The sequence below is a fragment of the Eulemur rufifrons genome, chromosome 27, assembly GCF_041146395.1.
Source record: "Eulemur rufifrons isolate Redbay chromosome 27, OSU_ERuf_1, whole genome shotgun sequence".
Classification (NCBI taxonomy): Eukaryota; Metazoa; Chordata; class Mammalia; order Primates; family Lemuridae; genus Eulemur; species Eulemur rufifrons.
Genome location: NC_091009.1, coordinates 32,140,836 through 32,429,193, shown reverse-complemented (window position 1 = coordinate 32,429,193; position 288,358 = coordinate 32,140,836). Strand labels below are relative to the sequence as shown.

The 288,358-nt window shown below is 43.1% G+C and overlaps 1 protein-coding gene across 2 annotated transcripts; it reads left to right on the top strand.

Moving 5' to 3' along the window:
- The first annotated feature begins 99,749 nt into the window (after positions 1-99,749).
- On the top strand, positions 99,750-221,648 carry NR5A2 (nuclear receptor subfamily 5 group A member 2). Of its 2 annotated transcripts, XM_069459742.1 has the most exons (8): positions 99,750-99,945; positions 110,908-111,045; positions 114,931-115,049; positions 116,559-116,700; positions 118,946-119,592; positions 170,889-171,008; positions 179,419-179,566; positions 219,997-221,648. In XM_069459742.1, exons 1-8 carry the CDS (start codon positions 99,882-99,884, stop codon positions 220,242-220,244), a joined length of 1,626 nt encoding a protein of 541 aa, XP_069315843.1. In that variant the 5' UTR covers positions 99,750-99,881; the 3' UTR covers positions 220,245-221,648. The 2 variants fall into 2 exon arrangements, with proteins under 2 accessions (XP_069315843.1, XP_069315845.1); XM_069459744.1 differs by lacking the exon at positions 110,908-111,045.
- Positions 221,649-288,358: the final 66,710 nt, after the last annotated feature.

Sequence of the window (288,358 nt, the reverse complement as noted above, 5' to 3'; positions counted from 1 at the left end):
ATAATAATCACTCATTTATTCAGTTAGCAAATTTTTATGGCTTCTACTATATGCCATGTGTGGAATATACGGAAAAGAAAATTACAGCCCCTGGCTTCACTGAGCTTGTAGTGAAGAGATGACACAGACATGGAAACCAATAACCAGGCATTATCAGATAAGGGTTCCACATCCGGGAAACATACAGGCAAAGAGAGCGGTATGATGGGGAAGCCAGCCAGCTGGATGAAATCCCTTTTTAATGGCCCCATATGAGGTCAATTTAAGAGCTCTTGACAAGATGTGGGAAGGAGAGTAAATATAAAGACAACTTCTGTTCTTCCGTTAGCACCACTTGGTTTACATTTGGTAAAATGCACATTTCACGTTGGGTGCTGGTTTTTTTGTAAGTGGGATGTTGTTGCTCAGACAAGAATCTTCAATGAGCAAAGTGAAAAACATCTCAACCTAGACCCTGGGCCATGATGAGTTCTTTGGAGATTATGTCAATACACTACTGAAGTATGAATAAAAATGGAAGCAATGTTGGTGTCCACGGGTTTGAAATAGAGCCGTGTTGTCAAATGAACTTAGATTTGAATTCTGGACCTGTTTCTTACTAGCTATAAAATTTTAGGCAAGTCACATAACCTCTAAGTTTTCTTATCTATAAAAAGAAGATAATGTCTACTGCAGAATTATTGCTAGTGTTTAATAATATAATAAACACTACTTAAATCACCCAGTATAATTTCAAATACTCAGTAGAGATGTGATAAATGGTGACTTAATATACTAATTAAGAAAGGTATAAGTCTGAATAGATTTTTTTCCATTTTACATATTTCTTCTTTACTTTAAAAAAGGACAACAGATTTAGAAAATTTGCTTCTACTTTATAGTGCTGTAGATATGAATGAAAATATCATTATGTATAAATATTTTAAGAGGCTCGTGTATTGAAAATCAAGCTGTGTGTGATTCTACATGTGTATACTACTTTTAGTCTCTGTAGCATCTTAGGGGAAACTTTTACAAAGCCACCTGCTGTCTGACAGCAAATTGATGTTCTGCACTTTTATTGGCATTTATACCCTTATCTTGAATAAATGTGCCTTTGCTTTTAAAATGCTAGGTGTGCAGGGGTAATCTATTAAAAGACCTTACCACCTTTCACATTCAAAAGGTCACTTGCATTTTATAAATACAAGTGAACTGATATATCATCTAGTCAGAAAGATATTTCACCTATCAAACCAGGGCCTGTGTCCAATGAAATTTGACACCTCCTAAATTCTCTGGGTTCTTTAGAGCAAGATGATTCAAAGAAAAAAGCAAAAACTGGTACAGCTGGTAGAGAGTGTAGTCAGCTGGCAACACTTGCCAGAGAGCTAACATATCGTCCCCACCTTGAAATCTCTACAGATAAATGTCTACTGCATTTGGATGTTGCTTAAGGTAGTTTCTAATTGATGGGGTTAGTGTGGAAAGATTCTCTCTTAAATCCGAAGTAGTTTTATTCCTGAAAGTGAAGGATCTCATTACAAGGCAATTATGTGATAAGGGCTCCAGGGAGAGAGTTACAGAAAGAGTCCTGTGCACTAATATAATTTTATGTCCAAGACTGAAAGTCATTAATGAAGCTCCTGTGGAAAAAGTTGTGTCTGGTGGGTTCTAGTATTGTCTCTTTTGAGTTTGCCCTTTTACGATGCTTGTTCAGAAATATTGGTAATCACTTGCTCTAGATCTTGTCTATCTAGAATCTCTGCCTGTTGCATACCTTTAAATACTATCTTATGCTATATATTTCCCAAAGTTAGATTTCTGGTGGAGACGTCTCTGAGCTCTGGATTCATAGTCCAGCTGCCTATTTAAGTCTCCAATTGGATGTAGTGATTTCTAACATGCATCAAATCCATATTCTCCTTTTCATATGTGGGAATAAAACTAGAACACAGTTCCCAGTCAGGTGTGGCCATGTGGCTCTGTTTTATTTGATAAAATGCGAATGGTGGTGATAGTCCTGGCCCATGAACACGTCTCATACCTACTGCTTCACACTCTCTTCTTCCTCCTGGTGCGTTGGAGCTAATCTCGGGGTGACAGTTAAAACCACATGTGGAAGGAGACAGAGCTTCTGTCAACCTGGATCTCTGCACAACCGTACAGAAGAGAGCTGCCTTGCTGATCTATTTACCCCTACGTTACAGGAGTAAAAAAATTATCCTTTAAGCTAATACGCATTTTTATCTATTTGCTAGTTACAAAGGCAGTTAACCTTCCAAACTAACCTACGTGTCTTATATGCATCTCAAGTTTAACAAGATTTCGGTACAGACTTGTCCTCATCAACTTTCCTTAATTTAGAAAATGACACTTTCATCTATCTGGTCTTGAAGATCAGAAACCTGGGAGTTATTCTTGATTCCCTCTTTTTCCTCACCCTCCACATGCAATCCATGAGCAAACCATGTAAACTGTATCTCCAAAATAATCACAGATCTAGCCACTCTCTGCATCTCTCCTACCAACTCCCTAACCCAATTACCATACTATTTCCCTGGAATGTGACAATAACTTTCTAATTTTTTTTCCTATCTTCTTCAATTCAGGACTTTAAGGGAAGCGTTTTAGGGATGTAAAGTAAAGGTAGTATATATTATAGCTAGTTGTGAAGGTCCAGGAGAACTTCATGAAGGAGATTTGAATGATGGATAAAGTAGTAACATAAAAGTGGCGACATGGGGAGAAGTTGCCAGAGGAGGTGATACACGTGCAAAGAACAGCAGGAAGCAGAATGACGTGGGCACTGCTGGGTGTCCCTGAAAACCAGGGCACTGCACCCTTCCCCTCTGTGCAAAGAGTTTGACTGACATAACTGGCAGTTACTAAAAACAATTTGAGTCAACATGTTTATATACATGAGTTACCTCGTCTTAAAATTATCAATGTTCAACTTCCAACCAATAAATTTACAAAATAACTTTATTTAGCTCAGTTATTGTGTAGATAAGTTTCTGCTCACAGAACTTGGTAATTGCTACACTTGCTATTAATATACTTAGTGATGAGAAAGAAGTAATCCTATCAGTTTAATGCTTGGTTTGAGAAAACTGAGGACTTATTAATGGAGGACGTTTTAGCAGAAGAAGAAAGTGTGCTTTTCTTGTACCATGGTTTACGAGTAAATTGTGTTGTCTATCACAAATTTGTAAGTGGTTCATATTTTTTTAATTGAAAGTTAAGTGATACAAAACACAGTAGGTTTGCTTGCAGGTCAGATTTTAAAACTGATTACTATAAAATAAGATAAAAATAATGTTCTTTCTTCCTCCTCATCACCAAAGACAACTCCCTATTGTCTTAGCTTTCTGAAAATGAAATATAATGTCCAAGGAAAATCACAGTACTAATCATTTTAAATTCTACATTCCTGTAAAGCTGATGGATGAAAAGAAGAAAGAGAAACTCTTTTATAAGTCTTTTCTGATCAGACTCAGGCGAAAGTGCTAGTTTTCTCTCTACTGAATGCTTAATGCCCCTCTTTACCAAGGTGCTTTAAGTGGGAAGGAAGCTTGTAGAGAGGCATAGAGTTGTCAATATATTAAACATGAAGGTGTGGTGGTAGAGTTTGTCCATAAATTACAAGGGTGTACAGTAATTAAATATATCTAATACATGTGCACCCCTACACATATTTCCTGGATAAAGACATCCAGGAAAGCAAGTATTTCCTAGGGTTTGGATAACTCCACAAAGCCAGGTAGCAAATATGTTCACATGAACAACAAGTGAGCAGCAAAGGACGTGGTTTCTATCCAAGCTGGGAAATGACTCTGCTGAGCTTTTCCTGTGAAGAAATCCATCAGCCAAGTGCTTGACCCCTGGGCTCCAAACAGTGTTGGGGAGATTAGAAAAATAGAGTGTGGGATATATTTTAAGCTCCTGGAAAGAAAGGATATGTAAATATATTGTTGTAGAACTGTTTATATCAGTCAAGCAAAACTGAGACCACTTCCAATGAATTTTATGGGAAACTCTGAGTATTTCAGGCTAAAATACTGTTTTCCTGAATTATGTGAATGTTATTTCAACTTTCCACTTTAATGTCTTTTGAGTACTCAATTAGATTTTTAATTATAAAATTAAACTTCCTAATTTATAGACTGGAGACTCAAGGAATACATTGTAAACTCGTTAAAACAGCTGAACAGCTCTTTTGTTGGTGCATATAGAAGTAGCAGAACTCAGTTCCCCTGGTAACAGTACAACCAATGGTAAGACTCATGCATGTGGCTTTTGAGGAAATACCTTGCAAAGCTGAGAAAGGTGAACCAAGACCTCAACATTACCAATTTTATTACTGAAAATAGCAATATTGTAAAAATCTATTATACCTTCTGTGTTTAATGCACTAGCAGGTCACTAACAATTCAATCACAAATAAACTTGCTAACGTAAACTATGCAAATGACTTGGTAATTTTCACAAATTTATTGAGGTATGCAGTTCCAAGTGGACTGTTTTCTTACAGAACTCCAAGCAGCTGTGGAATACTTGGTTCTAATCTAGAATGCCAAGAGATAAAGCTGAATTTAGTGAAATCTAAAAAGTTCTACTTCCTTTTCTTATAAATGTTATATTTGAAGGACTCTGGGGGTACATATATTATTTGGCCATATTTCAGCTGAGATGTTAAGACTCTGTTATGGTTACGAGAACACAGGAGAGTCAGATAACCTGATTCTAAAACTGGCTTAAGCGCCGACAAGCCACATGACCTTGTTAGTTAACCCCTCTATAAAATAAGGGGACTAGATTAGTGAAGTCTCCGTGTTGTGATGGACAAAGGATAGATTTTGGAGGCAAATAAAACTGAATTTTTTTCCAGCACCATCACCTACTGTGAGACCCTGGGCAATTTACTTGATGTTAATGGGACTTACTTTTCTCATCAGCAAAATGTTTGTAGCTTCCTAATTGTTTGCATAGTATATAAGGCCCTTAGTTGCCTCTATTTTCCTCCCAAACCAGCCAGGACTTATCACCTATTTCACTGGAAGCCTTGTCAGTACCCTCGATACCCCACGTCCTTGACCCTCTTCTCTCGTCTTCCCCTTGGTGAGTTTATCACCGACATGGCTTCACCTCTCACCTCTCACCTTACTTCTCTCCAAGCTCCAGGTCTGTATGCTCACCACTGTATGTACATATCTCCAACTACGTGTCCAAATGCAAGTGTCCCAAACCAAACTCACCACCTTCCCTTCCGGGTTCTCTATTTTGTGGAGACACCACCGTTCTCCTGGACTCAACCCTTGCCATTAACTCTCGTCTTTTTCTCTTTATCTACTCGCACTCACTTGTGTTCCATTTGTCCAGGTCAGTGGCCATGAAATACCATCTTAATGCCAAAGACTTAAAACTGTGTATCTCTAGTCTAGATTTTCCTCCCCAACTTCACACTCAGGTAGCCAAATGCCCTATTCACAGCTCTGCTTGGATATCTAACAGACATCGCAAACACAACGGATCCAGAATTGAAGTCCGGATCTCCACCCCTAAAACCCGCTCCCCCTGGAGACTCCTCCATCTCTTTCTTTCCAATCACTCAGGCCAAAACCCTTGGCATCATCTTTGCCCTTTCTCTTTCTCTCTCTCCCCACAGCAACTAACTCTGGTAACACTTCCCTCCCTGTCAGCACCGCCATCCAAACACATGCAATGCACGAACAGCTCTTACCGGCGTGGCTTTCTGTCTGTTGCGTTCAGTAGCTCCTCATGCCACTTTGTGCCTTTGTTCTTGCTTCTTTCTTCACCTGAAAAACAGTTTCCAGCCGTATTCATATTTGATTCATTCTGCAAAACCTAGACCCAGTGGCATTTTTCTCACCACGTGGCCTTTCTAGCCCTTGACCGGAAGAAATATCTCCAATGTGTCTGCCTCCACCTCTCTTTTGCACTTGTTTTCTAACCTGGATCTGTGCAACCTGTGTGCACGTCTTCCTCTGTGTGAGTGGCAGTTCCTTCGAGGGGAGATTCCATCAGTTCACTGTAGATCCCTACCGTACTGTAGGTGAACAAAAATGACTCTAAGTGAGATCTAAAGAAAGATACACAATACGATGTAAAGAGATGGAGAAGGGCGGTTGTGCATGTGTCTTGGGGAAAGGTGGTGGAATTTCCGTGGAGTCAGAAAGGAAGGTGGGAGGGGCGTGAGGAGCAGGAACAGGGGCCACTGCTGCAGAGTGGTGAGGACAGAACTCACTGGGGGTCCACCAAATGTCACAACACGTTTGACAAAGTTACAGGCACCAGTTGTTAAAGATGCAACTATTTATTTCTAATCTCATAAACAGATTTTAATGTTCACATTCATACATCCAAAATGAGTAGACCTGGAGCCGTGGAATCAATTATTTTTATTTTTTCTGTGGTTAGAAATAATCTCCTCTTGCACATCACGACTGACTCTGCAGAATGTTTTTTTTAAGTACACGGAATAGTATGAGCAACTCTATGCCAACAAAATGGACGACTTTGACCCAGTCTCATCGTAGCTGACGACAGGGAGAAAGGACTTTCATCAGGGCTTCACTCTGGGCGTTGACTTCCTCTACGAATGTCCTTCTCTCTAAAATCCAAGGAAACTTTAGCTGGTAGTGAGGAGTGAGAAAAACTGGCTCTGAATTATCTTACCCTTCCAAATTTCCTTTTTTCTTATACAATTCAGATTTTGAGTCTCAAATGTCACAAACTAAACCCTTATGTCCTACAATAACCCGTCTCCACCGAAGTACTGAGTGCCGATGACCAGGAGGAGAGGACCAGGTAGCACAAGCAAGTGCCAGGAAAAACAAAACATCTGAAAAGAAGAAATACGTCTGTTTTCCTGTTTCACATGTTTGTCCTGACATCGGGTCCTCAGGACTCTGATCTGCTGTCACCGGCACTTCTTCCCGCTACTTCATGATGTCATGATGCACCTGTCTTGGTTTCTTTTCTGATGAGGAGAGGCTTAATCTTTCCTAAAATCTTCCCTAAAGCAGGCGTGTGTCATTGGTCCGTCTGTACTGATCCCCCCGTCTGTCTGTGAGCTCTGGAGACTGTGGCAGACACATTCCTGATAAGGAAACAGAAATGAATAGATAGAACTGCAAACGATGTATTAAAATAATGGTTTCATGGATCAAACATTGCTCAAATTACTCAAAGACGAACCAGCTCCTTTATCCCCAGCCTTCTGGTCACAGCGCCCGCCATCACCACATCCGACACAAATACACACGAAAAAGAGAGAGCAGTACTTCTCCCCGTTAAAGACCAAAATCGCCACACCCGGTGTGATCGTCAACAGCTGCAAGTTTCCTTTTGTTTAGGCAGCATGAGTCCTTCAGTTTCCACGCGCGGATCGGTGCCCACACGTGGCGCATCCAGCTGGCAGCCTCCCTCAGGGCTGAGCAGTGCAGCGCACGGGAGATCCAGCAGATTCCTGAGCACATACTTGAATCAGATCTGCAAACAGCATGGCGTGAGCAATAGCATCCAGAGAAAACTTCCCCCATGAGACCAATACTGCCACCAAAGCAAGACAAAACAAAACCCAAACAAAAAGCCGTTAAAGAGATTCCATCCACTCTCCTCCTTCTGTGACGAAGAGAGGCCGGTGACTGAGTCATCTGTGCTCGTCATCGCCCAGCTCAGCGCTGGAGACAAGACCAGACCCCAGATCCCCGCTAGCTTCTCCCCTTTCCTTCCAGAGAACTTTTCCAAAGTAGACAACCCCCTCGGGACGGCTGGTCTACAGAAGAGCACGTGGACAAAACTTACCCAGCACCATACTGCTTCCTTCGTCTGTTTTTACTTTATACTAGTTTTTATGTCTCTATATATTGGACAAGAAGAACCTCTAAAAGGAATGTGGAAAATTAGATTTAGATGAATCATGCACAGGCTGTGTTTTATATATAGAATTTGTCTGGCCTAAATTAACTCTTTTCTTCAAAACTGTTACTTTTCAAAATAGCCAAAGGTTTTATGGAATTCAGTGTCACTTTACAAACATTTAGAGACTAAGAACTTAACAAAAATGACAACTGGGTGTTCTATTCCATTTTCATGCAGGCAAGAAAGCCCAGTCCTATACCCAAACTGTCTCCACCCGTCTTCAGGTCTCCAGGGAAGGGTGTCTACAACCTACAGCAGCGTATTTTGTACATGTTTACTATTAAGTCATTTTTCATGTGCCTAGTTTGTGTCTCTCCACAGCTTTGATATTTATTTCTTTTGATCATTCAAAACTGCAAACTTAACATATTCATGTTATTGCTAGATGTACTTAAAATTGGGGGCTAAAAATAAATTGCTAAGATTCCTTAATTATCACTGTACATATGTGCATATGTGGGTGTTTACATACACACCCACTATACACATATGTGTGTGTACATAACATATGTACACTTTTTATTAGTAAATATTTATGACCTGGGGATTTAGGGAAGAGCTCACTTTTTTTTTTTTCAGAAATTAAATTCAGTAGTGTTTTGATTCCTTGTATACAAAACCAAAATAAGTATATAGTGTTCTCTACAGATTTTCATCTTTTTTCCCCTAAGAATCCTGCATTCCATTTTCTTATAACAGTGGTTTTCAGACATACACTTTTTGTAAGGACATAGAATAGTCTGACTTAAAAAGAGATTGAAACAAAATAACCAATTTTTAAATCATTAACTAGTCTCATCACTTACATCTAGAGTTCCTAGTTTCTTTGATTTTATACCATGCTTCCCAAAAGGTTTCTCCATTAATATTAACAGCCTTATGAATCTCATTACTCTGATTTATGCCTTTTCAATTTATTTAAGGTTGTGTCAATATTAAATTATCTGTCCCTTGTGAGCAACTTCAATAATGTTTAGATACAAAATAGTCTTAAGCATTACCTAGCAAGCAACAATCCATGTTATTACTTATATTGCTATCCTCTGTAACAGAATTAACTAATAATTAATAAGTATTATTTTGAGGAATTCATCACCAATCTAAAATACTACAATAAAAATACCATACGCTGTACTGCAACTTTTGCCCTTACTTAAATTCAAATACACTTGTTCTGGGTACCAGCTTGGCTCAGACTAGGATACATAAATAGAAAAAAAAGAAAGAAGAATAAATATACTTGTTCTTGGAGAAAAAATATAATGAGGAGGGACCAAATGATAAATTGCAACATTTGGAACTACTGCCTAGACATCTAGAAGAAGCCACAAAAAAAATTAAGTGAATATTTGGACTAAAATTTCCATTTTAGGAGACTTCACTTCTAGGAAGATGGAATAGACACTATACATAAAACAAACAGAAGACTAAAAGGTAGAGAGAAGAGTCGGGCAAATCAGCGAGGGAACTCAGGACCCGAAGAACAACACAGTAGTGTGTTTCCTGGGTTGTCTTTTTGCCTCATCTATCGTGACTTGCCAAAGATACCACCAACCTGGAAATGCCAATGCAGACCCCCCAAAAAAGCCCAAGAAAAGAAAATCCCCCTTAAAAAGTCCCAAGATTTTGGCTGCTTTAGACAAAGGAACAGGAGAAGGTCAGCCTAGCAAGACAGAAACTTTCAGAAACTTTTAGTAATTGCTCTACTGCAGTCAAAAGCCACAGAAAAAAAGTGTGATCCCATCCCCAATTCACACCAGCAAAGGCCAAGTGGGGGAGCCGGAAGTCCACACTCACCAGGCTGTGACGAGGCATTCCAACATGGCCTCGAGAGTGGTGTTGGAGTAGACCGAGTGGAGAACTGGGACTTTCAGCCCCACTTGCCAAACACACGCTCCCCTCCCACAGAGTCCGTGGAGACCATGTGGGAAGCCTGGACTTCCACCTCCACCTGGCAGTAATGAAGCGTTCCTGCCCCTTCCCACTGGGATGGTCTTAGAGGAGGCCTAGTGAAGAATGAGGACTTTTATCACTGTCCAGGAGTAACAAAGTCAAATGGCCTCCGGACCCCCTTCACCATCAGTGGTGTCAGTGGAGGCCTAGTGGGGAGCCAGAACTCCCACCCCCTACCCAGCCATAACAAGGGCCACCTGCCCCCAACCTCTATGGGGAAACTGGATTTCCACCTCAACCTAGCAGTAATGAGGCAGTGCCCCCTTGCCTAGGTGGTATCAGAGAAATCCAATTAAAACAGAAAGTTTAAATAAGGCCTAGACTCTAATAACCGAATATCCAAAATATTCAGTTTTTAATCAAAAAACCACTTATAGCAAGAACTGGAAAGCCTAAGACCAAATGAAAGAAAACAATCAATAGATGCCAACGCCAAGATGATGGAGATATTAGAATTATCTGACACACTTAAATGAAAAAATAGAAAGTTTCAGCAAAGAAATATAAAACATATAGGAGAACCAAATGAAAATTTATAACAACCAAAATAAAAAAGTAAATGGGCTCACTAGCCAAATGGGCAGATAGATAGAGGAAAGAATCGATGTACTAGAAGATAGAACAGTAAAAGCTACTCACTCTGAAAAGCAGAGCAGTTAGAAAGGTGAAAAGAGCCTCAAGAATTTGTGGGACTATGGTGAAAGCTATAACATGATTTTCATCAAAGTACCAGGAAGAGAAGGGAAAGAAGACATGGATTGCCAGATGCAGTGGCACAGGCACCTGTAGTTCCAACTACTTGAGAGACTAAGGTGGGAGGATCCCTTGAGCCCAGGAGTTCTAGGCCGTAGTGTGCTATGCTGATTGGGTGTCCGCACTAAGTTTGGCATAATATGGTGACCACCCAGGAACGGGGGATCACCAGGTTGCCTAAGGTGGAGTAAACCGGCCCAGGTCAGAAGGCAGGGGTAAAAAATTCAAAGAATAATGACTGAAAACTTTACAAATTTGTAAGAGGTATATAACTTTAAATTCAAGAAACTGAGCTCAAAAACACAAACTCAAGGAAACTTACACCAAGACATTACAAACTTCTGAAAACTAAAGAAAAGAAAATTTTGAAAGCAGAAAGAGAAAAATAGAACCTAACTATAAGGGGAAAACAATTCAAATGACAGCAGATTTCTCATTAGAAATTATAGAGGGCAAAAGAAAATGGCAAAACATATCTCAAATGCTGAAAGAAAATAACTGTCAAACCAGAATCCTATTTCCAGCAAACATATCTTTCAAGAATGAAGGGGAAAGAAAACATTCTTAGATGAAGGAAAACTAAGAAAATTGTTTGCCAACAGATCTACCCTTAAAAGAGTGGCTAAAGGAAGTTGTTTAAACAGAGAGGAAATGTTAAAAGAAGGAAACTTGGAAGACCACAATGAACAAAAAATATGAGCAAATAAAATAGACTTTTATTCTCCTAAGTTTTCTACATTCTGTTTGAAGGTGTAAGTAAAATTGATAACATTGTCTGATGGGATTCTAAATGTATATAAAGGAAATATTTAAGACTATTATGAACAGGGTAGGGTAAAGAAATATAAAGTATGTTTTCTGTACTTCACTCAAACTGATAAATGACACTAGTAGACTGTGATAAGTTTTATGTATAACCACTTAAAAAGCTACACAAAGAGCTACATTAAAATATACTGTGGGTAATTACAATGGAGTTCTATAAATGTTCAAATAATCCCTAGACAAGCAGGAAAAGAAAATAGAAAAAAACAGAAACAGAGAGAACAAACAGAAAACAAAAAATAAAATAACAGACTTAAGTTCTAACCCTAACAACTACATTAAATATAAACAATCTAAATACACCAATTAAAAGACAGACACTGGCAGAGTGGATTAAAAATGTGACCCAAATATATGCTGTTTACAAGAAACACACCTCAATATAGCAATATAGACAGGTTGAAAGTAAAAGGATGGGAAAAAATGTATCATGAAAGCAGTATCAAAGGAAAGAGAAATGGCCATGTTAATATGAGATAACATAGAGTTCAGAGAAAAGAAAATTACCAGAAACAGGAAGAGACATAATGTAATGATAAAAGGGTCAATCCACCAGGAAGACATTGCTGTTGTTTGATGTGTAAATATGTACACATCAAACAACAGAGCTGCAAAATATGTGAAGCAAAAACTGAGATAACTGAAAGGAGAAATAGACATCTCCACAATTACAGTTAGAGATCTTACTTAACATTAACACCCCTGTCTCAACAACAGATTCAACAACTAAACAGAAGTTCAGCAAGGATATGGAAAACCTCAACCACACCATCAGGATTTACCCAACATTTATAGAACTCTCTACCCAACAGCAGAAAAATACACATTATTTTTAAGTACCTGTAGAATATATGCCAAGATAGACCATACTCTGGGCCATAAGATAAACCTTACCAAATTTCAAAGAATTAAAATCATACAGCATGTATTCTCTGAGCACAATAAAATCAAACTAGAAATCAGTAACAGAAAGGTAACAGAAAAAAACACAAAACACTTCAAAACTAAACAATAAACCTGTAATAATTCATGAATTAGAAAGTCTCAAGGGAAATATTAAAAATACATGGAACTGAAAGAAAATGAAAATACATCATATCTAAATTCTTGGCATTATTAGGATCATTATTGTATTCATCATTTACTGACTACAACTTTTGTTTTTAAGCACTTCCTTTCTTAGACATTTTTTTTTACTTAAGTCTTTCTTGAACTCTGAACTTTTGAAGCTAAGAGAACTTTCCAGGAATAATGTTTTCTTCCTTCTACACTAAGCAAACTCATACAAGAATAATTGTGCCGTAAATGTGCAGGGGAAATAAATCTTAATCAGCTCTTGACCTGCTGCCTAGCCCCACTGTGAATGCCATGTCAGCACACATATGTTCTGCCCTTTTATTTTACATATTAATAAACACAAGAAGTGCACCTCACTCAACAATGCATTTAAGGTGAGAAGAAAGTGTGTCTCAAATCTTTTTATCCACGTGGAAATTGTAAAATAATCTGCATCAGTCATTTGCTGTGCTCCAAATGAAGTACGTGCCCAAAGAGACCATTTGAAGCATTTATTGTCACTGAACATATGGCTTGTTTTCAGTATCTCCCTGATTATTTTGAACACAAACATAAATAGGACAGTAAAGGAAGTTTATTCTACCAGATTTTAAAACAGATGTCAATTATATTGAAGTGTTCCGTAAGGGGCACTAACTGTGTTATTGACATTGTTATGGAGACAGCCAACTACTGCAATTAGCAATCTATCTCAGTGGTACATAGCCCTGAAGTCAAAGGAAAAGAACCTGAAGTCCTTCATGAAATACGTAACATCAGTACTCATTTGTACCTGTTCAAAGTGCCACATGCTATAAAAAATGAAATGTGAAATATAATCATAAATAACAATGCTGGTAATGATTTACTAAAACTATCATTTTAAAGTAATAGAAAGGTAAGTTGGATGGTCAAGGGAAAAACAATAAAAAATTGTGTTTGCTACACATCTGGTATCTCAGGTGATTTTTAAAAACTTTATGTTCAAGAAACATGCCATAATTTTTGAACACTGTCTTAAAAAATAAATTCAATGAGAATAAGATTTTTAAGGAAGGACACAAGTCCTGAGAAAATTGCTGTTATGGTATGATGTATTTATTTGTACAATTGGGGTGAGCTAAGTGTGTATTTGGCACACTTCCTACATGAATGAAAGCCATCCCTGTGTATCCAGCGAACCAAGCTAGAAACTCACATTCTCACCACTTCACAGCCTCACACACCCCGTCACTTGCAAAGCCCTAGAAATTCCGCCCCTTCATTGTCCTCCCTTCTGTGTCTTCTTCTCATTTGTGACTTCCCTTCCCCACCCTATAAAGGCCTATGATCTCTTACCTAAGCTACTGTGAGATTACTTCCTTGTCGCTTCAAATCATCCACCATGCTCTCTCTAATGGCAAATCGGACCGTGTTAACCTGCACTCTTTGATTCCAGTTGTGCCCTTCAGAGCAGTAAATGACAGATGAAGTTTTATGTGCAAGAGCCCTCGAAATCATTAAAGACATCTGCTGGGTGTCCGTCTATTCCTCCATCTGAGGCAAAGGATACCCTTCTCTTCCTTCCTTCTAACAGCTTCCGGCTAACAAGCAGCAAGGAGCTCTGGCATCCAGTAAGACACTTCCACTTTCTTTATGAACTTGACTATGTCATTTCACTACTTTGCACTCAGTCGTCTCAATATTAATTAATAATAATCCCTTTTCTGGGTTTTTTTCAGCTTAGTTTAAAAAAATAAACAAGATAACAGAAGTAACTCCTTTAATGAGAGGGGCTATATAATTATTTCTTAATATACTTAAGACTTTTAAGTTCAGGAGAAATCCTGTAGAAGCAACACCTTAACTACATCTAATCTAATCATCAGGAGACAGAGAGAAAGAGAGAGAGAGAGAGATCTGGACTTGATCCTCCCCAGACTTCTACTTCTCCGTAAAGGCAGCGCCACCCCCTAGTTGCTCCAGCCAAAGACCCAGGAGGCATCTTCAAGTCCACTCCTTCCCTCGCTCTCTGCATCCACTTCATCCAACAGCGAAACCTGCCAAGCCCATCTCCGGAATAGACCCTGAATCCATCCGCTTTTCTCTGTTTCCACTGTTGCTCTCGTTGGTCCAAACCACCCTCACGGGTCCTCCTGATCCTGATCATCTACCTGTTTTCACCCTTTGCCACCTGACTCTTCATTCACAGCAGTGGAGTTATCTTTTCAAAGTATTGTGTCTGTAGTGAAGGAGCCAGTATTTGCTCAACAGAACTCAGGTGTGCAGAAATGGAACTCTAACCCACCTAACATTGCAGCCAAACCACCCACCCATTTGCTCTCCATCACAGCACCCTGCTTTCTTCTCTTCACGGCACTTACTGCAACGGGTAATATTTTATGTATCATCTAACACCCCCCACACACACACCCCCAGTGAACACAGGAACCTTATTTATCTGGTTTCCGTCTATATCCCAAGTAGCCAGAACAAAGCCTGTGCATTATTATAAATATCAAAATAATTTACCTGAGCATCCTTTCCTCTGCCTGTAATACTGTCCACGCACCTCTTCATCTGGTTCACTTCTTCGTATCTCTCCACACCACTTCTCTGGGAGCGGGTTAAGAATGTCAGCTTTTAGTGGCATCTCGAATTTTCTTGTCTCCTAACCTCATGGAACTGTTAGCCCTGCTGTTTCCATTGCAGCTTCATTTTCTTTCCTTTGATGGGAGCAACACAGTCACCGCACAGGCCACTAAGTGTCCACAGGAAAACCGGCAGGGCCCCATCTCCCGGGTTCCCAGGTTCCTGAAAGGTAACAGGAGAGAAATTTTCCTTGAAAAAAGAAAAAAGCCTATTGTCCCGCTCCATTCCAATCTGTTTTCTTTGTGCTGGTCCTATTTTCAGAGCTTTTGAATTGTGATTCCCTGCCACTGCTCACGCTTCCTAATAAGCCCAAAACTCCGAAGACACCCGCCATTTCTTAATGTGACTCTTCGTATTCAAGGAGGACAGTGGATACAATATCTTTTAGCATAATGTTAGAAATTTTTCCTAAGCATGTCATGAGTGCCCTGTAGGGCATTTTGTACAGAATTTTTTTTTTTTTTTTTGCACGGCCTTCTAAAAACAAAGTCCTGTGCAGGAGGATTAAAAATCCCTTAGGGAACTTCCTTCCTTTAACAGATTTTCCAGAAGGAACATGCTACAGGCTCTTGATTTGATTTCCTGCCCCAGTTAAAAGCATCATGGTATAAGCCATGTTTTATCCTCATTTTTTACCTTATAAATGATGTTTGCCTAAAAGGAATGCCTATATTGGCTCCCAAACAAAGTAACCAGTGACATAGGTTAGATTGTCACATCCAGACACATGTCCATGGAGGAGGACTTTGACCTTTCATCCACTCTCAGTTGCTGAATTTAAATCGCAGAAGTGCTGAGTCTTTTGACTGTTACTGACGGGCTGTGTGAACTGGGCAAAAGGTATTACAGCAGAGATAACTGGAAAGAATCCTGACAATATGGATGTTTTTCCTTCCTTTCCAGGGATGGGATGTTGACTCTTATCTTTCTTACTGCTCCCCAAAACCAGTAAGTGGCCACCAACACTTTCCACGTGGACAGAAATGTGTATTTTCCAAGACAACAGCTGACCACAGAAAAGAGATCTTTATTGCCTCAAGGTTGACACAAGATTTTGTGCTTTACTGTTTTCCTAAAGGAAACAATGACAGCCATGTGGGTTGACTTGTGTCCCTCAAAAAGGTACATTCAAGTCCTGAGCCCCAGTGCTTCTGAATGTGACAGTTTTTGGGTTCCTTACATAGTCTAGATACAGGCCATTGTCAGATATATGAGTTGCAAATGTTTTCTCCCAGTCTGTAGCTTATCTTTTCATCCTTTTTATGGGAACTTTCATAGAGCAAAAGTTTTTAATTCTGATGAGGTCTAATTTCTCAATTTTTCATCTCATTAATCATTCTTTTGCTGTCCAGTCTATAAGCTCTTTGCCTAGCCCTAGGCTCTCAAGATTTTCATCTGTGCTTTTCCTGAAAGTTTGATAGATTTGTATTTTTGATTTTGCATGATCTATTTTGACTTGATTTCTGAGGCTCAGTTTGAGATTCATTTATTTGCCCATGGATGTCTAATTGCTTCAGCGCCATTTGTTGAAAAGTTTGTTTTCCTTCCATTGAATTCCTTTTGCATCACTGCTGGGGAGAGAGCAATGAACAAAACAAAGTCCATGCCCCTTAGGAGTTTATATTCTAGAAAAGGAGATGAACAATAAATACATAAGTAAAAAAAAAAAATGTGTATTATAATATGAAACTGTATTAAGTGTTATAAAGAACTACAAATCAGGTTAGCGTCATGGAGTTGAGAAGTTTGCTCTTTTAAACCAGGTGATCTTTGAGGCTATGAGGCATAACGAAATGATAAACTGAGTCATGCAAATAACTAGAGCAAAATTCTTCCAGACTGAGAAAATCAAAAGAGAAAAGGATTCTGTGATAGAAATGTGCTCAGTATGTTCAGGAATATTGGAAATAGGCCACTGTGGTTTGAGAAGAGTGACCTAAGGCAAAGAATGGAAAACAAGGAAACCAGGGCCTTGTGGATGTTGCAGACTAAAGCTAAACTCCCCAATCTGTTGTGTGTTTTGACCAAGATAGCCAAGAAAGCATAACAAAACCCATCCTTGTACTTGGTTTCAATGGCTTTGCCAGTAACTTGCAACACGACTTGTGAAACACCATTCATTCCCTTGGTGAAATTTGTTGTGTACCTACAATGAACAATAGCTTGCGGTAAGTGTGTCTGGAATGCAAAGCAAAATAGAATATGGTCCCAATACTCGCCCAGGTCACAGTAGAGTTGGTGCAGGGACATTCGGTGCCAGTAGAATGCCCACAATGTGACATTTGTGAACAGAGTAAGAATGCAGTGAAAAGTACTAAAGAGTAAAGACTTGGGTGTGCAGGCTCAGCCTGGGGGCATCAGTAAGTGTTTGAAGGAATATTTGAGCTGGATCTTGGAGGATGCATAAGAGTTTGTTAGGAGAAGAGGCAAAGAATATTTTAGAGAGAGGAACGGTCGTGGCAAAGGCATGTGACCTCAGGGCTTAATCCTATCTCCGCTGTTTAGAAGAGATTATTATTCATCTTCCACTCACGGAAATGTGACTCGGATGAGCAGGGTTATCTGTTTAGCGGGGCATGGCTCAGCAGCAAAAAAATGCCGTGATCATTAGAAACTGACAACAGTATCAGTCTGAGGTCCATTATCTCAAAATATACTTAATGTACTCAAAACGTTCCAACCCTAGACGTAAACCTAACCGTTCTGCTCCACGTCACTGAACCTCTTGTTCAACAGGCAAACTTTCCCGATGTTTCTCCTCTGGCCATCCTTTTCGTGACCTCTGCCCCAAGGGTAGTTATAAGAAACTTCCCTTCCTTGCTAAAGCGAACCATGTTTAGTGATGTGATCAGTTGTTCCGTGATCTCAGATTTGAGGGTTTTATCTAACCACTCAGATTAAGTAAACTGCTTTTAAAAGTATTATTACCATCATCACTATTTTTATTACGTGCAGTATGCCAAGAATTATGCTAAGCTTTGAGCAGGAACAAGAAAAATGTCCCTCCCTGGACCTCTTCTAAGGGAAACTGACAGCATTACTGAGAAGCCTCAAAGTTATGAACTAATTGGGAAACAGTTACGGCCTCCAACTGCTGACAGAGCAGTGTATTTCCTCCCACAGATGCAACACTTGCTGAAGATGCACTAAATAAAATTCTAGGAGAGATTCACTTCACATTTTCAGGATCCTTTTTGAAATGCAAACATCCAGGAAAGAGTAGACTTTCTGAGGAAAGTCCTGAAAGAAAAGACTCAACTGAATTCAGGAGAAAGGCTTGGTTGTCAAGTTTCAGATTGTTCTGGAAGAGGGGCTCCTGAACAGGCTACCCTCGAGGGTGTGGGACCTGTTTGATGCCAGGATAAGATGAGGTATCAGAAAGAAGTAGGCAGGCACCTGGTACAAAGCATACCTTGCTCACAGTTTTGCATTACTTCATAATGAAATTTGCAACTATTTTTAAAAGTCAAAAGAATGTATCCTTTGGAAAGAATTTACCCAAAGGTATTTGTGTATGGAATATATGTGTAGTTATTATCAACCAGAATTTAAAATATTTAGTGACATGGAAAACCATTCATGATAAGTAGGGAAAAACAGCTAGAAAGCCATGTGCACAGCAATCATGATCCAAAGAAAGGAAAATGAGAGGGGGGAAGAAAATACAGCACAACGTTACTGACGGTAATCTGCAAAGCACGTTTCCCACCCTGTTGCTTCTTTTAAATTTTCTACAATGAACATGCTTTACTCTTGTATTAAGAGAAATAACAAAAATTATTTAAATAAAAAAATTCTCTCTGACATTAGTCCTTACCCCAGCTTCCAGGGATTTTAGAGATAAACCATCATACTCAGTCACCACTCGTGTGCTGAAAGCTCTGTATATTTTAGTTGCTTTCTAGTATGCCAACACATTCCTGCTCCTGGCTGCTCCCCTCACGTGTCCTGGGTGCTGGCTCGGACTCAGGGGAGAGACGTGGCTTGTACTCTGCGGCCTCACTATCTAGCCTAGAATACACATCATGTTCGAGATGGAAAGGCATTTTTAAGGCTCGTGGTTTAAAGTGATATGATGAAATAGTCTAAGGGAAATGATGAAGGATAGACTGTTTCTAAGCCCCCAAAATAGAATAAAGTTCAAAAATGAGTTTCTTTTTTACTCGAAATGATTATTTATTTTTCCTGAATGTGATATAAATCAGAGAACAGAAGAGTCTCTCAAATAGAAGATTAAAAAACGTTTGGTGATCTGATGAAGTTTTTATAGTACTGCAACTCTTTAAACATATTTTAAATATCTGATAGAAAAGAGTTCTTTTAACCTAACGTTTTTAAAACCACAGATAAAATGAGGATGCGATGTTAGGTAGTATTTGATGCACACGTTGAAGGAATTACCTGAAATTGTTTTGAAGCTGGGAGCAATGGCATGAGCCTGTAGTCCCAGCTCCTCAGGAGGCTGAGGTGGGGGGGTATCGCTTGAGCCCAGGAGTTCCTGGTTGCAGTGAACACTCCAGCCTGGGCAATAGAGCAAGACCCCATCTCTTGAAAAAATAATAACAACAATAATAATAAAACTGTTTTGAGTAGCTTTTATAATTTTAATAGCTATTTCTCCGTATATATACACACAAACATACACACAAAGACATTTACATATATGCGTATCTGTGAACTTAGCCACATTACCAATCTTCCATGTACTTCTTCTTTTTTGTATGACCCAAGAACACCAGCACCTGTCTAGCAAATGATTTCAGAATCCCCCCATAAGCACGGACAGTCATGAACACCCAGGTGGAAGGCACAGACTTAGTTCCAGCCCAAAGTCTGACTTTGCTGCTGCATGAGTCAACGCCTCACTTTGTTCTAGCTTATACATATAATATAGTCAGAGTATTCAAAGTGTATGTATTGTGCTGTGGCAATGCTGATAGGGTCCCGACAGTAACAAGAGACCACGGTAACCTCAAATGGGCAGTAATGCTGAGGACCCGAGTCCTCAACATTACTCCTCTCTGGTCTTGCAACAATAATTCGCAGTGTCCTGAGTTTCTAAACAGTGTGTTGGAGGAGCTGGCCACAGTGATCACTTGTTCCGGTCACCATCGGTATATGCTGTCAGAACGTCCTTCAGGCAACAGGACAGCACAAATCTAGCAAAATCAGGCACGAGAACACGACAGTGGAAGTCAAGTGCATCCACCCAGCCACCACAGAAGGAAATCTCACGTCTCCGCGGAGAATGCCTGACTGAGGAACCAAAATGTCCCTGGAAAGATGATCGACTGCCCACCTCTAAAGAGAATGTCACACAATGTCACATAAATTTAAGGCAATTAAAACTTTTTGTGAATTTACAGTAATGGTACAGCATAATAATTCTGTTAAGTGATTTACACTTTGTCCCAAATCATGCAGCGTTGCAGCACCTTCATTTTTAAAATCAGGAAAAATAACTCTAATGTGAATCACATGTGTTCTCTGAATTTTCAGAGGCATGCATGCTTCTCCACTGGACATTAGGTTTTTCTTCAGAAACTGGAATTTGAAATCACTGAAGAGCAAGCAGTGATGCATGCGTTTTCCCCAACCACTCTGACCTCAGTGTGACCACCCCCGCCTTCCACACCCACTGATTTCTTAGTTGGGTCAACTTCAGTCTCATTATTTGAGATTTGTGACTGCGAGGGGTAAGAAAAATGACATGAATTAAAGGGGCATGAAATGAGCTTTGGAAGAATCCATAAATGAGTCTAATTTCCTAATAATTAAACAAGAGAGAAAGAAAACCCCAATATAACATAAAGTCTTTAAAACGATGTATTTTTCTCATTTTTGAGGTTTATTTTCTCGTCAAATTCCAAGCTTCCTGTCTTCAAAATGCAGAATATTTTCATGTCCTCTGCTTGCCCCTTATTTTGCAAGAATCATCAAGTTTTTTATCCTCTTTCTTCAGCCTAGAAATGAAAAAAGAATTGCTTTTATGTTTGTTTGTTTTAATTTTTTTTTTCTTTTTTCTTTTTTTTTTTTACATTCTGTATCTGTTGGGAAACAAAGCTATGATAAAAAGGAAAAACAGGAACCACACACCTGACAACAATAAAAAATCTTAGGGTTTCAAACATCACACAATTGGCTGACACGTTTTTTTTTCCTACCGGCCGCCAGCTGCGTGACTCACGGCTGTGTGTTTTGCCTGCCTTAGCCCTGAGAGGGCCGATGTAAATAGGAAGTGATGAGGAAAATCAAATTGGAGCAAACACATTTTTGCAAGACTGTAACAGGAAGAGATAGGAAGCCCAGGAAGATACTTGATGGATATTCAACTCTGCAGAAAGGAGGAAGTAGCATGTTGAAGCACTCGGCTAGTTATTTTGAGTTGTCGAACGGAAACGGGATACAACAGAGAAAGGACCGGCGGATAGGATGCATTTTGTTGCATAGCAACACAGAGGATAGAAGCCGCTGTACGTAACTGAGACCATCTGTCTGTATGAAAGACCGAGGAGAAATGGCTTAAAACAAAGAAAAAGGAGAATGAGGTTAATAAGTTTGCAAGGAATACATGAGGCTCCGTGTTCCGTTTAGAAAGCATATTTTGCGGTAATATAAAAATACTTTTGTTAATAGTGAAATGCTGTTTCAAAGAGTTGATTTGAATGCATGAAATGTGATGCTTTGTGCTTTCCCTCTCGTCTTTGTACTACACGCCTGGCTTTGGAGCAGCTGCTGGCCTGGAAACTTTCCAGAAAGGTTTGCAAGTGGTAGGCTGGTGCAGTGGGTAGTGCTTATGGACTTTGGAAGACCCAATCTAGCCCTAAAAGTCAGTGTCCGGCAGAATTAGTGGTCAATTAGCTCACAGACAAATCACTGGTGAGGGGTGGTGACTGGGAGGACAGTGAGAATGTCCAGCCCACCCAGACACACCCCCTTCTGTCCTGTGAATCCCCCAGAGGATTTCCTGGGGAGCAGCTCCCGCCACAGACCCCTAAAGACGTAAGAACCACACACAAGAGTATTTCTTTCTTAGGAAGCTCCTGGTACAAGCAGGGAAATGTGAGAAGTGAATTAGTTCTTCCTTTGGGGACAGGAAATTCTCTCCAGAAATAATGTCCAATTTCCTGCTGCCAAGAGCTGTCAGCCCTGTGGCTGACTCTGCTTTCATAGGATTGTAATCGCCAGCGTCCTTCCCGCTCCTCGGCCCTCGGATGCCCCGAACCTGCCCCGTGCTCCACACCGCAGAGCTGTCAGCAGCACTTCTCCGCAGCCGCTGCTGCTCCTCCCTGGCGGGCAGACGCGTCCCTGCTTCTCTCCCACCGAGGGACAAAGGGTCCAGGCGGTCACCCGCCCGTGGCACTAAGAGGCATCGTTTCAGGGGAAATCACGTTCTCTCCTAAAACAGAGAGCATCTACTTCGTAGAAACCTTCACTTTGGTGGTCCCCAAAGTAGAACACCACCCCCAGCAGTACCCAAGCCGGAGATAGTTATGTGACAGCGTGTGGAGCAGAAAACCTGAAGAATGCCACCAAAGAATTGAAAAGCGCATAAGCCAACGCTGCCCTGGGAAAGGATGAGATAAGAGTAAATATCAGCCCATGTCTCATTGTTGTCTTTCCTTGGGTAATGCTTTCCTTGTGTAGTATTTTTGAGTCTTAGCTTCTTGCACAGTGATATTATAGATATGCAGTGAGAGTAAGACAACAGACTCTGGAGTCAGGAGACTGGGTTCCGTGTCACACTCGCCTCTTTGCCAGCCTGATGGCCTTTTGGTTTCCCACCTGTAAAATGAGGATACTTACACCAAGTATATCACGGGGCGCTGAGGATTCAGAAAGACAATTCACATTAAGTGTGCACATAGTAAGCACATACATACATCGCAAGCACTCATTATATATTACCAATGAACATATTAACAAACCAATTTTGGCAGACAAAGTTAAGAACTTTAAAAGATCTTGACCTACATATAGTAATTGAGTCTAAGGCGATTCATAATATTGGCAGATCTCTGTGAGAACAGAAATGCAGAGAATAATATTCCACACTAAATATCAGGAAATCAAAAGTATATGACTCATACTATTTTTTAAATGTATATATTTATATTAATTATTTATATTAAGCTTCAATTTTTGCTATATTTGTTCTTAATCAAAAGTTGATTTCTTACACCAGGCATTTCTTTTGATGTGGATGCTTACCCAGAAAAATCTGGCTCAAGATTTCTTACAGCATATTCAATTTTTAAGCCATGAAATAATTTTCAAGTCCTAGTCTCCTAAGTTTCCTAAATCTTGAATATATCACCAGTTTCTCAAACTCGTGTTTGTAGCCTTTTATCTTTGCCCAACATAGTTTGCCTTTGTATGTTATAAAACTCATGAAACGGGAAAGGGCAGCTGAGACCCATTTACTCCCTGAGTAGCTGCAGGAGAGCGTCCAGGTCCCAATCTCTAGACTGTCCTGAGACAGGGGACGTGGTACGGTTTAATGTGACAAGCACTTCTATCTCCTGCAGGACAGGATTTATTTTTTTTTTTTTTTTTTTTTTTTTGAGACAGAGTCTCGCTCTGTTGCCCTGGCTAGAGTGCCGTGGCGTCAGCCTAGCTCACAGCAACCTCAAACTCCTGGGCTTAAGCGATCCTCCTGCCTCAGCCTCCCGAGTAGCTGGGACTACAGGCATGCACCACCACGCCCGGCTAATTTTTTCTATATAGATTTTTAGTTGTCCATATAATGTCTTTCTATTTTTAGTAGAGACGGGGTCTCGCTCTTGCTCAGGCTGGTCTCGAACTCCTGACCTCGAGCTATCCACCCGCCTCGGCCTCCCAGAGTGCTAGGATTACAGGCGTGAGCCACCACGCCCAGCCTGGACAGGATCATTTAAAGAGCCAGGTACTGTGAGTCCAGAGACCAAGTTCAAATACCAGCTTCACCACCTTTAGCGGAGAAACACTGGACCCTCTGCTCAGTGTCTCAGAGCCTTGGTTTCCTGATTTCTGAAATGGTTTAAGAATACAACTTTGTAGTGTAGAATTTTTTTAATAAAAATTAAATTTGGGGAGATAGGAAAGTATCTGGCACAAAAGAGGCATTCGACGAATTGTACCTTCCTTCCACCCTCCGGTTCATAAAAAGAGTCCCCTAAGACCACATTACTGTATCAGATGCTCAGGTGCTGGGCACTGTGTCTTAGTCCTCAAATGACAGAAATGAGGTAACGATGAGTGTGTGACCTGTCGTGATGACCACCTCTCCCCTGCACGGAGCAGGAGGATTAGTGTTAGTAAAATCCCACGTGACTCTCCACGGTGTGGGGGAAACAGGCCCTACAGGGACAACTCCGTGTACCTAAGTCCCTCGGTATAAAGATGAGACGGACGTTACTTTTCATGCACTGCTCCAATTTGTGCTTATTTATATGTATTTTATATATTTTATTATTTGAAAAGCTAGACTCTTTTTTATTTGACATTCGTTCGTGACAAATTGTCCACCACATATGTGATACTTCTAGTTGTATAATTTGCAGACCAATTTAAGTCAGCATAAACCTGTCCCCGTAGGGAAATCTAAGAGATTCATACTTGGCATTTGCTAAAAATTCTCACCCTTACTGTGTGTCTTCTGCCCCACTCCAAGTTACAAAGCAATCAAGAAAAGCTGAAGCTGTTACATCGTATTGGTTAAGTACAAAGCCATGACTGAATTTGCTAATCCATCGAGGATATCTGTGTTAGAACATGTTCATCGTGCCCAGTTAAAAGAAAGCTATTGCTCCGAATAACACTCTCGGTAGGAAGTATGCCAAACCGAGCTGCTGTCACGTGAAGACATTTTAGTTACAATTGAACGAGTTTTTTTCTGTAACAGGATTTTCATTACATGAATAACCCAATATTTCATAGATTTAATATAGCACTGAAAGAAATAGGCTTAGTCCACAAAGCCGGTCATATTTTTAAAGTATAGATTTGATGTCAGATTCAACAACGTGTGCTCTAAGATGTTTTACCTGAAAGTTTATAATCTATAGCACCCTACATATCTCAGCTTTGAAATATGATTCTTATAAATTAGCAGGACAATCCTAATTCCAGTTGGCTAATAGTGACAAAACTGTGCAGCCTGTATTGTAAATAGAGGGTGGGCGTGTCCATAAGAATGTTGGGGGGTGTACAGCAAAGACGGGGGAATGAAGTGGGGAGGACAAGGGAAAGGAAGACTAAGAGAAGAGGAATGGGAGAAAAAGGAGAAAGAGAGCCGGGCACAGTCACTCACTCCAGCACTCTGGGAGGCCAAGGCAGGAGGATCGCTTGAGGTCAGGAGTCGGGGACCAGCCTGAGCAAGAGTGAGACCCTGTGTCTACTAAAAATAGAAAAATTAGCCAGGCATCGTGGCGTGCTCCTGAAGTCCTAGCTACTCAGGAGGCTGAAGCGGGAGGCTTGCTCAAGCTCAGGAGTTTGAGGTTGCTGTGAGTTATGATGATGCCACTGCACTCTAGCTGGGGCAACAGAGTTAAAAAAAGAGAGAGAGAGAGAGAGAGAAGAGAAAGAGGTTGCAGACAGTATAGACATAGCTCAGAGCCTGGGCTTTGGAGCTGGCCAGATGGGCATGAGTTTGAGTCCTGGTTCTGACCCCTGCAAACTGCGTGACCTGGTGCAAGTTACTGTAGACTCTGTGCTCCTTTTGTAATGGGAATCATTGTTTCTCCGTAGTAAGGCTGTCATGAGGATCCCTTTCCTCAGCACCTGGCACAGAGAAGCAGCTCAACAAACAAATGGCAGCTACCTGTGTCCTCTCATTGCTTTTACATACGTGGTCACATGTATTTATCTCATGTGTCCATAGATTATTCACCTCTTGAATACACAACCTACTGATCCCATTATTCTTCCCCAAAGAGCCTATGACAGTCTTCTATGCATGGTGGACCATCACAAAATGATTTTGTATCTCACCCACAAATATTTTTCAAATACTTGCATAATAAAAGCTGGTGTTTGTTTAGAATTTTGTAATCCTATACATCATGTGATTTGAGTACCTTCCCTTTGGGAACGACTGAGTCCCAATACCACCCCCTCTGCGAAGAAGGCAGAATACGGATTACTTCCTGTATTTTACACCTAGAAAACTGAGGGCCCCAAAGTCTCGGGGAATTGCCTCAGCTCTGGCAGCCAGCAAGAGGTTTGCTCTTCTGAACCTGAATCCTTGCTCCTCCTGGTGCGACCCGGGCTCCTCCTGGGAGTGTGAGTTTTACAGAAGCAAACGCTGCCTAGACCCAACCTAATCTCCTTCATGTCCGGGGATAGTGTGCCTGTGAGTGCCAATTACTACCACGTACAGTGTAATGGAGCATTTAAAAAAGAAGATACCATCTTACTCTAATGATCACCTTTCTGCCTATGGTCAGATTAAAATCCCCAGGGAAAATAGAGTATGTCAGAAGATGAAGCACAAATAGCTTCCCTTGTTCTCAGCATTTGATTCCATTTTATTTCCTTTTCCTAATACTCCCTGAAATGAACATACAGCTAAGCAGTCATTTTCTGAGGCATCCAGTATGTAATTGTTGAGGAAATAACTGTGTTCAATCTGTCTAGCTGATTTATTGTCATGTACTGCGCTGGGCCGAATTGCTACCAACGGTGGCATTGCTGGGTGTGTGGAGTGTCGGGGTCCCCACCCACACCCCACCAGGGCGTCTCCACTTCTGGTGTATATAGACTGGGTTTGCACATGGGGCAAGTTTGTTTGGATACAAGGTTTTATGTTTTTTTTAAAGAGGGGATGGTGAAAACTATTGTTCTACGTGATTATAGATATAACTAAAAGAGAAACTTGGAAGCGAGAGAACCTGGGCATAGAAGAGAATGGGACATGAGATGATAAGAATGATATTTTGCATTTCTAAGTTATTTACTGAGGAGCTCATTAAACCTTGCACATACTCACGTGGCTCTTACAGTCTTTTTTTCACATAACATAGAAGTTTTATTTCCGTGGGAGAGCTGCAGAAATGGGGGGCCAGCAAATCGCAGTGAGCCTGCGGGAGTGTCGTGGAGCAGCTGTCTGATTCCCGCCCCGCGGGACACAGCGCTCCCAGGGAGCTGAGAGACACAGCAGAGTCAGCTCGTTGGTGGCAGAGGTGGCCCAGAGCCGGCAGAAGGCAAAGGGACCCAGTCAGGGCCGTGGGTTAGACAGAGGTTTGACGAGAGAGTGCAGTGGGAGACCCCAGAAACTGGCCCCCCACTCACTGCACTGTGTCTCCGAGCAAAGGAAGAGTGGCGGGAAGAGAAAGCCGATGGCTGCCTCTCCAGACATCCCTCTCCGTCACTGGGGCAATCTCTGCATCCGTCTCCCGATGTACCAACTGACGATGTCCTCCTGCTGTTCCCAGTCTTTTTCCCTTCATGTCAGCTATTTTGCATTCTTCTTCAATGTTCAGTGGAGGCAAGAGAAAAAGGAAGAAGAAGAAGAAGAAGAAGAAGAAGAAGAAGAAGAAGGAGGAGGAGAAGAAGAAAAGTTATTTTGCATTCTTCTCTTTAACATTGCCTAGAACTTAATAAAATATAAATTAAAATTATATGCAAATTAAATTCATTTATTTGCTCGCTTAAATACTTCCAGCAGCTTGTGCTGGGGATATGGCAATGTACAAAGCAGACAGTCTCTGCCTTTGTGGAGGAGTAACATTTGTGCTAGGAAGGTAACGGACTACAAGTAGCCTGACTTTCAGTTTTAAGGAGCATCGTCTCTTTAAATCAAATTGATACATATCTCACCTATACTCATGGGAAAATGTAATGTTTAAAATTTATTGGCAGGCCAGGCACGGTGGCTCACACTTGTAATCCTAGCACTTTGGGAGGCTGAGGCAGGAGAATTACTTGAGGCCAGAAGTGCAAGACCAGCCTGAGCAAGAGCGAGGCCTCATCTCTACTAAAAATAGAAAAATTAGCCAGTCATGGTGGTGCACAGCTGTAGTCCCAGCTACTCAGGAGGCTGAGGCAGGAGGATCCCTTGAGTCCAGGAGTTTGAGGTTGCAGGGAGCTAAGATGACGCCACTGCACTCTAGCCTGGGTGACAGAGAGAGACCCTGTCTCAAAAAAAAAAAAAAAAAAAAAAACTGAAATGGGCTTAACTGGAAGAAAGTGAGCCAACACACATTGTCCTATGTTCCAACACTACCACCCACTGCTACCTAAGTACAAAAGCTATGCATCTTTGGGATAATATGAATTGTAGAATGTTACACTGTCACCAAACTAAAAAAGAAATTTGAAAATGATCTTGAAGATTAAATGAACAATGACTTAGTGACAAGTTTGATATTAAGGTGTAAGGAAAAGGAAAAAGTCAAATATGGTGCCCAAATATCAAGTCTGCTTGCTGAATAGAAGATAATACCATTAACCAAGATCTAAATATGGAGTGGAGAACACCTAAGATGGGGTTTGTGGGAAAAAAGAATGGATCTAACTTTGAACCTGTCGAATCTGAGGGGCCTTTGGAACATCCTGGTAAATACGTTTAAGGAACAGCTGGAAATTCTGATTCAGGAAAGTTGTGGAAGTTGATCATCCAGGAAAAGGTAGAATTCCAGTGTTTCCGCAGCCAATTCTGCAATTAAGCTCTAATTGGGTTGTATCCTCATCACAATTATACACTCTAAGAGGGTAAAACAACATGTCTTACCGATGTCCGAGTCCCCGCAGATTGTGCTGAGCACAGGCTAAGGCTCTGTGATACTGGAGACTGAACTACTGAATTCTTGCTCTCTTGCTGGGCGGTAAACAGCGCGTGCAGGGGGTTCGCTATTTCCAGGATAGAAAGGGTCTCAAGTTGGCAGAGTCAGTTGTTCTTTTTGGTGCCTTCCTTTTTTGGGAAGTGTGCAGATAGGAACCAAGCTCTCCCTTGAAGCCAGGGGTCCTGAGTCGTGGTCTAACCCATCCTGAATGAGTCCTTCGCCGCTCTTTAAGCTTCAGTTCCCTCCCCACTTGCGCCATGAGTGAATAGAAGCACAATGTTTCTGGCTTGTCTTAATCAATATATTGTGAGTGCACTAAAGGCATGATCCATAAATATCCTAGAAATTCATCTCAACCCACCCCAACATAGAGAGGAAGGCTACCAGGTGTAGGGTCTCTCTTGGGTCTCTATTTATTAAACCTCAGAAAGCAGCAGACAGAAGGAGAGGACACAGAGTGTGCTCCAAAATGAAATATAAATGAGGCTCAAGCCAATATAATCATACATTACTTTTAATTTAGTTACTCAGAACTCTTCACATTTCTCTCAAAACTCTTACTCTCCAAAACATGCTTTTTCCTCTTAGCTGAACGACCATTAGGTTTCTTCTTTCTCTAGAAAACTCCAACTCATCCTTCAGGGCCCAGCTCAAAGTTCCTCTGTTCTGGGGAGGGTTCCGCAGGCTGAGTTGGTGACCTGTGACACAGTGCTTTGATTACGGGGATTTTTACGTTCCATTATGACCTGTTTATATTTGTTTCCCCCACCTAGACTTTGAACTTTTCAAAGTTCAGACTGGAGCCATAGCATTCCTTGTCTTTTAAACCCAGAACCTAAATATAAAAAAATTAATACACCTTATTAGCAGTAGGTGGTCAGTAATTTGAATCATGCATCTGGTCTTTTGTACCTGGTCTGTTAGTCGGATGTTGGAAGAAACTTACACAGAAAGAAAAGAATAAACTCAGGTATGAGTTATACAGCTCATCCACCAGGGCCTCTCTCCCTCCCTCCTTGGAAAATATAAGACACCATTGCTGTAAACAACATCATGCAAATTCTGGGCAGGTCCATGCACAATGCTAAAGTTCCCAGAGAAGCACTTCTGATATTCCTTCATATGTTAAATTTTCTGACTATCTGGAGACCATTAAAGATGGATATTTTTGGCTTTATCTGACAAGATTGTCATAATGCATTCTGACATTTTTTAAATGTATTCAAAACTGATAAAATGGAGATTTTAGATTTTGGCTTTAGAAAAAGGCCTTGAATTTCAGCCAATGGGTTCCCAAGAGAAATAATAGTGGTTTATGTTGATAACTAGGCAAGAAAATGTATCGGGTACTCAAGAACTATTTCAAGGTCCACGTCGGTGACCTCACTGACAGAGGGTTGGACATCTTTGCGGATACTGTGCAGGGCACACTGCAGCGTCATGTTAGAGCAGCCGCTCTCAGCCAGCTGTCACCAACAACTGCACTGGGACCCACGCAGAGGTGAATTGCAAATAACTTATTACAAATAGCAAAACACACTTATAAATTATATCTTGTATATAAATTACTATATATCCAAGCTATGCCCTATCAATTTATGATTATTATTCCCTGGCATCTGTTATGTTTTTCTGAGTTAGAGATGAAAAGTTACAAATAATTCTATAGGGAATAAATCTAAACTGCCACCCGCCTCGTCTATAATGTGGTCCGTAGCAAGGACCACTAGGTCTGATGGAAATTATGAATTACATCAGTGCTTCATTTCTCCACAAATTAAAGGCCAGAAAGAGAGTTTTCAAAATTTAAGTAAGCTCATAAGGGTGTGTTACATCTATGAACATTAATATGTGCGTTAAGACAGAAAATAAGTATCTCAGGCCGGGCGTGGGGGTTCACGCCTGTAATCCTAGCACTCTGGGAGGCTGAGGCAGGAGGATTGATCAAGGTCAGGAGTTTGAGACCAGCCTGAGCAAGAGCGAGACCCTATCTCTACTAAAAATAGAAATGATCTGGACAACTAAAAATATATAGAAAAAATTAGCAGGGCATGGTGGCGCATGCCTGTAGTCCCAGCTACTCGGGAGGCTGAGGCAGGAGGATCGTTGAGCCCAGGAGTTTGAGGTTGCTGTGAGCTAGGCTGACGCCATGGCACTCTAGCCTGGGCAACAGAGTGAGACTCTGTCTCAAAAAAAAAAAAAAGAAAAGAAAGAAAGAAAAAGAAAAAAAGAAAGAAAGAAAGAAAGAAACGACATGTGTACGCGGGTGATAAGAGCAGTCAGGCGGAACGGAAGGCTGGGTAGGGCACACCTGTGTCTCAGGACGACCCTCTGGGAAGAGGGAGCCACAGAGGGGAGACAGGAGGCATCAGAAGTCCAAGGAGAGATGGGAGGAGCACAGCCAAAGTGAATTAATTAGAGTTTCAAATAGGAAGGTGGTTTTTGTGTTATTTGTTGCTATGTAACAAAGCTTAAAACGATAGCCACTTTATTACATCTCTAGATTTTGCGAGCCAGGAGCTAAGGCAGCCCTGGCTGGACAGCTCTTCCGCCTGGCAGGGACGGGAGGCGCTGGTGGCAGCAGCCAGCATTGGCACCGGCGTGGACTCGCTCTCGTCTGACGCCCGCCGGGGCTGGAGGCTCAGCTACGCCTGTCGCCCTCCTCCTGCAGCGTCCCGGCCTCTCCACGCGGTTCCCAACAGGGTGGTCAGATTTCTTACACGGCAGCTCCTGGCTCCAGGAATAATTCTTCCCAGTGGCAGGAAGTAGGCGCCGTCTCCGAAGGCATGGGACCTGGCACAGCGTCATTTCCGTCACACTCTGTTTGTCACAGCGCTCACAGAGCCTGCCCAGACCGAAGGGGAAGGGACAGAGAAGCTATAATCCCTGTTGGGAGGAGTGTCAAAGGACTCTTGAGCCTACTTAATCTCCCAGAGAAGGCATGACTAACAGCGGCACAGGCGGCAGAAAGATCACTAAGATAAGAGCCGGGAAATGTCCCTTGGCTCTGACAGTGTGAAGGTCACCAGGAACCACGATGAGACCAGGCTGGCGCAGCGGTTAAGGCAGAAGTCACACTCGGCGTCTGGGAAACAGATCGACGTTTACTATACTTCAGAGGCATCAAATAAGGGACAGGAGAAACTGAAGAGCAGCCAGGAAGATGCCAGGTGAAGAAAGAGGCTTCGGAAGGGAAAACAACACAAAACGGTGAGAAGCTGGAGGAAGGAATCAGCGGAGGAGGAGGCGGCTGCAGACAGGACGGCGATGAGATCAGCGAGGCCCTGTGAGAAGTGAGAAGGAAAGACGCGGAGAGCACAGATGCAGGGTTCAGCCCTGAATGAAGGAAGAATTATTCCACTTCTGGGAGAGAGGGAGGCAAGGGAGGCCCAGAAGCGCTGCAGGTAATTGTGTATATTAAGGGTCCAGAAGTTTCTACCTGTGTCCTCAGAGCAGATTCTGGAATCTCTCCCTTCTCCCACTCACGGGAACAACACCCACTGGATTGATACACCCTGAAGAAGGTTCCCTGGGCTCACCCTGAAACACCGCAATCAGCTTTTACAGCCCGGCAGGTCACAGCTGAGTGCCGTAGTGGACACCCACAGCCCACTTACGGCTCTGGCTATGGCAGCCGGGGAAGTCTGTCTTGCAGAATTCTGCACAGGTACAGAATTTCAGGTGCTTCTGATCGAAGCGAGGCTCAGCCAGTTTTGGGGGCATCCTAGTCTGGCGTAAACAGGGCAAAGGAAAGGAGATACAGAGACCTGCTTTAAAACACTATTCATACTGCCGCTTGCTCACCAAAGTGCCACAATATACAGGTAAACAGCAAATGGATCACAGGCGTGCTGAGAGATACTAATCTCTTGGCACCCAGGGCAACGAGGCTGGCTTATCCTTGAGCCAGTCACCTTCGTTCGTGGGCAGCCTCTTCTGAGGATCTTCAGAGAGCTGAAGGAGCATGAGCAGAGCCTGACACATCTCAGAAGAGCCTGCAGGGAACACGCCCAGTGATGGCTATCGGGTCCTTGCTGCTCCACCGACCACTAAGCGTAGCCAGAAAATGTTCTGTTGCCTGAATATTGACTTTTGGAGCCAGCTCTCTATGTTAATTCAAAATAAAGAAATTCAAAGTGAAGAATGTCCTTGCCTTTTTAGAGTGGTCACTTAGCACACACCAATACCAATGGACATGTATAGATATAGTCAGTCCATGCAGTGACAAAGATTCAAGCCACGGCCTGCCCAGTGCTGGCCAGAAGCCCCATCAGCATAGCCACCGTTCTCTACCCTAATACCACTGACTGGAATGCACTTAGGAACCTGTTCCGTAAACTCCTGCAGCAGTTCCGTGGGCCCTTGTTCCAGGAGGTTGGATTGGGGACTCCAATCCCCGTCTCTTCAATCTCTGTCATCCCGTAAGTCAGATACATCTGCCCATCTGCTATTCATAGGCCCTAAGTGACCCCTCGAACAATGCAATTGCATTCTGCAAAATGTAGCTATTACTATATTGAAACACTTGATATGAAAAAGTTTTATACAGATCACACTATCACAAGAAATCTCAACATTACATTTACAAGAGAAAGGAAAGGAAAAGTTATTTCCAATAGAATTCAAGCGTTATAATTTTTTTAATAATGGTGAAGAGTGGTTTAAATTTTTAACATATATTTGTGGGAAGAGAACCTACTGTGATGTTGGCCATACAAATATTAAAGAGACTATGATTTAAGTCTTAATCAGAAATTGCAAGAAATTACGTATAGCTATTCAATGATAACATCTAATATTAAAAACGTATAGTCATAAAAGCAAGTTTAAGGTTCTCATCTCATTAAAAATTTTGAAAATATTTTGGTGGTGGTTTTATTTATTTATTTTTTTAAGAGAAAGGGTCTGCTCTGTCACCCAGGCTGAAGTGCCGTGGCATTATCATAGCTCACTGCTGCCTCAAATGCCTGGGCTCAAGCAATTTTCTTGCCCGGCCTTTCCAGATAGCCAGAACTACAGGTGTGCACCACTACATCTGGCTAATTTTCTTTATTTTTTTATTTTTATTTTTTATTTTTATTTTGTAGAGACAAGGGTCTCCCTATGTTGCCCAGGCTGGTCTCAGACTCCTGGCCTCAAACAATCCTCCAGCCTCTTCCTCCCAAAGCGCTGGATTTATAGGCATGAGCCTGGTATTATATTTAATATCTCCCCTAATGTTTCATAATTCCTTTTCTCCTCATAACCACTTAATATAAAAAATCGTGAATTTTCCCCCAGGTTTCATATACACACCCTCATATCCCCTTCCGCTCACTCCAGTGTGTGTACCCCGACACGGGAAAGGTCAGGAGGCACGGATTTACGATGATACACACTGAATGTAAGATTTGCAGAAAAAACACACATGAGGAACATTTGATAGATATGGATGTCTTTACCAGAGCATTCCGTGGAAAGGCTACGCTTGCTGCTATGTGGAAATGAAAGAGGAGTCCTGAGATTTATAGAGTAACCCTGATTCTTCAGTTCTTCCTCCTCCCAGTTCCTAAGGAATGTGGTCTCCTCTACTTCTCGGTTTGTCAGATATTGCCAGGAGACTAAATGTATATTATCTGCTTATCTAACACACAGTGCTCAACTATGCGTCCTGGGAAGAACGAGAAAAATATGACACTACAGGTACTTGGACATTGAACCAACCACAAGGGTTGAGGAATGGATGTCCCAGGTGGGGGTAGAGGGGGGTTCACAGGGGTCTAACATGGAAAAAGCTGCAGAGAGCCGCACGGGACGCAGCTCACACAAAAGACACGACAGAGCAGGCCCGGAGGAAACTCTGCAAAGCAACTTAAAATGCAGCTCACAGCAAGTGCAATGTCTCCAGCTAAACTCAGAGGACTAAAGCCCAGGCCAAGGCAAAGAAAGAAGCCTCAGATCTTGGCCTGTATAATTTTTGTGACTCCAAGATCAAGTAAATAAATAATGGGCGATAACTGACTTCGTTTGGAGCCATTTAAAGTGACTGCCTCCGCCAGCCGCGGCGCAGAGGGCCCGGCACACAGATAGGACCTGACATGCCGGGGCCGGGGATGCCACCGAGCGCGGAGCTGCCGGTCAGAAGGCATCTGGGACAGGGGGAGGCAAATGCGAGGAAGCACTTGCCTGAATCCCCAAAGCTTTCTCCGCTAATGCCTGCTTTAAAATGCCCAGAGCATTTCTGCGAACTGTCCAGGGTCGGCGGAGTTACCTAATGAGGCTGTTAAATTCATTAGTCCTGTGCCTGATCTATCCCGGTTTCAAGCGTGCATTTGAACAGGGCCTAGGACGTGAAGTCTGTCGGAGGTCACGATCGATAGCGCCGTGGTCACTTGGTCCTGAGCCGCAGGGACAGGTGGAAGGCGCCTCCCAAACCCCGTCTCTGAAAATGCGAATGGGTTAATGGCCGTCCTTGCGTCTGCAGCTACGCAGCCAGGATAATGATGTGCCCGATGAAACCTGCGCCTCGGGCTAGGAGCTGACGACCTGAGGGGCTCGGGGAAGGTTCTCGCCACCTGTGTGCAGGGACTTCACAGTTTCTGAAGCACATTGGAAAATTTGGGGAATCGTGCATGACTTAGGGCAGGTTCCTAGCTGCAGACGAGTTATGCTGAATCTTATATTCATAACTCTCAGGAACTTTTATATGCCAGAGTTTTGTTAATCTACGGTATTTATTGGGTCAAATGCTGTTTAATCACAATCGGATCCTAGTTTATAAGGTTTTATCAAAATATGTGCATTCATGACACCCTGATTCAAGTCGAATTCTTTTCTGTTAATAAAAAGCATCTCTGTTCTCTATGTAAAGACAATTATTGATATTCTTTAAGCAGGGTTGTTAAAATTTTCTAAAATCTTGGGATCGCGAATTGTATGTTTGTTTGTTTGTTTATTAAGACAGGGTCTCGCTCCGTCACCCAGGCTGGAGGGCAGTGAGTGGCACGATCATTGCTCATTGCAGCCTCGAACTCCTGGGCTTCAGTGATCCTCCCACCTTGGCCTCCCAAAGTGCTGGAATTACAGGTGTGAGCCATCACAGCTGGCCCTCAAGTTGTATGTTTATTAACTACTAACTACTTATGAAGAATTGAGCTTTCTTTGTTCTAATGATTTCTTAAATAATCAATTGTATGTTGTACAAAATGAGCAGCTTCATAAGAGGCCTAAAAGATAGACTATCTGTGTTGCAAAATTAAAAAGTAGAAAAAAAAAATCTACCAATCACTTAGAAAATTGGCCAAAGCAATGTTACTCCTCTTGATATTTCAAAATCTTAATTTTTCTTTTCTCATCTGGGAGTTGGGAGTTGGATAGCCTACTCTTAGCTGTTTTGACTACTTTATTAGGCAAATTCTACTAATTGTTTCATATGTTACAACTTTGTTTATTGCATTAGTCACAGCAAAACTTGGGAAGAACTAGAAGGTGAAACAACACACCGGGATTTTTGTTATTGTTGGGAGAGGGGGAGATGCTCATTTTCATTTCAGCAAACAAAAATATAGGACACTTAGTTAAATTTTAATTTCAGACAAAGAATAAATTATTCCTTCAGTATGTCTACATAATATTTGGAACATAAGTATGCTGAAAAATTATTTGTCATTTACCTGCCATTCAAATTTAACTACGTGTATTTTAACTGGCAACCTTATTAGTAAAGAGTAATCTAAAATTTCTCTTTTGCATAGGCTTTCCAGCAAGTAATTATTTCAGTAGAGAACACTAGGGGAGCTCCCTTTTTAAGGAAAATCTGACTAAGTAGTTTATTAAAGCAAAGATTCCCTCCATAAAACAATTAATCATCCCCTAACATGCCATTTTTGCATATTTTGTGCAATATATTTCTCAAAGTATTCTACACCTTAATAAGCATAATTTTGAAACAGGAAGAGTCATTCCGGTATGAGTTTATTCTAGACTCAAACAACACAGAAATACATACTCATAAAAAGATTTAGGCAGCAGAAAAAGGTATGAATTTCAGTTATCATAAAGATGAAGACAAAGACATTAAATGAGGAAGAAAAACTGCCTTTTGCATCATTTTAATCAAGCAGAATATGACTGACTCCATTATACTTTGTTCTGTAAATGTGATATACTAAAGTCTTCCTCTGTTCTTGGCCAGAGGTATAGTATTCATGTGAGGTAAGCTTAAGATTTTTGTATCCGGGGGTTTCAGAAATTGTGACGCTGCGTGTCAGAAAGGACTGGGCAGGGTGGGTCTTAAGAAGAAATCCATCCTACTTTTTGATAATGAAGGGGAAAAAAAAGAAGAAGAAATCCAGAGTTGTATGGAGATTGAAATACTCAACGCATCATTCTCAAAAAAGATGATTTTTTCAAAAATACGCAACACAGGGAGTGGAGGGACCACCGGCAGAGGCCATTTTACTCACCCTTCAGAGTGATTCTGACATCAGTCCCTGCCCTGTTACCACTGGCAGGAAAACAGCTACGTGACGTAATGCTGAGTGAGCCCAATTCGAAAGGCCAGTGTTTGTCAGGGTCTCATATTCAGATTAAAAGTGGCTTCCGCTGACACTATTATGCAAAACTCCTACAAGCAGAGCTGACTTGGAGAAGGAAGAACTGAGGTCACATTCACCTCAGACCTACACTGTTTAAAAAAAGATACGGACGATGATGTTCTCCGATCCCATCCTGCGGAAAGAGCGACTGTCTCCCGTGTATCAACACGAGCCCTCCCCCTCCCCGTGTGACTTACAGAATCAGTGTTCTCATAAATAACACATGCAGGAGGCTGCGACTGTATTGTTTTGATGCCGAAGGTCATCAGTATTCTTTCCCAATTATCACAGTGGTGATTTTATTTTCCCAGAACTTACTTGTTTAGAGAGGTTAGTCTATGACTGTTTGCATCTGTTTAGGACATGAGGCTCAGGACTGACCAACACAAACAACCACAGGGCAGGTCATTTATTAGAGATAAAACCAGACTAGGAGAAAAACTCACAATATTTAGCATTAGGATATCTTCCCCATGTAACAATATGAAACAGAGGAGCTCTTGTTGTACCATCATAGCTCTTAAGAATCTAAAATCTGCAGCTATTTCTGATTGACTTAATTATTTGAATAATTAAGTGTAAAAAATAAAATTTCATCCTGTCTTTTTTTAATTGGCACTTTTTAAAAATTCCTTGAAGTTCCCATATGCCTGCCTATGACTCAGTAGAAATAGACAATGATCATCAAACCAACAAAAAACCATATAGCACTTGCCATGAACTTGGCCACATGCTAGATCCTATGACAGATAAAAAAGATGAAGGAAGTATAGTTCTTGTCCTTGTGGAGCTTACACTCTAGTAGGAAGTTGAACTAGAAAACAGAGAGTACTGTAAATAAGAATGTAAGCTGGGTGTGGTGGCGCATGCCTATAGTCCCAGCTACTCAGGAAGCTGAGGCAGGAGGATCACTTAAGCTTAGGAGTTTGAGGCTGCAGTGACCTATGATCATGCCCCTGCACCCCAGCCTGGGTGACAGAGTGAGACCCTGTCTCTGTTTGAAAAAAAAAAAATGAATGTGGCAAACACCCAAGAAGAAAAGTAGAGCATTATGAGAACACAGGGAAGGAAAAGTTCGGTTTGGGTTTTCCAGAAGAGATAGCTTCTGAGTCTTAAGAAGTGGGTAGGATTTCAATGGCAGATTTTGGAGGAAAACAAAAATTCCAAATGTGCATTTGTTCAAAAGCACAGAGGAATAAATGGCAGAGCATGGTCACAAAACTGTTGGATATAGGATGGCTGAGAGAGAACGTGATGGATAAGTTTATGGATAGATCATAAATAATAGATTGTCTATTGTCGTGGACTTTTAGTTTGTTTTTGTTTTGTTTTGTTGTTTGTTTTTTTGCTTGACCAGATCTATTTCCAGTATCCATTTTCCTTGCTCTGGCAACAGCACTTGATTTTTCCTTTTGGGAACCTCTTCTCCCCAACAATCGGTCACCGTTCCAGGAGGGCTGCCGAGAGTGCAGTGCAGGAAGAAAAGAGGTCTAAGAGAGAGCCTCGCTATACTCCAGCGTTTAATAACTGCATGGAAGGAGGTGAACCCACAAAAGAAACAGGGAAGGGGTAGCAAAAGAGGAAGGAGCAGGATCAAAAGAGTTGGGATCATGGAGGCTAAAGCTAGAAAATGCTTCTAGAAGGAGTGGATGGTCAACAGTGTCGTAGTTGCTGAGAGGCCAATATAATGGTGACTGAGAAACAATCATTGGATTTACTGATAGGAAGGTCACTCATACCCTGAGAGAGAAAGAGAGGGAGAGGTGTTTCCGCAGAGACTGAGGCTGGATGCTGGATTGAAGGAGGCTGGCAAGTAAGTAGCAGGTGAGGAGCTGGAGGCTGCCGAGATGTCCTTTCAACTCTGTAAAGTAATTTAGTCGTGAAAGAAAGATGACCACAAGACAGGGACTCACAGGGAAATCAAGGGTCTAATGAGGGTGAGTTTGTTCTTACTTCGATGTAGTGAAACACGATTAAAACCATGGGAAGAATCTAATCGAGAGAAAGGGTGAACATGCTTGAGAAAATAGAAATAGTCACTAGGGCGAGGCTCCCAGAAGGTGGCAGATGAGATGAGCCAGAGCGCAGGTTGGCAAGTCCTTCAGCAGGACGGGGATGGCAGACAGGCGTAGACAGGAGAGCACAGTACGCTGGGTATCGAGAAAAAGAGGGCGTTCTCAGGCAACGTGGCCACTTTGCCGGGCACTGCCATCCTGGGGTCCCGCACGCCCTGCAGCGCCTGCCACATGCAGGCTGGGTCGATGTAAGTTTTAAATGACAAAACTAAAAATGAGTTTTGAAACTGAAAATGAGTTTTGAAACCAACAGCTGAAGTCCATATTGTCCCCTGGTTAATATCCTCGTCACCTGACAAGTATTCATTATTATAAGTTACGTAAACTGCAGCTAATGACAACCACTCCAGACATTCAAATTTAATCAGTATAAGGTTAAATGGATTGTTTAAATAAATAAATAAATAAATAAAATAATGGCTTTGTCTTTGGAACTTGGCTGTAACAGCCTTATTCCATCATGAATATTTTCAAGGTATCATAAACAACAATCCTCTAATATAAATCAGAGTGTATACCTTACACAGCAATATCGCTGATGTCTATTATCTGGCTCTGATCGATTATCCGCTTACCCCAACCTCATCTAACTGCCAATTCAGAGTGGACACTGAAAGCAGGTTTGGTTCTAAAAATAGTGGAAAAAAAATTTTAGAGCCAGTGCATTAGTGGTTTAGAATTTTTAATTATTCGTCTTAAACATATCAAGATCTGGGATGAAAATAATTGTTAGGTAGTAAATATCATAGTAGCCAAAGTAACATGGGAGATGGGGAAGCTCTCTGCATGATTCCTGAAAAGGAAGTTCCTGGTGTATAATTTTTTCCCCCTAACCACTAGAAAACATGGGAATATTATTATTTTTTTTTTTTTTTGAGATGGGGTCTTGCTTTGTTGCCCAGGCTGGCCTCAAACTCCTGAGCTCAAGCAATCGTCCTGCCTCAGCCTCCAAAGTAGCTAGAACTACATTTGCATGCGGGTATCCCAGGCTCCTGGTGTGCAATTTTAAAGAAAGCTTTGTTAAAGTAACATTCAGTAAAAGCCAAAGAAATGGTCTATTGAGAGTTTCAAGCTCATATTTATCTTGCTGCACATCAGATTTTCACTAAATCCATCATTATGTCACTATTTTTTAAAAAACTGTCACTGTAGTCCCAGCTACTATGGAGGCTGAGGCAGGAGGATCACCTGAGCCCAGGAGTTCAAGGCTGCAGTGATTATGATCATACCACTGCACTCCAGCCTGAGCTATAGAGCAAGATCCCATCTCTCAAAAAAAAAAATTAAAATTAAATTAATTAAATAAAAGCTGTCGATAATTATGTGTTATTTTTAAATGTTCTTTTACTATTCTCTCTTACTTAGATTCTTTTATTCTCTTTGTTTTCTTTAATTGTCATCAGAAAGACAATCTCTTACTGAGATCCTTTAGTCTTTCTTCACCGAATATCTTTTCATATGCAGTTCCCTCTAACACACACCTCATCTGTCAAAACCCAGTCAAAACTGCCACCTCCTCTGTGAAGCCTTCCCTGACTCCATTGAGTAAATCAAACCCACCTTGCCATGTCATCACGTGGTTATTTACCTGTCTCTGCCTCTGGACCTTTTCGTATTGCTTGCATCATTCCTGGAATTGTAATCTCTGTAAAGTTAAGATTTTAAAAGGCCACTGGAATGTAGGTCTGCACTAAAGTGACGTCTCAAGTGCTCCTTCATGCCCCTTCTCCATCCACATTAGCCGTTCACGTTCTCCGCAGACAGTACTCAGAATGCAAGCCCTTCTGGTCCCTCCTGTTCTGGGCTCATCCTCAAGCAATTCTGTGTTTACAACCTTGTGTCTGCACAGTCCCACCCGTGTTCCAGTCAATACCTCTCTCTAACCCCCTTCTCCCCTGTACCCACCACCCCCTCCAGAATTTACAATTCTCCGTCAGGAGCGGAGGGGTCGTCAGTATTCTCTCGGCTGCCTATTGCTACTCTCAGGCTATTCTTGCACCTTGATCCGCAAAACCCTCTCTCCCCCTGAAGCTCGTGCTCCCTTATCCTACCAGCTGTCCCTCTCCTTGTCAATTTCAGTGACCTGTTTCAAGGTCCTTACCGAAAAGTCACTGGTGACTTTGGCACCCAGCTCACATTTTTCCTCTCATCTCTTAAATCATTACAAGCAACTTCAACAATTATGTGGAAGCATAAAAAATAGTAAAAATACCAGCCTGAGGCCGGGCGCGGTGGCTCACGCCTGTCATCCTAGCTCTCTGGGAGGCCGAGGCCGGAGGATCGTTTGAGCTCAGGAGTTTGAGACCAGCCTGAGCAAGAGCGAGACCCCGTCTCTACCAAAAAAATAGAAAGAAATTATATGGACAGCTAAAAAAAATATATAGAAAAAATTAGCCGGGCATGGTGGCACATGCCTGTAGTCCCAACTACTCGGGAGGCTGAGGCAGTAGGATCGCTTGAGCCCAGGAGTCTGAGGTTGCTGTGAGCTAGGCTGACGCCACGGCACTCACTCTAGCCCGGGAGACAGAGCGAGACTCTGTCTCAAAAAAAAAAAGGAGAGGTTCACTCCTTTCATGTCTTCTGACGTGTGAGGACACGACGTCCATCCCTTTCGCCTTTCTGCCGTGTGGGTGCAGCCGGGAGGCACAACCTTGGAAACAGAGAGACGGGGCCCCCAGCAGATACCAAACCTGCCAGCACCTTGATCTCGGCCTTCTCAGCCTGCACAACTGTGAAACAAATTTCTATTGTTTATACATTGCCCGGTCTGTGATACTTTGTTTGAGCCACACAAATAGACTAAGACAGTATGGAGAAGGTTGTGGATCTCCGAGTTAACATGATGTTGCCAAATTGCGCTCCAAAGTGGTTGCCCCAGATATGTTCCCAGCGTCTGGCAGTTCTGCTTTTTATTTTTGCCTAACTGGTGGGTATGAGGGGCATCTCATTTAACTTGCATTTCTCTGATTTTCAAGAAGGTTTTGTGTGTGTGTGTTTGTGTGTGTGTGTGAGAGAGAGAGAGAGAGAAAGACAGAGAGAGAGACAGAGACAGAGAGAGAGAACATATTCTTGCTACCTGGACAGATCTCCAAGGCCTTCAAACAAATTTTTAAATATTTAGTCCAGTTTTTCTAATGTACTCGGTGATGATTTTTTTTCCTACAAGAGAGTCTACTATTACCACAAGTAGAAATCAGGTTACATTTACTTTGTAATATTCAGATTTGACTTAACAAAATATAAAATTAATGAATAGTTCTGTTCTCCTCCTGAACAATACAAAGACCTAAAAAACTTTAATATCCTTCCTATTTTACCAGTTGTGTTTGTCCAGAATTTTAGTGCTAACTTATTTTTATATTTCCCGTATCACTGTTTTGTGCTTCGTGTTTTGTGTTCGTGTGTATCCTCTAAAATGTTTTCTGCATTATTTCTCAAAAGTATCTTCCAGTTCACCACTTTTCTCTTCAGCTGTGGCTAATTTGTCGTACAACCCAGTCACTGAGTTTTCCATTTCACTGACTATGTTTTTCATTCCTAGAAGTTACGTTTTTCTTTTTCAATCTATGTTCTCTTTTCTCAGAGCATCTTTTTGTATATTTTTAATAATTTATTTTATGAATTTAATCATTTTAAAATTTCTTATTTATGGTTTCTAGTGGATTATTTCATTATTTCTACCAGATTATTTCATTATTTAAAGTCTTGGTGAGCATAAGCCTGCTTTATTGTATCCAGTGAATTTTCATTTTGGTGGCTTTTTTGGGGGGCAGAATTCCTATGTAGCCTGGGTTCACATGAGTCCTTCCAGAAACATTGTACGTTTGCTTATATTAGGTCCCCAGAAGTATTTCCCACCCAGAATCAAATTTTACATTGATATCTTGACCTGAGTAATTCCCAGACCAAATATGTAGTATAAGTTTGAAACCCAAAGAACTATATGAAGGATCATAGTAGCTTTATTCACAGTAGCCAAAAACTAAAAATAACCCAGATGTCCAGCAAATGGAGAATAAACAAATTCTGTTATAGGCATATGATGAGGGATACTATTCAGCAATAAAAAATAACAAACTGCTGATATACACACGAACATGGGTGAATATGCAAAGCATCATCGTAAGTGAAAGAAGCTGGACATCAAAAGCTATATCCTGTATGATTCCATTTTATGACATTCTAGAAAAGGCAAAACTATAGGCGTAGAAGCCAGATCAGGGATTGCCAGGGTCTGGGAGTAGGAGAAGGGGATTGACTATAAATGAACGTGAGGGAAATTTGGAGGTGATGTAAATGTTCTAGTATGTTGACGACTGTATGACTGTGAGGAGTACACAACTGTACACACTTGTGAAAATGCATCACACTGTTCACTTTAAAACAATAAAACCTACACTATGCAAATTATACCTCACTAAACATGACACTAAAAAATTTTAAACCCCAAACCCATATTGATACAAATTTTGATTTTAAAATTTCCAAATGAGACTTTTTTTTTTTTTCCTGTCTCAAAGCCAAAATACAACAGACAGTTGACCTGTCTTCTTTCTGTGTCAGTGGGAAGGCACTCTTTCCCTCTGAGCCACCGCTTGAACTGCATATACCCTTTGGAGCAGCTGTCCCCCACCTTTTTGGCACCAGGGACCAGTTTCATGGAAAACAATTTTTCCACAGACAGGGGGCTGGGATGGGGGAGCTCTGTGGCCCCGGGGTTGGGGACGCAGCCTTAGAGGATCCCAGCCGGGTTTGAATTTTACTGCTCCAACACAGTGAAGCCAAAGACTTCATCTCCTGACCCTGTGTGGGCATTGCAACCTAATCTTTTAGGTTATGGAAAATTCTATTTTACCACAGCCGACGGGCACCACCTTGGCTCACTCACTTACCAGTCTGGTTTTCCATTCCCTCTTCATTTCTGGCCCCTGGAAGTATCCTTTATTTTCTGAGCACAGCTTCGCTTTAGTAAGAGCTGCTGCATTGTATCTAACATTTTTATGTGTTTGTAGTGGGTGGGTTTTCAAGTTTTCTGGTCTGCCATATTGTCAGACCAGAAGTTCGCTCTTTTCATCTTATTTTATAAACTGCCAGTGGGTGGCATTTATTCCCATGGCTTCATCTGCTATCTGAAGGCTGATTAACTCCCCAGACTAAATCTCTAGTTGGACATCTCGTTTCAGTTCCAGAAATACACTTCTAATTGACAAGTGGACATTCTACCTGAATATCTCAATTTCCAACTTTATGTGTCCAAACTTAAACTCTCACAAAATTGGATGTTTTTTTTCTTTTTTTCTGGCTAATGGTATCACCATCCCATCAGTTTCCCATGCTATAAATCCGGCAGTCTTCCTTACCTTTTCCACTCCCTTATCCCCTATCAACACTGCGATTCTGTTTCTTAACATCCCGCAGATAAGCACCCTCCTCCCCATCCCCACGGCCTTAACTCAGACCTCCCGGTGTTGCCTTCCCAATGCTGTTCTCTACAGTTAGCAATACACCTTTTCCCTAGAGTAAGAAAAATGACGAAAAATGACCAGACAATGACAAAGCTGAATGCCACTCATCTCTTTAAAATCCAGAATAGTTCTACTGCACACATGATGGTGTCCACGCTCCCTAACTGGATGTCACATCGTTCCTTGATCTAGTTTCTTCCTACCTTTGTCAGTCTCTGCTCCTGTCAGCTCTCCCATGAGCTCTGGCCTTATTGAAATTCCTCCTTCCCTAAACGCAATGTGCTCTTTCACATCCCCAAATCTTTGAACTTGAGAGTCCATCTGCTAGAATACCATCCACACCATGCACCCCGTTAACCTAGAGAAGTCCTGGCATCCTTCAGGTGTCAGTTCAAGAGGCAGTGTCCTCTCTGACACCTTTCCTAACCTTCCCAAACCCCGTCCCAGGCAGCATGAGTTCCCTCTCGACTCCCAGGAGACAAATGCCAAATACCACATAGAGTATTGTTTTTAAAAATTATTTAGATCTCTGTCTCCTCCACTAGACTGTGAACTTCTTGAGGGAAGGGGATCCTACGTATTATATATTTTTACACTCCCAGTGCCTTGCAAAGTCCCTGGCTCACAGTAAATATTCTGCTGGCTCATCAATAAAAATTGTCACACTTGTAATTTAAGAAAGACTGCCTGGTCTCTTGGGTCTTTTTCAGAGCTAAGATTTATGATATTGTATCTTCAGTCAAGAGCCAAGATAATCTCACCTAGAACTCTACAGTTAAAATATGCTTATTCTTTCCCTAGTCGTAAGCCCAGTGTTATAGGCACGTAGATGTCACCATGTGCTGTCCCGTGCCTGTGCCCCTTCCAGCTTCAGTCTATGTTTTTAGAAAGCATGGCGATAAGTGTACATTATCCTCTCTTAGAGCACTTCAGCTTGACCAAGTTTAATGTCCATATAAAAATCAGAAATGCCACAAATTGAGGCGTATAGAAACATCTCTCAACTCTCCGTCAGGCTCCGCCTGCCATCTGCATCCTCCGTCCCCACCGCCAACCCGCATCTGACCACTTTCAATCTAGAAACCTCATTCTCTGCGGAATACTTGAATCAGAACTAATGACAGCAATAACTAAAATGGTCCTGTGGATGCAGGCACTGCACAGCAAGGATACTTTTACCGGGTTACTTAGCCGTGGCCTGCCGGGTCTGTTAATGTGCTCCGCCCGGCTCCACCGCAGACACACTTCAGAAAACGTCAGCCTGCAGTTAAAGTAATAGAGGGCCAAAGAGACCTGGGCAAATAAAGAAAGGATCAAATCCATCTCTTTTGAGTATATGTTTTAAAACAATCCACTAATGGGAATCAGGGATTTAAGAGGTTCATTTTAGAACGGATGGTAAAGTAGAGGCTGGGTCGGTTTTGTAGTTTTTGTTCGCTAGTTGGTTTTCTGCTGTATCAGGTTCGCTTCGGTTCAGAAAAGGAGCCTGAGACAGAGCTCAGGGCACAACACTGACTGCGCAGGGGCTTGTGACACTGAGCTCCTTTAGCAGGTAGGAACCCACTCGCAAGGAAGGAAGGGACGGCGCCATCCCCTGGTTCTCGCTCACTCAGTCATAGATGCTCTTGCTCCTGCTCTCTGGTGAGAAAATGAAATGAAAAAAATTAATTTCAGTGTGGTATTGGCAAATCATAAATCAGCTCAGTCTTTAGCTAATTCCACCAAAACAGAGGGAAATATGGGAATAAACAGGAAACAACAGGACGCCGTCTGCGGAGAGAAGGCGTCTGGCTGGTAGTTAGCGCCTTGGACTGTGAGTCCAACAGAGCTGGGTTTAAAACTCATGTCTGCCATTTACTGCTGTATGACCTTACCCGATAATCAGAATTGCATGAGGTAAGACAGGTAAAGGGTTGGGCCAGAGAAGTAAGCACTCATTAAAATGTGTCTATTTTGTTAGTTATGAAACCAAAAACTGTATTTTTTTTCTTTTTTCTTATTGTCTCTATAATTGCAAGAAAAAAAATGTGTTTTAAGTCTGTTCGATTCCATTAACAAGACTACTTCTCAAATTTAAGAAAGACAAAAAAGGCACAGATCAATGAAAAATATTTATTTCCCAATAAATGTTAAAGTCACAATAGATGAGTGACTTTGACATGTGCATGAAAATCAAAGATCTATTCCAAATTAGCTATCACTTTCAGAAAATACTCAACATCTAGACATCTCAAGAGGTGGAGGATCATGGCATCGGAGGGGGTTTCAAGGTTAGTAGAAGCCGTGGGGAGATGGTGATTGATCTCAGAAAAAAATGTTCAAACACTTCATTGTCCAATTGGAAAATACTTCTCCAAGAGAAAATCAATCCCCTACATTCAGGTGTTCAAACATAGGCTGAAGGACCACTTGATGCACACATTCTTCCAGCAAATACCTACTAAGTACCTACCAAGCTCTAGGCATTGTTCTTAGTACTGTGTCAGGCACAAAAGTTGAGTTGGTTATGATTCTTGGCTTAGGCAAGTTCACAGTCCACTTGAGAAGATAAAATATAATATAAGAAGGTAAGAGCCATTAGAAAGCTATAAATAAATTGATGAAAAAATACAGAGAAACTTCCACTGCTTGGGATAATCAATGCCGTTAACAGAGGAGGCTGAATTTCAGCTGAACCTTGTCAGAGGAGTTGAAATAGGGAAAGGTCTGGGCATATGCAAGAAACTTTTGGAGGTTTCATTGTAGGAAGGGTAACTATCCCAGAGGAGGTCAGGAGATGAAACCGAGCCTTGTGTGCCAAGGCAAGCAGTTGGTTTATTCCACGGGCACGGGCAGCCTGCAGATTATTGTGCGGAGGAGGACGTAGCAACCATCACCACTTTCTTTGGTTCCTGACCAAGACAGTCCTTCGCCATCCTGAGCAACAGTTTATACAGCTAGGCAAAGAGGATAATAATATCCATTTCTGCCTGCTTTATAAACTTGATTTAATTGGGCGTTTTGTGTTTCTTTGTTTTTTATTTTTGCTTTTTGGGTTTGTTTGTTTGTTTGTTTGTTTGTTTGAGACAAGGTCTTGCTCTGTTGCCCAGGCTGGACTGCAGTGGCATCATCATAGCTCACTGCAACCTCACATTCCTCAGCTCAAGTAATCCTCCCGCCTCAGCCTCCCAAGTAGCTGGGACTACGGGTGCATGCCACCATGCATAGTTAACTTTTCTTCCTTCCTTCCTTTCTTTTTCTTTCTTTCTTCCTTTCTTCCTTTTTTTTTTTTTTTTTTTTGTAGAGACAGGGTCTCTGTCATAGCTCACTGCAACCTCACACTCCTGGCCTCAAGTAATCCTCCCACCTCAGCCTCCCAGAGTACTAGGATTATAGGAGTGAGCCACCAAGCTCTGACTGGATTTAGTTGTTATTGATGGTCTTGATCTTCAATTCTGATCTCTCACTGGTCTTTGTTTCACTGATTTGACCCTTGGATTTTCCAAGGACTTGGACTTAGACTAATCTCTCTGGCTCTTTCCAAATCTAGTACCTCACCTTCTCTGCCATCTCTCTTCAACTAGACACCAAACACAATGAAAAATAAGTAGCAACAAAAACAACAACAAAACAGAGGATGTATGAAACAGGTACACTTGACCAAGGATTAATATTCAGAATATATAAAGAACTTCCATACATCAATAAGAAAAAGGCACTCAGCTCAATAGATGGGTTCGCAGAGAGGACATCCCAATGTCTGATAAACATGAAAAGACTAGTTGCCAGGGAAATACAAACTGAAATCGGATAACATTTGAAGCCCATCATGTTGTCAAAATTTAAATCTCTAGCAGTACCAAAGAGTGGAAAGTATGTGGGCTAAGAAGAAACCTCACAACTAATATAACAACTTCACAGTACAATTTGGAGACATCTAATAAAGTTGGAAGATGTCTATACTCTACCTGTAATGCTCCTAGATACATCCAAGATGAACATTCACCAATACGTACAAGACATTTACAAGAGTGTTTGTTGTCACGTGGTTTGTGATCATGAAAAGTGAAAAATAACCTAAATGACCACGAAACAAAGAACTGATCAGTAAAGGGGAATGAGGCACACGGTACGAATGGATGACATCGTGCTACTGTGTGGACAGAGAGCAGCCTTAAAACATGAAATGCAGCAAAATAGCATGTGCAGTGTGGTTCTACTAATATAGAGAAATACAGAAACTGGGTACAGTACGGTTTCAATTTTATAAAGTTTGAAAACATGCATGGGAATGAAAAATAGTAAATTTGGAGTCTTTACCTCTAGGGAAAGGAGGAAATGTGTCTTAGGAGAGGCACACAGGGGGCTTCCACTACACTGATATTATTTTATTCCTTAACATGAGGAAAGATAATGGGGAAAAAGAGGAAGAAGAGAAAAAGGGAAGATGGAAAATATGGAGGAAGAAGAGAAGGTTTGAAGAAAATAAAGCAAAATGTTGAGTTGACTTAAGGAAAGAGTAGGTACATGGCACTCTACACTTATCTGAATATTTTAAATATTTCATAATAAAGAGATTACTTATAATATCAAATACAATGTAAATGCTATGTAAATAGTTATATGTATCATTTTTTATTTTTTGAATATTTTCAATCTGCAGATACAGAAAGCCAAGTGTTTATTAAATTATCATCAACACTAAGCATGTAGAATGTTATAAAAGCATTTCAACTCTGACAGTCAATGCCAGGAGCTCAAATCAAATTTTATTTCCGTTCAGGTTTGATTTGAAAACATTTTATTGTTATGGTTCTGTGGTCTTAGTCAAAATACACAGGGCTGATTCTGGTTTGAATAGGTTGAGTAGGTTTAAACTGAAGCATTTCTTCACTGGTTTGTGGTTAACCAATTAATCTATTGTTTCAGAAATTGAAGCTGGTTAGCCAGCCCCAGGTTTGGGTTCCTGGTTCCATTCAGTTTAAGTTCCTGGCAAATGTGTAGTTAGAAAAATTTATGATTCCTAAATTTGTATGTGCTACATATCCCAACTTCCTCAAAGACCACAAGTCTTCCACAGCCCTCTCTCATTTTTGATAGGATACTGGAGAAACGTGCTAGCACAAAGCTGCCCATGTCACCAACCCAGAGAAGCCAGGTGACACCTCACCGGGAAGTAAAGTTCCCGGTTCCCGCAGTTCCACGATCATTGTAGGATGATAACTACAACGTCTCTATGTTGGCAACTTTCAACCATGATGTCTGAACACAAACGCGCATCTCTTTTAGTTAGGAGGTGTGTCAAGTAATCATTTACAAATCATTGTTTGATCTGTTAGAGTGAACGGGTGAACACGCACGCCTTCATACCCATAACGATCGTGTGTATGTGCTCATTAGCGAGCGATTCTCAGTGACCTGCATCCCAATAGGCTTTCTCGTCTAGGGGAAAAACGCCCTGGGTTCTAGGGGCTGCACATTCGAGAATGTGCTCCACATATGAGCATAAATTCTTGTGTGTGGCTGCAGAAAAATGGAATAGCAGATACTTTGTTTATGTTCCCTTTTTCCTGTTCATACCATAGAATAAGCTTGAGAACGAGGACGTGAGAATCTGGACTAGAGGCTGGTGGGCACCCACAGGCTTCCCGGGTCTTGGATCTCTAAAGCTTCTGGAAGGGTCTGGGTGAATAACTGAGGCCGATTAGCCAATGTGCCCTGAGAATAACTAGCTCTAACCATATCACAGGCACCCGCACATGACCCCTCTAAAGACAGATTTCTATCTTCATTCTGGCTTAAGAGAAAAATGAGAATGTTAGGTTTCCTCAATGTAGCGTAATAAAAAATATACTTGGTCTTTGTTCCCAGTTTCTGGGACAGGCACCTAAAACCCTTGGAATTTCCTGGGTGAAGTGATAGGAATGTCGTTTGTTAGTCATAACCAGTCCCATTTGATCTTACCAGAGTTTATGCTACGAAGAGACAGGGTGAGGCTCCTAGACAGCCTCAGGATGGGGCCAGCCACCAGCAAGACCAAGCGATTAGGAGAGGGAGGAATTTTCAGCCCCCTCCCACTGACTTCCAAGAAGGAAGGGAGGAGCCCTGGAGATGAAGCTCTACAGAAACTCTGGAAAAGTGATCTGGGCGGGGCACGGTGGCTCACGCCTGTAATTCCAGCACTCTGGGAGTCCAAGGTGGGAGGATCACTTGAGCTCAGGAGTTCGAGACCATTGTGAGCAAGAGTGACACCCCGTCTCTACTAAAAATAGAAAAATTAGCCGGGCATCAAAGTGCATACCTGTAGTCCCAGCTACTCGGAAGGCTGAGGCAGGAGGATCGCTGGAGCCCAGGAGTTTGAGGTTGCTGTGAGCTAGGCTGACGCCACAGCACTGTAGCTGGGGCAACAGAGTGAGACCCTGTCTCAAAAAAAGAAAAAAAGACCTGATGAGCTTCTGAGTTAGTGACCCCATCCGTGTGCTGGGAGGGTGGGGCACCCCACCTCCATATGAACCAGAGCTCCTGTATCTGGGACCCTCCAGACCTCTCCCTATAGACCAGGCTATTCATCTGTATCCTTTGTAATAAACTGGTAAACAGAGTTCCGTGGGTTATTCTAGCAAATGATCAAGCCCCAGGAGGGGCATGGGAACTTCCGATTTATAGCTAGTCAGTTAGAAGTACGAGAGGTCCGGAAGTGGGGGTGATCTGCAGGACGAGCCCTTCACCTCATGAGATCTGACTCTAACTCCAGGTAGACAGTGTCGGAATTCAGTGAATCGCAGGATACCCCGTGGTGTTGGAGAATTGGTCACTGTGGGGGAAAAACCCGCATATCTGGTGTCAGAAGCGCTCCGTGTGAGTGTAGAGAAACCGTTTGACCAGCTGCCGTCCCCTGTTTGGGTTTGCAACAGCTTACAGATGCTCACACCTTGACAGGAGGCAGAGCAAGATCAGTCGACTTTGGTTAAATCAAATGTGCACGAGCTTACGAAATAAGTATCAAAAAAGAAACCTCAATCTTCCAAACTTGATGGCACAGCTGAGAGGGAATTTAGAAATCTAATCTAGTGGTTTCCAAATCGAGTTGGCCATCAGAATCAGCTGCACAGCATCATAAAAAAAGATCCATTAAATAAGAAAAAGAAACGCCAGCGCTAGAACCTGGAAATTTAAAGTTTAGGACGCTCCTAAGGAATCGCTGATGATCGGTCAGCTTTGCACACCACTGACCCCGTCGTTCCCCCTTCTTCCATTCAGGTAACACCGGTGCAGACAGGTGCACTATTGTGATAATCGTAGCTAATACGTGTACTGTGCCTACTGCGGACCAAGACTTTAACGTACGGCAACTCTAACCCTTGCAACTGCTCTCAAATCCATGCTGCAAGTCGACAGCTTGTGCCAGTGTTCTTTCCGTAGATGTTCAGCACTATTCTTACGCAGTTTATCCCTTATTTAATATGCTCTTGATGGACATGATTAAGTTTGCATGTGCTGCTTGTTGCTTCAGAAAGTTCTGCCAACTTTACTGGGCGCAGTGGCACATGTCTGTAGTCACAGCTGCTAGGGAGGATGAGGTGGGAAGGTGGCTTGAGCCCAGGAGTTCGAGGCTGCAGTGAGCTGTGATTGTGCCACTGCACTTCAGCCCCGGCAACAAAGGAAGACCCAGTCTCCAAAAAAAAAAAAAAAAGAAAAAGAAAAACTCTTGCCATCTAAGCAAAGAAGACAAAAATGATTAAGTTGCATGTTTCACCAATAGCAAGTTTAAGATAGAGACTATACTGTTTTCAGGGTTGTGGTGTGTTAAATCCCACGATTATCAAGGAGATTAACAAACTCTTGCAAAATTAGTGTGTTCATGAATCGCAAGCTGGTGTAAACTACGCAGGGCAAACCCACAGCGCTTGAGCACCAGGCGGTTCCAGGAGCCAGAGCTACCAGAATTCAACCTCCCCTTCCCACCTCTCACCATTTCCATGTCCGTTCAATTTATCATTCAGACTGATGGGCCCACCCAAAGGACCCTGGCTGTCTGACGAGGTTTTCACACACAAAGGGCTCTGGCTCTTATTGAAAATAACCACAACAAAATAAGTTTAACTTCAAGCAGTTTTCTTTGCTGATGTTTATACTGCTGCTTGCTTTTAGAATTTCTAGCAAAACACTTTGACTTTCATCAAAACATTTCACTTTTAAAATGATGAGCATCCTACAGAAAGAAGTCACCTATGGAGCCTAGTTTGCCAAGAGGATAACATGACCCGAGACAGCACCTGCCACCATCGCTGCCACCCCCAGCCCCCGCGGCCCTCACCCCCACCTGCTTCCCTTCATTTCTGAACCCCGATCCAAGCCTCCCCAGGGAATGGTTGGGCAGCCTGAATGACATAGCTAATCTCCTTATAAATAGTTGTTCTTCTAAATTGCCAGAAAATTGAATGGATTATAACACCATAGAGCTGTAAAAGTTAGTGCCCCCATAATAAACCTCAACTACACTCCTCTTGTGATTATTTAATCTCCTTCGGTCAAACGTGTAAATTGTCATCTAAGCCAAACTGTGGGTAAAACAGGAAGGAGACATGAGAGAGTCTTCTACAAATTAAAAACGCCATGAGCTCTATTAACAGAAACCTGGATACCCAGGGAACTTCAAGATCATGGGCAGGAGCTCACGTTACAGTTTCCGAGCTCACTCATGGCCATCACCACGCGTGACCTCACAGCAGTCGTCAGAGGAAGCAGACCCGGGGCAGTGGAAGGAGAAGTGCACTCCAGAGCAGGAAATTCGGGCTGGAGTCCATAGTCTTCCACCTCCTTGCTATCTGATAAACAGCTGTTTAATCTAACAGAACCTCCATTTCCTTGCCCATAAAATATGGGTGATGACAACTACTTTCATTTGCTCTAGATTAAATGAAATGAATACATAAAAGCATCTAGTTGAGCATCTGATTTTACGCTTTCTTTCCATGCAAATCCCAATGGGAGTTTTTTATTTTGATAAAATCATTCTAAAGTATTATAGAATTAAGTTTGCCGGAAGAGCCCGTGAACAGTCTTAACGAGCGATAGCGGAAGGCTACCACGGCCGTAATGCTCTCTCCCTCCCTGCATCCACCTTTTTTGCAATGTGACCCTGCAGCTCCTTCCATGAAAAGGTGGAGCATATTTCTGGTCCCCTGCGTAGCCCACCCACTGGGGGATGAAAGACGTGTGGCCTGGTCACAGACGTCACTCCAGCCCCAGCCAGCAGACCACCAGATACGAGAATGAGCCCCGCTCAAACCAGAAAGACTTCATAGCCTAAATCACAACCACAGATTCATGAGCTAAATAAATGTTTATTGCTTTAGGCCATATTTTCTCAGTGGGGTTTCCATAGGAAAGGTACGCCCTCTAAATTATTCATGTCTGTTTTTTTCGATTCTTCCAAGATGGTATCTTGTTAATTCATTACGTATAATAGATGCAGTATGTTAGTAGAGTTTAACTATCTCCTGCAACCGTGTTAATAAGGGCTGTTTTAATTTGGTTGGGTTGCCACATGCTTATAGTCCCAGCTACTCAGGGGGCTAAGGCAGGAGGACCACTTGAGGTCAGGAGTTAGGGTGCAGCCTGGGCAACATGTGAGACCACCACCTCTAAAAAAATTTTTTTAAGTTAGCCAGGTGTGGTGGTGCAAGCCCATACTCCCAGCTTCTCTGGAGGCTGAGAAGGGAGGATCACTTCAGCCCAGGAGTTTGAGGCTGCAGTGAAATATAATTGGGCCACCGCACTCCAGCATGGGGGACAGAAGGAGATCCCGTCTTAAAAAAAAAAAAAAAGCTATTGCATTTGGGGTGATGTCATACAACATAATTATAGCAATAGATAACTGATGCAATCATGTATTCACAATGTTTTATAAAGTCATTGTTAAAATAATGTGTCACCAAACTTATAGATTAATGGATGAAAATTAAATTTCAAAAGAGTCTGAAATACACAAAAATGTAAAATAAAAGTAGCACTTTAAGTCTGTAGGGGAGAAACGGAACATTCAATAAAGTCTTTTGGGACAAGTGGCTACTATATGAAGAACAAAAACTTTACTACCTGACATCTTGCCCTGAAATCCATTCTAGATGGTTAAAAATTTAATATTTTTTAAAGAAAGAGCTGCATCATAAAAAATAGATAGTAATGCATACTACCTTCTAGTAAGAAACACCACTTTAAGCATGATGCCAATAATAGAAGCTATAACGGAATGATTGATAGATTCAACTATGTAAAAATTTTAAATATCAGTACATATTTAAAGAGCAAACAAAATTTTAACTTTGGCACAAAATTTTTATATTTTGCTTCAAAATTAAAAGGAAATAAAATAAAAAATGGAATTTGGTAATAGGTGTTAATATTACCTATGCGTATCTATAAGGCACATATACATACCTATATTCATAGAAGATACTTACTGAGCTTCTACATGCCAGAACTGTGTACCTGGAGGTAAAATAGGAAGCAGAAACAGCCCGTGTTCTCATGGCTCTTGAAGTCTAGTGAAGAAGGCGGGACATAGCAAGGAAATGAATACAGGAGAGCAGCCCAGTAAGGAAACCACGTGCACAAAAGCCCCGTGGTAGGACAGAGTCTGGAATCTGTGAGGGACCGAAACAAGGCCAAGGTTGCGGAAACACAGCGAACAAACGAGAGACTGACCCAAAATTCACTGAGGAGGAAAACAGGGGCCAGAAGTTGCGAGGCCGTGTAAACCACGAGAAAGATTTTTAATCTTCATGCTAAGAATAAAGTCGCTGGAAAGGCTTTGACTTGGTGGGTGACAGGCTCTACTCAGTCCTAAAAAATGAAATCGTGGCTTTTGAAGCAAGGCGGATAGAACTGGAGGCCATTACCCTAAGTGAAATAACCCAGACACACAAAGGCAGATACTGCCTGTGCCCCCTTATAAATGGGAGCTGAATGACGTGCGCCCGGGCACAGAGCGTGGCATAGCAGGTGCTGAAGACGCAAAAGGGTGGGGAGGTGGCAGAGTGGGGGGGTACGATGTCACCACTCAGGTGACAGTTACATTAAAAGCCCTTATTTTACAACTATGCACCATATCCATGTAACACATCTGCACTTATACCTCCTAAATCTATAAAAAGTAAAAGTAGAAAATAATTTAAAAATTTTTTGAGTAAAAAATAAACATAAAAACATAAATTTTCTCTACTTAAAATTTTAAAAAAAGATTTGTATTTTGTAAAATCTTGAATGTAACTGATTCGAGCATCTGCAGGTAGTGAGTTATTGTATCAGTGCAGGCGAGAGCACTAGGAATTTGGTCCGCAGTGGTGCTAGTGAAGATGTTGACAAGTGAATGGCTTCAAGAGATACTTTCATGATTAAAAAGCACATTGGTCTTGGTGATGGACAGGATTGGGGGGGAGGGGAAGGCGATTATCTGCTGTGCTGGAATGAGGGGGAGGCATTCACTGAGACGAGGAAACCAGAAGAAACCAGGTGGGGGAAGGACGGATTGTGAGCTTATCTTAGACATATTAGGGCAGAATTGTCTTTGAAACATTCATATGTAGAAGTGAAGGAGGCCAGCCACAGTGGCTCACGCCTGTAATCCCAGCACGTTGGGAGGCCAAGGCAGGAGGATCGCTTGAGGCCAGGAGTTCAAGACCAGTCTGGGCAATATAGTGAGACCCTGTCTCTACAAAAAATAAAAACATTAGCCAGGCTTTGTGGTGCATGCCTATAGTCCCAGCTATTCGGGAGGCTGAGATGGGAGGATCGCTGGAGCCCAGGAGTTTGAGGCCAGCTTGGGCCACATAGCAAGACCCCATCTTTATTTAAAATAAATAAGTAAATAAAAACATGGCTGTGACAAGTAGGGGAGAGATTATCAAGGGATGTGAATAACCTTTCCCTACTGGTCTTACAACAGCTTTCTTCCCTTTTAAGTTTACTATATGTTTTATTTCTGTTAAACAAATTTAAAAAGATATTAATACATTACTGTCAAATCAAATGCTCCAAAATTTTTGTCAATAACTATAGGATATATAATATTAGTTTAAAACATATGGGAGACTTGTGTAATACCCGGTACCTGTTAGGCCCCATCATTAGGTTTGTAAGAAATAACGATAAAAAGCAAATGTAATTTAAATATCAAAATGAGATAATGTACGTAAAGTTTTTAGTTCAGTGCCTGACAAATGCCCATTTTCTTTTCTTTTCCGTTTTGCACAAGTGATGCTAAAGGCTAAGACAGTTGAAAGGCCATGGACGATTGATGGTGCGTGTTCTGCTTTAGCAATATCAGACTTCTACTTCCAATTTATTCCAACATATTTCACCTCCTCCACGTTCTCTTAGTACTTATACACATCTATTATGATATTGTAATTAATATAGATACAATAAGCAGCTAAATAGTTTACAAAATACTCTTCAATAGTTTGGGTTGAAAATATTCAGGGCACAATTTATGCATACACACATATTATAGGTAGGAAAACAGATACACAAAGAATTTAACTCATTTAAGGTCAAGAATGTAATCAACAGGAGTAGCAAATAAGGTCTTTTCTTCTTGAAAGTTCGCCGTAGCCTGAAATGCATCAGGAATTGGCATGACATTTGCCGTTACGAATGCGTTTCATCAGCTGCAAGACACATGAAAATTGGGTGTTCCTGCTCTATTCAGGTATTGGACATCAACCAACATTGCTCAGCAGCAAATTCCTTTGCAGGAGGAAATCTGTCTAATCCCTTCCAAAACGTCCTAAATAAGAAAGTAAAATAAGCAGAATTAATGGCATATTAGGCTAGGGCACATTTATATTTCTGGCAACTATAGATTATTCAGTAATACCTCTTGGTGCACCAGTAAGGGGGGGGCATGGAGAGCTAATAAAGGTAATGAAGTCGTTGTGGTACGTGAACTCACTGCTGTTAAATCTCTTCTGAGAAGTGGGATGAGCCTCCCAAGTTTGTCGGGGGGACGGCTGAATCTGTAGGCTGCCGACGTGAAAATAAGTCGTGCCATATGGCCACGGTGGCTGAGAGGGATAATGGGTGTTCATGCTCAGGCTCTGGGTGCTTTATCTAGCCTTGAACTTCATTGGGAAGTGATGATGACATAAAGGCGGGTTTATCGCATTGTACTTGTCAGCAAAATCGACAGATAAAATCATCGTTTTATCATAATCCGAAGCTTGAGCGTATCACGTTGCTATCAACATCGAGGAGCTAATAGAAATAAAGCCACAAAATGTAAACTTCACATTTGTCATCCAGTGACTGATCGTGGTTTGCCATGACTGTTTAAGGAGTGGGAAGCCTGTTGAGGCGTCTCAGTAATAGTTACCCAGAATCTCCAAGAAGTCAGGGTGATGTCACGTTACTCAAGTTGCGTATCAGCTGAGGACTGAGCAGGAAACAGCACACTACGGCCATAGCCCGTGGCACATTTGTCACCCCTGGGAGTAGAGGGGGGAGGGAAGAAAGAGGTTCCTGGGAACCGGGGATAGAAAAGGCTGTGCAGGAAAGGTCTCCCTGCGGGAGCTGTGACCATCAGAAGAGGAACACAGTCAGCCCGAAGCCGCCCTGCAGGGAGAGAGACAGGAGTACCGGCCCAGCCTCTTGTCCCTCCTCACTGTCCAGCAGGTGCCGCCCATCGACCGAACCCAGCCAGCAGCCAGGGGGCAGGGGAGTCCTTGGAGGCAGAGTCGGGGTATCCAGAGGGGTGGGTGGAGCAGGCAGGACAAAGACTGGGTCTGAAAGGGGCAAAGGGAAGATATCCAACGTCAGTGGGAAGAGAAGTTTATTGTTTTGAATACCTCTAGTTTTGCCTAAGTCTTTATTTCATCAATAATTCCCTAGATGATGTTATCTGCTCGGCTTCCTCTCTAGCAGGAATAGTTCTAACAGAAGAGTGGGTTGAAGGACATTAAAACCCAATAGTCAAACTTACCTGTCGGGTACAGCAGACACTATTCGGGGGGTGGGCACACTAAAAACCCCGACTTAAGCATTATAAAGGTATCCATGTACATTTATACCCCCTTAAGATTTTGAAATTTAAAAAAAAACCACACACCAATAGTCAATTTCCTTAAGCATTTTCAGGAAACATAATCCCCTGCTTCCTCGCCAAAAAAAAAAAAAAAAAAATCAAGAATTCTCGCTTAAATCCCCAAGAGATATTTAGTTTCATCCAACAAAGAATGCTTGTTGTTGAGTGGTGCCATTTTTTAAAGAGAATAGAATTAAAGCTCTCAGTGTTTTCCTTTTACAAATCAGGTGAGCTGTGTACTTACCCTGAGCGGTGACAGTGTTTTGGCTGCATGTGAGCCCTGGAAATATTGATCAGTTGCAAATATTCGGACGCTCGCATCTCTTGAATTCGCTTACCGCAGCCCTTCTCCCGGCCGGCCAAGAGCGCGACAGCAATTTTGTTATCATGATAAATTACCCGCCCCGGCGGGTCACTCTTTTTCACCTAAAGTCACAATTTGCTTCTTCCTTTAGGTCACAACCTGGTTTTTCAGGGTGACAGATTTATTGCTTGCTTTGTGCTCCAAAAAACAAATCGCCAACATTGCTCAAAGTGTTTTGTCCTGTCAGAAAAACTTTGGCTGTTTCCCAGTGGGAATGAGACTCAGCACGCAGATTCCTGACTGGACGTGGCAGACGGGGCTGTCCACGCTGCTGTGGGTCGGCCGGGAGGGTGGGAGCTGGATTCGGTCACACTGCCGGTTTAAGCAATCGATAAGCACGTATTTGTTGGCATCGTTGCAGGGGATCTTTTCTTCCTTTGAGGAAGCTCAAACAGCCGAGCAAACAGCTACTCTGACTTCAAAAGCGAGCCTTTGTCACTGTTGGCATGCTGTCAGTGGCTCAAACCTATAATCCCAGCACTTTGTTTTGGGAGTTTTTTGTTTTGTTTCGTTTTGTTTTGTTTTTGATGCAGAGTCTCACTCTGTCGCCCTGGGTAAAGTGCAGTGTCACCATCACAGCTCACAGCAACCCCAAACTCCTGGGCTCAAGCGATCCTCCTTCCTCAGCCTCCCGAGTAGCTGAGACTACAGGTGCGTGCCACGATGCCCTGCTAATTTTTCTATTTTTAGTAGAGATGGGGTCTTACTCTTGCTCAGGCTGGTCTCAAACATTGAAGGAGTCGCAATGCTTTTTCATAAAGGATGATGAGAGATGCTAGCTATAATTTATTCCATTCTTTAAATGCTACATAGCATTCTACAGTGTTAATATACCATAACTCATTTACCCTTTCCACTGCTAAGGGAGGGACATTTGGGTTGTTTCCAAGCTTTTTTTCTTTTTTAAGGCCATTGTTACTTTGAATCATTTACATATCTCTTACTTCACCATATAAGGGTCAGTTACTCCAGAATAAAAACCATGCGGTACACACAGGGTTAGTTTTACCAGGTCATGCCAAACTGTCTCCAAAAACAGTCACGAATTGGCTGGGCATGGTGGCTCATGCCTATAATCCCAGGATTTTGGGAGACTGAGGTGAGGGGATCACCTGAGGCCAGGAGTTCAGACCAGCCGGGGCAACATAGCGAGAACCCATCTCTACAGAAAAATAAAAACTTAGCCCAGGTGTGGTGGTATATGCCTATAGTCCCAGCTACTCAGGAGGCTTAGGTGGGGGAGGATCACTAGAACCCAGGAGTTTGAGGCTGCAGTGAGCTCTGATCGTGGCACTGCACTCCAGCCTGGGCAACAGAGCAAAACCCTATCTCAAAAGGAAAAAAAAAAAAAACAGTCAAGAATCATGTACACTTCTCCAGCCTCCACACTGTTAGGGAGGAAGGGTAGAGCTGAGCCTAAGATCACAGACCCTGGACCAGACCTGCCTTCAAGTCCTGGCTCCACCTTCTCTGCTGCAGGACCTGTTGTGCGCGTCAGTTTCATCATTCGTTAGCTGGAGACTGTTAAGGGGAGATAATGCTAGAACATACCTTATAGGGTTATTGAGAGAATTAAATGGACTTCCATTTATAAAGCATGTAAAATAATGCCCAGCTATACAAATATTAGATAACTTTTTAAAAGTTAGCCTGGTTGAAATGAAGTGGTATCTTCTTGTGGTTTTTATTTGCATTCTTAACAAAACTATTCATATCTTTTGCTATTTTTCTGTTCAGTTGTCAGTCTTTTTCTTACTGATTCATGGAAATTCTCCATATACATATTCTAGACTAATCATTTGTCAAATATCTTTTGCCAGCTTGTAGCTGGTCTCACTCACTGACTTTATGATATACGCAGTGAAGATTTTAATTTCAGGAAAATATAAATCTTTTAAAAATGTCCTCTATATACTTGAAAGTCAATTCCCTAATAATTGGAGTACATAATTCCAAATAAACTGACTCCCAGCCTTTATAAGACAATTTCCTAATCCTTCCTTTGGCTTTTTACTAAATCAAACTGGCCCAAATGTCACATGAACTTCTTAAATCAAAGTAAATTTATAATTGGTAATCATCAAGAATAACATACTCAGGAACATACAGAAAAATAAAGCACAATTTCTGTCCTCATCAAGTTTAACATCTAGCTGTGATGAAAGTGTAAGCACATTAAAAGAGATCTAAAATTACAAGGTAATAAGGCAGTAAGCACCACCTGAAATATTCTGTGTGTGTGTGTGTGTATGTGTGTGTGTTTAATCAAAATTCATTCCTATATTCCTATCCTTGGGAAACTCATTTCATAAGTGACACCAACAAAGATAGCAAATTGGTGAAAAACTCATCTCCTGCCATGTTGATGAGGATCCTTGAAAAGGCACAGTATCCAAACACGAAAGAACAGATTTTTTGTTGTTGGAATTATTAGTCCATGCGTGGGAAAATTGTGATAGGTTCAATGCTCAAGAGGATGATTGGGCTGCAGCCAGATCACTCTTCTCCTTCTACAGTCCTCCCCACATGCCATGTGTTTATGGCTTCAAACATATCCTGTCTATAGGGCAACTGCCACCCCTTCTCCTTCAAAACTGCCATCCGGTTTAAAAAAAAAAAAAAACTGCTATGCTTATCATCTCATTTCGATGGAAAAATATTGTTTCTTCATGAGAGCTGCTTGAGCTTTTCAAGGATCTTTCTGTATAAGTCTTGAATGACGAACACAAGTTGGTTTTAATTATTTTCGTTTTTAATTGTTTTGTGATCCAAATATGGCTTCTGTGGGTTCTAAATTTATAGTCTAAGGTTTCAAATCAATCTGACTTTGGTCCTTAGTTCAACAGTAGTTATCAGAGAACAAGAAATATTTTAAAACACAGTTCTCTTTGGACATTAAAAATACCATATTTTGCTAACCAACACTTATTCCAAAGTTCTTACAATAATTGCTAAAAACCAAAAGACCAATCGGCAGAAATAAGTATTTAAATTCTAATTTATTTTTTCAATTTAACAAATATTTATACTAATAATAATAATAGCTAATAGTAAATTAGTGTCTATGTGCTGGGCCCTGAACAAAGACTTTATATAGATTATTGTATATATTGTATGTTATCTTAACAGTAACTCTATGTGATAGGTATTATTAGCATTCCCATTTTTTAGAGTCTGTCTGAATTAGAGCTTATCTATTCAGGTCAATAAACATTTCTGGTGTACCTGTTATGTGCAAGGCACCGTCCTGGGCATTTTGGAGGCTACAAAGATGACAAGTGATTGTCACAAGATAATACAGAGGTGTCATGGGAGAAATACAATTGCTTTGGTAGCTCAAAGACAGAAGTAACCACATCTCTAAAGGAATCCGGAAAGGCTTCATTGAGCAAATGTCAGTACATTATGGCTTTAACACCAAGGAAGCTCCTCCCCTTCCTCCCTCCTCCAGGCAGACCCTGGGGGCACCACGGCAGCAGGGCACCGCCCAGGTAGCTCACCTGGATTCGCAACAAAGGACCCCTAATCTCCAGTGCCCCACCCATCTGTCCTTTTTGACCCTGATTTTGTGTTTCCATTCTAAAAACATATAGAAAAAATTAGCCGGGCATGGTGGCACATGCCTGTAGTCCCAGCTACTCGGGAGGCTGAGGCAGGAGGATGGCTTGAGCCCAGGAGTTTGAGGTTGCTGTGAGCTAGGCTGACACCGTGGCACTCTAGCCCGGGCAACAGAGGGAGACTGTGTCTCAGAAAAAAAAAAAAAATTATTCAACAGAGAACGTGAACCTAGTCAATTTGTCTGCTTTCTTGAGCATCAACGTGTGAAAAATCAAGATGGAAGGTAATTCTCACAAAACTTCCCTCCCTGGGGAGCTCCCAGGGAGAAATTGCCAGAATGTGAGTTTCCTAGTTAAAAGGGAAAAAATGTTGCAACTACGCGAATCAATAAATGACTCCCTCCATCGTCCCTGTGGCCACACGTGTGGAAATAGCCTGGCGGCGCAGCCGTATTTGCGCTAACATTAGCGCACGCAAGGAAAAGCACGTGCGCAGGTGAAGGCTGTCCGGGCCTCTTAAAAGCCTCCCCCTCCCACCGGGGCTCAGCCGAGCCCGACATCTCTGCAGGGTGATGGAAGACGGCGAAACCCGTTCTCATCTGCAAGGCTAATACTGTCCATAGAATGTCCTCCCCAGATAATTGCAAGTCATATCTGTCTAGTAACATAGAGGAAACCCAATAGATTACACAGCCAGCCTTCCTGGACCTCAGGCTCTTAGCACTTGGTGTCCCTCTGCCTGCACCCCGCTGTCCCCAGACGTTTCCATAGCTGGCTGCTTCTCCCTGACGCTCCTCAGCTCGTAGATCACCCCTCAAAAGGCCTCCCCTGGCCACACCTTCCAAAGCGGGCACCACCAGCTCCCAGCCTCCTACCCTCCGCAGTGAAGCCACCGCCCTTGTGATGTAACTGCACTTTTCTGAAACAATCCGGATTATTCACTTTTGCTTTCTCTCCCACTCGGATATAGACTGCATGAGGGCAAGCGCCTAGTTTGGGTCCACATTGCAGGGGCAGGGCCCACACAGATCGCGGCAGGAGGTGGGGGCTCCATAAATATTTATTATCAAACCAACAACCGCAAGGCCTGAATGACCTGAGCGGTGGTCAGTACACAGTGTCACCTCACAATTGCTCCGTTTCAGTGGGTGAAATCCCTCATGAGCAAGTCAAAAGCAACCATTGTGGCAATTAACCAGAGAATTGAGATGCAAAACACCCACTTGGACCTCAACTGTCCCTTTCAAGAGAAAATTAATCTTCCGGATTCCTTCCATTCTAGGCTTGACTTTGTTTGTGTAAATCACGTGATAAACAGCTTTGCTACTGACTCTGGGCGAGGGATTTTTCTCCTTCTTCAACAAATGGTGATTTCAAATTAGTGAAGCACTAATGAATTATAGATACGTGTGCATAAGGTTTTTTAGGTTTTTTACTCTTTACTTAACAAGAATTGGAACCAGAATGAGAAGCTCTGGGTTCTAGTCCCAACGTGGCTGCTTCCCAGTTATGGGATCCTGTCCTCTCTCTGCCTTGGTTTCCTGGGTTTTTTGAACAACAAGATTCTGCTAAATAATTACAAAGGTTTCTTCCATCTCCAAAAATTACATAATTTTCTGTCCAGGTACAGTGGCTCAAGCCTGCAATCCTAGCACTCTGGGAGGTCGAGGCAGGAGGATCACTTGAGGTCAGGAGTTTGAGACCAGCCTCAGCAAGAGTGAGATCCCATCTCTACTAAAAAAAAATAGAAAGAAATTAGCAGGGCAAGTAAAAATAGAAAAAAGAATAGCCAGTCACGGTGGTACACCTGTAGTCCCAGCTACTTGGGAGACCAAGGCAGGAGAATCCCTTGAGCCCAGGAGTTTGAGGTTGCTGTGAGCTAGGCTGATGCCATGTCTAGCCCAGGCAACAGAGTGAGACTGTGTCTCAAAAAAAAAAAAAAAAAGAAAGAAAGAAAAAAAGAACAAAAATTATATAATTTTCTATAATTCTAGGATGATTTTAAACAAAATTCTAGCTTTTTATTTAACACTTGAAGGAAAAAAGCATAGCTCTTTTTTTAACCGTTCCTTAAATACAGTTCCTCATCTGTTGAATTTTGTTCACATTTCTGAGGTGTACTGATTTTTATAAGCAAAGGCTTTATGAAAGAATGTTACGATCATTATTTACACAACATGCTTCAATTGGATTAAAGACTTAAATATACAATAACAGTAGCTAATACTTATTTGCATAGCACTACATGTTTCTAAGTGTCTTACATATACTGAGTCACCTAATCCCCACATCAACTTTATGAAGCGGGGAATAATGTTAAATACAATCTTTTCTGTGTCACAGATGAAGAAACTGAGGCACAGAGGGTTAGCAATCCTGCTTCCACTCACGTAGCTTGTCATGCCAAGTGAGGGTTTGAGCTCACACCCTCAGTCACCAGGCTATATCGCCTGTGAGTACAGGATTTTTCAAAACCTACACTGGAGAAAGAAAATCTCAGCCAAAAGTTATCAAATGTTATCGTGTGTGGATTCATCTACTTAAAATTAAACTTGCTCCATGTCAAAAAACAGCCTATGTGTAATTTAAAGGGCAAATAAAATCTGCAGAAAATACTTGCAACATTTACGACGGGCTAACATCATTTTTCTTTCCTTATTTTTTTTTTTTTTTTTTTTTTAGAGATGGGGTCTCACTATATTGCTGAGGCTAGTGTTGAACTCCTGGCCTCAAGTGATCCTCCTGCCTCGGCCTCCCAAAGTGCTGAGATTATAGGCCTGAGCAGCCACACCGGACCTAACATCCTTTTTCTACAAAGAGTTCTTTCTTTCTTTCTTTCTTTCTTTCTTTTTTATTTTTATTTATTTATTTTTTTGATAGATGGGGTCTTAACTCTGTCACCAGGCTGGAGTGCAGTGGTGCCATCATAGCTGACAGCAGCCTCAAACTCCTGCGCTCAAGCCATCCTCTTGCCTCAGCCTCCAGAGCAGACAGGACTACAGGTACAGTCCTGCACCTGCACACCCGGCTAATTTTTCTGATTTTGGTAGAGACGGGGTCTTGCTCTTGCTCAGGCTGGTTTCGAACTCCTGACTTCGAACAATCCTCCCGCTTTGGCCTCCCAGAGTGCTAGGATTGCCCGTGTGAGCCACCATGCCCTGCCTAAAAGTTTTTTATACTTTTTAAAATGTTTGCTATGTTTTTCTACAATATTCGTGTAGTAATGTTACAAGGGAAAAATGTGATCTAAACATTGAAGGCAAATAGATGAAAAGAGCAAGAATGAAAGAGAACCACAAATTTAACATTTAATCCCATCTGACAACAGTAGCTGAGTTTCCCTAAAAGGGCCACTATCCTTAGAAGAGGTGTACAATAAACATGATAATGTCACGAGGTATATTATTCACCTTGAAACCAAACTTAAAAGAGTCCCTGGGCGGGTACGATGTCCCACGTCTGTAGTCCCAGCTGCTCGGGAGGCTGAGGAAGGAGGATGGCTTGAGCCCAGGAGTTCAAGGCCCAGTCTGGGCAACATAGCAAGACCCTGTCTCAAAAAAATTAAATAAGTTTTCTTAAAATTCTTTTTCCTTTTTCTTTTTCCTCATGACAGCCTCCCATTGAAAAAATAAATAAATTTTTTAAAAAGACTTTCAGAAAGAATTCTTCTCTTTATCAAGTCCTAGAATTTTAGAAGTACTGGCGTTTGACCAAAAGAAGGCATCCTAGACTCCAAGTTCAAATGACTTAGGGGTGACCATCTGAAAGCAATGTGTCAAGCCATTCCCTGGCTGTCTAGTGGCTAGGAAAACAAAACAAAAGAAAAGAAAACAATGAGCCAATCCCCCGCAGGAGAGTAGAGTCTAGTTGGGCCGCAGGTGGTGTGACTTGGCCTCAGCAACCTTTTTCAGATCTGAGGCCCACGGAGACAGCGCCGGCCAGCAGCACATGCGTGAACTGGGTTTTCCACTGGAGCACATTGCATGATTATGGAACACTCCCTGGAGGACTAGACTCTATAAACAACAAAAATAATTTTGACAGCTAGCAATAGAAATAACCATTTCTCCTTGTATTTCATTAGGATCGTTTACCACTTTTTTTTTCTTGATGTTCTTTCAAACTGGAAAATCTGCATGACCCAACTTAGCAAGTATACGCTTTGCTTTTTTCTGTGGTCAGCAACTGGATGTTCAGAGTTTGAAGGTGGACGAGACGGTCACGGCTGTCTCTTAAAAAACTCTACTTTCCCAGATGGAAGACATTTGGAAAAATTCAACAGAATGTCAAAATGTTTATAAGAAATCTGAGATGAGAAAATTTTGTGATACAGAACGGAGAGACAAAATAAACAAATGTAGGCCCTTGCCACCTCTCCGGTCGCGTTACAAGCCCCCTAGCTCCCTGAACTGACGTGCCTCAACTTCCTCAGCCAGGAGGAGGGTTGAGGTGAACCGAAAACAAACACCAGAAAAGTAAGAAAAACCTCGTCCTGAATGACGGAGAACCTGCTGTCTGCCTCTGGCCCCGCACAGCCAGCTGTGGAGTCTTCTGGGGTTTATTCTGCGTGGTCCTGCCACGTGCGGTGCTGTGACGCCCAGGTGGCAGGGACGTGAGCACGGAACTTGCTTTGCAGAGTAAAACATTGACGTATGTGACTGGTGCACAAATAAGGTGGTGAGGAGGAGATCCGTGATGACTGAGAGGATTCATTTTAAGACACACACACACACATATATATATATATATATTTTTTTTTTTTTGAGACAGAGTCTCACTCTGTTGCCCAGGCTAGAGTGAGTGCCGTGGCGTCAGCCTAGCTCACAGCAACCTCAGACTCCTGGGCTCAAGCGATCCTCCTGCCTCAGCCACCCGAGTAGCTGGGACTATAGGTGCGCATAACCACACCCAGCTAATTTTTCTATTTTTTATAGAGACGGGGTCTTGCTCTTGCTCAGGCTGGTCTCCAACTTGGCCTCCCAGAGTGCTAGGGTTACAGGCATGAGCCACCTTGCCCAGTCTTTTAAGGCATATTTGAAAGATAACAGCCCAATTAACAAATAATAGAAATATAATTTTTAGGATACCACTGGTCAAATTGTTTCTAAGAGTGTCATTTTAAAGAAGCAGACACAAGGTTTTAAATGACAGATAAGAAAATCACATTTTCTTCACATGTTTCTGAGGAGATGGGCATTTTTAAAATTTCACCTTGGGCCAGGCACAATAAGTAGCTCATACCTGTAATCCTAGCACTCTGGGAGGCTGAATTCAAGACCAGCCTGAGCAACAGTGAGACCTCTGCCTCTACTAAAGATAGAAAAAATTAGCCGGGCATGGTGGCACATGCCTGTAATCCCAGCTACTCGGGAGGCCGAGGCAGGAGGATCGCTTGAGCCCAGGAGTTGGAGGTTGCTGTGAGCTAGGCTGACGCCACGACACTCTAGTCCAGTCAACAGACGGAGACTCTGTCTCAAAAAAATACATAAATAAATAAAAATAAAATTTCACCTTGGTTTTCTCAATTTAAATTTTTCAAAGAAATCTATGTAAGTCTATTACTCTCTATATCCTTTTTATTTTTATCATTTCTTAAGTAGACTTTATTTTTTTTAGAGCAGCTTAGGTTCACATAAAATTGAGTGGAAGGTACAGAGATTTCTCATATACCTTCTACCCCCATTATTGCAATTGATGAACCTACACTGACACATCATTGTCACCCAGAGTCCGGAGTTTACGGCAGAGTTCACTGTTGGTGCTGTACGTTCTGCGGGTCTGGACAAGCGTGTACTGACAGGCATCCACCCGCACGGTACCGCACGGACTAGTTCCACTGCGCTCAACTCTCTCTGTGCCTCGCCTCTCTTGTGTTCATAAAAATCCAAACGAACCTCTCACTGTGGTCCTACTCACAAAAAATATAAGGGCAAGATTCCAATGAATCTAAAGTGACATCTTGCATTCAGATTCAAAGAGCTGTTGAATAAGATTAATAAGTGAATAAACTTAGTTTTCCTTTAGTTATGCGCGAAAAAAAAGAAGTCTGGCAGCTCAGGCTCTCAGAGTCAGACTCAAAGTTCCTGCCTCTAATCTTCTCTGCGCCAGCCTGTCTTATCTAATCGCTGCTGCTTCAGAACATTGTGTTCCTTACCATCCCTGTATCTTGCGTTGGGCTACTTCTCACCTGAGCACTCTGCAGTCTTTCCTGCTCCCCACCCGGCCCTCCTTCAAGACCCAGTGTGTGCACCCGCACCCAGGAAGCTGCTGCGGAGTCTTCCCGGCCACAGTGGCCCTGCCCCGTGCCCTCTGACTCTCACTCCGTGACTGCTCCTTCGTCTGCTTATAAATAAACCGGTTCTTATTGCTCTGAAATTTCCTTACGTGTAGGTCTTGTCTTTGCAGCTGAATTGCAAACAGCTGGAACACAAGGGCTCTGTCCCTTCTCCCCTCGAAGGAAAGTGTAGTTTCACGCAGCTCACTAAATTCTTAGCGCTTTTGACTCAATGGTATCTACCTGAGCCCATGGTATTTTCACCATAAGAAAAGTAGGTGAGCTAGCCAGGCCCGGTGGCACGTGCCGTAGTCCCAGTTATGTTGGAGGCCGAGGTGGGAGATTGCTTCAGCCCAGGAATTTGAGTCCAGCCTGGGCAATATAGTAAACCCTGTTTCTTTAAAAAAAAAAAAAAAAAAAATAGATAGGCTGGGCATGGTGGCTCACGCCTGTAATCCAAGCACTCTGAGAGGCTGAAGCAGGAGGATTGCTTGAGCTCAGGAGTTTGAGGTTGCAGTGAGCAATGATGACACCACTGCACTCTACCCGGGATGACAGAGCGAGACTCTGCCTCAAAAAAAAGAAAGTAGATAGGCTCAAAAGACCACAAAGACCTTCTTATGCTTCAGGCTGGGCACAGTGACTCATGCCTATAATCCTGGCACTTTGGGAGGCCAAGACAGGAGGATCACTTGAGCTCAGGAGTTTGAGGTTGCAATGAGCTATGATGACGCCACTGCACTCTAGCCCCAGTGACAAAATGAGGCCCTGTCTCAAAAGCAAAACAAACAAAAAGAGACCTTCTTTTATGCTTCAGTTGACCTGGAATAGAACAAAAAACCTGGATCACATCAACTCGTTACGGCTAATCCAAACTTATCTCCAAGCAAAGCTTCCCCACCGAGATCTAAACACACTGATTCCACCTTCACTAGATGATTAAATGACCTACAGCTAACCAGGCCCACCTTCCCCCAACTTTACACCCACCTGCCTTACCATGTTCTATGAACAATTTACTGGAATTTTATGTGACAGACGAATTATTAGCACTAGGGCCTATTTCCTGTGAGACAAACCTGCCCTGACACTGACACGCTTTAATGAAAGCTAGCTCTCGGTCCTTTTTAAAGTAAAGTACTTTTACACTGTTTAGGTACAAACAAATATATTTTTGGTGTATCTCTCACGGAGTTCTATAGACATAAAAACAATTGTGACATAAAAGAACTGAATTAGGAAAGGTGTGTTTGTGTAATGAGGATGACCAGTCTTGATTGACATAAGGCCATTTTCTGCTTAAAAGCTGTTTTAGTGCTGTAGTAAGAATCCCTTTCTTCTTTTTCAAGCCCATCCCTTAGAAGAAAAGAAAATATGGTTGGTGATCATTAGCCAGTTTTATTTTATTTACTGAGATAAGATTTACAGCTTTCAAGTAAGATTCCACTCTTGTGCACTGCCCACAGTTCCCTGTGACACAGAATGTGGCCGCCAAGCTTCTTCGCAAATGCTGGACTCTCTCAGGACAGGAAAATTCCCGGACTCCACTGGCTCCAGTGACCTCCAAGGAATGATCAGATCACAGTTCATTACTGAACAGAACAGTTGCATAACAGAAGGTAATATTTGGAAAATAAGTTATCCCAAACAATAGAAAAGGGAAGATTGCTTTTAAATGATATTGGGATAACAAAATAACTCTCTGGACAGCAGACAGAAGAAAAGATAATGATTTAATCTTACCGCATAAAATCAAACACCAAAATAGAATACATTAAACAGTTTTTAAATCTTTTTTTTTTTTTTTTTTTTTTTTTTGAGACAGAGTCTCACTCTGTTGCCCAGGCTAGAGTGAGTGCCGTGGCGTCAGCCTAGCTCACAGCAACCTCAAACTCCTGAGCTCAAGCGATCCTCCTGTCTCAGCCTCCCGAGTAGCTGGGACTACAGGCATGCGCCACCATGCCCGGCTAATTTTTTCTATATATATTTTTAGCTGTCCATATAATTTCTTTCTATTTTTAGTAGAGGTGGGGTCTCGCTCTTGCTCAGGCTGGTTAAATCTTTAAAATTCACAAAAGACCAAATACATCTTTGGAAGAATGATAACAATAAGTTTCTCAGATTTGACACAGTAAAAGAAAATATGGAGGAAAAGATAGCTAGATCAAATAAAATAAAATATTTAAGTTCTATAAAATAAAAAATTAAACATTAGAGGAAAATAAGAAATAATACCCCTAAAAAACAAAAAGACAAAAGATGGGAACAGCTAAGTCACACAAAAGAAAATGAAAATTATAAAACAACATATGAAAAATATCCAACCTATTAGTATTAAAAAGAAATAAAAATAAATACTAATAACAATAATAATTAACATTTACTATGTGCTAGGCACTAGGCCATACACTTTACAGATATTATTTTATTTAATCTTCACAGTAAACCCAAGACTATATATTCTCATTCCCACTTCTCAAGGAAATTGAGAGTTAAGAGACGTTAGTAACTTATCCAAGATCACGTAACTAGCATTAGGTTACACAGGAATGTGAACGCAAGCAGTTTGGTTACAGATCCCATTGTGTTCAGGGTACCGATTATGATGGATTATTTGTAATGTAGGGAGATGGTAGTGAAACTGGTCAGCTTGTATGTCCAGCAGCACAAACTGACACAACTCTTTTGAAAGAAGTAGCCACATGTATTGAGCCATAATGCTGCTCATACCATTTGTACTGATAATCTCCTTTCTCAGGAATTTATCCTAAGGACATAATTTAAAAGAAGAAAAAGAGATGATTTTATAAAAGTGTTTATTGTATTTTAATTCAACATAGCAAATAATTGGAAACCACCATTCTCAGACAGAAAAATGGAAATTATTCCGTAAATTATTCAGCACAAAAACTTGGTGGACTATTAAGTAACTTTTAAAAACAGGATGATAAATATAAAGTGACAACATTGAAAAAATGTTAAAATACATGGTGACACTTAAAAATAAACCAGTATTCTTTGTACAATATCCACAATGATTATAATGATCTAAAATGTAAATGAGTTTCAAAAGAAAGAAAAACTGGAAACATCTATACTTGGATGTTTCACAAGCATCTCAAACTGACCATGTCTAAAACTGAATTTATAATCTTTACCCAAATTTGCAAAATAAGAGAAATGCATAAAATAAACATTCAAATCATTTCCATAGAAACAGTGACAAATATGCTCCTACACCCTAGTCATCCTTCTGTTCTTATAGTTTCATTTGAGCCAATGCATTTAGAAACTTACTGGAATAGAGTTAAAAAGTCTTACAAAATGCCTTAAATTTAACCCAAACTACTAGTAACAGCTACTTCAATGCTAGTTGAAGTGTAAATTGCTGGATGACATTCTAGTCTACTCGCCATAGCACAAGATACTTGCAAAGAGCCGGCATATTATTCTTCCACTGCCCCTTAAGGGGGAATTTCAGTTTTTAATTTGCTATGAGAGGTGACATGTGGCACCAAACATCTGCATGTTGGCCACGAAATGGAGAACACGAGTTTGCAGGAGATTGGCACAGATCTCAGTGTTCTCTGGAGAAACCCAGTGCTCTGTAAAACTATAGTTTAGTCTCGTTAGCACAATGATGTCTTGCCCTAATGGTAGTAAGGGTCTTCACGTGGGCCCAGCATGTCAGAGACTGCTCCTTGTTCTTCCAGTGTAAATGAAAATCCTCATCTTTAACTAGATGTGTGATCATCAAAATAAAAACTATGTTTCCCAGACACATTTGCCATCAGGTGGCCACGTGTGTAAGATGTGGCCGCTGAGATATAAACAGAAGGTACTTGTGCAGCTCCCAGGATGCCCCCAAGCTGATGCCCGCTGAACTTGCTGCTAGGTGGGATGACGGCTAGGGCTGAAGCGGGTATCTCAGACCATGCAGTCAAGGCAGGTATAGAGAAACACGAGAACCCTGGGCCCCCGGTGTTCACGGAGCTGCCACTCTAGGTCTCAATTACTCGTATCTGTGTGAGAGAAAAATAAACTCCTCTCTGGTTTAGGCTACTGTGATTTTGGGTTATCACCACTCATAGTTGACCCATATTCTAACTAGTATACTTGTTACATTTCAATGAAAAAGATTGTTTTTTTGCACATCTCAGGAATTTTTTTTTTTCAGATGATCTTCAACATAGAAGTCATCTTTATTATCATGAGAAGAAACTATATTAATGTTTTGATCTAGGATACCTGTGGTAGTAAAACTTGCATTAATAAAATCTGAAAGGCTGCTTCTGAATTCCTGAAGTTCCTCCCCGGGAGGGAGGTCGTAAAATAGAAACCTATGGGATGGAATAAAAATGGCAAATCTATTTCCCTCTTTACAGGGTAAGAATTCCAAGCCTGGATGAATGCAACATTAGGACTTTGCCCCGGGAGCAGCCTTTGATTTGTAAATATTCTCAAGGAGCTGTGGCCACCCCAGGCAAAGCCCGAGGAGGGAGAAGCAGGTGGCCAGATTGGAATATCTCTCAGGTTGGTACTTCCTCGCAGCATTCCACCGAACTTCCCTCCTCCCTGTGTCTGTCCCTTCCTCCCTCCTGACCAGGGGAACTCATGGCTCTTGGGGCTTGAGACCAGTACCGGGCCAGTGGGAGGAAAGAGGAGACTGAACACAGCTGGAATGTTGATGTGCATTTGTTTACTCTCTCCTCTGGGTTCTAAGTTCCTCCAGGGAAGACACCACTTCTGGGGTCTTTACTGAAGTATCCGCATGCTTACATCAGTGTTTGCTCATGGCAGGAACACAGAAATCCTTTGAAATCTTACCTGTTTACTAATGAATGTCAGCTCACTAATGGATGAGTAATGGTGGTGGAATTATGTGTGCTATAACCTTTTTTCATTTATGAGGTTGTAATATTCTTCCTACAATATTCAAGTTGGAAGCTGGGATTCACTTGCGCAATATATTTCCGGAAAAAGTAAATGTTACGGAGAGAGAGAACACTTTTATCCTCTGAGCATTTATTGAGTGGCAATTACTTAGGAGGACAAAGAGAAATAAGACTAAGGGTCCTTGCCTCAAAGAACTAGTACTATAGTACAGGAAAAAAGACAAGAACTGCTGCAGGGCAGAAGGTGGCAGGCTCTAGCAAAGCGATCCTTCTAGCTCGAGCATCTCAGTGCCTCTGTGTGGGCATTCCAATTCCCAATGACCTCTCGTTTCCGATTAACTGCCTGTTAATGTGCATGAGTCTCATACTGAACTGGAGAACTTCCTAGAAAATCAGGGTTTATGTTTTCTATACCATCGTATCTCCAGCACCCAGGATACTGACTTAGAGTAAGCACTCAATAAATATTTGTTAAATAAATGAATAAGTGAACTGCAAGGTAACTGCAAGGTGAACTTTTATCGTGAGTCTTTGCCTTCCCTTTTTCGTGTATGGTCCCAGTGAGTCCCCGAAATGAAGATGAAATAGGGCCATTAAAACCAATTTACATTTGAAAACTCCATAGTGAACAGAAACTCTAGTTTGAAAAGAACAAACAAAGTAATACAATGAAGACTATTTATGAAAGAGTTGTTAGATAACAAGAAAATATCCCACTGAGGGTCCCTCTGTGGCAGCCAACTCACCCAAAAGTTCAACCAGCTCACTCTGGCCTAGAAATGTCCTAGGCTTTCCCACCAAAATGTAAATATCTCCAAGATAACAGGGTCCCCAAAGTTTTCCTCTCACAGGTATCAATCTGGAAGTTTGAACGGAAGAGTTAGATTATACTGCTTTATTTCATTTATGTATATTTTTTGGTGAATTAAGACTAAAGCAAGAAGAAGAGAGAGGTGAAAATAGTAACTAAAGTGTTTCATTTTTATGTATGTCAAAGGAGAGTTTGAGCATATGGAAATAACCATCTTAAGGAACCAATTGTATATGATCTTTTTGGATTTTTGTTGTTGTTTTTCTTTTTAACTGCTGCACTCCCAAAGGAGATCTTTACATTTTTTGGTTTTGTGTTTTTATTAGAGATAGGGTCTCCCCATGTTGCCCAGGCTGGCCTCGAACTCCTGGGCTCAAGTGATCCTCCCGCCTTAGCCTCCCTTGTTGCTGGAACTACAGCCTCATGCCACTGCACCCAGCTAATGTATCTGATCTTTGACTAATGCAAATTAATTTGAGTAAAATTACACTATTAGCTTGCCACATAAGTTGGTATTCTGTACTTTTTATAAACTTCTAGATCTTCTTATTCCTTTTCTTAAAAATCACGAGACAAAAGGAAAGAGAATGATTTAATGAAAGAGATAGGAGATGAGGATTTCCATCTAGTGTTTGTGGCCCTTTCTAATGGCTCTCTGTGAGATAAACATTCAAAAATCACAATCTTGGCGAGAACAGCTTGCTGGAATCTTTGATGTCCATTATCGATAACAGCAACAGCTACGATAAGGATCACTGGCTGGGCACTTTAAACATATTCTTCTTAATCCATTTTAAATCCTAAAACATGGGTATGATCTTCATTTTACAGATGAGGAAACTGAGGTTCAAGCCTGTTAATAAATTTGCCCAAGAACAGAATTCTAGGGAGTGACTAAGTTCAGATTTAAACTTAAATCAGGGTGACTCAAAAGTCCATGCTCTTTCCACGACTTCACATCAGAAAGTCAAAGTTATGTATACAACAAGTGTCAACCAACATCCACACGATTGCCAGGGTAGATTTGCACAAAGGACAAGCACAATGTCAACCATTCTTACCATTAGCATAAAACCAATGTCCCGTTTCATAGCCTGCGGCCCGGGGAGTCCCTGAACAAAGTCAAGCTCTTCCGTTCTAGGGTGATCATGTCTATTCATCTCTGTAACCCCCAGCACTCAGTGCAGAGATAAACTCAGTGCATTCACAAGAGGCTATTTTAGCTTCTGTGTGTCTTAAAGAAAGAGTCAGACGTAAATGGAACCCTATAAGCCCATAGATTACAGGCGTGAGCCACCGTGCTTGGCTGGAAAAGTCTTTTCTAACATTAAAATTTTTTTTTTTTTTACAGTATGGCATGAGTTCAAGTGATTCAAAACAGAATTTGAAAATAAAACTCCATGAAAAAGCAAACAATAGAAACTATGGAAGACCTCAAATGGGCTACTATGTTGCTAATAGTATTTCATGAACCCAAATAAGGTCAGTTTCACAGTTCCGATGGGACAATCCCTTTATTTTGCATGAAGTGTTTTTTAAATTCATTAAGCGCCCAGGCATTTCCTGGATTGTATAACCTCCTGGAGAGCTACTCTTTTATTCTGATTGTTGCTCAATTAAAAATGGAAGAGAAAATTCATCAAAATAATGATGAATCTGAGGGGGCAGGGTTTCAGTTACTCTCCGCAGTCCTTTATATCACTTAAGAAAATAACGTATCCTTGGTAGCCTGTAACTTTATCAAGGCCCACCAGAAAGAGCCCTGAAAATACATATTTAACATCAAATGATGCCTAACAGAAATTAAGTATTTGGATGGACTGCAGCAATTTACTCAATGAATACAAGGTATTGCCACAATGTAACTTTATTCTCAGCCAGACCGACTTCAGAAGGCATTATGTTTTCAGCGACACTGGAATGTCAGCTAAACAGTGTTATCTGACACGGTCAGGTCAAGGCAAATCATCTGCTTGGTCTAGGGGCATCCTGACCATCAACCCCCAGTTCCTTAATAACCTGGTTTAACCTGAGTCCTTTTCTTGTTTCCTCTGAGCAGCCAGTGGAAGCCCATATAATTCTCATCTTATAAAAGAATTCATTTAAAGGTGGTTTGAAAGTTAATGCTTAAACCCATTGTTTGTGGTTCCGTGAATATAGGTCACAGTAGTAACAAGCCTTTAGACAGAAGGTACATACAGGGGTAGTGAACAGTTCAGGACCTTATTATAGCATGTCTATCAAACTCAAAGGGCAAACAATGTGTTTGATTGATTAAAAAAAAAAAAAAAAAAACCTGGCAGACAGCTCTCCTCGTGCTACTGGCCTCCAAACCTCACCCCAAATTAAAACTACAGGTTGAAGCAAAAGCTTTCCTGACTCACATCCCCGGGGCCAGCTTCCTGGAGGGCAAAGTTTTCAGTTGCATTCAAGAGTCTCACCTTTCCTTCCACTGGCTCAACTATCAGAGACCCATAAATATCTGCACATCAGCAGTTGGCCCAAGGATGGATCGACCTGCAGAGGACAAAAGAAGACCCGCCCACCCCGCCCCCAACAACACACCACATCAATGCAACTTTTCACTTTGAACATTTCAGCTTAACCAATTTCTTGTCTCGTTATGAGAAAGCCCAAATACTAACATAGCCAGCGAACAATATGTATGACCCTTTGGCAAAAGTTTAGGGAGAAGAATATAATTTCTGGTGCTGTCATTTTTATTTCCCAAACTAATATTACATCTGAAGTCTCTCGGTACCAGTTATTTGGGCTCCCTGAAGCACACTGGTGACATGATGGCTTGTGTCATATCATATTGTTATCTCCCATGTGACCATGAATTAATTGTTCCCTTGTTCTTCTTGCCCCTGTCACCACCTTCAGTGTATGTCATACAAGCGTCGCTCAGCAAACAGCTCTGCAGGTCAGACTAGGTTAGGCACAGCTGGTCAGAGATTTCAGAGTCAAAGCACAGAGCATGTATCAGATTGTGCAAGAAGGCTATTTTGGATTCGAACAGGTAAAGAGAATGCAACTGGCCACTGTGGAAGATCAGTCAGAAGACTAGATGGGGTAATTCTGACAGTCACATTCAGGGCTATAAAGTCCATGCAACTGAATAATGAAAATTGAACGTGAGAGTCGGATAAGCTTTCATGAATATTTTTGAATGTGTGTATGGTATGAAAGAGACCTGTATTCGTGCTTATTTATGTAAAGAATTACTTTACTATTCTTTCAGGGTCAAAAGAATTATAAACCAGAAATCTAAGAGTAAGTAATGGTGTATTTGGGTATGTTCACACTCAGTCCTGACAAAATGGAAAAGGAAAAAACGAGTTTAGCGAAATGCCAACCCCCCACCCACCCCAAGTCTTTCTTCAAATGTGGTAAGTTTCTTGAGAGCAAGGATGATGTCTTAGGCTTCTGTTCTTCTTTCCATAGACACTACGAATGTGCTAGAGGATGCTTAGGAAATGCTTTGACAATATCAGCCGAGTGACCAGGAGCTTCTAGGGTGTGGACCACGCAGGTGCCGGGAGGCTGGTGTGCCTGGCCGGGCACGGAGCTCCTCTCCAGCTCTGTAAGCAGACCCCTGTCTAAATGTTTGTCATACTGTTTCTTTAAATATGAATGAAATTATAAAATTAGAAAGGATTTAATCTCTTTTAAAATATAGTCAGGTGAGGCGGCACGAGCCCGTGGCCCCAGCGACGCAGGAGGCTGAGGCGGGAGGACCCTCGAGGCCGGGAGTCGGAGGCGCCGAGGCCGCCCGGTGAGGCTGCTGTGCTCCAGCCTGAGCAACGTCGCAGGGCCTCAGCTCTGAAAAATAATGATAATTCAAGAGAAAATGCAGACACTTTGATTGTGATGCTTTCTGGAGGTGACACACTGTGAATGAGGCTCTCAGAGTGGCTCCGCGGGGCTGGTGCATCTTGGTTTCCGTTGTGCTGGAGGCATCCTTCACGATGCCCGGCGCAAATTAGGCTCTCGATAGATGTGGATTAATACTCAAACATAAATACCTAAATAGCAACGACTTGACCATTAGTTCTTATGAATTGAAACCCTTTCTTTTTAGGATGTCATCTTCTCTCTGTTACTGACTTTTAGTTTGGTTTGTTTTTTCTGTGAGACAGGGCCTCAGTCTGTCGCTGAGGCTGGAGTGCAGTGGCGTGATCACGGCTCACTGCAGCCTCCAACTCCCAGGATCAAGTGATCCTCCCGGCTCAGCCTCCCGAGTTGGCCAGGACTACAGGCACCCACCACCACACCTAGCCAGTTTTTTAAAAAATTTCTTCAGTAGGAACAGGGTTTTGCTGTGTTGCCCAGGCTGGTCTTGAACTCCTGGCCTCAAATGATCCTCCCACTCCGGCCTCCCACAGTGCTGGGATTACAGGCGTGAGCCACCACTTGGCCTGTCCTCTTTTGCTTACTTTTGGTCCTAAAAGGCTACCAAATGCTATTGTCAAAAAAAAAAAAAAAAATCTTCCATAACTTGAGAAAACAGATAGAGTCAGATTAGTGGTGTGAAAGTCTAGGAAAAAGCACCCAGAAACATTTGGAGGAGGAAGATGCAGGAGCTATTTATATGTAGTCAAAAATATGAAAGAGAGTGGTAGAGAGATGAAAGAAAGGGAGGGCTTTTTTTCTTTTTTGTCCTGGATTATTATTTCAAGCCTTTCATTTTAAAATAAATCAGAAATGGTTATTTTATGAGCAAATTTAATTATGACTAATACAGTTGTCTGTTTCTAAAGTTACAAGAAGGCTTTGATCTTAAAAGATCTTTAATACGGATACACTACGATGACCATTTCTCTAAAATGCTAGGGTTTTTCTTTTTATGCACAAAAAGTGTTTATCCCCCAGTGGCTTAAAAATTCTGGGTATTTTATCTCTTTCAGTCTTTTGGCGAATCAGGTCAAAATGAAGATGCTGTAGAGACTGGAACACAGGCAGCCAGATGCACCATTGTGATGAGCCTTCTCTTCTGGATGGGCAACAAAAATGAGAACTGATGGTGACCGCCAGCTTGGCCCTATCTCAGAAAGAAAATGGGCCTTGCTGTTAGCCAGCCCCAAATGCCAAAAGACTCGTTCAGGTCCTGACGACATAGGGTAGGCACAACTGTCTTCTCTCGTCTGTGGTTTCCTTTAATAACATAAAAGGAAAAGGGGGAATCTTAAACCTAGTGTGACCAAATGGAACACCCTGCAAATCTCCCAATAAAATGACTTGGAGTCTCTGGGACTATAAAGATGTCTTTAACAAATCAGAGAGGTTTTTTAGCAGTATCTTAAACAAGATAGAGGACTCAAGGCAGAGGTATAAAAACAGGTTTTTCACTAAAAGACAAGGAGCTGAGTGGCTTGAGTGTATTGTTGGTGCAAAGGGGTTTTGTTTTAATTTGGCCGCTTGGGTACGACCCATTTGATGGGACTTGTTTGCTCTTTGAAAGATGTTAGGGGAGGATTTACATCTGCCGGTTTTCAGAGGTGAAACAAGGAAAGAGAATAACCATGCTCTTAACATTAAGCCAGTGTAAAAATGCAGCCAAATCAATTTCAGGCTGCAGGCTTTCTGTGTGGTGTGGCATGGCGGCTTCTCTGGAAGGCCACCAACATTTGGAGAGGCCTGCCCAGGATCGGAGGGGTAGCCGAGCATGACATTCCCCCTTGAGGTCATCTCCTACTGAATCTTAGGTATGTCATTGATTTGGGACTCTGACTTTCACAACCGTCTGAGTTTTTCTATCCATTAGGTGGAAGTAATAATATTTGTCCTTTCCTCGTGATACAATGGGCAGTGTAAGCAAATGGAAGGGAAGTGTTGAAATCTTGGCGATCTAAAGGATATTCTTCAGGCTCCCTACAATGCACATCAGAAGGAAGTATACAAAATATGTATAAACCAAATAAACAAGTCATGCAGAGCAACATTAGGTAAGGTTTTCATTCCAAAATTAAAAATAGAAAAGCAATGGTAAAAATTAAACACTAACTAATTTCCAAAGTAATTAAATTTTAAAATTCTAAGATATTATTTTAAGTGTTCTTAACACACACACACAAACACGCATATGCTAGCTATAGAGGTAGATTTAAGCTAAGCCGAGAAGCATGAAATATTTAATGGATTACAACAGCTATAAAGAAAAATTCTGTAAAGTTATAAAGTATAACTTTTATGTTGGATGTAGAAATATTAATTAAATATTCCATAAAGGGCTTTGGAATCATTTTTTCCCTATCATCCATCTCAGAGATCTGATAAGGCAGATTTGTAATTGCAGTTTTTAGAATTGCAATTAGTTACAGATGAGGTAACTGAAGTTCAATAAAAGAACATACATCATCACAAAAAGAATTCACACTTAAGCTCTTGAAATCCTATTCCTCAGTCTCTGGGTATAACAAAATTTGGTTTTAAATTTGTAAATTTAATTAAGGTCTTTAAATGTTTAGAATATGGTTCTGAGATCATTTTGAAAATTATATTTCTTTAAAAAGCTTCATTTGAAGCACTTGATTTTTGATATTATCTAACAAAATATTTAGAAAGTGTTAACATAATAGAGATTCCCATAATCTTTCCAAAGTTGTCAACACAATAGGTCTTTTGTACCTTTTAGTGACTCTAGGACTAAGGTAGATCATTGTAGTAATTCAAAATTATCCAGTCGCCTCTAGAACAATGACAGTTACTCAACTGAGGCTTAAGGTGAGGTACGAAGTATTGTGAATCCCTAAATGATGCCAACTTTTGACAATGTTATTACCAGCGTCAAATAACATAAAACCAGGAATACCTAATTTGTTAAGAAACCCATTCTTCAAGAAAATATTTTTAATCTCTTTAGTCACTGCACACATGCAAGCATTTCCAGAAGATTTTTTGCCTTTTGCCTTCCACTTCTAAGCTTAGGCAAATCTCACACGCCTTAACTGATCAAATAATTAATGAATGGGCACTTTCTATAGAAAATACAACATTGCCACTTGTAAATGGGAAACAGACACATAGCCCAGCATACATGAAGATGTATCTATGCTTTGCCAGCCTCACTTGGTTCTCAAAGTTGAGGCCAGGCCATGTTATCTCTTCCAATCTTTTGACTAATCAGGTCAAAATCAAGATATCCTAAAGATTGAAACATAGACAGCTAGATGTGCTATTTTAGATGGACTTTCTCTTCTAGAGGGGCAACAAAAATAGGAACGGTCACAAAGTCAGTGACATCCCCTACCCCCCCTAAGAAAATCCTAGTACACACTGCCCCCCTTCACCAGCCCACTCTCCATGCTGTATTTTTAGGCTGTATCAACTTGATTATCAACAGAAGGGCGACAAAGTGGCCTTTACCAAAACGGTAATTCTCACTGTTCTTCCCAAGCAAATATTAGAGGTTTTTTTCCCTATTAAAACATATGTAGCTTTAAGATAAATAAATGATTGCTAGAATCAATTTCAATCAATAATTCTCTAGCTCTAGTCGAAAACTCTCACCTTGGGATACCCGAGTGGCATGCAAACAATGAGGAGAAAGTAACAACTGACATTCGCTGGTACCACGTGCCAGGCTTTTGATATGATTAGCTCATTTAATCCTCACCACAACCCCAGGACATAGGTAAAATTACTATTCTTATTTTATAAATAAAGAAGTTGAGGCACAGAGGGGTTAAGTGACCTGCCTGAGGTCATCCAGCAGAGCTGAGCTTAAATCAGTGCAGCCAGCCTCAGGAGCCTGCACGCCGAACCCCAGCACTCCACTGCCTCTAGACAGACAGACACACACACACACACACACACACACACTTCTTCAGCTCCAAACCAGCATCCTCTTTCCTGTTTGGTACTAGGAATGTACCTTCTTACTGGACAGTGTGATTGTGAATTGCGCTGCTATAAACATTCGGGTGCAGATGTCTTTTTTATAGAATGACTTTTGTTCTTTTGGGTAGATGCCCAGTAATGGGATTGCTGGATCTATGGCCATACCACCCTGAACGCGCTTGATCTCATCTGAAATCTCAGTTTCTTCCATTTACAATCTCTTCAACATTGTGCAAGTTATACAACCTCACTGTGCCTCAGTTCCTCGTCTTTAAAAATGTAAGCAATCATAATAATACTTACCTTACAGGGTTGTTGAACAAATAATTAATATAAAGTGTGTAGCTGGGGCTGGGTGCAGTGGCTCATGCCTGGAATCCCAGTACTTTAGGAGGCCAAGGTCAGAGGATCACTTGAGAACAAGAGTTCAAGACCAGTCTGAAACAGTAGCAAGACCCCGTTTCTACCAAAAATTAAAAAATTAGCCAGGCAGGCTGGTGTGTACCTATAGTCCCAGCTACTTGGAGGCTGAGGCAGGAGTATCCCTTAAGCCCAGGAGTTCAAGGTTACAGTGAGCTATGATGATGCCACTGCTTTCTAGCCCAGGTGACAGAGCAAGACCTTGTCTTGAAAAAATAAAAAAATAAAAAAAATAAAAATAAAGTGTGTAGCTGGGTGCAGTGGTACGTGCCTATAGTCCCAGCTACTTGGTAGCCTGCGTGTATATATAAAGCGTGTAGAACAGTGTCTGGTGCCTGATAATTATAGAGACAGGGTCTCGCTGTGTTGCTTGGGTAGCTCTCACACTCCTAGCCTCAAATAATCCTCCTGCTTCAGCCTCCCAAGCCAGGATTACAGGCACGAGCCACCATGCCTGATCAGTAATGAGTATTTCAATGTTTGCTTTTATTATTAGTGAGGCAGAAGATAGGACAGGAATATTCAGATGGGGTAATATACATACGAGCACCACAAACAGTTTGGTTCTACTCTCTGTCTGCCGCCCGTGGGTGTTCTGATGGCCCAGTTCTGTTTTCTTTCTGCACGCTCTCTGTGCCTCCTGGCAGTGACCGCCCAAGTCAACGAACAGGTGGCAGTTTTTACAGCTCTGCATTGCGGGTATAAAATCCCTGGGGAGAGAGGGGGTCTCTAAGCTTCTGTACAGCCCTACAGGCTTCCTTTTGGTTCTCAGGCCACTTGCCTCTGTATGTCTTATCTTTGCACAGTTGGGTAGGAAATGATGGTTTGTTGACAGGTGTGACCTCCAGCTAACCGACCTCCCTAATGTGACGTGTGTACACGTCTCTCGGCTCCTGGCATGTGAGTCTCCTTTCTGCCTCCGGCTGTTAAATCCTCCACACACAGACTGTTTGATTCCAACTTTGCAACCTCTATCCTGCCTCCTTATGTCAAATTAATGATTGCTAAAATGGCGTAGGTGTTAAAAGAGGGCAGGAGAAGAACAAAACCTAACGGATGTGGTGCATGGTATTGGCTGCTTACCCCAATCCATTCTTCCTTCCTTGCCAGTGGGACCCCAGTTTTCCCTGGAGCCTATTGTGAGCTGAGCTGAGCTGGGAGGTAAATCCTAAATATTCTGACCAATTATGGCCATTCCACGCCCCTGCCCGCTGACTGGTTTAGGGGTGGGCATGTGACCAGTATCTCACCAATGACAGAGAGAGAACCCTGCCAGGGTCTTAGTGAGAGGATTTCTTTTCTAATGAAAAGAGAAAATAGGACATTTCGTACGTGGGACATTTTTTTGGTTTTTGGTCCAATATGATTTCTAGAATTGCCGCTGCCATCCGGCAACAGTGAGAGCCGGACAAGTCAACATGCTGACAGTGGCACAGATAGGAGTAGCATCCTGATGAGGTCACCCAGCCGTGAACTAACTACCCCCGGAGCTAGCGCACCTCTGCACCTCTGGCTGTGTGACAGAGAGTGTGTTCTCCTTACTGCTGAAGCCAGCTCAGTCTGGGCTTTCTGTTACTTGAAGCTCAAGGAAACCAAGGAAAGGAATGTCTTCAAGAGGAGAATGGGCTAAGGATCTGGGGAGGACAGAGAGGGGGGAGGGGAGAACATGAGTTGCTTAGTGACGGAGTCAGGCTATATTTTAATCTATTGTTTTAGTGATAAGAATGACCTATCCTGTAATTTATGTGAAAGTGGATGTTTAAGAGGCCGGGTGCGGTGGCTCATGCCCTGTAATCCTAGCACTCTGGGAGGCCGAGGCAGGAGTATTGCTTGAGGTCAGGAGTTCAAGACCAGCCTGAGCAACAGTGAGACCCCCGTTTCTACTAAAAATAGAAAAATTTGCCAGGCATAGTGATGTATGCCTGTAGTCCCAGCTACTCGGGAGGCTGAGACAGGAGGATCGCTTGAGCCCAAGAGTTTGAGGTTGCTGTGAGCTAGGCTGACGCCACGGCACTCTAGCCCGGGCAACAGAGTGAGACTGTCTCAAAAAAAAAAAAAAAAAAAAAAAAGTTGATGTTTAATATTCACTCAACAAACTTTGTGTAAAAATACTTAGTGCTATACTGAATACAAAACTATGGCTTTTATGATGTAGACCAAAATCACTTGAAATCTTTTGTTAAATGCCTCAAGTTCATCCAATAGCCAGATGAGAAGTCAAATCTGACATCCATCCCTCATCACAAGGTATGGAGCTTACCTTAGGTGTCACTGTGAAAAGAAAATCAATGTTAATTGTTTGAATCATTAGCTCCCATTAATGGACACCCCAAATCTCTGACACAATGATTAATGGCAGAGAAGTCTTAACTAACCAAGGTGATGCCTTGCTGAGACTGAATTTGAGAAAGAATGTTAAATAGTTTTCACTTTTAATGAACTAAATAAAGGGAAAGCATTCCTCAAACCTCCCTCCCGTTGGGCAGCCTCTTTGCAAGTCCCATCATGGCAGAACAAAGAAATGCAGAATCGGATCAACGAGGGTTTGCAGTTCTCTTGTCATCCTGCTGTGGTTCTATCAAAACGGACTGCCTACGGACTGCAATTAGAAAGCTCCAGTACCCTCAGTTGAAAAAGGTACGTCTTTATTTTAAAGTAGTCCCATTTTCTCTTGGCACTCTAGCTTATGGTTTTCTTTTTGTTTTTTAATTTTTTTCAAATTTTTATTTATTATTACTATTTTCTTTAGAGACAGGGTCTCGCTATGTTGCCCAGGCTGGAGTGCAGTGGCTGTTCACAGGCACGATCCCACTACTGATCAGCACGGGAGTTTTGACCTGCTCCATTTCGGACCTGGGTCAGTTCGTCCCTCCATAGGCAACCTGGCAGTCCCCCGCTCCCAGGAGGTCACCATAGTGATGCCCAACTTAGCACAGACACCCGATCGGCCCAGCGCACTACAGCCCTGAACTCCTGGGCTCGAGCGATCCTCCCACCTCAGCCTCTCCAGCAGCTGGGACTACAGGCGCCACCACCGCGTCCACGCTTGTGGTTTTCTTGACGCTCTCAAGTTTGGGATTGTAAAAAATACATTGTCCAGTGTTTTAACCTTTGGCTTCTCAACTGTTGAAGGTTTCAGGATTCATATGTCTTGTTTAAAAATAAAATCGGTTTTAGTTTTGCCATTTGCCCGGTTAAAGTTCCTCTGCCTGTTTACTGGACATTGTGCCTCCCCGTCCACCACAACAGGAAAATCCCACCTCTTGTCCCCTGTGTCTACTCATTGCCCTCAGTTTTCTGTTCACGGGTGACTCAGAGGCGATGAGATGACAGATGTGAGTCTCCAGACAGGCTAAGCCTCACGGCTGGGGAGGAGAAAGGGCACGACCACTCGTACCTTCAGCTTTGTACGCAGAAACCAGGCTCTTCCTGCCGTCTCGCGAGGGACATTCTGACCCTCTTGATTTGGTTTCTTCCTGCAGGATTCCGTCTCATTGCAGATCGCCGCATAGCATTGTAAGAATGTCAATAACCGTCTGCCAAACTGTGAAAGGAAAAAATACTAAGAGCCAGGCTGGCTATGCAATTTACCACGGCGACTGACAGGATGCACTTGACCTTATGTGACAAACCCTGGCCTCGGGTCTGATCCCAGCTCCATAAAGGAGTGAAGAAAGCAGAGTGATGAGTGCTTGAGCTCTGGGACCGGACAGACCCATGAATCTCAGCTCCAGTCCTTGGTAGCCAGTGGACCTTGGGCAAATAATTTAACTTCACAAATCTCTGGTTTTCTCACCCTTAAAATAGGTTTGTGGGAAGAGTTCCCATGTGGGGGAGTTCGTATCCTTTACCTAATGCACAGTGCTTGTAATAATTAAATGCGGCAATCTGTATCAGAACTTAGTCTGGTGCCTACCACGTAGCAGGGACACAAAAGTTAGCTATTAATTGCTGGGCAGACTAGTCCAACCCTGCACCCTCAGCCAGGGAGAGAATCTCCTCACTCTGTTTTTCCCTCCAGTGACCGGCCCCCGATCACACCACGGAGATGATCCCCAGTCTCACTGTTCCCGTTATCTTTGCATCGTCTTCCCTTTTTTTTATCTTCTCTATTTCCCCAACAATTTCATCCCATTGCCCACGATCATTTTTCTTCTGTCCGTTTCTTCCCTGTTCTCTGAAATAACTTTCCTCTTAGATCTTCCTCCTCGCTGCTGTTGCTGTGTCAAACATTTACCGGGTGTCCACACTGCGTGAGCCGTTGTGCCGAGTGCTGGGGCAGGCAGATAAAGGACTCGCATCTTAATGAAGAGGTGAAAGAGAAAATCAGCCGTCCCGGCACGGAGAGGTGAGTCCTACAGCAGAGCTCTGTGCTGGGTGCGGTTGCAGCGCGGAGGACGAGCGTTTAGAGACCGGAGACCTGCCAAGGCCCAGGAAGGACGGACTGAAGCCTCCTGTGCATCAGGCACCCGTTAGGCACGTGGAATATGTTGTTGAACATTCACAACAGTAATATGGGGTAGAACAGCAGCATCTTCATTTTAGGGAAGAAGAAACTCTCATACACCGCTGAACAGATCTTCCTAAGAGCGAGCATGTGTTGAGCACTTACTATGCAGCAGGCTCAGTTGTAAGCAAACATGTTTTAAGTCATTTATTCCTCACAACTACCCTATATGATCGCTCTCCCCATTTTACGGATGAAGAAACTGAGAGACAAAAAGATTAAATAAGCGGTCCATGGTCACACAGCTAGTAAGTGACAAGACCGGAATTATTCAAATCAGCAAATTCTAGATGTGTACACCTACATGCACACAAAGTGTCCGACAACATCAGAATGGTAACAAGTTATAAAGCAGCCATCTGGAGAAACAGTGGCTAGAAAATAAAAATCACGTTTTAGATAAAATACAATGGGATGGGAAAATATTAATCATACAGATGGGAAATGTTTTAAAAGGCAGAATATTAATATAAAACAGTATGTGCCATATGATACCAATTTTGTAGATATTTAAATATTTGAATACATAGAAAAATGCTAGAAGAAGATACTTCAAAACATTAAGCTCTCAGGATGTCAGGATTACCGGTGATTTACATCTCTCTCTTTTTTACTTCTCCGATAAATTATTTTAATCTTTTTTTGTAAACAAACTTTTATAAACACATCAATGTGATCACATGCCTGTACTTTATTTTCTTCTTGTTGGCTTGGTTCTTCCACTCACACACTTGCCTTGTTGGCTCACACAACACTAAGTACTTCCTGTGGCTCCCTCCAAGCCAGCCAGCAAAGCTCTGCTTCATCTGTTTCAATGGCTGCATGGTAGCCAAAGAAATAGAGGTGGTATAATTTATTCAGCCATTCCCCTATTTTTGGCCATTCCTTTTGTTTCCATCTGCTTGCCATTATTTAAAGAAATGATCCGGTGATGCATCCGTAAACACAGGTTGTGCTGGGCTCCGGTGGAATGTGTTCAGGTGTCTGAGCACACCACAGCCCGCATGTTCCTGCGGCTCTGTACACGCTGCTTCCGCTCGGGAATGCCGGGAATGCCCTTGGTAGTTGGCTCACTCTAGGTTGCCCTCAAGGAGGCTCAAGCTTCATTTCCTCTGGGATCCTCCCTCTTATCTTTTATAAGATGGATTCGCAGCCCCAGGCGGCACCCCAGTATCCCAAGCTCAGCGCTGATGAACTGTCATCATTTGTCTCTTTCACCGAATTGAACCTCGTGAGGTTAACTCTGTTCCCCAGCACCGACCGCAGACTCCAGCACATTTTAGTTCAATGAACAAACGGATGCATGAGTGAATGAACAGATAAACGGATAAAGAGAGGCATGAAACCTCATGATGTTTTCAAGGATCTACAAGCAGTTCTTTGTAGCAAGAGGAAAGAATGAGCATAAAATATAGGAGAATATAGATTTAAAAAGGTTAAAAAGAAGGTCAGATCCTAAAGGGTGTCGTCTATCACATTTGAGAGTATGAACTTTATTCTAAAGAGTACGAAGAGCCACTGAAAAATTTTAAGCAGCATCATTAATTTTGTTTTATTTCTTTTAAATTTTTTAGGCAGGAATACCGAAGATGGACTAGAGGAAGCCAGAATACAGGCTGGGGACCATTAAGGAGACAACAGAAGTGATAAAGGTGAGAAAGGACAAGGGCCACCTACGTGCCAATCATGGGGCTAAATGTCACTTGTGTTCTCATATAATCTTCCAGCATCCCAAGAGGCGGGTCATGCTGCACCCAAATAATGTTAAATGAAACAAAGAACTTACGGAGGGTCAGAGCGTCAATCAACGATATGCCCTGAGTAGACCTCAGGTCCCTCGGGCTCGAGGCCAGTGACTTCTCCGGCACAGACGGTGCTGGGTGAGGCAGTGACGGCAGAGGGAATGGACAAGAGGGGGTGTTAGAGGGAGAGATGAAGGCAAGAGAACAGACTAAGCTTGTCGACCGAATAGACATAGCACACAAATCACAGGAAGGTGTTTAGTGTGGCACCCGGATTTCTGATTTAACAGTTTGGTGCAGTCATTCATTAAAAAAAAAAAAAAAGTGACATTCAAAATGAAAATATTGAGTTCATTGGGGGGCATGATGAATCAGACCTGCATTTATGACTTGTTGCTAACTTATATATGTTTACTGAGGAACATATATAACAGGGACATAATCTATTACCAACATTAGGATTAAAATTCTTTGAGTTTCCCCAGTGTAATCCTTCCCAGACAGCAATATTAATATTGATAAGTGATATTTATTGACGGTCATGTACCAGGCATATATAGCATTACATATATCATTTCATTCACAAAATAATTTTTCAAGGTGGAATCTTGTAATAGCTTTGAAGTCAGACATGGATTTGAATCCAGCTCTACCATATACTATCTGTGTAGCATTGGTCAAATTACTTAAAATTTCCTTTTTTTTTGTATGTAAAATAGAGGTAAATAAAATTATTATTTTGAAGATTAAATGTGATAGAATGTATGTAAGGCACTTAGCAGAGTGCCTGACATTATATGTGTTCAGTAAGGGTAGAAATAATACTTGATATAGATAGAGAGATTGAAAAATTAGTTGAAAACCATATATCCGGTAATAGCTGCTCTAAATCTAATATATCCTAATATTAGTATAAGTAGAAAAAAGCTTCAAGATCATACTAAATTAAAAAAGGCATTGAATTTAAACACAATACAATTATGTTTTGAGGTAATAAAAAAATGAGAGAATGGGTAATTGAAATCTCACAATTCCAAATTTTTGTTTACCTATAATTACAAATTGCTCTTAATTATTAAACAAATATACAAAAATTGGATAGGTTGTGGCCTTCTAAGAAATGCAAAAAGACCTGGAAAATCTAAAGTGCTACATAATGCTTGAGAATATAAATTGTTAGATTCACAGAAATAAAAAATAACAGGTAGAAAGTGAGCCTACCTCTTAAAATCTTTTTGTTTTCCTAATTTCACATAGCAGAAGGTGACCTTTCTAAGCATCCTAAGTGTTGTTCAATTAATCCTTTCTTTTTTGGTTTTATTCTTTTTTTCTCTAATATAATAAAAAATATAACGTGATTGTAGTCAGATTGATGTTTTGACTAATCACAGATTGTCCTGTTGAGAACCTGTTTAAAAAAATAGGTATTTAAAATTCTATTTAAAATTTATCTTTTTTTTTTTTTTTTTTTTTTTGAGACAGGGTCTTGCTCTGTCACCCAGGCTAGAGTACAGTGGCATCATAATTATCTCACTGCAACCTTAGACTCCTGGGCTCAAGGGATCCTCCTGCCTCGGCCTCCCAGGTAGCTGGGACTACAGGTACATGCCACCATGCCCGGCTAATTTTTCTATTTTTGGTAGAGACAGGATCTTGCTCTTGATCAGGCTGGTCTCAAACTCCTGAGCTTAAGCAATTCTCCTGCCTTGGCCTCCCAGAGTACTAGGATTACAAGTGTGAGCCACCTTGCCCAGCCTTACTGTATCATTTTTTATTAATCATTTTCTTACTCACAAAAGACTGAGAAGGTAAAAAAAAAAAAAATGTCCATTAGAATAACTGAAACATAAGTCAAAATTGAATTATATAGCCCCACCTAAGATTTAGCCACATAAAATATCTCAGTCCAGAGGAACACCTATTATTTGAATGATTGTTTTATTCGTGCGGTCTACTAGATAATGTTAGGCAATATATACTGTTCAGTTTTATGAATTAAGAATGTCTGAGATTTATTTTGTAGCTCTATATTTTAATAACGATGATATAATGTTTCCTAGGAAAATCACTTCGGATGCTCTAGAGTTTCCTCTTTTAAAAACAATTTAGATCATTTAGTTATTTGCTTGAATGTTTTTAAAGGCCTTAAATGGAGACAAAATGATACTGAGTTTATTTCATTAACTCTGAATAAAGATATGAACTATAAACCACCAGACACAGATCACAGATTGTGACGAATGTGGGGAACTCGGCACGAGTCAAGCCTTAAACATTTCAATTGTCGAAAGATTGACTGTCTGTTTAATTATTAGTGCTATAAAAAGTGAGTAATATTTACCTGGCCATAATAGTACTGTGTAAAAGTCACGTATCTTTCCTGCCAGGTGCCGCATTTCTCACAGTTATTAGAAAGAATGAGAAGAAATCTTTAGTCACTCCTTTCCAAAATCTACCGTTCTACCATCTTATATACTTTGGCAGAGGACAGGATTATTAAGGAAGTTGAATAAAAAAAAAATGTGCCAACCCTAACCCAGGTCCTAGGTAAAATCAGTGACAAATGCCTTTGTTAATGAAGAGTACAAGCAAAAAATGCACTATTAAGCAATGGTTGGGTAGGAACTAACTGGTTTAGTATTTGTAAGCATTCTGTAAAAACTCCCCAATATCTGGTACAGTCTATTTGAATGATTAGTAATTTAGGGTGCTTGTTGTTAATAAACCCAAATTATAAACACACTTGAAGGAGCTTTCTGGCACATTCGTGCAAGGTGTTCACCATAAATCCAATTTTGCAAGAATATCAGTTTCTAACGGATATGTCACAATGTCTTGGAGGAGTGTATTCAGGAAGTTTATAGTGACTGTGACTCATTAACTGAACTTTAACTTCATCATGCAACACGGCTTCAGATGACATTGTTGAATACCTTTCAGATTTTGGCAGGGATGCCTTGGAGTTGATAGTTATCTGTCAATCATTTACAAATCCTTTCCGAAATCAGTTAGCAAATACTGTTCTATCATTATAAACGTGTATTCTTGTAAATGTGAGTCATTGTAAGTATCCTGCGTGGTGATAGCTGATGAGTTCAGTAGGGTAGTAAAGGTGTTTAAAACAGAATGCTGTAATGGAAAATGCCCACATTTGCCAAAAGGAAATGGCTAGATGGTGCCTTGATGGAGAACAATAATTACTAAAAATTGAGAGTGTGGTTTGTTTTGTGTTTTCCCTCCAGCATGGCTGGAACAACAGAAATTGCTTGTTACCTGTCGCTGAGGCTGAGTTCCGAGCACCTGTTGTTTGTGCCACATGCGAACGTTACTCTAGTCTCTCTTTCAGAAAAATATGTTCACTTCTCACAAAGTACTAAGTACCTGTTTCTATTCAATCAGTCTGACAGATAAGCTTCAAAAGCCCAAAGTAATTCATTAATACAATGTTTCCTCAACATGCCAGTAAGTTTCATAGGAAAGTAAAAGAGTGACAAATAGCAAATAGTGTTTTCTAAAAGTTCTAGTAAGATTTATTAGACAACCTAGTAATATTACCATCTCTCAATTTCTGTCATACATTCTTTAAAGAATGTCTTTAATCCGAGGCAGATAGTATAGCATGAAATGCAATCTTTATGCTGTTACATGTTTTGTTACCCCTATACAAAAAGGAAGAGAAACAATGCAAATCATTTTGTGATATTATTAAGTTATATGAATCCTGCGAAGTGTTCTGTAGGGTATCTAATAGTATATGTGACTAAGATGGAACTGGTGTCAAAAACAAGAAACAGAAACTTGCACGTGTCTTCCAAAATTCCATTAAGGAAGATGTGTTTTTCACCTGAGATCCCAGGTCACGCAGCATGTGTGTGTGTGTGTGTGTGTGTGCGCGCGCATATACATATATATATATATATATATATCATCTAAATATGTATTGAGTACTTTCTCTGATGTGACTCTGGGCATTTTATTTCTCATTTACTTCTCACCACAAAAACTATTGGATTCCTCATTTTTGTCATTTTTACTTATGAGGAATTCCAGGCTTAACGAGGCCAACATGAATTTGCCACCAAGCAGGGAGCAAAGCAGAAATAGGAGCCGTGAGCTTTCGGATTCCGGATCCCAGGCTCTAAACTTGCCTGCTACACTGTCTTCATTCCTGCCGTGACTCACAAGGCGTCCTCGTGCTCTGACAGGTTTCTCAGGAAAACAGTTAGAGCGACAGCCAGGACACTGAGAGGATTTGATGGACCATGCTATTTTATGGACTGAATAATACGTAAAGCCTTAACAAAGGTGTATCCAACACTTTGGCACACAGAAAAGAAGACCCACATGTCCCAAATCAGTTACAGATGGAAGGTATGCCTACAGAAATACACGTCCCTTCGGGTTTCCATCTAAAATCTGGCAAGAAATAATTGGTTTCAACATACAAATCATATTTTGAAATCTACCACATATATATATTTGAGACAGAGTCTCCCTCTGTCAGCCTGGATCCACCATATATTTAAAAGAAAAAATTAATCTAAGAAAATAATACCTAGTTTGGGTTGGGCATGTACACGAGAACTTAAAGCTCGAAGGGAAAACAGCGTGTTTATCAGCATGCTGACCTGGCTCTGAGGACAGCCGGGGTTATGTTATCACACTTGGTGTGAACCAGTGCCAGCGTGAAACTGCTTACCTGACAGCAATGGGTCTCCTCGATAAAATCTCACCTAGTGAAGACGTGCAGATATGCAGCTGGGGATGTTCCCAACACCCATCCAGACCACAAGTCATGGCCACGGCCACTTCGGATCCTGACTTGCAGGCCCCAGGCCCCCCACACCTGCTAGCGGCGAGTCAGCCTCGGGCAGTCAGAGCCAGCGGCACGGCTGGAAGGAGCGGGAGCACCTCTGCCGTCGCCTGCTGTAACCCAGCATTCGGACAGAAGTGAAGTCAGGCAAGAGGGGACATGAAGGTGTAACAGTAAGCAGAGTAAGAAACGAATAAACAAAAAAAGGGACCATAAATTCTGCAACGTGAATCTTCAGACAGCGACTGCTAAATCTGTTATCTGAGGTGTGGAGTTTTGTTACAGTGAATGTCCATATACTGAGTTAAAATCTATCTGTACACATACACCACCCCCTCATGTACTTTGTTTAGAAAAAGCATCAGTATTAATATTGTCTAAAACCTTGCTTGGTAGGAACGGTTTTAAAAATAAAGAAAAGAAGAAAAAAAATTAAAACCACATAAAGGGCCAGGCCTGGTGGCTCATGCCTGTAATCCTAGCACTCTGGGAGGTCCAGGTGGAAGGAATGCTTGAGCTCAGGAGTTCAAGACCAGCCTGAGCAAGAGCCAAGACTCTGTCTCTACTAAAAATAGAAAAATTAGCCAGGCATGGTGGCGCATGCCTGTAGTCCCAGCTACTTAGGAGGCTGAGGCAGGAGGATCACTTGAGCCCAGGAGTCTGAGGCTGCGGTGAGCTAAGATGACACCACTGCACTCTAGCCAGGGTAACAGAGTGAGACTTTGTCTCAAAAAAAAAAAAAAAAAGTATACCTCCCTATAGCTTAGGGATACATTGTCAGTTGGTTAGAAGACTGACTTCTGGATAAACAGTTTCACTCATTTTCTTTAGTGTAGTTAAGTTAGAAAACTCAAGGAATTTTCCCCAAGCCTTTCAAACTCTTTAGATAGAATGACTTGGTGTTTGTGAGAAGCAGCATCAAAACACAAGTGCCTTTGGCCTAGGACCTAAGAAGAAAAGACAGGTAAGTAGAAAATTGGCTATATATATTTTTCGTTAATGAACACATTATAATCCAATTAGCTCGAATGTTTATAGCAGCACAATTCACAATAGCAAAGATGTGGAAACAACCCAAATGCCCATCAATACATGATTGGATTAGTAAGCTGTGGTATATGTATACCATGGAATATTACTCAGCTATAAGAAATAATGAAGATACGACATCTCTATGGTTCTCCTGGAGAGAGTTGGAACCCATTATATTAAGTGAAGTATCCCAAGAATGGAAAAACAAGCATCACATGTACTTACCAGAAAATTGGTTTCCCTGATCATCACCTAAATACACATCTGGGAACGACACCAATCGGATATCAGACTGAGGTGGGGGTGGGGGAGGGGATGGGTGTATGCCTACCAATGAGTGCATTGCGCACCGTTTGGGGAATGGTAACGCTTGAAGGTGCTGACTCGGGAAGGGGGGGTGGGGAGGGGAGGGATATATACCTACACTATGGGTGCAACGCGCACTATCTGGGGAACAGACACGCCTGGAGCTCTGACTTCGGGGGAAAGGCGGTACATGGGCAACGTATGTAACCTGCAATTATGTATTCCCCATAACAATAAGATGAAATAAAAAAAAAAAATCCTCTGGTGTGGGAAAAAAATAAATAAATAAAAAAATAATTCAAAAAAAAAAAAAGCTCCATTGTTTAAATCGAAATATTCATGAGGCTAAAGTCCAAGTTTTAATTCCTATGGAGGAAAAAGTTTTACAAAGGGAAAACTATTTGCAACATTGTATGGACACCCATTAGCTCTGGCCAGGACTCGCAAAGTTTCCCTCACTTAGGAAGGGTAAGTGTGTTAAGCTTATTGTGCAGTTAGTAAAGAGAGAAGGGTCCTTTTCTGAAATTTTGATTGGAGGCTGAACCAGAAGGATCTCTTGAGCTCGGGAATTTGAGGTTGCAGTGAGCTATGATGATGCCACTGCAGAACATACAGTCCCTGGCTAACCCTAATGAAACTGGGAAAAGTTTCTATTCATAGAATAAATCTCAACATGCCTGCTTTTCAACATCATAGGGGGAAGATGATTCATGATATTTATCAAAGACGATATAATCTTTTTTTTTAAAGACGATATAATCTATTCTAATTAAATTCCAATTGCTTCTCTATTCAGTCATACCCCCAGTTTCACAAAAATACAAATAAGTTTATTTTTAAAGCAGACCCAATCAACAGACTGCTATATTTTATAAAAAAAATTCCCAACATCGTATTCTCTGACTAGAACAGCAGCTAGTGTATTCAACATATGATGTGGGTTGTAAAAATTAATTAACATGCTACTCTTCAAGAACACAACTACTTCATAAAGCATAATGGACCTCAAATCAAGTCTAGCCATAAGAATTAAATTTCCTTCTTAATTGTACTGGCCATGCCTCTTTGAAGTTCCCTGAGTATCGTTTAATGGTGAAATCCGATGGCTGAGTTGAGGAAAAACACAAATGCAGTTGTTTGAGCTGTGAGCTGATCTGGCTGCTGTTTTCATGGAACGTTATTTTTACGTTTTAAGAATGATTGACAGACAAACTATGGCTATTCAGTCACGGGTATTTTGGAGACACTTTCTCAAATATGAATGAAGTGAACTTGTTACTTCAAGAAAAACAACTGATAGTACTTTTTCCCAACGATAAAATTCAAGCTTTCAAGCAAAACTTTGGATTGTGGAAAATTTGTATTTGCCACTGTGAATTTGAGAGCTTCCCAATATTCAAAGACCTCTGATGAACTCAGTGGTGATATTAGTGAATAGAATTTTTGATATTATATTATGAAACGTGTCAACATTTGAAAAATCTGTAAAACCCAATGAACCTATATTTTCCAAATTACCAGTGTATGATGTTACAAAATCATGCATATGGAAATGATGCATTTGAAGCATTTAGGCCAATATATTTTAACATAACGGAGTACAAAAAGTTCACTGATACAGTCTCAGATTCCATATTTCAATTAATCTTTAAGAGGATATCCCGCGTGGAATTTTGGTGTAGTATCAAAGAAAAATATCCATACTTATCTGAAAAAGCTATCATAATGCTCTTCCCTTTCTAACTTTGTGTCTGTGAAATCAGATTTACTTCAACCAAGACAATATATCACTATAGACTGAATGCAGAGGCAGATATGAGAATCTAGCTGTCTTCTATTAAGCCAAATATTAAAAAGATTTGTGAAAATACCACCTTTTACTAATTTTTTAAAAAATATTGTTTTGTTTTAAATTTTCAATATCCTATTTATACTAATATGCAATGGGTTTGTTATCATTTTTAATAACAAGAAATTAATTAATATATTTAGAGGATATTTTCTTATATAATATATATTATATAATTTTCTTATATAATATAATACATTATATTCTTGGCCAGGCATGGTGGCTCACACCTGTAATCCTAGCACTCTGGGAGGCCAAGGCGGATGGATCGTTTGAGCTCAGGAGTTTGAGACCAGCCTGAGCAAGAGCGAGACCCTGTCTCTACTAAAAATAGAAAGAAATTAGCTGGACAACTAAAAATATATACAGACAAAATTAGTCAGGCATGGTGGTGCATGCCTGTAGTCCCAGCTACTCGGGAGGCTGAGGCAGGAGGATCGCTTGAGCCCAGGGGTGTGAGGTTGCTGTGAGCTAGGCTGATACCACGGCACTCTAGTCCAGGCAACAGAGCGAGACTCTGTCTCAAAAAAAAAAAAAAAGAAATTATATTTTTAAGTTTCTGCATTTTAATTTCTAACAGAATAAATACTAATAGATATAATTCACATAAGCAAAAACATTTTGGAGTCCTAAATAATTTTCAAGAGAATAGCTGCTTTACAGACTCATATGTCCTTTAACACATACATGGGTAGATTTCTAGCAGTGTGCCATGTTATTAGTTGATTAATTCAAAGAAATAATAGCAAAGAACTGACAAGGATCATTATAGTCACCCAGTTCTTTTTAGTTTGAACACATATTTAGCTGCCCTTGCTAAAATACAGTACTTCACTTTTCACCTTCCCTTGCAGCTAAATGTGAGTATGTGTCTAAGTTTTGCCTAGTGAGATGTAAGCAAAGTGTTTGTCTGGTACTTTAAGAAAATATCCTTTAAAAGGAACATGCTTTTTCTCTTCTTCTTACATCCTGTTTCCCAGTTAGTGATGGCTGGAACTCTTGCAACCACTTTAGAACATGAGGAGAAGAAATGGAGGAACCCAGATCCTATATGACCTTGTAGAGCCATTGCACCATCCCTGGATTCCCTACCTCTGAACTTCTTTTATAAAAGATAAGTAAACAATTATTTAAATCACAGTTGTTCTGATTTTTCTATTAGATGTAGTCAAATCTAACCTTAACAAATACAATTTTGAATGGGGAGAATGCTGCACACAAATATTTTTTTTTTCCCAAGTAGAATCTTAGGCTAAAAGAAAAAAAAAAAAGATTATTCCATTAGAAAAATAGAAACAAGAAAAACAACAAATGGTTCCACAATGTGGGAAAAGACAAGCATTGCTCTAAGAATTCAGATTTTTTTATTTTGAAGAACAATAGGGATATTCAACAGGAACCTAAAACTACCCATGGTCATTTGAGTAACAGTTCTTTCATGGTGAAGTGTGACCCAGATTTTCTCCATGGATCCAAGAGAAGACTAATAACTGTAAAATTATGAAAAAAATGTATTACATGTTCATCATTTTGCCAGCAATTATCTCAAAATATAAACTTTACTTTGTTTACATTTGCCCTTTTTAACCAAATGACCAATGTACAACAAGCTAAGGTTAACTCCTCATCTAATGAATAGGCATGATAAAAAAGTTAATTGACCAAAACATGAATAAATAAATGTCCATAAGCTTGAAAACGCTACCTGCTGGTATTTCAAAGTGTCAATCATATTTGTAGTCATCACTTAAAGAATTAATGTCTGCCAATGTTATCATCTAAACTGTATTTACAGAGGTCAGAAGAGTTATATGTCTGGCCTCCTCTATGCAGAGAGGGGATGACATCAAGGGGGTATTGTCACAAGCCTAAGTTTAGTAGTGGATTTAAGTTGGTTTGGAGTTTTACCACTAAGCATGATCTTCTGACCCCTCAGTTTTACAACTTTCCAGGCTCTGTGCTGCACAGCACCTCTCCACTTCTGAGTTAATCATTTCTTTGCCATTATCTGCCAAGAGTTCTTATCTCTTTTGCTGTCACTTTATAACAGGGTCCTCTTATCAACCTGCACAGAGTCATGTGATCAGTCAAAGCCTATCAAAAGTTTCCATTCTTCTGATTAGAAACCATCATGAAACTGGATACATGGTTTACAGCGGGTCACTAATGCTGGAAAAAGGACAGAGTCCAGGGAAAGACTTGCTTGTAACTTTCTGAATTCTGGGTTTTTTTTTTTTTTTTTTCTTTTTCTTAACTTTCACTAAGAGTTACTGTAGTCTGATGTGTCCTTCCCAAGGCCACAAAATTTGACAAGCTGCACTTTTTCTTATGCTCAATGATTTCTGCCTTAAACCAAAGGACTGCCTATAATTTCACTAAGAATGTCTTCTAATTCCGATACTGGAGATTTACAAGAACCTTTGAAGCACGAACTTACACCTATTGGTAAGTAGGACTTGCTTTATTTATTATCTGTTTATTATTCTGCTACTACATTAATACATGTAGTTTAATCTCATTGACAGATCTTGTGTTTTAAGTCACTGCCCATGTATATATCACACATTTATCTTTTTTGCAGTTCAAAAAAAGCAAATGGATATTTCAACATTAGGAATGTAATTTATTATATCCAGTGGTTTTGGATGTCATTCTATTAGCCTAAACAGCCGGAAAATATAATTCATAACATATCAATTGCATATTTAATATCTTCTGAGAATTTTTAATCATAAGTAGTAAGCTAAAATTTGAACAATTTGTAACAAGTTAATCATACTGAGTGATCATTGCTGTGAAGTTTCAAGCCACGCGAGAGTACGGTGTCTCATTCACTGCAGATACTCCAGAAAGTTTTTTATTTTATTTTCCTGGCAAATGAAAGTCATGTCAAAAAAGATCGTTCGTTAAGGATTAGAAGTTAAGAGTTACTGTTTTTCAAAATAATGAGCATGTCTTGTTTTTACAAACAAAAGTAAGCAAATAAAGCAGTTTTCATTTTTTAAAAACACAAGGAATGAAGAGTAACAAACTTGTTAATTTTACAGTAAGACCTCACTCAATGAATCCTAAAAGTGCAGGACTACAGGGAGGCGATTCCAGTGGTCTGTAATTATCTGTCTTCCTCTCCCTGGTTTTTGGAGGACCTGTGCCTTTTCTTGCAGTACTTCCCTAGGCTTTCGGGCTGGAATTTCCCCCTGCATTTGCAAGGGCCTGTCATGAGCTCTGAGTCCCAGCTCCATTGTAACAAGAAGGAAAATCAAGTCTTGAGCTTTTCCTCTTCCCCCCTCGGTGGTCAGCTGACTCCACAGAATGCAGTGATTGCTTTTTTTTATGGGCCAACTACACCCTAAAGTATATCATTTGAGGAAATGTTTACCAAAAAATGTTCTGTACTTACGAAAAAGAAAACACGGGGGAGGCAAGCAGAGTGCAACAGAGAATCAGTCGCTCTGCAGATAACGAAGGAAGAGAACACGGGCTCAAGAAAGGCGGTGGGAGAGGAGCACAAAACGATCTGAAACCTCTCCGGCTGGGCGAAGCCGCGGCGGGGCGCGGCGGGGAGTCCTTGCAGGCGGCGGCCGCACTGGGCGTCCCGGGCTCGCGGCGGGAGCGCGCGGCAGCCGGGGGCGCGCACGGCGCGCGCACGGGGCGAAGCGCGCTCCGGGGCTCACGCGCGCGCCTGCAGCGAGCCCGGCCTCCCGGCGCGCGCAGCCCGCGGGCCGCGGCTGGAATCGGAGACCGCCCCGGCCGGTCCCCCGCGGGGTCTCCCGGCCCCCGGGGGTGGATGCCAGAGGGCAAGGCCGGGGGAGAGGACGCTTCTTCACGTCGCTCCGCCACCCACCGTGGAGGAGGTGTCTTTTCACCGCCGCACCCGCACTCACGTCGCAGGGGCTGTGCGGGGACAGAGGCGGGTCCACCCTGAGCCTGAACGGAGAACACTCGCCGGCCTGGGACCGGCCCCAGCGCGGGGTCCGGGAGCAGCGGGACCGTCGCGATCGCCCCGAGGGGCCACAGAGGACCATGCCTCAAACAGAGCCCCGAAGGAGGCGCCCAGCGGCCTCAGCCAGCTTCCCCCAACGTCCTAAACTTGTTCAGCCACTTCCGGCTCCCGGATTTGGGATGAAAAAAGTCCAGTCAATTTTCTGGCAAAAGAGATGTGTTTCCGGACCTTGTTCGCAGCTCCCTGCCCCGTCCCAGCCCGGGCACATCGCCCCCCTCCCCCCACAGGTCGTCGCGAGCTGGCCGCGCCTACAGCATCCTAGTGACGCTCAGGCGGCTCCCGGAGAGTCTGTCTGTCCACCGCGTAACCTCCAAGGGGTGCTGAAGGTCATCCCAGGGTTTTTGGCTGGACAGAACCATGCAAAGGACTGAGGGAGAAGAAGAGGGGGCGGTGTGGAGCCATCAGACCGAACTGTTGGACTGAAGGGGCCACCCCCATTCCTAAGGGAGAGCTGCCCTTGCCATGGTCTTTCTGACTGCCGGGGCAGCCCAGTGAGAAGAAGCCAGGCTGCAGCCATACAGAGCGTCTGAGGTCTCTGGGTAGCTTCCAGAAGGCACATTGCAAGTTGGGATGGGGGATGGGGAGTGGTTCACAAAACTGAGTGGACGTAGACAACACTCAGGGTTTCCAACTCCACATTTAATTTAGTTGTGTCGTATTAGGAATCGTGCCTCCTTTTATCTAAAAAGCTTTCTCCATGGGTCGTAACTGGGCATGGCACACTGGTGGTCACATGAAAATTGCGTATAGATGTCTGTGCTCTTGTAGAAAAGCGGAATTAAGAAAGAGTTGTTCCTTCTGCTTACCTGTAATCCTTCAGTGTGGTGTAAGAGCAGCAGACGCAGGTGATAACCAGATTGTTCGCTTAAAGTTAACCAGTTCTGGGACACTGGCTGGATTCTGGGTTTTAGGCCTAAGTTTGTACTGAATGATATTCAATACTAACTTCTTTAAAAGGCTTTTCTTATCTATATCAAGAGCTAAATCTGTGTGGTAGGAAATATATATACATATATATAAGTATTTATTGATATTTCCCCTACCCCCAGCAATGTGCCCCAACATTATGGCTTTGATTTGGATTAAATTTATATAATTTTTAAATTAAGTGCATTTGCAGAATATTTTATGCACATTCAACATCATATTATACATTATCTACAGGAAATTTTGTCTGCATACTTAGGGGTGCATAATACACAATGCAAACCCTGTATTGATTGAGTCTGTGATGTAAGGTTTGCTCTCTGGTCCCCTGAACACTCTTGGAGTCTGATTTTATTTCAGTGATAACCTCCAGCAAGTTCTGTGCCCACAGGATCTCTGAAAGTTGACATTGTCATTCAGTAGAAAGTGTGATAGTCATTATGTCATCCTAACGTCTAGCCAGCTTTATTTGCAATGCAGCTTAGAATGCCAGTCACTCAAACCTATGTTCTGATTCTTGCAGCTGGGGCTTAGGCTGCCACTTTCTTCCAGGAAGCTAAACTCAGGAACCTCTTGTCCTCCCTGCCCCAGCCCGTCTGCAAAACAGTACTTCCCAGATCCCTCTTAACTGGCCTGGGTCCATAAATTGTGACCAGAGTTAAAGGATTTCTTTGACACCTCTTTTAATAAAACAGGAGAGACTTGTAGAAGAAGGGAGAACAGAGGCTTGGAAATGCTTTTTTCCTTTACTTGACTCCACCAGGCACAACTTCTAGGGTTACCTTGAATTTAGCCTTGAATGTGAGTTGAGCTAGAGAAGGGCATAGAGACAGACCCAAAGGTTCAGCCTCCCACAAACACCTCCAGGGATACTCTCAGCAGGGCAAGACACCTTCACTCCCCGGGGTCTAGAACCTACCTCGGAGTAGAGCAACTTCTTTGAGTTCTTCCTTACTCGTCACCTTAATAGAACAAATATTTCTTTGAGAAATCCGATTGGCTTCAAGGAACTTAAGGAGTTTGGAGCGCATTGTGCTCTTGGAAGGCCCTAGGAAAGAGCTGAAATACATGTGAGCTTGAGTGGTTTAGCCTGAGAAAACCAAGTGGACCGAAATCGACCAGATAAATTGATAAGAGTTGCCTCTTTTTGGAGGCAACTTTTGCCTGTTTTGTGGGAACCTCTGTTACATGTGTTTTTGTGTGATTGATAGGGAAGAAAAGATATCTGGAGTTTAACTTTTAAATGCCAAATAAGCTGAATACAGATGATCATGAGCACTTGTGAAAGCAGTTTTATCTGGGGATAATGTAATTGTCCCTGAGGACTGTGTCAAGCCCATCAAGACAATCAAGTAGCAAGCACCTCCCACTGGAAGGATCTATTTTTAACGGTCCTATGATGGTTAGTGATTCCCTTCTTAGTTATTTTCCTTACAGAATGAAGAGTTTGGGTGAAGTTATGGGGAAAGAAAGACAAAGGAGAACTGGTATTTGTTAATAGCCTGGAATGCTGCTTTACTGGCCCTGTCTCAAGATTACTTTGTTAACCCAATATTACTTATTAAAAAATGGAATCAGAAAGGTCAAGTGATTTACCCAAGATCACTCAGCTTTCCTGATCACTCAGTCAGGAGAGTGAGTTGTAAGTAGAACCCCAGAAATATGATTATGAAATCTGTGCTCTTTCCTGGAGGTAGTAACTAATTATTCTTGTTGCTATAAAGGAATTATGATTTAAAATAATGTTGGTCTACTCAGACTTTCTTCCAAAAGGCATTGCAGGCCTAAGAAAGACATCTGTAAATGGCTCTTTGTTTTCCTTTCCATTCCACAGTGCAAATCAGACTCGGATGCCTGTAGAATTCAGAAGGGCGGGATGGGAGTCGTGTATGGAGGGCAGAATGGAGACAGCATCTGGGAGGAATGAGGTCAGAGCATGGTCGGGTGGGAAGGTACTTCTGGTCTCCTGCTCTGGAGTTTGGATGTCTGCATGTGGTGTATGGTGCTGACTCACAGGGCTCCCAGCAGACAGGAAGAAGGCACTGTAAGAGGGAATTCAGAGCATATACTTGTTAGAGAGAGTCAGTGAGTGTAGGGAGGGCATTCACTCACACTGAATGCCTGAATTACACAGCAGAAACAAACGCACAGTTGTCCTAGGGGAGGAGGGGATAAGGAAAGAGACTAGTTAGGCGCGGGGGAGGGGAGAACAACTTTGGACAAATCCGACTGTGCCTCCTGTAGTGAGGTATGTTAGTCCCCCGCCCAGTGCTAACATTTTTCTCGGGAAGAGCTGGATTCCTTGCTCGGGGTCTGGACGCCTGCGGCCTCGGCTCGCGCCCCACCCCCCACTCCATAAGCCCCACCAGCTCCAGTGGCCCCTATAGGATTGGAAAGAAAATCGGTGCGAATCTGCCGCTTGGTCCTGGAATTAGCTTCCTAGGTTCCAGAGAAGAAACTCTGGGGGAAACCGAATGAATTTGTCCCAAGCCTTGCCGCACGCTGACCACCATCTCTTTATAGCATAAGCTGCTTTCAGGTTGGGGAAGCCGATGACCTTTGAATTGCGCAACCTCTATGACCGCCTGGACCCTAACACTTTCGCTAGTTCCGCGCCCCCTGCCCAAGGGTGACGGTGCCACTCTCAGTCCCGCCTTTCCAAACCCTCATGTTCTTTGCTGACCAAGAGCGACCCAAATTGCTGGACGCCCACATCTCTGCGTGGCCCGGCGCTCTTTGACCTTAAGACTCAAAAACGCCCAACTCAGGAGCTTTCCTGAAGGAAGAGTCTCCGAAGGGTCCATCCAGCGCTACAACAGCGAGGAATTAGGAAGCGATGCGGGATGTTACCCCTTCCTGACCCTTACGTCAAGAAGTTTCCAGTATGGCCCGATACAGTTGAATGGTAGCCTAGAATAATCCAGTGCTAAGGCGCGGAGACGGGGTATGGAGCCTGGAACCGCAAGTGTTCCGCCAGTTTCACTAAGCGCTTGGTGGCCTGCTAGCGCGAGGATGGTCCCTGCGAACGTCACTCAACGTTCTGGTTGACCCCGAGGCTGGACTGGGGGTGGGGCGAGGGGTTCCAGTGGATGGAATCTCAGTCTGAGTTTGGCTCAAGTTTCCATTTCAATTACAGAGAGGAAGAAATAGATTACAGTGAACCACCTACCCGAGATTATTCCCCCGTCCCGCTCCTTTCTCAAGACCGGATCTCCCTGTTCACTGCAAAAGGCACAAGAGTGTATATACCAAGGCGGGGCGTGCCTGGCCCCCTGGGTTGGGACAACACGCCCCAAAGAAAATGAAGTCAAAAAGTTCTTCAATGAAATCTGTTTATACAAACAGCCACAGGTTCCGATAATCCAGGCCAAACTCTCCCCAAACCCCTTCTTGCCTTCCGGGCAAGGATGGGAGGTTGTGTGGGGGAGGGGATGTATCCTCCAGATAATTGCTTCAGCTTTCATTTTCCTCCGGCGTGGAGACGGGGCCATACACATCAGGGTGCTCTCCTCGTGATCGAGTCAATCGCTATCTGCGGGTAACCCTAACACCCAGTCTTTCTAGGGTGGAGCGTCTCAGTGGCAGCGCTTCTTCCTCCTGCTCCAGCGGCTGTAGTCGATGATGTCTTTAGTGATTTACACACGCAGCAGAAAGGGATTTCTGTTTTTTAAACGAGGCACTACTTTTCACCTCTTCGGGTTTGTTTTTACAAAGCTTGGGCCAACAGCAAACTCTTAGGTAGCTCCGAAGACGGCACTGAAACTTAATTCTTCTCTTTTTAAAACAAAGCGCTCCGGATGAGGGCGGGTGGGGCCTAGGGGCGGGGGCGGCTAGCCCAGCCCTCCATCCGAGAAACTCTTTCACTACAGTTAATTTTCAGAGGAAGGCAAAAGCAGCTTCTGATGGGCTTTCCAGGTGGGCGGGGTAGAAAAATCAGGCAGAGCCCGAGGTTCGGTAGGCGGGTAAACGGGCTTCTCTTCTCCCTCGGGCTATCCCAGCGTTTAGGTGGAGACCTGAAAAAAATCTAGATTTCTTCCGGGGGGCGGGGTAAAAAGTAGATTTGTGGGGACGAGAAAAGTACTTGCACTGGTTTAGAAACACCAAAGAGTGGGACTGGAGGAGGTGTGAGAAGTTGTTTCCAAGGATGAAGTTTTGCAAGCTTCGTGAGAGTCTGGGGGGATCACGCTAGGCTTCATCCACCCAGGCGCGCGAGAAAGGTGTGTCTGCCACTCGGGGATCGCCGAGCCCGGGAAACTTGAACCGCTCCAGAAAATCCTGGCGTTTTTATCCCTCTGCAGCCCGCACAGGTCAAGCGCGCCGGGTCGACCGACACTGCTCAGGTCAGGTCAGGGGCTGGCTGCCCCCGCCGCGCGCTCCGAAACTCCGAAACGCGGCGCGGCGCCGCGGGGAGGTGGCCGCGGGGAGGAGGGCTGGCGGTGGCATCCTCGCGGGTGGGGAGCGCGGGACCTCCTCCGCTCCAGCCAGCTGGGTGAATGGGGCGCGCACGGCCCCGGAACGCCGAGCGTGGATAAAATATGCTAGGATTGCGCTTCTCGGGCTCCTCAAGGCTGCGGGAGCCTCCCGGAGCCGTCATCCTTTGTAATTGCAACCGTCAATCAACACTAAGACAAAGTCAGAACCGGGAAGGGCGAGCCCTGGAGACCCGTCTCGTCGGCGAGGAGGCGGCGTAGGGAAAGTGGGGGGAAAGGAGAGAAGTTTGCCCGAAGTTGGCAGAGGGAGTGCCAAGGAAAGATGGGAAAACGCGCACGGTAGCTAAAGCCAGAGCGGGCCTCCCGGGTTCCGGTCTCTGGTGGCTACAACCAGTTAAATTAACCGCACCTGGAAGGCGGAGGCGGATTCCCAAGTGTGCTTCCACTAAGAGCCAGAGTGGCGGTTGGTAGGATGCCCCCTGCGGAGCATGGGGTGCGTGTGCTTGCCCGCGGTGGGTGTATCTGTGCGTCAGTCCAGACCACCACTGGCACCAGCGTTTAGACCACACAGGTAGGCCCTGTTCACCGACTTCCACCTCAGCTGCCTCCCCTTCCTGCGGCCACTTGGCTCCCCTCCCACTGCAGCCTCGGAAACCCAGAACCACCCCCAGGTAACCGATCTTAAGATGCCGTGAGCTCAGGTTCCTCTTCGCCTGGATTTCCGTCGGAGAGGGCAGTCTGGGGGGACGCCCAGACTGGTCCAAGGTCCCCCGGCTGCAGTAGGAGCCTCTGTCCAGCAGAATTGTAGGGTCGAGGGACCAGAGTGAATGTCGAGACCAAGACGGAGTTCTGAGGGCCGAGAACGGGTGCACTTGGAGGGCAGTAATGAGCTTGGCGTCGGAAGCCTGATTGCCGTCGTCTCTTCCTCTGCGTCTGCCTCGGTGTCGCACACCCGGCCTCTCTCCTAAACCCTTTGCGGAGAGACCCTAAGAACGCTGAACGTGCCAATTCTAGTGGAAGATTCCCCGCCTCGTCCACCGCGGGCGGGATTTCGACGTCCCTCGAGGGGATCTGGAATAGGGCCGGCCCTGGGAGTTTTTCCCTCCCGAGGGATGGAGGCCTGGAGGGCGGAGGGCGAGGCTTCTGGGCGCGGACTTCCCTTGGTTCTTGGGAAAGGCAGTTTCTCTCCGCGTGAGACTTCTTGCTCTTCCAGTCCCCCTTTGGTTAGGTGCTAACTAAGCCGAGGGGTTGGCCTGAACTAGACCATTAAAGCAGGGCGAAGAGCCCCGTCCCTTTCCTCTGTGATACAAAGAATAGATTTTCGAAACCTCATCCCCAGCCGCTATTCCCTCCCACCCCCCTCCCATGTTGTGAGAATTCTTTCTTGGAAAGTCTACCTGTGGGGAGATAAAAGAATGCCAGCTGGCCTTTTGCCACCATCGCCGTCGGTCTTTGGGGGACGTGGTGGAAGTGCAGACTAGTAGGGACAGAGAAATAGTCACTGACGTCGCCCTGCAGCTGGCATTTAAAGCACAATCAGAGTTTGCCTCACTAGGTCAGCGTTGGCCTCAGCCTCAAGTCAAGGCACGGCTTCTTGCCACGCTACTCTTACGTGGTCCTGCCAGGCCCTTTTCAACTTCTTGCAACTCTCCTAACCTCCTCCTGCTCCACTAAGCAGAAGTGGTGAAGCCACCACTCGACTGGGGGCGGGAAGCTCCCTCTCAGGACCAGGAGTCTGGAGTCCTGCCTCCTTGCCCTGCTGGGGAAGATGCCGTGTAAGTGCCCCTATAAGCTGTTTGAATTGTGGTGAGAGGAGGTTGTTCTTAAGTTAAGGCTTTGAAATAAACTGATTTTCAAAGTTCACCTGAACTCATAAGTAAATAAATCAGGGCAAGTACAGCAATGAGGCCTGGGAGGGACTCCCTTTCTGAGCTATGTAAGAATATATTTTTTTAATTCACGGTATTTAAAAACAACTAGTAATACTGCAAATATATTGACAGTGTCACCTAATACTATCATGAAAATCTGAGCTTGAGGGTCACTAATTTTGACAACTGCAGCCCCCTTTCCCATACAAAGTCATGGACTGTCCTCCCTAAGTTTAAATGTCTCCATGAAACCCGAAGATGCTACTAAAGCTGAAAACTTACTTTGATTCTGACTATATGTTGACAAGCATAATGACAAATCAGTTTAGTGAGTCAGTCGTATCTGAATTGCCAGGTGTGGGCGGGTGCTGAACGACCCATTTCATGTAAATTATGCGCCATAAAGATTACAATAATTTTCAATTCACCAGATATTGGACTGGGCAGTTGGAATGTGTGATCTCTATGCCATTCAGATAGAATAAACTCAGATCTTTTGAGATTCAAATTCACCCCCTTGTGGGTGGACTCTGATAATTGCTCAGTTGTACCACAGACTCTGGACATGAGGCTTTTCACATGCAGTCAGGAGGCTGGAAAGAATGTTTTTCATCTTGTTGGGATGAGATTTGAAAACTTTGAAGACAGGGCCGGGCTGGTGGTCAGAGAGCTTGCCTAACAGATGGTTCTTTAAAACTTTTTTTTTTAATGCTGGGCCTCTGGGCCTCATGTGGATCTGTCCTACTAAAGAGACACCAGAGTGAAAAAGGAAGGACCAGACCGATCCTTGTATTCTATATGGAAACACAGTTCACTAAAACTGGGTAGTCTGTCGCCTAGACAATCTAGGGCATGAGTAGAGGGTCGTTTGTAAGTGAGCGAAGGGACCCGGGAGCAGCGTGGGGAAATAGGAGTGGCTGCCTCTTCCTCTAATTCCCCGCAAGCGAGTGAACTCGGCCATGTGGCCGGCTCCTCAGTGAACCGGGACCCACGGTGTCGCCTCCCCACGGACGGAGTGCCCTAGGGCAAGGAGGCTGGGAGACCCTAGACCGCAGACCAGCTCTGCGTTGGAGAAGAGCGGCCAGCTGAATTCAATATCCCTTTTCTTCTTTAGGTTGTTTAAATGGGTGTTTAAGTCCCCTTCGTCTCCTCACCCGCCCCACGAGCGAGGGCACACGCCCACACCCCCCATCCCTTGCCCCTGCTCCCCTCAGCTCGCGGAGTCGCCGCCCAGGCTTCTCATCCTTCGCCAGCGGCTGACAGAGGTCGCTTCTCTGCAGCCGTAAGACCCGGCTGCATTGTCATCCCCCCGCCCCAGGCCAGGGTGGGGGGGGGAGGGGGTTCGGGCGGGTGCAGAGGTTGGGACAGGCTGGGGGGCTGGAGCATGCACCTCGCCCTCATTGGCTGGCGGCGAGAGTCCGACCTGAGCCCGGAACCCGCGTCCGCATTCACCGTCTTCCCCCCTCTTCCCTGCCTGCCCCCACCCCCGGCCGTACTTACCTCCCTTCCCCTCCTCGGCTTCCCCCTTCCTTCCCAGCACCGCCGCCCTCGGGGCTGGGAAGGGCTGCTCTCCGACCCGCGGGAGGAGTGAACGAGGCAGGAGAGGGAGGTTGCAACTTCACAACTCCGCACTTGCGATAGCGACAGCGAGGCAGAGAGAGACAGGAGGAAGGGGCGGAGAGGCGAAGACGGGAGAGAGGAGGGGAGAGAGAAGTGAGACTACAGAGAGAGAGAGAGAGAGAGACCCCTGCCGATCCTGAGCCAGAGGGCGGCGGAGGGAGGGGAAGGAGTTGCCCGAGCCGTCCGGGAGCAGCGGCAGCCGCACCGCCGCGGTGGCAGTAGCAGCCCCGCGGCCGCCTGCGCTGCCCGCCGGGAGCTCAGCGGTTCGCGGATCCGCGCCCTGGGCAGCTGCGCCCTCGCCGCCGCCGCCGCCGCCGCCCTTGCGGAGCCGGACCAGGGCGCCCGGACGCCGTCTTCTTCGCCTCCGTTGGTAGCCCCGATCTCTTCCTCGCGGCTCGGGGGCGGCTCCGGAGCTGCGAGACAGGATAGGGCTCAGGTCCTGCCCGGCAGCCCGGAGGAGGCGGAGGCACGCTCCGGAGAGCGGGTGGGCGCGCGGGCACCCCTGTCGCCCCTTCCTTCTTTCCGCCGGAGTTGAATCTGTGCTGCCCGTGTCCAGGTGCTGGGCTTCCGGACCGACACGGACCCCCCATTCCCGCCCGCTGCCGTCTTGTCATGCTGCCCAAAGTGGAGACGGAAGCCCTGGGACTGGCTCGATCGCATGGGGAACAGGGCCAGATGCCGGAAAACATGCAAGGTAAGGAGGCGCCGCGCGGCGCTCGGGCTCCCGCGGCTTCCCGGCTCCCGGGCTCGCCCTGCAGGCTGCAGCCTCCCGCCCGGCGCCGGCACCGGGTGGCCCGGCAGGGCGCTCGCAGCCGCGGGCTTCCAGGCGGCGCGCGGGCGTCAAGCCGCCTCCCCAGGTGCAGGCATAAAAGTTTATGGCTCTTGAACAATGCGGGGCACAGGTTTTTCCAAGCTTCGTGTAATTGGCCGCTTCTAATTAAGAGAAGAGGCTTCGAGCTCTATGGCAACCCGAGCGGGGCAGCTTCAGGCTGAAGGTACTTTAGAATAATTAGATCATTCTAAGAAACGGAACGCCTCACTGGACACCCGAGCAGGTTCTCCGTCAGTGGAATTGGTGTGTGCTGTACTCAACCGGTGCTCTTGTGTGGAGGGAGAAGACCCTGCCTGGGAAAGTCAACTACAGCAAGAGAAGGTGACCCCAGAAAGGCTTGTGGCGTTATTAGAATGGCATGCGGGCACCCCCGACAGCCCAGGCGGACACCAGCAGCTGGCTTGGAGTTGGACAACTTCAAAACTGCTGCAGTACTGAAGGGAACCAAAGTTACCCCACCCCCATTCCCTGGGCAGGTGGTGTGGAATGAGTTTGGGGTGGGGGGGGGCGGCGGTTTGCTTATTGCCCCCTTCTAAAACCGAGAGCTGGGAATATGAAGTCCCATGTTTTCCCAACTCTTGATTGCTAACAAATAAACAAATCCCGTCAGCTATATTTTCTCCTCATTCCAAAATAGCAACTCTAGATCTGGCTCGTATTAAGCCCTTCAGAAGTTTATCGCATTTGCCCTGGGCCGGGGAGGGAACAATGCTAGGAAAAGTCACCGGTGCTCTTCATCCTCGCCCCTTCCAGCGTGCAGGATGTGCGGGCCGGCGGGCCTGTGATCCCGGAACGCTTCCTGCCATCCCCTTGCGCGAACTTGAAAGGGCCGGGGAGGTGTTGAGAGCAGAGTTCAGGGCTGGTGCGCCCTGCCGTGCGGAGTAGGCGGCGCGCCCGGGGCGCACGGGCTGGTGGAACTGACGTTGCCCCACTGCGGAGGGGGAAAGGGGTAGCAGGCGGCCGTGCGTCCGACTGGTGCTGTCGGTTACCCCTTCGGTGACCCTGGGGTTTCTCCAAGCCTCCAGGTAGGGCTGTGGAAGCCCCCTGGGGCTGAGGCCACAGAGACCGTCTTGCGGTGTGGGTCTGGCTGTTGGGGAACCTCGGCTGGCCCCGGGAGGCGTTTCTCCCCAGCACCTGCGATTCCAGAGTAGTGGGGCAGAAGGAAGCCGGGCGGGCCCTCGGCCACCGGTTCCGGAGAGGGCCTACCCTTAGGGCCTGTGGGTGACGCGGGCGCGGTTCTTGGGTTCAAAAGGAAAGTTTCTGCGTCTCATTCTGGCGAGTGCATTTCTGAGGGACTCGGGAAAAGAAGTAAGGGAGGCAGAAACAGGGGCTTACTTGGGACCAGGGGAGAGAAATGCCGTCGTAACCTTTTCTTGGAAAAGTTCCAGAGGGGCCTTCTTGACACACTGCCTAATGTCCCCAAACCATAGAATTAGCTTTCCCTTGTGCCTGGGGCTCAGAAGTCGCCGGTCGGTCGCTCGCTGAGCCCCTGGTTCAAAAGCAGCGTGGTAGGCGCCTGGGCACGGCTTCTGGGACTAGCAGCCTGGGCTTCTGGGACTAGCAGCCTGCCGGTTGAGCGGAGTCTCAGGGGACGAGGGCTAAGTTCCATGCTTGCTCTGGTTCCAACCTGGGACGAGTCAGTAGTCCAACTCCTAGGAGAGCCCAAAAAGAGAGTCACCACTAGGTCCCGAGACAGCGCCGCGCGCCTAACTTCTCCGGGCACCTCTTTGAGGCCCCAGCTTTCCGAAGCCCCGCGGTCTCCTCTTCTAGTGGCTCTCCAAATGCCTGATTCGGCTGCACCGGGACACCTGGGAAACTCTGAAAGACGCCTGGGCCTCGCGCGGCGGCGTCCTTCCCCCGCACGCAGGCTCTGTCTTTGGGTTTTCCAAGAGAGTCCCCACCCCATGCCTCGATCTTTTCCACGTTGGATCCCCGCGGTGGGCACAGAGTCCCTCTGTAGGAGGTTTCCTATCTGTGCACCTTAGGTTTGAAGTTAGAGTTTACTCTGTTGAGGAAGGAGAGACACAACTGTCCCTGTCCCTAAAACATGCCTCAAGACAGTAATCATAAGTTTTAGGAGAGCTGTAAACAAAACTTCTGAACCCTCAGCCTTTCCCAAACCCACGGGTTCCCCAAACCCTAGAGGTCTCTTAGGTCTGGGATTGAGGTTGGCCCCGCTGGGAGGACTGAGCCCAGCATGCCTTTATTTACATTTCACGGAGGCTCTGCGTCTGCTGGAGCCTCTCTCCCCGGATTGTCCCCAACTCCGGCGACTCCCTCGGGGTCAGCCCCAGCCCGGGCGCTGCGTCTGCGGAGAAGGCGCTTCAGCTCGGAGGGTCCGCGCTGTAAGCGACCCCCCGACAGCCCCTTCCGAGGCCCTCAGAAGCCGAGCAAAAAAGAACTTTATTTTAAAAGGAACGAGTCATCGGAAATGAGGCCACTGTGGTGACAGAGTGGCCGGGCACTGTGGCGATGGGGTGGGGGCTATTTCTCTTTCCTTTGTGGTAAACAAATCAGAGGAAACTTCTGCCCGGCCGTGGGTTCCCCATCCCCCCGCCCCACCCCCTGCAAACGCCACTGATTAACTTAAAACAAACTCGGCTCCCTGTTTGTGTGCCATCGGGCGGCAGAGGCCGCGACGAGAGCGGGGGCGCGCGGGGGGCTCGCCGGAGAGTGCGGGCGGCCGGGCGCAGAGCAGCCCTCGCCGCGGTGCCGCCCACCCGCGCCGGGCTCGGCCCGCATGGACGTGGGGTCCCGGGGCAGGGCCGGAGCAGGTACTTCCCGGGGTCTTCTGGTCGCTGCCCTTCCTGCGCGTGGTCGATCTGGGCAGCTGCGGGGACGCCGTGGCCGGGCTGCGGGCCGCGTCCAGAGCGAGGCGGTCACCCGCCGCGTCCGCAGCGGCCTGATTTCTGTTTAACTTTAACAGGGCGATCGCGAGGTGTTTATGTTTTGCAGTGATGATCGGAAACATGTGAAGTTCATTACAGAGCTTCAATCCTTTGCGACGAAACCAAACCCTCGTGTGTATCTTTTCCTCTTCTGGCTTTTTATCCCCCCCCCCCCCACCACCCCCGTCCGGGCGTCCTCTCTTCTTTTTCTTTATTTTTATTTTCACAGATTTTCAAACGTGAGGAGATGAAAGTATCCAGAAGTCCTGTCAATGCGGAACTGAATGTTTCGATTATTCTAACAGATCTGAACACGGGGAGCCGCAGGCTGCTTAAGTGGAGCCGCTGCGGGGGTTGAGTTTCTCTGTTGGAGAGTTTGCAAACTGCTGCTGCCCTTACGAGCAAGGTGCACTCGCAGCGAACTCCTTCGGGAGCGAGGGAATTCTGTGTGTGCTTGCTTCTGTCCCTTAGGCACCTGTGACGTTTTGGAACTTAACTTTACAGAGATTTAAGAGAAATCTTAAGTTGTTACTTGATACAGTTCATGATTCCATTCTAATGTGTTGCTTTGCAGAGTTAGGAGACTTGTGTTCAACAGTGGTCAGTTCAAACTTAACAAAAGAAGTTGGAATTGTTTTTACGTTTACAAATATGAAGTACATGCTCATTGATGCCAAAAGATATTTTACTTTCACTGTGTACAAGTAGTTCTCTTCAGTACGACCTGGATAAAAATTATTTTTATTTTATCTTTTACCTGGTGATATTTACCCACCCCTCACCAAAGTGCTTTTTGTTTCAGGATTGATGCCTGCACAGTGCATTAATTGGATATATGTGTACGTTTCTCTTGTTTCAGTGTCTCAATTTAAAATGGTGAATTACTCCTACGATGAAGACCTTGAAGAGCTTTGTCCGGTGTGTGGAGATAAAGTGTCTGGCTACCATTATGGGCTTCTCACCTGTGAAAGCTGCAAGGTTTGTTCCCACGTTGCTACCTGAAAAATACAGTGTTCAAAACCAAAATAAGCCATGGGATTGCTGCTTTAAAGCTAAATTTAGGCTATCTTTTTTAGACTCAATTAAAAATGAGACAGAGAAAGAGTTAGTCTTAGGGAGAGGATTCTTAGAAATATGTGTCTGATTTAGTTCAAAAGGCAAAGGAATTTATGCTGTTTAGAAAACTTTGGCAGTCTCATGGTTTTAAAATATTTTACTGTGGTGAAGTGATGTAGCTGTAGAAAGACTTCCATTTCTAACAGTCCTAAATATTGATTTTGCTTGACTTATATATATTTAAAGCATCGTTGTTCTTGAGAGGGACCATGACAAAGTATTTCCCAAATACATTTTAACTTCAGAGTATTCTGTGCTCCAAGTCTAAACATTTTTTATCCACGGACATAAAAGTCTAAATTCCCAACTGTGATTTCATCCTGATTCATTCCAAAAATAAAGATTTTTGAAATTTTTATCATGAAGACCAAGAAACCAGATTTTAGTTTTTAACAGAGTAATTTTCATAACATGTGACCTTTTTAAATGAAAGGATTTTAATATGCAAAATGTACTATATTGCTACTAAAATATCAATTATACTTTAACAATTTATCTCAGAACTTTATTCCTAGTAAATTCAGTATTCACCATTTTCATTAATTTTTTTAAAGTAGAAAACTCACTACAATTACTTAAACCTCTACCAAGAAAATCCCTTCATTCTTTATAACAAAGTAAGATTGTTTCTCTTTGTGGCTAGTAGGAAAAATGTAAATACTATCCTGTTAAAGCTGTTAGTACATCATAAAGCTACAAATTTTATTTTTGAGTGAAATATAAGTAAAGTACATGCTCTGGGTGCTGCAGCTCAGCTCTCTGCAATATGTGCCTTTCTTTTCCTTTCCATTAGTTTCATCTTTTTTTTTTTTTTTAACAGTTCCCATACTTGAATGTATTCCAGTGGAATTAAGAGTATTTTCCCATTTTACTCTTTAAATCCTTTTGCTTTTGACTATCCAGTGTTGACATTTGTAAAAGATCTGAGCTGTTTTGCTATTCAGTTTTCCACTGGCATTTTGCAATGGTTTATCCCTGAAATTGTATCAGACTACTTAAAAACAATTCCAGATCTTCATGAGTACCTCTATCTGGAACGTGTAGGTTAAAAGGAAAACAGATTAAAAAACAAAAAAAAAAATCACTGGTCAATATAGAGAGTATTTTTTTCTGAAATGTTGTGTAGCCAAATCTCCCCAAGATTTGACGTAATTCTTCAGGAATATAGTTCTGATGCCAGAAAAACCTCCACCATGGCCTGGCACTGTGTTGGAGGGTTGTTCTTGCTGAAATGTAAAATAAGCCACAGAACCTCACAAGGGCTTCAAATGGTGCAATGAAAGGATTAATTGGTGATTTCCTTAAAATGAAACAATGGAAGAGACGGGTGTTAGATTTATAATACGTCTCACTATTTTCTCTGTCTTATAGGGATTTTTTAAGCGAACAGTCCAAAATAATAAAAGGTACACATGTATAGAAAACCAGAACTGCCAAATTGACAAAACACAGAGAAAACGTTGTCCTTACTGTCGATTTCAAAAATGTCTAAGTGTTGGAATGAAGCTAGAAGGTAAGATTCTTCTAAAGACTACTGCCTATTAAAACTCTCCAAGGACATGGACTTTAAAACAACATTGTACTTGTAGCAGGGTAACATTATTTTCCCAGTCTTTTAACACTATTGACAATAATGTAAGATCTTTTTATGTTTTGTCTGCAGAATAGTCTGAGTCTCACTTAAACTTGTTAACATCTACTGGGAAAAAAAAAAGTGAAATATCAGTTGTTTCTCCTTTTCTTAGTTTGGGGAGCAGATAAATTTGACACAAAAAAGGTTAGGTTACATGACTACAAGAAAAAAGCAAGCCAGTTGAGAAAAAATAAAATTAGTTTGCAAAACTATAAAAAAATAAAATATCCTTTAAGTTTACAGACTGGGATGCCTTCATAAAAGTTTGATTTCAATCCTTTTTTAATAGATATGCTTGTTATAATTGTTACTATTAATTTCATGACTTTTGAGCAAGAGTTAAAGCCTTTAATTGTGAAAAGGAGTTTCTTATGCAGAACATCATTTTTGATAGTGTATAAATGCACATTCCTTTTATAAAGATAATGACTGAGTCTGCAAAATAGAAAAATTGAGAAGCAAGAAACCTGAAAAACAATGAACTATTAAATCGCTAGCAATGGTTTGACAAGAACAAGAGTGATTCCTCAAAAGTCACACTAAACTTTGTTGTAAGAGCAGAACCTATACTACAATGTACAGATTGGCAGGTGGTAAAGTTAATATGTGACTGCTGTAAATAATTTGTAGTTCGTGGACTATTATGGTATGTTGCTGTTTTCCAACCTCTGACCTACTGGCTTTCCACAGATTAAATATACTGCAAATAAAGCAATCACAAGGGATACATATCACTGATGGTGCTAGATACAAGAGTGCATTTTATTTGATCAGTGAGGCACAGGCTATTTTTAGTTGGAGCTTTAATGTTATATGGAACTCATACTAAAAAAAAATCATATAAATCTACCAAATTGCTAACAGATTCCTTCCAAATAGAAGTGACTACTTTGGTTATGAGGGCTGTTAAAGTCAGTATTGTTTTTTTAATAGAGATCAAGAAAGGAAATAATTGATGGCTATTAATTTCCTTATCACCAATCACTTCAGTATTTCTTGGATAGCAAAATATTGTGGCATGTGCTTACTATAGTATGAGACTTAGAAGATAAGTAAATGTGATTTCATACAACACCATTTGATTTTTTTTTTTTCAACAGAAGGAAAAAGGTTGCATTTCTTTGCCTTAAAGATTATGGTTTCTTAATTGTATATAAGCCACTTTTGGTATATACTGGTATTTCCTTAAGAGTCATATAAAACAATTGAATATTCAATAAATGATCATCCAGATGAAAAACTCTTTATGATCTTGTGCATTATTCTGGATACCTAGAATTCACAATAAATTTTTAATGTCACACTAATCCTAAGATAAAAAGCTCAAAAACTTAACCTCCAGCAATTTCAACATGTCATAAGCTGTCAGAGGCCTGTGGCTTCTGTGTAATTGCCATTGGCTTTTACGGGCTTGTAGAGAACTCCAACTAACTTACTAGGCATGGCCCGAGACTCCACACACCACTGTGGCAGAAGCCTCTTGACAGCTTGTGAAATGAATCTACTTTAATTGTGTCCAGCTCCGCTTAAGTTAAAAGCAGTAATGGGTGGTTATCTGATGCGAGCTCGTCAAGTCAGGTGAAAATGATTTTCCAAGAAGAGCATGTACCCAACCCTTTTGCACTTGCAGCAAAGTAGCTAAAGTGGCTTTGAGGGAGGAAGATGTCCCAAGAAAAAGTATTTGCAGTTTAATCCAGAAATGGTGATTTGATTCCCACCCCGCCCCCCCCCCAAAAAAAACCCAAAGCATTTGGGGTCATGACATAATTGGCATAAGAGAAGCTGATACTCTTAGTATAAACTGATGCTGTTTATTAGCAATGTGAAATACCTTGCATTTAGCAAAAATTATGAAATCTCTCAGTCCATGAAAAGGTTACTATGTCCCTATGTATGCAAAATATTTTTTTGATTGAGAACACACACTTAGAGGAAAGAATTCACAAATACAGAAGGCATGGTTTTTTGGGAAATCTTTGTGGGCTATTGTAAGGAAAACAACCACATGCATAACCACTTGTGGTTGATTTTCAACATTTCTAAAGTTTTGGAGATCTAGAGAATGCTAATAATTTACACCTTATTTATACGCTTCTTTCCTTCCCTTCCGCCACCCCCTCAACAGCGGTAAGGGCTGACCGCATGCGTGGAGGAAGAAATAAGTTTGGGCCAATGTACAAGAGAGACAGGGCCCTGAAGCAACAGAAAAAAGCCCTCATCCGAGCCAATGGACTTAAGCTAGAAGCCATGTCTCAGGTGATCCAGGCGATGCCCTCCGACCTGACCATCTCCTCTGCGATTCAGAACATCCACTCTGCCTCCAAAGGCCTACCTCTGAACCACGCTGCCTTGCCTCCTACGGACTATGACAGAAGTCCCTTTGTCACATCCCCCATTAGCATGACAATGCCCCCTCACGGCAGCCTGCAAGGTTACCAGACATACGGCCACTTTCCCAGTCGGGCCATCAAGTCCGAGTACCCAGACCCCTACACCAGCTCGCCCGAGTCCATAATGGGCTATTCCTACATGGACGGCTACCAGACCAGCTCTCCAGCGAGCATCCCACATCTCATACTGGAACTGCTGAAGTGTGAGCCGGATGAGCCTCAAGTCCAGGCCAAAATCATGGCCTATTTGCAGCAAGAGCAAGCGAACCGAAGCAAGCACGAAAAGCTGAGCACGTTTGGGCTTATGTGCAAAATGGCAGACCAGACCCTCTTCTCCATCGTTGAGTGGGCCAGGAGTAGCATCTTCTTCCGAGAACTTAAGGTATGCCACCCGCTGTGACAACTTGCAATACGCCTTTTAGGTGACCTGACTACGTTCCTAGTTAATATATTCTCGGTGCTGAAAAAAACATGGCCCTTACCTTTCTTCTTTATATGATTTACAGGGTAAAAGTATTTGATCAGGAATATCGTAGTTGAAACTTTATGGGGCTTTTATTCTGTGTAGCTCTTAATTTGGTGGGGGGATAGCATTTAACATAAAATACAGGAAATGTTTTTTTTTTTTTCCAAATAGTAGAATGTCTTTATTCCTTTGAACTCAGATGGTTTATGGCTAACAAAAAAAAAAAAAAAATCAAGTCAATGTGAAAAGGCACCTAGTAAACAATTTTTTCTAATTACCAAGTAAAGAGCCATATTATAATGGTGTCATCTTGAAGGTTTCTTTCAAAGGAAAAAAAATGCCAGTATTGAGTTGTGTTTAGACTCTAAAGAATAAAAAAATGATACCACTGGTTAGTAGTATCAAATAGGTATTTACCACCTGTTTACCTTGATGTTAGGTTGGTAAAGGCTTTGTTTTCCGAGCAGATTCCGGTAGGATGTTTACTGGCATTGGATGGGGAATGGGCAAATGGTGAGTGCTAGTGTATTTGGCTCGGGTTTCGGTTCACATGATCTGTCATTGATTTTAATGGATCGGTGCATTGTAAACACAGTACTTGTTTGTATAGGGATCTTGTTTAACTATGTAATTATTCTATTTCCCGAAACATAAGACTGAATTAATATGGGCAAGTTATTTAGAAGTTTGGAATCTAAGAGTGGCTACTAAACCACATTTGGTAGCCCGTGGCTTCCTTCCTGTTTTAAAAGTGAGTCTCGGATTTGATGTCTAAGTATATTCTATCATGAGATCAATTTCTTCCTTTTGCTGTCGTGGGGGGGGATGTGGTTGCCGAATCTCTGTGGCTTCTGCCTGCCAAGGACAGGAGATGTTAGACTCTCTGGGAGAAAGAAAATACGAAGCAGGCTTTTAATTTAAAGAGTTACTGTTAAAAATGGTCTATGCAGATAGGCGGGTGGAGGGAATATAAAAGCAATATGCAAATGGAAAATAATAATTTTCATAGCAGTCTTCATTAAGTTCTGTTACTTGTACGTGGAAAAAGAACCTATCAAAATACGTTAACAAAATGCCACCAGCGTGCTGTTCAGACTGCTGACGTAGCCAGCTCTTTATTTTTGTGTCCTTTACTGATACATTAAAAGGGGGCTGAAGGGTACACCGGGCTGCAGAGGCCAAGCAGAACGCGTCGCACTGGCGTGGTCAGGCCAGATACTTTCTGAGGATGTGGTGTTTGCAGCCTCTCTATGATCGTAAGAACAATTTTCATTTAAAAAAAAAAAAAAAAAAAAACACCACACACACTTTCCTGGTATTCTTAACCTTCACAACCATGTCCTTAAAAAAGAATAGGTAATGTGTTTGAAGATGGAATTTTTATTTATTTATTTGAGTCAGAGTCTCTCTTCGTCGTCCCGGGTAGAGTGCGGTGGCGTCTTCATATACCTCACTGTAACCTCAGACTCCTCCTGCCTCAGCTGGGACTACAGACACGCCCACAACTCCCAGCTAATCTTTCTATTCTCAGTGGAGACGGAGTCTCACTCTTGCTCAGGCTGGTCTTGAACTGTTGAGTTCCAGCGATCCTCCTGCCTCCGCCTCCCAGAGAGTTAGGATTACAGGTGTGAGCCACCGCACCCAGCCTGAAGATGAAAATTAAAATGATAATTTTAGATAAAACCGAAAGGTTAGGTAATGTAAAAGTGAGGGCAGCGCAGCCTTTACAATAAAATGGACTTGAATCATATCTTCACTACTTAATAATTGTGTTTTTATAGGCAGATTATCAGACTCTCTGAGCCTAATTTTCTCATCTGTAAAATTGTATACACGGTGTTTGTTGAGGAGTTTGGGAAGCATATCAGTAGTTACACTGAGGAGATTTTGCCAGGGGAAAAATAAGAATATGTGATTAATCACCTAATACTGGGAGTCTGGCATATGCTACCTACTCAATAAAGTGAGGCTATCCATAAATTGTTATTATTGTTTTTATGAAAAGCACAGAGTCTTTACATAATTTTGTCTTACCTTCAGGAAGAAACCCCATACAGTTATATTCCCTTTAGCATTGGAAAACGATATTACTACCTGTGTTAAAGAGTAATATAATTGTGTTATAATTAGCAGTCAACCAGTGCTAAGGAAGGACCTAAACTTTGCCAAGCAGTAAGTTGGGTGTAAGATAGATACAAAGTTGCATGAGACAAAATGTATCCTCTTGGAGTTTATATAAGACATTTTCGTGAATGATTATTTTTAAAAGATACAGACAGCTGAAGGGAATAAAGATAATATTTCCCAAATCAATAAAGAAAGAAATCATGCTTACTATTTACATGCAGAAAAGGAAACTTCATAAAGTGAACATAGCTTAACTACAAGTAGGATTTCAAGAGTCCTGGGAAAATGCTTTTTCTCCAAATTTCCTCTTTTCTTCTCCTTACAACTAGATTCTACAATGAGATTCTTTTATATGGCATGAGTATAAATACTTAGCTGCGATATAAATCTTTGGGAATGGGGCATATTAAAACATTGTCCATCGTTGTGCTATTGTTTAATGCATTTATCATGCTTTCATGGGAATATGGAAAAGAAAGGGAAAGAGTGTGCCGACACGGGGGGCGGCTACAAGGAGGAAGAGGTGGCTGCAGGGGAGAAAGACAATCTTGCCCCCTCCACTGGGGCAAGTGCTGCCTCGGGCTTACGAGGAACAGGACTGATTCAAAGTAGTTTTCAAAGAACAAAAAGTTGAATTCAGAGTAACTTAGGGATAGTTTCAATAGAGAGTTTTGAGGTGACTATTTACATTTGGAAGAATTTCTTTTTCTTTTGTTTATAAATTTACTCTGTCAGAAAACAAAAGAAAGTCGTTTGAAGCCAGGATTCGGACATCTCCAGAGCTGTGGCTTTCAAATCTTTTAACCATGACCTGCGGTAGGAAATATATTTCACGTGGGGACATGTTGTACCAAACACATCACTTACACACACATACACACACACACACAGGCACACACATACACACAACTGAACCCAAGTTTCACTAGACTTACATGCCATGCACTCTGATATTTTCTATTCTATTCTGCTTTAGTGTAATTTATGTTTTCTAAAAATTCTGGTCATGATCCAGTAAATTTATTTCATGACCCACAAATGAAGCATAACCTGAAATTCAAGGAAACATCGCTCTGGGGGATGTTTTGTTGGCCAACTATGAGGGATGTTGACTACCTGCTACCACTAAGGACAACTCCTGAAAAAGTCCTAGCCTCTCCCTCCTGGCGTGGCCTGTAAGACACCCCCGAAACCTGCAGCCCAAGTCCCCACCCTCTCTTTTTGCAAAAGTTGGGATTTTTAAATATCATTTGGGAAGATGAATGCTCTTCTTTAAACATTCGTCTTTTCCTTGTTAACTTCATAGCAATTTACCCTTCAAGTGATAGACTTACAGGGCAGATTACTTACACCTTTACAACCTAAAGATGAAAAGTCATATATTTGCTCCTAATTAGGCAATTTTTGCAAATGACCTCTTGCTAACTCTCCAGGATATGTTATACCATGTAGGAAAAGGAGAATATAAATTTCATTTATTTAGTAGTTAGGGGAACAGAAGGACCAGGAAATTTGGTGGATTGTTTTGTTTCTCAATACATCTACAAGGTGCAAAAAAGGTATTCTGGTTTCTGTTCAAAATATTGGAATGAGAAAGAGGAAATTAACAACTTTCAAACTCTTAGCTTGTGAAACAGCATTCAGAAAAAAAAAAAAAAGATTGTATTCATAGAACTCGTGGAATTTCAGAGCTGGAAGATTAAAGGGAAAGGGCTGGAGGACATGTATCAGTGAGCTGCGTGGTTTTCTTACACACCTGTGAGGAACAATTCTGGTCCCCATCCAAAACAATGACAAGAGAAAGATGAAATTAATACCCTGAAACTTGTAGCTTTTGCAACAACAGGCATGCATCAAAAGATACTCATCATCGCCTAGAAACCACAAGGTTTTTCAGAGCTAGAAGAGATGGTAGACGTCATTTGACCCCACCGCCTCTCTTTACATAGTAAGAAACTGAGGCTCAAGAGGGAGTGTGACTTGCCCACGATAGTATAGCTGCTGAATGGCAGAAATGGGACTGGTAGATTCAGGTTCAAAGAAGCACTCCTTTTTTGCAACCCCCCCCCCCATCCCCCAATACACACACACAGATAGACAGTGTAACCTTTGACTCCAAAAATACAGACCTTTGCCAGTGAAGCTAAAGCAAATCTCCGGGTTATCAGAAGTCCATCATTAGCATCCAATCACTAAATCACCAATAATCAGCGAGACAGATTTTCCCTGAGCCCACACGACCCCCTGGGAGTGAGTGAGTCACTTTAGAAAGCTACAGTAATTCTTTCAGGCCATTGGGGTATCGTTCAGTACAGTGGATCCACCAGTTGGCACTTCAGTTATGTCCTGTGCTCTACTTGATGCGGGGCATGTGTTTAACATGGGTTTCTTTTTCTGTATGTTTGTGAAAATAGGCAGAATGTGAACACAGGGTGCTCGCTTTGGCACTAAAATTGGAAAGATACAGAGAAGGCTAGCGTTGCTTCTGTGTAGTGATGACTTGCAAATTTATGAAACTTCCCATAAGAAAGAGAAGATAGGATTGTAACCAGGTGATGGATGAGCCACTAATTATAAAATTTTCTGAGATAGTTTCTTATTATATTCAATATTTAATTCTTATCTTTAAACCAAATCTGTGTTAAAATGGCCTATACTTCTCTGACTTTTTCCTTGTGGTTTTGGAAATTAAGAGCAAATTTAAGACTTCCTCCTTCCACTGAAAGAGTTGTCCTTGTGAGTCGAGAAGATTGTACTTTTTTCCCCAGTTAATTTTTTTCTCGCCTCTCTCTTGAATATCTCACAAACGCAGGAGCAGTGAGAAAATAATTCCCACTTTGTGAAACAACTAATGAATCTGGAGGATCTATTTGATCTTCTAATGAGACCAGATGTCTTGAGAGAATTCTGGGAATGGATATAGAAGAACTTCCCCTCGAAGAGTAATTCTGATACATCTAGGAATAAAAAAAAAAAAATCTAAGTTAATCCTGACTGAAACGCGTAACTGGCGTTTCTGTGGAAAATAGGTCTCAGAGACTCGGGGAGTTTGTGCCAGAGGAATTCAGCCACGCCGAAGCCAGTTTTTAAGTGTAGTTTTCTCTACAGTGAGGGGAAGAGGAGGAGCAAGCCTTCCCTTTCCTCTGGTCTGTTGCAGAAGCAATCTGACCAGAGTTGTGTGCATTTATTTTTAACATTCTAGATCCTTTTCCCCAACCAACGTGGGTCTATAATCTTAGACTTTATTGGGCCGGCCCCAGTTTTAAGCTGTATTGTTTAGTAACTTGCTTAGCCCCTTTTTGCTATAGGGGAGAGCAAGAGAGGAAGGAGCCCGCCAGGGTCCTCCCACACTGCCCCACCATGGGGGTCCCCGTTGACTGTGCCCGGGAGTGGGGTCCGGAGTCACGAGTCCAACCCGGGTATCCTGCTTGTGCACATGGCGGTCCACGGCTACCCCCGACCAGTTGACTGACTTTTGTTTTCACTTTTCTGGAGTCACAGTGGCTAATCTGGGAAGGAGCTGGACCATAAGAAGGAGCAAACCTTTAAAGTGTGTTTTCCCATCAAATTTTCCAGTGGTATTTTCATGGAAATCTCAAGTCTTTTCCTTGGAAAATTTGATCTGAAGGCAAATCAAACCATCTGTTGCCAGTTCTCCTACTCATCAAAAAAGATAGCAGAATAAAATAAGTCTAACCTACATAGGTCTACAAGGGAATGAGAAAACCGGTTTTTCATCCACCGGAGACAGACATGAACGTTTTCTTCTGTCTTTGTGGATTTGGAAAGAATATCGGAATCGGCAGGTTGGATTAATGGGCTCTTAGGTCTCTTCAGGTGTTCGGCGTCCGCAGGTCTGAAACGGAAGCCTCTGGTCTGGCTGACGGTGTTGAGAGTTTGTTATTCCAGCCTTCCTTGCTTACATGTACATATCAACACGGGTATGTGTGTCACAGACCAGGGAAGCCACTATCGTCACATTCTCCTGGTTCACTATTCACTGGATGAATCCGCTCTTCTCAGTCAGCACCTGTGTGTGCTATGAACAGTGAACATGGGTGGGCAGCAGAACACGCCCACCTCACCGTGAGGATGTATGTTCTTCACCTTCTGTGGTCTTCACCGGCCTGTCCCGAAGGTGTACCAGCCACCTTGAAACTGCCACGCACTGGTTGCTTCTATCAAAGTGCAATTTACATTCCCTAAAATTTATTCCTTTTAGTGTATGAATAATAGGGCAGTTCCATCAGTCTCAGCATTCTCCCATGCCCCTTTGTAGGAAAACGTCCCCACTCCAGCCCCTGCCAATCCTGATGTTTTTGTCCTTACAGTTTTTTGTTAAAAAAAAAGAATGAAGTTGGCTTTATTCAGTGAGTACATATTTGCAAGCTGTGGACTCAGTTTAAAATCCCTAATTTCCTAAAGCTTGGTTGCAGCTTAGCTGAGTTCTTGTGGTTTGTATGTAAACATGACCTTCATGCGTAAGATGCTGAAATATTCAGTCAGAGTGTTGATTAGTGATGATCAGAGCTCCACACTGGGTTTGCTTGTCCACACGCCTGATAAGCTTCCTTTTCCTATTAACCTATATGTTCTCTGCTAGGATCACGGGAGGACGTTAGCATAGCATTTCCTTGCTTTGCTCCGTCAGATGGTGACGGGGAAGAGAAGTAGCTTACTGGGTGCCCACTAAATGCCTGCCGTGGTGCTGGGTGCTGGGTGCTTTCAGGCCATTTCTGGTGTGATCCTTAGCATGGTCCTGTGACGTGGGCACAGCAGATGGTCTCCTTTCGGTCATAGAGCGGGAGTCAGAGACTCAGACCGTTGCTCTTATCTAACATGTTCTTTCTAGAGGACGTATCCGTCCGTCCGTCCTCATGTTTAAGGTCATGTTGGCCCATACAGACATCAAGTTCATTGATTAGTAAAAGCTTGATAACTCAGTTTTTAACTAACGATTCTTTTAGTCAAATAATTGGTTAGTACCACGAAAATTGACAAAGGCAACTGAGTCAGTTTCAGGGGTGGGGGCAGGACTGGAATGAGAGAGAGAGAGAGAGAGATGGGGAGGAAATAAAGGCGTGGCGAAAAATAAACCTCAGGAGGCAATCTGTCTACCCCCAAGGCTTGGGCTCACGTGAATAGGTGAGGGCTTAGAGAAGATTCCAGGTCAGCCGAAAATAGTTGCACTTTTTCCTTGACTACAGAACAACAGATGGTAATAATAATAACTGCCACTTACTGAGCCATGAGCCAGACAACCGGTAAGTGTTTTATGTGTGTTATCTCGTTTAATACTAACTGGTCCCTGTGCAATGGGCATCATTATTCCCACTGTGCAGATGAGCAAACTGAGACCGAGAGACATTTACTGACTCGACGCAAGTCACATAGCTAGGATGTGACAGTGCTGTTATTAAAATGAAAAATGTATGTGGAAGTCCTTTGTAAAGTATTTTATACTTCTTACTGTTATCACTGTGCCTATACCTGTACCATTTCTCAATAGGCCTTAAAGGATTTGTTAATTTTTACTAAAGATGACAGTTTTTCCTATGTTGACCCAAAGATATATACATTCATCATTTTTTTTTTTTTTTTTTAATTAGAGGAGGACACCATAGGAAACTGAGTACAGACTCATTCGGCAGGTCCTCACGAGAGCAGGAACAGGGGCCGTTGGCTGTGCAGCCTGAGCGTCAGGTTGCAGAGCCAGGCTCTACCTGGAGGGGCACGGGCTGCGGCAGGTGGGTGGGCTGTAGGAGGGTGGTCCTCCCCGACCTGGGGATACCTGGTAGGCTTTCCCCACGCCCTCCCACCTCCCGATGCCTAGCACGGTTCCTACTGAACAATTAGGAGCAGCAGTTGTGTCAGCTTGTCAGCTTGGAAGTAGTTACGAGCCCGGTGTCTGAGAATAGTTAGGGTCCCTGCTTACTGTGGTACTTGCACTCGGCCCGCGGGGCACACACAAGCTCGCAGCTCGTAGGGAAAGCCTGCCAGGGTTAGCTCCTCAGTCCGGGGCAGGTAGAACTCGCTGAGTCTGAGCCCCCGGTCCCCTGTCTGCACACTGTCATACCAACTCAGGTGATGGGTTAAAAAAGCAGAAAACATGACTCATGTGTGTGACACCCCTTAACATACTTCGGAAGGACTTTGCCCTCTGAACCTGTGAGGTAAAATAGATTTTTCTATTTTCCAGGATAAGTAAAGAATGGCTTTGCTCTGACTTACTCTTCCACAGCTTGGGAAGTAGATCATACAAATCTTCGAGAGCTCAACATCCATTTGCAGAATGGCTGCATGGAAATTGGGCACTTAAACTAGTCTTCACGTTAAAGACATTAATCTCCAACCCAAGAATACCACCCACAGTCGAGAATAACATAAGTGACACCTACAGCACCTATTTTGACAGCTGGGTGTTTCATGAATGTCTGATACTTAGAACCCAATTCCCGTCTGCACTTCCAAACTCTCCTGGATGTGAGCCTGGGGGGCCTGGCGTGGGGGCCCTGGCCGGCTCTGTTGGAGAAATTCTAATCTTCTGCATCATTTTCTTTTATGTTTTCCACTTTTCCTCCCTTTCTCCTTGTTCTGACTGAATTTACTTTCTCTCTTCTGACTCAATTTACTTTTTTTCCTTTCCTTCTTATGCCGCAGGATCCCAGGACACCCTTAGTAACTACCTTCTACAGCAGGGTGGTTTCAGGAACCAAATGGTTGCTAACCCCTGTCCTCAGCTGTATCTGCATTTACCCTTCAGGTGAAATGTGCTTGAGCAAGGAAGACCACTCAGACTCTGCAGGTCTGAGGATGAGTGGAGAAGGCAAGGGGAACAGTTGACAGACCCTAGGGATGGGCTCTATTTAGTGATAATCGATAGAACTTCTGTGTGTTCCCTCCACCCTACAAGGTGACTTCCACGTAGGCATTTTCTGTTGGAGGTGGCAGTTCAGCTTCAGTGGGTAAGGGTGGGAAGGAATACAGAGGCTGCACATGTAGCAAGTTGAGTAGGTGTGAATCCCACCTACTCAGACAAAGTCAGCTCCAAAAGTCTCCTGTTTCCAAGTAGTCGTGAGGGTCTCTGTGCATGACAAGGACATTCTTCTTAAGTCTCATAAGCCACATCTCCACACCCTCCCACAAATGTTCACCAATGTTTTCCTCACTTGCAGCTTCCTGCTTGGAAACAATTTTCAAATGCATTGTTTTTGACCGAGGAGGACCAATTCTGTGAATTCTTTACCTATGGCATACTGTGAAGGAATAGCCAGAAACTTAGAGGAGGAAAATTAAGTCTGACGTACACAGGGCTTACTGATCGCTGCTGCTGACCGTTTCTCTACAACAGCTAAAAGAAAACCACGTTATCTTGTGTGTTTGCAAATGCCACTTACATTGCACAACCCTGGGGATTAACGGTACGACCAAACTTGATCCAACTTCTAATTCCATAAGAATGCTTTTTCTTTACATGACAGATGGAATAATTGGCCAATAGGTCTAAAGTCTGTCCTTTATTGTGCAATAAGAGCATAGCAAAGGTGGAATGTAATCTCAGACCAGTGCCTTTAAAGTCCTGGTCTCTGTCTTTCATCAGCGGTTCAGCACTGTTGGTTTTTAAAGTCCACGGCAGGACCATCTCCTATGAATTGACTATCACATTTCTAAATGCCCTGTTTGCAGCATGGCTTACCTGAGAGAGCAGTGTAATTCTTTCATTTAAATTAAAAACATATTTTTATGGGAATGAAACAGGGTAGACACTGGATACATGTTGAATTAATGTGCTCAAAACTTCAAGGAGGGACACAAACTCCTCAATGGTAAGGGCAATACATACACATCTCGGCTTTACTTTTAAACAACACTTAGTAAATATTCTCAATAACCTGAAAATTCTTAGAATGATGTTTTAGATGGCTTCCTCATTAGCGTTCCTGATTTTTAGACAGGCACACTCACATTCATTTGCTAGAAAATAATGACACGCATGCACAGGTTTGGGGTCCCAAATAATCTTTCCCTGCCAAATCTGTACATATATCATAGAGTTTTCAGTGCATATCCTGTTTTCAGACACGTGCTCTGAACTGTTAGCTCAGTCTAGGGCCTTCTGTTTCATTCTGACCACTGTATCCTGTCAACTCTGAAATTGGCTACAAATGTTTCTCTACCACCCACATCTCATCATCACAGTCGTGCTTTTTTTGATCTAAAGTTGTGATGAATAAGAGGCTTTACTTATTGCTTAATTTTTTTAAAACCTTAGTAAATATTACATTTCCCCTTATAAAATAATGATATAGATTAGTGTTTGTGCAGAAAGGTCGGCAGCAGAATTCTTCAAAAGTTTTCCTTTGGGTGATGAAAAGCTGTTACATTGTTTTGACTAGCTAATCAAACGTAATTGGGTGGCTTGAAGCGCCTTAGATTTTCCTTGCGCAGTTATCAAAGCAGGAAATGCGGCTTGTGGAGCTGATGAAAGGCATCGCTCACAGTTCTTTCAATTATAGACCTTACAGGGTGCGTGGAAGAAAAGCGCTACGGCTAAAAACTCGGAGGCTTGAAATGCCCCTTAATGTCAACTGCTGTATTAGCTAGTTAACACGTTATTATGGACGTTAATTGATTCTTGCTCCAGCTTTGGAGGGAAAAAAATTACGGATCTGTTTGGCAGGTAAATGAAGTGGGGAGAAGGTGCTTGGGCGCGATAATATTCCTGTTGACACTAAGTTCAAATCACATCAGATATTTGCAGGAAAAACAATGGTCCTGGTTCGCTTTTGTGAGGAATCACATGCTTTGAAAACATTAATATTTTACCCTCAGGTGTTGGGATTTGTGGTTATGAATGTCACGGATGGAGTTTTATTTGACCATTGAGAATTACGTTTATGGTTTTATCAATGAAGTGTTGCAATCGTGAAGACGTAACTTCATTTCGGTCGTGTATTTGGAAAGGTCCAACTGAGATCTTAGCTTTTGAAAAGGATGGAGACACAAGATGCCTACGTTTTGCTGGGACGTTGTGTTTCGCTTTAGAGTTGAAGCACGTTGGCAAAGCTGCCCCTAAAACACTGCTGCCATGAATGAGAACAGTCCTGACCTAGGATTAGGCCAGATTGGGGTTTTATTCATGTATTTTTTTATTCACTCATTCATCGAACACTTAGCGCATTCCGACTGTTGGTCAGTCCCTGTGCTAAATCTCTAAAGATGAAGACAGATGCAGTCTTCACTTTACACGTTCAGACCACCACGGCGCTTCTCCCAGCTGACACAGAGCCCCCTTGCTGGTGCAGGGGCAGCAGTAAACGCAACGGCAAACTGCCCTGGAGGTCGTGCGCAAGGACGTGGCCATGACAGCACGCAAATGGTCAGCCTGACTCTGCTTACCCCAGTGTTTAATATTCTGTTTGAACCAGAAGGTACAATTTAATTCTCACGACAACAAGCCAGCCCCTGAGAAACACTGCATTAGTCCCAGAATGACTAAAACATAAACAGAGGGAGGTTTGCCGAGAAGGCAGCGCGAGCCCTTTGGAGGGCACCTGACCCAGCGTCGGGGAGGGGACAGCGTGGTCAAGGAAGGAGAAAATAACCAAGAGGGGTTTTGAAGGATGAGTAGGAGTTGTGAACCAGATGGGCAGGTGGAAGTGAGGCGGGGGGCTGGGGGGTCCAGGCTTGTGCAAAAGTAGAGAGGTGTTGGCATTGCGCTTCTTGGGAACTTCGAGCAGTTCGTATGGCTGGAGGACGAGTATGGAGAAGGGGCAAGAGGTAAAGCCGGACAGATGAGCAGGGCGTTTGTGTCAGGTTCTCATAATACAGAGTTGATCCAAGGCAAAGGGAAGCCACCAGAGGGACTTAAGCACGGGGGAACCGGAAGGATTGAAAATGTATTACAATCCATAATAACTACTGGACGTAAGCCTGCTGTATGATTTCACGATTTTGGTTCTGGTATAGGTTTTCCTTTGTTTGCCAGCATTTGACTGAAAGTGCATTTCCATGTTTGTTTTTTTTTTTTTAATGTACTGCTTAACCTTGGTTGTTGTAAAGAAGGTATAGAGTTGGTGCCTCTTGTAAGCTTAGTTACTTCAGTTATTGCTTCCAGCAGGCCTTTCCCTTCTAGGTAAATTTTGGTTATTGGTGACATGTATGTATTTGAGGTCCTTTAATTTAAACAAAGGTAATGGTTTAAAATTTTTTTCAGTATAATATTCTTTTTGACCAGAAAGGTTTTTTCCCCTCTCTTTTTTTGGTTAATAAATCCTGTATTAGAATTTTTTTTTCCTCTTTTTAACCTCAAACTGATCTATTGCTGTTTATTTCATAGCCATTGATTTAATGGCACCAAGTCAACCTTCCAGTGTCTGGACACACTGAGGGGTGCCCACCTAGAGGGGATGAATCATGCATTCATTCATTCATTCAACATGGGTGAGTTAAGTATTCAGTATGTGTCGCCTTGTGCCCTGGATCAGGGGTGGGTGCTGTGTGAGCAAGACCACAAGGGCGCTGCCTCTGCTGCTCACCCGACAGGGAGAGGGAAGCAGATGATCGACAGGCCCGCAGAGGCGGTGTTCACTGAAGGGACAAACAGGTGAGTGAAGGAGGGAGCCGTGGGAAGGATTCAGGGGAGACCAGTGTGAAGAGTTGACGCTTGAAGCCGGAATCTAATGGCAAGAAGGAAACAGCCTCGTGAGTTCTGGAGACACAACGGTCCAGGCATCTGAGGCAGAAACTAGCTCGGTGTTTTCCAGACCCGTGAAGGAAGGTCGCTGTGCCTGAGGACGAGCGGTTGAGGAGGGATAGTGGCTCCTGATAAAGCCACAGAGTTTGACAAGGTCCAGCTCACGAAGTGCCTGGATATCATTCTGGTTGGAATAAGACACCACGGGGGGATTTTAAGCCATGCACCGAGGTCATCAGATTCTCATTAGAGAGAATATTGCTCTGGCTGCAGGTGGGAAGACAGTCGAAGGAAAGCGAGAGAGGACACGGGAGGGCCGGCACCCAGGAAAGAGGTTTGTGGTGGTTCAGACCGGGGCGTAGGCGTGGAGGTGGGGGAGAGGCGGGGGGACCCAGGATTTATGTTAAACTGATAGAATTTGCCGAAAGGACTTTGAGGAAAGGAGATGAAACAGGCAAAAGTAAAGTTTTTGGCTCAAGCCATCGGGAACCATTTGTGCAGAAGGGGAACCAGAGTCCCTAGGGGCAAGTGCTGTGACTTTTTCTAAAAAGCTCCCTGAGCAGATAGGCCCGGACGCCAGGGCTGATTCTCAGACGCCCCCTTTGGGAACCGCTGGTTTATTCTCATCCTTATTTTTATTCAAGCGAGCACAGCTAAGCCACTCCATGCACGTAAGAATTTGAGGTCTTCCCAAAGATTTCTCAGGGTCAGGGGTCCTCTGCAAGTCCCCTACAACCATTTCAGAGTTTAACGGCAGTCAAGATAGCTTTTTAATGGAAAACTTAAATCCTTCCCTCTGGGTCTGTCAATAGAAAGAGATGGAACACGTGGTCGCCCTGTGCTGTGATTACTTGCTGAATCGCAGCTACACGAAAGCCTAAAAGTGTTCAGTCATTAGGGCATCCGAACTTATTTCAGTAATTACGACAGAGGGGCCTAGTTGAGACTGGGCCCCGTGCAGACACCCCTGACCAGGCTGCAAATCCAGGGAAATAATGACTGAGAACCTTTAGTTCTTCCCCCCTAGACCTTCCTGGTTCTGAGATTGGCTGTGAGCTCAAGGAAGCGGGGAACATTGAACTCCTTGTCTTAAAAGTGTGGGATGTTACCTTTAAAAGTATTTTTCTCACTCCGGTGTGGATCCTATAGAAGAATTTGATCTAAAATTTGTGCTGGTGAGTTGACATAGACTCAGTTTGTTTTCCTCTGTCATCCCTTTTGATGAGGGAAAAATTGCTAGTTCTTTAAAATGTTTTTTCTAAGCTTCATCTTTAATACGTTAATCATTGTTGCTGGGTTTTTTTGTTTGTTTGTTTAAGAACTCTTTCAACTTTCTTTTCTGTAGTAGCACAAGATATCCAAGCTAGACTCTTTCCAAGGCTTCTCTCCCCCTGGGGCAGAGCAGTGTCGGGCTTTGGATTATAAAACAAATCCAGGGATTTACCTACAAAATTATAGATGAGCATAAATATGTCATCCACATCAGAATCAATAACGCTGCTAATAGCAGTGAGCGTTTCATCTGTGATAATTCTTAAGTCTCTCAATATTCCAACAGGACTTAGTTTCCCACTATTTAGTACCTTACTTAATTTACTTCTAGGCATTTGGGGGAAAAAAAACAAACTGATATTATTTTGTCTTATATTTCCGTAGTTGAAAAACCTTCTTGTCAGTTCACTTATTAGCTCAAGCCAGTAGTCCCTTGCAGCAGAAATTGATCCCATCTTTGTGGACCCTAAAGCTTATACAATTTAGGACACTCTTGATGAAACAGAATGCAAAAATCTTTCTTTTGCATATTTCACACCCTTGTGCATACACATTGCTGGAGCCCCTTAAAGAGCCTTGGAAGAGCTTGTGCAAGTGAAGGTTCCTGAAGCTTAAGCTTGTTAGTTTCAGGTAACTCTGCCTCTGGTTTGCAGTTCTTTTAAGGCATTTCATGTACAGAGCATCATGTGGCCTAGGAGGAGGAGGGAATAAGGACAGAAATCTACATAGATGATAATATTTTAAAATTTGATCTAATAGGATTTAAGTCTAGATTACTCAAATTGACTACAATAGATTTTAACCCCCAGAAATCTTACTCAGATTTCTGGTTTTGTTTGTTTGTTTGTTTTTAATCAAACAAGGTCTCTGTTGCCCAGGTTGCAGTGCAGTGGTGTCATCGTAGCTCACTGTAACCTCAAACTCCTGGGCTCAAGCCATCCTCCTGCCTCAGCCTCCCCAGTAGCTGTAACTACAGGCACACCTCACCATGCCTGGCTAATTTTTAAAAAATTAAAAAGAAATTTTAGACACAGCATCTCACTATGTTGCCCAGGCTAGTCTTGAACTCCTGGCCTCAAGCCATCCTCCTGCCTTGGCCTCCCAAAGTGCTGGGTTTATAGGCATGAGCCACTGTACCAGGCTTCTACAGAGTCTTTCATTCTAAAAATAATTTCTCATTGGCTTTGGGACTTCCAAGACAGTCATGCCTGCAGACAAAAGAAGTAACTTTTCCATCAGCTAAGCTCAACATTTACAGCATAATTAGACACTCTCTGGCTATTCAGCCTTAACTATTCTACCTTCTCCTTACCTCACCTAGACTGGCTGGTGCCAGACCCAATCCCATTAGTTCTACTTCACTCTCCTTACCCTAAGAAATTTATGTGTTTGTTTGTTTTTGAGACAGTCTTGCTCTGTCACCCAGGCTGGAAGGTCATGGCGTCAGCCTAGCTCACAGCAACCTCAGAATCCTGGGCTGAAGCGATCCTCCTGCCTCAGCCTCCCGAGTAGCTGGGATCAGAGGTGTGTGCCACCATGCCAGGCTAATTTTTCTATTTTTAGTAGAGACAGGGTCTCGCTCTTGCTCAGGCTGGTGTGGAACTCCTGACCTCAGGAGATCCTCCCACCTCGGCCTCCCAGAGTGCTAGGATTACAGGCATGAGCCACCGTGCCTGGACAGAAATTTCTAAAATGTGATATCAAACAAATTATTAAATAGAACATGTCTTTTAGTTTTGGTTTCGGTTTTATAGATTTATTTTCAAAGGGTGAAACACTTAACACAATTTAAACACAAGTCCAACAGAATGGCTCTGTCAAAGTCAGCAATGATGCCAAAATTCGTTCTCACTTCCAGACACTCACCAGTCTCATCTGAATCTTCTCTTAGTGAAGCAAGAGGGTCTGATATTTTATTCATATTCAAATCCTTCTTACCCGCAATGTAATCTACAATGTCTTGTGGGCACATTAACTTTTCTGCATCTATGTCAGGAATTTCAAACCCAAATTCATCTTCCATGGCCGTGATAATCTTCACTTGGTCCAAACCGTCTAAACCCAGGTCGTTCATAAAGTGAGAATTTACTGAGAGCTTCTCTGGGTCAGTCTTGTCATAGAGTTTCAAGACATAAAGAACATGGTCCTTGATCGCCTCTACTGTCAAAGGGAGGCGTCACTATACCTGCGGCACGACCGTGTAGCTTGACCCGGAACCTGCTCGAGCACGGAGACAGGCTGCGAAACCCGGGCCTGGTCCGGGTCCCGGCGGGCACAGAGCAGTGCTGCGTGGCCGGGATGCACCGAGAACATGTCTTAAATTCTGTTTCAGTTTTGATGAACGAAGGGCTCATGAGTTCACACCCTCCAGCAGCGGTAGTGTTGTGTGTAGATACAGGTTTCACGGGGACCTCGTTAGGAAGATGCGGGGTTTCCTATGGTGAGATTAGGAAGGCTGTCGTAGAGGTCGTGGAGGTCCTTGATACTGCGGAAATTCAATGTTTCTATTCTTAAGAGGGATAACACAGTAAACTCCTAAATAATCTCACATTTCCTGTTTGATTTTATTTACCCAGTCTTGCCCTTTACGTGTAGGTAAAAAGATTAGAATTCTTAAGTGACTAATTAAGAGGAACATTGGAAAACATCATCTCTAATTACGTCTCAATACTATACATGTGTCCGTGAGTCGTTGTTTTCTACGATGAACTCTGCTTGGCTTGAAGATGGGCTGTTAGAGACATTCTGATGAAAAGTTTACTCTGCAGAGCCCAGAGTTCAACATAAATTAAAAAGGCTTTGCGAAAGTTAAAAATAAAAGCGATCTTTGTTAATTTCTAGTATCACCGGAAAAACGAAGTGAGTTTCTCAAGTGCTTGCTGTGTGAACGAAGTGAGTTTCTCGAGCACTGGCTGTGTGTGAGGCAGTGTGGCTGATACAAACTGCACGTGGTTTTGTGCACAGTTGTAGGCAGTTGGGCATCTACTTTCCTGTTCGTAATAAGCTGTCAGGACGTGTTAGTTAAGACAATGGGTGGCAGGGCCTCTTTCTGCCTTTGCTGTGGGTTTGGGCTTTCACTGTCTTCGGGTTTGAAGAGTAATTAAGGTAAAGAGAGAAGGCAGCCCAAGAAATTCTATGAGCCAGTCCCATATTTGGGAGTGTCTGATGATTTTTATTTTTAAATAAGTCAAGAATATATTCTTCAAATGAAATGCTCCATCAGGAGGTTTCACTGACTTCCTGCGTAAGAACATGTTGTCAAAAATCTGCTCAGGAAATTTAACAAGTGTGCAAACAAGTCTGGCGTAGAGCTGGTCGAAGTCGCTGGCTGTGGCTCCGTGGGAAGGTGCCGCACCTGTGTTTGTCCGTGAGCAGTTAGGACACGGAGCAGAGTGTCAGCCTGTGCGCACAGGTTCCCGAGTAAATGAGAGAATTCTGGAAGAATCTGTGGGGAATAATAGAAATGTGTTGGCACTCTTTGTAAGAGAGACTGAAAATGAGTTTATCTTCTGAAATGAAAACAAAACTACCTACGTTTCCAGATACATGTCTTCTTGTGAGATGATCGTTTCTGAGCAACTGGTTAGGAATTATGTACTCAGATGGCTAACTAGTTGGGAATTCAAGCTAAGTCAAATCATTTGTAGAACTATTTTGATTGATGTTCTTTGATTTATAAATCAAATGCGCCAGACAAACACTTAGCAGAGAGAGGAGTTAATATCCACAGAATATTAATTTCGTGTGTTTTTGCTGTAGGTTTTCCCACAGCTTTGAACCCTACCTGATTTCACTTCAGGAGACAGGGAAAAAAAAAAAAAAAAAAACCCTAATATAGCAATAATTAGCTTAGGTCTGAAAGCACTCTGCCGCACAGATGTAATGCCTCACAATAGTTTCTGAGCTAAGAAGTATTTATTTAGCATTAACTTTAACAAAACAAAACCTTAGGTAAAAACACATTGAAACAGCACTTAACAGTGGTACCTAAAATCTGTTGTCCTGTTGCATTTGAGTGAAGGGTGAATGCAGTAGTTAAATTATCCCATAATGAGTATGGGGGAATAAATGTTTACATAATTGCTCCCACTTTTGCTGACTCTCTTAGTTTGATCAGTTTTCGAGCAGAGGAGTAAAAAATGTTTTTATTGAAAGAGGTCTTTGGAGATTGAATGCTCTAATTAACTGCTGATTATTTTCCTAAATAGACTGTCGTAGACTGAAAACCTAATTGTCTCCGTTCTAGTGGATTTTGAGGTTGTGCTGAAAAGCAGAGCTGATACCACCTGTGCTACTGAGAACCTCCCACTCGGAGACGGAGCCAGTCAGACTGTGCAGCAGATACTGTTTTCTGAGGGTCTTAAAAATTGGTCAGTTTTAAAATAGATGCACACGAACTATCTTGAGTTTCACTTTGTGATGTAAACAGTCTACGTTACGTAATAGATAGCATGATAGCTATGGAGTGCTGGTTCGGGTTGACAAAATGTACGTTTTTGTTGCCTTCGATGTGGTTTAGAAACTGATTCATGTTTGATGTGACTGTCTCCACAAGGAGCTGCTTATAAAGGGACAGGGCCCTAACTCATCAAAAATCAAGGTAAGAGAGTAGCAGAAGTAACTGGCAAAACTGAGTTTCTGGTTTTGAGTGCTTCTCACAGCAGGGCACCCATTGGTTTCAAAGGGGAGTCCTAGCTGGGACTATTTTTAGAGACCCTGTCGTCTAGCAAGCAACTTTTTATGGAGCAGAGGAGGCATTTTTTTTAACTTTATATTTTCTAACCGTATTATATAGCAATCAGATATATTTTAAAGTTATAGTCTGTTGATTAATAAATACATGGTAGGTTGGCTATAGTAGTAATTATGCTTCAATATCTCCGTTCAATATCTAAATTTGAGTGATTTACCACACAAAGTGAGACTCCTAATCAAAACACCTGAAGGTCAAATAATTGCATTTTGTATAAAATTTGGAAAGAAAACACAGCTGTTTACTCTTCCCCCGTCCCCCCATTGAAATCTGTTTTTAGTTAATAAGGAAATGGGAGTAAAATATTTTATTGAGTCTATATATAGGCTTTCATATATTAAAAGAAAAGCTATTTACGACTGATCTGTTACTAAATAAAATCTTGGATGGACACCTTTAATTACTAAAGAGGTAAGGTAACAATAAACACAGGAAATGTAAGTGAATAAAGTGTTCAGAGTCAGGCTGCTTTCAGGTCTACAAATAGCCACCCCCAGCCCAGCCGCTATTATTAGCCAGCGGGAACAAAAGAAGATGTCCCGAAATAGAAAGGGGAAGAGCATCTCCCTGGGCCTTGTATTCCTCGGCATCAGAAATGTTTCTAGCAAGCTCATGAATTTAGGGGGTTAATTGAGTTTTCAAAAGGACATTTCCATGCTGTCAGTTTGCCAAGGAAATTCTTTTACTGGCATGTTTGTAGAATTGGCAGGCTGATGCTTCCTCTGGGTGACACAAGGTGTGAGGAAGAATTTTATCTTTACTTCCTTACTAAAATCAGCACTGATTGCTTTGCCTTTTTGTTAGCTTATTTGGTTATTATCAGATTGCAGCTCTAGAGGATCAGTTAATGCCAGGGAAGTTGGAAGAAGTAGTGCACAGTGGACAGCCTTGGACTAAGAGTCAGTTCTGTTTCACCCGAACCACTAATGAGCTCTGTGGCATTGGTCATAAGCGTTTATATACATACGTGTGAGCATATGCAGTTCTCCCTTGGTATCCATGGACATTGGGTGCAGGAACCCCCCCCCGCCCCCAGATACCAAAAATCCAAGGATGCTCAAGTCTCTGATACAGAAATCGCTTAGTGTTTGCATATAACCTACATAATCCTTCCATTTACTTTCCATCATCTTTAGATTACTTACAGTGCCTAACATAATGTAAGTGCTATGTAAGTAGTTGTTTTCCTGTATTGTTTAAGGAATAACGACAAGGAAAAGTCTGCACATGTTCAATACAGGTGCAGTTGTTTTTCCGAATACTTTTGATCTGTGGTTGAATCCACGGATACAGAAGATGCAGAATCCACAGATACGGAGGGCACACACATGTATACACACACGTACACACACAGGCACAAGCACACACACACACACACACACACACACATGCATATCCTCTGTGAGCCGCAGTTTTCTGGTTAATTAATGTAGCAAACATAAATGGAGCCCCCCAATATGCCAGGCACAATGCAGAGCAGTTAGGGATACAAGATCAATGAAAATACTTAGTCCTTTCTTACTAGCCACGCACAGCTGGGGAGACACTTGTAAACACATAATTAGAATTTACAAAGGGTGTGTAGTAGAGATGAGACCTGTCGGAACAGAGAACAGAGCTTGTCTGGCTGTGGAGAGGGTAGCAGGGACAACTGCAGATACAGTATCATTTGAATTAACTCAGCCTTTAGGGTTGAGTTGGGTGAAAATGGCTGTCCTTACCCATCTTCCAAGGGCCTTGTGAGGAGCCAATGAAATGGTAAAAGTATATTGAAAAGCATAAAAGCCCATAGAAACATAGGCTATTATTGTCCTATATAAGGGATAAAATTCCAATTTTATCTTTTTTTTTGTAATAAAAGGATTCACATGCGTGAATATTACAGATCTATTTCTAATTTTTGATTACCTGTTTATTAAATTTTTTTCTTTTGATAACTAATTATGCATGCACTATTTTTTTCTTTTTCTCTTTATGACTGCCTATCATTGAAATGAGGGCGGTTATTTGAGAATTGAGTATAAGATACAAATCAAGTACCTTGACTTTTTTTTGTTTAAATCAGTATGGACTAGAATCAAATGAAAAAATAACTTCTCCAAATACAGATATATTTTCCCATAAGTAGTAATGATAGACTGATTATTTTTTAGTTATATTTGTAGTGGTTTTCAGCATGTGAGGTTATGAAGAAGTGGTATTTAGTAATAATTAGATTATTTTAAAAAAACATATTACTTGTAAACTATATGTGTATTCTGGTGAAAGATTATATTCTAGGAAAGATAAGTATTAGAATTATTTCTCTCCAGTAGGAATCTATTGTCCTATCTTCAGCCAGACAGCTCTGTGGTTATTGCATTTAGTGATGTGTTCAACAAATAGATTTTTGAGTGCCTATTTTGTGTGATGCCAAATGAGGTAAACAATATCTTCTGGAACATGTTCTGATATGTCTTCTTGGAAGGAAAGATTTAAAAAATCTTATGCAAGTCAGCCGTGGATTGCATGTCCCACTCAACATTTTTAACCCCCAAAAGAAGGAAGCCTCTTAGCCGCAGCAATATGCAGATTAATTTGGAGCATGCAAATAGTTTGAATATGCATTGATTTAGAAGTACCAATGTGAATAACTTTCACTTCCATTGTAGCTTTTGCTCAAACTAAATGCCACACAGAGAAGAGGTCTAAGGCAGAGTGGGGATCTGTCCTGTGCACCTGAGTGGTCGTTCGTTGATAGACAAGCGTGAACCGTCAGCCCGCAGCACAGGTTCAGCAGCAAAGGCAGAGTCCCTGTCTGTCTTGTCACCTCCTGTCCCCTCATCCCATTCCTACTGGCTTTTTCCCCAGAAGCTCTTTGCCCTCCTCCCCGTGACGTGGGCTGAGGTCAGGAGATTCTAGTCCCAAGTCTTTATGAGCCTTAAGTTGCCAGGTTTTCAGAAAATGTGAGCACGGTCGTGTGAATTTAGAAAAAAGTGTATATAAAAGCTCTTCTGGTTTTTTTTTTTTTTTTGTCGAGAAACAATAGTGTTTATTTATCATGTTTAGCATAGAATTTCTTTGGTAGTCTCTCAATTTTAACGAGAAGCTAAACTCAAGAACGTTTTTTTTAAAAAACAAAATAGTTTTCAGTTGAGGGTGGGTGAGGAAGTTATATGAAGATTGAGTGGGAACCTCAACCCAAGGACATAACAGACAAGAAACAATTTTTTTCCCCTCCCCTTTCTTCAGAAGTAGTCTTCCGCATGGTTTAATGTGCTAACATAACCCCGGTTCCAATATTTCAAAAGATACAGAACTTCCCAGCATGATGATAAAGTTTTCCTGTGTTCCAATAATAAAACCTCAACGTACCAGTGATTTCCAGTTCCTTTGTAGCTCAGCAACTTGTGAAGACCAACTCACTCCTAAGTACCCAGCCTGCAGTATCAGTGTGGGAGTCGGAAACAGATGTTCACGGGACAATGCCATTTGTTGTCACTGTCGATACTATGTGGCAACTTTCCCAAATGAAATTGTTTGTGGATGGAAAAGAATGTAAGCAGTGATTCATGCCCAGGAATTTTTTTTTTTTTCCCTTGGCTGCAGGCTAACCATATTTTATTTGTTTTAAATCATAGAACATTAGTGGATTAAACATTTTAGGATAACTCACTATTAGAATATCTTTTCCATTTTCTGTCCTGTACTCTCCTCTAAAAGGAGTAACCAATTTAGGTGGCTTGCTGAAAATATTAAATGCCTGAGTTTTATTTGATAATTCTGAGAGCAGTCGATATTTTTTCAGGTTTAGTGTTTTTTGCTATTGAGCAGGTACAAAGCTTCTACTTAAACGAACAGCATGACTTGCTTAGTATTTTTGTTCATAATTTGGAAGTATTAGAAAATTCGATGTAATCAAACATTAAATAGAAACATTATTTTTGTAATAGATGGCATTGTATGATCTTGGTTTGGGGTTTTCATAAATATTACAAAAGAACATCCACTAACTCATATTTACTACTGTAAGGGACAATGGATTTATTTGTGTAAATTAAATGTTAGTTATATAGATGCTTAAAATGTACTTACAATGAAATAGATACAACAAAGCTCCTTAAACATTCATGTCATGTGACATGCATGCAATCTATCATTTTCAGGAAGGAAACCTAACAAGAATTCAAGGCTTAATATCTACCACTAGAGCTGTTTTTTTTTTTTTTTTTTTTTTTAGAAAAACAAATTTTAATCTACAAATGAAAGTCGTTTAACATTTATTCATACCAACAGATGCCTAAGGCCATAATTACCAACTGTTTTTATGTTCTTTGAAAAACATATGTAATTCTCATAATTAAGTTTCTACATCACAGAAAAATTATTTTAAGGGACATAAAACAAAATTTGACTTTTAAACCACAGCCAAAGGAAAGATTGGTATCACATGTAGTGGAGAGGTGCTCGATTAGGAAGCAAGAGTCTGGAGTTTCACTCACTAATTTTCACTGGCTGTTGTTTTACTCAGTTGTGCTGTGCAGGTCCCTCTTGGTTGGCCGCCTTTTTCTCATCTGCAAGATGGCAGGTTGGGCTGGATGGCCTCTGGGGTCCTCACAGTTTTTGATTCTATCTAGTTCAGAGCTTCAAATTCTATTCTCTACAGTCACTGTTAACATTCTTTGGATCAAAAATACCTTTGAATATCTGATGCAAGCTGTTATTAATCTGCCCTAAAAAAAAGCATAGAGAAAAAATTTTGCATGCAATCCAAGGGCTTCATGGACCTCATGAAACCTTGTAATAGTCCCAAGTAAAGAACCTACCTAAGGAAGATTAGAGTCCTCATGTTTCTGTGCAGATTTAAGCAAGCATTTGAAATTGCTCCAAACTGTGGCACCAGAACTTTCTAATGTATTAAAAAAACAAGTTGCTTATATTTTTATTTTCTTTCGGTCGTTTCCACATGATAGAAATTTAACATTGGTATCGAGCCTGCTTGAGGAGGGAGTTGGGCCACAAAAAAAAAATCAGAGAAGCTCTTGGAAAGAGGTGCTGTTGTGCTTGTATCTGGAGTATAGGGCAGGAAGGGAAATCTCTCGCATTCCGGCCGGGCCTTGCTTTAGAACGGGAAGTGAATGAACTAAGGTGCGCGTACATCGCTCAGCCAGTGAACCAAGTTTAATTGTTGTTATATTAATTAATGAGCAAATCAAAACTAAATGCTCCTACCAAAAAGACAGGAGTCCTCGAGAGGAGTATTTCAAGGTCTTGTCCATCTTCTGGATGCAAGAGATAATACACGAATGCCCCAAATGGGGAAAACCATAATTTACGTAATAAATACAAACTAGAAGTTAATTCTGATTCAGATTTAAGAATATTTAAATGGCTAATTTCCTTCCAATATACATCTGTTTTTTTTTTTTTAAGCCATTCATGGGTAATCCTGTGTTTTCCTAAATTCTAATATCATTTGGAGAATGCTTTGAACTTTTTAAAGTAACTTTATCCATGTGATCTCATTAGATCCTTTCGTTACTATCATTTTCTTAATGTTACACATGATACACACTAAACATCTGTGATGCATTTTAATGAATAGTGTAAGTCTCAAAAAAAATTTACTAAACCACTCCTTTGACTTAGTAAATTTATAAGCTATAGTAAAACTTTTCTTTTTACCTTCATTCCTGTAGCTTTTAAGGACTCACACTGACAAATTCTTCAGGGTCTCACTTTGATGTGTTTCAAATTCTATTAATTTCTCTGCACTAAGGTTGAATGAGATGGATTTACGTTGCCCATTCCTGGCATTCACAGCAACGACCAGGCACAATCAAGAAAGGAGAAATGCAAAGCCTGATGTTACAGCAACGGCCCCAATTCTCCCCGACAGAAATGATTTCAATTAGGGAGTCCCCGGGCCACCTTCTCTGTTCCACTAGGACAACTGTTCTTGGCATAAGGGGGAAGCCTTGGCTACCATCTAACCCACCCACCCTGTGGAGCAGAGTTCCTTAGCACGCGCAGAATCCCATTTTTGATCTCTGGCGATATTTTTCTCTGTTATGTCACAGAGGTCACCTGGCTCCTGTGTGACAAACTGCCTGCATAAGTCACAGTGCCAGTGGCAGAGATTTGTAACCGTGCCCCTGGTCCATTGCCTTTGAATTATTTCTCGGGCCCGCTGCTTTACATTTACACTCTGCCGGAAGATGAACAGGGGAAGGGAGTAAAATCAAGGGCAGGGTCTCATCCTGAAGGACAAGGGGAAACAGGTGGAAGGTTAATGGCCCTGGAGCGATTCCACAAGCCTCTCAGGCTTGATATATGGGCCTCGGGCCTAAAACGGGCATTGGCTTTCAAAGATATATTATTTCATTTGGGGAGAGACATTCTGGAGTTCCTGCATTTGTCTGCTGATAGATGATCCTCCGTCCACAATTGGTTATGGCGTGTGAGTTTTCCTTGGGCCCGCTCCCGTGCATAAAAATTCTGCTGAGCTCTCCAACCTCTCACATGCCTTTCGGAGGGGGACGTGTGCGAGCCCGCTGGCAGGCGGCTGGATTTTTGTTGCTGCTATTTTAGTAGTTCCTTTTGAACCAGGAGGCAAGTGGGGGATGAAAGACACTTCTGTTCATTCATACATAACTTGATAAGGGCAGCCTTGCAGGGAAAAAAAAAAAGGTACAAAAAAAAGAGGTGAAGGGGATGTTGGGAATCACACATGTGTGTCCATCTGGTGCGATCAGCTCGGTCCGAAATTCAGTCATTTGGGTCTCAGAAGTCACTGACATCAAAGATAGAGACGATCGAACAGCTTTTGACTTTTATAACTGTTTCGCGTTCCCCGCAAGCTACTAACAAATGGCTTTCTCTATTTTTTTTTTTATTGTATTCCCAAAGTTTGAGGTGACCTGGAGAAAAGGTGGAAACAAATAGTTGGAAAAAGATGCTTTTCACAGAGATCAGTGATTAATTTGCACAACAAGAACCATCGGGCAATTCTACCAAGAGATATGTCTACTGACTCCAATGTTACAAATGAATAGAATTGGTGTCTAGATTAATGGAACTAATCGCTTGAGTTAACCTTGTGTGGCCTCTCAAAAGTTGTACTACAGAGTCTAAGACTGCAAACCTCACTTAGCCTCAGCTTCCTGATGTTCATCGATTTAATATTCATGGGAATATTTGGAATGCTGTTATGCATCAATTCGTGGTGTTTTGAAATTAATTATTAACTCTGGTTTGGGGTGTGTATGTATAAAATCTTTGACTTTATAATTCCTGATAACTGTGATACCAGCCTTGTCAGAGAGATAATGGTTATTTTTATGGCAAGCATTAAGGAAAAATGAGCTCTATAAACTCACTGTCTAAACAAAAGGTGATTTTTCTTTCCAGTTCGTTTGTGTTCCATGGTCCAGGTGTTCGGTGAATTCTCAAACCACTTTATGAAATATCAAAATTGGTGGACATTATTATCTTGAAGAGCTTTGTCAAAAACAAACTGTTCACATGGAGAAACATTCCATTATCATTATAGTGGATTTATAAGTTAATATTGGACAACTGATCTAATAATATGAATATCAGTGGGAATTTAATTCTTGAATAAGAGGCTCTACTGTGCAACAAATTACAAATACTTTTCACATATGCTTATATGGGATCCTTATCTCAGTCCCTCTATTTATACAGCCCTCAGTAGAAAGATGCAGTATGTGGCCATTGCCCCCTCTTAATAGTAAGATTATAAAAATGTTCCTTTCTTTTCCTCTGGAATATTGCAAAGTACAGGTCAGACCAGAAGCGTGAAGACTGGAGAGATGTGTTTACCTGCAGGAAGAAAATGTAATTACTAATTTAGAGGAAAAATTCTGAATCCCTAATCACATGGAGTTGAATGAGGAGTGTTAGCATGCAAAAGGATCTGCTTTTCCACTTGTTGCTGCATAAATGGATAAAAGACTGCCAAGGACTCCAAGCCACCAGCTGGGGGTCCCATCGCTAAGATACTCTGAACAGAAGGGCAGGTTCCAAACCACACAGGCACGCTTTTCAATCACAGAAAAAAATGTGGTTGTTTTAGTCATTTTAGCTGGTGACCTAAATGCCTCCTTTTCAGGTTTGAAAAGTTACCAACTTTATTTCAGTCCTATTTCCCTTCCTCTGTGGTATTTCCCAGTCAGGAGACCACAGTCCTGTGGGTTACGTCAGTGCCTAAAGCAAAGACCAAATCAAAGAATCCCACAAAACTAGTTAAAATGGAAGCTCATTCTGAATCAGTAACTAACACCCGCCTGTCTTCTACATCTGTCAGAGTCTCCTAGCTCAGATGGACACCTCCATAAGCTGATCCATAGGAAGCCAAATGCTTGCAAACAGCCTCCTAATTGCTCATTTGCAGTTGGACAAAATGCTAAATGCAGAAAGACTTCAAAGCCAATGGAATCTGCATTGAAAACAGGATCTCAATACACATAGTCGCTTATTGTTGCAAAATTAGAATAACAAATGTTCCCAGCATGAGGCCAACATAAACTTGCCGAGTATTATTCAACCTGAGACATAGTCAATCTTTTTTTTTTTTCGTAACAGCAATAGAAGAGGCATGCTTAACACTCTGTTATTCTATACTGTTCATTTTAATGATATATTTAGGTCTCCATCACACTTTGTATTTTTACGTGTAATTACCCGTATTAAAAAAAAAACACTCATTAGCGCTCTGTTCCACTGACTTAATTATGCCTCTTAATTAAATCTTGACTAACAGGGGGTCACCGCAGTGTCAGTGGGATTTGTCACTGTTTGTCAGCAGGTGTCTCGTTGCATCTATTTCTGGTTTTCCTATGGTTTGAATCTATTTAAGAGCTTGCTTTTCCCCCTACGTGCCAGAGAGAGTTCTCATTGGAGGGAAGGACCAGCATATATTTGACTGGCAACTAGTGCCCAAAAGCTTGTTTATAAGAGGAAATTTTTGTTTTCATTAGTCTAGAAAAATTTCTGGATTAGAGGAAAGATGCTGAGAACAGATTTGGATATAACAGATGCATTTTTAAAGAGATCACTATTTATATTCTAGAAATTAGGATTAGAAATTATCATATTTATATTAGTATACAATTCTAAAAGCTCCATGAAGAACAAAAAATGATTTTTTGCTGCTGCTGTTAGGTGTTTTACAGCAGGGTACTTTGTATTAACTCTTTGATTCACATTTGTCATTTTAAAAATACAAAACAAGTTACAAACCTAAGAATCGAAAATAAAACAGAAAATGTCTTTTATGTGTCTAGTGTACATACAAAAAGTCAGTTCGTTGTTTGGAATGAGTCTTTGAATTGAGACTGCTGGGTCTTCACATTGCACGTTCCAGTGTTTCAGACTCATGATCTTAGTACATTACTTAAGGGAGATATAATTCCCATGTTTCTGTATGTAATAGGCATCTAATGTTGATCTGAATAATTGATTAGTCCGGTCAGGGTTTTATAATTAGTTGTCAGCTTTTCAACATAAGCCCTCAAAACACTTGCTGTGAATCTACAAAGCTTTTACATTTATTAATCTGTTTTTAATCTAAAAATGTATGCAAGGTACCTGAAAAACATTTATTTTTTTTTTCTGCAGTTAGAGTGACCCTTCTAACGTATGCCCTAAGAAATTAAACACAGACTTACGTGTCTCTGAGTTTTTCAGTCTAGAAGATTTTAGACTGAAATTCTGATTTAAAAAAAAAAAAAATCTATTGGCATTTAAAGGTAAAAAGTCACAATTTCTCTACCAGTTAATAAGTTTTTCGGAACTCAGACTTCTAATAGCAACTTTAAATGAGACAATGGGTTACAGATACCAAACTATCAACAACAATTGTGACCTTACTGTCTTTATATTTGCAAATATGGTAGGGGCAGAGTAAGAAAAATTTTTTAATTGAATATATCATACTCAATTTACGTATTTCTAAAATTCACATCATTTCATTTCATCCTAAAGAATTAAATCCCATTGCCTCTTCTTAAGTAACAAATGTTGTCATTTGTTACCAAAGTAACCCCAATACAATGTTTGCTCTAAATTCTCTTATGACTTTTAAATAATCCATAAATTAAATATGCGAGTGTACATTTTAAAAACCATTTCAAGTGGTGAGATGATAAGGATTTTTATGCGTTCTGTGCATTCCTATACAGCCTCTTCCTTGTCGCTGGATGATGAAAGACAGGGTTGTGTGTGTATCCCCAGGACCTACCAGGCAATATGAACTCCAGATCGCCTTACATTTATACAGTTAAATAATAACGTACGGTTTAATTATCATAAAGTTGGTCAGATATTCTTAAGATTCCTTATTTCATTCAGTAAATACTTACCAATTGTCAGTTGTATGCCAGGTAACATTTTAGGACTTCAGAGATTCAGCATGAAAAATGTAGACAAAATCCCTGCATTTGAGGAGCATATTTTATTTGGTATATATTTTAGGGACTATGAATCTTCATTTAAAATAATTACGCTAAAGCAATTAAAAAGCACTTATAAATTAGCAGCCCAGCCTAATCTAAGTAGTGGAATGTTTCTGTTTCTGGTTCCCCCCTAGTCACCCTACTCTTGTTTAACCCTTCAAGAGATCTCTCCAGCTTTCCCACATGGTATATAGGGTGGGTTCCAGTGTAGTAGATTTCCTGGATATGCTCAAGAATTATCTTAGTAGTTAGTGTTTCTTTTTGAAGCTTGGACTCAAGGGCAAAATGAACCGAAGTGATTTAAGGGGAAAATAGTAAATTTTTAACAATAAATTGATAGTTACCGACTTTATGTAGGTGAAGATCACCGAGAGGTGTGGAAATCGTATGAATCAACAAAGGATTTTCAAGCTTGCTAGAATCTCTAAGAGTATTTTTCCACGTTACAGCTAAACGAGACCCATTATGTCGGCTTTCAGATAAACTCACAAAGCTCTCATCCCTGTAAACTTCATAGATCTGCCATTATTCTTAGTGAATAACAAGTTATATCATGCAGTTTCATTAAAAATGCATTAATCCCTTTGTAGTAACCTCTCCCTAATTCATTGATTCGATAATACAAGAACAAAAAGCATTTCTGGCATAACAAAAATGCAGTATCAAAGTGTAGTATATCCATAAATATAAAATGTAACAGGAAAACAAATACATTTACCAAAGGAAGATCAGGTTTTCTAGCCACAAACTAATGCTGTCAGTTGAACGCTGCTAAAATCTACTGCCTTAAGAGTTCTGTCCTAGCGCCACATTGTGAGCTGTTAGTACCAGATGTGACTGTACCGGACCAAATGACTCGTTTAAACAGGAAGATGAGAGGCAGCAAAAGTCTCTTGGGCTCTGCCCCCGGGAGGCTCCAGGGAGGGTGATTGCTGATGGGGAGGAAGGATGGAACGAGAGGGGTGGAAACTGGACACGCACGTATCCTTTCCTAGTTGGAGGTTTTTTTTGTTTTTTTTTTTTTTTTTGAGACAGACCCTCGCTCTGTTGCCCAGGCTAGAGTGCCATGGCGTCAGCCCAGCTCACAGCAACCTCAACCTCCTGGGCTCAAGTGATCCTCCTGCCTCAGCCTCCCGAGTAGCTGGGACGACAGGCATGTGCCACCATGCCTGGCTAATTTTTTCTACATATATTTTTAGTTGGCCAGATAATTTCTTTCTATTTTTTAGTAGAGACAGGGTCTTGCTCTTGCTCAGGCTGGTCTTGAACTCCTTACCTCAAGCGATCCACCCGCCTCGGCCACCCAGAGTACAAGGATTACAGGCGTGAGCCACCGCACCCGGCCTGGAGGTTCTTTACTTAACTCATTTAGGGCTCAGTTTCCTCATCTGTAAGACATGGTGTTATCTCCTTCAGAGATTTTACTGGGGAGTAAATGACTTAACACAAACCAAGTTCCTGGTAGATAACATATACTCAAGAAATGTCAGTTTCCTCCTTCCTTTATTAATGCTTAAAAGTCCCTGGTGCTGTATTGATTCATTCCCCAGGTGTTTAGACTTGGCACAAGGTGCTGGATGTACTTCCATCCTGTCACGACAGAGGCCTCCTGGTGTGGAGATTAGACAGACTTTGGGGTCAGACAGACATGCCCCCAAGTCCCCACCATGTCACTTGCTGCCCTTGTGCTCTTGGGAAAACAACTTCACTCTCAACTTCAGTATGCTTGTCTATAAAATAGAGGTATTATATAATGTAAATGGTACTTAAAAATTAGGTGATATTCGTAGAGTGCACTGTGCTAGAATCTGGGTAGACAGATGAATTAGAAATGGTCTCTACCCTTAAGGAGGATGGTACACGTGTATAATTGTGAGTGCCGATGCAGTTTTTGTAGAGGAATGTGTTAGAATGCTGTTCCTGAAGTTGCATCTCAAATTCCCAAAGCAAGAATTACGTGTCATCAGCTCAGTGTAAAGAAACAGCTACAAAAGACCAACATAATCTGTTGTTCAAAGTAACAAATGTGTTTACCCACGTGCATTTGATATCCTCTATAGTTACATAGGATTCTATGAGACAATTTTTTTCGGTCTGTATAATTCCCATTTCTCTTGAGCCTAATGTAAGGCCCCGTTTGTCCCTGGTCACCTCTGAAGGAGAGAGGACTGAGATGGCATTTTACTCATGAGTGGTTGGTGAGACTTTCAGCCGATCTGCCTACAGGGCAAAGATGCCGACCCGCTGGTCCGGGTTAGGGTGGAGAAAATGAGGAGAACTACTCGAGTCCAATATGATTCTTTTGCTGTTGTTAAGTGACACTCTGCCTGCCTTGCACTAGTGTGCCGAACAAGTCTTATTCAAGTCTGTTACTAACGGAAAGGTAAGGGGGTGGGGAGAGAATGACTTCTGGAAACTTTTTTAGAAATAAAAAGCTCAGGCAATTACGTTACACTATGGGGAGTGCAATAACAGAAGTCCCCTAAGGAGGCTACAATCTCAACAAAAAAAAACTTTTTTTCCTCTGTAACCCTGACCTGGGTTAAAATGGGGGACAAAGAAAGGTAGACAAATTTTGGTTTCTGAAGTAGCTGAAGACGCTCATTCTGGTTATTTCTGCTTTTTAGCTCTGACCTCTGTCTGCTCTGCTGTAGGCACGAGCATAACCTTCCTCTTCCGATGCGCACGCCCCCTCCCCTCCCCCCTCCCCCACAACACACACACCCTCTGCGGCAACACACACGTGCACACGTGCTCACGGTCACTTCCTCTCAAAACCCGCTGTCGAGCAAGGTTTGCATTTGTGCTTTCGCTTCAGTAGCCAGTCTTCCTCCTGTGGTGTTTGAGGGGTCCCTTCTTCTAACTGTCCCACTCTGCGTCTCCGTTCTACTTTCTCTCACTTCTGTGTATCGTTTCATCCCTTGGTAACATTTTAAACCTTTGGCCAGGCGCGGTGGCTCACGCCTGTAATCCTAGCACTCTGGGAGGCCGAGGCGGGTGGATCGCTCGAGTTCAGGAGTTCAAGACCAGCCTGAGCAAGAGTGAGACCCCGTCTCTACTAAAAAAAATAGAAAGAAATTATATGGACAACTAAAATATATATATACAAAAAATTAGCCGGGCATGGTGGTGCATGCCTGTAGTCCCAGCTACTCGGGAGGCTGAGGCAGGAGGATCGCTTGAGCCCGGGAGTTTGAGGTTGCTGTGAGCTAGGCTGACGCCACGGCACTCACTCTAGCCCAGGCAGCAAAGTGAGACTCTGTCTCAAAAAAAAAAAAAAAAAACATTTTAAACCTTTCCACTCCACGGGCTCTCATCAGTCCACACGTATGTGCAAAACTCCCCTGCTACCCCCTCGTGTGTCTGTCACTGTCCTGTCTTTTCTGATCATGGCACCTTTGCCCCTTGACCACCCCCTCTCCTGGGCACCCCCACAGCTAGCACTGTGGGATGGGGTCACAAAGCCAGGCGGCGAGGAAGCTGCACGTGCACTCTGGCATGAGAAACGCCTCTCCCGCACCCCGAACGTCACCAGCGACCAGGTCTCCTCAGCCCGTACCCTCTCTGTCCATTTCTCATCCCTGGCCATCTTCGCACCCCCGAAACTCCTTCTGGCCCAGACTTCTTGGTCACTGCTCAGTATTTCTCTCTTACTGTTCCTTGCTACATTCCTTCACTCGCTCCTCTCCCACTACCCACCCTTAAGCCATAGATTCCTCTGAGTTTCCGTCGTTGGTTCCCTTTCTTTCCCATCTACATGTTCTTAGTGATTTCACCGCTAAGCACAGTTGCGCTGCGTCTTCGCTTCCGGATCCCACAGCGGCATTCCGAATCGCTTGCTGAGGAGGTAAATGATCATCGCCTCCAAAAAGCCTCCTTTAGTCCTGCAACTTAGTTTCTTTCTTGTACTCCCAAATAACAAATTCTTGGCAGTTCTTATCCCGGGTTTTCTGGTTTGATCGTATCACTTACAACTTTCTATGGCATATATAGGAGAATTTAGAACTCCTCAATTGGGTAGCCCATCATCACTATCTCCCAACCCACCCCTCAGACTCAAAGCCATTGATCTGACAAGTCTAAATGGAGTCACGGAATTCCTGGGACTGGGGACTGTCTGGCAAAATCTGGAACATAAGGTGACCATAGTTGCACCCTTTCTCCCAGCCTGTTTTGTGTTACTTATATGTCTGTCTCCCCAACTCTTCTCTCCCCTTACTCGTCCCTGTTTCCTCCAGCAAACCCTAGCACAGAGATGTGAACTCAGTCATTATGCCACACAATTTTTAACATGTCAGGAATTCATTTATGACAATATGGCAAGTGATTGGTATTGATTCAAAGTAATGGTCATCAAACCTTTTGGTCTCAGGACACTTTACACACCTGAAAATGACTGGGGACTCCAAAGTCCTCTACTTTATATGAGTTTTGACTATCAATGTTAACATATTAGGACTTAAAATCTGAGAAGTGGTTAAAACACAAGCCTTCACAAGCACACATTCCATTTTGCCACCAGAGGGATGATGTCATTACATCCCATAACTTCTATAAGCTCATGGGAGGCGGAGGGTCAAAAGGGCAAATCTTAGCATAATTGGAAAAATAGTTCTAACCTCTTGGACCCTCAGACCACACTTGTAAAACCACTCATTTAAATATTATCACTCTTGGCCAAGCACGGTGGCTCACGCCTATAATCCTAGCACCCCGAGAAGCTAAGGCAGGAGGATGGCTTGAGCTCAGGAGTTCGAAGACCAGCCTGAGCAAGAGCAAGACCCCGTCTCTACTAAAAATAGAAAAATTAGCCAGGCGTCTCAGCGTGTGGGTATAGTCCCAGCTACTCGGGAGGCTGAGGCAGGAGGATCACTTGAGCCCAGGAGTTTGAGGCTGCAGTGAGCTATGATGATGCCACTGTACTCTGCCTGGGGTGACACAGAGAGACTCTGTCTCAAAAACAAACAAAAAAATCACTCTTGTTGGTATCTGCACTTTCATAGGGATTAAAGATTAGTGCCAACTGAATGCATTTCCCAAACTGAAATTTTCAAATCAGCAAGTAAGTGGAGTGGTGATAGAGAGACGCCCATGGGAACAACCTCAGTGCCCTGGGGTTTCTCTACACGTGGCTGTGAAGCAGCTCTCCTGGGGGCCAGGAGAGGCCAGGACAGCTTGGGGCCAGCACGGATGTGTGTGTAGGTCACTGACACATAGACACAGGCCTTCCCTGCCTGTCAGCCTTCTCTCTCTCCCCAGCACATAATAAATCACCCTGGGGCGAGATAGAAATTCCGAGAACCTCAGCACTGTCCTAACTGTGCTCTGGTGCCATCCTGGGCTTTGATCGCATAGAGTTGCCTTTAAGGGGCAGTGGGTACGTACCGTTGCACTCATCTTTCTGGGGTCAGGATCACTCGGGGCCTCTTCAACAGCTGCAGTGTCTTTGTGTCTGGCCCCGAAGACAAATAAGAGAATTCGAGGGAGACCACGTCCACACAAAAGCCTGGAGCTGTTGCTTTGGTTATCATTTTCACTGGACTCCTTACTTGCTTTGTATTCTTTGGTTGAGCTGGGGCTTAGGAACTAGATCTGACTTTTATAGGAAAACAGTGATGCGCTGTAATAATGGGTATCATTTATTGAACCCAAGCTTTGTCTAGAGGTCTATTCATGCATTATCTCAATACAATAAGGGAGGGTGGGGAGAATCAATATTACTTAGAATTTTGCTGCAGCCGGAATAAGCAGAGGCTTAGGGAGTTCAGTCATTTGCCCAAGTTCACACCGATCTGTTGGCCCCTGGTGGAGCCCGGGGTTTGCATCAGACCTGTCTGATTCCACAGGTGTTTGCCCTGTGCCATCAGTTACTGTTCTCATCCCATGTTCCTGCACCCAAGGTTTTGGTGGGTGTGTGACTGTGTGTGTGCCCAGACGTGCGTGTATAGAGGGGGAACATATTATTCGCTGGCATTTTTTAGAGCTTGTTATTCAAAGCGTGGTACATGAACCATCAGCATTGGCTTCACAGCTCAGACGTTTAAACACGCAGAATCAAAGTCCCCAGACCTGCTGAATCACAGTGTGCATTTGAACAAGACCCCGACTCGCGTTGCAGGTGTGTTAAAGTTGGAGAAGCACAGACGGATCTTGAGCATAGTTGTAGCTCCCTGAACTCTTAAAACGAGAAAATTAAGTGAAGCTATTAATAGGGTTTCTGGCTTAGATACATATTCAGCACGTTTAGTAAAAAAACAAACAACATGCTTCTTAAAAGAATATGCTTTATTTTAAAAGCGTGTATTTATGCTATTTTGTTCACAATATCAGGCATTCTATACTAATTCTGCAAGACCTCCTAGCAAGTAAAAAAGATACACTCCAAGTTTTGCAGTCATCTTTGAGGTCAGCCTGCAGTTGTGCTTTATGGAAGTCAAGCAAAGACCAAAGGTCCCCATTCAAGAGTGCGGTTTGCGGTGGAATATATAATTTGTACCGCTGGGCAAAGGTCATGCAGAGGAGCTCGTTAATGCACTGACTCTGGGATGAGATCAATCTCCATACTTCACCGTATTGATCCGATAGCGCATTGGTGCTTCCCGCTTGGAACTGGCTGGCTCGCGTGTGAACAGAGATGGACGCTGTCTGAGCCCGAGGGGCCTGGCAGGGCCGCCACCCAAAGCAAAAGTGGACGTTACGTCCTCCTTTAGGGTGGTCCTTTTGGTTCCCGGTACTTGTGTATCAGTTACGTGGGAAAAAAAGTTTTAAAAGGAATGCATTGCTTTTTTACTGTGGGGTTTGTTGTTGTTCTTCGGTAGTTTTTATCAATCCTGTGTGCTCAAAGTATGAGTTAAATTTGTCTAAATATAGAGAGATGGCTTGCTTTAAAGTGTAACATATTAACATTATGAAAACATAGTTCTTTTCTTAATTAAAAAGGCGTCTGCTCTGTGTGATCTTTAGGACTCAGGAGTCTCCCCGCCTCTGTTCCTTTTTGTCACAACTCGCTGCCATTCCTGTGTAAGTGCAGAAACACCGAGGACGTAGTGGCTTGGGGAATCCAGGTGGGGTGCTTCTTCCTGGAAGTCATGGGCCATGTGAATTCTAAAAATGAGGTAGAACCAAGCCAACAAGTCAGACATTGCCCATTAAAAAATATGTGTGGATTCTGCATTCAGACTGGAGACAGGCACAGTCAGAGCCCTTCTGACCCTCAGACGTGGTTTTCAAGAGAAACTGGATATTGAGAAAACAGCAGCCTCCACGTCCCCCCAAGCCTCAGTATTTTCATTCCATTTGGTTATAAGCTCAGTGAGAAGTGTTTGCTCTTCACCCTCGACTCCCTTCCAACCCCAGCACAGTGCTGTGCACAGCCATGAGCAGGTGGCTTTGCACTCATAGACTTTTCCTAGACTTCATAGTCCTAGTTTTTAAACCAAATTTTGCCTTAAGAAAAGTGTGAAGCTTGAGTCTGAGACAAGTACACGTAGGCTAAGCTTTTGCAAATAGACTCAAACCTCATTCTTGGGATGGGTATTTCTAAAATAGACACCTATGAAATACCACTTTGAATGTCAAAATGTGACTGTTTCTCAGAAGGAAAATAGACTTTTTAAATGGATGAAGAGTTAGATTTACTGGTCACCAAAAGAACTTTCAGGAAGAGTAGTGTTCTTCTAGAGCTTTCATAGATAGAGAACAACATAGAGGAATATATTAAATACAACACGAAGATGGACAGCTTTGTAAGTTTCCAAATCTTAGGACATACATCTTCTGTCCCCTACGTTTGCAAAGGCCAGAAGGTCACAAGAAGGAAGAGGATATACTTTACCTCTCAGCCAGGCTCTCTCTGAGCTCCTCTTGCACAAATGAATTAGCAATGAGATGCCGGGGTCCTGGGTCCGAACCGCCGGGCGGGGGCCACTACTGAGAGATCCGCAGGCGGTTCGGACACGTCTGAACGAGACTGCAGGGAACTGGTGTAGAACAACAACGCACAAATTCAGCTGGCCTTGAGCACCTGGCTAGATGTGCGTCGGTGGAATATTGTTAGACACTCTGTCCTATGCGTGGGTTGTGACTATTATTTGGTATTTTCTAGGGAAAGGTCCTGCACCATCATCAAGAAAGATTTTTAAAATAATTTCTGGCAGGGACGAGTCCTAAGGGGTCATAAAAAAGTAATAAAGTACTGCAGGTGGGACCTGGAAACCTTTGGCTTCCTGTCTCGTGTGTGACGGCCAGCTTCATTAGGACAAGGACATGGGACACACTGATCTTTAAAACTTAGGCTCATGGGGCTGCCCTTTTGTGACTCCGGTTATCAGTCTGCTTGCACAGCATCATGCTGCTTCCTTCACACACTGTGTCCACGCTGCGTGAAGACAGACGGTGGCAGGATTAGCGTGTGGCAACACCCCTTCTCTAGGCCTGCACCTGTCTGCACGTGCTGGGAGCTGTCGGTCAGTTCAGCTAAAAAGTTAATCGACTTCATGCGTTGGCTGAATTCCTTCTTGTTTAACGTGGATCAACCAGCCCATTCCAACAGAACAGCCCTCGAGCTCACTCGGTTGCAGCAGCAGCCCGTCAACGAAAAACCAGGTATGCGGTACAGTCATGCGCCGTGGAAGGTTTTGGTTATCAACGGACTGCATCTGTGACCGTGGGCCACAGTCCTGCACTTTGACTACGCCTTTTCTGTGTGTAGAGACACAAATACTTACCCTTCTGTAGCAGCTGCCTGCCGTGTTCAGGGCAGTAACACGCCGTGCAGGTTGGTAGCCTAGGAGGAACAACCTAGACCAGGTAGCCCAGGTGTGCAGTAGGCCACACCCTCTGGGATCCTGTAAGGACACTCTGTGATGTTCCGTGACAAAATGGCCCGAGGACACGTTTCTCGGAACACGTGACCGCATGAGCGAGGCTGTGCCTGAGAAACCACGAGGAAACCTCTAGAAAGACAGGCCCTCACGGCTCTTCTCTCTCAGAATACTGTGCTTCAGTGAACCCTGTGTGCACATGGAAAATGGAAACAATTTCTTTCTGTAATTTCTTTCTGTAAATATTATGTCCATTTTCTGAGTGACCCATACTTGGAGTAAACACCAAATCAACCCTATGAATCGGATGTAGCTTGTTATCATGTGACGCCCAGAGGCAACGAAGAAGAATACGGTTCTCGCATTCTCCGCCCCTCCCCGCCTTTTTGGGGGGAAGAAAAACAAGAGCTCCCTCCCCAGGCCCCTCTATTAGACATGCAGTCCTTTAATGCAAAGGACATTCCTGCCAGTTTATGATGAGACTAATTGGGAACATGGAATCCAATACCTTGCATTTCACCTCTTCTTTGCAGGAACTTGTGTTCTGTATATCGGAGTAGCTGTGCTATCCATAAATCCTCATGGATCTTGATGTGCTATCTTTCCTCTTTATAGTCAGATATACCAGTAGTTGTAGAGGTTTACTAAGAGTGAAGAAAGGAAAGACTGTCTCGAAGTATGGAAGACATAAAGGGATTGGCTTGGGACTGGCCCACAGAGTCCTCGCCTCATGGGGACAGGTTCAGCAGGGCAACGCCCGTGTCTTAGGGAGTGTGCGGGGGTGTGTGTGTTGGGTAGGAGGGGGGCAGTGCAGCGTCACGCGTGTTCTTCTCCCTTAATAAGGAATAGAAAGGATACGAAAGTGTAGGTGATGGGAGGTACGTTGCCAAGGGGTACCCTCTTCACGCAGGTGCGATAGAGGTAGGTAGGGTAGGGCTCGATCCCTAGCTCAGGTGATTTTGATTCCAAAACCATTAGCTTGCAGCTTGTATAGGATGTTGTCCCGTTTCTGGCCAGAACAGGGGCACTAAAAATGGGGTCAAAACGTTTGCCTGACAGTATTGGTGAACAGTGTTTCCATGACAAGAGTGTCCCTCATTTTTAGGGTTGGGCCCTACGGTGTGGGCTGGGGGGTCCTATACTCCGCCCCGCTGAGCTGAGCTACCTGCAATGGGAAGGAGGCCCACTGGCAGCCAGGAGTTCGCCTCCGGGTCTTCTGGGCCTGGGCCAGGCCAGGAAGGAGCTGTCTGGTGAGGACCCCACAGGGGCACCAAGAATGCAGGGGCGTCGCAGTGCAGGGGTGCAGAGCCGAAAGGCTGAGGGAGGGGAGCTGATCCCAGACATTGCCCCGTGAGGACAGCTGGGGGAGGGCGGCCCCCCGAGACTGCCGGCAGAGCGCTGCTCACTCTGGACCAACGTGCCTTTCCATGCCCTTCCCGTGTTCTGATCACGTTCTATGTGAGCTACTAGGAAAAAGTCCCCAAGAACAAATTATTATTTGCCTACCTATCTTGCAAGAAGTATCTAGTCAATCATATCATATAATTTGTGGATTTCCAAAAATATGAAGACCTTTTTTCTCGGCCTTTCCTCCATTTTGATTTTGACTCTAATTTACCCAGAAGAACCTTACTCTTCCCTTAGCTGGGACACAAATCTGACTCCTTTGGGGATTAAACAAAGCGCTCGGTCTCTCAGTTCATGCCCCCTCCCAAGTCACCCTCTGTCTTTCCCCCACATGGGAAGGAGCGTCTGTCTCGACGTTATATCCCGCCAAGTCCAAGGTTCTGTCACTCAGTGTCTGTGGTTTTGTCTTTCGCTGCAAACTTCCGAAGGACTTTATTTCCCAGGTCACACATTCGTTTACATTTGAAATAGAGAAATCGAATTACCATTAATGGATTTCCTTGCAGGAAAGAAATTGGGGCAATACTATATTAAAAAATAAACTTGCAGAGAGAAAAATAAGAAGAGTGCTCTTTATTCTATGGGACGGAGGCATGGTGGAGGAGCCCTGGGCTGGATTTGGGACACCTGGATTCCCACCTTGTTTCTGACCCCTGGGTAGCCTCAGGTAAACCACAGCCCACCCAGCTTGAGTTTCCTCTTCTGCAACATGATGTAGTTGAACAAAATGTAGTTACTAGATGCTTTCAGCATTGCCCTAGCAAATGTTAATTAAGCACCTGCTGTGAGCCCGGGTCCAGGGTGTGATTCAGCATGTAACAGTATGGGGGTGTCCTTCATCCAGGTTACGAGAGAGACCGGAAGTCAGATAGGAGCGATTAGTGTGTTTAGAGCCCTGGGATGAATACTTGCCACGTGCACCATTGAGAAGGTCCTCTCGAGGCAACAATTGCTCGGTTCACCTAGAAATAACCTTTCTGCACTTGGGAGCCAAACTCCCGGCCCCTAGAGCTCCATCCTCAATTGCCACTGCATTTGACGAATCCATTTCTGGGGATTTCTGAAGGGATAGACCGTATGTGTAGCGTTGTGATGTTTAGGGGGAATTAAATTGTGCGAAGGGAGAGGTCTTCTGCTTGTCCCTCGGGAGAACCGAGCAGAGGACTTCTCCCAGGAGCCGTCAGACCCGGAGAATTCCCATCGCCGGACAGTCCTCGGGGGCCTCTCCTTTTCCTCTGCCCTAATTTCAGTTGTATTTTTGGTGAGTGATATTGAGGCCACTTGGGTTCTTTCCTCCTTTCTTTGGCCAACTGCCTGATTGAAGCGGCCAGCCAAAAAGGACTCAAGGACATGTTAGCCTCCATAAACTTCTTCTGCCTTTGAAATGCAATCTATCAAGGAAGAAGTTGCATGAAGGAGCCACAGAGCACGCCCTGTGGAATATCTCCCACCCTGTCCCTGTCGTCTTCGTCCCGCTGTGCCAGGGACTGCGCATCCATTTCTCAAGCTGTCAGGCCACCGAAACCCTCCTTAATTTGTGCCGTGATCACTGATGTGCAGGTGACGGGCCTGCTGCACACCTGGAATTCTCCTTTGCCTGGTGGCATTGTCGCCTTTAAGGCGGTGTGTGCAAAATGAGAATTACAAACATAACCCCATCACCCTGCCACAGAAATGACCCTCCTATTCACAAATGCTTTTTTGACATGTCAAGCACTCCAGAAGACAATGTAGCATGCTTAAAAGGATCTTGTCTTCATTACTTGAATGTTATCTGGCAGGTCAGACATGTGAAACATTGCTTTAGTAATACTGAAGAGATTTCTAAACGAGAGAACAGGAAACAGGTCGTGGTCATAATGCAACAGCAAAAGACGTCACCGAAAAATATTTCACATTAATCTACTTTAAGATACTTCTTTTCTAGTCCATCAACCTTTTCCATCACCTGAAAGTTTTTCCTTTGTTCTTCATTTAGCACCTTTCATATTTTTCCGCCTCTTACTTATTTAGATTTCCATTTAACTATTACGCATGGGGTGTCCGCCGTGCGCTGGTCGCTGAGCCGGGCACATTACACTGATCTCGTTTGACGAAATCAACGGCTCTGGGAGCGGCTGAGGTTTGTGGGGTTTGAGTTCTTTACCTAAAGGTACCTGCTGGGTGAGAGTGTCATGGTGGGGGCCCAGGACTCCGCCGAGCTCCAAGCCATGTGTTTCTTTCCGGTTGTTTAATGGTCCTCGACTTTGATGTTAGTGAAGGGGCCTAAAATACACGCCTTCTCGCTTCCTTTCTGGATTCTTTCTTTCTTTCTTTGTTTTTTTTTTTTTTTTTTTTTTTTTGAGACAGAGTCTTGGTCTGTTGCCCGGGCTAGAGTGAGTGCCGTGGCATCAGCCCAACTCACAGCAACCTCAAACTCCTGGGCTCAAGGGATCCTCCTGCCTCAGCCTCCCGAGTAGCTGGCACTACAGGCATGTGCCACCAGGCCTGGCTAATTTTTTCTATTTTTTAGTAGAGATGGGGTCTTGCTCTTGCTCAAGCTGGTCTCGAACTCCTGAGCTCAAGTGATCCTCCCGCCTCAGCCTCCCAGAGTGCTAGGATTACAGGCGTGAGCCACCGTGCTGGCCTTTGATTTCTGGATTGTCTCAGTTTGTCTTTAGAATAAAACACTAGAAAGTTGTGTTCAAGGATGAAATTATCTTGGCTCTTCTTAACATGCCCTCAACTTACACGGAAGGCGTTGAGCGGGATACTCTCCTTGAAGCTAAGTGTTGTATCTGCTGTGAGGATGCTGTTAGAGCCTAGTTTACAGAATCATCTAGAATCCTTGAAAACCCACAGAGATTTTCTCTCTCGAATCCAGTACTAGCAGAAGCTGTTTTGCACATAACTGCTTTGGTTTTATCTCATGTGTGCTACAAATCATGGAGTAGTGGTGCTCTTGCTACAAGGAACCAAACTGTGGCCCATTTCCAACAACTGAAACAACCCTCGTGGAGCTTATTTTGGGGGCTAACCCTGTATCTCAGTTTTGATTTATTTTCCTACCTTTATTTTTCCTTTATCTCCATTTCTTCACTTACTTCATTCATCTTTTATTACGTGTGCATGTAAACTGCTATAAACTGCTTCCAAATCTTTTTAATTTATTTGCTTATTTTTCCCCCAAATCTTTTTTAAAGGATGGGATGTTGTGTGTGTGTGCGTGTGTGTATTCATTTTAGAATTATTAACACTCTGTATGCTTCCTTGTGCGCTAATTATTTTGGTGGGTTGCCTTGTTCGTTCGATTCATTTATAAGTTCCTTGAGGATCCAAACTAGGTCTTACGTGCGTTCATTTCTCAAGCACCCGGCACTGTCACGTGCTGCTTGATTGATTGTTGACTGGGGCAGAACCGTAATCGGGGAAGACGGATGATTCCTAGGTTAACCATGCCCTTATACAAACCATCCTTTTCAATACCAGTCTCAAAAAATCAGACACCGTCTTGGCCGTGAAGTTCATCAATATACTAATTGCTATATTCTTGACTCTGCTAAAGACTGCAACACCATGGAAGAGTCACCCTGACAGCCTAGCCGAATCGTCACATCAGTGCCGGCTCTCAGGGGACATGTGGGCGGAGCTGACCTTCTAGGAGTGGCAGCGACCCCACCTTCCTCCTGTGTGTTCCCATATCTACACGCTTTGACTCTGAAGCAGTGGAATGAGACCGATTCCATAAGTCACAACCAAAAATTGTCTCATTACCTTTTAATGCCCACCTTAATCAGATCTTGTGGATTATATGTGGCTGTTTGTGGAAACTTAAGAAACAGAGAAGTCTACTGGAACTGCTGTGTGAAAATTCCTATTCAACCCCCCAAATAGGATGAACTTGCCATTAGCTTCTAATTAATTGATATTTCAACAAGAAGCTTTTTGAAATGTGGTTAAGAGGAGGAATAAAAACTGGCCAACATTTGTCCTTTGGTTTGACAAATTCTTAGAAGGTAGCCCCAGTTTTATTCAAAAGAAGTTTACTAAATTAGATACTCTGGTGATGATCTGTTTGTTCACAGTGATCTGTGACATTGGCGTACACTACTCTAAACCTCAAAAGTGACTCTCACTTATGTAATTACCTCACATTTATATAAACGAAGAAATCGACATTTAATATCTGACATGAGCATATCTTTATATAAAGTAATATTGTATTCAGCATCCCTGGGAAATAGGTATACCATACTTATGAATGTTCTGGATAAATGAAACTTACATTTGCAAACACTGGACTTTAAAAGAAATTTAGTAGTTTTTGATGAAAGGCTCTCTGACACAAATCATACCGTCCTGTGACTTCCCGAACAGAGGGTTTGATGAGCCTGTTTCTGAACACTCGTCGTGGCTGAATGCCCACTGCTGTACCGGGTCACAGAGTGGGTCCCTTAGGGGTTCCTGAGGTCCGAGCCCCTGATGGCCTGGACTGAGTGAGTCTGAGTTGAGCTGCTAAGGAAGGAGAGGACCTGTCTGCTTTGTTTTCTGTCTCCTCCCGCCAACAGCTGTCTCGTTCATTTCCCCACTGCCGCTCTCGTCGTTCACTTTATACCTAATTGTGGGAAGACGGGGCAGGACTGAGGTGGCCCCATTTCCCTGCAGATTAAGGATATCAGCTGTATAACAGCTGTTTCCCCTAAACCTCTGTTTAGGAGATGACACCTAAATCTTCCAGTTTAGGCATCATTCCCAATTTATGATGTTTTTGAAAATCTGGTCTCTACAACAGTGAAAGATAATTCCATATAATTTAATTTTCAAAGTCTGTAGACACTGAAGTTTTGAAACCCTACTCTAAGAATTTTGCAGAACCCAAATCAACTAATGTAGGTTAACCTGTTACAAAATGTTGCAAGAAGGCAAGAATGACCAGCATGGGATGAAGCTGATCAGGGCGGAATGAAGGAGGCAGCTTTTGCAGTGGTTTCTGAGGGCGTTGCTGCTTATTCTAGGTAAGGGGTAATACTATCCTAGTGTCATCGCTATAGTGATGAACTCTTCAAGTCCTGGTTCTGCTGCTTACTAGCTGTGTGACATTTGGCAAGTTGCTTAACCTTTATGTCTCAGTTTTCTCACTGGTAAAATGCGGATCATAGTAAGTCCTGCTTCTTTGAGTTGTGAAGATTAAATGTTCACATAAGCTCATGCTTTTAAAGATTTTAAAACAGTGACTGATACCAGTATGTGTTTCCTAATAGCAGTAGTAGCAAGTCATAAGCAAGATAACAGCAAATACGCAATGTCTGCCAAAGAACTAGGATGCCATGAAACAAGATATGGCTCATGCCTGTAATCCTAGCACTCTGGGAGGCCAAGGCAGGAGGATCACTTGAGGTCAGGAGTTTGAGACCAGCCTGAGCAAAAGTGAGACCCTGTCTCTACTAAATATAGAAAAAATTAGCCGGGCATGGTGGTACACACCTGTAGTCCCAGCTACTTGGGAGTCTGAGGCAGGAGGATCCCTTGAGCCCAGGAGTTTGAGGTTGCTGTGAGCTAGGCTGATGCCACGGCATTCTACCCAGACAACAGAGCAAGATTCTGTCTTAAAAAAAAAAAAGAAAGAAAGAAAAGAAAATTATAGTGTTTACTTGGCCCACCGGTATAAACAGAGCAGGCTGCTCACGGTCAGAGGCAGCTGCCCCCAGCTTCTGGCTGCCCCAGGCCAACCCAGGCTGGAGGAGCAGTAGGCACACGGGTAATCTATGCCCAGCATAACTGGCTAGAGAGCTCTGGTTTGGTGGAGATCTTTGACGGGAAGTCTAAGGAATTTGGAAGAGGTTCATGTCCAAAGGAATAGCATGACCAAAATAGATAATTGTATTAATTGTGTGTTTGATGCATTAGAGCAAGAGACAGACGCAGGTAGACTATGTAGGTCCTAGACTCTGGGAGACTATCGGTCATGCCCTAGATGGGAGGCGAAATGAGTGAAAACCCCAGAAGGTTTCTTTCATTCATCTGAAAGAGAGTTCAGATCCCAGGAAGGAAAAGTCTTTTGTTGCTCCACTGCAGAATCATAGAAAGGAGCCAGAATAGCTTGGTTCCCTGGTGAAGAGTTGACAGGTAGGACTTTGTATTATGAATCAACCACAACCCAATCAGAAAGCGCACTGGAATCACTTCCAGTTATCTCAGGGTGGGAAGAACTTCTGGTTATAAATCTATTGGGTATTGCAACAATTGACTAGGGAGTTTTACTGGCTGTTGGTTCTCTTGTACACTATTGTTTTTAATGCTTGTTTAATCATTGTTAATGTGAAATCATTTTTTCTTGGACTTTGTAGCAGTTTATCATACAGGTTACAGATAATCATCACGTTCTTGATAAAAACAGTGAAGGATTAAAGCAGTTATGTGTCTGTCCTGCCCAGCGCAGACTCCCATTAAGACTGAAGTTGATTTTAACTTATTTGGGTTTTGACTTTTCTCTCTAATCTTCAAAATACACTTCTATAAATGTCATCATTGACACAAAAAGACACAGAACCCCATCTTTCGGGATTTTCTTTCCTTTTTTGTTTAATTATTTTAAAATTGATACATACTAGGTATGTAATTTGGGCATACATGTGAAAATTAGATACAGTCATATAATCAAATCAGAGTAACTGGGATATTCATCACTTTAAATGTTTATCTTTATACTGAGAATTTGTTTTTGCCAGAATGAAAAAAAGAAAAATAGCTAGACTCCCTCTGCAATGATTCTGAAGCATCTTTGAGTAGTTTTTTAAAAAAATTAGACTTTGTTCCTAGAGTTATTGTAATAGGAGATACTGAGAAAGAAAAAAAAGTTTATTAAGTAATCTGCAAAGTTAAATGTATCCTTCTCTGACCCCCGGGAAGTCCCCGCAGGAATTGGAGTAGTAGGAACTGCTCCCCCCCCCCCCTTGGGCACTGGGGGGTTATAATAACAGGTTCACGCTTCTGTCTCCTCATTCGTGTGAGTTTCTTGAAGGCAGGGATTGTATTTTAGGAATGTGTTTTCCCTCAAGTTTGTATCACAAGGCCCGACACACCAAATTTAATGACCAGAAACAAGAAATGGGTTTATGTCCACTTTAAACTACCAGCCCGTATTGTAGAAAGTTTCTCTAACAGTATCTTTCATAAAGCTTTACCACAGCGATTCATGATGCCAATTTAAAAAAGGCTCTGAAAGAGGGAAAGTGAGTGACGACTCACTTGCTGGGCTGTCAAAAAGTAAAGGGAAGGGAGTAACAGAAAGTGTTTGGTAAGTTAAATGTGGGCTTGAGAAAGAGCTACGCATTCTTCTTCTAATTGTTTGCCAAATTCACTCCTCTTAATGAGAAAGCACAAGTTTCTAATGATTAACATTCTGGGTTGTGGGAAGTTGTGCTTCATAACAATATGAGACTTGTGTTCCTTTACACTCTTATCTGTAACATCTATATAAATAGTTTGTCCGATGAGTAACTAGGTTTCCGAGATAAGTGCCTCCTTTTATTATGCTGATAACACAGGATTATATGAGGTGGCGTTGCCAACCACTAGTGAGAGGTTTTGATACATAATGGAACTCCATTGGTCCCCTGCTGGGCTCCCCAGATGCCACCGTGAATTGTTTACTGACGGCAGTAATACCTGCAGAATTTACTCAAAAGAAGTAGATTAATTTTCTCCCCTTTCCCTAATCTACCTTCTCTTATAACTTGGTGTTGTGTTTTGTGGGTTGGGTTGGGTTGGGTTTTTTTTTTTTTTTGACAGAGTCTCACTCTGTTGCCTGGGCTAGAGTGCCGTGGCATCAGCCTAGCTCACAGCAGCCTCAAACTCCTCCTGAGTTCAAGCAGTCCTCCTGCCTCAGCCTCCCCAGTAGCTGGGACTACAGCCGTGTGCCACCATGCCCGGCTAATTTTTTCTATATATATTTTTAGCTGTCCATATAATTTCTTTCTATTTTTAGTAGAAACGGGGTCTCACTCTTGCCCAGGCTGGTCTCGAACTCCTGAGCTCAAACGATCCACCCGCCTCGGCCTCCCAGAGTGCTAAGATTACAGGCGTGAGCCACCCACCGCGCCGGCCACTCGGTTTGTTTTAATTGAAAAAAACAAAAAACAAAAAACTTCCAATTTGCCATCATTTCTGATCTAGAGACAGGGAACAAGTTGGCCATCATGTTTAGCCTGCCCTTTTATTCATAGACTTGCATGAAACTATGTCATCCAAAGCACTGTAAAGATGCACACTCACCAATTTCAAGATAATATAAAATATCACATAATCAATTATGGAAAATAATGAAATGGACTGTGGGCAAGGCAGACCTCCTCGGAGAGTATTAAAACAAGGAATCAATTGCTCAGAAGGGGTGTTAAAATTACAATCAGTCACCAAGTCTTTACCAAGGGCCAGCTGTGGGCGCGGACCTGCGGGGCACGTGTGAGAAGGGTCAGATGCAAGTTGCTGATGCGGTCACTGCCGTGGCGAGATGATCGTTCATTCCACAGACACTGAAGGAGTGGGTTATTTACATCATGGGCTGGGTACCAGAGATGTGCAGGTGAAAAGCAGAAAATTCCAGTAGCGAAGGTAATTCAATCATTTGTTCCTTGTAACAAGCATTTATTACATGCTTCTTTTTTGCCAGGTGCTTTGGAAGTGCCCTCAAGGAGGGCAGACAGGTACCAATCACAACACCTTGTGAAAACAGGGAGATGACGGGAGATCCTCTGCTAGACACAGAGAGAGAAATGAACAACACAAAATGAATTACTACTTATGGGAAATAGCCATGCTCAATTTCACCTATTACTGCAATTTCTAAAGAAGCAGAGCAATAGGGAATGTGCAGATTTTGTCTGTCTGTCTGTCTGTCTGTCTTTCTTTTTTTCTTTCTTTTTTAATAGAGACAGGATCTCACTATGTTGCCCCAGCTGGTCTTGAACCCTTAGCCTCAAGCAATCATCCCTCCTTGGCCTCCCAAACAGCTGGGAATACAGGCGTGAGCCACCATGCCTGGCCCAGATTTTGGAAGCACATCGTCAACATCCTAACAGAAAAGAAGGCTAGGAAAAGTCAGATTCTTGCCCAATAATTTTAATATGGCTTAATTGTGTCAAACTCTCACCGTATCCATTGCTGTCCTGTTCCATGTGAAGGACAGGAACCACCAAATGCAAATGGAGAGGAAGACCCCTGGGTGAGCTGGCTCCAGAAGAGATGCTTCTCTTAATTTTCATTCACCTGTTCTCCTTTTCTGCATGGACAGCAGACAATAATAACTTTTCTTGCTGTGTAAATAGGTTCTTAACCTGGAATCCCCTCTAGACATCTATAAATGGACACGGGGGAGTCTACATTCCCCCATCTGGGGATTCTGTGCAACATTCACACGGATGGTAATTGTTTCTGGGGAGATAATTTCAAAGTACAGTATTTTGGGCTTCCGTGAAAAAAATGCTTAATGAATAAGTAATGCTTCACATCACAGGGAAAAACATGCATAATGAAACCAAATTGCCATCACAGCCTGATAAGTTTGAAATAAGAAGTTGATAGTGTCTGAGAATATCATAAAACCCAGAGGAGCAAAGTGCACTGTGTTTTGAAATCATTCCTTAGCCTCTGCAAGAAACAGTTCCTGGAATCTGGTCTGGGCACAACGACATGCATGTTGCTAGGACATGAGGCCACGGCTGCTTGAGTCAGCTATTTGCAGAGAACATTTGGGTAGACAGAGCTACATAAGCTGCTGCCCACAGCCTGAACTGTGATACCACACAACACGTGGGAGACCGTCCTCTAGAGAAACAAGTGAATTACTGTCAACTAAACCACGATAGTGTCCTATGGGAGTAATTGTCACAAGGTCAGGAACTGTGTGTATCTCATTCATCATTATATCCCAGGGCCTGGCACTCGTACCCACTAAATAATTGGCTCTCAAAAATTGCTATTTACTTAATGAATGAAGTTCTTTTGGTCAGAGCAGACATACTGGTTTGAAATATTTGTGATGGTGACACGCTTGGGGATGCCTTTTCCTGGTCCCAGATCTTGATTGTAGCTTCGATCTCTGCAATTGCTTTTTTCCTTAACTTATATGGTCTTCCAGTTGAGAGCTTTCTGTTTGTTTCTTCGTTTGTATATCGCCTTACACTTTGCACAAGGCTTTCCCATCCGCTCTCTCATTTCATCTTCACAACGAGACCCACCTTACGTATTTTTAGCAGAGAAAATAAACCTTGAGGTTGAAGTGGCTGAGCCTTGCTCTCACAGCGGGGAAGTAGAGAGCCGCCCCTCAAATCCTCGTTTTCACTCTGAGTTCAGTGCTCTCTTGACTCTGGTCCTACTGGACTTACGGGAATAAAGTTAGCCACGAGCTCCTTCACTAGTAACGTATCAGTGACAACTATTCTGAGTCCTGTAACGGCCACTTAAAAATGAATTTGGTTTCTTATTCAAGCAGCTGAAGGAAAAAAAAGAATTTGGTAAAGTGAATTAAATTTTACTTGGTTTAGAAAATTCTAGAACCTCTTCATGTAATTTGGAAACAGCCTAGATTGTGAGAGAAAGGAAGAAAATGCTTTAGGCAAACCCCTAAACCTCTCTGAGACCCCATTTTCTCATCTGTAAATTGAATGGTACTAGCTCTGCTAACTTCACAGACATGTCCCGTGAGTAAAATCTAAAATAATACTCAAAAACTCTTTAAAAAATGTGCCCGGTATTGTTTTCATAAGTGCATGATGTATGTCCAAACATGGCCACCGCATCTGCGTATACGAAGATTTTTGACTGGTGAACATGACAGAATGAAAAGTAAATGGACACAAAAGCATTGAAGGGGATCAATGTGTCGTCCGTGCTCAGCCCGTGGGTGTGGGGAGCGAGCACGAGACAGGTGTGTGTTCGTCACTGCAGAATGAGGCGCTCTGGGGGGCAAGACGGACCGTGTGTCCAACACCCATGGTGACGTGGCACTTTCCATTTTAATCCTGACAGCAGTCCTGTGCGGGACTGAACTATGCTGTTCTTGGCCCCTTTTTCAGATAAAGAGAGTTTAGAGAGTCTGTGGGAAAACTGTCGAAATCATAAAAAACAAATTCAGGGTGGTGCTGAGGCCACGCGTGGTGTGTTCTGTGCAGAGTTCGGCACAGCCTGGACTTCCCGTTAGCACCGATGACAAGTGACGGCAGGTGCCTTTGTCTCCGGAAGTCGCTGGGCTGTGTATGTAAATCCTCTGGGTTCGGCGGTTGTTAATATCTATATACTCGTTCAGCTTCAGTGCAACGTACTCTATGAGCCCTTCGATACGTAAGCGTGGGCACTTTGGGCTCCTTCTAACGGGGTCTACCGGGGACAGTCTGAGGCGCCTCTGTCTCCCTCAACCAAACTCTAATAGCTCTATCAATGTCAGACAGACCAATTTAACGGAGTGCCTGTTCCTAGCAGTCCATCGATTATACTTAGGTTAAGTATTTATATGTGGCTTAAGTATTTGTCCAAATGAAGACTATGACCTTCAGCAGCAGCGATGTGAATTCTGAGCCTCTGCACTTTGGCGACCGTTGGTGGAGACGTCCTTGCTTATACGTAGTCCTCTTGTGTCAAAAATCACGCGAAAACGAAAAAGCAGTGAATACCTGTGTCAATTGTGTCTATTTCTTTTACAGGTTGACGACCAAATGAAGCTGCTTCAGAACTGCTGGAGCGAGCTCTTAATCCTCGACCACATCTACCGACAAGTGGTCCATGGAAAAGAAGGATCGATCTTCCTGGTTACTGGGCAACAAGTGAGTGTGGAGACCCAAGAAAAAAGTGTCTTTTTATTAAGCATGTTCAGAATGGCAGGAATTTAACTAGGTCAGAAGCACTCTTGGGCTTTGAAAGGGAGAGATTGGCTGCACATAATTTAGAAAAGATGACCCGGTGCACTCTGTCCCTGCTCCGGTGATTACAGTTAAACTTGTAAAAGCAGACAGAATCGTGAGCATCTGCCGCCCGCAGACCGCGGAGATTGGAAGTCCTGCTTACAAGGGTCTGAGCAACGCTAGATCAAAAGCGATGATGAGTACCAGGGTTTTTTTTTTTTTCCTCTAGCTTCTTTATTAACCTACCATATTTATTCGTCAGTTATTTACAACCCTGTAAATTGCGGAATCCTTACTATTTTGGAACAACATGGGTAGAAGAGACTGATTGAAATGAAGGCGAGGCAGCCGGGATGGGAGTTGCAGTTTCCCAGATCCCGTCATTCAAAAGCAAGAGACAGAAAAGATTGCTGTGAAGTCCTGCTCCTTTCTGAGTAGATATTTGTTCAATCAACACATATTTATTGAACTCCCTACTATGTGCTAGTCACGTTTCTGGGGCTTTGGCATATATTAGTGAACAAAAAAAAAGAAATTCCTGCCCTCGTGGAACTTAACGTTGCAGTAGGGAGGAAATGACAATAAACAATAATCCCAATAAACAAACCTGTAATATGTTACAGGTTAAAGTGCTATTGAACAAAAGAAAAAAAAAATGGCCAGGTAAAGGGAAATCGTCATTCATCCATAGATGTGTGTTGTGGTGTGGCTCGTGGATTGCCTTGTTAAATAGAAAGGGTGGGTTTGGCCTTTTTGCAAAGTGACGTTTGAGCAAAGACTTACAAAGGAGAGACAGCTTTGTGGATGTCTTGGGAAACGGAGAGTCTACTTAATGGACCTAATTCCAACATGCCAGGATTCGGGCAAGGCCCTGCGGTTGCTTAGCCTCCACTCTACACGCAATGTATTCAGATAAATGCACGGAACCCTGTGGTTCCTTCAGCCCTGTGCGTCAGGCCTGTTCAGGGCCCCGCTGCGTTGTTCAGCAGTGGTGACTTCAGCACCCAGGCACCGTGATCTTTTACGTCCAGCCATAAACGTTTATGTGCTGTGAAGGCACAGCAGTGCATATTTGGCAGTGAAAGGCTGTGTCCGCATCATTTGCTGTATTATTAATAAATCAAATTTCCCCCATCAAATTAAAGGCAAGTACCATCTTAGAGTTTTTGCAAATTGGATCAATTGGAGCATCTCCGTCACTATCTGGTCCCTGCTTTCTGCCCTTCTCATGGGAGAAGCTTTTGAGACGAGCAAATGAAGTCTCAATGGGTCTGACTTCCTGTGCTTTCAAATGTTTGTTTAGCGTTTTCATCCTGTGTCCCGAGTCTTTGGAGGAAATGTACCCATTTTCAGAGTCTAGTCACAAGGTATTCCTCCCACCTCTGCCCAGCGAGGAGCTGCATTAGAAGTCCAGGTCTCGGCCCACAAATTAATTTGATTTCATGTCTTTTTGAGTTTCAGAAATGAAATGGGTTTGTGCCGCTCTTTCTCAAAGCACTTCCATTCTGCTCTTTAGAAATACTTCGTATTTCTCGTTTCATTTTGCTTTAAGTGCTGCTCCTGAGTAAAGGTAATTACCATTTAAAAAGTGGAAAAAGTGCATTTCTTTCCTCTCTGATTTTCAAAACCAAGAACAGTCAAGGAATAGATGCTATTATAGTCTTTAGTGTTGCTCACTGCTGCTTTGTGTTTTGCCATCAGAATTGAATGAGGAGCTCCCTGGTGGAGAGACAGTCCTTTCCTTGTATGTTTGCTGCAGGCTGTATTCTTCCAGCTGCCCGAGTTTGGTGTGCCGAGTTCAGTGTGCCGCGGGCCGCCACAGCCCCGCCCTGCGTCTTCCCCATCCAATCCAAGTGAACGGCCTGATAATGATTAATTACAGTCAGGCATTCTCATTTGTGGCAACTGTGAAGACATCTTTATTTTATTTTGTGGAATAAATTAGACAAAACATTTGAACTTATCTCTGGGCTTCCTGCAATGTCATGGGATGAAAGCAAAAGTGCTACAAAGGAAGACGTTTGGGAAGCACACGACTTCTCTAACAGAATGAGAAAGATATTTTAATGCAGGGTCGTAGACAGACGCTTCTCCTGTATCCCCCCAGCACCTACTAAAACGCTGACTCTAGTAGGCACATGATAAATATTAGCGGATTGTACGAAACAAGAACTATCCTAGCTCCAGCCTAATTGCTCACCTAAAACAAGTTAACTGGGTCTCCAGACCCAGAGTCATCCTCACCGTGTCCCCACATCTCACCCAGACCCTCTTAGACCTGCCAACTTACTCTCATGGGGCCAGGATAGGAACAATGGTTTTCCTTTTATTTCCTTTTATTGCTGTAGGTGCTTCCCATGCTGTGGCCCAGGGAGATATGTGAAAGTTTCAAGTATAATTTTTTTAGAACGATATATACTTGCATGATCACAAGGGCAGGGAAACTGGATTTTGGTGGAAACAACAACCAAACCAACAATAATAAATTATCTGACATACACCAATTTCAAGAAAGTAACTGAAACCATGACGAAAGGAAGGAAAGAAATGTATTCAGTGAAAGAGTAAAGCAATATTCTGGAGAAAAATGATTTATAAAAAAGAAAAGATATGTAAGTAGTGGAGAATAGCAAAAAAAAAAAAAAAAATAGAGAGACCTGCTTCCTTTTTGTTATGTTTACAGTCTAATAACAATTGAATTATGGGTAAAGTATGTTTTCTTCACTAGTGCGGACTGCTGGCTCTCTCCTGTGTGTGTGTGTGTGTGTGTGTGTGTGTGTGTGGTTCCCATGTGCATCTAGTTCAGAACAACCTGTGTGCGTGTCCCCACCCCAAGACTTCCTAACTATGTCATCTTCAGCAAGTCCCTTTCCCTTTCAAGTTTCAGTGTCCTCACCTGTCCCGTGGGGATTGTGGTGCTGTCTACCTGAGTGAATTGCAGTAAAAATGACAGGAAATAGCCCTGTAAAATGCTGACAGAAATTAGAAGTGCTCACAGCCAGGCCCACACAGGCTGACACTGATGGAGTTGACCACCCTGTGAAGAAGTAATGTCAGGATCCCCTTTTTGTAGATCAGGAAACGGAGGCAAAGAGAGGTGACACAGCAGATTCAAGGTCAAAACACAACGAACAGGTGGTAGAACAGATCTTCGGATCTAGGCAGGCTCGTGCCAGAGGTTGTGTTCCTCACCAGCATGCCACACCGCTGTTCTGGATGCTCCCAGATGACACAGAGCTCATCTTTGGTGCAGGTGGTGAATTTGGCCTTCGTGTGTCAGTCCAGCGCACAACGGCCTCTATGGAACTTCCAAGCAAAACAAGTTCATTCTTTTTTATTGAGACTAACTGCATACATTTTTTTGGTGTTTTTTTAATTTGTCTTTGGGAGGATTTTTTTTTTTTTTTAGTGTGACATTATAAGCACATGGTAAAGGTAAATTCAAATTATGCAGAAATAATTTTAATGTCGTTATTACTCTTATAAAATTATTTCAGCATTAAGACAAAACTAGAAATAAAAAAAAAATCACCGATAAGTCTGTCATCATAAACCAAATGTTTTTGTCGAGTTCTCTTCAATCTTTGGAGAAAATGTATATTTTAAATAAATATTTTTCTTTTCAAAATAAAATAATTCATCCTCCCCAGAGACACATTGACCTACTACTTACTACCATAGATTTTTGCAGAATGTGAACTTTACAACAACAGAAGTCTGTTTCTATGATGCCTTGTATCAAGGCCATCTTGTTGATATCATGGCAAAGAATTAAATGGCATTATTCCAATAAAGCATGCAAAATTCCCCTGTAGGCAGCTTGGCAGTCACCTATAGGAGAGAATAATATTTTTCATTTAGTTCAAAAATATTTGATGGCTTGATAAATGAAGGGAAATCAAAGACGGGGGCGGGGGGGGGGGAGCTGGAGAATTAGACACAGCCCTGTAGGCAATAATGATAAGAAACGTAATTCACCGACCTAATCAATGACTGTAATGACTGCCCTTTGCATACTGCTTTCCACTGAGCACTCTCACAAGTAAGGGCCCAGGACACAGGGTCAGATAAGGTTTGAGGAAAGCTCAGAGGAGGAAGTGCAAGAGGAACAAGATGGGCATTCAAAGCTGTCCAGGCAACTCAGCTTCTACAAGGAAGTGCCTTACCCCTAGGGTGAGGGTGCTCGATTGAGCCCTCCTTTGCAGACAGCAGAGCTTAAATCCCTCTCAGGGTAGAGAAGCCCCCTCCACCCTTTCTAGCCTCAACCAGAAGAAGTACGGGATTCTCAATCCCCTCATAAATGCCCAGGTTTCCCTGTAGCATTTTCTCAACTGCCCCACGATGATTACTTCGGGAACAAATGAAAATGTTTATACTCAATACTCCCAGATTAGCAAATGGTAATATTAAATGTGCCTCAGTGCACAGCATCGGGGCCAAAGTCCTGACTCAGTGGGAGCCCCAGACAGCGATCTTGGGTTGGCTTGAAAGCAGGTGTGTGGTGTCCACACCGCTTCCTAGCAGCCCTCTGGACATCCCTCGTGGGGGACGCGAGGTCTCTGGTGCCCCACGGTCTAGTCTTCTGCTCACTGTAAATCACGTGGTGAGTTTGTTACAGCAGAGGAAGAAGAAAAAGGCCAGACTGAGTTGAAAACATGAAGGGGACAGTCAGGAGACTGCTACTTGGAGTTTGAGGAGAGGGAGGAAAGTTATATAAAATGCCACGACCTTTGTTTGTCTTCAGCCCAATGGCTAGGAAGTTTGCTCAATAAATGTTTGCAGAATTGAATCTTCTCATAGTTCATTCAGAACTGGAGTAACCAAAATGGTCCCACTGCAAAGAGCAGCCCAGGACACCAGTATTGAAATAAAGACTCAGTGCTTCACGTAACCCTGACGTTAGCTGTTATGTTTTAATTGTGTCTTTCAATCAGGCATCTGTATAACTGCACATTAAATGACCTTATTAAGCAGAAAGGAAATCATGATTATTAGTAATATTAAGCACTGTCAAATCAATTCTATACTGTAGCATCTTATATTTATGAGAAGAATCCTTTTCTATCCAGTATTTTAAAAAATATACATGTATCTATATATGTATAAAATAATAGTGTACTTTGAAGTGGGGTTGGGTTTTACTATTTGCATATTGCAGCTAATTAACAGCCACTGTACCATCATCCTAAGGGAAAGGTCTGCTGGCAATTTATTATCTTCTATTATTGTGTATCATATTAAAATGACAGGCATCTTACAATATACGAGTCATCAAAATTTTGGTGATTAGAACTAAAAGCAATTTAGCTAAAACTGTTTCTACCTTCATGATGAGTGAAATTTATCCAAAGGGGACATTGGTTAAGAGTATTTTCTTCAATATCTCCCTTGAATTTAATGGCACAAAGATTACATGGAAGAGAGCAATAAATTAATTTTACTAAGTACATAAAAGACAAGGCCAGCTGCTCCTGAAATGAGCACAAACTCTGCATTCAACAATGAAAACATAATTATGTTTGTAATAAAATGTAAGGAAGTTGTAGATCTGTGTGTTGTTTCGGGAATAAATTACCCATCCTCCTTCAGAGCTGTGCAATTTGATAAATTATCCTTGAAAGAAATGTTATCGGAGCCCTCGTTTAATAAGCATGTTTGAGCTTTCAAATTAGCATGTAAATAAATGTATAGCTGTAAAGTTGTTGGTAAGCCAATTGATTTCTTGAAGTTCCTCTCACTAAAGGTGTAATCCTATGAAACAATTTAGATTGCTTTCAGTTATAGTGTAGTACATTTTCAAGTATGAAATTCTAGTATTTGAACTTATTACATGCGTGTTAGAACTACGTACATATCAGAATTTAATTAACCCCATCATAATAAAAAATTAATTTACGCTAATATATTTTTGCTTTATTTTAGCACAGTCTTCCTGGTTTAAGGCTTAAGTAGTGATTTTTATTAAAATGTACAATACTGTGTATTTATTAAGCGATAGCCAAGGTGCATTCAATTGAGTCTAAACTTAAACTGGTAGTATTGTGCCAACTAAGATTATTTTTCTGATAATCACAGAAGAGGGAAGTACCTTATTACCACCCTTGACCTTAACTGCTGTAGTTAAAGATAAGGACACCCAGGCGTGGAGATTGGACATGACTCGCCCAAGGCTCGTGGTTTGTAAGAGGCCACAGTGGCCCCGATCTCCTGTCCTGTCTAAGGCTCCATCCACCACGGCTGCCCCGCTGGACCTCCTGGCTGTCCCCCACTCGCCTACCCCATTTGTCTCTGTAGAATTTGTGTCATTATTACCTGAAGTCATTAGACTCCGTGCAGCCTTTTAAAGAATTTAGAGCACAGACACCTCTTTTAAGTAAGAACTTCCTTAAAGCAGAAAATTCCCCTGTAAGAGAACTGGCAAAATGAGAGTCGGGACATGACTGTGTGTGCTAGGCAGGTAATCCCAACACGCTCCGCAGAGCTCAGCACCTTGTCTCGGCTACTTCCAGCTCAGGGGTGAGGCTGTCTGTGTCCGGACCCTGTCACACACTCTGACATAGAAACCAGAGGAGCTCTTAGAACGCTGGACGTTTCCACTTAGTGGGCAGATACCAGCACACGGATGAGGCAGGTGGGACGGCTCTGCCCGATGCAGGAGCTTTCCTCGAACACGCATTAACTGGGGCTTTTTCATGCACAGTTGACTCTATATAAACTGATTGACACCTTTGGGGGTCGTCTTTCCACTGACTCATAATTTTTCTCACTCTTGCAAAAGGTTTCTGTACACCCTGTATTCTCTAGTTAAAGCTGAAAATTCAACTCATCATATTTACACAATATAAAAAAAATCCATTCTGCCTTGTTTTTAATTGCAAATTCTACTCCAGGGACTAGTTCTCCTGCTTAGGAGGCAGCCCTGCGCCTTCTCCTAGAGAAGCAAGTGCAGTCAATTATGGTAATGAAATGTCAATAAATATAAAAATTTAATACAGTCTGCTCTGGGTGAGTGGCAGATGAGGACTTGCCTCCCAGACAAATTTGCTGCTGCTGCAGATATTAAATGCACCTGAAAGAGTATCTGGTTGCCTGAGAGCTCGCCAGTAAGAAAAGGATGGGAGCGTCGGGTACCAACTGGGCTTTCGCATTACGCTGTAATCTCGGCAGCAAAGCCAGGACTATCACTGACAGCCATCCCAACATCTTAACTTATTATAAACTGAGCCTCCTATGTCCCCATGAATAATCGAAGCTTAGTGCCTAGCAGCAATTTTTTTCTTTTAATGAAAAGGGAAATAAGCCTTTTCTTTTTTGCTTTCCAGACTAAGGAATTACTCTTCTTATAAATAAGGTCATTGCTGTCTTGTGAGAGAAATGTATTAATCTGGTGTAATCTAATGTAATGATCTGAATGTAGCAGTTTTATGCCATAGCTTTTTAGGAAGCAGCAAACTAAAGAATAATTTAAATGTGATTCATCATCCACAAGCGTGTAGTCTTGAACCATGATTACTTTAAAATCTAGTCTCATAATGTAAATAGAAATGTATCTCTGGGCCGGGCGCGGTGGCTCACGCCTGTAATCCTAGCACTCTGGGAGGCCGAGGTGGGCGGATCGTTCGAGCTCAGGAGTTCGAGACCAGCCTGAGCAAGAGCGAGACCCCATCTCTACTAAAAATAGAAAGAAATTATATAGACAGCTAAATATATATACAGAAAAAATTAGCCGGGCATGGTGGCGCATGTCTGTAGTCCCAGCTACTCGGGAGGCTGAGGCAGGAGGATCGCTTGAGCCCAGGAGTTTGAGGTTGCTGTGAGCTAGGCTGACGCCACGGCACTCACTCTAGCCTGGGCAACAGAGTGAGACTCTGTCTCAAAAAAAAAAAAAAAAAAGAAATGTATTTCTGCCTTTATTCTCCTCGTGTACTAGTTAATATCGTCGTAGTCACATAGAATGTTGCTCTAGATTTACTTTTTATGGACAGTATAATTTTCTTTCAACTTATTCATGAGAGTTAAGCATTTTTATCTTATGTGATAATGTAATTTCATAATTACATAAAATGGTATACATGCCTTTTGGGTATATATACTTACAATGTAGGTATTCAAAATCTGTTTCCTACAAAGCTTGTCAAAATGATTAGATTTATCACGATATTTAAGAGACCTTTTATAATAATAGAATGTGTCTCAAACTACTTTCATGGGGAAAGTCTTCTGTTATAAATTTGTATTGCAGCCTGACTTTATCCTCAGTTCTCAATGATCTCAAGAGAAACACGTATTTTTCATTCCAATCGTCCTTAAACTGTGTGATGCTGTGTTGCAGGTGGACTATTCTATCATAGCATCCCAAGCTGGGGCCACCCTCAACAACCTCATGAGTCACGCACAGGAGTTAGTGGCAAAACTTCGTTCTCTACAGTTTGATCAACGAGAGTTTGTGTGTTTGAAATTCTTGGTGCTCTTCAGTTTAGGTAAGAAATCTTTTTCTCATACTACATACAACCAAAGATTACTAAATGATACTGACGTTTGAGTGTCTTAAAGTCCATGTGTGTTTCTCTTCTATCAAGATAATGCCCTTCCTTTCGAATCATGACATCTTCAAACATGAACATATTTTCATATATGTTTCTACATGATTCATAGCCCTTTTGTGGATAGGTTGGGGTGTGGAAAATGAGTTAAACAATTGGAGTCCTGGATTTTCTTTCATAATGGACAGGTAAGAAATAGTCAAATGAAGCTCTGACAGAGACTTAAAGGAGATAGCTCAGCAAAGACGTATCGTATCAAATTATAGCCATCTTTCCACGTTGATCATTTCTGTGCGCCTTTTGTTTCGGCTTGCTACCTACTGCTGTTTTTATTCTTCTAAAATATGGATAGTAATTAAAAACCTGTTTTTTAAATCTCTGTCGGGATTAACTAGAGAATGTTTATAACCAGATGCAGCACTATGCCAGTATAAAAGATGACAGTTGTCAAGGGGAAAGGATGGTTCTTTAGGAAAGCTTTGGAGAAGAAAGATAACTAAGCAAGACAGATTAGCTAAATCAAGGTTCTCAGTGAGTCAGATGAGAAAAATCACCACTGCTCGGAATAAAAAAAGGATTAAGGAGATGGATTTTTATTGACTTCAAAGGAACAGATTTTTCTGCCTGTCCCTTACTTGATTTCTGTATTTTGTTGGCTTAATAAAGCCAACTTAAATAAACTTTTTGCCAAGTCTATTTATTACTTATTGGCAGACAGCTGAGGAAGGCCACTTCCCTCGAATGGGGGAAAAAAAAAAAAGACAGAAATCAGATTTACCAACATATGCTTTTTCTTTAGTCTTCAGTTATAAGATAGTTGTGAATTCATATCCTAAGAAATAAAACAATAAAACAAACTGCAAAGCAAAACAGATGTGTCTACTCTCCAAATCTGGTACTTTAGTTTTAAAATTCTTCTTGACAGCACTGCACAACTGTTGCTAATAAAGGCATAGTTTGCAATAATAGAACCAGAGTTAATTTTTCACATGTAGTCAACATTTAAAATAAAAAGAGCATTTTCATATTTTGGAAAATGTGATAAATATAGCAAAAAGAAATGTTACTGAAAATTCAAAAAGACAACAGAATTTCACAGACGTAGTGTTCAAAGGTTTGCAGTGCCAGGACTGGGTCCTGTGTGGTTTCCTGGTTAACCACAATAAAAAGGAAAGTTGTATTCAAGTGAGTCTGCATCTTTTACCCAACAACAGTTTTTTATAAAGAGAAAGATAACAGAGGCCTTCTTGCTGTAATTGCACAAATTATTCTGGTTTATGGCAATATCTTAGTCTTTTCAACCAGTACATTTGATCAGTAATTAAATGGAAAATGCGGTAGTACATGTGTCAGAAATCTTATAGCATCTTAGTGATAAAATATTTAGAGAGCATCATTTCACTTCAGTGGTATTTTAAATTAGCTGAAGAACTGTAGAACTGTATTACGTCTGAAGATGCACACATTAGCCATGAGCCGTCTTTAGTTTTCAACACTTTTATATTTCCTTCACCCTTTTAAAAAATGATTATATTCTCTGCCAATACTATGGGGGAGGGGAGCAGATCTGAAATGCTTTCAACCTTTGAACCCCACAAACTATCTTCCTGAACAACTGGGGCTCATATTTGCCAGAACCTCAGTCACACACTCTCTTCTTTAATGAGCGAGTTGACTGCTTCGGGAACCTGAGGCAGCAGTCAATAGCTAGCCTAGTATCCATTAAAACCGTGTCTATTTGTTGTTTAAGAAAGAAAGGAAAACATGGCTTTCAGTTCAGAGGTAAATACGGTTTTGATCAAGAGTTTATTTTTAAAGAAGCCGGGGGAAAAAAGTAACTGGCAGAAAAATTCAGGTGGTTTCTAATTTATGAGTGGAAAATGTTGTACCCCATAGGAACGATGAATAATCCTTTTTTAAAAATTTCAACTTTATTGAGCTGTGGAGATAATCAACCTTCAGGTACCCAGACTAGCCCCAAAACACCTCGATTGAGGATAAAATCATACCAGGGCGACCGCTAAAAGCTGAGCCCACGTCCTAAGCCAGCACCTGCTGTCCCAAACCCTTATCAGCCTTTAGCCCCCTGAGTCTGAAACCCGCATGTTCTGATCCCAGCCCAGCCCTGAGCCCCGTTGGTCCTGGAGTAAAATGAGGATTTTCTGGACTGGCCAGAGGCCGGGGGCTGTGTTGGGAGAGGACTGCAGCGGCGGCCTCCGTGGGAGAGGACGCTGTTTTGCAGGTAGACTTGGTGAGAGGAGGTGGGATGGGGTCCCAGGCAGCTGCAGCGTTACACGCCGAAAGCGTGGCCCGTGCAAAAGCGTGAAGGCGCGAGAGCAACCCGAGTCGGGGGATTGTTATGATGAATGTGGTTGAGGGAAGCCGCAGACGTAACTGGAGAGGTGGGCAAGAGCCTGGTCGTGGAACTGAAGACCCCCGAGCCAGTCAGCTCGTCCTCACTGGGCGCTTCCAATGTGTCGGGCGCCGGGATGTCACGGTGAGCAGAAGTGGGCGCCGCGGTTTCCTTGCTGTAGACCCTCAGAAAGTGGCACAGTCCTTACCAAAGGTGGGGCTGAGCTGAGTCGCTCAAGTTGATCTGCTTTGCGGGAGCAGCGTGGACAGTGCAGTGGACAGAGGGGGCAGCGCTGGAAAGCCCGTGTCCAGATGTGGTGTTCACGCCCCACGGGGATCGGGGCGAAACGAGGGATGTGGACCAGGTACAGGTGACAACCACAGAACGTGGCAGCTGAGAGCGAGAAGTCCAGGGTGAGTCTCGGGTTTCTGCGTGTTTTGCCAGAACAGAAAAACCCACGGGAGCGATAACTGCCCAGTTGAGTCACTGGCAGCCGTCCTCCTCCTGAAAGTCATTCTGCGCTGACGCTGATCACCGATCGCACAGAGAGCTAATGACGGGCTAGAATGAACAGTACCGTGCACTCAAATCGTTCCGACCTCCTGTCCCGTGTTGCCCTCACACTGTATCCGTGAACAGACAGCAGTTTGTTACGTTGGTTGAAAAAGGAAACAAAAGTAAAAAATGCCCTCTCCTGAGAGGCTATTTCCCTGTGTGTAATACAATAATCTCTGGAGACCCTGTCTCTGTTAGTTCTAATGTGTTCTTAAAATCCTGTTAACTTACCATATTTTGTTGCCTAACTATGAGGTAATATAGTTTGAGCCAGTTTACAGCTTGGCAAAACAGGAGATAATCTAAGTTTGACTCCAGAGGCCAGAATAAGATTGTTAATGTTTATTTATTGGTTTATGTTTCTTTCTACCTTCTTCTCAAAATGAATCAGAGTGACTGGTGTCATCAACCATGGTAGAAATAAATCCTACAGAGGTAGCAGCATGGGGGATCGTGATCCTCAGATGATGTCATTACGGCCTGCATTCCCAAGACAAGTAGAATTCCTACAAACTCTTCTGTCCTGAAAATAGGAACAGAACTGGAAAGCAATCACTTGGTTTCTCACTGCAGCATCCTGAATAAATGCTATGACAGGTTCAAGCCCGTCAGGAATACGCATGTGGCTTAAGTGCTCAAAGCAACAGGGAACCAGACTGTGCCAACCAAGATGTGAGTCTGGCCTTTGCATTTTCTTATCCTGAAAACTCAGTGGTTGGACTTTGCTAGACTCTTCCTGAAGCCCAGGTGGCAAGAGAAAGTACGAGAGGCATAGTACATCCTATATCCCCTAGCGAATATACCCTTGATTTGTTGTAAATTATTCTCTTGTCCTACCAGCCAATATTTCTGAAAGCATTTCTTATACTCGGCTGAAGTAAAGATTATTCTTCTCTTCGAGGGAATTTCCCGAGTCTAAATTTTTGGGAAAATTTACTTCAAGTCTCTTTAAGTTTAGACTTTCTAAGTCCCTTGAAAGGGACTGTTCTGCTTTGCAAATACTTCTATGCAGTAGAATTTAATGCTCTGGACCAAATCTCGATTGAGGTTAGACATTGTCCTTTATGTTTTCTCTGTACCCCAGGTTTCCAGCACATTGCTTGGTACACAGTAGGGGCTTAAAAAATATTTACTGATAAAATAGATAAATACATTGACTTTTTTTTTTTTTTTTTTTTTGAGACAGAGTCTTGCTCTGTTGTCCTGGGTAGAGTGCAGTGCCATCATCATAGCTCACTGTAGCCTCAAAATCTTGGGCTCAAGTGATCCTCTGGCCTCAGCCTCCCGAGTAGCTGGGACCACAGGAGCACACCATGACACCCAGCTAATTTTTCTATTTTTAGTAGAGATGGGGTCTCACTCTTGCTCAAGCTTGTCTCAAACTCCTAAGCTCAAGTGATCCTTCCGCCTCAGCCTCCCAGAGTGCTAGGATTACAGGTGTGAGCCACCACTCCTGCCTAAAGTACAGTATCTTAAATATAATCATCCAAGCAATTACTGAAATGTCCCAGAATAAACAGTGTTGTTTATTAATAAACAATGTAACTTGATCAACAACTAGAAAAGGTTTTGAAAATAGATGGGTAAAGGAAAAAAAAAAAAGGATGGGTAGTATCACCTTCAGGTCTTGAAAGACCTTTAAAATCATAATTTGGAAGGAAAAAATGGTTCATTTAGGGCAGAGCAGAACATTTTTGTCTTTGTCGTGGCTGTTTTAAACAACTTCTGACGCTAGACAAAGGCGGGCCGTGTGGTTGCTCTGGTTTTCTTAGTGAAGCAAAGGCCTTTCATCCACCAGATTAATGAACTACAAGGTTCATGAACATAGGGCATGTTTTACTCCCCATATACTACCTGACAGATATAGGTTTTTAATACGTATTTATTGCATTCATGAATGAAAGAATGCTTTTCCTCCTAACTTCTAGGTTTTAAAAAAAACATAATGGGAAATGGAAAAATCAGTTCAAAAAAAGAAAAACAAGCACAAAATTTGAAGAAAGAGAGGCTGGAAAATAGATCCTATGGATAAATATTAGAGGATTTGGGTTTTTTTTAAACTTTATAAAGTAGGTAAACCTTCACCTTATGAAGGGGTTTATTATAAGGAAAATGGAGACTAAACAGAGTCCTTCTTTGTGAATAAAATAATAAATGGAATTAATTACTGATGACCAGCGTATAGGTTCTATTTGAAATTTTGACACAAAGCATGTCGAACACCAAAAGGAGTCACGGAAGGCGTCAACACTAACAATGCTCCTCTTTGGCAGTGTTAGTAATGAAGCGCCTTTGGGTGGGTAAATCACTTAGTTTCTCCCTTATAGAGGGTAGGGACCTAAGAGTACGGCCCCCTCCCGTTTTGTAGTTGAAGAAACAGAATTAGGTGATTTATCCAACATTTTAGGCTCAGAGCCAGGTCTAGAACTAACAACCCCAAATGCTGGTCAGTGCTTTCTCTGCTCCAGCGCATGGTCCTCTTTAGAGACATTTGAACTCATCAATCAGTATTTTTAAAATGCTGCATACAGCTGACCCTTGAACAATTCGGGTTAAATTATGGCAGGTCCAGTTATACACCAGTATTTTTTTTTTTTTCCAATAAATAACAAGTTGGTACAAAGTATCTACAGTTCCGCCACTGAACGCAGATGGAAAACACAGTATTGTGGAATGTTCGAAACCCACATACAGGGGCCCAACTTTTCGTATCTGCAGGTTCTGAAGGTCCGGGAGGTCCAACTGCGGGACTGAGTATTTAGGGGGGTTTGTATGTGCAGGGTTCCTGGAACTGGTCCCCCTGGGTACTGAGGGTTGAGTGAACTTACTAAGGCACCATTTATTTAGGTAAAATGATGTAGGAAATTCGGACACTCATCTGAAGAACATGGAGCCAAAAGAAAACCAACCTCTACTGGGTAAAAGCAGTGACCAGATATAATTCATTTTGGAGTTCTAAGTTTGAGCTCAATCAATACATACTTACAGCCAGGGAAATACTTTACATGAATTTCCAATGTTTATTGAATATGCCAACTAGCTATTATAGCTTTTAATTCCCTAGGTTCCTAAATACAGTCATCCCTTGGCGTCCACGGGGCATTGGTTGCAGGACCCCTGCAGGTACCAAACTCTGCACCTGCTCCAGTCCCACGGTGGTCAGCCCTGGGGTTTAGCATCCTGTTAGTAATGTGTTTTACATCCGCCTTTGGTTGAAAACAATCCACACTTAAGTGAACCCTGCAGTTCAAGCCCGTGTGTTCAAGGGTCAATTGCACATGATAAGTTTCTGTTTGTGTTTATCTCCAGGTGAACTCTGGGTCACAGAGCTTCAGGGAGCACATCGAGAGCCTTTGCCTCGAGGCTTTGGTCCCTCCCTGTCCAGAGACTTCCTCTTCGTACTTTAACGTTGCCTCTTAGGTTTGACATTCTCTCTGGGCCACTTACTGCACATTGGGAAAGCTAAGTGATCATAGCTTATATGTCTATTTTAGCGCGTGTTTTAACTCTTTGTGATGGTAAAAGGAAAAAAAAAATTGCAAAGGTGATGGCCATCCTCTTCCTCTCTGGTGATCGCTGGGATTAAAAACCCTACAGCAGAAAAGGAGGAACCAAGTTGTCCATAACGTTTAGGTGGGTGAAGCTCCTTGCGGGGAGGGCTGTAGTGAGTCTGTGAGTTCTGTCTCCAGGGAGAGCCTCGCACTTTCCTCCAGGTTGCCACGGTAACTCTGCTCACGCAGCGTGGTGTGGACATTGTTAGTGCTGAATGAACTCGCACCGTGTTCACTGGCTGACAGATGTGGGTGAGTTTAGTCTTTTGGGTAAGGAGATGGATCCGCAGTGCTTAGTTTTCCAGTAGTCTTTAGTTTCTGATATGATACGCATTTTTTTCCTTATTTGAATTTTGTTCAGTAATTCTTCTGCTGTGACAGGTAAACAAAGATCTAGCACTTGTTTTCCCTTTACCTAAGTATGCCATTTGTCCTCTGGCTTTCGGTATCAGAGCCTGGCAAGGGTTCACTGTCAAAGCTGCCCACAGGGCAATTGGTGAAGCAAAATGCCCGTCGGGATCTGGTCGCCTGTGCCCAAGCCCCGCCAGGGTCTCTCTGCAGAGTTAGGACTCGAGCACAAGCCATCATGCACGGGAACTCCCTCTCGTTGCTGCTGGGTTGGTCTCTCTCTCTCACTCTGTCCCTCCATACACGCACACACACGCACACACACACACACACAGACACACACGTACACGCACACACGCGCACACACAAACCATTGCTGACTGGCTCTTGGTGTTCAGTGAAACAGTGCCTTGACCTCAGTCTTCACCCACGTGCCTTGGTTAAATGGTTCCTCACGAAGACAGATAAACAAAAGAAATATCCCAGTGTTCTTCTCACAGTTAGCATTCCGTCTCAGCTTTTACCTTTTCATAGGTGACATTCTAATTTAGAAAAACACGCACTAGACGCTTGTCAGCTGACCACACGTATCTTCACACTAATGCCTCGCTGGTACGGATGCAGCTGAGGGCAACACTAGCAAATAAGCATTTCCTAAAACTTATGCAATCATTTGAAATTCAGAAAGGATTGATTAGCATTCAAGAGATGCCACCGTTCAATATTTACACCATAGAGATTTGGCAGAAGCAAATAATGGCACATAAAGTTGATGCTTGTCTTAATTAAATGCAGCATAATAGGTGTTGTGTGGGTTTTTTTCCCTTTCAGTGAGCCAGGCAGTTTAGCAGTGACCAGATATAATTCATTTTGGAGTTCTAAGTTTGAGCTCAATCAATACATACTTACAGCCAGGGAAGAAGTGATTATCATTTGTTATTTGCTGGCACAAGAATATAATTGCTTAAATAGCATTTATTTAAGCATATTTCTGAATAGCTTATGCCCCAAAATATTTATCCTATCTTAGTTGTTAATGCTCATGTTGTCATTTTGCTAACTACTGGTATCTAGCGAGGTGATTTTTCAGAGACATGTTTGCCTGGCAAGCTGGAAATTAGCAATAAGAAAAATCAAGTGAGAATTCCGTGCACTTTGGCGGTTCTCCCTGCATTGGCCGTGCCAGCCACTCTGTAAACTCTCAGAATAAAGTGGCTCAGGACAGACTCAGGAAGGTTAGTCGGTTAACACGATCAGCTCAGCTCCCGCACACCAGTGAACTCTGGACACCCAGGGCCTCGGGTCTATTCTAGGACGGAGTAAATGAGCGACTCACGTCTGAGTTCTTCGTTAGAACTTCCTTCTCGTTTACTGATAAAATCTGACGAGCCCGATCTTGAGTTCTGGCTATGTTTGGTTAAGAAGGTTAAATTCCAAACAGACCAATTCAAGCCAGGAAAGAAAACCAAATGTGAAAGTAAAAGGCTTTTCATCACTTTTGAAACATTAAATCCTACAAAATATATTGAGTGCCTGCCATGCAAAACCATTGTAGCAGGCAGTGCACGAACTGGCAACGTGTAGTCTTTCCAAAGAGAGGAAGATGCCTCAGTAGATACCAAACTGCACTTGAACCCTGGGGACACCCTTCCAAATGAGGTCCCGTGCATCGGTCGAAGATTCCAAAGCACGGCATGCCGTCAACAATGCTGCATGCGTCTCTCGTCTGTCTTTCTGATCCTGCTCTCCACGGGACAAATGCACGTTCCACACTCTTGCTATCCTCTTCCATCACGTGTCATTAATCAGAGGCTTTCGTCAACCCTTATGTCACACAAATCTGACAGCAACTAGAGGCATGAACAGAGCAGGGGAACTGTTTGCAGGGTCTGTCCCTAACACCTATACTTCGAGCTACCCAACTTTTGGACAGCAACTTTGGCCTTAACTCTGGAAAAACTGAATCCTAGGACAGTAGCACAGAAAAGACCCTGCGACGTTGCCAAGTACAAACACCTCTCATTTCTAAGTAAGGAAATTGAGGCTAACACAGAGGTTAAATGACTTACAAACAGACGTGCACAGTCAGCATTTGAACTGAGATTTTTGGACTCCACATGCGAGGAAGAGGACAGATACGGATACAGACGTGTTTCTTGGTCATCCTTTCTAACTAAATCTAAAAATATTGTCATTGTGACGTGTAAAAGTGATTTCCCAGAAAAGTAAGGAACACACATTGCCTTTTTTGACATCAGGGCAGTTGTGTGTGTTGTGCACTGGGCAACCTGAACTGTGGGAGACGGACTTGCTCCTACGTCTCTTACTCTTTGACACGCCCTGATTCTGGGGGGCACTTGGAGCTCTCTGCCACCCCTAAAGGTCAGTGTGACCTGAGTGGCAATTGTGTGCTCAAATTGGGCAATTTGGCCAAATCCCTTGGGGGGAATGATCACATTCTAGTTGTGTATCATTTTGTCCTACCTTGATTAGACAGTCACGTGCCACATAGTGACATTTTGGTCAATGACAGACTATATATATGATGGTAGAGTCCCAGAGACTACATTGGAGCTGAAAATTTTTTATCAGGTAATATTTACTATATTATATTTTTTATCTTTATTTTATTTGAGACAGGATCTCACTCTGTTGCCCAGGATGGAGGGCAGTGGCATCACCATAGCTCACTGTAACCTTAAACTCCTGGGCTCAAGCAGTCCCCGAGTCGCTGGGACTACAGGCACGTGCCATCATGTCAGGCTGTTTTGTCTTTGTCTGTTTGTTTGAGACAGAGTCTCGCTGTGTTGCCCAGGCTAGAGTGCTGTGGCGTCAGTCTAGCTCACAGCAACCTCCAACTCCTGGGCTCAAGCGATCCTCCTGCCTCAGCCTCCCGAGTAGCTGGGACTACAGGCACGTGCCATGACACCCAGCTGATTTTTCTATTTTTGGTAGAGACGGGGTCTCAAACTCCTGAGTTCAAGTGATCCTCCCACCTCAGCCTCCCAGAGTACTAGGATTACAGGCGTGAGCCACCCCGCCCGGCCTAGATATGTTCAGATACACAAGTACTTAGCATTGTGTCACAACTGCCTACAGTATTCAGCACAGTGACGTGCTGCACAGGTGTGTAGCCTACGCTCCCGGGCTGCACCCCATAGCCTAGGTGCGTAGTAGGTTGGTGCACGTACACTCCGATTCTCGCACGATGGTAAAATGGCCTAATGAGGCACTTGCAGAGTGTATCCCTGTCGTGAAGCAACACGTGACTATACCTATAAGCCTTGGTGGCACAGCTGAAATAATTCCTGCTCTGCACTGCCCATCCTAAGGGAAAACAATTATTACAGCAGGCTTACTAACATCTCTGTAGAACTTTCTGTAACGTGCTAACTTTTTTCATTTTTTATTGAATTGTGGTAAAATCTACATAACATAAAATTTACCATTTTAACTATTTTCAAGTGGATAGTGTAGTGGCATTAAGTACACACACGTGGCTTGTAACCAGTCTTCCACAGTTAAACCTCTGTGCTCAGGAAACAGTAACTCCACAGTCCCCACCACCCAGCCCCTCCAACCAGCATCCTGTTTGCTGTGTAGACCTTTTTCGCTTAGAAAGTACCCTGTATGTATCACGTTATCCTTGACGTATAATATACCGTTAAAAGTTACAGTTATTTTGCATAATGTGACTAGACTCACAGAGCACGGCTAACGTGCCCAAGGCCACACAGCCACGAGTCTGAGAGCCCGTGCGCCACGGCAGGGTCACGGATTCCGGACCCGTCGTCACTCTATACCGCGCAGGAAAGGAAGTCTTATGATTGAGGTCTGAGAGCATAATGCGTGGAGTGAGAAAGGGCGCGGGGTGGGCCCGGGGGTAATGACTGTAGGCCTGAACTCAGGACTCTGGCTTTACTGCATCCTTAGGAACCTGTATCGCCTCACTTTGCCCGTCTGTAAAATCTGAACAGTAATGATCCACCTGCAGCTTCACTATGAGGGTTAAATGCAGTCATTATTAATGTGATGAAGAACTTTACATGGTGTCTGGCACACAGAGTCCTAATGAATGGTTGCTATTTCAAAACGTCTGTATTTATATCAGTGAATATCATATAAATTAAGGCTGCTTTTTGAGAAATGCTTCTAATCAGATATAGTCTTTGGTGTACAGATTATATGAAAAAGATCTTTCTCATTTCAGCAATAACTGATATATTAATTCAGTACCAAGCCACAGTTGAAAATCTTTGATCCACTGACTGAAGGTGTTGTTGTTACCCTTGTTGTTTTGAAAGATGTCAGTGTAAGTAAACTCAAGACACTTCTCTTTATTTCTTCTACCATAAATCCCCAAATCAAAGCAAAGTCAAATAATAAACAACTAGTTTTCACCTAGATGGCGGCAAGAGGAGTGGCTGGGCCCACCCTGCTCTCTGGGGAGTCCCTGCACCGAGAATCTTCTTTACCTCCAGTTTTCTAGAATTGTAAATGTCCTATAGTTAATTCACTTGCTTGAAAAGGTAGTAATTCTTTTCGACTTCCTAATACCCAGTCTTTAAATCTACTGGTTAAATAGAAATTATGTACAACATACGAAATTGGAAGATTTCACTTAAAGAAGCCTATGTCTTTTGGAACTAAAATCCTGGATGACATCCTCCTTTCAAGGGAATTATTGGCATTTGAGAACTGAAACCTTTTAGAGAAATTAACTTTGTTCTTTAACAAATTTTATTTTATTTTAACAAATTTCAAACGAAATAATCTAAAATGATACGATGCAGGATTAATACTAAGTATTTATGGTAACTATATAATAATAATATCAGCAAATTCTCCCCTCTCTGATGCTACTGGCTTCAAATTCAGGGGACTAAGTGGCGTGGGAGGATAAGGAGTGGAGATGAAAGCAGGAACTTTGTGCATGCTTGAAAAATATTTCTATGGTTCGAAGATGTAGATTTTGGAGTCCAGAGTCCTGGGTTCTGCCACCCAGAAGCTGAGTAACAGGGACATGGCTGGTGTCAGTATCCACATTTAATAACATTGTGTCAGTCTGCCATGACCTTCGGCTCCCCAAACTGTAAAAGGTAGACCCCGGTACCCGCCTCGCAGGGTGTTATATGAACTTCATCCTTCATGTCTTCGTTCAAGATTTATTAACATTCTCCTGAAAAGTCTTCCTAACTTCACAGACACACAGTTCTTCCTCTGAGCTCTTGTTGCTTCTTACACAAATCTTTGTTGATCGCATTATTTTGTGATTGTTTCGTGTGTCCCGCAGCTAGAACGCCAGCTCTGTTTTCATTCTGCATTCCCAGCGCTTAGCACCCTGTCTGGAATATAGTTCATTTTAAAAACCAATACTTGCTTAGTGAATGTATTCAGTTATAATAGCTGCCACGTCTTATTGTTGTCTATGAGCAGAGCACCTCACACATGTTGCTGCTGCTCCTCATAAGCAAGCCTTAAAAGACAGGTGTCACTAACCATTCCTGAGATCAGGGAAGTCAAACAACTGTACAAAGTCACGCAGCTAGTCAATAGTAGAACTGAGATTTGCACACTTCACACACCAAAATCTGGGTTTTCTCCACTCCTCACTGCTGCTTTTCTGGCTAATTGTGCTCGTCATTTATGATGATGATGGTTAAGCCATCCTCCTAATGCGTACATCGTCCAGGCATCTGGTGGAAATGGGACCCTGCTAGGTCTTACTGGGAAGGCTGAGGGCTGAACACCGATCCTACCTTTTTAAAGGGTGAGCAATTCCCTCACCGACATCCTGCTCAAGACTGGCGAGTGTGGTTCCAGCCAGAGCTGTTTTCTCTTGACCGGATTTAGGGTTATCCCTGCAGGTTTTATCAGCGCAAAGTCAAAAGGTCTGCTGACGCTGCAGGGCACTTCGCATCCGTGCCGGCCGCTCGCTCTCTGCAGATTTCCTCGTTAATATGAGGAAACATTTGGTGTCCAAATTCCTTTCCTCTTAGGAATCTCTTTTTACTTTTATTTTTTTTTTTATTTCAGCATATTAACGGGGGTACAAATGTTTAGGTTACATGTATTGCCTTTGCCCCACCCGAGTCAGAGCGTCAGGAGTGCTCTTACAGATCTTGATTGTGAGCAGAATCTGATAACTGATCAGAGATTCTTAGCCTTTATTATTAGCACATTCTCCACTTTTTAATACTGCTACTTTCAGGCTCAAAGGACTGGGCTCAAAACAATGAGAGAACAGGGAATGGAGATTAAAACATGAATTCGAGTCTATTTTTAGTATTTTAAGAATATCAAAATAAAACTTTCATCATAAAGTTCTTAGTATATTCCTGATATTCACAGTCAGGATAGACTTTGAGTAATTAGCTTTTTTTTTTTTTTTTTTCTAAAATTAAAAAAAAAAAGTTGTTGTTGCTGCTTGCCACAAGATATTACGGGACAAATTGGAAAACCACATGTGCTGGCGTTTGTCCAGGACAATGCATAGCCAGAGAGATTGGGGTCCACGAATACTGTAACAGTATCATTGCTAATTATAACTTCAAGGAAATTCCTTGCTCAAAGAGGGAGCTGCAGAAACTTACTCTTATCTTACAAAAGAATAGGGCTTTTAGGATTTAAAAACAGCCTCATTTTCCCTTTTTGCCCCATGTTATGTTTTCCAGATTCTATTTCGACTCGTGTAGCTCTGGAGTCCTTAAGAAATTCAGAGCCAGGATTATCATTCTCACCGAGCCATAGTATCTCATCGTATTAAATATAATGTGTCCCACAATTTACTGATTCATTCTTCATTCTCTGGTTGATTGGTATTTATGACAAACAAGGGTTTTAAAGCACCATTTTTTCTCCTTGTCTTTCTGTAATATTTGCTGGGCAATCACTTTCACCTCTATAACTTGCCAAATCGTTCTCCAAGTGGCTGTCCCAAGTCACATTCCCGGCCACAGTCAGTGACAGTCCCCATTTCTTCATATCATCATTGACACTATAATTACTGCTATTATTCTGCTTAAATTTGTATTTCTGATGAACAGTGAGATTGAGCATCTTTTTATTTCTCTGCAATGTCTGTTCATGTCCTTTGTCCATTTGATTGTATACTTTTCCTTACTGATTTAAAGCGTCCTCTTCCATAGCCTCGTAGTTATGCATATTATTGAGACTTCCTTTGTGGTGTGATATTCAGTTAATTTTTATAAATATGGTATGTGTAACACGGTCTCTACTTTAGGTGCCAAGTTGTATTTCCTTGTCATTCTTGACAATTTTATTATATCTTGGAGGATTATCTCCTATTATTTTATAGTATCCCTCGTATTTACTCCTTTTGCTTTTATCTTAAAATCTGCTTTGTTTCATATTAAGAAAGTTTTATCAGCTCTTTAAATTAACATTGGCATTTTTTTCTGTATGTCTTTATTTTCACCTGTCATTAGATTTAGTGCTTCTGTAATTTAGGTGTGTTTCCAGTAAGCAGCATATTGCTACATTTTGTTTTGCTTTTCTTTAATCTAGTCTACAATCTCTTTTCAACTTTTTGTTTGTTTGTTTTTAGCTCTGTTGCCTAAGCTAGAATGCAATGGCATCATCATAGCTAACTGCAACCTCAAACTCCTAGGTTCAAGGAATCCTGCCTCAGGCTCCCAAGTAGCTGGGACTACAGGTACACTCCACTACACTCAGCTAATTGTTCTATTTTTTGTAGAGACAGGGTCTTGCTATGTTGCTCAGGCTGGTCTCAAACTCCTGGCCTCAAGCAGTCCTTCCACCTCAGTCTCCCAAAGTGCTGGGATTACAGGTGTGAGCCACTGCACCCAGTCTCTTTTTAACTTTTAAATTTGTGATCATCATAAATTTGCAAGAAGTTGAATAAAAAAACCATCCAGAAAGGTTCCAAGTACCCTTCATCTAGTTTCCCCAATGACAGTGTCTTGCATAACTGTCCTCAATATAAAAATGAGGAAAATGACACTGTTATTGTCCATAACATTTATTCAGTTTTTCAGTTTGCATGTTTCACCAGTTTTATATGAACTTTGTGTGTATGTGCGTGTGTTTGGTTCCTGCAATTTTATCACGTGTGGGTTCGTGTAACTGTCAACATAATCATGATAGAGAACTTTTCCATCACACAAGTTTCCTTTGTGTGATAGGGATCATAACTTCACCCACCCTTGCCCCCATTCCTAACCTCTGACAATCACTAATCTGTTCTCTATAATTTTGATATTTCATGAATGTTATATAATTTTACAATATGTGATCTTTTGGGATTGGGTTATTTTTACGCAGCAATATTCCCTGAGATTTATCCATGAGTGTATCAGTAACTTGTTAATTTCTATGACTGTGTAGTATTCCGTGGTATGGATGTACTATAGTTTGTTTACCCATTCACCTATTGAAGGACATTTTGGTTGTTTCCAGTTTTACGGTATTACAAATAAAGCTGCTGTGAATATTGTACACAAGTCTTTGTATAAATGTAAATTTTCATTTCTCTTGGATAAATGCCTAAGAGTGCATTTGTTGAGTCATATGGAAAGCATATTATTTTTTAAGAGGTGAGTTTGATTTTCTGCTGGTAAACCATCCTAGTTTTTATATGTATGAAAACATTTTAAATTTAGCCTTCTCGGCCGGGCGCAGTGGTTCACGCCTGTAATCCTAGCACTCTGGGAGGCCGAGGTGGGCGGATCGTTTGAGCTCAGGAGTTCGAGACCAGCCTGAGCAAGAGTGAGACCCCATCTCTACTAAAAAATAGAAAGAAATTATATGGACAGCTAAAAATATATATAGAAAAAATTAGCCGGGCATGGTGGTGCATGCCTGTAGTCCCAGCTACTCGGGAGGCTGAGGCAGGAGGATTGCTTGAGCCCAAGAGTTTGAGGTTGCTGTGAGCTAGGCTGACGCCACGGCACTCACTCTAGCCTGGGCAACAGAGTGAGACTCTGTCTCAAAAAAAAAAAAAAAAAAAAAAATTTAGCCTTCTCTTGGATGATAGTTTAGTTGGGTATAAAACTTTTAGGTTGACAATATATTCTCTCAACACTTGGGAAATCTGTTGGAAGTCTATCTTTTCCTTTTGATAGCTTTTAAGCTTTTCTCTTTATTGCCCGTGTTTTACATACTTTCACTACGAGATGTCTAAGTATAGATTTACACTGGAAGTGCACATCCAATTAAAGACTACTGAAAAATTCTGTAATTCTCTTTCCATATGTTACTTCTGTGAAAATCCCTCTGCTAACTCCTAATAGGCATGTGTTGGAGTCTCTCAACCTACTGTGTCTTCCATTTTTTATACCTTTTTTCTCTTTAACTCACTATGCTATTTTGGCATTAATATCGAATTCCCTCTTCAACTATATCTAGTCTAGCATCTCAATTAAATTTTTTAATTTGAATATTTTTTGTTTTAAAGATTTCTAATAGGCTGTTTTTGATATGTACCCATTAGTGTTTAATTTTTGCCTCTTTTGTTTCACAATTTACCTTTCTTTTTTTAATGGATATTATCCCTTTATTTATTTCTTGAATACAAAATTTCATCGGACTTTTCCATAGAAATAGTTTCTTCTGGAGTAAAGCAATGTTTTGATTGTTTTCATTGGCTTCTTCCTTAGTAATATATATCTTCATGGTTTTTCATGCTACGATTTACATACTTATTTTGGGTAAGACTTTGGTGGTTGCTATTGTTTCTGTCTCTTTCTCCTTTCTTGTGTTTGCTCTCTTGCCCACTGTATGCTCACTCCTCCTTATTTAGCATTTCTGTATTTGCTCCCGTCCAGCTCTCCAAGATCCTGAGTCCAGAGTCAAGTCTTATAATGGCATGTAGCCTTCTGACTGTGGTGATAGTGGAGATAGTTCCGATCCAGTCACACACATGTGGGTGACCTGCCCTAGTTTCCAGTCAGGGACATATTTTTGCCCTGCTACTTTCTCTGGCTCCACAGCTTACAGTACTGCTGAAGCAGTATTTTAGGAATACTTTTCTTTTTCCTTTCTTCCTTCCTTCCTTCCTTCCTTCCTTCTTTCTGGTAGTCTCCTTTTACAACAGGAGTGGAGGCATGGACTCTCTGCCCGAGCCCTGTGCCCTCTCACTGTCCTCTGCTCACAGTACACTGTGTCCCCAGGGAACTGGACAATTTCATGTTCCCCAAACCTATGCTACTTCTTACTACCTTGGAGTTATTTTGCATTCCTTCCTTCTTCTTGGAATGCCATTCAAAACTCCCTGCCATCTTTCAAGCTCAGTCAAACCTTTTCTTCCTCCATTAAAAGACTTTCCCTGGGCCAGACCTGGTGGCTCACGCTTGTAATGCTAGCATTTTGGGAGGCCAAGGTGGGAGGATCAGTTGAGACCAGCCTGGGCAATAGTGAGACCCCCATCTCTACAAAAAAATAAAAAACACTAGCCAGGCATGTTGGCCAACTCCCATAGTCCCAGCTACTTGGGATGCTGTGGCAGGAAGGAAGGAAGAAAAAGACTTTTAGCCTCATTGATAGTATGAAATCCCAAGAGCCAAGAAGGGAAAAGCCATAACTACACTGTAGTCAGTGCTGAAGACACATAGCTAATCCTCAGGGCAGTCAGGGTGGGAAGCACCCTTGGCCACATACCAGTTACTGCAACCCACTCTCATTGGCTGTAATCCCTGTTTTGAATATGGGTGCAAATATACAGCGCCAACAAGTGCAAACAAAGTGGTTTACAGGTGTGCTGTGTGCCAACGACTGAGCCAGGAGCTGGAGACAAAAAGATGAAGAAATCATCTCTACCCTCATGAGGACAGAAAATGCTCACAGGATCCTTCACTTTTCTTATGCTTAGAGATTGGTTTCTATTTCATTTTTGTAGATTTTTTATTTAACTAATAAAATGTATATACGAGAAGAGGAAATAATCCACATAAAGATGATTTTAATAAGTTTGAAGTTTATTAGGGAGTTTTTTTATGTAAAAATTTTTTTCTGCTCAAATTTACAGCTCACGTATCTTCTTTGTTTTTTCATTTTTATGTATTTATTTATTTAGAGACAGAGTTTCCCTCTGTTGCCTGGGCTAGAGTGCAGTGGCATCATCTTAGCTCACAGCAACCTCAAACTCCTGGGCTCCAGTGATCCTCCTGCCTCAGCCTCCTGAGTAGCTGGGACTGCAGGCATGCGCCACCACACCCGGCTAATGTTTGTGTTTTTTGTAGAGACGGGGTCTCGCTATGTTGCTCAGGCTGATCTTGAACTTCTGGCCCTAAGCGATCCTCCCACCTCAGCCTCCTAAAGTGCTAGAATTACGGCACGAGCCACCGCACACTGTCCTCCTTTTTATTCTGATTGTGATTCATCGAGTCAGTGTGTCACTGCATCACCAGTATTTGGAGGGGAGGCCCATGCACAGAGGACCCTGGCGGCTGTCAGGGGTAGCATCTGGGGCCGTTTGTCTCAGGTAGTGGTGCAAACTCAGAAAAACCACCTGTCAGCAGCATGTGTGAGTCACAGTGCCAGGGGTGCACACATCAGCAGGGAGCCCGTCCCATGTTGCTTTTCATATCCCAGCTGTGCTTAGCACAACGCAAACCATACAGGAGGTATGCCTGTAATGATTTAACCTGTATTTCCATATATGGACTCTTATTCTTCATTTAGGGCCTCTCTAAATGTTGCCTCTTTGAAGATGCCTGCTTGACTCCCCCGTGACACTTTGCACTTGGCTCTGTGTAGTAATTGTCATGTCCAAGTCCTTTGTTTGTACCAGGGTTTACATCACTTGTCTGAAGTTCATAACCCCAAACCTTGGCACATAGTAGGTGTTCCAGCAGTGTATGATGGATGGATGGATGGATGGATGGATGAGTGAATGAATAAAGAATGAATCGATTAGAAGGCATCTCAAGCAATGTGATGAAGCTTTCTCTCCTATATTTCTTGTTTTACTATTTCAACTTATTCAATCCCCAGAAAGATGCATAAAAGGGAACCAAAATCAAATTAAATACTAAGAGCCTCAACCGTCTCGTGTCATCCTTGGTGGACACTTAGTGGAGGAAATCTGAAATCATATTATTCGTACGAGGAGTTAATAGGTAAACCAGTTTATCCATCCCTGGCTTGTTTTTGTAGCATCAACCTGGTATAAAGACAAAAACAATCTTGGACACTAGTGAGTATCATCTATATTTAATGCCTTTGTGCTGTAGCAGTCAACTCTGGATGGCTATCAGCACCACTTAAAATTATGTCTCCTTGTTAAATAATTAATACATTTGATGGGAGAGAGCTTCAAACAATGGTCAAAGCTCCAGTAATTAATGGACTAATTACAAGATGCTTGTAAAATGGCTTAAACACTAAAAATACTGCATAGGGGTAATTGTTTTAGAGTCAACCCTGTGTGTATAAATGTCGAAAAATATTCATCCAAGATAGGTGGAGGGTGGGGGGAGAGAGAGAGAGAGATCATAAGGTATCACACCAGCTTAGAAGTCTTAGCTATTGATTTCAGATTTCCAAAAAGGCTCTATCATAAAGCCAGAACGCAGGTCTTCTTAATGCCCTAATCATTTTTCGACCATGTCTCTAATTACATAAGCGCATCACCCATGAGTCACAGGACTCTGGGTACTTCTTGGGAAGTCAGAAACTACTAGAATGCAAGTCCCTTTGGCCTTGCCACTTTTCTGACCCAGTAAGGGTCTCCCTTTCATTCCACGCCCCTTGAGAGTTGAGAATTAATGGTAGCTCAGTTTTTTGTTTGTTTATTTGTTTGTTTTTTCCCCCCTGTTGTTTGCTGTTCTCAGAAATGACCCACTCTCTGAAATTTCTTAGCGTCTGAGGCATTCAGCTCTAGAAAAGGGGGGAGGCGTAAAACGGTCCCCATGACTGCAGACCACCTAGCTGAAATGTCTTTCACACACTCCCCTGGAGGAGGGGAGAAAAAGCCTTCTTTAGAAGATGAAACATTGTGTCGTGTCCTTTCGCGCCATTCTAAGCAGTCAGTCTGTGAGGACATATGGGGCGATTACAGGACAGTCTTTTTAGAAAAAGCCATGGGTTTCAGGTTAGCAGGAACCATCTATCAATTCTTAAGATTATGCCATGATTTACTGTCGGAGCATCATGTATTCTCTGATTTTCTGCCTCCCATGAAACATTGTGCTTTCCTTTTCTATTGATGTATCAACTATAATAGTTACAAGCAGCTACAGGAAAATCAATAGCGAGCTTTCGTTACTGTGTACATCAAGTGGGGGCCCGCGCTGCCGGCGCGCACCTTGTCAGATGCCACCAGCGGAAGGTGCACGGCGCTCAACTGTGTTTCCCAGACCGCATTAGAAAAATTAGCTACGGGGACTTTTAAAATACTATCCTATTCTAAACGGAAGCATAGAGACCCTAGAAAAATCTCTCAAAGGGCACAGACAGAAGGCAAGCAGAAGCATGTCTCAAAATGAAAGCATTTCCAAAATGAACATAAAAGTGCATTTCCCACATTTGTTTGTTTTTTCCGCTGTCTTCTTAAGGTCATCAGGACGGTGGGAGTAAGTACTAGGTTAGTGTTTACTAGGTTGACTCCAGCAGCAGAAAGGTGCCACTGGCTAAAGTGAGTGGTCACGGGCTCAACACCCAGCCAAGCAATGAGGCCCCCAAGAACCGTGTGTAAGTAAAGGAATAGTAAAGTCTTGGAATCAGATCCAGGAATCCCAGACACACATGTGAACAAAGTTGTATTCTCTTTCAAAGCACATGTTGGAAAAAGACTTAGGATTTTAAAGCAACAAATACCTTTATTTGCCTTTGGGAACACATTAGCTACCAATTAGTACATGTAAATCAAGCGTGCTGAGAACAGAATGTGTGTGCTGGTAGTCTGGGGGACTATCAAGCCCTCGGAAGTTCTCCAGCATTTCAGCATTAATTTGGGGAACATAAAGAGATTTCCAAAGCAAATCCTAACAAGTCCTCAATCTGAACTATGCAAAATCGCAAATCCCATAGAATTCCCAATCTGAAAACGTGCAGTGAATATATTCAGGTCTATATATTTAAGTAATTAGTTTATTACTTTCTGATAGTAATGATCTACATAAAAGTTTTCTGTATATTATTGTGCTCCAACTCCAAACTCCAGTTACATATCTTTAATGACAATATGTTTACCAAGAAGGTGGATATTTGTGCCTTTGTAATTTTTGTGTTCATACAAGAATATTCAGGAACTTCCGAAAAGTTTTGGAAATACTATAGCAACATTAAACAAACACCAAACAAACAAACTAAAAACCTGAGTTACCGGATCAACCTCCCCAAAATACCATTTTCAAATATTGATGAATCTGAACAAGTAGTTTGATTTCTTTCTGGTCATTTTTTTGTTTGTTTGTTTTGGGGGAAGGGCGGAATATTTCAATGATGAACTTTAAAAATACTCTATTTTCTTTCATAGTTTTTACAACTTTTGTGGTTTTTTTTCCTTCTGTATTTCTGTGCAAACAAATTATGTGACAATCTCACATTTCCCTTTGACATTTTAACAACAGAATGAACTATCCATTCAGCTGTGGGTATTCCATTGAGTATTTGATATCCCAAAAGATTTGCTCTGTAAGGACCGTGAAGGGATCAGTTAACCCATGCTGGCCACATCAGAAGATGCTGAGAAACCAGCCACAGGATCTCTTTCCTTCTGCACCACTGCCCAGCAGGAAGCTCCTCCTCTCCCCAGCTAGTCATGAGCAGTGATACCCCAAGTTTAGCCTTTTTATTTGCCAATGTCCCTAACAATCAAAACTGTAAAAATAGTTCATCTAATGCCAATCTTAATTACACTCTTACTTTCATTTATTTCTTTTGCCACTTTCCTGGCTGGAGTTTTGCGTGTTACTTACAGGCAGTCGTACTTACTTAGAGTCCACTGTAAACGTGGTCGTCCTAACAGTAATTGGAGGTCTAAGTAGAATGGGCTATCACTTGGGTGATGACAGGATTTCTGTGAATTCAGCTAACGCCTCCCTCTCAGTAGCACTCACGCTCTTATAAAAAGTATATTCTTGGCTGGGTGAGGTGGCTCACACCTGTAATCCTAGCACTCTGGGAGGCCAAGGTGGGTGGATTGTTTGAGCTCAGGAGTTCGAGACCAGCCTGAGCAAGAGCGAGACCCCGTCTCTACTAAAAACAGAAAGAAATGATTTGGACAGCTAAACATATATATAGAAAAAAATTAGCTGGGCATGGTGGCACATGGCTGTAGTTCCAGCTACTTGGGAGGCTGAGGCAGTAGGATCGCTTGAGCCCAGGAGTTTGAGGTTGCTGTGAGCTAGGCTGACGTCACGGCACTCTAGCCCAGGCAACAGAGTGAAACTGTCTCAAAAAAAAAAAAAAAAAAAAATTCTTTCCACAGTTGTTTTTTTGTTTTTTTGGTTTTTTTTTTGCATAGTTAAAAAGAAATTCTTCCATGACATACTGAACCCTAACACCACATAAGCAGGTGCTTCCCCTGAACCAGCTAGGAGAAGGTTCATTCTGGCGAGGTTGAAGCCTCCCCGCGCTGCCCTGGTGTGCTGCAGACAGAGGGGACAAGCGCTGGCAGGAAAACCCAGAGCAGGATGTTATGCACAGTAGGGGCTTTTCCAGCGCAGCCGTTCCAAATCCCGCAGGGTCAACATAATGGGGAAATCCAGAATGACAGCAATTTTGCCATCAGCTCGTGGCTGCCTGCCAGACGTCTATACATGCAGTAGCGTTTAGTAGGTTATAAAAAATAGGTATGCTGAAAGAACGCGTTTTAAGTAGGACTTGAGAATGTCCTAATAATGAGGCAATCATGTGTAAGCAAATAAGCAGAAAGAAAAAGTGGAAGAAGGAAAGAGGGAGGGAGAGAAAGGAAAGAGGTAAGTTAGTGGAAAATCAAACATACACTAAAGCAAAGGCAACTGTAACTGTAATCATTTCATTCACTAATCTGGTAAGATTTGGACTTTCTTCCTAATTAGGAAAAAAATATAAAAGAGGTTCCTATGTCCAAAAGGAAAGTATTCTGGAATTGCATGGGCATAAATGTTATTCGGTGATCTACTTGAATTCTCAGATTGGTGCCTTATTTATGCAAATTATTTAAGAAAAGTAATTTTGGATATTATAATATGTTTTACAAATATATTTTTCACGTTCACCACTTATTTCCAGAAGTAACTTTCCTTCCACAGGTTTCCCTGTCTGCTCTTGTTTTCTCCACCTCCTCAGTGCATGTTCCTTTCAAATTTGTTTCAGCAGTCCCTAAGCCGTGCTTGCGTGCGCCTGATTAAGAGGACTTGTGTGGGAGTGTCCTGTGACCAGCCTCACAGGTGGTGTTATTTCCTGTGCTAAACTTCCACTCGCTGGGAGCCAGGCTCGCACTTGACATATTTGGGGAAGGGACAGATCGATGCTAAGGCGGAGGCCTTGGACCCTCTCTTAGCTGCCTCTAGTCCAGCAAAAAGCAAAGCCTCGCAGCGTGGGAGGGACCCGGGGCTGTGCATTGGCCCGATGATAGTGATGGTCACCAGCCCTCAGGAGTCACCGGAGAGCTGTGGGGTGACACCCAGGAGCCCGAGGGTGATGGTCTCCGGTGGTCCACAACCGCCCACCACTTGGGAGTAGATAAGTGGGTCATTAAAGGCATTATAGGAATCTCAACAGAACACTTAGAAGGGTCGTGTGAGAGACGAGGATGGACAAATGGTCGGTGAGCTGCTTTGTTCCCATGCTGATCGATGCTGAGTTCATGTCGCCTGTTACCTGCACATCCCCTCTTCTGGCGTCTGCTTCAGTGGCTGGAAACAGTTTCAGAAGCTTAAAAAGATGTTTTACTGACCCATCAAAGCTTCTGCACATGCCGTCTTCCAGGGGCACTCACTCCCTTTGTGAACTGCGGTTTGGACATAAATACCTAATGTTCACAACTCTGGGACCAAGATGCACAGAGTTTCAGGAGGGGGGAAGGAAGTACAGCCTGTAAGGGCAAAGCTTTAGCATCCAGTGGACCCCAGCTTTCATCCCAGTTCTGCCAGCAGTCAATACAGGCATGGGAATAACATTAGTTAATATTAATAATATTGAGATAGTGTTAGCACAGATAGGCACTGGAATTTCATTGCTGGTAGCATTAGTAGTTAATAGACCATTGCTAATAAATATAAAAGCTCCACCCTATACAAACTGAAAATGCTTAAGCAGTTGCAAGATAGTATATATTTCCGTACATCCAAATAACTTCTCTTCCCTCGTGACTTGCTTTTATCAAGGAAGTAAGAACTGTTCTTGATCAGATATTAGTTGGATGATCAAGAATTTGTTTGCGTTGAAATAGTGTTAGAAAAGATAAATAGTTATTCTGTTGACTTCACACAATCTAAGCTTTATGCATTTTTCTTTAAAAAACATTTCTGTATCTGAATCACATATTCGATGTTTAAAATAAAGCTCAAACGATAAAAGTTTTCACTTAATAATTATACCGTAGACTCGGAGAAAGACAGTCAAGCATCTGAAGAATCACTTTTTTTCAAAGATGTGTTTAATACCTCGAAGAAGTGTGTATTTTAAAATTTGGGAAATGGAAGCTTTTTTGTTTCTTCAGCCAAAGAATAGGCAACACCACCGCTTGCTCTTGGAAGAACCGCACGTAGAAGCAAGATGTTCTGAAGTCGCTGCCGACTTTGGGCACTGCCCGATCAACTGCCAGTTTGCTGTTTGTGACACATTTCACTATGTTGGCATGTAAAAAGCTATCCCTGATTTTCTCTGCCAGTGGAGGCTTTAGGACAATGCTGAATCCAAAAATCAAATTTTAAACAATTATTTAAATCCACTTCACAAGATGAGAGCTTTGTTACCAGCTGCAGCTTAGAGAACTGTGAGTGGTCCCAGGCTGCCCCTTGAACTTGATGTGACTCTATTTGCTGGGCTACAGTGGGGCGCGTGTGAAGAGTATCTGGTGTTTTGTGTTATGTCCCAAGTACTTAAGTTTGAAAGTCCCCGTGACACAGTAATGATTCTACAGGGCAGGCTCCACAGAGGGCTTCCTTGGGGGGCAGAGGAGTAGCACCCAGAGCTGTGGGACATCCGTGGACCTGCGTGCACCGCCCCCCCTCGGGGACAGCACCGTGGAGAGGGCGGAGCAGCTCAGGGTATTAACACTACAGATGGTCTCTTGCTTACAATGGTTCAACTCATGACTTTTGACTTTACAGTAGGCAAAGCAATGCACATTCGGTAGAAACTGTACTGCGAGTGCCCATACTACCGTTCTGCTTTTCACTTGCAGTATAATAGTCGATACATTACAGGAGATATTCTATACTTTGTTATAAAATAGGCTTTGTGTTCGTTGATTTTGCCCAACTATGGGCCAATACAAGCGTCCTGAGCACCCTTAAGGTAGGCAACGCTGAGGTGTGGTGTTCGGCAGGTTAGGTGCACGAAATGCATTTGTAGCTTACGGTATTTTCAGCTTACACTGTGTTTGGATATGGCCCCATCGTAAGTCAAGAAGTGTCTGTATTCCTGATGTCTTAGGAGAGCTGCTCTCTGTATAACACATCGGGCCCAGGAAAAATCATATGTGAGCTTTCCTTGAGAATAGCACTGGGTGGAATGGATGGAAATATTTCTCAAGGCATCATGGCAGGAAGATGAAACTGATGGTACTTGATGAGCCAGGCACTGTCCTACATTGTGGTAATTACTGTTAAAATACATTTAACAGTGAAGATGTGGAAACTGAGACTTAGAGCAGTTTCTTGATTTGGAGGTCTTGTGGCCAGTTTGGTGTTCACAGATTTAAAATCAATCCTTTTCATTTTTCTGAACTATGGAAATGCAGGTATCAATAATTCCCGTACATAATTAGGAGTTGACTATAATAAAATTGCAAAAACATATTCCCACACTTAAATGAGTGCTGTCTGGGTGGGAACGGACATGACAACTGCACATACTTAGTTTCCTTCTACATAAGGCTTAGAATTGAGCATAGCATTTATAAAACCACTATGATCAGAGAGATATTTTACTATCACTGTCTTAGCAAAATGTATGATTACACTGGGAAAAAAAAAAGGGACAGCTTCCTTTGCAAAATGTTTCAAGCTTTGGAGTTCTTAGATTAATCTTTCCAGTTATTTTCTCTGCCACATGGTAACACAAATACAAAACAAATTGGTAATATGGATTTTCTGTCTTTCATATACATCCCTGGGCAATTGGGTGAATTATTAATTCATTTTATCTAAAAAATGGATAAATATTTGTTACATAACTAGCTTCCCTTCCCCTACAGTTCTCCATCCCAAAGACCCTCTCTTTTCTTTTTTCAAGCCAAATAATTCAGAATACGTATTGGTCTACTGAATGATTTTTTTTCCCCTCCATTTCAACCTCTGATCTTACTGAGTAGAATTTTAATAAGCTAAGGGAAATGACGTAATAATAAGTAACAAGTATATCTAGCTCTTAAAGAGTAGCTTTAACTTTAGAATGGATGTATATAGTTCTCAAGGGCATCAAGTTCCAATAATTTTTCTGATTGTGATGTATTACTTTTTAGCACAAGTGGAAACAATGTACAAAAGTACAATAAGCCTCACTAATTCAGAACACCTTAACTTGGCACCAAAAAGCTTAATTTATAGATACTTAAAGAAATGCAATTTTAGTGACTTTAACCGAGTGCTTTCTCCGGAGTAATGTAGTTAGCACAATGCGGTACAGTTAAAAAGAGGTTGAGCATCAGATAATAGCATTAAAATGCCCAGATCTCCTTCTCATCCTGTCATTAATTCATTGTGTGTCTCTTTCTTAGAAAGGATAATATTGGACCTGCTAGAATGTTAGCAAAAGTCAGATAAGACAGATGAAATGGGTTTGATAAAAATGTAAAGAACTAAGAAACAATATTCTTTTCAGAAATTGTAATTCACAATAAGCCTACTTTTCATAAAATACCTTTATGAAGATCTTTAATACTTAAAAATTGGATTTTAAAATCGGCAATGCATTAATGATACCCTTATTCTGCTGCTGGCTTTAGATAAAATGTATTTTTTGTGAGTTAGGTACTTAGAGTGTGTAACAGAAAGGCATTCTTTATGCTTCCTATCAAAAATAAAAGCCAAGGCGGGTGCGGTGGCTCACGCCTGCAATCCTAGCACTCTGGGAGGCCGAGGCGGGAAGATTGCTTGGGTCAGGAGTTCAAGGCCAGCCTGAGGAGGTGGAGGGGGAGGTAAAAAAAAAAAAAAAAAAAAAAAAAAAGGTCAGCCTGAGTAAAAGCAAGACCTGGTCTCTATTAAAAATAGAAAAATCAGCTGGGTATGGTCGCTCACACCTGTAGTCCCAGCTACTCGGGAGGCTGAGGCAGGAGGATCGCTGGAGCCCAGGAGTTTGAGGTTGCTGTGAGCTAAGCTGACAGCATGGCACTCTAGCCCAGGTGACAGAGCGAGACTCCGTCACAAAAAAAAATAAAACCCAAATACAATTTCTGAAATAGCATAGAGTTCCTGTTGCTGAGTCTTAATCAGTGAACCGTCAGCGAACACTGTAGAACACTGTGGTGCTCTTTTCCATGTTCTCTGTTTCTTGCTGCTTAGAGGCAAAATTTCCTATCCTGTTGTACATTCATGTGTTGACTTGACTGTAGTGTGTTTCCGTCTTTTAAAGTGATTATTACTTAAAGTAACGCTTTCAAACAAACAGGTATGTTGCATTCATATCTTGGTTTCCAGTTTTAGCTGAAATGAGCACTGAGACTCAGGGAGGCAGCGGTGTTCCAGTTGTTTCTCTTCCTTCGCATCCGATCCTGCCCTCCACGGGAGGCTTAAAGCCCACTGACTGCAGAGATGTCCCCCTGGGGCCACATCGCCCAGGGAGCTGGGGGTGGCTGAGAGCACAGCAGGACAGTGGAGACCACAGCTCCGTCCTTCTGGCGCCAGAAAGACCTCCTGTATCTGGGCCTTGGCGCCCGAGGACTGAGTTCAAGCAAACATGGTGTGAAGTTCCCTCCCCAGTCCCCTGCTGGCACTGAGGCCGTGTGAGTGACGTGGGTTACGCACAACAAACCGGCTTTTCTATGGAGATTGTTGAATGCCTTTATTCCACATTTCCATTTTGAAAATATTTTTTATTTCTCATGTATATTATTATTTTTAGAGACAGGGTCTGGCTCTGTCTCTGGAGGCTGGTGTGCAGTGGTGGGTCCATACACGCCTCACTGCAGCCTCCAACTGCCGGGTTCAAACCGTCCTCCTGCCTCAGCCTCCTGAGTAGCTGGCACTGCAGGTGGAAGCCACCATACCGGGCTAGTTTTTCTTTTGTTTTTGTTTTCTTTTCTTTTTTGGTAGAGACAGAGTCTTGCTATGTTGCCCAGGCTAGTCTCGGACTCCTGGCCGCAAGCGAGATCCTTCTGTCTGGGGTGACAGGTGTCAGCCACTACACTCAGCTCCATTTTGAAAAGTTTTTTTTTTTTTAAAAGAGTGTTCCGGGGCTTTTTTGCTTCATGCAAACTTCTTTTCTCCCAGGCGTCCTCCTTCATTCTCATCTGTGCCCTTCTCCTGCACGGGGACCTGGAGCGGGGGCGGGGGAGCCACAGCCGCCAGCCGGCTTTCTGTGGGACCAAAGCCCAGGAACAGGACGCTGCTCCGGGCAGTCTGCACTGCACTGCAGCCCACAGGCTAACAAGAGTAGTTTAAAAGAAAAGGATTTCTTTAAAATGCTGAATTATGAAGGAGTATTGATTGTGTGGGCAGAAATATCTAGAAGACTACATCTTTTCTCATCTAGACTAAAGTTATAATGTAGAGAAATGTTTCAAGTCAACTATTTATTCTGAGTATAGGACCTTGCCTACTAAATGTACACTTATATTTGCAAATGTTACCTGTTTTTTCTCTTAGAAATAACATCTCAGAAAGTCGGTAAGAAATTTGTAGAGTCCTACCAAAGCTGAGAAAGTTGAGCTAAACTGGGCTCTTAGCCACACTCACACAAAATAATATTTTAATTGGCTAAGCTAATATTTGATCCAAGTTCATAAAAATTTGAAATCAAATAATGAAATGCAAATACAGTCTTCATCCCAAAGACGATAAGAATGCCTTTAAGCTAATATTTTTAACAAGAACTGTTCCGCGGTGCTCTCTTGTAAATTTTATCATACCTGAGGCAGTTTTCCTCATTCGATTAGCTGGAAAGCTGAATTTATCCTGAGGCAAACCAGACATCTAGTACAGGCTAAATTCAACAACTGGAGCTTAAATTTGGCTTAATATATCCCCACTTGGATCTGCCTGTTTAATTCTCTTTCATATGGTAACGTTGGTCTGTTCACAGTCCTGACTTTTGCCACCTGAACAAACTGAACCTCATAGCTCATTCTAAGAGAAGAAGAAAACTTTGCAAAAACCACAAAAGTTTCTGAATGGAAATCAAATACAAACTTATGGCTCAAAAATAAGACGTGACTACAAAAATTGGAGTGAAGAGCTTTTCTCGAAGGAAAGGCTCTTTTTCATGAATGTGGATGTTTCGTATTCTTTGGGAACAGATGGTCTGTATAGCAGGGTAAGGACTATGGCTTGCAAGACCAGCCAAGGCAGCTGCGATTTTAAGTGTCATGCCCAAAATGCTGTGCCCTGCCTACCGCACCAAACGCTGTATGCACTTGACCTTACTGTTCAGTCTGTTTTACAACACAGCTTTTTTTTTTGAAGTTTAGGGACAAACCAGGAAATTGCCTTATCCTATCTATGCCCCTGTAAATTCTGTTTCCTGGCTCAAAATATTCAATCAATTCCCAGCCAGCGACCTTATTTTTGTCTTTCATTCTCCATGCATTTTAATGTAGTTTCACTAGCATCTGATACGTAGAGGCTGATAAAATGTATGATCATGATCTGTTTCATGATCTTAAAACCCCTTTAGTATAGCCTTCTTGCCTCATTTGTATCCCTAAGAATTCTGGAAAACAAATCTCCAATCTGTGCACAGAGGGAAAATACAATGCTCGCTGCCAGCTGATGTCCCTAAGAGCACATGGCCCCAAAACAGGTTTTCCTGAAAATATTCAGGTTCCCACGTCACAACCTCGAACATATCCAATGTTTTTCCTTCTATTCATTCAACTCAATGTCTTCAATTTTGAATCAAATCATACCTTTTCTAGAGAAAAATTATAGGACATGAGTTGTACTATTTTATTTGGAATCGATTATGAATGTCACAAGGTGAGGAACTTTAAGAATGTAGTAGCTGGGGTTGTTGGGACGCAGAAAGTGCTCAGTGTGTTTTCATTGGACCAATTTGCATATGCTTAAGATTCATGGAAGCTTAATACAAATTAGCAAGTTCAATAATGCATGCCGTGGGTGCCTTTTATGTGTGTGGTGCTGTACTTGTGGTATGTGGAGAGTAACAGCGTAAGGCAGCTCCCTGCCTTCTGAGAGATGCAGTCTACTAGAGGGGGCGAGGCCAAGTCAGCAGCCAGAGAATCAAGAAAAGCTTGACCAGGAAGACATGATCGGAAGTATCTGGAAGCTCTTCCAGACAAAAGCAAGGGGGAAGGCTTGTAATATGAAATAAATGTGAGAATATATTCTTTCGTTTGACAAAAGTGACATGGGTTCCCACTTTGTCCGGCCACCATGCTATGCCTGGGGAGGGTGACAATTAACAAGGTCGTCATATCCCCGTCCTCACCATTGACGGCAAAATTACCATGTAACCCAGTGCCAAGAGGATGGGCAGGTGGAGCGTGCTATGGAATCACAGTCGGGAGGGGTTCGAGGCGGCTTTCTGGAACTAATGATGTCTATGCTGAGGTCCGGGGGATTAGTGGAAATTTTGCAAATGAAGGTTAGAGGAATACGGTCCCAGACACAGGGGCCAGCACTCTGGGGGCAGTGACAACCACGGACTGGAGGCAGAGGCGATACTGGCGGAATTGAGAGCAGTTAGGAGGTTGTTGAAGGAGTAGAGGCTAGTCATGGTGGCGGCTGTGGAGAGGAAAGGACAGATGCAAAACACAGTTGGAAAGCAGATTCGGCAGGACTCGGCTGGATAGGAAAAGGAGGGGAGAGGGGGAGGTAGTGCATGAGTGTAGGTCTCTGGCTTGAGCTCCTAGGTAGAGACTGGGTAACTGGATGGATCCATCTTGTTCTAAGAATTGGTAAAAGAAAGACGGGAGGAGCAGGTTTAGAAAACTGGAGAGACTGAGCTAAGTGTTAGACGTTGTGTGTTTGAGATGCCCTGTAGCCGTCGGGTGGAGATACCCCGTGAGCAGGTGTATGTGGAGCAGGTGATAAAGTCGTGCAGCCGTCGGCGCAGGTCACTGAGTGAGCTGGGAAGGCGTTGAACGTTGTCAACTAAAATGTTCTACACACCGAGAAGTCCAAAGGAGTCGAGAAAAGCAGGCAGGCTGGGCACTGTAGTCAAAGCACCCAGCCCGAATTCGTATTTGAATGTGTTTCCCAAGGAAGTATAATACATAATGGAGTTTGTGCTTTCTGCTTGCTGTTATAAAACAATTCTACATGACACAAAAATACAGTCTGCCATAAATTTGGTATGGAAGGATACCGGCATGTCAAAGGCAAAAAAGAGAAAAGAAAAAGATTTCAGTTTCAGGGCAACATGGAGAAACTTGTTTATTGAGGGTCTCTGCTTGCCCCGGCAGCGTGCTGAGGAGACAGCCGCAAGCAAGACCAACTCTCTGCCATTGTCGCTGTCATTCTAGTGGTGGTGACAGGCAGCTGTAAAGTTGATTAGATAAATGTATGTGTAATGGGAGGTCCATCAAAGACCAGCAATAGTGAGAATATATAGTTTAGGCATAAAGGACAGAGGAAATACAAAATTCTAGATCATGGTCACCCCTGGGACATCAGAAACTCATTTGTGGGAGCCTGAAAGCTGCTGCCTTCTCGGCTGAGTGGTGGATTCATAGGTGTTCGTTACATTATGTATAAACACTTATGAATCCATTACATTTAAAAAAATTAATTTTGGTGAAATACAACATAAAATTTACCATTTTTACGTAGGTTTTAAATTTATTTTATGTGGCAATCTTGTGTTTTTATCGACTATTTTTTTGAGAGCAGTTTAAGGGTCACAGCAAAATTGAGCATAAGGTGTAGAGATTTCCTACACATCCTTGCCCCCCACGTGCTCAGCCTCCCGCACTGGCAACGGTCCACACCAGAGTGGTTCCTCTGTTACAACTGTCGAAACAACACTGATACATCATTACCATCCAAAGTCCAAGCTTTCTATTAAGATTCACTCTTGGTGTTGTGCATTCCGTGGGTTTGTATAATGACGTGTGTCCACCTGGATAGCATCAGACAGTGTAGTGTCGTCGCCCTGGAAACCTGCGCTCTGCATGTTCATCCTTCCCTCCGCTAAAGCATTGGCAGCCACTGACCTTTTTTTATTTGTCTCCATAGTGTTGTCTTTTCCAGACTGTCACACAGGTGGAATCACAATATAGAGCCTTGTCAAGCTGGCTTCTTTCCTTTCATCATGCACATTTAAGATTCCTCCATGTTTTTTCACAGTTCCGTAGCTCATTTCTTTTTAGCGTTGAGTAATATTTCCACTATCTGGGTGTACCGCAGTTTATCCTTTCGCCTACTAAAGGACATTAGTTGCTTCCAAGTTCAGGTAATTATGACTAAATCTGCCATTAACATCTATATGCAGGGTTTTGTAAGGACATACAATTTCTTCTTAACCAATTTTAAACATACAGTTTAATAGTGTTAAGTTCATTTACATTGTTTTACAACCAACGTCTAAAATTCTTTTTTATCTTGCAAAACTGAATCCGTGTGCCCATTAAACAGCAAACCTATCCCCCACTCCCCCCGGCCCCCTGGCACCCACCACTCTTTCTCGGTCAATGAATTTGACAATTCTAGGTACCTCATGTGACTGGAATCATGAGTGTTTGTCTTTTTGTAACTGGCTTATTTCACGTTGCGTAATGTCTTCAAGTTTCATCCGTTGTAGCGTGTGTCAGAACCTCCCTTCTTTATAAGGCGAAATAGCATATTCCGTTGCATGTATATATCACAGTGCGTTTCTTCGTTCATCCACTGATGGACACAGGCTGCTTCCACCTTTTGGCTCCTGCGAATAATGCTGCAGTGCACGTGAGTTACAGTCAATATGTTATAAAAGCAAATTTTAATGAAGAATAAGGCAGGGAGAGGGGACAGAGTGATTTGGGAGTGACTACCCTCTAGAAAGGGTAGTCAGCAAAGGCTTCACTGAGAAGGTGACCAAAGTAAAGTGAGGGAGTGAGTCCTACACAGGAGGGAAGAGCCATCCGGAATGAGAGAACAGCAGGTGCAAAGATCCTGAGGCAGAAACAAGCTTGGTGTGTTGAAGAAGCAGCAAGACAGACCAGTGCGTCTAGGCAGGAGTGAGTGAGGCAAAGAGATGGCCTCTCGCGGTTAGGCTATGGTAGAGGGTTACTGCTTTATTCTGGGAAGGAAATGTATATAAATCCATGAAATAGTGTCTTGGTTGAAGTATTTAAGTGATGCCGTTTGTTCCGTTCTGTATTCTGTGTCCTCACAGCAAAGATGCCTGCTGTGTCGTAGCACATAGGAGCTGGCTTGGAGACTCCCACAAGCTTTGCTTTTGTACATGCAAAAGCCACATTGCTCCTTGTAAAAGGCGGGGGAGGGTGCAGTGTTCGTGTACATGAATTCCGTTGCCATTTCCCTATGGCACACTGCGCTGAATCAGAGCTCTCTGCTAAGCAAAGTTTGAAAGAATTTGTAATTCAGGTAAAATACCATCTTGAGGAATTGAAGTACCATTCAGACAGTTAAGTAAAAAAGCAGGTGATGGGTTAATGGGATGAATGTAGAGCGCGATGCTTGTGCCTGTTTGTTAGCAATGTGAATCCAGTGTCTTCCTTGCAAAACTTTGATTCATCATCACACAGATGTAGGATATCGGGGCTGTGGATGACAACAGAGATCTTCACGTCCAGCCCTTGCTGTTCACAGATGAGGAAACTTGAGGCCCAGAGTAGTGTCATGCCCATGACCTCCGTGAACTCACAGTCAGACAGGGACAGAACTAAGACTAGAAATCAAGGCATTTCATTAGTGAGGATATTCTCTTGCATTGGGAAAGAACTCCACTGCCTCTGGGGATTGCGTATTTTGAACACAAAATTGACAAAAGGGCAGGCCCCGCTGCAGGTGGGGTTCTTTATGCAACACTAGTTCCAGGGCCCTGGCTTTTCTGGGCACTGTGCTAGAGGAGCAGCATTTTGTGCAGAGTGCCACGTATACCCTGGGGACATTGGCTTCAAAATTCATAAAATAGAATACAGGGTCTTTAACTGAAACTTAAGATTTGGATAAACTTGCAAGGAGTCCCTAATTGTGCAAATCTGCGCCACCAGAGATTCTGTTTTGTCCATGAAACTTCATGGTGGGGACAGTGATCAGATGCTGTTTAGGAAGATCACCTTCCAGCTGTGGACTGGGAGCAAATGTCATCTCCAAAATTCTATTGGTAAAATTGTAAGAAAAATAATACCTTGGGAATATATAATACTTGTAAATTTTTAAAAGCTTACTCATATTTAAAGTATCACTTTACTTTTAAGTAGTCCTAAGAAATACGAGTTATTTCCCCATTTTTGCAGATGGAAAAACAGACCCAGGAGTGGAGTGACTTGCTCAGCAGGGCCGGCCAGATCAGACCCCCATTCTCTCTGGTGTTGTGCCACACAATGAAACGGCTTTCAAACTATTTTGATCAGTGGGACCCTTCTCTTCTAAACTCCATATATATTAATGAAAAAGGCAAAAGTGGAGAAACTCTTATCTCTTAGCCCTGGCACCCCTACAAAGCAAGTGGGAAGGGCTGGGGTGAGGATGGCGCAGAGCAGTGCCCACACAGGCCCCCTGGGACACCAGGCTGTGCTCACTCTCACGTGTGACTACTCTTTGTAATTATGATCTGTGGCCTTTAAGATACTAAAACTCCTAGATAGAAGCCTTACAAGTTCGCTGTCTGCAGAGTCCCATCCCTAGGCTCGTTCTCTTCTACACATTGTCACTGACTCCTGGGGATTCGCCCATCACCTGCACACGGGGAGGTCTCAGACCGAGCCCTCCCACCCCGGCCACTTCCTGCACATCTTCACCCAGCAACCTCTGTGCTCCCTAAATTCAACATGGCCATGCCCAGACTCCTTCAATATTGCTCGTCCTCCTTTTTCCTTAGCAATGGCCATCCCCTTTCTCCCATAACAGACACCTGGCCATTTCCTTCTTTCCTAAAACCGCTCAGTGCTTCTGCGTTGCTTTCAGAATAAAATCCAGACTGTCTGATGGGCGACACCTTCGCAGTCTCAGACCTCATGGCCCATCCTGTCTCGCCTACCTGTTCTTGTCTGCAAAGCTTGAGCTGCTTAACCGAATTCCAAGGACCTCTCTGCTCTTTCCTTCTCGGGCGCTTTGTCCAGAGGCTACTGTCTGCCAGGACGTGTGTTTGCTTCCCTGTGTTGCTCAGCTCACTCTGATTCGTCTTTCCAGGTGTCACCTCCCCCAGGTTCCCTCTTGTCCCTTGTTAGGTGCCCAGCCTGGGTGGCCCCGAGGCACCCCCTTCGTATCTGTGTCACATTGAATGAGCTACTTGACACAGAGAGTGTCTTTTTTTAAATTTCTGTATCTTCAACACCTAGCCCAGGGCTCTCAGATTGAATGAATTCATACGTTGTGTATACATGAAGGTAGGAAATAATAAATAAAGCATGTCAGAGGGCTCCGTACACTACAAAGCACCAATGAGTGGAGGTCTTGTTATTTCTATGTACAGAAATAGTATAGATGCTTTCCGTCCACATTTTTGTACATAGCTCCTGCCAAGGGTTGCATTTTCTCATTACTAATTGGCATAGGAAGGCACTGAATTGCATGTTCTAGTTGGTAAAAAATAGCTATTGGGCTAATAAGCATATACATACACCTATGTTGTTAGGGACTTACGGGAATGAATTTGAAATCTTGAGTTTTAGATTTTGCTGGAAACTGAGCATAAAGTCTAATTTTAGGCATCAGCACCAAAAATCTCCTGCCCTCCCATCTTGAACTAATATGTTGCTCTCCAGTCTCCAAAATTCCTTACCAAATTATTTGTGCAAATTACTCAAATGTAGCCCTTTAAAAACTAATTTTAAAAATGAATTCTTTACAGAAAAATGTATTTTTTCTCCTTCTCTGGCTTATCCAAGGAAAGGGCCTTCTGAGGACAAACCGTGTGGCAATTTATAGATTCTCAGCTCTCCAAAGTCTCAAGGGAAAAAATATTCACTGAGTGCAAAATGGTACCTCTTTTTCCCACCTTTATGTCTATTAAAAGACTAGATACGATTTTTCCCCCCACCTGTGGAGAATTAACAAAGGTAATCATGCTTTTGGCAAAAGACAACACCCTCCACTCAAGCCTCACCACCCTCTGGCTCAGCAGAGGACACCCATCTCTGGGAAAATGTGCGAACAGGAAGGTTTGCAGCCTGCTCCACTGGGGCGGTTCCCAGGGAGGCAGAGAGAAGCATCTTCAGACAGAGCCCGAATGTTGCGTAGGACTGAAAAGTCAGCACTGTAATATATGCAAGAAGACCTAAGGGTTTCCTTTCCAATAAGGATGGAAAAAAAATCTGAGCACCCCACTGTGAGCTTATCGTAATTCTGCTTCATATAAAAAGTTGGTAATTAGTCCCTGAGTGCATAAAGTAGAATAGATAAGAGATTGATGCTAAGAGAAGCACCAAATGCTCTTGCCAGTCATCAAAATTTAAAGGCGCTAGAGAAAGGGTTGGGGACGACTCTGCCTGTTTACATACAATTTCCAACTCAGAATTTGTAATGATAGGGTTCATTAACCAGTGGTTTTTAAATTGTATTAAAATGAAGCTTATATAAATTTCAAAGGAGCACACAGAGTGCCAAATGCAGGAGACTTGGAGACCCAGCATAAAATGCCACAGAAGAACGGGTGGGAATTTGGGTCTCAGATCAATCTCTGGTCCTCCAGCTGGGAGGGGTCTCCTGCGAAAATCCAGACGTGGTGCAAAGCTATTTAATACGGGAAACAAACAGCAAATCTCAAAAATATGTATTTCTGGAGTTCTCAGAATAATCATATGTCTGGATTTTGTTTTCTAATGTAATTTAATATCAATTCATTTGTGAATTCCTGGTATTACATCCAAACTCCTACTCTAGATGAGTTAAGACTCCTAAGTATGCCAGCTACTTTTCATTACTTAATGTGGAATAAGGCTTGATTTTTTTTATAGGAAGGGACATCCCAGAGAAAATGATTAAGATTTTAAATTTCTGTTTAAATGGAATTCACGTTCAAATTTTCAGCAAAGGGCATGAATTCACATAAAAACTAATTCCGTATTTCGGGAACACATTTTTTAAGTTTTTGGACTCTTCCTAAAACAGTAAAAAGAAGGTTAATGGTTACCTTGTATAGAGAAAATTCCAAGTCTTCTGGGGGATGTGGTATCATCTGTGTGTTGACGCTCATCTTCTGCATCGCTTGGACGTCCTTGTGAGCCAGCCTGTAATGCAAAAACAAGTCTACCCGTCAGGCCCAGAGACTCAGGATCCCAGGGAGAACATAAGTATAATTCCATTAAAACAAAACTGACCAGTGAAAATTCTCATTTGCAGAACATATAAATTAGGACTTGATTATTGAGATCATAAAAAGATTTACTGCAGGATTTTTTTTGAAAACACTATTACATTTCAAGGATAGTATTTTATTTCAGGGAGAGATGTATTGTATATATCTCAAATATTTGGAAATAAGTTTCTAATTCGAAAAAGGTCATTGGCTTATAAGATATTTTAATAGGTCATTTCACAGTTATGTCCATCTTGGGCAAATACACCAACAGAGTAATGCAAAGAGTAATTGGTATGTTCCCTAGGCCTGCCTCGAGTGATGTGTATTCTTACCTCAAGGAGCTTATAGTCTACATAGAGAAATAAACAGCTAAACAGACACAGACAGTAGTGTACCGGTCCAGCAGTTAAATGTCAGTAAATGAGAGTAATTCAATCAAAATTTCTTCCTTTTCTTTCTTTCTTTTTTAAACCTTTTAACCTAAATATCAGAATCATCGCCGTGTGTACAGACATAGAAACAAAGTAGACATTCAGCAAAGAAGTATCTTTGTGGCAATTAGCAGCATAAGTTTTGTTATATTTAGTGATGAATTCATTAAAAATAGCTTAATGGGATAATTATTTCAGTCTTATGAATTCAATTCTGATGAGTTTTTTGAGGAAACTTACGTATTTGGCCATAGTATGGGAAACCTGTATCTTTTCGTGCCAGAAGGGAAACTGCACACCTTTTCAAACTCTGGGGGGCAGACGTGCTCGTCTGGACCAGTATTCATAGAGATTATCATCCTGTAACAATACTAAGTGGATAAACCAGAACTTGTATCTATTCTTTGTTTTATGCTTGTTGGTAGTTATTTTTCTTAACACAGTGGCATAATTTATCACAGAATGTTAAAACTAGTTCCCTAAAAATACATTTATCAAAAAAAGGAAGCTTCAAAAACAACTTTCTAAAAAGACTATTTTTCATTTATCTTACATTTTATGCTGTACATATTCCTACATATCCTCCCTATTAATCTCTACTACGACTGTTGGCTTTTCTCGCTTGTGCGAGTATCTCTGAGTGTAGCATAAAATAATACTCCATTTTAAATTTTTATAGTGATGTTTACATCATTATAACACAACAGTGATGTGGATTTTACCAAGTTACAACCTATTGCATGTTTTTCTGATTGTTTTATAATTTTGAACCAAGTGCAACTCTGGATTCATAGTCATCTTTATAAATATTTAAGTAATTTAAAATCGTTTAAAAATATTTCAAATAAGATAGGTGGAAAATGCCTTATTAACTGTAAAGTGCCACATGTATGAAATATCCAGAGGACGTCAAATTGGCTGCCACGAGAAGATGCACAGCTCCTAATAGAGTAGTACTTGCACAATTCATCAATAAATAATCAAATATTTTTGAGTCTCCCATTGCACTTTGAAATAGATGTAGCATCCGACTCTCACACTACGTATCTATTTCAGTACTAATTCCGCACTGTGTTTAATTTGGGTCAGAGACTTGGGGCTGCAGAAGGGAAGCATGTTTAATGCAAAGTTAGGGCCCAAATGTAAACACTGAAATCGTCCTGAACACATTTCAACAGGAAATGTACGGCAGCCTTGTAAAACCATTTAGAAATAACAAAATGGACACACACGTGTGTAAGGCTATGTGAAACAGTACATAACGCTGAAAATATTGGCCATGAGTTACTATGGTAACCATTAACCGAGTTTAGCCTTTTTACTATGTGGTTTCTCTCATTTATTTTTGTCCAATTAGAAAATAAAGGGCAGAGTGGCTGTATCTGTTTATTTTCTGAGCATGGGTGTATGTAAACACACACACATATCTGTATATTTTTTCCAGAGGCTTCTATGTACGTATTGTATAAAAGTTGTACAGTTAACATAAATAAACCCCAGAAGAGAAATGCTAACATACCATTGTCTCTGTATTTGTATGTCAGTCTGTCTTTTCTGATTCTGTGTTTCTTCCTTATTCAGTATTTATAAGGAGCCTCTAGGGCAGATGTCTTAAAACAACTGGATGATCACCAGGAGGTAGGGAGGATAAAATGCCTATGTTCGTCGTCTTTATATGAGTGACCAGGACCGGAAGAAAAAAAGAAACACAAAGTATCAGAAACCACATTCAGGTTAAAGGGCGCTGACCATCCTGGCTTGTGTTCTGCCTAAAGGACAGGCCTTTCATTTGATAAAGATCATTAGTCACCGAGATATATATTTTAGAGAGTTCCCAGCAGCGAATATTCCGCTGGCAGTCACTGGAGTGTACCAGATGGTTCATTAGCATAGGCTAGACAAGTCAAAGGCTTTCAGAATCATTTAGAAAATGTCAAACAGAAACAAGAACCCTGTCACTTTTTATTAGAATTAACTACATCATACCCTGGACACAGATTTCACCTTGGGTCAGAAAAATTAATACAGAATTATATGAATTGCGTAATATACTGGGTTAAGATAGGTCTTTCTCCAGGGACTCATTTGCTAGCAATATATTATGATCCCTCTACTTTAGGAATCCTCAAACCTTTCCTTTTGTAAGATATGAAAAGAGTTGACCTTGCTCAAAATCCATTGGTGTCTAATTGATTTGAGGTACATGCAGAATTTCAACAAAGACATTCTTCTAAATCTCTTTTGTGATCATTTTCCCAGGAAGCTGGGTGCGTGGGGCGTGCTGAATATTCAGCAGCATGTAAAGTATGCTTTATGTCAAAAGGAAAATACGTTCATTCATTGCACACACTGCTTGAGTAAACAGGAAGTAAAATGCCATTGAAATATTGTTGCTTTTTTTTTTTTATGCAGATGTCAAAAACCTTGAGAACTTCCAGCTGGTAGAAGGTGTGCAGGAACAAGTCAACGCCGCCCTGTTGGACTACACAGTGTGCAACTACCCGCAGCAAACAGAGAAATTTGGGCAGCTACTTCTCCGACTACCCGAAATCCGGGCCATCAGCATGCAGGCTGAAGAATACCTCTACTACAAGCACCTGAACGGGGACGTGCCCTACAATAACCTCCTCATAGAAATGCTGCATGCAAAGAGAGCATGAGTCACAGCCCTAGGAGCTCTGCTTTCAAAACAAAGAGAGACTGGGGGAGGGGGAGGGGGAGGGAAAGAAGAACAGGAAGGAAAAACAGTACTCTGAACTGCTCCAAGCAACGCTAATTAAAAAACTTGGTTGAAGGATATGGAATTTAAAAAGGCATAATAATCAAATACTTAATGGCAAATAAATGATGTTATCAGGGTATTTGTATTGCAAACTGTGAATCAAACGCTTCACTTCCCCAAAGGATTCCACGTCCAAGACATTTTGATGGAGTGGATTGAACTCACAGGTGGACACCAACACTATTATCGGAATAGAAATGGACACAACAGTGCTTGTATATTTAAACTGATCTCCGCTATGAAGAAATTTAGGAACTAACCTGTGTTATGGATTAGGCTTAAACACGGGGAGATCTAAGCTTACAGAATTCCTCCATGGTAAAGCTGAACAGCAACAAGACTCAAGAAGGCGTCAGCTGTACCTACGACAGCCCCTCCCTCGTCCTTGGAAGCCCCCGTGCACCTTCCGCCCTGCGATCGCGACATCTGTACTAGAGACCTGTGTTGAGCCACCCCCCACAGTAGCTCCACCAAATCATGAAAAGCCTAATTTTGAATGTCTGTGTCTTAGACCTGCAAACAGCTAATAAGAACAGTCTATTACTATGTTAGCTTGGCATTTTAAGTATGTTCTCAAGTTCGTTTTGTCACATGTTCATAATGTTAAAAAAGCAGGCAGCGTCCCTCTTCTATCTTATACAAGCATTAATCTATAGAAGGGGAAATGACTACAAACTTTTAAAGCACATGCTCCATAGCTAAAGCAAGTTAGACCCTATTTCTGCTGCTGTTGCTGAAGTGTGGCTTTGACATTTTGGGATTCCATAAAAATTTCTAGCAGAAAGGCTTATTAGGATACACCGCGGTCTTTTCACCATCCAGGTTTGTAGTTCGTTTAAAAATAAAACATAAAGCCTATTTTGCTGGAATGTCACATAGTTGAAAACAAAATCGAGGCATGTTAAACCGTGCAAAAGAAAGGATGGGCTGATAAGTTGACTCAAGGTTCATATGCTTGCTGTAATTGAATATGCCCTAAACTTGGGATGGAAATGGTGATTTTACATGTGGCCTGGAAAAAATGTTAAAGTAATTCAGTTCTTCCCCAAAGGGAAAAGGAAGAGAGTGATACTGACCTTTCTAAGTCATAGACCAAATTCTGAAGGACAGAGTTGCAAACATCCGGACGACTATATCAGTATTATTAACATGCAATGCCACAGGTATGAAAGTCTTGCCTTATTTCACAACTCTAAAAGGTAGCTGTGCAGATGTGGATCAACATTTGTTTAAAATAAAGTATTACTACTTCAAAGTCAAATAAAATATAGTGTTTACATTCTTTAGGTCCTGGGGTGGGGTGGGGAACCGTGATACTACAAAATAGCAAAAGCAGTAATTTCCTTAATGTTATTTTTCTGATTGGTAATTATTTTTAAACAGTTCTTAATTATTGTATGTCGTGAGACACTAAAATCAACGACGGAAATCTCATTTAGACTTTAATTTTTTGAGATTATCGGCGGCACAATCACTTGTAGAAACTGTAAAAAAAATAAGAGTATCTCCTAGTCCCTTAATTTTTTCATAAATATTTCTGGCTTTTAAATAGTTTATTTATATTGTATATCATAGTTTCAACTGTAGACAATTATGATGCTAATTTATTGTTCCTTGGTTTCACCTTTGTAAAAGATATAGCCAAGACTGAAGAAACCAAATATATGTGTTTACGGTAGCATGTCTTCAAGTTAGTGGAACATAGTTCAGGGACATAGAAGGGTCTTAATGAATTAAAATCATTCACTTGATTAAATGTCTGTAAATCTTCATAATTCTTACTCTAGTTTATTTAATATCTATTGTAAAATATGTGACTGGTAGCTTCCGCTGTTTTCAAGTGAATTTAACAAGGTGGAGTCTTACCCTGGTTTTGTTTTCCAAGCATTGTAAGTTGTATACCAAAGATATTAGTTATTACTTCTGTGTGTACAAAAAGGATTATTTTATTATTTTTATTAATCACCTCTAATACTCGTCCACATGAAGGGTACACATTAGCTAAGCTGGGCATCAACTCTTGCAGAATCTCAGTCACCTGTGTTACTTTCATGGCTCAAAGACAATGAAAAATCGCTGACCAGAGCTCACACCCAAAGCATTACAGAGAACGGCACCACCTTTGCCTGCCCCGGTCAAAACCCAAGTGGGCTAGAAGACAGGGGAAGAGGAATGGTGTTGTCAATAGTTAATGAAACGGTTCCACCATATATGTGTAACATGGGCGGGGACGATTACAACATTTGAAGGATAGTTATTTGGAGGGTCTTTAACATTGCAAAAAAAACCAAACAAAAAAAAACCCAAATACATCGATTCGGGTTTGGTTTTGTCTTAGCATTGGGGTCTCTCTTGTTGCCCAGGCTAGAGTGCAGTGGCATCATCATAGCTCACTGCAACCTCCAACTCCTAGACTCAAGCGACCTTCCTGCCTCAGCGTCCCGGTTAGCTGGAACTACAGGTGTGTGCCACTGTGCCTGGCTGGCTGCACTGATTCTTAAAATACATGTTTTATTTTAAATATACAGTACTCCCCACTGAATATTAAACCTAAAAGACGTCGAATACTGGTATGTTGTTAACCTAGTAGGTTACACCATGAGAACAACTAAAAAGCAACACGGTGAGTTACATCCACACTGCCGGTGACACGAGGTGACAGGAGCTGATAAGGACACAACACAGCCAGCATCTGGCCCACCCGAAGTTGACAAGTGAAATTTCTTTAATGTTAATTGTTAGCCAATTCGTAACCTGAATTTACTTAGCAACTGCCTTATCAATGAGAGGACTGACTAGCAAAAGCAGACTCAAATATACAGGTTTTTGGCTTAGCTTGGTTTATTAGAGTTGGTGTGTGTTTGTAAACACACAATCTGTAACGTCTGACCATTTGTATTCCAGATCTGCAGCTGCCTTGGATTCGAATCCATGCAATGTTTAGAGGGTGCAGTTGGTTACTTGTTGATGTTTTCTTACTGTATCAGTGAAATACATATTGTCATGTCAGTTCTTGCCAGGAATTTCTCAACAAAATGGAAATTTTTTTTTCAGTATTTCAATAAATATTGATATGCCCAGCCTGACCATTTTTAAAAGTTTTTATGTTGTCCTCATTCTATTGGATACTGAAGCTTCTAAGTAATTAGGATACTTGACTAGAAATGGAATGAAAAAAAAAAAAATTCCACGAGAATACATACTTTTCCCTCTCTAGATCTTTTTTTTTTTTTTTTTCTTTTTTCTTTTTTTTGAGATGGAGTCTTGATACATTGTCCAGCCTGGTCTTCAACTGCTGAACTCAAGCGATCCTCCTGCCTCAGCCTCCCGAGTAGCTGGGACTACAGGTGCGCACCGCTGTGCCTGCCCGTCTAGATGATTTCTAGAGTGGTCTGTTGTCCTTCCATGGACACCTGAACTAATTCTGCGCATCATTGCTATACACCAAATAAAGCATTTTATGTCATTTACTGTTATAACAGACTGGCAGAAACATCTGAATGGTATCTAACGTTTTTGTAGCGCTTACGCTGCCTAGGTGCTGTATTAGTCCCCTTGATCCTCCCAGTAGCTCCACGAGGCATTATTATTCTCGTCTTAAAGCTCCTTGCACAAAGCCCTGTACTAGTCAGAGGAGGAGGAGTGGATTGAAACCAGGCACTTTGACTCCAGGATCGATGCTCCTAAACACCGTCCCATTCTGTCTCTAAACCAGGATGACACTTAGTATTTACTTAAAAAGGCAAAAATATTAGAGAAAGTCAGGCATCACGCCACCATGAAGTGTACAAGTATTTTATCAATAACTCAGAAACATAAAAGCCTTTACACTTTCCAGAGTTTAACCCTAAAAAGTAAAGTGCCGATGTTCTAGAAGTTAGCCTATTTTAGTACCAGTGTGCCTTTGGAAATGTTTAAGACAAACAACAGCAAAATCCATTCTGGAAATTAATGAAACTTCTATTACAAAATAGTACAAGAGCCCCAAAGCACGTAACAATGCTGTGAAAAGTCATGGTCAAGCCTCCCCTCGTCACACTCCACCCTTCCCGTCCCCACCCGGGCCAAGAGGAGCAGGAGGTACCGTCCTTGGCTAAGCACACACTAACTGTCCCAGGTGCCTACAAAAAGACGCTAAGGAGTCTGACCCAAAACTCTGCACCTAGGAGATTATGGAACTAAGATTTTTAAGCAACTAAATAAATAGTGGTCTACAAAACACATCTCCCCTTTCTACCTCTAACTCGAAAGAACTTTTTAAATTATTCTTGCAGACGTCCCATGAACTATGAAAATATACGTTCATATTTAATTGAACTATAACTTACATACAGAAAAGTGTGCAGTTTGATGCATTTTTACGTCTGTCCACACCCCAGTGATCATCACAGCGATCGAGCAAGAGGAAGCACATAGATTTTTTTTTAAATGTTTTCTATAAGTGGTTATATATATGTTTTTTAGGGTTTTTTTTTTTTTTTTTTTTTTTGAGACAGAGTCTCACTCTGTTCCCCGGGCTAGAGTGCCGGGGCGTCAGCCTAGCTCACAGCAACCTCAGACTCCTGGGCTCGAGCAATCCTCCTGCCTCAGCCTCCCAAGTAGCTGGGACTACAGGCATGTGCCACCATGCCTGGCTAATTTTTTTTTTTCTATATATATTTTTAGCTGTCCAAATCATTTCTTTCTATTTTTAGTAGAGACGGGGTCTCGCTCTTCCTCAGGCTGGTCTAAAACTCCTGACCTCGAGCGATCCTCCTGCCTCAGCCTCCCAGAGTGTTAGGATTACAGGTGTGAGCCACTGTGCCCAGCCTATATGTATATATATATATTTTGAAAGTGGTGGAGAGAGTTCCCAAAGCCCAGCGTGGCAGCTGGCAGAGGTCGTTCTGGGGAGGGCAGAGCCCTCCCTCCCATCCCGCAGAATATCACGCTCCGAGTTGCTAAATCCATCAGCACGAGGCCACCACCCCTGAGAAAGAAACGGCTCACGCTGATGTGCGTTGGATTGTTACATTTAATATTCAAAGTAACTGAAGAGGTTTGTACCTTTAACTAAGTTTGAAGTTCAGTTTGAAGCCATCTCTGATGTATATTTTTATGAGAAACATGTGGAAGTTTTTCCCAACGTAACACAGGTCAACATGCTACAGTACTCAGTGATTTTGACGTTTCCCTGGAATAATAAAGACCAATTTTCCTCAACGCTGACCAGGAAGCGTACAGTTCAGTCGCTGAGCGTAAATATTCCTGCAATACTGTATCACGGTCTCGCACAGCCATTTGTTTTATGTTAGGAATTAATGATTCGGGGACTGGTGACAGGCTGTGATGGTGGTTTTATTTGCAGAAAAGCTAAGAGCCAATCAATGAAACGTTGTATGTTTGTTGCTAGAAAAGAGACAAAGTGGCAGAAACGGGGTGGAATTAGACTGATCGCTGAGCAGTCCCTGAAGTGACTTTGAAGCTGAACTATGGAGAGAAGAGCAGGCTTCTGGGGGGAGGGGGAGGGGGAAGGAGGGGGAGGAAGGGAGGGAGGGGGAGGGGGAGGGAGGGAGGGAGGGGGAGGGGGAGGGGGAGGGTGGGGGGCGCTCCACCAGCGTGGACACCAGCGTGGACCAGACCCAGGGCTGCCCCACCAGGCACCGGGCATCCCGGGCCGGGATCCTGGGGACACTGAGTCAGGTCTGAGACTGTCCCCGGGACCACGTTAGTCACAGCCAAGGAGAGACAGGAGTGGGTCGTCCTTCCACCAGAGTCGTGTCTAACTCTTCAACTGCGGCGCACACACCCTCTCCTCCCACCCATGCCCACAGCACCCCGTGCTCGGCAGGCTGGGAACCTCCCCCCCCACCTCCCCCCCTCCGTGAGAGCCGGACCAGGCCAGGGCCTGTCAGCACTTTAGGGACAGGAACTGAAGCCCGGCCTGCCCAGGGTCCCCCATCGGCTGTATTTCCCGCACCTCTCTCTTCCCGCGTGGCCTCAGGATCCCAGTCTCACCAGTTACTTTTCCTGCTTCTCTCTCCAGTCTGCCCACCCCCTTCCTTCCCGGATCAGCCCTGGCCAGCTCCTGCCGGACCCCACGCTGTCACCTCCAGGCTGGTCTCCTGCCGCCAGTCCTGATGCCCGCCAGACCTCACTGCTAGCTGCGGCCAGAGTGTTCTTCCTCCCCCAGAGCTGATCCTGTCACTCTGTCACTTACAGTCCTCTGATGCCAGGTATCCTGGGAGAAAGTCCCCTACTTAACCCGGCGTCCGGGCCTTTTCTGACAGAGCCTCTGCCTACACTCTTAGCCTCCGCTTCCAGCCCTCCCCACACCTGCCTGCGCTCGCCTCACCCTGGGCGCGGCCTGCTCCTTCCTGCTTCTGTCCTTCGTACACACTGTTCCCCAGGGGCCTGGAAAGTTCAAGCCAGACTCGGAGAAACCGAGGCCAAGAGGCTGCCTGTCCCCACCTCGTACACACCCACTGTCTGGGCCCCGGACCTCTGATGCGCATGGCTCTCTCTCTGGTCCCCTGTGTCTGCTTCCCAGGGTGGCCCCTCTAAACCGCGAGCACACCGCAGGGGAGAGACAATGACCCAGTCATTTCTAAGCCCCTGGCCCAGTGCCTGGCACAGAGCAGGCAGGGCACATGATTTACACAAAAGAGTTAACGTTTCCTGACTCATGGACCACATTCCTCCCCACTGGTCTCCTTGACTTTGCCCGTGAACATCTTAGTGGGGCCCAGACTGGGATGCTCTAGGGCTCGTCCAATATGCTCATCTGCTCTAAAGCCATTATCACAAATGCATTTCACGGTTCCCTCGGCGGTGATTCGCAGGTGTCACTGCATGTCAGCTCCTGCTCTGAGCATGTCCTTAGTCCAAAGACGGAGGCAGCGAAAACGGCCTCACTCCACGAACACAGGGACCTCAGCCTCACGGTGCAGCATCTGAACAAAGAGCTGCAAAAGGATCCTAACTACGCTTTGTGGGCCCAGAGAAGAGAAACCTGTAGGGGTTAGCTAGACGGATACTATGGGGGCAAAGATTTTGACACAACGTGGAAAAAAAAAAAGTGGAACGGTCAGAGCTGTCCAAAAATGGAACCAGCTATGTGAGAGGCTGACGATCTCCCAGGCACTGTTTGTCCCACCTAAGGCTGGACTGCACAGCAGTGTCGGGATATGACTCTACACAGGGTGACGGGGTCACGTTCAATGACAGTCCAAGATTCCAGCCCGGTCAGCCAAACGGATTGGTCCGAACCTCCAGGCAGGCCCTTTTCTCCGACTTCTCCTTTCCAGGGAAGATGTGCTTGTGCCTTTAGAGCCTGCGGCAACGATGAGATGCTGAGAGGCAAGATCCAGCAAACTCCAGAGACCTAAGTGCGCAGGAGATGAATTCGCAAAGCCCATTTCAGTATTTACCTGCGACGCAGGAGAAAAACCACAGCCTGCCAGACACGTGAGACCTATTCCTCCCCACAAACAGGCAGCAGCAACATTTCACAAGAGGCAACATGTCCATCTTTTGAAAACCTGTATTCCTTCATTCACAGCTGCTCCTCCAGCATCTGCCCCGCCGTGGGGGGCAGCTCCCGGCGCAGGTGCCGGTTCCCCCACGCACACCTCCCCTGGGAGGTCAGAAATGGCCTGTGGTTAGATGACATCATCTAGGAAAGTTCTGGTAACTTGCTCTCCCAGCCCTTCTGGCAGCAAATTGAAAAAGTTGCACCGGAGAACCCACGACATCTGCAAAAACTTCTCACATGATGGAAAAACCAATTGTTCATTTATCCAGCATTTCTCACTAGACAAATATTGTTCCAGGCAATGATCTAGTTGAGGAAATGCACGAGAGGAACATACTAGAGAGAACGCATGAAAATCATAGCGTCTATTTTTAAGCACTTATGTGCCACGCTTTGATAACCAACAGTTATCTCCCCAAACTTTGTCTCCCGCCTTTTTTCCTGGACCGAGCTAAAGACTACATTTCCCGCCTTCTTTGCAGCTAGACATGACCGTGTGAGGGACATGGGGCTACGTGAGCAGAAATGACAAGTGGGACTTCTCAGTCCTCTCCGTCTGTGGAGACGGGCCACGCTCCCTGGTCTCTGTCTCTCACTCCTTTCCGTGGCTGGACCCCAGGAGTGGACAGCCATCCTGAAGACCAGAGACTGAGGGACAACAGGTAGAAGTGACCTGGGACCCTGAATGACCCGGTGGAGTAGCGTCCATGGACCAGCCTCTCCAGCAGTGAGGAGAAATACACGCTCTCTTATTTAAACCACTTTATTTTGGGGTCTCTTTGTTTTAAAAGCTTCACATTTACCCTCATACACAAACATGACTTTAATTAATCCTCACAACAACCTGTGTCACAACTAAAGAAACTAAAGTTTACAGAGGTTGAATAACTTGCCCCACGTCCCACAGCCAGTAAGTGACAGGGGAACGGTTCAAACAGAGGTCTGGCTGATTCCGAACCCATGGTCTGAACCACTTAGCTACAGTGCCTTCCAGAAAGCACACGCCAAGGCATCATTGGTCAACATTCACTCTATCAACTGGGCCTTTTCTTTAGCATTGAAAAGAAGCAATGGTGACAGGGACACTTCTAAACACTGTGACACCCAATAACCAGAAATGTCCTTGGCCTCAACAAGGGCCTCGATAAGCTCAGTTACAACCATGCACAGAACGGGTGCGGGCTGCTCCGTGCCCTGGGAACATCCACGACAGGCATTCCCGAGTCTCACACGAATGACAATGTGGGGGCAGCAGCCTTTGCTGGGCACCACCTCAACGGGAAACATCGCCATAGCCACCCGCTCGTCCCCAGATACTAGTCCCGACCGTGTTGCAGGAGCTGCGCTACTGTTCTCACCCCGCAGTTGGATCCCCGGTTTCCCTGTTTATCACAAACCCGTTTGCACAGTGACGTTTATGACGAGAAAACATTTTGTGCTTCTCGTTTCTGCCCACATTCCATCGCTACTGGCGCAGTTAGTAAGGTACTGGCTATTTTTACGATTCTTGTCCCAAAGATTTTCCCCAGAAATAAACGAAGACTGCCAAAAGGCCCCTGCCACAGAGGTGGGACGAGCTTCTATAAATAAGTGTGGAAACACGTGTTGCACCCCCCCCCCCCCCCCGAGTGCTGCTCTAACAGGTTTAACTTCCCCTCCGCTCCTGCCCTGTGGCCTTGTGTTATTTGAGTGTCAAATGTTCCTGCGACTATTGTGTGGCCTGGACACCAGCCAGGCTCCCCGGGCAGTGCCAGGCCAGCGTCACTGCTCCCCTCCACCCCCCTGGGAAGGCTCAGACGGGCACAGCCGCCCAGGGGCAGAAGGAAGGCCTCGCCTCTCCTGATGCAGGCGACCCCTCTGCCCACCCACTCCCACCTTTTGTCATTTATGAAAGATGACAATGACTATGATTGAGCTCTTGCAAGTGCTTCGTCCTCATTTAATTAACTTATCTCATTTGATTCTTACAACCACCCCGCGAGGAAGGCACAGTCACAGCCCCGTGACGGGTGAGGGGACTATCGCTGACCTGCTGTGTTTGCTAAAGTCACACAGACAGGACGGGGCAAGGCCCATGTGAACGCCGAGCTCCGTCTGACCACGAAGCCCAGGCCACAGAGCCATGTCGTCTGTTCTGGATTAATACAGAATCTACGGAACAAAACCTGGCAGAGGGGGCTGTGAAACTCCACGCCTGCTTCTTCATTCCATCCCTGTGAAACCGCCCTCCATGAAATTAACAAAGGGCCACAAGGTGGGTGCCGTGTCGGGGGCCTGAACTCGGTGAAGACACAGACACAGTTCAGAGCTATAGATATAACCAGCCACGGTCTCCGTGTGCTTTCCTGTAATTGCCACTCAGGAGTCACACAGATCATGGTCATAACTCTCAATTACTCCCGTAGATAACATCACCCTTGTGAAACCCAAGGCTCGTTTTCGAGACATCTTCCAGGCCCTGCGTTCTGGTGGACCGGCTGACCCACCTAGACCCGGGGCCCACCCCAAGGAACTGACTCAGCTTGTCTTGAGACCCCGAGCAGGACTGACTCAGCACAAGAAGACAATTTCTGTAGCCCTATGGCTCCACCCCAAACACAGCCAATCGGCAGACCCGATGGCCTAGCCCTTTGCCCACCAAACTGTCTTTAAATACCTTTCTCCCGAATTCCCGGAGAGTTGGGTTTGAGAACTGCCTCCTGCCCCCCCCCCCCCCCCCCCCCCGCACGGCACCTGCCATACTAAACTCTCCGCCTGCCGCAAGCCCTGCTGTCTCGGCGCACCGGCTTCCTTGGGAGCAGCGGGCAGTGAGGCTGGCTGGGCTGTGACAACTGGACTCTGGGAAGAATCTTCCCTTTCTCAACCCCAGTGAGACATTTAAAATGAAAAGGCAATAAAACACACCATTATCATGTGCTTATTTCACATCTTTAAAAATAATCTTCTTGGCATAACTAAGTACAAGAGGAAAAATAATAGCGTGGCTCAGTGGTTCCTGCTTTCTGTGCTATTTTCTCTTTGTTTACTTTTGCTTTGTTTCATTTTAATATAAAGGAAACTCCAATGAGGAACTGGTTTGTTTTCAACACTAAGATGCAGGCAGGTTCCTTAGCCAGCCACGTTTGTGCCTGAGGTGTTACCGGCCAGAGAGAATTTTACAGAAGGTGCAGTGTTTAAATGCGATGCTGCTGACAAAGGCATAAAGGGCTGAGTAGTATAGATGACCGCTGAGAGGTGCCAAGTGGAAATGAGAAAGCCACGGGAGACCCACAGACGGGGAAAATGCGGGGACCAGAAGACGGGGGCCTGGAAGGGACAAAGGGAGGAGCTTAAGGAATGGAGGGAAAGAAGACAGAAAGAAAGAAAGAAAGAGAGGAAGGAAGGAAGGAAGAGAGAGAGAGAGAGAAAGAGACAGAGAAAAAGAGAGAGAAAGAGGCCGGGCGCGGTGGCTCACGCCTGTAATCCTAGCACTCTGGGAGGCCGAGGTGGGCGGATCGTTTGAGCTCAGGAGTTCGAGACCAGCCTGAGCAAGAGCGAGACCCCATCTCTACTAAAAATAGAAAGAAATTATATAGACAGCTAAAAATATATATAGAAAAAATTAGCCGGGCATGGTGGCACATGCCTGTAGTCCCAGCTACTCGGGAGGCTGAGACAGGAGGATCACTTGAGCTCAGGAGTTTGAGGTTGCTGTGAGCTAGGCTGTTGCCACGGCACTCACTCTAGCCTGGGCAACAGAGTGAGACTCTGTCTCAAAAAAAAAAAAAAAGAGAGAGAGAAAGAAAGAAAGAAAAGGAGAGGAGAAGAGGAAGGAAAGAAGGAAGAAAGGAAAGAGAGAGAAAGAAAGAAAGAGAGAGGAAGAAAGAGAGAGAGAGAGAAAGGAAGAGAGAGAGAGAAAGGAAGGAAGGAAGGTGATGAAAGAAAAAGCTCGTAAGTTGGGACCAGCCAGGTAAAAATAAGAAATGCAATTTTTCCCCTAAGATTAAAATTGTTCCTATATTAATGACCACATTCTGTGGAAAACTGTAGCCAAATAAGGCACCATTGTGTTGGGAGTGGATATAGATATTTGACTCTACCGAGGCATCCTCAGAACCTCTTGCATTTATCTTTGTGAGGTGCAAGAGGAGCTTCGAGGCTACTATGAAAGTTAAAAGAAGGGGTTTTCCATCTACACTTCGATTCACAATCCACAGAGATGCCAAGTTCCTGCATTTCAAGCACGGTAGAAAACTTTCCCAAACGTAATCTGACATTTGACAAAGCCTCACAGCAGACACCAGGGTACGAGAGAGGATCCAACACCCAGTGACAGGTGCACACTGCTTAGTCTTAAGGAAGGGACTTCAGGGAAACTTGGGGCCACGGACATTTTTATATGTTTGAATACTATTATAACATCTGGAAACAGGGAAATCCAAAGCCTGCTTGTTTTGTAATCGATTAGTGAAATGCTTGTTATTAATAATCTGCATTTGCCTCTGAGCTCTCCAGACAGCAGCCCCGCGCCCCCTTCTGTCCCTCCACCAGGCATTTCTCGGGAGGTCGGGAATGGAAAATACCTGCTGCCACCCCATCAGTGGCCACAGGGGTGGGGACCCTGACAGCAGCAGCACAGGTGGCCAAGGCTTCCTTCAGCCCTGCATCGGGAGCGTGGGGGATGGGAGTGGTTTTGCAAACAACGCCCCAGAGAAACCATCAGGCTCCCAGGGGTGGAGGGGGAGGGGAGGGAGAGGGCAACCAGGAAGGCTCGCAGCCCCCTCCACGAGCCCTCCAGCCCCTGTTGTGCCGGCAACTGTCCTCAAATCAGGCTACTGCACCCCCCAAACCAGCAAGCGCCCTGCTCATTTCTCGTTCCCAGGTTGCTGGATCCGCCTTATGTCTTTGCTTGGATGATTTCAGACACGTACTCTTCTTGGTCAGAGGAAAGAAAGTGGGATATTCCCCCATCTGTGATCAGGAAACTGGTCCTGGCCCAGATGCCCAAAGGCGGTAATCCTTCCTTCCCTCTACCCTCCCTCCCTACTTCCTTTCTAATGAACTGCTGTGCTTTCAGAGAGAGAGTGCCAAGCTTACAAAATACCAGTCACAAATGTCCCAGCACAAACAAGATGTGCATCCCAGTAGCGTAATGTGCCATTGTTTGGGTTTAAAGAATTAAAGGGAAATTAAAAGTCCACAGAAGGTCCTGCTTCCTCCGCCATGAAGTTCTGGGAGCCAGGCTCTCCACCCGGGATCCCAATCCTGCTGACAGCCTTAGCTTCTTCTAACTCAATACCTGCTCATAATAGGTGCTCCATAAACATTTCTCAGATTGAATCAAACATTAATTGCTTTTCTCCTGTTTCAACATGTATTTGAAAACAATTGGAAAAGCAGTATTATGGTCTCTTTCACCTTTAAAAATGAATATATGTCCTGATTTGTATTAAAATCTTCTCCTTTATTGTTCTTATAACTACTTTAAAAGAACCGAATAACTTTACATTGTATTTTCACTGATTATCTCTGGGTTAATAAATTCTTGATTGTCTAAGATAAAGAAGATACAACTTAGAAAATAATTCCTTTTTTTTTTTTTTTTTTTTTTTAGACAGGGTCTCACCCTGGGTAGAGTGCAGTGGCATACATTGTAGCTCACAGCAACCTCAAACTTCTGGGCTCAAGCAATCCTCCTGCCTCAGCCTCCTGAGTTGGTAGGACTGTAGGCATGCACCACCACACCCGGTTAATTTTTTCTATTTTTAGTATAGATGAAGTCTCGCTCTTGCTCACACTGGTCTCGAACTCCTGATCTCTAACAATCCTCCCACCTTGGCCTCCCAGAGTGCTGAGATTATAGGCTTGAGTCACCAAGCCCAACCAGAAAATGATTCTTAAAGCAACTATGGTCCAAAACATGAAAACCTACTTTTCATTGTCTATCAGTTCACCAGGAACGTCCATACAGTTTAAAAGTTATAATGAATAATGGCCTTTGCACTTGAAGATCCACATACTATTAGCTTCATCAGCGTTGCCATTATTACATCATAGACAATGTAACTCTTACTAAGATGACTATTTTGTTTGGTCACTTTTCAATCTGAAAATTCGAACGTTAAATACCTTATTTCTTCAAACCTAAGATATGGCGATTGTGAGACACACCATTATTTCATGCGCCACTGAAATGGAAACATGCTTCTGACATCACTATGAGCTGTGTCCTGGCTTGCAGTTAAAATGAAGAAATGTGTCTTAGGAGTGATGGGAGGAGGGGTGACTTCCCCAGCCAGAGGTTCGTCACAGTCATGTTCCAGAACTCTGAATTCTTGGGCCACGGCGGGATCACAGATCCAACCATTCCACCCGTGACTAACAGTCTCCAATATAAAATTGTCAATGAATTTGTCTTACAGCGTATATATTCATTTCCTTATTCAACAGATACTTGTGCTTTCCGACAGGTGCCGGTTCCCGATCAGACTGATTGGTTCCCACACGCCCGAAAGCCATTTCCTTTCTGAACCGTGGCATGGTTGGCAATAGTTAATAAACAGTTTAGAAAGCCACATAGAAATGTAGCCATCTGTGCTAGAAATTAAGCATCTCAGAATTATCGTACAAGAGCCCAGCCCAATGGAAATGACGCGGACAGCGGTGGTTGGGGGGTGGCCGGCCCAGGGCACCCCAGGGGAGAAGGATCCGGAAGACAGAGCATAGAGAAGCCAGGCTGGCGGGTAGCTCAGGTGGTTGGAGCAGGGCGCTCACACACACACACACCAGTGAATACAGTGGTTTAATCATGCTCATTTCTCCTTCTTGTTTTCTCCATCTATCTGCCCATCAATCTATCTGGAAAAAGAAAATTAGGGCTTCAAAAATATACACCAAGTCATTAAAAGGAGATTCCTCTTGGTGGCGCAATTCTGGATTTTTTTTTTCCTTTTTGTGATCTTATTCTCTCATTTTTTTAATAGAGAATACATATTACATTTACAATAAGAAAAATTAAGTTTTAAAACAATAATTACAATTTAAATTGGGGGGAAAAGGCCTCTCCATCCTTCAAAGCTCTACTCACACGTAACTGCCTTTGCTAAGTCTTTCTTAACGATTAAAGGTGCACACGCCCCTTCCTGTCAACTTCCGTAAGTAGCTTTACACACACACACACACACACACATACACACACACTGTGATGTGGTCAAGAGCGCAAGTTTTGCCTTCGGAAAAATGCAATGTAACATCACTGTTTACTGTTGCTGGGGGCTGAACTGTGTCCCCCCAGAGCTCCCATGCTGAAGCCCTAACCCCCCACACCTCACCGTGTGACTGTATTCGGAGACAAGGCCCTTAGGGAAGTAACAAAGGTTAAATAAGGTCGAATAGGTGGGCTCTAGTCCACTCTGGTGTCCCTGTAAGAGGGATTCTGTATCCACAAGGAGACAGCAGGGACGTGCATGCAGGAGGGGTGACCATGGCAAGAGGTGACAAGAAGGTGGCTTCTGCAAGCCAAAGATAGAGGCCTCAGGATGAAGCCACCCTGCCAGCACCTTGAACCTTGACCTTGGACTTCTAGCCTCTAGAACTTTGAGAAAATAAATTTCTGTTATTTAGGCCATGCAGTCTGTGGAGGGGTTTTGTTTGTTAGTATTTAGAGTCGAGATCTTGCTGGACGTGAACACCTGGGCTCAAGTGATTCTCCCACCTCAGCCTTCCAAGGAGCTAGGACTACAGGTGTGCGCCCCCACACCTGGCCAGCCCGTGGTGTTCCGTTACGGCAGCCCCAGCAAACTAACGCAACTGTCCTTTCCGATCCATCTCTGACCGACCCCGTCAGCCCACACTGCAGACTGGGGCCACCACGTCACCACGCACCGGTCAGTCCCGGCCTGGCTGAGCTCCCCATCGCCACACGCGGCACACGGTAGCACAAAGGTCTTTTATGTTACAACAGAACACTTTTTAAATGGATAATCGTCGACCAAAAAATCACTGTATCACAACCTTTGTATATATTCCCAGAGAAATGGTAGACTGAACTTCCATCTCTGAAAGCGATTTTTAAAGGGCTTGTACCCGTGAGAAGAGCACACGTTTCCCTTGCTTAGGTTCCCTGGGTCCTGCTACCTCCCAGCTCCTGTGCCTGGACTCACCTGACGACGCACAGCTCCCTTCTGGCCTCAGCTCTGTTCACTGTGGATGTTCGGAGCTACCGATATCGGGGCGGCCCCATTATTCCCAATACGTAACAGGCTGCCATTGTCAGCATCCCCCTAAATCGGGCCCCTGGGTGATTTCTGAGGGGTGTGGGGCGGTGCCAAGCAAGACAAACGTTTTTGCAGCCTTTTCTTAAGCATTTTCTTAGGTGAAAACATTCTTCATTGCCACCACCCCCGGGTCAGCTCCTTAGTCTTTGTGGCTCTGTCCCCGTCAGAAGGACCCCAAGGCAGTGGCACGGCCCCCCTGCTTCCTCCACCTCGGCCTTTGCAGTGGAAACCAGTTCTCTCAGATACGTATTGCACATAGCCCATATTTGCTGCTATTTTCACTGAAAGTTAACTTCCCAAAGCAAGAACATTTTTATTAGCATTTAATAAGCCAGTTCCAAATTGCATTTAGCTGAAATCAAAGGTACAATTCAGCTCATTTAAACCCAATTTCTTCTGAATGTACTTGGAGGGAAGGTCAGTAAAACAGGGCTGGGAGAATTTCCCTCGTATCCATTATGCTCCCTTCGCCCACCCAGAAGTCAGGACTTTCGAGTCTTAGGACAGAATGTTCAGCATTCCAATAATGAGCTGAATATAGCCTGGAAATGAAAAAGAAAGGAAAAAAATAAAAGAACTCTCTCTCAGAAAACAGAAATAGCTCACTTAGACCACTCAGTACAGACTCCCAGCTGAACAGCAGCGAGCGGCACACATTTGGCTAATAAAGAAAAAATTTAAGACTATGTACTAGAGCATTTTCTATTAATTAAAATATTTAGAAGCTGCATAGGCCTTATCTATTTTTTTGATATTTGAACCTCACTATTTGTTGTTTTTATTTATCTATTTGTTTTTTAGCTTTCAAATATGGATGATTTTGCAACATGTAGCTTAACTCTTAAAAGGCCAATCATTTTCGTTTCTCTCAGTTCTTCAAAGTCTTATGCTTTTCCATCAATTAGACAATGACATCAATAGCTTTGTAGTTGACGGGTTGGCTACAAGTTCTTTAAATATTTTCTTAAAAATTAAGCTTCAGAAGACCCAGATGTATCTAAATTATAAGGATAACAAAAAGTCTTATTCTTTTAGTAGGGGATAAAAAAACCCCAACATGGAATAGCAGACACAGTGAAGCCTCAGAGCCCTGTACTTAGGGTTCCCTGGATTAAAGCCTGTGACAGAGCAATTCTCATCTTTAGATTCCCCTAATGACTAAAATGTGAATTTTAGTAATTATTTAAGGGCCCCTTAAGGGGTATAAGGAAGATAAAACCTTAATTCCAAGATTGAAGCTAAATGGATATAATTTCATGAGGAATTTGAAATAGCTCTATGAAGGTATTAGAATATAATATGGACTTAAAAATTTTTTTCCTGTAACAATTTCATTATATTAAACAATCCATAAAATCTGTAAGTAATGGCAGAGGTGAGACGACTGATTCCTCTCGCTCGGTTTGTTCCTAGTTCACGTTGACCGAGCACAAGAAAACCTCCCGTTCCCTGAACCGGGCCCCGACGTGCCGGAAGTTTCACTGTGGCGCTTGACGAGGAGTTTGACACGTGGCACAGACACCCAGTGTCGGGGATTGCTGAGCTGCAACAAACTACACCCTTAAGTGACACGCTGGATGGAGAAACTGGCTCATTGGGTCGGCGTTTACAGTCATAAGAAGCTCCCTGGGATGTTAATAGATTAAAACGAGTGGTTTAAATTTCCAAGACAGACCTCTTGTTTCCGTAAACAGCGGAGAAAAAGACGACGTGAGTGTTACTACAGACGGCGTGCGTTCTGGTTTTGCCCCCGTCTCTAAGTGTGCGACCTTGGACATTTAACTTTGCTTCCATAGACACCTCAGTTGCTTCACCTGGAAACGAGCGTGTACGGTGGGATGATCTCAAGAGTTTCTTCAGCTCTGACATTCTGGGATGCAACCAAGGGTAACTCTACAAAGTGTCATATTGCAGGGCCAGGATTAAACGAACTCTAAGCGGGGAAGCTATCTGCCGTAGTTTCCAAACACTAATATTCTAATGTGGATGGAAAGAACAGATTTTTAAGTTGACAGAAATGAAACAGAAATGGGCTAGACATATTAGAAGATGCTCAACTTCATTTGTAATTTTAAAATGCAAATCAAAACAATGAAATGTCATTTTGACGTTATCAGATTAGCAATGATGCAAAGTCTAAAGCTATCCCGTGGACTGGACGTGGACAGACTGGTGCTCTCAGTGCTGTCGGTATGAATGGGAACTGGCGGCTCTTTGCAAGGTCAGTTTGCTAATACGTATCTAAAGTTACAATATAGTCACGCATCATATAATGACGAGGATGCACCCGAGAAATGCATCACTGAGCGATTTCATCGTTGTGCCGACATCATAGAGTGCAGGTACACAACCCCGCACCCCCGGGCTGGACGGCACAGCCTGTGGCTCGCAGGCTACAAACCTGTGCAACATGTTACTGTATCGAATACTGCAGGCAACTGTGACACAGTGGTAAGTGTTTGTGCGTCTACATGCATCTGAACATAGAAGAGGCACAACAAAAACATCATATAAAAGGGGAAAATGGCACAGCTGCACAGGCCGCTTACCATGAATGGAGCGTGCAGGACTGGAAGTTTCTCTGAGTGGCCAGTGAGTGAGTGGTGAGTGAATGTAAAGGCTCAGGACATTACTGTGCGCTACTGACGACTTTACAAACACTGTACACTTAGGCTACACCACAGTGATATAAAATATTGTTGTCTTCTATAGTAAATTAAACTTAGCTTACTGTAACTTTTTACTGTATAAACTTTTTAACTTTTTGACTCTTGTAATAACCACTTGGGGTAAAACACAAATACATTGTATAGTTGTATAAAAATTTTTTCTTTTTAAAATATCCTTATTCTATAAGCTTTTATCTATTTTTAAATTTTTAATTATTTTTGATTTTTGAATTTTTTTGTTTGAAAACTAAGACACAAACACACACATTAGCCTGGGCCTGCACAGGGTCAGGAGCACCAATATCACTGTCTTCCGCCTCCGTTTCTGGTCCCACCGGAAGGTCTTCAGGGGCAGTAACATGCATGGAGCTGTCACCTCCTATGATAACAATGCCTTCTTCTGTGATACCTCCTAAAGTGCCTGCCTGAGGCTCTTGTTGAGGAGGTGTCATTCTTTTCAGAAATATGTCCATGGTGGTTTGCTTCATTTGTTTCTTTTTTTTTTTTTTTTTTATAGATTTGTGTAAGTAATACGCTGAGCTAAGACACTGTTATGGCTATGACTTCACCAGGTGATAGGAATTTCTCAGCTCCACTATAATCTTACAGGACCCACCACTATACATGCAGTTCACTGTTGACCGAAACGTCATCATGTGGTGCATGATTGTACATATGTCCTTGAACATACAATTTCACTTCTAGAAATTTAGCTTACAGATAGAATTGCAAAAGTACACTAAGCTATGTATATAGGAATGTCCATGACAGAATTGTTTGAAACATAACCATGAATATAACATAAATATATATTAACAGGACAATGATTAAATATAGTATTTAGTATAGTATCTCTATTTTATGGGATATTATGCAGATGCTAAAAAATAACATTTCTATGCTGCTATGGGTAGATACCAAGAACATTATTAAGTGAAAAACCATGTTGGAGAGCAATATGCATAATATGCAAAAATAAACAACTTGTTAAAAAAGAAGGAAGGAAAAGTATAGATGGATGGATGGATAGATAGATAGGTAGATAGAGGAGCAGATAGATATTTGTTTTCAGAGGGAAATTTTCAAGAACTCTGTACCCTCTTTGTCACATTAGGGAATGGGGACTGGGAGTCAGGGGATGGGGAGACTTTTCTTTTTCATTTTATATTATTTTCTATTTGAACTTTTTTACCATGATCACTTACATTAATACATTTTTTAAAACTGAAAACATGAAACAGCCTTGAGAAATGTAGGGAGGAAATGTCACAGAATGACCACACACAGCCTGGAGCCTGGGGGACGTTGGCCCCGGGGCCAGTGTGGATCTTGGCTGCAGATGTGGCACTTAGGAGATTCTGGGACTCTGGGCATGAGCACCACTGTGGTTTGGGCACGTCCATCAGAATTCCTGAACTGGAAACAGGTTCGTGAGTGTGGCGGTGTTGGGAGGCAGGGCCTGTCAGAGGTGAGTAGGTCATTACGAGGGATTATTGCCACTCTCGCCTCATGAGAGTGAGCGAGTTCCTGCTCTCTCGCAGGACTGGATTAGTCACCTCCAGAGCAGGTTGTTATAAAGTGACACCGCCCCTGTATTTCGCCTCTGTCACACATGCACTCCCTTCCACCTTTGTCTTTCCACCACAGAATGGCCCCTGCCAGATGCTGGTGCTGTGCTCTTGGACTTGCCAGCCTCCAGAATCGTGAGCCAAATAAACTTTGTTTCCTTTAGAAATTACCCTGTCTCAGGTACCCTGTTATAGCAACAGAGACCAGACTAAGACAAGCACTCCGGCGCACGCCGTCTACTTTTCCCTGCCCACTATCCCTTTCTCCTCCTTTTGCTAACAGGACCCATTTTCCTTTCCGGAAACACTTTCCCTCCACCCCTCAGCCCATGTTTCAGGTTGGGGACTGGACCTTGACCTCCAGTTCCAAGGGGGGCCTTGACCCTGGCCTGGCCAGAGCATCACAGAACCATCACGATGGCTTCAATGAGGGACAGGAGCCCAAACGTGGCGGATGAGAACATCCCCCAGAACTTCAGCCAGAGCTCTTTGGCACAGGCGCCCCTTCTCACCCTCAGTGCAGGGGAAAAGATGTCTGGAACTGCTGTGGACTATGTTACCCCCACCTGGGTGGAGATTTTCCCGAAAATAAAGCAAAACAGAGGAAAGCAGAACTTATGTGATGAGAGACAGATTCCTGTGGACACAGAGCACCTGAATCCGGCCGCGCAGAAGCTTTTTCAATTGCTTTTCGGTTAACTTAAACTTCACATGAGCTAATAACTTCTCACTCTTCCTTGAGGTGGTTTGAATTATTCCATCAGTGTCACCAAGAGTCCCCACAAATACAAGCGCCTTAGTGATCTCTGCAACAGCGAGCAGTGCCCATGGTGCCTGTTTAAGGCTTTGCCCAGCAGGGTGGGCCCCCAAGAAGCATTTACCATAAATATTTTTCATCATTCTGCCTGCGATTCCTTACCCTCCCATCCAGTCCTAGTAGAAGGTCGAACAGAGAGAGCAGAAGCTCAGTGAGATGTTTGGTGCATGAGGCAATCACTGTAATTTTCAATATCCCAGCAGCACCTCGTATAAGACACAAATATATCTTAAATAAATGTAAGATATAAATACCTTTTTGTGCCCATTTTTTTTCTTACATTTTGGGTCTTCTCAAGTATTAAGACTCTGGGATTGACGATTTGGAACCATAGACTCTGAAGCCTCAACCCTTTTTGCAAAACCTGAAGAAGCAAGCTCAGCCCTCTGCAACCGAGCCACACGAAGCCTTGCTAAAACCTGTTACGGTGAGTCTTGATTTTTTTGTATTCATAAATTACTATGATAAGGCAAGCACTATAAGGATGGAAGAAATCTTTTAAGTGACCAGCCCCATTTATATTTTTCTTTTATTTCTCTTGTTTTTGATTTCTTAAAAGAATTTAGCAATTTAAACAGTGTTAGAAATGGAAACAATTGAAAATGGTGTGTCCTGTTAAGGTTCTTAGTTCTCAGCTGTAATAGTTATCCAGCATCTTCTCATAGGCTGGGTGTGGTGGCTCACGCCTGTCATCCTAGCACTTTGGGACGCTCAGGCAGGAAGATCCCTTGAGGCCAGGAGTTTGAGAACAGCCTGAGCAAGTGTGAAACCCCATCTCTATAAAAAATAGAAAAATTAGCCAGGCGTGGTGGCTTGCGCCTGTCGTCCCAGCTACTCAGGAGGCTGAGGAAGGAGGATCGCTTGAGCCCAGGAGTTTGAGGTTGCAGTGAGCTATGATGATGCAACTGCACTCTAGCCCAGGCAACAGAGGGAGACCCTGTCTCAAAAAATAAAAAAAAAAAAGATGAAGAAGAAGAAGAAAAGCAAAAAAAAAAAAATCTTATAGCCATAAGACAACCATAGTGCCGGGGGTACAAATTCTGATGCCATTTCAGTGGTCAGCATCCACCAGCCATCATTTACAAGCCAAATGTGACAGAGAAATTCAATAGCTAAGGTGTACGTTACCCCACTGCATCTGAAACAGCGTATTTATTACTTATTACTCAAATGTGAATTTCTAACCCATCTGCAAACATAGCCCCTTCCCCCCCCCCCCCCCGGGCACATGACTGGCACGAGGAGCCCTCAGAGACTGTGTAAGATGTCCCCATTTCTCTCCTCTCAGATGTCACCACCACCTGCCCTGTGTAGTGGCCAGGAGTTCAGAGACACTCTGCTCACCGCGTTAATTCATCAAGCTCAGGGTCAGTGTTGGCCGTGGTCACCCTGGGCCCACGCATCCACTCTCTCACTGTGCGAGTTCACGGCCAGCCCATCCCCTCCAACTATCCCTAAATCTTGGGAGATTCGGGGGCTCTGCCTGGGGCCCACCCTGAGGAGATGCCACACTCCCTTGCCACACCCATCCGACAAGGCCTGAAACAGAAAGTGACAGTTACAAGGAGACACCTGCCACGCTGGTGTGCACAGATCAAAGGGAGCAGCAAAGTGGCATCTGTTAGTTCTAAACAAACCTCCTGTCACTTCGCTGCTGAGTGACAAGCCGGTTGTGACCTGTAGCAGCCACGGCGTGTAGCAGTGTCCCCACTGTGTCTGGCTGTCAAGACTTGCAGGACTCCTGGGGACCACAGCGGTTGTGGGCTTCACATTTCCGTGTTGGATACTTTGGTCTCAGTAAACGCAACGGCAGGCACGAAATGAAAGAACTGGGAAACCAGGAGGAAATAGCGCTGGTGTATGTCACTCAGCCGTTCCAGTGGCTCCGTGTCTTCGTCCCTGCAGGCTGCCATGACAAAGTGCCACAGACCGCGGCTTAGCACCGAGAGAAATTTACTTCTCACAGTTCTGGAGGCTGGAAGTCTGAGATCAGGGTGCAGCATGGCAGGGTTCTGGGAGGTCACCTCTTCCAGGTTGCAGACGGCCGCCTTCGCCTGTGTCCTTGTATGGTGGTGAGAGGGCTTGTGAGCTCTCTGCAATTTCTTTTAAGACGGCACTAAGCCCATTCCCAAAGCCTCCACCCCGTGACCTAAACCACCTCCCGAAGGCCCCACCTCCTAATACCAACACACTGGGGGTCAGGATTTCAACACATGCCCTCGGTGGGGGACACAAACATTCATTCCATCACGCTCCATGATATGCAAGGCCAGGCCAGTGGATGCCGGTTGTGCATCACCAACAGTGACTGGAGGACACGCTGCAGCCCAAGGGTAACAGTGAGACGCCGGCTGCTGCAGCCTGCAGGGAAAAGCCCGGCCATCCAGCCGCAGTCCTGTTTTCACCGTCAAGAGTATCAGGGTTATTTTTTTAAATGCAATTTAGCTCAGAGGTATGGTTTCCTCAGTTCTGCTGTGCGTGTTTCTCGAATCCACTTCTCTTTTCCTTGCTAGCAGCGTCGCACCAGCTCTCCCTGCTGTCAGTTCTTCCCGATTTTGGTCCACCCTGCTCACCTCTCCTTGGACAATCCCTCACCTGAGCACATGTGGTCTAGGGTCAGGCAGACCCAGACGCACGCATGTGACTCTCCTCAAAAAATAATGCATGCAAATGACGGGTGGCAGGTGGCGAGAGCACTAAAGAGAACGTGTATATGCCTATTACATAACTAATTCCTCAGTGTCTACAGGAAAAAGAATCTAGAGTCCTCTTAGCCATCCACTGCTTGGACTGCCCCTAATCACTCACGAAGTCCCCCGTTCCCCTGTACTGTGGCATGTCCTGTTGCGTTGGCTCTGAAAGCCTCCTCTCCTTCTATTTTATCATGACTATACTGAAAGTATGTTAAAGGCAGAAACCGTTTTATATTCATCTAGCTTGATGTCTGATAAATAATAGGTGATTAATAGATTCTTGAACTGATTGATTGATTACTGCTGTTCAGCCTTGGGACACACAGCTCAGATGTCATCCCTTCCACAGGGGTCACGGCCCGTCTGTGCTCAGGGGTCCTTGCCACTTCAGACCTGCTCCAGCATCCGTCAGCAGCCAGCCGTGAGCTAGAACTCCTTTGCTATGTTCTTGTGCTGTTATTTCTACTTTTTTTGAGTTTCTGATTTATCTCCTCACGGACCGTACATTTTTTTTCCCTACCACAATCTCTGAAGTCCTAAATACATCTCCCAAACAGCACAAATACGATTTATCCATTTAATTTGCCAAAATGAATTCTAATTAACTGTGTAGATCGTCTAATCATGGGCAATTCATATTTATTATTAATTAAAACCAAGGAGGTTTTTAAAGCACACTAGAATTTTGTAGCCTCACATTGTTTTGCACTGGAAAGTCCGGCTCTTTCTCTACATCTTGTAGCAACTGCGAATGACACGTAAAATATGACCACTTAGTATCGCATTTAGAAGTTGAAATGTAATTCCTGAGAACATAATTTTAAAGGACAATGTGTAACATAAGTTGCCTAATTGCTCTTTTCTGATATATGTACATGTGCATGCGTAGATAAACTATTTTGTCTCTCACTTTTTTTTTTTTTTTTTTGGTCTTTCCTATCTGGGTGACAGGAAATCTCTCACCTTTTGTGGTGGCTGTTTTATGGTGGCCAGGCTGCAAGATGATCTCCGGTGACTGTGACCTCCTGGTGTTCACGCTCCAGGCAGTCCCTAGTCTCTTTCCAGTTGAATGAGGCTAACCTATGTCACCAACAGGGCATTGTACAAATGACGGAGTGTGACTTCCGAGGCCAGATGATAAAAGACCGGGCAGCTGAGGCCTCCTGCCGACAGCCGGCAGTGACTGTGGACCAGGGGGGGTGGCCCCTGGGGAGCAGATCCGCCAGCCGCAGTCGAACCTTCACATGACGGCTGTCTCGGCTGCTCCGTGACTTCACTGTCTGCAAAGAACTTGAGCCGGAACAGTTCAGCTCAGCTCTGCCCACGTTCCCAAGCCACAGAACTGTATGATATCATACGTGTCCGCTATTATTTTAAACTACTGAGTTTTGGGGTAATTTATTATGTGTTACTATATAACTAACACATCTTAAGACAGAAATTTGTACTTGATATCTATCACCAAAAGAGAGTTTCTATGACAAACCAGACTATTGCGAGTACAGATTAAAAGATGGAGGTTATGTGTGGACAATGAGTTTCTGATAGTGGCAAAGATTGAGTGAACTTATATTTGACATATGGAGAAAATATTTTAAAACTCAACCACAAAAAAAAAAAAAAAGAAAAAAATATTGAAGTCCTCATTATTTGAGGCCTTATTGATTTGTCTCGCTTATGAATGAGTCCAGGATACACATGATGACTGTGACATGTGCCTCCGGAGAGAACTGAGCCACGTGGTGACGTGGTGGGATTCACATCGCTAAGCAATGGCTCTGGCTACCGCGTAGAGCAGAGATCTGCAGCGGGAGCCTGAGTGGACACGAGGAAGCCAGAGGGAGGCTGCTCAACAGAACCACGGAGAGGTTTTGGTCACCAGCAGAGCCACCCTCCCAGGGGCCGCTTGTCCCTTAACCACAGTTCAGGCATCTGGCAGGACACTGAGGAAAAAAGACAGCTGCCAAGTGCCTTTCTAGCATGGCCTCAGTTTTTCCAGACGTGCTCTTCCAAATGCCTCCTCTGGATATTGTACAGACAGGGAGATGGACAGCGAGGGGAGATGGGGTGGGGAGACAGGAAGTCAGCTCGCTCCAAGTTTTCCTTTAAAGACAGAAAGAAATAATTTCTGCAAACTAGGGGCACACGATCAGAATCGCCCCATGCAACTCAACTCTCGGGTTCGGCAGACACAGACTCAAAGCCTGGCCCCACCGTTTACTACATCAGCTATGGGACCTCACTTCACTGCTCTGCCCCTCGGTTTCCCGACCTCTAAAACCAGGTTAATGATATCTATATAACATTTCAGTGGAGAGTTAAAAAAAAATCATACGAGTGAAGCACATAGTTTGTTGCTAGGCAGAACATAGACATGCTCCTCCCCCCGTGTGACACCTGGCCCAGGCACAGGTTTCCGACGTAGTCCGAGCAGATGTCCCTGCCGCCCTTCGCTGCAATGCAACCCACCCCCCGTGAGCCTTTGAAGCCATCCGATCCCACAGAAATGCTTTTGTGGGGCAGACATCTCTGAGAAGTTCAATTGTGTTTTGGTCCAAAATCATTTGCCATTCTCCTGTCCCCAACACACAGGTCCCTGTGTGTTGATCTAGCCAATAGGTAGTGTTTTGAGTCATACATCACGAGGCCAATGGCGCCTTAACGATGTATTACATTAATATATCATCAAAGCCGTGGCATTGTTATGATATATGACTTTAATACATCATTGGAGTGCCACGGCTTTAATGATGTATTACTCAAAACCACAGCAACAGCTAGAAAGAGCAAGATAAGTTTTGTATTTTTTAAACTTATTCTCAGTAAATGTAATTTCTTTTTTAAGTTTCCACAATAAAGTATGAGTTCAAAGGAAATACGAGGACGCAAGGTCTCCGGAGAAGTAAGCGTGGAGATGTTTCTTTGGTCGCCCTCCTTCCAGCGTCTACTACGTACCCCGTCCCTAAGTTCGTTTTATTTATTTTTTATTTTTTATTTTATTTTTTATTTTTATTTTTTTTTTTTTGAGACAGAGTCTCACTCTGTTGCCCAGGCTAGAGTGAGTGCCGTGGCGTCAGCCTAGCTCACAGCAACCTCAAACTCCTGAGCTCAAGCGATCCTCCTGTCTCAGCCTCCCGAGTAGCTGGGACTACAGGCATGCGCCACCATGCCCGGCTAATTTTTTCTATATATATTTTTACTTGTCCATATAATTTCTTTCTATTTTTAGTAGAGGTGGGGTCTCGCTCTTGCTCAGGCTGGTCTCGAACTCCTGAGCTCAAACGATCCGCCCACCTCGGCCTCCCAGAGTGCTAGGATTACAGGCGTGAGCCACCGCGCCCGGCCCCTAAGTTCGTTTTAAACTACCTTACCCAAATCTCGTACAAGTGATATCACTCCCGAACGTACGGTTCTGTAAGTTTGCCTGGGATCTTCAGTTCAATGTTACAATTGCACATTTATAGAGCAGTTGTTTTTCCAATGATAGTTGGAGCTTTTTCCTTTCCAAAAGGATCTTAAACTGTCTAGGCAGAAACGTCCTTCAGTGAATTACTACAGTGGTCCCCAGCCTTTTTGGCACCAGGGACAGGTTTGGTGGAAGACAATTTTTCCAGGAGGATGGGAGGGAGGGGGGTGAAGCCATGGGGAGCGGAGCAGCTGTAAATGCAGATGAAGCTCGGCTCCCCGCCTGCTCTGTGCACCCCATTCCCCAGTGCCATGGAAGACGATTTTTCCATGGATGGGGGTGGGGGGCAAGGTGGGGCCGGAGGGCAAACTCAGGTGGTGATGCTTGACCCTTTCCTAACAGGCCACAGACCAGTACTAGGCAGTGGCCCGGGGGTGGGGGGGGGGGGGCTGGAGGGGGGTTGGAGACCGCAGAACTACTGGGCAAGTTTGCTTTTTTATATAAGAAGACATCTGAATCCGCTATATCTGTAGCTTCTCCTCCTTGTCATATGAGAGAGAGAATGTGTGTGTGTGTGTGTGTGTGTGTGTGTGTGGTGTATGAGATTGCATGTCCTCTCTGAGAGATTTCCAATATGTCAGAGGGATTTAGAGACAGACCTAAATCTCAAACCTACCATCTGGCAGCCTTGAGCCTTCGCTATTTTGAGCACAGTGAAAACTGACCAAGAAATGACAGTGGCGTAGCTAGCTGCACCAGTTGCAACAGTAACTGTATCAGTAACAACAGGAGAATGTTTTAGTCCCTATCCTCGCGGCAAATCTCCACTCCAGGAGTTCCACTTACTGGGCAATGGTTTGAAGAGCAAACGTGCTAACACACACACACACACACACAGTGGGAGAACAAGACACCCAGGCCAAGGAGCTGACCCCCAAGCAAGTCTGAACCAGACCCTGCTGTTCTCATAACCACACTCCCCTGAATTCATTTAAAATTTAATTCATCAGAAAATTCAGAACAGTGTTAGAGAGGGGTAACCCCGTTCTGGGCAGAGGCGAGAGCCTGTTCTGGAAACTTCTGAGCCAGAGCTTCGTGTTCTCATTGTCCAGCGTGTTGGGAAACGCAGCAGCACCCAGTCCGCAACGCTCGACTTCGGTGTCCGGGGTCTTTCATTCCTCTCACATCGGCTAGAATCTATCACACCGGACCCCTGGGAACACCTCTCGGGGCCTTGTGTCATTCCGAGCGCCCAACCCGGGGACTGAATTCTCTCTCCCTGCTTCTCTCTTCATCGGGCCGCGGCGCTGCGAGCAGCCAGCTGCGTGAGAACAGATGAGGCCAGAAATGATGATTCAGCGCCGCCCTTTCCTGCCCTGTGCTGGTTGACCAGTTTAGTCTCAATCAGCAGATAGAGAAAGAAACAGCCCGGGGAAGGGACAGGAAGATTCGTGCGGGAAGAGAGAAGAATGACAAAGATCTTCAAATCAGAGACGTGAGATTTGTGACAAGGTTGGGCCGAAGGAAAAAAATGTGCTGAAGGTTTTTGTAGTTTGTTCTTGCAGGGAACCAGAGAAAGGGAGGCTGGCTGCTCACAAACCACCATTAACCTCGGAGCTACAAGGGGCTTCTGAGATTGGAACCGATCCCTGGTTTTACAAACAGGGCACAGGAAGTGGGGAGCAGCCCCTGAGATTCCCAGGGCACCTTTAGAGGGGTGACGATTACGTTCTGTGGCCACCACATAGCAGCACTTAAGTTTTTCTCTGCCCAGAATGGCCGCCCTAGCCTCATCTTCTGCACTTGGCCCAAATGTTGGTCAGCTTAAGTCCCTCCTCCTCCAGGAAGCCTTCCTGACTTTCCACAGCCCATGGTCCCCTGACTCTGACTCCCTGCTGTTGAATATCCCTTAGCTTTTTTTTTTTTTTTCCCTGCTAGCCAGAGTCTTGCTCTATCACCCAGGCTAGAGTATAGTGTTGTCATCGTAGCTCACTACAACCTCAAACTCTTGGGCTCAAGCCACCCTGCCTCAGCCTCCCAAGTAGCTGGGACTACAGGCACGCACCACCATGCCCGGCTTATTGTTCTATTTTTAGTAGAGACACGGTCTCGATCTTGCTCAGGCTGCTCTCAAACTCCTGACTTCAAGTGATGCTTCCGCCTCGGCCTCCCAGAGTGCTGGGATTACAGGCGTGAGCCACCGCGCCCGGCCCTTAGCTTGTATCAGTGGCTACTTTGTATCATTGTTTGCCCTCCTTTCCGAGATATGTCCAATAACTTCAACTTCCGGAATTTCAGAAAGGCACCTTCTGGGGACACGTGCACCTGCTCTGGGCGGTGAGGAATGGTGGGAGGGGGTGAAGGCAGGGCCTTTGGGTGGGCGGAGCAGGCCTGTAGCATACTATGTGCTTGTCTTGCAAAGCACTTCCGCTAACCAGCTGTTCCAGACGGGGAGCCCATAAAGTCGGGAAACAGATCATCTTATACGATTCTTTGTAAAGATTAAAGATGTTCGTGTCATTATGGACATTTGCCCAGGTCTGGTCTTTACGGACAAACCGTCTACATTGCTTATTCGCACAGATGAAGGAAGCTCTGACACAAGCCCCTTAAATCAGGGTGCAAAGTAAAACTTTTATATCCCAGAACTCCTGGCTCTTTTTCTCACCGTCATATTACACTCATTTCTTTCTAAAATTTAACGTTGAATTGTTAATGTAACATTTTCATATATATAGACATAGATATAGTTAGATATATAGAGATACATACAGTTTTCTCTACCACGAAGAATAGTTTGAAACACCTACTCAAAGACTGCGAAGTATTTGGTAATTCTTGTCTGGATTCTTCAATGAAAATTAGAAACCGATGGCATTACCGGAACTCTTATTAAGAGACAGATATTACCATATAGTCTCTCAAGGAGGCTTATCTTTTTGTACATACACAAACTAAGGTTTACTTCAAGTAAAAAAAATTTCACACTCATCGAAAGAAGACTCTACCTTAATTCTTCTAACTTTTCCTGCAAACCATTCAGAGTCAACTGAATTTTCATGATATAAGAAAAGGCACATTTGTTGCAAAGCATTCACATTTAAACTTCATAAAACACGTCCTTGTGAGATAACATCCACAAAAAGGCTCTGCCAGCCACTCAATTAATTTATTGCATGTATTAACAGAACACTAAACACCGTGGTTTACCAACCTAGCAGCCCTGCACGACACATCAGTTTTACGAAACCTACTCCCGTTTACCGCACCAAACGCACGCCTTCATCCCCTGGAATATTCAAATACACTCAAACGCTCGACGGGAACAGCATGAAAACTGAGCTTCCCGTCAGGGTCAGGATGTAGCATTTTTGCTTAGTATACAATGCACAGATTCCTTTCCTTTTTCACTTTCCAATCATTGTGTGTGGGGCGCAGATACAAACAATAGAACTCCGCACTTCCGAAATCTCAGCATCTCAGCATTGGTGCATACATTAAATGGGACAAAGTGATGTCCACGGGACACTTTTCTGAGGCAAAACACTTCTCCCCAGGGGAAAAAAAAAAAAACTGTGGTCATGCATCATATGTTTCCCCAGTAACTCCAGTCTCTTCGTGACCTTCCTTCCTGCTGGCGCTATGTCCTTTGTTACCAAGATAACTTGTTTATAAAAGTGCTGGTATCACTTACTGAAAACAAGGGACACATGGCTCACCTGGGGTGTGTCACAAAAGCAAATGCCGGGATCAAGCAAGGATTTAAAGACGACTCTCCTTTCTGAACCCTGAGTTCTTTTATGAAGAAAATTTAAGCTTATGAAAGTGTCACTTGGATATAAAAATTCCCCAGAGCATGAAAACTACAGCTATTTTTAATTCCTTTCCCCTTTTTATGTTCTTTCATCTCTCGTAGTATTACACGGTTCCTGGAATTTAAAAATGTGCCCATGCATCACATTATTAAGTCAAATTGGCCCATCTTGTAAAACTGATCCCCGTGCTCCACCCACACGGCACCGTGCGATCCCCAAACAAGCCCTGCTCAAACTCCGACCCTTCCCTGGGTGACTCCCCGCCTGGAACACTCTCTTTCCATCCTTTGCCTGGCAGGGACTTCTTGTACCTGGAGTCTCAGTTAGGCTTTGCTTACCCTGCTTGTCCTCTGTGTTCTCACAGCCCAGAGCACTTTTCCTTATCTTACCGTTTATCACGCTGCATTGTAAGTGTCTGCTTCCTTCTCCAGCCCCCTCCTGGGACTGAGGTTCCCTGGGGACTGGGACTCCATCTTTTTTACCAATATATACCCAGCACCGCACAGGGCCTGGCACATAGCAGACATACGCACTGCATGTTTGTGGAATGAGTAAGTGAACATGACCACTAGGTGCTAGACGTGTTTAGTATGTACAAAGAGAGCAGTGGGGACTTATTCCCACACAAATAGTGAACCCTGATTAAACCCTGCACCCCTCTGTCCACCACGTCCCAAGCCTCTGCCTTCTCCCCGCTCCTCGAACAGGCTAGACTCTTTCTTGCCTACAATTTTGTCCTCCAGGTCTCGATTGCTACCATTCATATCTCCGCGTAAATGTCCCCTCCTCAGTGAGGCCTCCCCCAGCCTTTCAGTCTAAGGCGCTACTGAAGCACCTGATATCACACCTGTCACACTGCTCTGCGTGGCTCATAGAACTGCCTGAGCTCCGATTTCTGCATTTATTTTGTCTCCCCATCATCATTAGAATGTAAGCTCAGTGAGGGTGGACACTTGTCTGCCTTATTCACGGCCATGTTCCCAGAGCCTAAAACCTCATTTGCACGTAATAGATGCTGAATGAATGAATCAACACATGATTAAAAGATTTCAACAATTAAAAATCGAAATCAAAATCAAATCATGAAAATATTCAGAAAATGCTTCAAAAGGAGCTAGAAAAAACACTCGGTTTATATAATACCTACTGATAGTAACATTATTCACTTTGCATTCTGTGTATACCTGAGTCACCCTGGAGTATCCTAGGGCCATGATACTCTGAAAGGAGGGAATAAACTCTAGGTGACGTTCAGCACCTGTACAGGTAATGGTTGGGGAGCTGGCCTGGTGGAAGGGGAGCACTCCTTGGGGAAAAGATGTCCTACCTGTACCTGAGCACAGAAAGACCCGAGGGTCTGCCCAGAGCAGCACGAACAAATCTCAACTGCTGGCCGGGCGCGGCGGCTCACGCCTGTAATCCTAGCACTCTGGGAGGCTAAAGTGGGAGGATCACTTGAGCTCAGGAGTTCGAGACCAGCCTGAGCAAGAGTGAGACCCCATCTCTACTAAAAATAGAAAAAATTAGTGGGGTATGGTGGCACGCACCTGTAGTCCCAGCTACTTGGGAGGCTGAGCAGGAGGATCCCTTGAGCCCAGGAGTTCGAGGTTGCTGTGAGCTACACTGATGCCTCAGCACTCTAGCCCAGGTGAGACTTTATGTCAAAAAAAAAAAAAAAAGAAAAGAAAAGAAAAAATTGTTAAAATTAATTTTAAAAAATTTAAAAAATAAGTTAGGAAAAAGAAAAGAAAAGAAAGAAATCTGTACTCCTGAAGAGGATCAATGGTCTAGAATAAATAAGGTTCTTGGCAAAAAGAGAGAGCTGTGGAGAAGAAGTTGAGTTCTCAGAGGACCCAAAGGAATTTGAACTTTACCAGAGTATCTCTAATCAACCAACAAGTTCAGGAATTTGCACCCCTAGGTGTTTCCTGGATCTCGTGAGACATAAACTCAATATCCAGATAACTACGCCTCCCACCAGGACACCAGGAACAGCTGAAGTTTCCAAGACCTGGGGCAGCACCCAGGAGCCCACTACCATACAACCCCTGCTCCCAGGACAATCTTTGATCAGGAGTACAAAACACGTCACCTTTGGAGCTTAAGGGTCAACCTACCTCTATCCTTCCAGGAGCATCCAAAACCCTAGAAGGCTCTGGAAAAATCACCATCACCCTGAGCCCCAGAACTAGCGACGGCACAGTTGACCATCGCAGACTGAAGTGAGCGCAGGTGTGGGCTCACCTGCATTGGAATCCAGGTTCCTTCACTTACTATGTGATCCTGGGCAAATTCCTTAACTTCTCAAAGCTACCATTTTCCCATCTGTTGTAAAATAATGGAATAATATCATCTCAGAGTTATTGGCAGGCCTAAATGAGCTAAGGCCTATAAAGCCCATAGCAAAGAGAAAAGGCTCACTAATTGGTGGCGATTATAATTATTGTCATTAAGAAATAAAAGTCGTTGTTATAAAGACACAAATATTGCACACTGGAGGACTGTGGCTCTGAACTTTTAGTTATGTGAATTCATTCACAAAAGAGCTACCGAAGCACAGTTCAAAGTCCAAAGCTCAGATTGCCACATGCTGGTTCTCTGCCATGCCCCTTTTTGAGAAGTCTCTTTGAAATTTTGAGTATATAAGCTAATATGGCATGTTTTTAACAATATGTTATTGCTTCTCTAAAAGGAATTATATTGTATATCCGCAGGATGAGACTCACCACTCGTGGGCTATAATTAGTTCGTGTCTATTAAATAGCAGTTGCACAACTTCCTAGTAATTTACCGGTATCCTAAATTATAAGGCTGCTTTTTGAAAATGTTTTTGCCTGAGTCATTTTTCCCTCTCATTCAAGTCTCATTTAAGTCGGGGTCTCTTAGGCTAGAATGAGAACTAGCTGCTTTTTGCATATTGGAGAACAGGTTCTGAAATCATTCCTCTAACTATATCCTACATTTCACCAACCAAGGAAAGAGAAAGTTCACGTGGCAATGGAGAAAGAAATGTAGCAAATAAACTCAAAAGGAATTGATTCTAACAAGTCTGTCTTTTTCATACCCCCTCAGAAACAAAGTTGTAAGAAATATCATTAGTTTGTGTAAGGAATATTATGAGTTTGTGTATGATATTCCATGATGTTAGATTGACTGTAAACAGATTGATTAGGTACAGTGTGCACTGTTGAGCAAGAACATGTCAATCAATGACAGACACTATCCAACAGTCTTTAAACAGATCAGCATCACATTTTAACAAGAAGAAAAGAAGCGTGCTAGGATCACCGTCAGTGCTACTGCAAGGGGATAGACTTTTAAAAATCTTAAGATACATCATGAAAGTGAAAAGCAGGGCAGTCTTTTAAAAAAGAAATAGTATCTTATATAAAAATGATATATATTTACATGTATTTAGAAAATTTAGAGTAAATCAATACTATGTAAATTACAGGTACTGGAAATGGAACAGCTGCCGGTTAGAAAAAGATAATTTACACTACTCTTTAATGTGGCAATCGATAACATAACCAAAAGCACAACCTGAAAAGACCAGGTCGGATACAAAAGTGTGGATGGTCCTATCCAATCTGAACCCCTAAGATGTACCTGATGAATTTTAATGACATTCAAAAAACTTGACAGATAACATATTAACCCATCAGTGCTCAGGGGCTGACCAGAGCCAACGGCCCCTTGCACCCAAGAGTCAGCACCTGCTTAGGAAAATACCACCGAGAGGGTGAAAAGGGAACTCGTTCTCATTGTTCTCCATCACCTCTGTGCACCTGTACAAGTTTCATTTACATTTTCTTATCCAATTACACCTTGCTCGATTCCTCACCGCAATTTATAGCAAACTTTCCAGAGCTTTTGACCTGTGTCATCTTATTAAACTTTTATGAAAAATCAATGGGGTTTCATCGTCTCGCGAGGCTCTTCCTCACATGGCTGTCAGCGCGAGTGGAGAAGTCTATCTCTGTCCCCAAATCTGGAGGAGGGAGATCTGAACTGCAAGAAGTTTTCAATTTACAAGCAAGGGTCCAATACATCGGCAAGTCTTTTATTTTTCTGAAATATGGCGTTTGGAGAATTTCAGCCTTGTTAAAATGAGTCAAAAAGGAAAGCAGAAAGGTAGGGTTTTAATCATTCGTCTTTCTTTGCTGTTCTCGTTGGCTCTTCCCCCACAACCACACGTCATTCTCCGGACCAGGGAGGGCCCGGGAAGCCAACGTGCCGAAGCAGCCGAGCCTGCAGCACTGTGTCAGGAAGAGAGAAAACCTGTCCTGCAGCCCCGGGGACACGCCACGTAGGAGCCGAGTCACACACGTGCCTCGCCCCCTCGCCCACCGCTTCCTACGTGGGGCTTGTTTAGTTTCTCATTTTTCACGAAAGGGCAGACTGTCTCATCACTTTGCCAACCAGCAGTACAAGCCCTTCTCTTCCCCGCTTACTCTCCAAAAGGCACTAGATTAGGCTCCAGAAATTTCTAAATGAAAAATGCAAGCCAATTCAAGAGGTAAGTAAGGAACTCGTGTCAGAGGTCCAGCTTCCCACCCAGCTCTGGTCTGCTGAAGTGCGAACGCCATGCTCAGCACTGCTTTCTGCCCACTGCCCTGAGCCCGGTCGGCGTGTCCAGCCACCTCCCCTCGGACCTCTCCACGTGGCTGCCTGTGAACCGGACCTCACTGCCACCTCCCCTCGGACCTCTCCACGTGGCTGCCTGTGAACCGGACCTCACTGCCACCTCCCCAGCCTCTTGCTCTACAGCTATCCCAGTGATGTGACTGCCGTTTCCCTGGAAACTCAGGGCAGAAATCCGAAAACCAGCCTAGAATCCTCTTACCTTCCAAATACCACCTGAATCTGTATCCTCTCTCCCCACCCAGCCCAGCTCCCCTAACTCCATCTTTACAACCAACACGATAGCCATCAAAATCTCTCTCCTGGACCATCACAAACAGCTTCCCAACTGTTCTTTCTGCCTCCCACCTTGGCCTTCTAAATTCATGATAAACTCTTACGATCTGCCTAGAACATTTCACTCTGACCACACACTCCTCTCCACTGAAACCCTTCCGGGGCTCCCTCCGTATCCTCGTACTCAGAGAAGTCCCCGTTATCGTGGGAGCCAAACTTTCCTGTCATAGGCCCACAGTGGCCGTTGTCTGAGAGCTGTGTGTGTGCCAGGCCATAGGTTTGGGGTTTTCCGCAGGAAACGCCTGGCAAACTTAAGGAGTCACGGATTCCCTGCCAAAATGCCTCCCTCTTGAATCCTGGGATTTGGCAGCCTGAGTTTGATTTCTGTTCAGATTGAAAATATGTTCACAAATGACAAGAGACTCTGAAACCCACACACCACCCTTCTTCTGCCAAGCGCCTCTTGCCTCCCTCCCCTTTGACGTTAAGGGCTGTCATGACCTTTCTGAGGGAGACACAGAAAGGCTAAAATGTGCACCAACATGTAAGCGTCAGCTTACGAAGTCTAGGCTGAAGCAGAGGCTCCAAGGAGATCAGAGAGTTAGGAAGACACAACAGATCCTAAGTATTGGGCCACATATTGGTGACAGACAGACCGGGAGTCAAGTACCCCTCTGCCGCTTACTAAATGCAAGGCCTTGAGCTACATCCTGAATCTCAGGGAGCCTTAATCTCCCATCTGTAAACAGTGATGCTCCTAAGAGTGCACAACTCACAGGGTTACTGGGAGACTCAGTGAGAACTTGACATCAAACCCAACACAGAGCGAGAGCTGGCTGAGTGCCAGTTATTACTAATATTATTAACACAGGACCTGACAAGATTTCCTACCAATTATCATGATTCCCTGTACTCGATAACACCCATTTTTTCCCCATGACCTACTTCCCGTATTAATTTTCTCAGCCCACCCTGTAGCATGCAAGACAACCTTGCTCAATTTAATCAAAGAGTGAAACCGAAGTTACAGTGCGTTTTCCAACCAATCCAAGATTCTTTCTCCAAACACCTCTGAAGTCTGGCTGTTTCCCAGGATTGCGTCCTAGGCCTCCGTGTCTTCCCATGCTTCCTCGCTCCTCCAGGGAAGCTTGTCCACTCCGACAGCACAGTGAGCCTTGCCGGTTATCTATCTTGTCCCTTTTCCCAACGCAATGCCAATTCTCACTCAATATCCATCCCTCCCTCAGATGCTTCTAGAGCAACTGTGCACCCAGAGCTCCAGGGGTGGCCCACCCTCGGCTCCCCTGTCTTCTGTGCCACTGACCGGTGCAGGAACCACAGTGATCTGCTGGCCCCAGAACTGACTGAGAAATGGGCGTGTGACCTAACCGTGGCCAGTGTTCTGGGCAAGGCTTCTGTGCCTTGTTCTTTCAGAGATATTTCAAAACATGGTCTCTCTTCTTTTCAGTATCATTGAATGTGCCCAGGAATGAGGCCAGGAGCTGATGGAGCCGGCGGTCCCGGCCAGAGGGGAGGGCAACACGGGTGCAGGCAGAGCCCAGAGCATGTCAGAAAAACAAGGCTGGAGCCCCAAACGCAACAAGCCCATCACCACCTACCTCTGCGCCTTTCCTCTGAACTCATGAATCTCTTCTGGGTTTTGAGTCATTCTGAGTTGGATTTCTGCAATTACCTGCCGTCCAACGTATCGTAACTGATGCGTGTGTTTTCAGCGACTGCCCACAAGCTGACGAGCTCACATTTACATCTCCAGCAAGAACCTTCTCCCCGTGCGCCAGACCCGTGTGCTGGAGACTGAGACACATCAATGCTCCAAAGGTAGCTCGAACTCACTCTCTTCCCCCCTCAAAGACCTGCCCTCCCTCCTGCACTCTGACTCTCTACTGATTAACACCACCACCCACCCCAACACCCCAGCACCCAAGCCAGAGTCCCGGGAGCCGGCCTTGACCCCTTCTTTTCCCATGGATCCTCTCCAACCCCCGGGCATGCCCAGTGGCTCACCAGACCCTGGTGCCTGTACCTCGCAAATCCCCGTAACTTCGCCTCTTCCATCCCCATTGCCGTTGCCTCCGTTCATACCGTGTCATTTCTCCCCTGGGGTAACACAAAACCCAGTCCAGTCCCCCGCCCCAGGTGCTCACATCCAATTCAGAGTTACAGCAAAAAAAAAAAACCACTGAGCATTTATGGAGCACAAGTGCCAGCATTATTAAAGCACCTTCTAGGTATTAACTCCGTTAATTTTCTCAACAGCCCTGTGAGTCACGGTTATACCCAGTTTACAGACAGGGAAACAGGCATGTAGGGTGACAGGCAGGGATAGCATTCGAACCCGCAGAGCCTGGTCCTCACTCACCACGCTGCTCCTCTCCGATTACACCACCTGATCACTGAAAATCCCCCAGGGACGCCCCATTTTGCCAGTCCAAGCCCTGACTTGCTGGCGGAACCCCTCTCTCCTCCTTCTCCCGTGCACCGTGGCCACTGCCTTCAACTGCTCTCCCGGCGTCACGCTTCTGCACAGGCGGCTCCCCCGCCGATGTCAGCCCTGCGCTGTGCGTGTTCACGTGACCAGCTCCTGGTCCCGCTGTGGGACTCAGCCGCGTTTCGCTTCCTCCCTGACTCCTCCAGGTACAGGCTGAGAATCCTTTACCAGAAATGCTTGGGACGAGAAGTGTTCTGGATTTCAAAAAAAAATGTTTGTATATGTATTGGATTATTTCCAGGAGCATTTCCACTGAACATCAGGTTGGAGCTCAAAAAATTTCAAATTTTGGATATTGGATTTTCAGACTGGGGACAATCAACCTGTATTAACTGCCATCCGGGACTCGCTCATCTTGCTTTTACACCGTAACATGAATGCTGTTGCTTCCCCTATTAAACATCAGGCTCCCTAGACCATGACTGACTCCACTGTGTCCCCAGTGGGTGGCCCATAGGAGGTGTAAATGAACGTTTGTGGCCAGGCGCAGAGGCTCACACCTGTAATCCCAGCACTTTGGGAGGCACTTGGGTGGGAGGATCGCTTGAGCTCAGGAGTTTGAGGTTGCAGTGAGCTAGGATCAGGCTACTGCTCTCTAGTTGGGGCAACAGAGTAAAACTCTCTCTAAAACAAACAAACAAAAACGCTGAGTGAACGTGTTGTACTTGTGACCATGCAAACCCAAGGACAAGCAGTGCCGAGTGCTGGAAGCAGGACCGAGAGAACTGACCATTCCTAAGAACTGACCTGTGAACACTAAAAATTATTTTATAGCTTCTAACATTTAAAAAAATGCATAAATGATTAAAATGATTAAAAATCTGTTGAAACTGTGAGCAGTGAACCAAATAAATCATGTAACAATCTTTTCAACAAGCAATTGAAAAAAGATAAAGTGTAACAACGAAAGCAATAGTACACTCCTGCCTCCATGAATAAGTTATTAGAAGTCAAGGTTTTCTCAGGAAAAGAGTCAACAAACATCTTGGCAGTGAGTTGGAAAAGTCAAATTTAGTTAAAAGGATATTATCATAGAAAGGAATTAGTGCAGTAGGCCGGTCTTCTAAAACTATTCGGCTCCTCTCTCAAGGGAATACAGTTTTTCTCTGATTTTAACCTTGATTACCATGGGGAAAAGCCTTACAAGGGATGCTCTTTTGACGATAGATAAAACATGTGTTCTGGTGCGTCATACAACACGAGCAGGATTCTCCAAGGATTCCAGTGTTTAACCATCTCTGGCCAGCAGAGTATCAGGCCCTGTGTTTTTTTGAAGCAATGTTTATAAATACGGCTGATTGTGGAGTACTTGCTGAGATACTGAATTTTTACTACCTTTTAATAAATTAGCCATAGAACACAGAGGCACAACAATTCACGAATAATTTTTTTAAGAAAAATAAAAGAATAGGTAAGCAGTATCGTCCAGTATTCTAAACGTAAATGGTTTTGAGCTGCTGATAATGGGAAAGCCTTGATACAACAAGGACTGCTGGAAAAAGATTGCGCACACATCTGAAAATGAGAGGCAGTCATGTGGGAAAGTAACTGAATCACACCATGTTAGAACTATTAATAGAAGACCCCTTACAGATCACAAGATTTTGATTACTAAATACATCTCCCAAGGCCTAGTAAAAGCACCAAGGTGCAGCCTGGGCAATAGTGAGACCCCTGCTCTGTGAAAAATAAAATAAAAGATTTGCCAGGCGTGGCGGCCCATGCCTGTAGTCCCAGCTACTGGGGAGGCTGAGGCAGGAGGATCGCTTGAGCCCAGGATTTGGAGGTTGCAGTGACCTAGGATAACACCACTGCACTGTAGCCCAGGCAGCAGAGTGAGACCTTGTCTCAAAAAAAAAAAAAAAAAAAAGTAAAACAAAACAAAAGCAAGATGCAATAATGTTCTATCTACAAGCTTTTTAACTCCTTAAAATCTTATATTCAGACTTGGATGTATTTCTGCCCTAATAAGGTAAGTAAGTGTTACATTTTTAATTCTTTGCAAAGCCACTGGGTCTTTGGCCCTTTTTTTTTTTTTTTTTTTGCAATTATATTGGGATATACTCCCTTGACTTTTTATTACATGTTTACTGTGATCACATCATATATCAGGTATGTTACAGAGAGACCTAGTGTCAGACTAATACCATCTTCCCAACTTTAATCTTGTGCTCTTTTATAAATCAGAGTGCAGTGTGTTGAAAGATTTCTCCATCAATTACTACAAAGCAAAACTGTTTCTCTTAGTGTAATAATTAAGGCACAAGCTGCAAATAAATACTGAAATATTGCAAAGGTCATAGAATCAAAATCATTAACAAAAATCTCAATCAGAATGTTCACACTTTTGTCTGCATTTTAGTGATAGTCTATAATCAGCATTTATTTTGTACACTTTACACTTTCATTCCCAAAATTCTCAAGTGGCATTTGATGCCCAGGACACCCAGGGCTGGCTTACAGGAGTCAGTGAAGAGAGCAAAATTGGAAACTGGGAGGGCAATCCAGCCTCTTGTTTAAAAATAGGTGCTTTTTGAAAAGTCAATAGAATTTAAAAGAAAATACAACGTTCCTAAAAACGAATTTATGTAATTAAAAAATGTTTGAAAAGAATTAGTATGTTTTAGGAGGAATAAGAGAAAAAGGAAAACAAGATCTCCCTTCTGTTAAGACAGAAGAAATGAGGTCATCAGAAGATTTTCAGGGAAAAAAATAGAAATCTCAAGTATGTAGCCTCTCACTACATTGTCTAAACGTGGACTATATCTAACTATACCTAAATTTGAATGCTTAAAAAAGTGTGCCACATCATCTAATGAATGCAAAGGAACGAATACAATATAGATCTGGCTGGAAGGGCCAATTTTTTTAAGCTGATACAATTACAGGGGTGCTAGGAAGTTTCTCTTGCCCCCCGAAATCCCTCTCCCACCAAGCACACTGAAGTGCAAAATTCCAGAATTCTATTGCGTTAGCTTAGACTTTCATCTTATTTTAAAATACAAATATCCCGAGGAAAGGCTGACTATTAAACAAAGTGTCATTTATTCTGGAGCGCAAACTGGGTTACCATAATCTCTCAGAGTGCCGATAAAGCACAGAGAGAAATGACGAAGAATCTGGACACCTGTCAGGGAGACAGAGCTACACGAGGACGGTGCCAGGTACATTTCAGCCCGCTCCATATTTGGCCAAAACCAAAGAGATTTCTCCATTTTGAGCAGTTTAGTAAACATCAAGTGCGAGAATTTCTTCAAATAACTAGCAAGGCTTTAACTGCTGTTAATCTCAAGGTATACACCCCAGGGCCTGGAAGGCAAAAATCCTGGCATCCGTCTTCTCTACTTCACAGCCTCCCTGACCAGGTTTGTTTTGCAAAGGTCACCTAATGAGCACTGTGGGTAACAGTTTCAAGTCAACATTATCTTCTCCTAGATAATGATAGCATTTGGCATGCGCTAAGTAAAACAGGAATTAACAGAATTCCAATGGCTTACTTAGATGATAAATAATGAGCCATTTTAAGGAAGAGAGCTCCCGGGGTGTGCGGAAAAACCTGCGGCTGAAGGCGAGCCCGCCGGATGCGGAGCCCTGCACAGGCATAAACAGGAAACGGCGCAGCTTGCGTTGGACTGACAGACACGCTCGGAGTGGCCAGCCTGGGCACGGGGCTCGACCCTTGGCAGAGGCTGCCGCTCTTGTTTTGTTACATTGTATTTTCACATCTGTACTGTCCGCATGTCCAAGATCCTGCCCAACTGCTGGGAGACATCTATGAAACATACCACACATACCAACAACCCATAAAATTATGTCTCTAATCCAAATTACAGAGGTGCATATGGTGTTTCCATAGCTTTCCTGTCGCCTTGACGCAGTATTTAGCACAGCTATTATCAGTGAAAAGTTTCAAACCCTTAAAAGCTCTCTGGGGTGTGGGGGGGGGCTATCATATTTCTAGCGTATTTGCATCCTCATGCGCACAAAGGTACACTGGCATAGGTTGGCTTTTTATGAACCATATGTTTTTCTTTAAAATTAAACATGGGAGCCAAAACTTTGAATCTCATGAAATTATGCAAAGAAGGTCTGCAACCCTATAAGAATACAGGTCACAACCTGTTCCTCACCAAATTTATGGAAATGTTCCAATTTATCAGAACAACTGTGAAGATGAAAGTTTCCCCACATAATAGAGATGAGCCCGTTTTTACTGTGCTCGTCAAGAGCCCGTATCAGTCTTTCTTTGAGGCCATTACGTGTCATCAGTAAAATTCAGTTCTGTGTCACAGCATCTGACATTGTTTGATATCCATCTTGATCTTAAAACAAAGGTCATTTATGGACAAGATAAGGCCAACAAATCATATTTTCTTAAACATTTGGGTTTAATCAGTTATGAGATGATCCATCTTTAAAAAGACTTCATTAAAAACTCAAAGCATGATAACTTAAAAATGACACAACAAATGATGTACGTTTTAAAAATGTGTAAAACTGAACACAGATATGATATAAAATTGTGTTAAAATTACCTGAAAATAATTATTTAAATTAATTGTTGAGCTTGCACATGTGAAGGTCTTTTCTACTCTCACTATACTTCGAATTGTAGGACAAATGAATAAATAGTATGCTTTTAGTATTTACCTCATTTGTTGAGGTATGTTATGACAAGAGAAATGGAGAGTGATCAACACACTGAATGCAGAGACAGTTTTTCTAGATTCTTCTTTAACAAGAAGCAAGCTGGACACCCTTCCTATTAATACTGTTATTAATGGCAACCAGAAACTCTTAACAATGGAGGCAGCGTATCTGGAATTTGTAAGGGAGATGCCAGAAGGAGGTCAAAGGAAGAAGACAGAAAAGTGTAGGTTTATCACTCATGTCTATTCATCCCCAATGAGACAGGACCGACACTGCAGCGTCATGGAGGAAGAAAACAAAACCATCGCCGCGTAAACATCCCCCGTGAGGAGCCAGCGAGACGCGGGGGCCCTGTCTGCAGAGGCAGATAGTGGTCACTCATCCCTCCGTCCAGGACACAGCCCCGCCAGGGGACAGGGTCTGCTTTCCGTTTATTGGGTCTGGAGCTCAGGCCGCAAGAGACCATCAACATAACAGAATGGGGACAAGTCGCTTAAAACGTCTGCTATTGCACGACTAGCTGACAGTCTTCTATTTCCTAACTCGCTGTTCAGCCTCGCTTTGCGCCGGGTGCCGAGAGCACCAGCAACAGTTTACGAAGGGCCCGTCTTAGATGCAGACAGAGCCGAGCACCTCAGCAGTGACACAATATAAACTTCACTACATGAAATCCTGGAAGTTGATGTAAACAGCTTTTAATAGCATGAACATTTGCTCGCTTTGTTTGGACCATCTGGATGTTCCATTGTGTTCGGTTCAACACTGACTGCCGCCGGGTGACAGTTGATATATGTTAAGTACAAGCAAAGTGCCTCACCCCACTCTGGGGACCTTAACGAGAACTTTTCAGTGTTTTGTGGATTATTCCGTCAGATCGCAGGCGAGTCGCCTGCATCCTTGATGGCTACGTGCCAAAGTCCTCGGGCTTTTTTATCAAAGGAGAGTTTTGCTTTTACTGCTTGAAAGGTTAGGAAAACTATGCCAAAGTTCTTCCAGGCAGCTTGGAGAGCCGAGCTGACAGGAATGATTTCCAATATGTGGGGAAGAAGAAAGAGCACCTTGGGTCCTCAAAGAGTCCGGGCTTTGCTTGTTTAATATGCAACGTATCTGACAAGCCATTAAAACACCAGCACAGAAAACCTCGCCAACAAACGTGAAGTGGTTGGTTTTCTGCAAAGGGGAGATTATTCCTTAAAAGCACATTCTCCTCCACCTGCACAGACCGCTGTGTGGTGTGCAACTGTGCATGTGTGTGTTGACTTTCTAATGCAAAGCAGCCTCCTCGTGTTCATCCTGATGTTGCACAAAGCAGAATTACTCAAGTGAGAAATGCCGCTACAAAAAGAGAGAGAGACAGAGAGCGAACTACACAAATCAACATTACTATGTATAAAGATTACACAAGCACAGTTGGTACCCTGCAGGGCAGAGAAAGGGCTTAGAAATCCGCCCAGACTCACTCGCCAGCCAGTTTGGCTTTATTGGAACATCTGTGAGATGCTAAATTTGCACTTCTGGAGTCTTCACACCCACGGCCGTCCCTGCTGGCGGGGGGAGGCGCAGTGGGGCTGGGGTGGAAATACATCCCCGGCTTTCTATTTTTTTTTTTTTTTTACTATGTCATTTGAAAAACAGTTTAGTAAATGAAATTTCTCTTGACTTCAGAAGACGTAGAAACCACATGATATACAGGTTGGGTATCCTTTATCCGAAACATTCAGGACAAGAAGTATTTAGGATTTTGGATGGTTTTGGATTCTGGAATATTTTATTAGTATACACATAATGAGATATCTTGGCCATGAGACTCAAGTCTAAACACAAAATTCACTTGTGTTTCATAGACACCTTATATACAGAGCCTGAAGGTAATTTTACAGCATGTTTTTAATAGTTGTGTGCATGAAGCAAAATTGTGACTGTGTTTTCACGGTGACCTTTGTCACATGAGGTCAGGTGTGAAATTTTCCCCTTGGGGCATCACGGCAGTGCTCAAAACGTTTCGGATTTGGGAGCATGCTGAATTTCAGGTTTTAGGATGAGAGATGTTCAACCTGTGTATGTGACGACTTGGTCTCAGATCCTTGTTCACGTTGGAAACAATGACAACTCTTGTGTGTGGAGTCCTGTCTGATTTCAGTGAAGAGCAGAAACGAAGGCAGAAGTTGTACATAGAAGTGCAATCTATGATTTACATAACCCTGGGAACACGATTTAGAGAACACATGGTTCTAACAAGTACCACAACTGTTCCCTTTCCTTCTTTACCTTGGGTAGCGTGAAACAGGTAAGGAAAAGCCTGAGGAAAAGAGGAAATGACAACAAGGTAGACTAATCTGTGATGTGGGGATGTTAATACACCAATCTAAGATTTCTTCTGAGGATTAAATGAGATAGTGCACGGAAAGATGCCTACCTAGTACGACTGTTGGTTAAAAATTGATCATTAGACAGTATTTCATGGAAAATTTGATTATGTGGAATTGTTATATAGGCAAATAAGGACCCACAACAATATGTTTTTAAAAATACATTAATAAACAGCTCAGTACGTTAGTTTTTGAGAGATCTTTATGTTATTATTGAACAAATTACACCAGAAATTCTATTAATGGATTGAGCATGTACCAAGAGCAAGATAAACTTTTCAATAGCTTCTAAAATTTGCCCTTATCTCCAAATTTTTGTCACGATTACAAATTAAACACTAATTAATAGTTTAAAAGAAAAGAGTATGGAGATTACTGGAAATATATTACATCTGGCAAATAAAATTTAGATTATTGTGTACACTGAGGGTAACACTGAGGATAATTTCTGAAGTGCCTAGAACAGTACATTATAGAAGCACAATAAATATTCACCGAATCAAAGAACTCTTAAAGGTCCCAGATGTGTAATTCTGCAATACAGCAATCTCGAGTTTCAGCAAACATAGAACATGATCACCATAGAATGAACACCACCACAAACTAACCAAATAGTTAAAATTTTTTGAAACAGTTGGCTCCTTTTTATCAGAACTTAACTGATTTTCAAAGGATGGTGAAATAAATATGAACTAAACAACTGCTATAATTTTTTTATCAATAAATCCTGTCTTTATTTTCCATTGTATCTTACCTCATAGTTTTCAAAGTGCTTTTCTACTCAAAATCTCATTAAAAGCGACCTATCTTTATTGCCCTTTTCTCTGAAATAAAGCCCAACTTAAAGCATATTGTTTTCAAGAAAAACTACAGTTGAATTATTAGAATGATGTTTATTTTTTCCATACACTTTTTACCTCTCACAAATCAAGCCACATCCAAAGTAATATATGGAATAAGAAAAGATTGAACAGATGGTTGCTGTGGTGGATTGCACCTTCCCAAGATGCCGCGCCACAGGCTCCTCCCACCCTCTCACCTTGGTGCTCCTCTCTGAGTGCTGGGGTCCATGTTCCCTGTCCTTGAACTTGAGAAGACACTTATGACCACCTCCAACAACAGTATGGTGGGACTGCTGCCATGTGCCTTCTGAGGCTCGAATTTTAAAAGGCCATGTACTTCTGCTTTGTTCTCTCCCAACGCTTGCTCTTGGAACCCGGCCACCAGGCTGGGAGGAGACACAAGCTGCCCCGGGGGAGACCCACACGGAAAGCCCCTGGCCCCCTGCTCCGGCTGAGTTCCAGGATGACACTCAGCCCCAACCCGCCAGCCATCTACGTGAGCCATCTTGGAAAGGGGTCCTCCAGCCCTCAGCCCAGCTCCGCCACAAGGTACAGAGATGAGCCCTGGTAAACGCTTTCTTGATTTCTTTGTTTTAGGCCACTGTGTTTTGTGGTGACTTGTTATACAGAAACAGATAGCAGTTTAGTTTCTAAAATTAGGTTCTGAGATTCTACAAAGCTTTGTGAATGTTTATTATGTGTAATAGGTTTGCTTTTGTGGTTGGTAGAGCACAGTGACTAGTTGTGGGATTTGTTAGAAATAGTGGCTTAAATTTTAGTACTAAAAAAACTGGATTGAAGCTCTTACCTGAACTTTGTATTTCACCTACAAAGTGCATAACCTCCACCTACATATAACAATTAACAATTTAGGGTTTACTTATGCTTTCTAGAAGCCATCTATAATAGAGGCTATAAAACAACAATGTAGCTTCAAATAATTACAGCATATAAATATTACTAAGTCAATTGGGTAAACTGAGCCAGAGTTTCATTTAAAAAATTATAGGACATTCCCCTGAGACATAAAACTCAGTTATTGATCAAATGAAAGAACGTAAATAGAAAAACACTTTGTAAACCATAAATCATTCTACTAAGAGAAGTTGAGATTTTAAAACACACACACACACAAAACTTATTTCAAAGTCTAACAGTTAGCTCTAGTTGGATATACATGATCAGAACATTGTAAATAATACATTTATAAATTCATTAATCCTTTTTAAAATTCCAGACTAATGAAAAATAGTGCATTTTTAAACAGCTACTTTGGCAGCAGGGGATTGGATTAGATGACCTCTCAAAGTTCTTTTCAGGGCCTATGAATCTGAGAAATACAAGCTGCCTTGCTAGCTATAGACATCAGATCACAGAGGATTTTAAATCTAATTCCAATTATTTAAATTCTGTGCATTATACAAAAATGACAAAAGTCTACTTCAATGCCTATATTAATGAAATAATAATTAAATCACACACCACAACAAATAGCATCAATGTAAAGATTCGTTTCTCAAAAACTTGATTTGCCTCTGATTTTATAAGTTGTTATTTTTAATTTTTCAAACGTATAATAACCATCCTTTAATAGCCATAAGAAAAGATGATTGTAAACCAACAGAAAGCAGTCTTCAAGAGAGCGTATTTCTAAATAATCATATTTGGTGCAGGTCCCAAAAATAAGTAGTAAAATATTTTTTAAAATCATGTTGAGGCTATCTTACTGAGGGGGTTTTAAGTGTTAAATGAATCATATTAATATTCATGACTTCATCTGCATAAGCACTGAAAGAGTCCTATTTGATTCCTCAAATTTCTATCTAAATGTGTTTAAATATTTGCTACTTCAGAAACAAAAACAGCAACTCATGAGATCCTCCAAAAATTAAAGCAAACCATAAAAATCGCATTTTGATCCAACGTAGTGGTAGGGTAAGCCAACGATTCCAAAGCATCTGTACTACAGCATGTAATGTCACCTAGTTTTTTAAAAAGTGAAGATGCTAATTCTGCTGATGAAGATATTGTTTCTCCCCTCTCGTGCCCTATTCATTATGCAAGGCTGCGGAATATGAAGTGGAGATGTGTGATCCGGGCGATCTAATGATCTCCCACACCTGCTCATCTGGTACGATTTTAATTAACACTCCAAGGAGGTTTGTCAAGAGTAATCAAAAACATTGTCGCTTATAAAGCTGTGGCAAGAAATCAATAGTTTTCATCAGAAAAGGTAAGGTCTGGCATAACTGAACCATTTAATTGCTTCATTCCAATAAACAAAAACTGCACATTTTAATGACTTGATTCGGGAGATCAATATCCAGCCGCGTATTGCATTAAACAGCAACATGTGGTGGGATATTCGGAGTCATTTCCATTCCGAGAGCAGCATCCCTCTTTTTTATTTCATCCCGAGTGGCAATAGGTTGCCGTGCCTACGCGGGGCCGTGATTTATATCCGACGAGTGACCTCTAGGGCCGCGAGACGAGAACGGGTGACTGGCTCTCAATGGTGAGCCACTGGCACTTGACAAAGTGCCTGAAGCAGAATGAATTTACTTCTCTTTTCCTCAATCATCAACAGGCTCTGCCCTGACCCCCGCGCTGACTCCTATAACAAGATCTCCTGTCGCCGCCTGAGAAATTTACGGGCGCGTCTACTTCTCATTGAGCTCGAGTGAGTACCTCTGTCACCTTCAGTGAACTGAGTCCACAGGAGATTTAACTAAACACCAGGCCCAGTTTAAAAACTAAATAAGTGTGTTTCCTGCAAAGCAGGCAGCGTCCAAAAGCATCTGTTTTCAAATGGTGGTTTTCTAGAAAGTTCAGTCTGTCTTTGCGCTACGTTTAATTCAAAGCAATGCCGGGGCCCCAAAACTCAGTTATTCATGGGGTGCCGGGGATGTGGAGCCCTCGTTAGTACTACCGACCTTTGGAACTGTTTGTCTTTGGTTGCCATTAGAAGACTGATGTTCACAGGGCACTTAAGTCGTTTGGAAGATTACTTAAAAATAGAAATTCTAATTAACCACTGAAAAATGTTGTATGTGATATGCATAAACTGAATACCCTCATGTTCAGCTGAAGATAGAAATTCTTATTAACCCTTGAAAAATATCACATGTGATATGCATAAACTGAATACCCTCATGTTCAACTGCAATAAATACACAGGTATGCAAGAGGAAATAAAGACATCAGATTAAACAAATATGCAGTCTAATACATTCACTGCATCTTCCCTTAGAATATTTAAAAAATATACTGACAATAAGGACTTTTTAACAAGGACTTCATGAAACCCAGATATTAAGTATCAGCGTAGCATAACATTCCCTAGTAAAACATACACATAAAGCATACACCCTCATTTATGTAATAGACATGATTTTTAACAATGGACTTAAAGTAAGCAATCAAAAGGAACATTTGCAAACCCCCGTGTCAACAGCAAGGCAATTAAAAGATTGACGTCTGATGGTTTATTCCATCTCACTAAAGCTTTACACAAAATTTCCACTCCCTCTTTAATTTTCAATTCTTCTACCTCCCTGCTTCACAGCTCCTGGCTATTGGCTTTTACAATCTGTCCCTAGGGAGTGAGGAGTTATTACCCCTGTCGATGGAAGAGAAAGGGATGTTATTCCCGTGTCACCCTCTCCGGCTCCGGCAGATTCCAAGTGCTGATGTATAGCCTTCATTGGGGAAAGGCAGCTGAGACGCTGTTAGTCCTCGGGCCTGTCAGATCCGTCTACCTGTGCCACTGGCATTACTTACTGGAGTCAGAGTGACACTCGGTGTCCCCAGAGTCGACCGAAAAACTCCAGAAGCAAACACGGCACGGAGCATTCCGCTACCACGGAGTAAATGCCACGACACGTGTGCAAGCCGCTTCGCAGAAAGAACTCGAGCTGCTGTCCTTTTGCATCTTGGCCGCAAAGGCAAATGCAAAATGTGTCAGCGAAATCCTTCAGAACTGTACCAAGTTTATTTTTTAACGCACTGAATATAAACTAAACATCGTAACGACTTACAAAAAAGCTGAGGAAAGCCAATTTTTAAAACGAGGTGGAGAAGCCGCAGCAGGCGTTCACACAGTTTCAAATCATTCGGTTCCCCTTGTTACGATGATTTCATCATTACATCATGGCAGCTAAGGAGCTGGAGATTTCTACTTAATTCGTAATTTACAGACCTACTTTCTTGTTCCCTCTCATATTCAAAATATGAATACCTGCTTCCATTACTTATCTAAAAATTCACACGATTTTATTACGTGGATAAAAAATAAATATGAATTTGTTAAAGTCAGCCATGAATCCTAAGAAATGTCTGGTCAGAGTCTAGGCTGTGAGACTTTCCTGACCAGGTCGTGCGGAACCTTTTATTCTTTTTGTCTTTGGTTGGTACCTCACACCTGTCCTCCTCCCACCTGCCGTTAACCAAGGTGAGTGACCAATGGACGCTGCACAGCGAGCCCAGCCTGACCTGCCCGCTGAGTTAGAGACCCAGGTCTTGACGAGGTCAATGTCAGAGTCACTGCGGCCCAGTGCAGTGGACTCCAAGATTCACACCCCCATCAGTAGAAAAACAAAACAAAACAAAACAAAAAAAACTTTTGAGGCTGCACCCTCAACATATGCACATTCATCTTATTATACACAATTACACGTTTGGGATACTTTTCCAAAATCCTCAGAACCAAATGTGCGTCAGATTTTTTTCAATTTTAGCAAGACAGAATAAATGGGGGGCTAGGGCGGCACCCACATAATGAAACACGACAAGGTTTCTAAAGAGAAATGTATGATTATTCTGATTATTCCCGCTAATTATGTTAAATAAAGACTATAATTAGCCACACATCAGTTCAGGTCATTTCAAGCTGAGTGGCCAATTGAATTACAAAGTAACTTCTGTTTTTCAGAGCTTTTTAGACACTAGGGTTGTGGATAAGAGATTCTGAACCTTTACTATGAATACTTTATTAGGTACAGCATAAAACATTTGCTTAAAAAAATAGATAAGGGGGGGGTGAGATAAAAATAGAAAAGGAAATTCTAACATTTTCCTTTTGTGTGCCCACAGTGTGCACATTGCATTTTGGAAACCGCCAGACACTCGTTCTTGAGTCGGGCTACAGAGGTGTAAGCACAGCTGAAATCCACCCCAAGCTGAATGAGCTAATATTTAGGAGGTTGCACCACAGAGCCGGAGTTCCCTAATTCCTCTCCCCGCCCTTACAGAGAACACAAAACCACAAACTGTCGGCAGTTAAAAGGCAACACTCAAGCCAGCCCTTCCAGCCCCCAGCTCCTCAGGGACACACGGTGCCTTCCTAGACAGACCTGCACCCTCAGCCAGGGAGAAGGAAGAGAGGCGGCCACACCCTGCAGGTGAGCACCGTGAACTTCTCCACGCCGATTCGTTTATTAGCGACCCGGGGAACACACTCACACAGCTCACATTCTGTGTCTGCTAAAACTCTTCCAAGGGAGCATGAGTTTTATTTTTCTAGAACTGACCCAGCCTTACCGTTTTAGTACGAGTCAATAATCTATTTCCCAGAGTGACCTCTGTTAGCCTCAAGGCGCCAAGCGAATAAAGAAGCAAAAAAGGCTGAAGCACACGGATAAAGGGAATGTTTTTTTGCTTGAAATCCTCAGTGAAGTAAGTTTAAAATTGTAACATCAAGCACTTTCCACAAAGAGCGCCCATTCATCATAAATGGCTCTTCCCTCAACCCCATGGCCAATTCCTTCTTCACTCTTATTCACACTTTCTTTTTTAAATGAGAACCATAAGGAGGCCAAATGAATGATTAATGATGTCACGGAACACCGAGACTGCTCCTCAGGGTTCCGATTTCCTTTTCTCTCAATTTTTCCCTTTGCTTGTATTTATTTTGCCTCACTTCGTGCAGAAGGGCAGTGCTCTCCGATCTCCGACCGCTGCCCCAGCGACAGTGCTAGAAACCCAGGCGGATCAGACCCCTCCGGCCCGACTCCCTCTGCCATCCGCCCTGCAGGGCCCTGGGCCTGATGGGACACAAAAGTCTTTGCTGACTAACACGCAAAGTTGCAGAAGTCACACCAGCTGTCTCGCCACGCACAAGTACCTCAGTCTGACCCTCACACGTACCAATTAACGTAGCGATATCACCAGAGCTGTTTTAACTCCAGACTCAGTATTACATGCCCGGAGGAATTCCATTTGCATACAATTTGTGCTTACTTAACATCAGCGTTTATAAAAATGTCCTGAGTCTCTTTCTTTTCAACAAAGAAGGGTTTTGTAAGTACCCAGAATTCTGAAATTCCCCATAGGGGCCTGATCACGTGCAGACCACGGGCAAAAGGTGCCCCAAACCCAAACTCTGACCTAGGCAGTGATGGATATGGAGATTTAAGTTTCCCGACAAAATTTCTCCTAGGAAAAAAAAGTGAGATGGGTAACTTTTTTGTGCCTCGATTATAGAATGTGTCTCTTAGCTTATTATATTTTTGTCTCTCGCTCATTGTGGTAGATTTAGCAAAATAATTTCACCATGTCTGACCCCCTGTCCACAGTACTGCCCAGTAGAGCCGTAGTCACAGGACCTCTTCGTAGTGTCACACTGACTCCAGCCATGTTTCCAGGAGGTGATGAAGTCCCTGCCGATGACAGAAAGATGTGTGGATAACAAATGGGTCATCTCATCCAGCCTGGGGCCTTGAGCTCCAGAGCAAATACGTCCAGTAAAAATAAAATGCCAGCCACACAAGTAATTAAATTTTCTTGTAAAAAGGTAAAAAAAAAAAAAAAATGATAAAATTTTACTCATGTTTTATTTAATTCAAAATATTTATATAAAAACTATTAATGTGGTCTTTTATGACCTTTTTTCATAGAAAGTCTTCAAAATACAGAGCTTAGGTTACACTCACAGCCCATCTCAATTTGGGCTATAAGTTTTTGTCAGAAATAGTTGATATGTAGGTCGGTTTCATAAAATTTGAAGCTGACAATGTAAATTCACATTACCCAAGTTGTTCCAAACCACACTTAAAAGTTTTCCAAGAACAGGCTCAAGTTTATCGGTTTTTTAATTTAAATTTAAATTAATTAAAATTTAAAATTCAGTTTTCCGGTCACAACAGCCACTTTTAAGTGGCCTCCCGTAGCTGGAGCTCTATGTCTGCGGAGCTCCTATGTCTACTCTGCCGACCTACAGCGAGTGAAAGCTGTTGATTCACTTCTGCCTTCTAAACTCTGCAGCACTTTCTCTTCCAGTCACTTCTGCCCAGAGCCACACAGGGAGGGGGATGCTGGGAATCGTAGTTCCACTGAGCCACGCTGACCCAGCAACACAAAACCACCGCAGACACCAGAAAGAAGCTTTTTCAACTTCTCAAGACACAGTAATTCTTCCAAGAAAATAGTTTGCTTTTATGTCATGGACACCACGAATCACATAAATGATCATATTTCCCTCTTTATTTTGGCTGCTACGAAACTCGGAAATAAATGTACAGATTACTTTTCATAACAACACAGGCACCAGGACACGTGTTTTGCACGCTCATCTTTTCCCAGCTTTACTTAATTGTTCTAGTTGTCCTCCCTTCTCTCACTTATTTGTTTTATCGTGTTATGTGTATTTTTAAAAGTTCCAAACTATTCTTGACAGAGTGAGTATATAAATAAATGGATGGGTGAATAAATATAGACAGATGAACACATGGGTCTGACTGTCGCCAACCTCTCCAACCTTGTCCTGGTCCATCCTTCCCTCGCTGCTCCAGCTACGCCGACCGTGTTCCTTGAACACACCCCGTTCCCCCCATTTCACAGCCACTGGGCTTCCTCCTCACGGAGGCACGGCTGGCTCCTTGGCGATGCTTCAGGACTGCTCTGTCTACAGCAGAACCCACGACTCTCCACCCACACAGTTACTGTTGCATCCTGCCGATACCTTCCCCGCTCTCGCCACATTGTGACATGTGTTCCATTGTTGCTACTTACTCTCTCCCCACCTCAAGAGGACGTGAGCTCCACCAGAGCAGCGACCTTGCCTGTCTTCACTGCTGAATCCCCCAAGCTGGAGCAGCAACGGCTTCAAGTGGCTCTAGATACGTATATGACGCATGAACTCATGAATGAATGCATGAGCAGCCGACTGGCTCATAAATACCCCCTTTGTATTTTAAAATGATTGACAGTGTAATGTTCTAGCTAAAAGAATTTGCCACGAATAATTTTTTTAAAAGGAGTTGCGGGGGCAGGGTGGGGGACACACGCCCAGTCCACAAGGTGAGGAATCTTTGCCCAGCGCCCTTCTCACCGGGCGAGCAGTCGCCGGGGGCTGGTTCTCACGGACACGCGTGCTTGTGCCGTGGCTCGAAGCTTCTACCGCCTGTGAGGAAGACCGAGACGGTGCGCGTTTACTTTGGAGCTACGTGTTCGGCACCTGCGCTGTAGGCCAACACCATCCTCCTGCAACTCTTCTAACAGAGAGAGCCAAAGTTGAGTACGAGGGACCCGGAAATGTTTTCACAAACAGTATTTGTCAGTGACATCAATCCTGTTTTTCAAAAAGGCAAATTTAATATTCCTTCTCTTTATCGGGATAATAGAAGACGGGGCCTCCTGCTGATCCTAGCAATTGTCCCCAGAAATTCTAATGGCCGAGAGTGTCGGTGCCTCTCACAGTTACGCTGGATGTTGCCCCGACCCCTGTGTATACCACAAATTAAACGATTTGAGAAGATTTGTATTAAGATCTAGTTCAAAAAGAGCATTTAAAAACGTGTCTACGAAAGGACCAACACTGTATGACTGCACTTACACGAGGCAGCTAGACCAGGTGACTTCACGGAGAGAGAAGGCAGAACGGGGGTGGCCGGGCTGGGCGGTGGGGCAGCGGAGTCACCGTTTGATCGGAACAGCGTTTCCGCTGGGGCCGACAGCAAGGCTCTGGGGACGGTGATGCTGATTGGCTGCACGACGATGTGAATATTCTTAATACCACTGAATTTACACCTAAAACCGGATACAATGGTAAACCTATGCACATGTTACCACAGTTTTAAGAGGTGTCTCCTTGGCCAGGCACGGTGGCTGGCGCCCGTAATCCTAGCACCCTGGGAGGCCCAGGCGGGAGGATCGCTTGAGGCCAGGAGTCCAAGACCAGCCTAGGCGAGACACACCCCTCCTGCCCACGTCAAAACAACAAGGTAAAAGGTAATTGGGAAAATTTGGGAAAAAAGAGGAGGCGGCAGGAGATTTGACACAGAAGAGAAGGAAGCTATGAGACAGGAGCAGAGACTGGATGCCAGACTGCCAGCTTTGCAGGTGGAGGACGGGGCATCAGCCAAGGAACGTAAGCGAAGAGGCTCTAGAGCTGGGAAAGACGAGGCAACGTGTCTCCCCTGGAGCCCCTGGGGGGAGCACGGCCCTGCCGACACCCCGATCTCCACCCAGCAAAACTGATTTCAGACTTACGACCTCCAGAACCGTAAGAGAATAAACGTGTATTGTTTTTAAACCACCAAGTTTGTAGTAATCTGTTGCAGTAGAAATGAGAAACTAATACGTACATATACGATGCTCTTCTATTTATTTACGTAACAAATATATTTCAGTAGTAAAACTACGTCTTTGATACAAAATAACTTAGGTAAACTCCCATTTTTCTCTCAGGAAGCTTTGCGTTTAAAGGTGTTAAATGATATTGGTATCTCAGAATTATCATCAAATAATTCTATTTAGAAATTCAATTTTTAAAATGCTCAGCAAAAGCCTACCAGAAGCAAGCTATTCCTAACCAATTTATCACCTAAACTATTTTAATATATTCCAAAAGGCATTAAAAAACCAAAATTAGATGTCCTTTTAGATGGAGGAGGCAAACAGAATATAATTAAACTCCCGTAAATTTGCATTCGTTCTGGGTTTAACACTAACACGCAGGTAAGAACAGTTTCTATGATGAAGGAAAATCAAGTGAAGAGACCTTTGGTGCCCAGAGCAGTGCCAGACACCCTCCGAAACCTTGGAAAAGCAACACGAAATCCATCCTAAACCCCTGCGGAAAGCCCCGGCTCTGAGGACATCCTCCAAGCGTTATGCAGTATGCTCCACGTGAGCCTCTGGTCCCTTCATGAACATCCAAAATGATGTTATTTCAGGAACAGATGGAGATTTCGATGCAGAACTGTGGAATTGTTACGCACTTTTATTTGTCACGTTCGTATCATTTCCAAGTCGGGACCACTGGGTGCAAACCCAGGACTCGTTCTCTCCGGTCCTCAACCCGTTTGCCGAGTCCAGTGCCACCCACAGTGCCATTCTTCACCGCGGGCAGAAGGTCTCCTCTCTCCGTCCTCCCAGGAGGAGCCAGAAAATCACCTCTTTCTCCAAGCTCTGTGCCTCCACTGGGAAGCATGACATGGGGATTACACGGGTATACATAAGATGTTGATATTCAGTGAGGACTCTAATAAATAATACTGAGAGTCTCTAGTCAATAACTAAACTCTGCAGATTTTATCTCCTAATGCCACTCAACTATGTCCCCCTCTCCCCTGCTCCGTGTCCACCGTCCTGGTCTATTTCACGCCTGGGACATTGCAAGATCGCCTGAACTGAGCTCCCTTCAGCCCTGCTTGAGCCTTTCCAGTTCATTCTCCGTGAAGCAGCCGAAACTGTCTGCACTCAGTGTTATTCTGATCACATCGCTTATTCCAAATCCTGCTTAAAGCCCTTCCATGGCCTCTCATTGTTCTCAGCGGTAAGATCAAAATTCGCACGGAGGCCAACACGGCCCCGCAAGGCCGCCCCTGCCGCCCTTCCCGTTCCGTCTCAGCCCACCGGCTCCTGCCCTCGGCGGCGCTGGATCCTTCCGGGGCCGAGTGCGCCGAGTTCCCACACTTCCCGAGGCCCTTCGGCTTAGGATTTGGCCGGAGCCACCGCTCCGGCTCTCCGCTGGGCCCACTGCCAACGCAGAGGAGTCATGAGGACGAAGCCAGGCAGTGTTTTTAAAGCCCTTAGGGCACCATCTGGCACCGAGTGAGCTCTTTTTAAAAATTTATTATTGTTATTAGTATTAGTATTATTACCCATCCACATGGATGAGCGTGAAACTCAGTCCCATAGATGGCCTTGGTCTAGGCGCCTCAGTCTAGGCCAGGTCTCCTTGTTAACGCACTCAGGGAACTGGGGTCAAGGGATTTTATCTCACTTTGTAATCATGCATTTATTTATTTGGTCACTGAAGCCCATCTTCCTCGTTAGACTGTAAAATCCAAGACAACAGGGACGAAGTTTGTCATCACTCTTTTACCCATGGTGCCCGGCCCTACTAAAAGGTTAAATACGGTAATTGTGGAATAAATGCATACTACTATGTTGCGTAAAAATGGCTAATTTAAAATACAGTGTTAATACATAGACTCCACGGCACGTACGAACAAACTGCCCACACTGGGTGCTCTGCACAAAACGCTGGCGGAGTTGGAAGGGCCCGGGGTGCCCTCCCCTCGGTGGCTCTGCTCTAGGCGCAGGGCCGGGGGACTTGCGTGTGGGTTGGGCACACGCCCGTCCACACGTCTCTCATCCTCGCCTGGGGCGATGAGTTCTCAAGGTGGGTGCCTGGAGCACGAGACCCAAGTCCAGAGTGCCAGCTCGTGGCACATCCGGTACCAGTCCTTCAGCCAAAGCAGGTCACGTGGCCAAGTGCAAAGCAAACGAGACCGAGAGGTAGACTCCGCCCGCAGCGGGAGGGCAGAGGAAGGATTATTTGCTGAACCATTATTTAATCTCTCGCAGACAGTCATGCTCCGGAGCGATTGACTCGGGTAAAACGAGAGGCCGGGGCCACTGCCAGCTTGGGGGAACACATGCTGCAGTTATGAAGTCACTGTGCAAAGAGAGAACAACGGTTTCAAAGAGAAGCCCCCAATTCAAAGTCACAAGTAAGAGCCACCACTAACAATCGATTTGCAATTGAGATGCTTCTCACTCTGGCAACTCTGTAGCAGGCTCCAGGGCGAGCAACAGCTGAGATTATTTACCACGGTAGTGGATGCCAAGGAAGCCTCATCCCACGACTGGGACCACATACGTAAATACACAAGGAGGGAAAATGCAAAAACAAAGAGATACAGAGAGAAGAAATGAAGTGCAGGTAGGGCAATGGAATTATGGGTAACTTTTAAATGATGTTTTGAAATTTCCTTTATTGTGGTTTTATAATATCCCACTTCAAATAAAAAACATGGCTTTTTTTTTTAAAAGTTCCACATGACTACACGTAAATATCCCATCAATTCTCCCACCTGCACCGTAAGTGATCATGGTTGCACTCCACGAAAAACTCTTCAAAGGCTTCCTATTGCTCTCAGGTTAAAGTCCAACCTCCTTTCAATGGTTTTCTAGAAACTTCTCAAGCAGCTTCGGCCTCATCTCAGCATTCTCCTTCTCACCCTCTTGGTGGCAGCCACTACAGGCTTTTTTTGTTTGTATGTTAACGTCATAGTCTCATCCCTAGACCTTTGCACCTGCTGTTCCCTGTTCCCGAGAAACTCTTCCCACCGCCCTTTGGCTAATTTCTGCTCATCGTTTAGAGAAACGTGGTTTTCTCAAAGGCGGCTCTCGGGACCAGCTGCTCCTGTGTGTTCCCACACTCCCTGCGCTTCCGCTACCATGACGATCATCACAGGTTTTTTTTTTTTTTTTTTTTTATCTGTCTTCCTCAAGTCCCCACACTCAAGAAGGCAGGGGCCGTGTGTCTAACCCATTCTCCACTATATCCTCAGTCCCCCGGTACATAGTAGGTACCCCCAAATTAGTCTCTGACTGAGTAAATACATGGAAACTCATGATTGGACGGCATCTAAAATTACCAACTAACTAAGGAATGGCTTTTCCTGTTTGTCTCTATAAAAATAGGATTTGGGCTCATTTTTCCTCTGCACACACGGAGGATGGAAAATACAGTATTTTCAGGATGCAAAACCCACAGGGCTGACTTCAAGACGTGGGGTGTCCTGGAACCAATCCCCCACGGACACCCAGGGACCACGGTTTTCTATTCATATTCATTTATCTCAATTGACTGATGACAAACAAATCAATCCCAAGTACCTAAATAACACCTATAGATCTAAGCAGTTTAACTTACAATACTGTGAATCCCCTCGCTGCAGTGAGAGAGCTCTGTCTATACTGCCCATCCCCCACGCTGGCCACCGCCCGTGTGCCACCACTCGGCAGTGCTCCCGGGCACAATGATGGGCTTTGTCTGTTACCGGCTTTCCTTTTTACCATTGTATTCCTTAGTAGACACCAAGAGGGGATGAGGGTGGAAGACACTGATTGAGTGGGGGAAACAACAGTGAGGGAAGATGGGAAGGGTGTTGGAGAAGGCTGGGCTGCTTCCCAACTGGGATGCCAGCATGGGGTGCAGCGGGCTTGCAGGAATGAAGGAAGGAAGGAAGGAAGTCAGGTCATAAACTGCAGCAAAAGTTCTGCCGGGGCCAACAGGGAGTCCTCCAGCCAAAGTTGCCCATCAGAAAATTCCCTCTATCTCCCAGAAACAGGCCTGCCTTAGTATCCCCTTGCCCACCGCACATTCTGTTGTTGACGGGGGCAACCCAGGGGAAGTATGGCCTGGATAAAACACACTGATGGATTTCAGACGGAGCAGCTGGCATCATTAATCAGTGATTAATTACACTCTGCGGAGGGTGATCTCAGAGGCACATTCTCACGGCCACCAAAGCACCTTGGCTTTCTGCTTCCTAGTATTATTAAGACTACAAAACTAATAATGGGACATAAACACCTATTTGCAAAAGTCTGCTTTATCTCTCCCCAACTAAAATGAAGCTGTTCTCTTCCTCAGAGGTCATGGCTGTGAACAGTTTGGTGCGTATCCTTGTAGACCTTTTTCTAATGCTTTTTATATTTATAGGTAGAGAAAGGTTACATATAAAGGAGGATTTATTTTACATATTTTGCTTTTTATAAAATAATACATATGGTTCTGTTACATGAGCTTTCTTTTCTGTTTTCTTAAAATTAATCTACATTAATAATTCCAAAATTTTTAATTTTTCACAGACACTGCCTGTAGTGAATCCCAACCGTTTTTGATTTCCGAACCCATTTCACAGTTTTATGCACCCCTTCTAGAATTTTTAAATTTTACCCCTTTTGTAGGTGTATGATTAAGTGATTTTTTTTTTTAAAGAGACGGGGTCTCTGTTGCCCAGGCTGGAGTGCAGTGTTGCGGCTGCAGCTCACTGTGACCTCGTCCTCCTGGGCTCAAGGGATCCCCCCAACTTAGCCACCCAAGCAGCTGGGACTACAGACATGCGCAACTGCGCCCGGCTAAGAAGTGATTTTAAGTAAAAAAAAAGTATTTTACTTTAGTTAGGAATTATTAAAGATTATTTAAATACAATATGTAAAGATAGATATTACTTAATTATAAAATTTGACATTAATAAATGTTTAGTTTAACGTAAAAAAACATGATTTAATGACAAATTTTAAAATAACTATCATTTTATGTTTGGTTTGGTGATAAAATGTACATTAAATATCGTTAATACATCTAACTACCTCTAATGTAGATTAAAAACCGCCTTCAGGGCTCACTGTTTGGGATCCTTACATTCGTGCTAAAAACAGTTATGTTTATAAATTGTGTTATTTCTAAGTGGCAGGATGAGAACTGTTTCATGCTACTATTCACGAGCACTTCCACACCGCCTATGTGGATAGTGTCAATTCTGCACAAACGAAGAGCCAAACTGGATATAATCATCATTCTATCTCCCCTTTGGACCACTGGCTTTTTGAGAAACTGGGATCATCTTGATGTGTATATTAGAATTCAGATGAAGTTATTACAACTTGCAGATTTCATGACGAGCATCTTGAGGTAAACTGGCAGAATTACCATAATTTGGGGGCTTTTAATTTTTTTTTTTTTTTACCAAACTCACTGCTCCTTATGCTTCCTTCCTTTCATGCACGGTCCACCGTGAGCACACGTGAGCAGCATGTGACTGCACAGACCACCGTGGTGACGACCGCAGCTCAGCTCTGAACCCCCCAATCGCTGCATCCTTGCAGAACTGACCCCTGGCAGCTGCTGCTCTCACCGCTCCATTTCCAAGGAGAGGTTCTTCTAAAAAATTACTTTCCTTGCTGATATTGTAATAATAGATATTTAAAGCAAATAGAGCCACCTCTATTGTGGTCAACTACAAAAGACAACTTTGAGCATCCCAGGAAAGGCACCACCGCCAGTGGGAAAGGCCACACTGTCACAGTGCAGCCGTGACATAACTGACCCAACCAAACCCACAGGGTCTCTTACAGCACAAATGTCCCAGGACCCCATGACACTGAAGCCGAGCTCGAAACACCAGTCGTTAAGTCAAAGCCTGGAGACTCCAGTTCCATATCCCATCCCCGACTGCATTTATCACACGATTTTCTTTTTTTTAAGTAAAGACCTGGGTGTTGGAAAAGGCTCTATTCCCTCAAACAAACTATTCAAAGTCACCGTTGTGTCCTTACAGATAACTGACACAAATAATCATACCTTCAATAGGGGACTTGCAGACAACCTTGCAATAACTCTCCATTCTCCCCGTCGTCTGTAAGACAACAGGTTGGTGATGACTTATCTGAAAAATGGAAGGAAGACAAATACTTCAGGAAGTCCTCCATAAATAGCGCTTCTCTCTGCAGGGCTTTCGAAAGGTATTAATGCCACTGAGTGTGAGATTGTATTTCCGGATAAGAACCTGCAACGGAACTATTCCAGGTAGCCAGTTAAAAGTAAAACATTAATCAGATGGGATTAAGACTCTGAATGTGTACATGTGTAAAACAGGTAAAAGTGCTTTATAAATCCATTCTGAATAATAAGGCATACGCTTTTTTCCCTTCTTAGCCATCACAATCACAGCCTTTTCCACCTTTCATTTTGCTGATGAGCCAAAATAACCGTGTATGCATAACCTGCTGTAAGATATGATATGCAACTAAAATGCAACTTTGAAAATTAAGTACACATGCAGTGATACATAACATGAACTCCTGTACATTATAAAATAACAACAAATGGAATTTTACCAATTCAACACCTGAAGTTCAAATCAAGCATTATACAAGCAACGGTGATATTTCACCATGTTATTTGTATAGGCACCGAATTTTTTTTTTTTAACTGTTCCTTTGGTAGTCAAGAGAACGAGTTTCCAAAGATGGCCAGTTTACACAGAGAACATTTCAACCAATCCAATTGAAATAGTGGATTCATCAAGATCCACATTTGATTACTCACATGTACTTAGCAGTTAGCATATACGTGCCACTGTGTCTGAAGCTAGCCGTGCTTACTTCTGTGACAGACACAGATGTGCTAAACAGGATACGGTACATGTGTTGTGCAGGAAGGCAAGAAGGGGCTCATCTGCAGAAGACACCCACATCTGTGCTGAGCAAAGTCAACCCCTAAACCGAGCCTCTCAAATACATTCGCGTTCTTGGACTATGAGCTTAGTCAACTCAAACGTCAATAAAATGGTGCCCGTGACAGCTAGGTAAAATCCCTCGTCCCCTTCATTGTAAAAAGGGCCATTACACCGTGGCTTGTACTTCACCAGCCCTGCTCCAGCTTCTCTTACAGAAAGATTTCTGCATACCATTTCCCTTTTTCTTCTTCTTCTTAATTTGCACTAGTTATTTCAAAAGAGAAAAAAACAAAAAGAGCGATTGTCTCTAAGGAAATGAAATACTCAGGTAAGCCAGCAAACAACAGGCACACAAATGTCTGTGAATTGCATAATCAATTCTGTGATTAGGCACAAGAGAGCTCTGCACCCACATTGATTGTAAAATGCAAATCTGAATATGGCTAATCTTCACATAAATACAGGTATAGCATTGATTTTTTTTTCTCGTGCGATCATATGAAAAATTAACTATGCAGCGATGGTAAAGAAGTAATATAACATTATTTGAAAGTGGTCTGTGATAAGTTAAAGGTGTATATTGTAACGTCGAGAGCAACCACTAGAACACACAAGGAGGTATAACTATTAAGAAAAACTCAATAGAGGAGAGAAAATGGAATGTTAAAAACTATTCAATTTACACAAAAACAGAGCAAGAAAGAAGGAAGAAGAGAACAAAGAAGATGGGGACAAACACAAAACAAAGTGGTAGATTTGCAACCAACCACAGTAAACACTCCAGTTAAAGTGATGGGAGCAAATGTGTGAGAAGGTATCAGTGACACCACCGTCCAGCATTTAACATCTTCTTATTTAAAATGCACCTTTGTTAAGATATTTTAATGCCTGTTTGTTAATGACACATGCTCACATGTTTTGTGGTAATTGGCTCCACATAGAAGGAAAAACTCACTCAATTCTTAACTAAGCCTCCCCCAGCCAAGATTCCGCAATAGAGAGCAGCACGGTGGATGTGAGGTGCTGACACGGCTGCCGTCAGTAGAAGAGTTGGTTTATTTAACTGATGGCTGCTGCCATCGTTGGAGCGCTAGGGACACAGGATGATGTGGCCCGGACGTGGCGAAGGGGTGAGTCATTTTGTGTGCTCTTCTGATCTCCAATGCTAACTGCTTTTGTGAGTTTGAAACACTCACTTGGTGCTTCCAATAAGTAAAATTTTTTAAGCAAAGGTTGACACATGAGTCACACACATACACAAACATAACTCAAAAAACTTGACATTGGTAAGAAAAGTTGATATGATGTCCTCACATCTATAGCTAGAGATCTTTAAAAAAAAATAGCTTCTGGATCTCATGAACAGAATAATATATCAACATTTTTATAGCAAAGCAGATTGAATTTCTATAATAAATAATTCCCAGGCCCACACAGGCTGGGCCTTTAAGAATTTCAGCCTTAATAACAGGAGAGTTTAATTACAAAGCCAGTGAGTTATGATCAACGCTCCGGCCTCCCCCGTGCCAGCTTCCAACGCCGGTTTCACAACTGCGGACTCGAGTGACATTCGTGTCTCCCTCTAGTTTGAAGGGACAGGAGAGGTCGAAACCTGGACAGCTTAAGGCCCTTCAAATAACTTCCACTTTGCAAAGGGCGGGGCCTTTAGCCACAGAGATTTTAGCTCTAGAATTTAACCCTGAGGTATGAGGGGTCGTTCATTAATCACCCAGTGATGGCAGAATGGATCTTCTTCTTACGCTTGTGACATGGTCACCTGGGAGCCACTCTATGCCACCGGCTGGCAGCATAGCTTTGAAAGGCACTAGGATTTTAGGGTTAGGACTGCAGCACCGGGACGCCGCCCCCCTCGCGCCAGACCACGGCCTGTCTCACCTGGAGCGCCGGCCTCGGTCCCTGGCCCGTCCGCTGAGTTCTCAGCGCAGCCCAGAGTGAGCCTCTACGCACGTTAAGTCACATCATGACACTGCTCTGCACTTGGCTCAGAGTCCCCGCATGGCCCGTCGGTCCCGGGATCGGACACTCCCTCTCGACAGCTGCTCCGACTTCACACTGCACCGCTACGCTAACTACCTTTTAGAAATTATACCCCGGCCCTCCACCCCAGAACCCTCGGTCCTTCTTACCCCAATCTGGTTTTTTGCTCCCGATGGCGGTTGTCACCTCTGATGGCCAAGAATGTTAGTCTCTACTACGTTATATAATTTTATGTAAATATATCATTTACATCCCTATTTATGGTGTTTCCTGAGTCCCCTCATGAGATCTTAAGACCCACAAGAACAAAGACTTTCATTTATTTTGTTCCTAAAACATGGTCATACTCAGCGTGCCGGGTCTCTGAATGCATGAACAAGAGGGCATTTCCATCAGGGGCCGGGCATGAAAAGCCTTAAGTACCGTGATAAGGAGCCTGGACCTGACCCTACCGGCAAGTGACGAAACAGACGGATCAAAGGAACCTCCAAATGGGGCCAGATGAGCCTCACCTGCTGGTGTGCACGGCCTCGCGCGGTTCTTCTCCCACTGTGGACCAGGGTTGGTCTGTGTGACCGACAGAAGTGACGGGATGTCACTTCCAAGATCAGGTTACAAAGACGCTGCAGCTCCCATCCTGGTCAAGCTCTCTCCCTCCTCCCGCCCTCACCTGCCCCACGAAGCCCACTCGCTCCGGGGAAAGCCACTGCCGTGGCACGACCGGCCCTACGGAAAGGCTCATGGGGTAGGTTTTGGCACTTTTGATTAATCTATGAATATACAATTTTATATATGTGCCTGCGATAGAATATTTTGATATACTCTTTTAAAAGGAGAGGAAACCTCCGGCCGTGTGAATGAGCTTCGAAGCAGATCTTTAGGCCTCGTGGAGAGGTCCCAGACGGCGGCTCCAGCCACCTGCTTGTCTGCAACCTCAGGAGAGACAGAGCCACCAGCTAGGTCGCTCCGCCCCCTCAGCCGAAGCCAAATGACTGACCTTCCGAATTCCTATGAGAGCATAAATGTCTGTTGTCCTGAGCTGCTAAATTTTGGGGTCATTGGTCACACAGCAATAGATAACGAAGGAAAGGTAGGAGGTGGGGTGGCCAATGCGAGGCTGCAGTGCTTAGTTAAAAAGCACAGAGACCCCCAGCCAGGGCAGAGGCAGTGGGGGTGGGGAGGGCGGGGCTATTTCTCCCGGGGTGGGAGCACCGGGGCTTGACACCTGATTGGACGGGCAGGGGATGAGGGACAGGAATCCAGAAGGATGCTCAGATTCCTGACGTGGCTGTCTGGATACACAGGAAGGGGTACAGACTGATCCCACGCCGACCCATGGTCTCCAACCCCAACTGAGTCCCATGCTGTCTTCTTCCCATTTCCCCAGCTACCGCTCTGCGTGCACGGCACAGACCAGCCCACGGGCAGCTGAAGCTTCACCTCCCCTGGTCCAAGGGGAGTCCATCCCTCTCTCCTCTATGCCCCGATGCGAGTTTACACACTCCTTTTATAGCCTGTCCAGTGTTTGGCAATTACCTATACTTTATCTTTGAGCTCCTTGAAAAAGAAATTTGTCCTTTCCATCCTTACAGCCCTTGGCCCTGGCACACAGTAAGTGCTCAATACATGCTGGGTGGAAGATGAATGAGTAAAACAACAGTTCCAGTCTACCCACCATCACAATCATCAGGCCACACACTGCTCAGAGGAAAACTTTGCTACGCCAGTATTTCGTACTCGTCCATCCAGAACACCCTTCCCGAGACAGCTGGTGGCTCCTCACCACCTTCCTGCTGTGGCCTTTCCCAGGCTCCAGCAGCCCGGAACGACCTGCCCCAGCAGTGGATTAAGGCAGCCTTGTGGACAAGCTCGAGTAACAGTCCCTGAAGCAAGATCTGCAGGTGGAAAACAGAATATTCTTGACCACTAGAAACTGACATTCCAACCAAAACGTCAGAGGCGTTTTTCCTCTGGCTCCTCCTAGGCTGAAAATAGAAACTCCATGGCCTGAAAGTTCAATTCCATGAGGAATAACGTTTATGATACTGTATGTCTTTACTTTTCTCACTCCGGTTGTTAAGTTTGCTTCTCTGGAAGACATAATTTATCCACTCAGCAACAGGTCTGGAGGGCCTACGGCATCCTACAGAGGGAACAGCCGCCGCTCCCCACTGCTGAGTGTCATTATTAGTCTTTCTCCACCACGTCTAGGGTAACCTGCGAAACGGCTTGGCTTCCCCCGTTCAAACGTTTCAAAGAACATTTAGAGATGGGAATGTGTCACAATGTCATTTCAAACAGCACAAACGGCGCATGAAACTGTTTAATAAGTAATACACCCCTAGTTTTGCCTGTATCTCTATGTGTGCCTGTACGTGCATATATAGATATATAATACACACACACAGCAAGACAGAAATAAAATACAACAAAATGCTAACAGGTTCTATATGTTTGAAGTTTTCCATAGTAAGAAGTTAAAAACTATGTTAACAAGGAAGTAGCGTTGTGAGTGAGTGTATTGTTCTTCTTTGTGCTTTTCTGACTATCTAAAGTATCTACAATAAAAAAGATGTAAAATGTCATTTAAAAAACAATATGAAACAGAAATACAGCAAGTGTCTAACAGTAGTTGCAGCTGGACGAGGAAAGGGGAGATGATGAGTTCTTTTCTTCATTCTTACCCTTAGCTAGAGTTTCCTAAATTTTCCACAGTGATGGTGTTTTATTTTAAAACTGGGAGGTGGAACCTATTTAAAAGTGTAATTAATGCAATGACATCTGGGGACCTATGTATTTTCTTGGCGATGGCCCCTACAGCAGTCTTTTTTCTTGAAAAATGTGTACTTCTTTCATTTACAGTTTTTTCTATATTGGAATGCTTCTTTTTACATACTAAGCAGTTCAACACTCAGATTTAAACTTTTTTTTTTTTTTTTTTTTTAGAGACAGGTCTCATTCTGTCGTCCACACTGGAGTACAGTGCGTGATCATAGCTCATTGTAACCTTGAACTCCTGGGCTCAGGCGATCCTCCTGCCTCAGGTCAGAGGCTCTTCTGCTAAACGTGTCTTCTAGACCCCTGAAGCGCACTTCCCTGGGCCAGCCTTCCCAAGGCAAGATCAGTGCTTCCGCAGAAAGACACGGGGAAGAGAGGAAAGCGCAGCCTAACCTACCAATCCCTCCAAAACCCGCGTGCAGGATTTGGGTCCCCCGGACACAGGCACGATTGACTCCATCATTGGCTATTGGTGAGCAACTCAACCCTCAGCTCCTCTTGCCTCCCCAGGATGGGGGCTGGGGACTGAAAGTTCCAACCCTCCAATCACACGACTCGTTCCCCACAACCAGCCCCCCATCCTAAGGCTGTCCAGGAGCCCCCGGCAACCAGTCATCACATCAGCATGCAAATAGATACGTCGCTTCGGAGATTGCAAAGGTCTACGGAGCTGTGTGCCGGGACCCAGAGGCAGAGACACAATATGTACTTT

Bases quoted from the DNA above. Each gene is read 5' to 3' on its own strand.
- NR5A2 (XM_069459742.1), top strand. From the start codon at position 99,882: ATGTCTTCTAATTCCGATACTGGAGATTTACAAGAACCTTTGAAGCAC. The intron at 99,946-110,907 runs GTAAGTAGGACT...GCCCGTGTCCAG, and splicing joins GCACGAACTTACACCTATTG to GTGCTGGGCTTCCGGACCGA. The intron at 179,567-219,996 runs GTAAGAAATCTT...TTTTTTATGCAG, and splicing joins CTTGGTGCTCTTCAGTTTAG to ATGTCAAAAACCTTGAGAAC.